Raw genomic sequence first — 254,629 nt, 5'->3', positions numbered from 1 at the left:
ATAATTACTCATTCACTTAATTCATATTATATAATAACCTAGCAGAAATAAATTAATGATTAATAATTTATTAATAATCTGATAAACATATAATTTATCATTAATAAACTACTATTAATTATAATTTATTAATATTATATACCTATTTCTATATATTATATATAAGATATACTTATAATTCTATAAATTCTATATTTATATAAATTATACTTTATAATTTAATTTATAAAATTATTTAATTAAATAAAATTAAAAATAATAAATGTATCACCACCAAACGTGATTACAAAAGCAATTACATTTTTTTAAATATCTTCATTCATACAAGTATCTTCATTCTTGTAACATACTTTATTCTCTACCTTTTGAAATCAGCTATGTCTTAATGATTTTCTATCTGCTGGATCAGTGCATTTCAGAAAGAGAGGTGTTGAAGTCTCCAACTTCAATAATAGATTCATCTATTTCTCCTTGAAGTTCTATCAGCTTTTGCTTCATGTATTTGGATGTTCTGTTGTTTAGCACATACTCATTAAGGATTAATATGTTTTCTTGGAGCATTGAGCCTTTTGTCATTAAGTAATGCCTCTCTCTATCCCTGATAACTTTGCTTGCTCTGAAGTCTGCGTTATCTGCAATTAATATAGCTACTCCTGCTTTCTTTTGATTATTGTTAGCATGGTATAACTTTCTTTATCTGTTTACTTTTAATCTATATGTGTCTTTATATTTAAAGTGTGTTCCTTGATTTTTATTGAAGTTGGCAGAGTAGAAAGACCCTGAGCTCACCTCCTCTCATGGGCACACCAAAATTACAACTATTTACAGAACAATCATTGATGAAAGAGACCAGAACCTACCAGAAAAGATTTTCTACAACTAAAGATATAGAGAAGGAACCACAACGAGACAGGTATGAGAGGTGGAGTTGAGATATAGTCAAAAAGAGAAAAAAAATAAAGTGGGTTTCTTATAGACAACATATAGTTGGGTCTTGTTTTTTGATTCACTCTGACAATCTCATTCTTTCAATTGGTGTATTTAGACCATTGACATTTTAAGTGATTTTTGTTAGAGTTGGATTAATATCTACCATATTTGCTACTGCTTTCTGTTTATTGCCCTTCTTCTTTGTTCCTAGTTTTGTCTTCTACTCTTTTTCTGCCTTTTGTGGCTTTAACTGAGCATTGTATATAATTCCATTTTTTTTCTCCTAGCTTAGCATATCAGTTATACTTCTTTTTTTAACTTTTATTCATGGTGTCCTAGCTTTTGCAGTATACATTTACAACTAATCCAAGTCTATTTTTAAATAACACTATACTGCTTCATGGGTAATTCAACTATTTTCTAATTACAAAATAATCCATCTCTTGTGTCATTGCTGTCATTCATTTCACTTATACATAAGTGTACATAAACATGTATGTGGATACATAATGGCATTGCCACTACTATTTTGAACAAAATGTTATCTGTTAGATCTATTGAGAATAAGAAAAATAAAAGTTTTTATTCTACCTTCACTTATTCCTTCTCTGATGCTCTTTTTTTTTTTTTTTAAATGTAGACCCTTTTTTTCATTTTCCTGAAGAACTTCTTTTAACATTTCTTATAAGGTAGGTCTACTGGCAAAAAATTCCCTCCATTTTTGTTTTTCTGAGAAAGTGTTTATTTCTCCTTCATTTTTTAGGGATAATTTTTCAGGGTACAGAATTCTAAGTTGGTGGGGGGGTTTTTTTCTCTCAGCACTTTAAATATTTCATTCCACTCTTTTTTTGGCTTGCATGGTTTCTGAGACGAATTCAGATGTAATTCTTTGTTCCTCTATAGGTAAGGTGTTTTTTTACTCTGGCTTCTTTCAAGACTATTTTTTCATCTTTGAATTTCTACAGTTTGAATATAATATGCCTAGGTGTATTTTTTTGCCCTGCATTTATCCTGCTTGGTTCTCTGAGCTTCCTGGTTTGGTGTTGACTTTATTTTGGGGAAATTCTGTCTTTTTTTTTCAAACATATCTTCTGTTCCTTTCTCTGCTTTCCTTCTGGTATTCCAATTATGCACATCACAGCGCTTACATATTCTGTTCCATTTCATTGTCTTTTTTCTCTTCATTTTTTTATTTTGGAAGTTTCTATTGAGATATCCTCAAACTCAGAGGTTCTTTCCTTAGCCATGTTTAGTCTACTAATAAGCCCATTATAGGCAGTCTTCATTTCTCATATAGCATTTCTTTTTGATTCTTTCTTAGACTTTCCACCTCTCTGCTTACATTGCCCATTATTTCTTGCATTCTATTTGTTAAAGCCCTTAGTATATTAATTATAGTTATTTTAAATTTCCAGTGATAATTCCAATATTGCTGCCATATCTGAGTCTGGTTCTGATCTGTTCGAACTTTGTTTTTTGCTTTTCAGTATGTTTGTAATTTTTTCTTGGTAGCCGTACATGGTATACTGGGTAAAAGGAACTGCTGTAAATAGACCTCCAGTAATGTTGTGGTTATATGTAGGAGAGGGGGCGCATTCCCATGATTAGGTCTCCGTCTTTTGTGAGTTTGTGATTCTGAACTATGAACTTCACATAGGCTTCTCAGTCCACCTCCCCCTCACCCCTTTTTAAGTGGGCCAGGATGGCTAGTGTCAGCTGGTGTGGGTATTTCTCTTTTCTCACTTAGGTTAGGCTTTGATAAAGTCCCAATAGTTCAGGCTCTAGTAAGCTATAAAATAGTTTCTCCTGAGGGAAAACATTTTTAAGAAAAACAGAATGCTCTGGTGTATTTCAAAATGGTTCCTTTTCCCCTCCCCTAGCCTGAAGCGCAAGGGGATTTTTTTTTTTTTTCCTGATATTCTCTTTAAGGACCTAGCCAAGCTCCTGGAGGTAAAACTCACAGTGGTGTCAGCAATCCCAGCACCCCCTTGCACCCCCATGACCAGGCCCCCTGTGGAGTTTTTATCTTTCAGATTTGTCCACACTGAGCCCCCAGCAATTCATCAGTTACAGTTCAGGTCTCCTACTCCTGGCACTGGTTCCCACAGAAGTTTGTGGGTTTCTGCTCTGGTAAATTGTGACTCTCTATATCACTTGTTTTTCACTCCAGTCTTGGGGGTAGCAGTTTGCCCTGTGACCATTTCTCTGGTGGATCTAAGAAGAATTGTTGATTTTTCAGTTTGTTCAGTTTTTTACTCGTTGTTAGGACAAAGTGATGACTTTCAAGTTCCTTACATGCTGGACTAGAGACTTTCAAGTTCCTTACATGCTGGACTAGAGACCCTATCTTTTAACCCTCATTTGTCTTAGGACTAAAGTAGGCATGTATTTAACAATCATGCCCATTCCATCTACTAATTTTGGTTTCCTGAAGATATTTTTCGAAGTGCTTTCTCAGAATAAGCGCAAAGAGTCAAGATCCTCTTAGTTCTTACATATTGCTAACTGTTTGTACCTTTTATTTTGAAAAGTAAGTTTCACTTGTTAAAAATCTTTGGATCACATCTTCTTTTGTTGAATATCTTAAATATGTTCCTCCATTTTCTTCAGGCATATCACAGTGCTGACCAAAAGTTTAATGGTAACTAAGGCTTGCAGACCCTCGGTGATCTTCGATAATTTCTTTCTCCCACTGTCCATGTCTTGTTTAATCCTCTCCTCTTGAGTGGATAGAACCTTTGACTAGTTTCCAACCAATAGAATATGGCAAAGGTGATGGGATTAGGTCACTTTTTAAAAAAAATAAATTTATTTATTTGGGCTTCCCTGGTGGCGCAGTGGTTGAGAATCTGCCTGCTAATGCAGGGGACACGGGTTCGAGCCCTGATCTGGGAGGATCCCACATGCCACAGAGCAACTAGGCCCGTGAGCCACAACTACTGAGCCTGCGTGTCTGGAGCCTCTGCTCCGCAACAAGAGAGGCCACAACAGTGAGAGGCCCGCACACCACGATGAAGAGTGGCCCCTGCTTGCCACAACTAGAGAAAGCCCTCACACAGAAACGAAGACCCAACACAGCCAAAAATAAAAATAAATAAATTAAAAGAAGTCTCAACATTAAAAAAAAATTTATTTATTTATGGCTGCGTTGGGTCTTTGTTGCTGCATGCGGGCTTTCTCTAGTTGAGGTGAGCGGAGACTACTCCGTTGTGGTGCGTGGGCTTCTCATTGCGGTGGCTTCTCTTGCTGCGGAGCATGGGCTCTAGGCCTGCGGGCTTCAGTAGTTGTGACTTGAGGGCTCTAGAGCACAGGCTCAGTAGTTGTGGCACATGGGTTTAGTTGTTCCGCGGCATGTGGCATCTTCCCGGACCAGAGCTTGAACCCGTGTCCCCTGCACTGGCAGACAGATTCTTAACCACTGCACCACCAGGGAAGTCCCTGGTATTAGGTCACTTTAAATAAGGTTCCACTTTGGCAGATTGAAGCAAGGGGCTTTTCCTTGCTGACTTTGAGGAAGTAAGTTCTCATGTTGTGAGAGGGCCTATGGAGAAGGTCACATGACAAGAACTATAGGCAGCTTCTAGGAGCTGAGAGAGACCCCTGTCCAAAGGTCAGCAAGAAAATGGAGACTTCAGTTATACATCCTCAAGGAACTGAATTCTGCTAACAATCTGAATGATTTTGAGAGCATTACCCCCAAGTCAAGCATCTAGTTTAGAACATAGCCTAGGCTATACCTTGATCTCAGCCTTGTGAGATCATGTGTACAGGACCCAGTTAAGGCATGGAGCAGAGGAGCCAGAGAGCATGGTGGACACACCTGAGCAGAGGGGAGTCATTTGGGGGAGGAGGGACAGAAGCCAAGAGGAGAAAATAATGATAACACCAGAGTGTCTGGATAAGCTTACATTTTGTTCAATGGAAAAGGATGGCAAGAATATAAAGTGGAATTAATTAGACCAGGATTGGCAAACTTTTTTCAGTAAAGAGACAGACAGTAAATATTTTAGGCTTCTGGGCCATATGGTCTTGGTCACAACTGTTCAACTTTGTCGTTGTAGTTCAAAAGCAGCTACAGATAATACATAAATGAATGGGCATGTCTGTGTTCCAATAAAACTTTATTGATAAAAAAGGAAGGTGGGCCAGATTGGCAGGTGGGCTATAGTTTGCTAACCCTTGTGTTATATTCAAGGTGCTGAAAGGAATTTCTTTTTAAAATCATTTTCAGAGGAAATTTCAAACCAAGTAATCAGAAGAGTCTAAAAAATCCCCATGTATCATCGTCCAGTCTCCATAATAAAGAACCTTCTGCCATTCTTGTTTCATCGATACCTCAGTCTAACTCTACTCAAGTTTTTTTATAGATTTCTTTGTATTCATACTTGAAATGCACAAATATTAGCTATAAAATTTTAAGAAATAGATGCACCATGTAACTCACATGCTTGTCACAGCATAGAACTTTAGAAATGGCTGTTTTTAAAAAGTTGTCTTAGTGACAGTACCTCCTGTGGCCTATCAGAGACTCCATGGTGCTAGCCAACCATAGCCTTTTATCTGGTTTCTCAATAAAAAGTTGATGATAACTTATTAGAATGGATCCAAGGGCATCCTGGCTTAAAATATAAGATAGAAACAGCCATTGTTGGGAGTAGAACTAGGGTCTCTCAGAGTAACCCACTATAGCCTTGATCAAAGGCTTCTGAAACACTAGCTCAACTTGGCATGCAGTAATTCACCTAGTTCATTTGGTTGATATGACAGCTTTCGACTTGTCAAGGGGTTGGATACTAGTCTCAGATTTGACCTACCTGCTGACTGCTTCAAAGATATCTGTGTTGCCCTGCTTTCCCTTAATAACGAGTGACCCATTTAGAAGCAGGCCAATTCTTCATTTGATTTACCAGAGCAAGTTGTTTATAACTTAGTGGAGAGTTAGGCTTTGGTAAACTGAGCTCTATCAGATGCATGATGGGACTTTTCCTGATTGTCCCTAAGGCCTATGACGGAGAGGGAGGCTGTGAAGGATAGGAGGGCTTCACCAACAGACCCCTTTCACTCCTTCAGATCTCTGGTTTCAAGGTAAAACTCTCACAATATCTTCCTTGCACTAACACTAATACACCTTTCTTAGAGATCAGAGAAATGTTTAGACTTAAAAAGATCATCTTGTTTACTCCTTTATTATTTCAAGGTTGGAACTGAGACCCTGGGACATTATTTTCTCCATTTCATTGAACAAGTTATTATCAGAACCAAGTAAAATAACCTGAAGCCCTGTTGTCTTTCCACTCTATCAAACAGATAAATAGGTCAAATAGAGAGTCATCCATGTCGAAGGGATAAAGGCTATTTATTGCCATAGGGATAGCAGAGTAAACATTCCCTGATGAGGTGATAGAAATAGTCTCCTTTTCTCTGGCCTACTAATGTCCTGACTCTAGCATGTGTGAGGGTAGAAGAGGTGAGGAAGTCTGACATGCCCAGTTGGGCAAAGGGGATAAAGAGCAGAGGCTCGTAAGAATCTAGGCAGAGAGGCAGAGAGAAGGGGAAGGACACCTGCTTGCCCCATCTGCCAGGCCATCTCCCTCTCAGATGTTCCTATAATCAAGGCTCTGTCCCAACATCCACTAACTAGAAAGCACTGTAACTTGCATCGCAGGGGCAAGTTGATGTCAAGTACTTATTCTCCTAATAAGGCAATGAGTACAGAAGAGCCCTAAAACTTTAGCTTTGGTAAATTCTGATTTTGTGGCTTGAGGGAGGTATCCTAGAGAGAAATGTCTGCTTAAGCATACTTTTACTCCCATAGTCATTATTTTGTGTGGAATCCTTTATGGAAATTGCTCGCCTCCTACATGCCCAATTTTCAGAAGTTTGACAGAGATGAATTGAATATTATTTGAAATGTTTTTATAAAGGCAAAATGAAATCTGGTCAACAAAAACTAAACTAAAGGAAAAAAAATGCTCAAGGAAAATTGTCCCTCTTCAATAAAAATCCTACAACACATGTTTAGTCTCATTAATCACCAAATTATAAATATTTTAGTTTAAGTTTGAAACCGTTTCAAAATCCCAGCTGTGCCTAGCTCATTAAAAATAATTTTATTTAATTAAAGCTAATTTTTAATCAGCCTCTTAAGTATTCATGAGAGGCTCCTGAATCAATCAGTAATTTACAAATTTTATTGTTAAATTTGATAAAGATTAATTTATCCATGCCTTCAAAGATAATACATTTGCAATTAAAAAGTCAAATAAAGCTAAATCAAAAATAAAAATTGGTTTGATTTAATTTTTTTGTTTTCATTGTTTTATTGAAATATAGTTGATGGACAATATTACATAAGTTACAGGTGTACAACATAATGATTCAAAAGTTTTAAAGCTTGTATTCTATTTATAGTTACTAGAAAATACTGGCTATATTCCCTGTGTTGTACAATACATGCTTGTAGATTATTTATTTCATACACAATTGTTTGTACCTCCTCTACCCTCCCCTCTTCCCTCTCCTCACTGGTAACCACTAGTTTGTTCTCTATATTAGTGAGTCTGCTTCTTTTTTGCTATAGTCACTAGTTTGTTTTAGTTTTTAGATTCCACATATAAGTGATATCATACAGTACTTGTATTTCTCAGCCTGACTTATTTTGCTTAACATAATACCCTTCAGATCCACCCATGTTGTTGCAAATGGCAAAATGTCATTATTTTTTATGGCTGAGTAGTATTCCATTGTGTCCCTTGTATGTATACACACACACACATCTCACAACTTCCTTATCCATTCTTCTGTTGATGGACACTTAGGTTGCTTTCATATCTTGGCTATTGTAAATAATGATGCTATGAACATTAGGGTGCATGTATCATTTCGATTTACTTCTGATATTTGTGTGTAACTGAAACATACACCATCAGTGCCCACCACATCCTAGATATTACCATTTCAGTGCTCTCAGTTCACTTCCATCTGCCAGTATCAGCACTTATATGCCTGAGAGTTTTTCTCAGAAGCCAACTCTATCATGTATATCACAGATCAGTGGTACCATTATCTCCCAGCTCCAGGAGTAGACCTCAACCAATGACTCTTGAGTGTGTCAATGTGAACATCCCAATTCCTGCATCCCAAGGGTGGGAATCAAAGGGTAGAAATAAGAGTGACCTCATTTACCATTACTCCTAGTAATGCACTTGACTGATTGAGACTCCCATCACAGCAACTTCAGGTTCTGTTGGTCTAGAGATCCTGATGTCAAGTGGAAAGATATTTCTACCAGGAGTATATAGTAAGAGTTACACTAAACTAAAATTTGGTTACCATCTAGTCGTTTTGTGTTCATCATGCCAGTTGATCGGTAATTGCTGGGATAATTGACTTGATTATCAAGAGGAAACAACGTTACCGTTACTTAAGTGGGCAGAGAGAAGTATTTCTAAAAATCGGGAGATCTACCAGGATTTACATTTGATGCTTCCATGTCTAGTAATAGACGTAAATGGACCTCTGCAGAAACAAAGGCCTGATAAATGCAGTTACTAATAGCATCTACCTCATTGGTATATTATCAGAATAAGTAAGTTAATATTTGTGAAGTATTTAGAATATTGCCTGACAAAGAAGTTACAAATAGACCACTGGAACAGAATCGAGAGCCTATAAACCCAAGCAATATAGGATGATCAACAAATATTTGACAAAGGATCCAAGAATACTCAATAGAGAAAAGACAATCTCTTCAGTAAATGGTGCTGAGAAACTGGATATTCACATGTAAAAGAATGAAACTTGACCCCTACCTTATAACACTCACAAAAAGTAACTCCAGATAGATTGACTTAGACATGGGTCTTGGTAATGATTTTTTAAAAATCACATGTAAGTCACAAGCAACAAAATAAAAAATAAACCAGTGGGATTATATCAAACTAAAAAGCTCCTGGACAGTGAAAGAAACCGTCAACAAAGTGAAAGACAACCTATAAAATGGAAAAAAAATTTGCAAATTATATATTTAATAAAAGGTTAGTATCCAAAATATATAAAGAGCTCATACAACTCAATAGTAAAAAACCAAATAATCCAATTAAAAAATGGAGAAAGAACCATAATAGACATTTCTCCAAAGAAGATAAACAAATGGCCAACAGGTACACAAAAAGATGCTCAGCATCGCTAGTCATTAGGGAAATGCAAATTAAAAGCACAAAGAGATATCACCTCACACTTGTTAGAATGGCTGTCATCAAAAAGACAAGAGAATAAATCATGGCATGGATGTAGATAAAAGACAACCCTTGTGTACTGTTGGAGGGTTTGTAAATTGGTGCAGCCACTATAGAAAACACTATGGAGGTTCTTTAAAAGATTAAAAATAGAAATAAATACCATAAGATCCAGCAATTCCACTTCTGGGATATCTGCACTCTCCCTGTTCAGAGCAGCATTATTTACAATAGCCAAGACTTGGAAATAACCTAAGAGTCCACTGACGGATGAGTGGATAAAAAAGTTGTGAGATACACACACACACACACACACACACACACACACACACACACACACACATACACACACACAATGGAATATTTTTCAGCCATAGAAAATGAGGAAATCCCACCATGTGCAACAACATGGATGCACCTTGAAGGCATTATGCTTAGTGAAATAAGTCAGACAGAGAAAGACACATACTGTCTGGTCTCACATATGTGGAATCTTAAAAAAAAAAATATATATATATATATATGTGTGTGTGTGTGTTAAAATAAAATAATATTTAAAGTTTCCTTTTCTTTGGAGGAAGTAATGGTAGATTTATATTTAAAACTGTTTTTAAAACAAAATTTAGAAAGTGATATTTTCTGGCTATGTTAAAGTTATTGGCATTCTTGAATGAGGGAGATTTTTGTTGGAAATAACTTGATACATAATACTAACTAAAATAAATCTATGTCCAATTTTTTTTTGCTGAGTAGTGAAAAAAATAACATGTTGGCTTCTATTTCATGTGCAAATTATCAAATAAACAAGTGAATTAAAGTGCTAAGACTGGCTTCATCATGCATTGTTGGTTAGACCTTAAACTCAATATTGAGGATCCAAGTTACTTAGAATTTCACAGCAAGTTTAAATATGCTGTGAACTTGGCAGTTTCTTTTGTTGCTTTCTCCCTGCAGGTCCAAGATGGAGATGGCTCTCAAGGCATAAAAATACTTTTGCATGTTGCAGGCATAGGGGATTTAAAATATATGTTTTGGAAACTTTTCTCTAGCAAGTGGTAAGATTCTATATGCCAAGAGTCTCAGAGGGCTTGGGTAAGAGTCTTTAATTAGAAGTTTTTCTATTCTAGAGCAAAAAGATACTAGATTCAATTTCATATGTTAGTTGTAGAGTTACAGGAAAACTCTGGAACATTTTTCAGGGCAATCTCTGTCCTCATTTAGACATAGCCCCAGAGATAAAATCTGCTTGTTGTAAACTCAGACTTAACTCCTGTGACTTCAGTTGACAGTTGATAAGTTGACTTTAGTGTGGCAAGCCAGGCTCAGTTTGATTTATTGTGTGACCCTGGTTGCTGGCACAGAAGAAAGTTGATTTGACTTGTTTTGGTTGCCTCCTGACAAGGTTTTCCTAACTTCATTCCTAGCCAAGCATCTGAGCTACTTTCTTTCCCCTGTTGTTTTCAAGCATGCTACACTGACAGCTTTATCAATACATATTTTTCCTCTTTTCCAGAGCTACTGCTATTTCATTCCACCACTAAATTAAAGCATCCAGTTACATGAGGATTTTCCCTCATTTCCCCTGGCGTTTTTTCCTTAGCACTGGATCTCCTGGGACCTTAACCAAAGCTAGGGATGACTTCTATTTGCATATGGATGGTATGACCATGAGATTTTTTTGCCAAGCTTTAATTAATGTTTTTTTTTTCTTTTTTTTCTGATTTCAAAAGCAACATAGACTTATAGTGGAAAACACTATGAAATATGAGATATAAAAATGGAAAGTCATCCATTATTCCATCCCTGAGAAGTTTTATGTATGTTATTATAGATTTTTTTTCCCCTATGGGACTACTTTAAAAGGGATTCTATTATATATTCTCTTTTGCTATTTGAATTGTCCATCATACTCATCATAGTCCTATAGAATATCTACAAAGCTATAATGTTTGTTACTCTCTGAAAGGATGTGGATTTGTTTAATTATTCTTTACTAGGATTCATTTGGATTGCTTTTTCCCCTTCTAAATAAGTTCACTACTTTTCTATTACAAGAGGACACCTAGTTTCAGTAAGGAGATTCCTTCATTGAATTCTGGATTAAGACATAGTGTTAAAAATACACACACGCACACACACACATATACAGTCAGTATTAAAATATTTAAGAATAGTTCAACGTAGGTATTGACCAATCAGAACAAATGTCAGCCCTGAGAAATCTATTTTCTACAGTTAATATGTTAACTGATGCACAGACACAAAAGAGACAAACTTTAGACAACAAACACAACTTATGTGAAAGTTAACTGCCCAAAGGTAATGTCTGGCTTCATTAACTCTCTCAACTTTTTCCATTACAACTTATCCTAATCCTTACCTTTCTCTCTTTATAAACCTTAGCTGAACATGTAACTCTTGTATTAGCTGTAGCCTCATGCTTAATTTGGTTCCCAAACCAAAACTCTTTTAACCCCAGTCCACTGACTTTTCTTTTTGAGAACTTTGTCATTTTCCCTTTGGACAGTGGTTCTCAAAAGCTTGATATTTGCCTCCCATGGGACACTGGAGAGGTCTGGAGACATTTTTGGTTGTCCCACTGGGGGAAAGACAGTGCTCCTGGCATCTAGGAGGTAAAGACAGGGATGTTGTTAAGTGCCCTATAGTACACAGGACAGGCCCCACAAAAAAAGATCTGACCCAAATTCTCCATAGCACTGCTTTAGGTGGAGGGTATCAGCTCACTGCCTCCAAGATGATCTTCAAGGTAGTTGGTAAACACTGTGCACAAACAACCACAGTCCCAGAAGATTTGTACTTGATAACTCACTTTGTTTTTCTCCTCAGAATAATTGAATTGTGTAGCTGCTTTGAGAAGCTCTAGCAATGCTTAGTGAGTGACTGATTCTCTCAGCATGTTAGGTCTTGAATTATGTTCCCTCCTTCCCCATACTCACATGTTGAAGTTCTAACCCCTAGTACTTCAGAATGTGACCTTATTTGGAAATAGGGTCATTGCGATGTAATTAGTTCAGATGAGGTCTTTTTTTTTTTTTACATCTTGATTGGAGTATAATTCCTTTACAATGGTGTGTTAGTTTCTGCTCTATACCAAAGTGAATCAGTTATACATATACATATGTTCCCATATCTCTTCCCTCTTGCGTCTCCGTCCCTCCCACCCTCCCTATCCCACCCCTGCAGGCGGTCACAAAGCACCGAGCTGATCTCCCTGTGCTATGTGGCTGCTTCCCACTAGCTTTCTACCTTACACTTGGTAGTGTCTATATGTCCATGCCTCTCTTTCGCTTTGTCACAGCTTACCCTTCCTGCTCCCCATATCCTCAAGTCCATTCTCTAGTAGGTCTGTGTCTTTATTCCTGTCTTACCTCTAGGTTATTCATGACATTTTTTTCCTTAAATTCCATATATATGTGTTAGCATACGGTATTTGTCTTTCTCTATCTGACTTACTTCACTCTGTATGACAGACTCTAGGTCTTTCCACCTCCAGATGAGGTCTTTAGCATGGGCCCTAATCCAACATGACTGGCGTCCTTAGAAATTTTCCCACAGACACATGCCCAGGGTGAACACTGTGTGAAAATGAAGGCAGAGATCAGGGTCATGTTTTGACATGCTAAGGAATGCCAAAGATTGCCAGTAATCCGCCAGAAACTTTGGTATTTTGTTACTGTTTCCTGCTGGGTTAGGTTTCATTTAAAGAGTGCTACTTAAAATACATGTTAAAGATGGAAACTTAGAGAAATAAAACAGAATTTAACTCATTATGTTTCTTATAAAGCTCCTTCCTCTATCTTCTAAGAAGTTATTGTGTTAGGAGTTGTTTTCTCTCAATACTGTCTTAATCTTTCTTATCTTCCATTTTTACCCTTCAGCCTCTGCTTCTAAGGATGTCCCTTCAAAATCTCCTACTTAGACCCAACAAATCCTTTTCCTCTTTTACATTCTATATCCTTTTTTCTACTAAAGGAAAGTCTTTGTTTTTAGCATGCTATGTTTTCAGCTCATACACTTTTGATACTTTTTTTGGAACCACTACATGACATGCTTGTGACTGCTCTTCATTTCCAGCCATCATCCTACCCACTTGCTTCCATCTATCATTCATTTCAAATCCTGTCCTTTTTTATCTATGTATGCAGAGTTTGATTTTCCCAAAAGCCTAACTTAAAACATACTATCTACCTTCCACTTACAACAATTCATATAAATATTATCACATTATTCTAAACTTTCTTTTCCTCCTGGACATATAATTCCAAACTGTTACTCTTAAAACCACTTTTAATATAATTTTTTATTATATAAGAACACATATGAGTAATATACAAAATATAATGAAATATATATTAAAATTTGGATGAACAGACTATTTCAACATTAAGGGAGATTAAGATAGTCCCCATTCCCCTTTTCTGCCATTTTACAAATAAGGAAGCTAAACCAGAATGTAGCATTTGTGAGATAGTTTTGTGTATATGGAAGGTGCAGGAGGAGGAGAAAAGGAGATGGAAAAGATGGGGGTTTAAGACAAGTGTTGAGGAAGGGAGAGCAGGAAGTCAACTCCATGGCTGAGAAAAAGTCGCAAAGGAGGAAGTGAAAGCAGCAGAGTTTGAACTCCCATCTCCCATCATCAAGTACTGTGTCTTTTCCCACTACGTCACAGCTCTGGAAATTCCTATCTACAATTAAAGTAAGGGGATTTGTTTAGGGAAGATTTGAATTTTCCCCAGCAGTGAGAAAAGTTAACAGTTTATAGAAATCACCCATTCTTTTTTCTGGATTGACATAGTTGTGTGTGGCCAGCACATGGCTCGGAGATTGACATGTCTAAATCTGTTTGTTGCTGATGCTTCAAGGAGTCTTTAATAACTAAAGAAGGGTCCTTTGTTTTTGCTTAGAAGATGAAAGCAAACATAACGACTCACAGAATTTTGCAGGAGTTGGTGAAGTCTGCTGCAGTATAATTTATCCATAACAATGCCAACCTTGAAATAGCATTGCTTTCCTCTGTTTTCTTTGGAAAATTAGAATTTTGTCTGCAGAAAATAGATATGAATCAAGTACAAGAGCTAATGATTAAGTAGAAATGATGAGCCTATTTTTCAGACTCAAACATTTTGGAAGTTTTTTGTTTTTATAGAAATCCGACTTCGTCACTTTACTGAAAATCAAGAGTATAATTAAGCTAATTAACATTTTAAAATCCAACTGGAGCAGAAGTTTTAACTCTCTTAAGAGAGCTATAACTACAGATATTCCAGTTATATGCTAATAATCAAACGTTTTCAAAACACTTTTGTGAAGGAACTCTATTTAGCCACACTGTTCTTATTAGTTTCAAATTATTTTCCATACAAGAAAGTAATAAAATTATACATCTTAAAGTATTCTAGAACCAACTCTCCATCCCTAATTGGTAGACATCAGAAAGTTTTACATTATCAATTAAAGCATAATAAGCACATATTCCTAGACATCTATAGGTGCACTCAACTTTTTTGCATATTTTTTTCTGGGCACTAAGATGTTACAAACAGTGGAAGAGTGATGATTGAGGTAAATTAATGCACTTAAATGGTTTATCGAGGTTCCATGTCAAGACAACTTGTTGAAGACTATTATAACTTTTTCTTTAGTCCAGGAAAACACAGAAGTATTTGCAACTTATTTCTGAGAAATGAGTGCAACTTATGGTAAATGTGACACAAATATCAGATTTGTATATACCGGTAGTCTTTGTTCAGAGGTGTGGGACCATAAAATGACAATGCATGTTGAAATTGCGCAAATGATCTTAATAATCAATGGGAAAAATTATGATTGCACCATTACCTTCAAACATTTTTGTCAAAACATGAAGAACTCCCTTACGTTGCTTATAAATATATAGAGAAATGGAAAAAACAGTAATACTAATATTTATTTAGTACATTGTAATTTAAAACATTACAACATTGAGAATTATGTTACATTTATTTGCAAAGTCTTATCCAAAGTATTTTGAATAGTACTTGCTTTTTCCTTCTCATCCTAGAATGTATTATTTTTTATTGAAGTATATTGATTTACAATGTTGTGTTAGTTTCAGGTGTACAGCACAGTGATTCAGTTATAAATACATATATATACATACCTATTCTTTTTCAGATTCTTTTTCCTTATAGGTTATTATAAAATATTGAGTATGCTTCCCTGTACTTTACAGTAGGTCTTTATTGGTTATCTGTTTTATTTATAGTAGTGTGCATATGTTAATCCCAACCTCCTATAACTTATGACATGGAGAGAGCATCTTTTCTCCACTTTGGTGACTCGGTATGATCCTTTCTAAGTATGGATCAGCTTCCAACATTTTCTCTTCTGTACTTTCAATGTCATAAAATACCCCCTAGAATTCCCTTAATGGGAATTTTTCTGCCTGTGTCACTTCTTCTGGGCCATCTCTTTGTCACCATCACTTTCCCCATTAATGTCGCTAAGGTCACCTTTGCTAAGTTACTTTGTTGCATGGCTGGAATCTCTGGAACAATGGAGGTGTCAACATCCCCATCGTCTAATCACATCCAAATTCACTTTCAGTGTGATCACTTTCTGTACTTTCATCTGTTGGTCAGTTTCCTCTTTTGACTGTCAATTTTTGTAAAATGGGAGACAAGGAGGCGACACAGACAAATGCTGTCCTGTTTTTGCGTGACTGAATAACAGATGTGCAGGAGCCAATCACTGACAGGCCTGGAAAAGAATGATGAGATTGGTCACTGATCAAGATGTGCATCTATGTAGTGATGTGTGGTCTAAAGAGCTAGCACCAAAGTGTTTATGCAATTATTCACATTTAATATATCATAGTGACTAAAATTTGAAAAGTGGTGTTGGAGGACTGGTGTTATTTAACTAAACCATGGTAATTAAAATTTGTGCATATCATAACTGTGTAAAATAGAGACTACCTGTATTAGCCAAGCAGGTCAATTACAAATTATAGAAGGAATTGCATACTTTGTGGGAAAACACAAATTTTCATAATATATCATGTATGTGTGTATATATATATATATATATATATATATATATATGGTATATATATGTATCAACATAAATTCATAGATTAAACAATAAGGAGAAAGAGTTGATTCTCTGCACAATTCCTGCAGTGGAGGCAGAAACCTACCAGCTTTCGGGCCAGGGGAACGAGAAGACTGAAGTCAGGGAAATGTGGCTTCTGAAAGGAGTATGGGGAACCCAGAATGGAAAGAGCCAGAGAAGGGATTCAAAAATTCTGTTGGTCTACAGAGCTGACTCATCTCTGGTCCATGCTCTGTTGAACAGAGCAACTCAAGTAAAGAGAAAAAGTCTGAAGAGAGATTGGAGCTGCTGCCCCCAAATCAGAATCTCAGTGTAAGCCCCGCCAAAATCATTGCCCACTAAAATGAAAGATACCACATGTGCAAGTCTATTCATAGGGGAACGAAAGCCTGCCTGAGAAAGATGCAACATAAAGGAAAGGTTGACCAAAAGTTGAGTAGAGTTACCTTCCTGATGATACTACATGGGCACCTGGACCCAGTCACACCTCCCCGTGAACATTCCCATTGTGAACCAGTAACTTTCCTATTTGACTTAAGCCTCTTTGATTTGGAGTGATTCCATTTGTAGGCAGAATCTTTGTGTCCTTTAGCCATCAAGGTTTAACTGGAGTTTATGAAATTTACAATCCTGAGGAAATGGAATGCAACACACACATTAGGATAATACCCCTTAAACCCACGGATTTCAATAAGCCCAAGATTAACCTTTAATCTATGGAGAATTAGACCTTAACACTAGCATTTCTTTTATGTGAAATCTAAGTAGAAATTTTAGCCTTACAGCTAGAACAATTTTTAATTTAGGGCACTAGAAAATAAAATGCCTTATCTTTTTTTTTAACATCTTTATTTTGTATAATTGCTTTACAATGGTGTATTAGTTTCTGCTTTTTAACAAAGTGAATCAACTATACATACACATATATCCCCATATCTCCTCCCTCTTGCGTCTCCCTCCCTCCCTCCCTATCCCACCCCTCTAGGTGGTCACAAAGCACCGAACTGATCTCCCTGTGCTATGCGGCTGCTTCCCACTAGCTATCTATTTTACATTGGATGGTGTATTTATGTCCATGCTACTCTTTCACTTTGTCCCAGCTTACCCTTCCCACTCCCTGTGTCCTCAAGTCCATTATCTGTGTCTGCATCTTTATTCCTGTCCTGCTCCTAGGTTCTTCAGAACCATTTTTTTTTTTTTTTTGGATTCCGTATATATGTGTTAGCATACGGTATTTGTTTTTCTCTTTCTGACTTACTTCACTCTGTATGACAGATTCTAGGTCCATCCACCTCACTACAAATAACTCAATTTCGTTTCTTTTTATGGCTGAGTAATATTCCACTGTATATATGTGCCACATCTTCTTTATCCATTCATCTGTCGATGGACACTTAGGTTGCTTCCATGTCCTGGCTATTGTAAATAGAGCTGCAATTAACATTGTGGTACATGACTCTTTGTGAATTATGGTTTTCTCAGGGTATATGCCCAGTAGTGGGATTGCTGGGTCATATGGTAGTTCTATTCTTAGTTTTTTAAGGAACCACCATACTGTTCTCCATAGTGGCTGTATTAATTTACATTCCCACCAACAGTGCAAGAGGGCTCCCTTTTCTCCACACCCTCTCCAGCATTTATTGTTTGTAGATTTTTGATGATGGCCATTCTGACTGATGTGAGGTGATACCTCATTATAGTTTTGATTTGCATTTCTCTAATTATTACTGATGTTGAGCATCCTTTCATGTGTTTGTTGGCAATCTGTATATCTTCTTTGGAGAAATGTCTGTTTAGGTCTTCTGCACATTTTTGGATTGGGTTGTTTGTTTTTTTTGTTATTGAACTGCATGAGCTGACTGTAAATTTTGGAGATTAACCCTTTGTTAGCTGCTTCATTTGCAAATACTTTCTCCCATTCTGAGGGTTGTCTTTTCATCTTGTTTATGGTTTTCTTTGCTGTGCAAAAGCTTTTAAGTTTCATTAGGTCCCATTTGTTTATTTTTGTTTTTATTTCCATTTCTCTAGGAGGTGGGTCAAAAAGAATCTTGCTGTGATTTATGTCATAGAGTGTTCTGCCTATGTTTTCCTCTAATAGTGTCTTGATAGTGTCTGGCCTTACATTTAGGTCTTTAATCCATTTTGAGTTTATTTTTGTGTATGGTGTTAGGGAGTGTTCTAATTTCATTCTTTTACATGTAGCTGTCCAGTTTGCCCAGCACCACTTATGGAAGAGGCTGTCTTTTCTCCACCGTATATTCTTGCCTCCTTTATCAAAGATAAGGTGACCAAATGTGCGTGGGTTTATCTCTGGGCTTTCTATTTGTTCCATTTATCTATATTTCTGTTTTTGTGCCAGTACCATACTCTCTTGATTACTGTAGTTTTGTAGTATAGTCTGAAGTCAGGGAGCCTGATTCCTCCAGCTCCATTTTTCATTCTCAAGATTGCTTTGGCTATTTAGGGTCTTTTGTGTCTCCATACAAATTGTGACATTTTTTGTTCTAGTTCTGTGAAAAATGCCGCTGGTAGTTTGATAGGGATTGCACTGAATCTGTAGATTGCTTGGGTAATATAGTCATTTTCACAATGTTGAGTCTTCCAATCTAAGAACATGGTATATCTCTCCATCTATTTGTATCATCTTTAATTTCTTTCATCAGTGTCTTATAGTTTTCTGCATATAGGTCTTTTGTCTCTCTAGGTAGGTTTATATCTAGGTAGGTTTATTCCTAGATATTTTATTCTTTTTGTTGCAATGGTAAATGGGAGTGTTTCCTTGATTTCCCTTTCAGATTTTTCATCATTAGTGTTTAGGAATGCAAGAGATTTCTGTGCATTAATTTTATGTCCTGCTACTTTACAAAATTCATTGATTGCTCTAGTAGTATTCTGGTAGCATCTTTAGGATTCTCTATGTATAGTATCATGTCATCTGCAAACAGTGACAGCTTTACTTCTCCTTTTCCAATTTGGATTCCTTTTATTTCTTTTTCTTCTCTGATTGCTATGGCTAAAACTTCCAAAACTGTGTGAAATAATAGTGGTGGGAGTGGACAACATTTTCTTGTTCCTGATCTTAGAGGAAATGGTTTCAGTTTTTCAGCATTGAGAGCAATGTTGGCTGTGGGTTTGTCATATATGGACTTTATTATGTTGAGGAAAGTTCCCTCTATGCCTACTTTCTGGAGGGTCTTTATCATAAATCAGTGTTGAATTTTGTTGAAAGCTTCCTCTGCATCTATTGAGATGATCATATGGTTTTTCTCCTTCAGTTTGTTAATATGGTTTATCACCTTGATTGATTTGCATATGTTGAAGAATCCTTGCATCCCTGGGACAAACTCCACTCGATCATGGTGTATGATCCTTTTAATGTGCTGTTGGATTCTGTTTGCTAGTATTTTGTTGAAGATTTTTACATCCATGTTCATCAGTGATACTGACCTGTAGTTTTCTTTCTTTGTGACATCTTTGTCTGGTTTTGGTATCAGGGTGATAGTGGCTTCGTAGAATGAGTTTGGGAGTGTTCCTCCCTCAGCTATTTTTTGTAAGAGTTTGAGAAGGAAAGGTGTTAGCTCTTCTGTAAGAGTTTGATAGAATTTGCCCGTGAAGCCATCTGGTCCCGGACTTTTGTGTTTTGGAAGATTTTTACTCACAGTTTCAATTTCAGTGCTTGTGATTGGTCAGTTTATATTTTCTATTTCTTCCTGGTTCAGTCTTAGAAGGTTGTGCATTTCTAAGAATTTGTCCATTTCTTCCAGGTTGTCCATTTTACTGGCATATAGTTGCTTGTAGTAATCTCTCATGATTCTTTGTATTCCTGCAGGGTCAATTGCTACTTCTCCTTTTTTTTTTCTATTTCTGTTGATTTGAGTCTTCTCCATTTTTTTCCTGAGTCTGTCTAGTGGTTTATCAATGTTGTTTATCTTATCAAACAACCAGCTTTTAGTTTTATTGATCTTTGCTATTGTTTCCTTCATTTCTTTTTCATGTATTTCAGATCTGATCTTTACGATTTCATTCCTTCTGTTAACTTTGGGGTTTTTTGTTCTTCTTTCTCTAATTGCTTTAGGTGTAAGGTTTGGTTATTTATTTGAGATTTTTCTGTTTCTTGAAGTAAGATTGTATTGCTGTAAACTTCCCTCTTAGAACTGCTTTTGCTGCATCCCGTAGGTTTTGGGTCGTCGTGTTTTCATTGTCATTTGTTTCGAGGTATTTTTTGATTTCCTCTTTGATTTCTTCAGTGATCTCTTGGTTATTTAGTAGTGTATTGTTTAGCCTTCATGTGGTTGTATTTTTTACAGATTTTTTTCCTGCAATTGTTATCTAGTCTCATAGCATTGTGGTCAGAAAAGATACTTGATGTGATTTCAATTTTCTTAAATTTACCAAGGCTTGATTTGTGACCCAAGGTATGATCTATCCTGGAGAATGTTCCATGAGCGATTGAGAAGAAAGTGTATTCTGTTGTTTTTGGATGGAGTGTCCTATAGATATCAATTAACTCCATCTTGTTTAATGCATCATTTAAAGCTTGTGTTTTCTTATTTATTTTCATTTTGGATGATCTGTCCATTGGTGAAAGTGAGGTGTTAAAGTCCCCTACTATGGTTGTGTTACTGTTGATTTCCCCTTTTATGGCTGTAAGCAGTTGCCTTATGTATTGAGGTGCTCCTATGTTGGGTGCATAAATATTTACAATTGTTATATCTTCTTCTTGGATTGATCCCTTGATCGTTATGTAGTGTCCTTCTTTTTCTCTTATCATAGTCTTTATTTTAAAGTCTATTTTGTCTGTGATGAGAATTGCTACTCCAACTTTCTTTTGATTTCGATTTGTATGGAATAGCTTTTTCCATCCTCTCATTTTCTGTCTGTATGTGTCCCTAGGTCTGAAGTGGATCTCTTGTAGACAGCATATATATGGGTCTTGGTTTTGTATCCCTCAGTCATTCTATGTCTTGGTTGGAGCATTTAATCCATTTATATTTAAGGTAGTTATCGATAGGTATGTTCCTATTACCATTTTCTTAATTGTTTTGGGTTTGTTATTGTAGGTCTTTTCCTTCTCTTGTGTTTCCTGCCTAGAGAAGTTCCTTTAGCATTGTTGTAAAGCTGGTTTGGTGGTGCTGAATTCTCTTAACTTTTGCTTGTCTGTAAAGGTTTTAATTTCTCCATCGAATCTGAATGAAATCCTTGCTGGGTAGAGGAATCTTGGTTGCAGGCTTTTCCCTTTCATCACTTTAAATATGTCTTGCCATTCCCTAATGGCTTGCAAAGTTTCTGCTGAAAGATCAGCTGTTAACCTTATGGGGATTCCCTTATGTGTTATTTGTTGTTTTTCCCTTGCTGCTTTTAATATGCTTTCTTTGTATTTAATTTTTGACAGTTTGATTAATATGTGTCTTGGCGTATTTCTCCTTGTATTTATCCTGTATGGGACTCTCTGCACTTCCTGGACTTGATTGACTATTTCCTTTCCCATGTTAGGGACGTTTTCAACTATAATCTCTTTAAATATTTTCTCAGTCCCTTTCTTTTTCTCTTCTTCTGCTGGGACCCCTATAATTTTGAATGTTGGTGCGTTTAATGTTGTCCTAGAGGTCTCTCAGACTGCCCTCAATTCTTTTCATTCTTCTTTCTTTATTCTGCTCTGCAGTAGTTATTTCCACTATTTTATCTTCCTGGTCACTTAGCTGTTCTTCTGCCTCACTTATTCTGCTATTGATTTGTTCTAGAAAATTTTAAATTTCATTGATCGTGTTGTTCATCATTGTTTGTTAGCTCTTTAGTTCTTCCAGGTCCTTGTTAAACATTTCTTGTATTTTCTCCATTCTATTTCCAAGATTTTGGATCATCTTTACCTTCATTACTTTGAATTCTTTTTCAGGTAGACTGTTTATTTCCTCTTCATTTGTTTGGCCTGTTGGGATTTTACCTTGCTCCTTCATCTAATGTGTGTTTCTCTGTCTTCTCATTTTGCTTAACTTACTGTGTTTGGGGTCTCTTTTTCACAGGCTGCAGCTTCGTTGTTTTTGGTGTTTGCCCCCAGTGGGTAAGGTTGGTTCAGTGGGTTGTGTAGGCTTCCTGTTGGATGGGACTGGTGCCTGTGTTCTAGTGGATGAGGCTGGATCTTGTCTTTCTGGTGGGCAGGATCACATCTGGTGGTGTGTTTTGGTGTGTCTGTGACCTTATTATGATTTTAGGTAGCGTCTCTGCTAATGGGTGGTGCTGTGTTCCTGTCTTGCTAGTTGCTTGGCATAGGGTGTCCAGCACTGTAGCTTGCTGGTCGTTCAGTGGAGCTGGGTCTTAGTGTTGAGATGGAGATATCTGGGAGAGCTTTTGCTGTTTGATTTTATGAGGTGGAAGGTCTCTGGTGCAGCAATGTCCTGAACTCAGTTCTCTCATCTCAGAGGCACAGGCCTGACACCAGTCGGAGCACCAAGACCCTGTGAGCCACACGGCTCAGAAGAAAAGAGAGAATAAAAAAGAAAGAAAGAAAAATAATAAAGTAAAGTTATTAAAATAAAAAAGTATTAAAAAGTCATAAAGCAAGAAAGAAAGAAAGAAGAGAGCAACCAAACCAATAAACAAATCCAACAATGATAACAAGCGCTAAAAACTATACTAAAAAAACCCCCACAAAAAACAGACAGGACCTTAGGATAAATGGTAAAAGCAAGCTATACAGACAAAATCACAGAAAGAAGCATACACATACACACTCACAAAAAGAGAAAAAGGAAAAAAAAATCTATATATAAAAAAATAAGGAAGAGAGCAACCAAATCAATAAACAAATCTACCAATGATAATAAACTGTAAATACTAAACTAAGATAAACATAAAACCAGAAACAAATTAGATGCAGAAAGCAAACCCCAAGTCTACCATTGCTCCCAAAGTCCACCACCTCAATTTTCAGATGATTCGTTGTCTATTCAGGTCTTCCACAGATGCAGTGTACATCAAGTTGACTGTGGAGATTTAATCCTTTGCTCCTGAGGCTGCTGGGAGAGATTTCCCTTTCTCTTCTTTGTTCTCACAGCTCCTGGGGTTCAGCTTTGGATTTGGCTCCGCCTCTGCGTGTAGGTTGCCTGAGGGCGTCTGTTCCCGCTCAGACAGGATGGGATTAAAGGAGCAGCTGATTAGGGCCTCTGGCTCACTCAGGCTAGGGGGAGGGAAGGTCATGGAATGCGGGCGAGCCTGCGGCAGAGGCCTGCATGATGTTGCACTGGCCTGAGGCGCGCCATGCATTCTCCCGGGGAAGTTGTCCCTGGATCCCGGAACACTGGCAGTGGCGGGTTGCACAGTCTCCTGGGAGGGTAGGTGTAGATAGTGACCTGTGCTCGCACACAGGCTTCTTGGTGGCTGCAGCAGCAACCTTAGCATCTCATGCCCATCTCTCTTGTCTGCATTGATAGCCACGGCTCGCGCCCATTTCTGGAGCTCATTTAGGAGGTGCTCTGAATCCCTTGTCCTCGCGCACCCCAAAACAATGGTCTCTTGCCTCTTCGGCAGCTCCAGACTTTTTCCCGGACTCCCTCCCGGCTAGCTGTGGCACACTAGCCCCCTTCAGGCTGTGTTCACGCAACCAACCCCAGTCCTCTCCCTGGGATCTGACCTCCGAAGCCTGAGCCTCAGCTCCCAACCCCCACCCACCCTGGCGGGTGAGCAGACAAGCCTTTCAGGCTGGTGAGTGCTTGTCGGCACCAATCCTCTGTGCGGGAACCTCTCCGCTTTGCCCTCTGCAACCCTGTAGCTGTGCTCTCCTCTGCGGCTCTGAAGCTTCCCCACTCTGCCACCTGCAGTCTCTGCCAGTGAAGGGGTTTCCTAGTGTGTGGAAGCTTTTCCTCCTTCACAGCTCCCTCCCAGAGGGGCAGGTCCTGTCCCTAGTCTTTTGTCTCTGTTTTTTCTTTTTTCCTTTTGCCCTACCCAGGTACTTGGGGAGTTTCTTGCCTTTTGGGAGGTCTGAGGTCTTCTGCCACCATTCAGTAGGTGTTCTGTAGGAGTTGTTCCACATGTAGGTGTATTTCTGACATATTTGTGGGGAGAAAGGTGATCTCCACGTCTTACTCCTCCGCCACGTTGAAGGTCTCTCCAGGGTTTGGTTTTTTAAATGAAATTATTTTTCTAACCACCAATTGCTTTATGATTATGTTCTGTCAAATAGAGCCTGTTAACAGAATCCAGCTAGATCAAAGGAAGTTCAAAGGAATCTCTAAAAACACAAACATCACCAGAAAAATGCCGATTTGGATTGTCCATTTATGCAATTGGAAGAAAGTAACAAGAAGGATGTTTAAATTTTAGTGTTTTGACATGCCTTTAGCTTTTGTTTAGGTTTATTGCATTTTTTCCAATACATGTAAACTTCGAAATGTCATAACTTCTAACAGAGTGTGGCAGTCATCTGAAAACTTTCTCAGCATGGAGTACAATGAATTATTGATCCATTGGGAAGATGTGGTAAAATACTGACTACTGACTCTCTCCCATCTGCCCCAGTGACTGTTAGAGGAGGGAGGAAGAGGAGGCAGAGAGGCGGTCACAACCTCCTTGTTTTACACTGGAGGCTGCAGTGGCTACTGAGGCACTTTTGAGACAAGTTTTCCAAAATGCTTTGTAATGTTTATATTCTGTTACCACCTCTAGATGTTATAATCAAGAGATTCAAGATTCATAAACATTGACAATTAATTAATTATTGGTTTCCTTCAACATCCCATCCAGATCAGGTAAAATGTGCATTCTGACCACAAATTCTTTGAAAAGCTTGGCTCATAAAAATGATTCAAGCTTGTGGAGACTGGACATGATCATCTAAATTACTTGCGACAAATGAAAGTCCAAATAAGTTAATGGAGATTTTTGTTCTCCTGTGAATAAGAAAAGGTTTTTTTTTCAGCCCATGTTGATAGGATATTTTACTCAAGTCATTGAAAAGAAAATGATTACCCAAAACTCCTTTGAAAAGGAAATGGCAGGACCCATTAGATAAGTTTTAGCCTTTGGAATGAAGCATTTGGAGATTATCAGAAATGCGTAAGATAGGCCAAAAGAAGTTGAAGAATGCCTTTCCTAAATAGTATAGATCTTCTTACTATTAAAGAAAATAAAGCCTTTCCTCAATAGTATAGATCTTCTTCCTGAAGTGATGATCCAAGTTCCTATCATCTAAATTTCCGATTGTAATGTATATACTTTTAAGTATACAACAAAGATCTCAGCTGATTCAAACTAGATTCCCTGGTAACAGCTGTACTAGGTTTGCTGAGGAAGGTATAAGTGCCTGTGGTTTGTCTAGTAAGCCTAGACCATGATTCTCAACTTGAGAGCTTTTGCTCCCCAGGGGACATTTGATAAAAATATCTGGACCATTTTCAGATGTCAAAACTGGGGATGGAGGGTGCTCGTTACGTCTAGTGAGTAGAAGAAGGGATAGTGCTAAATGTCCTGCAGTGCACCAGGACAGCCCCCTACAATGAAGAATTATCCAGTTCAAAAAGTGAATAGTGTAGAGATTGAGAAACCCTGGCCCAGACCCAAACTTAATACTGAGACTAATGAGAAATAGGTATAAAATAGACAATTATAAGGGATGGTTTTCAAGAATGGGATACAACTATCACCATAAGGAAAAGGTAGAGTCTACAGAAAAGACAGTTCCTACCAATACTGCATTTGTGCACACGTGTTGGCCCCATCGCTTAATTCATAGTGTTCTAGCACATATCAGTGCTTCTGCAAAAACTTTGGTAGTAGTGATGCTTCTGATTTTCAGGCAAAAGGTGAGCTTTTGATGCAGGAAAAGAAACATTTTATTCTATGTGAATATCTCATTGTTCTTCTGAAGCATCAGAATGTGACTAAAATGGGCGTTTCAATCTCTACATCTTGGGCAGTTGACTTTGGCTTGGACTAATAGCCAAACTTTTACATTCTTGATATGTTTGGGAGTGAAAAATTACAAAAATGTAGTTAGAGAATGATTTAAATAGATAGAAGACTATTAGCATCACTTTGAAATTTTTCAGAAGGAAAATTATTTCCACTTTTGAAAACATAGTCAATAAAATGGATTCTACTGAAAAATGCATTATTTGCATGATTTAATAGAGAATTTTGACCCCGGGATGAAGTTGGTGTTTCCTGAAATTGTACTTGCTTATTACTTACGGATGTGAGAGGCTAAATTTCTAGCTGTTATTGACTCTACAGCAGAGGCGAGGATCATTGGTATTCTTCATGCAGTGGGAAAAGAATACAATTGCCATTGTCTATGAGTTACTAAAATAAGAAGGTCTGAATTAAAGGCAGCAGAACTGTTCTTCTTTGGCCTTCATGCCTCGCAATCAGTCTAGTTCTTTTGTGTTGAAAATTCGTTAAGGCCTCCATCAGCATTCCAAGAAGTCTCTGCATTTTTGTAGAAACTCTCAGGAATTAGACATTATGTGTGAAAATATTTTATTCTAGAGATGAAAAATCTGATCAAGAGATGACTAGTGTATTTGACAGTAAGCAATGTTGGCTTAATTTAACATTTATGTACTTCCATCAGAATGAAAAATAGTCTATGTGGCATTCAGAACATTTAAAAGATGTACTAGGAACCCACTCTCAAGACTTCAATACACTCGCTGACCTTACCTCCCATGGATTACAGATCTGTGCCTTTTTGGCACAGTAATAACCCTGTTTTCTGTAATCTTTGTGTACCCTGACCACCTGTAAAACATGAATGCTGTGATTATGCACTGTATTCCCGCTCATCCCTCATCTCTGATGGAACGCAGTGGGTGTGGAAGATGGCATCTCTGTACTATGGCAGGGAGATCCCTGAGCTCGCGAGAGAATAGTGAGCTTCCATGAAGGGTGCCCTAGGACAATGGTAGCAATCAATTCTCTTTCTGTGTACTCCCTTCATACATTAAGACACTTATTATATAGGCATTCCTTTTAACATGCTACAGGTATGTTGCAAATGTTATTCTTATGAATTGAGGCTTAGGAAAGTGCATTTTTGAATTATGACCAAATGTCTAGCTTCCCTTTGATTGAAGCAAGTCAGCCCATTTGAACAATTTGAGAGTAGTGGTACCTGAAGCAGGAAAGGGATTGAGTATCTTTAATTTACATTTTGGTGGCCCTTTAAAGTCAGAACTCAGAAACCCAAACCTAAACTCAAGATATAACTCACCAATATATCCATCATTTGCATTTCCCTCGATGTTTTTCTTCCTATATAGAAAGCTCAGCGGGAAGTGGTCACACATCTGAGTATCGGATATTTGAGAATTTAACCCCCTTAGAAAATAATATTGTGTCTCTAGAATTGTAATGATGCAATTGATGATAGAATTGTTGCTACAGTAACCCCTAGCCACAAGTGGCTATTTAAATTTAAATTAATTAAAATTAAGCAAAATAAAAGATCACTTTCACAGTAGCAATAGCGACATTTCAAAGGCTTTAACAGCCACATGTGACTAGTGGCTATTCTATGGGACAGGGCAATTATAGAACATTTTTCTCATTGCAGAAATTTCTATTGGACAGTTTTGATGATTTAGAACAGGCAACTGTTGGCAAAAGTCACTAGAATGTAGATATTCAGAAAAGGTCTCCTTTCATTATTTGAGTGAGTTTCTGAAGTTTAGTGGAAGTCTATCAATAGGATGTTGTGATATATTTTTGTGAGAAAGGAGCCAAATGTGATGGTTAATTTTATGTGCCCACTTGACTGGGCCACAGGGTGCCCAGACATTTGACCAAACATTAGTCTGGGTGTGTCTGTGAGGGTGTCTCTGAATGAGATTAACATTTGAATCCATAGACTGAGCAGATTGCCCTCCCTAATGAGGGTATATATTATCCCCTTAGCAGATATACGGTTTGCAAATATTTTCTCCCATATCTTAGGGTGCCTTTTCATTTTGTTGATGGTTTCCTTTGCTGTGTAGAACTTTTTAGTCTGATGTACTCCCACTTGTTTATTTTTGTTTTTCTGCCTTTGTTTTTGTGGTCAAATCTAAAAATCATCACCACTGAACCAATGAAAAGTCTGAATAGAACAAAAAGGCTGCGTAAGGGAACTCCTCCTGCGTGACCACTTGAACTGGGACATTGATCTTTTCCATCCTTGAAACTTCAGCTCTTTTTGGGTCTTGAGCCTTTTAGCTTTATAACTGGAACTTACACCATCAGCTTTCCAAGTTCTCAGGCCTTCCAATTTGGACTAGAACTACACAGTGGCTCTCTTGGGTCTCCTGAGTGCAGATCTTGGGACATCTCAGCCTCCATAATTGTGTGAACCAATTATTCATAATAAATCCCTTTATATCACCTAGCACAGTATCGGGAAAATAGGTGTACTGCTTGGTAATATTATAGATCTATTACATATATAAATGTATATTTATTTACACATTTTCTCTAGAGAACATTGACTAATGCACCGAGAAAGAAAGGAAAAAAGGTTTTGGTAAATGATTGAAAGGTAAAATTTGTCCCTTGGGTTTTCTGTCTTTTGTATCTTGACTTTGAAGATACAGCAGGGAATTGATCCAGTAACGGAGGCAAGTGTTTATCTGCGAAGCAGGGAAAAGTGAAAGGGGCAAAGACGCCAGAAGGAACCATATAGTGCAAATATGCAAGGGAAGGAAGATATGAGAGCTATATAATAAATTAAGAGTTTGGTAAAAACAAAATTCCCAAATAGCAAAATAAAATTACAAAACTGAAAATCATAATTCAAGGTGAATCTTAGGTAGTTAAAAATATGATTGATTATTCTTAAGATGCCTGCCTAGCGACTTAGTGTTTGAAGGATCCCATTACACTGGTTAGAATAAAAGTGGCTGTACCTGAGTCTTCATAAGGAATGGTTTTCCTGCGCTTGGGCCTGAGCAGTAGATCAGTGATGGAGGATTTGAAGCTCCCATTTAGCCTGCACCTTATTCTTTTTTTTTTTTTTTTTTTTTTTTGTGCGGTACGCGGGCCTCTCACCGCTGTGGCCTCTCCCGTTGCGGAGCACAGGCTCCGGACGCGCAGGCTCAGCGGCCATGGCTCACAGGCCTAGCCGCTCTGCGGCATGTGGGATCTTCCCGGACCGGGGCACGAACCCGTGTCCCCTGCATCAGCAGGGGGACTCTCAACCACTGCGCCACCAGGGAAGCCCAGCACCTTATTCTTTATTGCAACTTAGCAGCATATAAAAGACAATTGACTCATCAGCATGTGCAAACAAATAAGCAAACACTCATTCTTTTTCATGAGCAAAGAAATAAATGAGTGGTATTAATTATCTGGCTAAAATAAATTATAATGAATGCAAACTCATTACTGTTGAAATCGATGCATGCATAACAGAAGGTACATTTATTGAAGTCAACATGTTTAATTACATTTGGAGTAATAAAGAGACTAAGCATGAAGTCCAATGTCTCTTGAGCCTAAACATTAATTTTGATCTAATTTTCTTTTCCTTGATGTTGAGAAAATGAAAAAGCAAATAAAATTAAGAGACCAACCTTCACTTCATTAACTTTGCTAACAGGGGATTATAAGCTGCTTATACCATGTGTATTCCACATTGTGATTCAAGGAAAGGTCACTTGATTTAAAAGCCAGTAATGTTATTATAAGAATAAAGGTAGCCATAAGGCTGTTCTCATTCTACAAAAGTGCAAGAGACATACATAATGCTAAAGAGTCACAGTGACAAGGACAGAAGATACATGGAATTTTGACAGTGTGGAAGGAAAGCGTCTTACTTCAGGCGGCTGTAACAGGATACCATAGACTGGGTAGCTTAAATAATATTTATTTCTCACAGCTGTGGAGACCAACATCCAAGGTCAAAGTACCAGTACATTTGGTTCCTGGTGAAGACCCATTTCCTGGCATGTAGACAGCTGCCTTCTTGCTAGGTGCTTATATGATCTTTCCTGGGTGCCTGCACATGGAGAGACAGAGAGACAAAGAGATAGAAATAGAGGTAGAGACAGAGATAGATATTCCTCTTCTTATAAGGATACTAATCCCATCATGGGGCTTCACCTTCAGGACCTCATTTAAACCTAATTATCTCCCAAAGACCCTATCTCCAAATACCATCACGTTGGAGGTTAGGGCTTCAACATATGAATTTTGGGGTGACATAAACATTCAGTCCATAACAGAGTCTATTCCTATGACACTTAAGCTAGATGGCTCTGGCTGGAATTGAGAAGGAGAAAACAGCATGATCAGATAATCAGCCTGCTAACTGTTCTTGTCATACTGCTTGGCAGTTAGATATTCAGGCTCCGATTCAGATGAGAACACAGATTCAGAAGACCCTTGCACAATATGATTTGAACTGTGAGGGTCCATTTATATGCACTTTTTTTTTTTTCCCACTCAATGCATACTATAGTACTACACGATCCAAGGGTGGTTGAAACCACAGATGTGGAACCTCAGATACAGGGGTCTGACTGCAAAGTTATAAAGGGAGATTTTCGACTGTGCAGGGGTTTGGTGCCCCTAACATTGTTCAAGAGTCAACTATTGATTTAGAAAATCTCACCTCACACTGCTTAGAAGATACAAGACTACAGTATCTCTATGAATCACTGTATTTGATCAGCATTCCCATACAGCTTCCTCCTTGGATACAGAAATATTTAGCTCCAGAGAGAATATATTTCCTGTTGCTTTTCACTGGAAGAAATATTCAACTTTTAAAAATTGTGTTATCCATCATAGCTCTCTCACTATGGTAATCACAGGGCTAGGGAAAGGGGTGGTACTAGTACGCATTTCAGTATGTTATCTCATTTTTAATATTTCCAGTTGATGAAATAACAATGGATAGGTAAGCATTCAGAAAACAATGGAATGCAATCTCTAATGGAGCAATAGCAAAATTTTACATTGAAAAATATCAAAAGTAAAGCTAAAACTAGTAGGCTATCCTATGCCAATACACCAGAAGGAGGCCTTTGTAAAGTCCTAGAGGAAATCTAACTGAGCCAAGGTGCTTTGCTGTAAGCTCATTTTGGCCTAATAGGTGCTGTCAAAAAGTAAGAAAAGAGACCGATCCTTTTTCATATGTAAAATGAAGACATTGAACAATACATTCCCCATGGTCTGATATTATATGTATTAAGGAGAAGCAATTAACACGTTGGGTAATTAACTAGAGGATTTTCTGCTCCATCTGCCTTTATATTGATTATTATATGACTTCCTGCAAAGTTAGTAGTTTCCTGGTAGTTTTATAACAGAGGTCTAAAGACATTTAAGTGGAGCTCAGGCAAGATCTGTTCCAGTTGTATTAGTCCAATGGTTCTCAACTGGAGACAATTTACCCCCCGGGGACCCCAATCCTCAGAGACATTTGATGATGTCCGTAGACATGCTGGAACCATATGACAGTATGTTGCCCACCTAATGCCCCATCAATCTCAAGTACTTTTATAGGTATTTCCTAAAAACAAGGACTTTCTCTTATATAGCCACACTGCAATGATCAAGATCAGGAAATTAACATTGATACATTACAACTCTAGTTCACAGACCCCATGCAAATGTGGCCAGTTGACCAGTACTGTCCTATGTAGCAAAAGGATCCAGGTCAGAATCACCTGTTGCATTTAATTGTCATGTCTCTTTAGTCCCCTTCAGTCTAAGGCAGTCCGTCAGTCTTTTCTCGATTTTATAACTTGGCACTTTTGAAGATTACAGGCTGGTTTATTTTTTAAGGGGTCTCTCAATCTGGGTTTGTTTGATGTTTCTTTATGATGAGATTAGAACCATGTGTCTTTGGCAGGAATATCATAGAAATGGGGCTGTATTCACTTTCCTGGCATCTTTTCAGGTAGTGCCTGGTTTCCATTTGTCCCATCACTGATGATGTTTGCTTTGACCCCTTGATAAAGGTGATACCTTCACAGTTACTCACCATAAAACAGGGGTCCCCAACCCCCGGGCCACAGTCTGGTATGGTCCGTGGCCTGTTAGGAACCAGGCTGCACAGCAGGAGGTAAGCGGCGGGTGAGCGAATGAAGCTTCCTCTGAATTTACAGCCACTCCCCATCGCTCGAGTTACCGCCTGAGCTCCTCCTCCTGTCAGATCAGTGGCAGCATTAGATTCTCATAGGAACCTACTGTGAACTGTGCATGTGAGGGATCTAGGTTGCGTGCTCCTTATGAGCATCTAATGCCTGATGATCTGAGGTGGAGCTGAGGTGGTGATGCTAGTGCTGGGGCGCGGCTGCAAATACAGATGCTCATTAGCAGAGACGTGACTGCACAGAGACCATATAAATCAATTGCTTGCAGACGCATATCAAAATCCCATCAGCGAGTGCCAAGTGAAAACAAGCTCATGGCTCCCACTGATTCGGCATTACGGTGAGTTGTATAATTATTTCATTATATATTACAATGTAATAATATAGAAATAAAGTGCACAATAAATGTAATGTGCTTGAACATCCCCAAACCACCCCCACCACCGCCCGCCCCCCCACCCCCGCCCCAGCCCCGGTCCGTGGAAAAATTGTCTTCCATGAAACCGGTCCTTGGTGCCAAAAAGGTTGGGGACCACTGGTATAAAATATTTTGTGGGGAAGTACTTTGAAACTGTAGATATCTCATTGTCAAACTTTCAATTTATTCCTTTAAATATATGTGGACTAATGGAATCTTATTTTACTCAGTGGGTTATAATCCATTATTATCATTACTTATTTGTATGCTCAACTCATCCCTGATTGGTCAGTGGGCACCCAGTCAAGTTGTCTTTTGTATTCTTTTGACATATCCATGTTCTTCTTTGAGCCCTTCCTTATTTTCTGGCACAAGGTGTTCTAGCCTTCTTTGGACTGAATTATGTCTCCCCAGAATTCATATGTTGAAGTCTTAGCTCTCATTGTGTTGGTATTTGGAGGTGGGGTCTTGGAGAGATAATTAATTTTAAATGAGGTCATGAGGGTGGGGTCCTCATGATGGGATTAGTGGCTTTATGATAAAAGACCAGAGAGCTCTCCCTGTCTCTCTCTTTCTGCCATGTGAAGACATTGCAAAAAAGATAGCTGTCTGCAAGCCAGAAAGAGAGCTCTGACCAGGATCTGAAACTGAATTGTCTGGCACTCAGATCAAGGGAGTTTCCAGCCTCTGGAACTGTGAGTAATAAAATTCCTCTGTTTAAGCCACCCAGCCTAAGGCATTTTTTACGGCATCCTGGAGGGGCTAAGACACAGGCCCATGATGTGTGTTTCCCTGTCCCAGATCTGGAACCCAGTGGCTATCCCTTTGGCTGTTCAGAACTCTGGACAAGAATAGTACTCTTATTGTTTCCCTGAAATTCACTTCCTGCCTTGGGCTTTTTGCCCCAAACTTGAAAATCCATCTCATTCCCACAGGGTTCTAACTTCTGTCCTCCAAATTAATATGAACAGAAATCCACGTGAACCTAGTTAAAAACTTGTAATGCTTTAACAATGTGCTTACTTTTCCATGTCAATTTTTAACCTCACAGAACCTCTTGGGACTCCACATTGGAATTATGAGTTTTGGCTGGAGTTCTGGGTAGTACACTTGTGTGGCCAGCTGGCAGATATGGGAGCCTCGGAGCAGACGGCTCCCTGGCCTCAAATTGCACTGTGGGGCTGAGTATTATAGATTCTGAGTCTTATAATAGATTCTTTTTCTTCATTTCAGGGATGGAACTAGGAATTGGTGATGGGGGGTCTGGGTAAGTGGGTTAGTAGATGGGGAGAGAGTAGGAAACCAGTCCCACAGGGTGGTGACCTGCTCAGGTGAAGATATTTATGCCAGGTGCCTGCGTGGGGGACTCTGCATAGGATAAAGTGACTGGGCATCTGTGGAGAAAACAGGGGAAGCAATTGTATTGGGCACAGAGTTAAAAACTTCACAGCCTAATGGAGAGAAAATCACTTTAACATGGATGCCAAATCAAGTCTGATATTCTCTAGAAGAGCCAAGGATGTGGGCAGTTTCCGGGGAGCTCAGCATACATACACCTTGCTGTTGTGTTGCCTGCAAAGCGCCCTTTGTAATCTCTCTCTATGGCTGTTCAGTTTCATTTGTGTGATGGTGTGGCTACAGTTTAATTAATTGCTATTTATCAGGCATCATACCAACAGATGGTATAATCTCATTTAATCCACTTAACGTTCCTAATGAGGTAGGTTTTATCACCCACATATCTCCATTTTATACATGAAGAATCTGATCTTAGAGGGTGAAATGAAATGATTAGCTCAAATTAGCATAGTAGAGCCAGGATTTGACCCAGGTCTGTGTGATTTCAAAGGCCATACTTTATTTCATAGAGGTAGTACTCAATAATGCCTCCAACTGTGGCCCTACCTTTTTTTTTTTTTTTTTTGCGGTACGCGGGCGTCTCACTGCTGTGGCCTCTCCCGTTGCGGAGCATAGGCTCCGGACACGCAGGCTCAGCGGCCATGGCTCACGGGCCCAGCCGCTCCGCGGCATGTGGGATCTTCCTGGACCCAGGCACGAACCCGTGTCCCCTGCATCGGCACCCACTGCGCCACCAGGGAAGCCCCCTACCTCTTTTTTAAGGTCACAGATCATGGTTATGGAAGAATTTGGCTCTTTAGAAATTCTAGACTCTGACCCTAGCCTTATAATAAGCATTACATTCTAACTAACTGGAACAGCCAGTTGCTTGCTATATCAACTAACTTTTGCTATATAGTAAGCCACCCCAAAGCTAGTGGCTTAAAAAAATGATTTAGTTCATGATTCTGTGTGTTGGCAATCTGTTTGGGCTTGCTGGGCAGTCCATGTGATCAGGGCCAAGTTTAACTCTTCTTGGCTGGACTCTATCCCATGTCTGGGAGCTCAGCTTCAATTATAAGGATGACCTTCCTCCGTGGGCTTGTGATCTCTTCATAGGCTTGCCTGAACTTGTTCACACAGTGGCAGAGGGCTTTGAAGAGCACCAAGGGAAGAGAAGCCTGCAGGTGTCAGCACTTTTTAAGTCTCTTTTGTGTCACTTTCACTAATGTCCCATTGGTCAAAGCTAGTCACACAGCCAACCAGAATTTAAAGAATAGAGAAATAGACTCCGCTATCTAGAAGCATCTGCAGCATCCTTTTGTAAGGGCATCACACTGCAAAGGTGTTACATTACAAAGTCATGAGTGCAGGGATGGGAAGAATTCGTGATCATTTTTTAAAAAGTATCATAGTTGCCTAATTCTGTCCACTTATTTTACAAATTTTTGGTACTTCCCATGAAGGAAAATCAGACAAAAATTAGGGACATGTCATAGAAAACATTCATCATTACTGAATATAGACTCACAGATATGAAGCCCTGTGTCTGGTTGGTCAAGTAGTGAAAACTGCTCATCATACTTAAGCAAATGAAAAAAGCTGGACTGCCATAATCATTACTCTTGTTTCTTTACAAACTGGCGTTTTAATTATAAGGGGGATTCTAAAAATTGCTTATAAGTCACGTATGAATTTTCACAAATGACTCTTATAAAGGCATCCAGAAAACAAAATAGCCTTCGTTCCAACCTGCTTTAGAACCCAAGGAAGTCTACTTATTTGAGCTTTGGATTTTCCCCATGAAGACTGAAAAGCAGGTGATTATGTAATTTAGAAAAACTTCGAGAAGCCAGCTTTTTTTTTTGGCGGTACGCGGGCCTCTCACTGTTGTGGCCTCTCCCGTTGCGGAGCACAGGCTCCGGACGCGCAGGCTCAGCGGCCATGGCTCACGGGCCCAGCCGCTCTGCAGCATGTGGGATCCTCCCGGACTGGGGCACGAAGCCGTGTCCCCTGTATCGGCAGTCAGAGTCTCAACCACTGCGCCACCAGGGAAGCCCGAGAAGCCAACTTTTTAAAGGAAATAATGAGGAAATGTCCCTTTAGGAAGAAGTTACCATAAAATGCCATGGGGTGAACAAATTACAACAACAAGAATAATGTCCTCTATCACATGAAGAAAAAGGGACTTCTATCAAGATTTTGTACCTCTGACATTTGTTGGTTGGTGACATGGCAGAAGTGTTTTCAGTGCAATGGTCCCTTTCCTTCATCGTGTTCTTGATTACTATTGGGTCTGTTTCTCTTCCTCTTGAAAGCACTGAACTATTTTATCTTGACTAGAGAACAGAGGATCCATTCATATAATAGCCAGAAAAGTTGAAGCAGAAGCTGTCTCATCTCTCTACTTTGTTATTCTTGGGCAGAAATCATTCCCTGGCGGGTAATGAACTCCCTTGCAATTAATCCTTGTCAATAGGAGACACTTTATGAAATGAAATAAAAATAAAATTCCAGGGCTTCCCTGGTGGCGCAGTGGTTGAGAGTCCACCTGCCGATGCAGGGGACACGGGTTCGTGCCCCGGTCCGGGAAGATCCCACATGCTGCAGAGCGGCTGGGCCCGTGAGCCATGGCCGCTGAACCTGCGCGTCCGGAGCCTGTGCTCCGCAACGGGAGAGGCCACAACAGTGAGAGGCCCACATACCGCAAAAAAATAAAATAAAATAAAAAATAAAATTCCATACTGGATGTATAGAAGTTTTGAGGTATGAATGTGTTTCTATGTATACGTCTATGGGAAACCATAAAAAGAGATTACAGCTGGTAAACCAAAACTTTTCTTGACCCCAAATCAGAAATATTTCCCCACAAAGTTCTAAATACATATAACAGTTTCAAACTTGGCTTTTCCAACTGTTTTAACAACTGAGTACGTACATGTTTTCCTCCTATGGCAAAAAACAGGCAAAGAGGTTTAGATTAAGCTTTGGGAATTGTTCTTTTAGAAAACCTTGGCTATGAAGTGTAAAACTCTTAAGTCAAGTAAATTTAGTAGTTTATTGACCTTGGGATGATGATGAATAAAATCTTTGACAGTCTCTTGTGGCTTTTGCGAATCACATATTATCGGCTGCAGGTCCATTTTCTAAACATCAGTTTGCCAAAAGCAAGTTTCCAGAAGCTAATTTACAAAATTATGTTCTCTAAGTGGTAAATTTGCAGTGTGGCCAGTTTTTGAATTTAGCGGAATCCGTGTTTGCTGAGCACATGCATAACCTCCATTCCTGCTGCCAGGGTTGCTTTGTTCACCTGCCCCTTGGACAATAGCAGAGGGGCTGGGGAAGGAAACTAACTGATGTCTGCTGAAAGTGGTCTTCCAGGCCACCTGATTATTGAAATCTTCCCCTGTTGATGTCATCCTTTGGTGAGCATCATATGAGACACAGCTATCTTCACATTCTGTGCTCTTTCATAGAGATCTATCCACATCCCTCTTACCCAGACCTCCTTGATACAAGTTTTCCAATTGTGTTTCTTCCAACCAAACCATTAGCCAGATAGCCCATGGTTTGCTTGCTTTTGGAAAAATGAATGACCAGGTTCAGTACTCAAAATTCTGCCCACTGGGGGTGGTTTTCTGTTCACCACAGTCCTGCAGAGCTGTCCCAGAATGGGGCTGTAGGGCAGCTACAGCTATCCTCTTTCAGGTGATTGCCTGTATATTGTGCAGGATCATCTATGTATAAACCAAGCCTGTTTTTTCCCTTCAGTCAGGTGGTCATAGGGAACTTCATTTGAGCTATAGGTGTGGGTTAAGATAAAGAAGGCAAGTAGTAGGAATAGGCCCTATGCAACTTACGCCTTCTGGTCCTGCTCTAGCCCAATATCATCTGTACCACTTCCACTTCATGATGGAGTGCATGCTCAACTTTGTGTCTTGGTCGGTTAGATAACACCCAGTTCACGATTGGCAGTTCAAGTCATGTGGTAACTTGGCAGCCCATGGTCATGTGATCAGTCTCTATTAAAGTCCAATCACAAGCTCCAAATTTGTCTCTCAAAAGGAGAATAGTTATATGCAAAAAGTGACATGGCTTTGCTTTAATCTGTAATACAGCTCTGTGCTGTATTTACTTAAAAGAATCTGCCAAAGGCTCCATATAACATCTTTATCTGACAGTAACACTTGAAGCATCATCAAATCTGAAATGTTTTACTAATGTGTGTAGAGTGGTCACTGCCTCCTGCTAAGTGGGTCCAATCAGCACAATTTCATCAACGTAATGGACCAGCATGATTTCATTGGAGTGAAAAAGCAATCGAGGTTCCTGCGGACTAAATTATGACAGTGCTAAGAGATCATGTAGTCCTGAGATAGAAGAGTGAAAATACATTGCTGGCCGTGCCAGCTGAAAACAAACTACTTTGGATGGTCTTTACTAACAGGTATACAAAAAATATATAACATTTGCCAGGTCAATAGCTGCATAGCAGGTACCAGGGAATGTGCTGATTTGCTCCAGCAAGGAAACCATGTTAGTAACAGCAGCTGCAATTGCTTGATAATGTTTATGATAATCCACTGGCATTGCCTAAGATCCATCTGTCTTCTGCACAGGCCAACTAAGTGAATATGAAATCTTTGCTCAGTGAGCTTACGTTAATCAGTCCAACCTCCTCCATCTTTATATTCCTTCTGCCCTGATCACTCTTAAGATATACTATCAAAAATATTCCTCAAGCTTCTATCAATATAAATTGGAAAAATCATGCAATTTTTTGGTTATGTGTTGCATCTCTACATGACTCGTACTTGGAATCTCATTCTCTGGGACTTCCTGACATATGAGTCTAGAAGCCAAGAGAAGTAGTGGGAGTAGGTTATGAGGAGAATAAGTACTCCTGTGCAAGACATCTACTGCAGAGGAGATCATTATAGTTTCCTCAGTCAACGAGAGACTCTCTTAGGCAGGAATGTAAAGGCTACTTCTAATGGCAAAGAAGGCTCCTCAAAACTCAGGGTTTCATGGTTCAAGGTATGCAGCTTCATTGCAATCTGCCCATAAGTTTCCATCGCAGTTTTCAGCGTCCCATTCCTTCCCGTGAATGCCCTAGTTTTAACAAAAGAGACCCTATGACACCAGCAATTCAGTTTGTGTTGTAAGTTAGTCATGTACAGATTACACATTGGGTTTCATTTTTAGAAAACTTGGCCCTAGATGAAGATTTTTACAGGGGTTAAGCTCTAGCATATAGGATATAGGAGTTTCTTTTAGGACAGACATAGAAATTTTAAGTTCTCTTATGTGAACTAGGAATTTAAAGCCCTGGGCTCCTCATTTTCTCTCCTTAAGTTCTTTAGCTCATTCAGAGGCAACCAATCCACCCCCGTTAAACTCCTTATTTTTACTAAAATGTATGGCAGCAACTAACTGGTCATTCAGAGTCGTGCCTTCTATAGGTTCATAACTACAGGAATCAGCAGGTGATAATTTGAGTAAATGTTTTGCTGTTGCATACCATAGACCACCAGTGTCCTCTTCAACACTGGAAATAGGGTCATTAATATTTTTAAGTAGAATCAGTTTAGGAATCCAATTTCAGAAAGCCCAGAAAAAATGAGCAAATTCATATAACTCACTCCTAAGATTCTGCTCCTCTGGTACCACTCTTGGCACCCAATTCTGTATCAGTTAGGGTTACATCAAAGAAGCATGTTATATATAAATTTGACTTTACACAATTGTGGGAGCTAGTTAAGTCGTAGACATAAGATTTTTCTCTTGTCGGGTGCTGGAATTTGAAATCTTCAGGGCAGGCCATAGAAAGAGGCAGTAAGGAGAGATGTCTGTAGAGCATGGAAGAGCCAGGAGAAGCTGGAACCCGCAGCAGGAGCTGGAAATTAAGTGGATGACCTGGAACCCATCTCAGTTCTTGTTGTCACCAGCCATATGATGTGGGTGTCCTGCAGGAGCAGCTGGCATTTTTCATCATGGAGCTTAACACACACCTGACCCAGGAGTCAGAGAAGCTGAAGGAATAGTCAGGTGAAAATACACACAGTTGCAGGCCTGGCTGTTTTCCCACGCCAGTGAAGTGAGCCCATAGACGAGCAAAGTGCTTGAGGACGAGCACCCACCCTAACCTTCCAAGCAAAGAAACAAAAGGACTGCTGTTTTACTTTCACCTTCCTAAGGTCATGCAAAATATATTTTCTCTGTGTCTCACCCTAGCTACAAACACAGAGAATGTACTTCCGGGAAACACAGTTCAGCCTGGCCAAGCAGACACGTTACAAAGTCACCATGTAGACTGAAGAAGAGAGCCCATATGATCATCTCAGTAAATGCCAAATAAGTGACAAAATTCAACATTGATTCACTTAAAAAACCCTCCTTGGGAATTCCCTGGCAGTCCAGTGGTTAGGACTCGGTGCTTTCAGTGCCATGGTCCCGTTCAATCCCTCGGTTGGGGAACTAAAATCTCACAAGGCGCGCATGCGGTGTGGCAAAAACAAACAAACAAACAAACGCCTCATTAAACAAGGAACAGGAAGAAATGACCTCTAGCTGATAAAGGGCATCGTCCACAATTTTCTCTCCCTAAGGAGAACAGCAAGTCAACGTTATGTGCTATCACTGTTCCTATTCAACGTACTGGAGGGATATGGAGCAACACAGCTCTCAGGAAAACTAAGGAAGAGGAATAACTTGACTCAACTTCCTTCTGCTTGCATATGAAAGTCCCTTCCCTTTCTTTGGGGCCATTGTCCTGTCCTCTTTTCTTTATCTAATATGTGATAAAAGATCGAAGAACTATTACTTGCTAGCTAATATACCTTAGCTGTTGTACCTTAAGTCCTCCCAGAGAATGAGACAAAGGGGTCTTTCAAAGGTCTTTACCTTAAATGTGTAGATATGGACAGATACAATCTCATCTCAGGATTTCTAACAGTGATTCTCAAACATTTTAACGTCCATAAAAATCATATGGGGTGCTAATTTAAAACGTTTGGTATGTGTTCTAAATTATTCTATACTCTCAAAAGCAAACAATTCCATTTCTTAATAAAATTCTCACAATCTGATCTCTCACTACTTCTGGTTGCCCATCCCCTCTAAACAATCTGGATCATTGAGGTGAAGCTGAATTACAAAAGAGTTTTCTGAGGCATAAGGTCTCACCACTGGAGCCATCCTGTGGCATTTTATTTAGATTAGCAATTTTATAGCCTAGGATTCACGTCTGTCGGCACAGAGGAGTTGGCAAAGCCAAAAACAGATCATCCGGCATTTGAGAGAGCGTAAAAATTCATTCAAGCTCTGTAGATATTTTTCTGTTCTAAGTGATGATTTAGAAAGAAAAAGTGGCTAAGAATGAGTAAAATGAGTGGAATGAACATAGGACTCTTAAGATTAATGTGATTCATCCCTTATTATTTTCATTAAAGAAGAAACTGTATTTTGAGTATCACTCAAAGTCCTCTGAATTCTAAATCTCATAGCAAAAAACCTCCACCCACCCACAGTTGGCAACAGACATACATCAATACAGATTTCTTTAGAGATCACATTGTCTTGGGTGTGTCTGATGCTTGGAAGATGGGCTCAACATTCTAACTGAATGGCAGATGGAGCTTCATGGCAGTCATTGATCATCCAAACAGTGAGAGGTTCCTAAGGAAGGTTACTACTAGTTGTGAGATAGAAAAGAAATGGCAGAATAGACCAATGAAGCTGCTATGTCTCCATAAAGGACAGACCAAATACTGGGGTCACAAGTAGTTCAGAGTAAGAGGTTGTGAAAGAAATAATTCAATTTATGTTCCTCAATGGTTAGATCCTTTTTAGAGTGGGATGTGTAAAAAATTCATAAACAGAAACCTCAGTTAAATAGAGTCTGGGAGACCAGAGGGGGAGCTCTCATGCCCTGTGACAATAGCAGAGCCCAACAGGAAGAAGAAAGATTCCTCTTCTTTCCTGGCAAGGACTCAGCCAATGAGAAGCCGTGGACACTTTGCTTACTATAGCCCTCCTAACTTCCTTTTCCTCTCTATAAAAGAGTGCTCCTACACTTGCTGTGCAGTAACTTTCATGTGGCTCTCCGTGCAGACTCTCTCATGCAGACTCTGAATTGCAATTTTCTGCTGATCCTGAATAAACTCATCTTTGCTAGAAGAATATCTGGCCATCTATTTGTTTCAGGTCAGCAGATGTTATCATCTGTCATTTCTGATTGAGGATACATGAAGAAGTGGTCAATGAGGGTAGAGGTTTTGGAACCAATTAGTCCTGTTGTTTATGTAGCTGAGCCCAGGGTCATTAAGCTCAGAGCTGGTGTCCTTAGATGGGCTTGGGACTTCCAATCCATCAATGTGCTGCTCTTCTGTCATAAGGGGTGGCCTTGAGAATCCGGTCCCCTATCACCCTAGACTAGTGTTTCTGCAAAGGCTCCGAAAGAAATTCTTTCTCTTTTGGAACCCTCTCAGAGGCCACAGATGGCTACCGTCAAGACTCACACACCACCTGAACCCTCTGAATGAACTGTCTATACATTTTTATATGGAAGTGAGGCAGGGGGTTTGTTCACTGTGTGTACCAGCTCAGAGTTCATGTTAAATCTTATATTTGTGTCAATTAAATTTCCTAATGTAGTTCTGTGTTTAGAAAGCTTGTCTGGCGTTTCAGGTATGCTGAGAAAGGGGGTAGGGAATATGTCAGTGTTAATATTCCAAGAAACATGTTACTTATGGGGAATTTGGGGGAAAAGAACGTATCGATACTGATATTGTCACCTTGTCCTGTCAAGAAAAGTTTGCACCCCAAGCTTTTGTACCTTACCTTATTTGCGATTTCTTCTAGGCTTCTGAGCACCACTAGAGCAAAGCCAAACAAAAAGAAATCGTGTGAGTTAACGCAGCTACAAATTCCTGGTCTCTGATCACAGCTTGGTTTTCAAAGTTGTCAGCCAATCTTTCCATGTGTTTCTGTTCCCGTTCACCACGTTATCTTTGTCAACTCCGTCTCATTCAGACTAAGGCCTCTGACTACCCTCTATCCTCAACTATTCTCATCTCATCTCGCAGTAACAGAAGAATTACAGGTAATCAAATCATTACTGTTTTGACCTTCTCTCCTCTCCCACCTCCAACCTACCTCTCGATGGGAAAATACCTCTATTCTGGTACTTACCTGTACCTCCTGTCTCTAACCTTCTCAGAGGTCTCACTCCAACAGTTATCTCTTCTCTCAGCATTCTCTATGTCACTGATGCTCTTTAACCTGTAAACACACTCAGTCTCTCCTATTTAAAAATAAATTCCCAACTTTTCAGAAGACATGCAGATGGCCAACAGGCATATGAAAACGTGCTCAACATTACTAATCACCAGGGAAATACAAATGAAAACCACAATGAGATATCTCCTCACATCTGTCAGAATGGTTGTCATCAAAAAGACAAGATAACAAATGCTGTGAGGATGTGGAGAAAAGGGAATCCTAGTGCACTATTGGCAGGTTTGTAAATTGGTGCAGCCACTGTGGAAAGCAGTATAGTAGACGTTCCTCAAAAAACTAAAAATAGAACTACCATATGATCCAACAATTCCACTCCTGGGTATATGTCAGAAGAAAATGAAAACACTAAATAGAAAAGAAACATGCACCCCAATGTTCACAGCAGCATTATTTACAATAGTCAAGATATGGAAGCAACCTAAGTGTCCATCAACAGATGAATGGATAAAGAAGAGGTGATATATATATATATATATATATACACACACACACACACACACACACACACACACACACACACACACACACACACAATGGAATACTACTCAGCCATTAAAAAGAACGAACTAATGCCATTTGCAACAACATGGTGGATGGACTTGGAGGGTATTATGCTTAGTGAAATAAGTCAGAGAAAGACAAATACTCTATGTTATCACTTATATGTGGGATCTAAAAAAGGAAACAAATGAATCAATATAACAAAACAGAAACAGACTCAGAGATAAAGAGAACAAACTAGTGGTTACCAGTGGGGAGAGGGAAGGGGAAAGGAGCAAGATAGGGGTGGGAGTTAAGAGATACAAACTACTATGTATAAAATGAATAAGCTGCAAGCATATATTCTACAGCACAGAGAATATAGTCAATATTTTATAACTTTAAATAGAGTATATTCTATAAAAACATTGAATAACTGTGTTGTAAACCTGAAACCAATATAATATTGTAAATCAACTATACTTTTTAAAAAAATTCCATTGTATGGATTCACCACAGCTTGCTTATCCACTCGTCTTTTGAGGGACATCTTGGTTGCTTCCAGTTTGGGGCAATTACTAATAAAACTGCTATAAACTTCTGAAAAAAAAAATAAACTCCTGACTTTTCCTGATACTCTAACTACGGCTATATCTATTTCTTTACTTTCATAATCCAGTTTTTAAAAGAGTGTTCTTAACCCTGGATTTCTATCTCATGATCTTTCTTTCATTCCTTTATTTGTTGTTATAAGGCTCCTTTTTTCAATACTCCATTAAGTCTGCTCTTGGGAATGACTGCAAAGTTGCTAAACTCAAACAGACGCATTCTCAGAGCTTCCAGGCTCTCTCTGAGTGTGTCATTCTCCCGGAATCTCCATGTGCTAACCAACCTGGAAGCTCTCCGAACCCTCTCCTTTTGGCTTTTTATGGAGTCTTCATGTATAGATATAATTGATTAAATCACTGTTCATTGGTGATTGATCCAACCTCCAGCCCCTTTCCTCCCTCTTTCCAACTCTCTAATCATGTGATTGATTCTCCTAGCAACCAGCCCCCATCTTTAGAAGCATTCACCTCATTAACATAACAAGAGACACCTTTATCACTCAACACTTAGGAAATTCCAAGGGTTCAGGTGCCAGAAAGGGGGATGAAGACCAAATGTGTTATTTTTTATTAGAAATCACCATATCACAGTAACTCAAAATGCTACGGCTAATATGAATTAGCTGATTGCATATGGATCTCTTTCTTATGCCTCCAAGTCTCCAAATACCTAAATGCCTCTTAGACATTTCCATTTGGTGCTGCACAGGCAACACAACTCAATCCATACAAAATTGAACTTATGTTTTCCATCAAACCCACTCTAGAATGTATTTATTCTGTTAATAGGACAACCATCAGCCAGATACTCAGGACAGAAACCTAGAATCATCCTTGAATCATTTCTCAACCTTTTTTCTCATCGTGAACCTCCAATCATATGCAACCAGGCCTCTAAGTCTTATTAGATACACAACTTAAATAACTCTAGTAATGACCTCCTCATCTCCATTCTCCCTGCTCTTGTCTTCCTTGAGGCTTTACTCATCTCTCACTTGAAACACTGCAAAATTCTTTTCATTAGTCTCTCACCTACCAGGCTTACCCTTTCTGTCTATTACCACTTGAGTGATCTTCCTTATAATGTAAACCTGATTAGATCATCTACCTACTTATAGTTTTCCATTGCCTTCCATAACCTTCAGGATAAAATCCAAGTCTATTTCCTACATTTATCTGGCCTTTGCTAATCTGTGCTGCCCAGTTTCTTATTATTTCCTAATTCACGCTATGTTCTAGCTTTGCTAAACTATGTCCAGGTAGTTCTCCCAAAGATTTTCTTAAATCTCAGTGCCTTTTGCACACACTTCATCATCTCAGAATGCCCTGTGTGAGCTTCTTTACTTGGCCAAATCCTTTTCACCATATAAATGCTCAACTTAAATATCTCTATTGAGAATTCTTCCTTAACCCACCCACTTTGGATAAAAGGTATTTTCACATGCTTCCACCTCATGCCTACACATAGCAGAACACTCACCATACCTTGTTGTATGTCTGTATCTATCTTCTTCACTAAACTGTTATCTTCTTTACTGTATTATGATTATCAGAAAGAGCCTGGTGTACAGTTTTTAAAGACAGATTCATTGCATGAATGAATGATAAATAAATAAAATAAAACATGAATCTAGAGGGTATTATGCTAAGTGAAATAAATCAAACAGAGAAAAACAAATAGGCATGATCTCACTTACATGTTGAATCTAAAAAAACAAAACAAAACAGAACAAAAACAGACTCATAGATACAGAGAACAAACAGGTGATAACCAGAAGGAAGGTGAGTGGGTGAAATAGGCAAAGGGGATTAGGAGGTACAAACCTCTAGTTATATAATAAATAAGTTACAAGGATGTAATATTTAGCATAAGGAACATTGTCAATAATATTGTAATAACTTTGTATAGGGACAGATGGTTATTAGATTTTTCACAGTTATCATTTCATAAGGTATGCAAATGTCAAATTACTATGTAGCACATCTGAGACTAACATAATATTGTATGTTAACTATATTTCAATAAAAAATAAATTAGAAAAACATATAATGAAAAGAAATATAGAAGACTGAGCTGACATTTAATAACGGATTTGCAATTTTTAATCCTTTCATAAAAACAGCCAGGTTATGGAATGTTTTTGCTGTAGAGTGAAGTAGAATTCTCAACTGAGGATTAAAACTCAGGATCATTATTCCTTAGGGAGACTGGGATTTGTTTTAAATGGTTTCTTTTAATGAAGGCAGATTTTAAAAATCTGATAGATTCTTATGCCTCCGAGTGGCTTATATATGTGTCGTGGGGCCCAAGGCAAGTCATCCTGAGAGGCTGAGTTTTGGAAAAATCCTCAAAGTATAAAAACCACAGAAGCAACATTTCATAATGAAATCTCTATTTCTCTTCCATCTTCCTGGGTCTGGATAAAATAAAGTTTTATGACTCAGATATTTTTTTTAAGTTTGAATTTAGCCAATTTTAAAACAACTAAAGTATTTTATTAGTTATAAAATTTTGCTCTGAATACTTGAAGATTTATTAAGTCACTCAGATTTTAAGACACTGGGACACTCACTTTTGTGGATGCTTGATTATCTTGAAAACTTACCCTGGCAGAATGGGTTTTACTGTTTCAAAGTAAACTATTATCCTTTACAATGAACTCATGCTGTTTTCTGTTTATGTGTCAATAGTGAACCCAGGATAGTACCAATAAGTTCTAGCTATGAGGTTAAAAACTATTAATATACATAGTAATAATACAGGAAGAATCTTGATGCAACAGAGAGACAACTACTACTTACTTCTGCTTATTGTGTTTATTTTTTTCTTATTTTTCTAGTTTGGGTATAAACCGGGATTGTTTTTTGAGACCTGCTGTTATTTCTCATGTGAGCATTTAATACTATAAATGTTTCTTGAAGCACTGTTTTCGCTGTATCCCACAAATTTTGATGTATTTTATTTTCATTTTTATTCATTTTAAGAATTTTTCTAATTCCTTGGAAGCTTTTGCTTTTATCCATTAGTCATTTAGAAGTGTGTTTTAAATTTCCAAACATATGGGACATTTTATAAACATCTTTTTGATATTTAGTTTAATTCTTTTTGTTCAGAAAACATATTTTGTATCATTTCAGTTCTTCCGAATTTAAGGTTTTACTTTTTGTTTTTTGTGGCTTTTTGCTTTTTTTATAGTGTCAGCGTGTAGTTAATGCTGTTGAATATCCAGTAGCAATAGAAACCAATGTGAATTATGTTGTCATTGGACGGAATGTTCTGTAAATATCAAATAGGTCAAGTTGATTGATGGCGTTTTTCAGGTTTTCTATATCCTTGCTGACCTTTTGTCTACTTGTTCTAACAATTATATAGAAAGGAGCATTGATGTCTCCAACTATACTACACTTGATCTTAGCTAAAAGGCTGAAAAGCAATTCCAACTATAATTGTGGATTTTTCTTTTTTCTTTTACCATTTTGATTAGCTTTTACTTCATGCATTTGGAAGCTCCATTGTTTGGTGCATACATGTATAGAATTGTATGTCTTCAAGATGAATTGACAATTTTATCATTATAATATCTCTCTTTATTCCTTTCTTCCTGGTAAATGTCTTTGCTCTGAAGTGAATGTTGTCTGATATTAACACAATGAATTAGTGTTTGTGTGGTATCTATTTTCTATTTTTTTTGTATTTTAGACTCTCTATATAATTAAAATTATTATGCTTTTTGTAGCCAACATATAATTGGGTCTTATATTTTTATCTAATCTGACAGCCTCTGTCTTTTAACTGGAATGTTTCTACCTCTTACATGTTGTGTAAAATTGCTAAAATCAAATTTAGGCTTAACATTTTAATATTTGTGTTCTGTGTTCCTGCATTCTCTTATGTTTCTCTGTTCCCCCTCTCTTGCATTCTTTTGGATTATTTTAATATTTAGTGTATTCTATCTTTATTAATCTCTTGGATTTCTGGCTAAATATCCATTTTTTGGAGTTGCTTTGTGGTTTATATTAATCATATCTAACATTTCACAGTCTACTAAGAATGAACATTTTACCAACTCTAGTAAAATGTAGAACTTTTAAAATCATTTAGGTTCTTTTTCCCTTCCTACTTATGTAGTATTCATATGTATTACAATATTTGAACATTAAAAACCCAACCAGTGTTATAAATCTTGTTTTTAACATACATATTTAAAATATTTATGAGGATAAAAACAGCCTATTATATTTACTCAGATATTTCCCATTTCTGTTGCTTTTCTTTCATTCCTGAAGTTCTGCATTTCCCTGTGGTATCATTTTCCTTCAGCCTGAAGAACATTCTTTGGCGTTTCTTTCTTTCTTTATTTTTTTGGCGCTTCTTTTAGAGCAGGTGTTCTGGCGATCTGTCCTTTCGATTTATTTCGTCTTCAATCTTTTTTTCTTTCTCTTCTTCTTTTGGCTATTTAGCCCATCCAGTAAAATTTTATTTCATATATTGTGTTTTCTGGTTCTCAGATTTCTATCTGCTATTTTCTTTTTGTATTTCTCTGAAGAAAGCTTCTCTTTTTCCATTCATTTCAATAGTATTTAACATTCCCACAATGAACTTGGTTGTAATAGCTGTTTTAGCGCTTATCTGATAATTCCAACATATTGTGTTATCCTGGTGTTGACATCTGTTAATTTTCTTTTTCTTTGAGAGTTGGCCATATTTTCATGGTTCTTTGAATGGCAGGTGATTTTGGATTGTATCCTGGGCATTTTGAATATTATGTTATGAGACTTTGGTTGGCTAATGTCCTCTGGAGACTGTTGATCTTTTGCATTAGGAGGCAAACATAACATTTAGGTTCTGACCTCAAGTTCTATCTCTTCTTTTGTGGATGAGGGTCTCAATGTGCATTCAGTTTTCAAAGTTTTTGTTATAGTGTTTGAGTCTGTCCATGCATGAGCTACTTGGAGCTTAGTCTGGGATTTGGGAAGTGTTTCATAGAGCAGTTTAGTTCTCAAAGTTCTTGTTACACTGTTCTCAGTCTGTTCTGCACATGCATCTCTCAGGAGTTAGTCTAGGACTTGGATGGTAGCTCAGTTCTCCAAGTCTTTGCTGTGCTTATTTGGATTTGTTCTGCACATGTGCATATTGACAGCGAGCCCTGGATTGAGTTGACTCATGCACCAGAATTCTCTCTAATCCTGGATTTTTCCCCAGATTCTCCAGTCTACAGGGTTCCTTTCTCTTGGTTCTTCTGGCCAAATACATAGGATTTTTCTCTTTGCAACTCCGTGACTGGGGTTGGCCTCAGGGAAGTACCAGGAAATAAAACAGATTTGAAGAAGAAAAGAAAAAGGAAAAGTAGGCATTATCTCCTTTTCCCTACACACTGGCTCCACAGGAGTTCCCTTTCCCAATCTTCTGACCAGCAAAAGCAGAGTTCATCAGGAGTTTTTTGTTGTCTGTGCCCATTGTGCAGTTTTAGGGCTTGAGCCATTCACTGTAAAAGAGGAAGTAAAAGAGGAAACTGATCAGAACACTTATCACCGTACTTTTCTTTCTTCAAATTTTACTTCCATCTCCAAGCCACCTGCTATTCTTTGCTTCTTAGAGTCCTTCATATTTGCTTTTTGTATTCTTTCTAAAATTTTTCTAAATGTATTCTTTGGGAGAGAGAGATTGTAGTAGACTCATTCCACCATTGCTAACGTAGAAATTAAAAGTTTTTGGGTTTCTTTCATGGTGTTTCGTGTAACAATATGCTTACCTCTTTACATTGTTGTGTAGTATTACATTGTATAAATACACTACTATTTGTTTATCCATTCATGTCTTCATGGGTGTTAGGGTTGTATCCAGTTGGGGGCTGTTAAGAATAAAGCTTGTCTTAATCCTGATCACAGGGGAAAACATTCAGTTTTTCACCCATAATTATGATGTTAGCTCTGAGTTTTTCATAGATGTCCTTTATCAGCTTGAGGAAGTTCCCCTTCTATTTCTAGATTATTGGGAATTTTTATTATGAATGAGTATTAGCTTTACCAAGCATTCTCTGCATCCATTGAGATGACCATGTGTTTTTTTCCTTTAATTCTATGAATATGGTATATGACATCAATGGATTTTCGGATGCCTACCCTACATACACAGAATAAAATCCACTTAGTCATAGTGTAAATTCTGAGTTTGTTTTGCTAATATTTTGTGAAGAGTGTTTATATCTCTGATTATATGTAATAGTGCTCTGTAGTTTTTGTGTGTGTGTGTGTGTGTGTGTGTGTGTGTGTGTGTGTGTGTGTGTGTGTGTGTTTTGTAATGTCTTTGCCCAACTTTGGTATCAAGTAACATTGGATTCATAGAACAAATTGAGAAGTGGTTCCTTGTCCTCTATTTTGTGAAAGGGTCTGTAGAGGATTGGTCTTATTTCTTCTTCCAAGATTTGACAGAATTTATAAACCAATCCATTCAGGCCTGGGCTTCCTTTTGTGGGGACTTTTTAAATTACAGATCCAGTTTCTTTATTTCTTATAGATCTATTCAGAGTTTCTCATTTTTCTTTAGTCAGCTTTGATAATTTGTTTCCTTTCAATGTACTTCCCAATTTCATCCAGTTTGTCTAATTTATTGACATGACATTTTAAATAATATTCCCTTATAATCTTTTTTAATTTGAGAAGGGTTGGTGATGATGTCCTTTCTCATTCTTGATTTTGTAAATCTTTTTCTTCTGTTTTTATTATCAACCTTGTTTCAATACAAAAAGATTTTCTTTTAATCCCTTAAGTAAAAACACTACATCCAACTTATCAACACTACATTTTTAAAAAGTATGTCAATTTTAAAATGAGAATATCTAACCTTCCATCGTTTAGTTCATGTAGTTCAGTTACTGATGAAAGAATAAGACAGACATAAACATTGTATTCTTACAGACTGTATATAGACATAATATGGACATAAACAGTGTTATATACTAGGAAAAGCTGAGGATTTACAGTCTAAGAGACCTGTATCCTAGCCCTGGGTATATAGTGAGATTCATGAACTTAGAATAGTCACTCTGTCTTTGCTTCTTTATCTCTCTCTCTAATGAAGCCAAATAAGCTACCACTCAGAATCGAGGTAAGGCTAAAAATGAAATGAAAATTTAATAACCAACATTATAATTGTTTAACTTTTCAGACTTTGCTCAATCTCTGAATCAAGTGTCTGCAGAGCATTCACATTATGTAAGCAAAATTTAAATCTCATTGTACAATGCCTTTATTACTGATAGTAGCAACACTTAAATGGTAAAACAATGCAATATAGAAAGACCAGTGTAATTTCAAACTTAAAAATTGGCTTCTGGTCATAAATAATTTTAAGTACAGTTTCTTATTAAACTGGGAGAAATCTTATTACTGTTTTTCACTGTAGGGCAAGTTCTCCTGGCTTTATGCTAGTCCTCTCTTCCTTCTTCCTTCCTTTTTGCCTTTTCTTTTTTAACCTTACACTCTTTTGTCTGTCTTCTCTTTCTCTCTTTCATTCTTTTCCTCTTCTTCCCTTCCCTCTCTTTCTTATCTTGCTTGCTTTTGTGTCTATTGTTCAAAAACATCTACTTGATGCCAATTTTGTGTTGAATCATTTGTTAGTCACTGGAGAAACAAAGAGAAACAATACCTTTGTCCTTAGTAAACTATATCTTCCCTGCTACCTATACCCACCTGAAGACTATACTGATGGGTTCTCACACATTTTACCTATTGGTTAACCTGTAAATGTAGAAAACAGTTATCCATACTCATGACTTTTGTGTCACGTTGCTTCTCCACATCTTGGGATAGGCTTAGTCTCAACCAATGGTTTTAAAACTGCAGAATAGAAATTGTCAGTGCATTAAAAAAAAACCAACAACAGCGTTTTAAAAAATGAAATAGAATAGCATATGACAGAAAATATTTCATAACATATAGTGAGAGTATTGCTTTATGAAGCTGTTATTTTAGTTATATTTCTTTTTATCTCATTCTACATATATAGCTACATTCACAAGTAAATAATGTGTATTGTTCATGATGCAAAATGTATTTCTCACAGACCATGGTTCAAATGTTTGAAAAATAGTGGCTTAAACTGCTAAGATTCAGGGCCGTTCCAGGGCTTCCAAAAAGGAAAATAGACAAAGATAAGCGGTGATAGAGAAGAGAAGTAATAGAAAAAGAGTCACTTTAGCATTCATCTGTTTGGACTAAAATTCTTTAGCCAGGTTGATTCTTGGTGCAATCATGAGAATATTGTTCTTTCTTCCAAGGATGTGATCCCATTGGAGTTGAATATATACTATATTGTACCACATGTAGAATATCCCTTTGATAAAGAAGACTCCCAGAGGGGCCCCTGGAATTAATTTATCCACTGACAGATTATAGATTCCACCCCCTTCATCTTTAATATACAATGTAACAAATCTTATGATTTGTTAAATCTTATGATTCTAAAATAGGGAAAGATTTCCTGAAATTGAAATTCTGGCAAGTTCTGAGAAACTTAAAAATCAATATCACTTCTAACTGTGTGAAGAACAATAACCGTCGAGCCAGATAGCAGGTGTACTGAGCTCAATGGGAAGCTTAAAGCCTCACTGATGCTTCTTGTTATAAAAACTTCACTAAAGAGAAATATGTTCTTTAAAGAGTAACATAGGAAGAAATGGAAATAAAAACAAAAATAAATAAATGGGACCTAATGAAACTTAAAAGCTTCTGCACAGCAAAGGAAACCATAAACAAGACAAAAAGACAACCCTCAGAATGGGAGAAAATAATTGCAAATGAATCAATGGACAAAGGATTAATCTCCAAAATATACAAACAGTTCATGCGGGTCAATATCAAAAAACAAAAAACCCAATCAAAAAATGGGCAGAAGACCTAACGACATTTCTCCAAAGAAGACACACAGATGGCCAAGAGGCACATAAAAAGATGCTTAACATCACTTATTATTAAAGAAATGCAAATCAAAACTACAACGAGGTATCACCTCACACTGGTCAGAATGGCCATCATCAAAAAATCTACAAATGATAAATGCTGAGAGGGTGTGGAGAAAAGGGAACCCTCTTTCACTGTTGGTGGGAATGTAAATTGATACAGCCACTATGGAGAACAGTATGGAAGTTCCTTAAAAAACTAAAAATAGAATTACCATATGACCCAGCAATCCCACTACTGAGCATATACCCAGAGAAAACCATAACTTAACAAGACACATGCACCCCAATGTTCATTACAGCACTGTTTACAATAGCCAGGTCATGGAAGCAACCTAAATGCCCATCGACGATGAATGGATAAAGAAGATGTGGTACATGTATACAATGGAATATTACTCAGTCATAAAAAAGAATGAAATTGGGTCATTTGTAGGGACGTGGATGGACCTAGAGACTGTCATACAGAGTGAAGTAAGTCAGAAAGAGAAAAACAAATATCGTATATTAATGCATATATGTGGAATCTAGAAAAATGATACAGATGAAGCTGTTTGCAAGGCGGACATAGAGACACAGATGTAGAGAACAAACGTGTGGACGCCAAGGGGGGAAAGGGGGGTGCAGGATAAACTGGGAGATTGGGATTGACATATATACACTAACTAATATGTATAAAATAGATAACTAACTAATGAGAACCTGCTATATAGCACAGGAAACTCCACTTTGCTGTGCAGCAGGAACTAACACAACATTGTAAAACAACAGTAGCCAATAAAAAAAAAAGAAAAGAAAACCTAGACTTCAGCTGACTATACCTACTAACTAGGATACCTTGAACCAGTACTTAAATACTCAAAATGTTTGTCTCCGTTTATACAAAGTGAGAGAGTTAAATTATATGATCTCCAAGTTTTCTTGCATGCATGAAGATTTAAGCTTTCAATTATCATCAATGCTGTGAGTTCTCTCAGTAATTATGCCCCAAAGTTTGATGAAATACTTGTTTGTAGGTACTGAATAGAGGCCAACTCTTGTGAATTGAGGGGTTCTGTGAATGCAATTCCTTTTGTAATAAACATCATTGTCTCATCAAAAAAAAAAAAAGAGTGCTAGTTTGAAACATCACATTTTAAGGACTCCAACACTTTTATGTTGTTCTGTTGTGATAAATTTCTAATAGAACACTATATTTTCTGCAGTACTTACAAAGACTTTCACCATCTCCCAACAATATGTACTAAAGCTAAATGTGATTTATACACTGTTAGCAAAGGAAAACATGTCTCCCGTAAGTTTATGAACAAGATATTTATTTATTCTCTTGTGCAGTATGTACAAACATAATAAAAAATGTGATCAGTAAATCTTGGGAATATCCTACTCGAAAGTCAATTAACAGTAAGCCTTCTGCTGAGACCTCTGCTGTACATTGATCATGATGGTAAAAGTACCATCATCTTTTTCTTTAAGAAAAGAAAACGTGATAGTTATTTACAGAAATAGTCACCTCTAAGAAATTCACACCATTAGGGCATGTTTTAGTTTTCTATACTGCACAAAAGTTTATCACAAACTTAACAGTTAAACAGTCACATTGATTATTTCACAATTCTTGTGAATCAGGAGTTCGAACACAACTTAACTGGGTCCCCTCTAAGGCTGCAGTCAAGGTGCTAGCCAAGACTTGGTTCTCATCTGGAAGGTCAACTGGCAATGGATTAGCTTCCAGACTCATTCAGGGTGCTGGTAGGATTCGTTTCCTTGTGGCTGTAAAATGAAGGTGCTTGACTTTTTCTGCCTGTCAGGTGGAGGTTGCTTTCAACTCCTGGAGGTCAGCTGCAGCTTCTTTCTGCCAAGTGACCTTTTCCCCACTGCCTCTCAAAATATGGCATCTTGCTTCTCTAAAGCCAGCATGGGAGAAAGAGAACGAGTCAGCTAGAAAGATGGCATTAAAAAAAAATCTATTCAAGTATAGTTGATTTACAATGTGTTTAATTTCTGCTGTATAGCAAAGTGACTCAGTTATACCTATATATGTTCTTTTTCATATTCTTTTCCCTGATGGTTTATCACAGGATATTGAATATAGTTTCCTGTGCTATACAGTAGGACCCTGTGGTTTAGAAAGATGGAATTTTATGTGATGTAACATAATCATAGAACATAACATAATCATTGGAGAGATACTCCTTAAATGTTTGCCATCTTCTGTTGGTTTGAATCAAGACATTTCCTGCCTGTATGTGAGAGACAAGGGTTACACAGAGCCCTAAATACAAGGAGGCAGGGATCATGAAGGCCACTTTAAAGTCTTTCTGCCACAGGGCAGGATCACTTTTGTCCTATTCACACCGGTATCCCAGGAACCTTGCAATGTACCCAGCCTGAAGGTGGCAGTTAGTGATAAATGAATGAAGACTCACTTATTACATGCATGGCAATTTACGTTAGTTATCACTCTGCCTGTTTAATTTGACAGTCTATTAGAACTGGAGTTTCTCTTTTCAAAATCTTCTAAGATAAGTCTGATACATCCCTTTTGCCCCAAACAATGGCTTTATGTTTCTTTTTGGGTTCTATGCTTTTAATCTGGCTAGTCAGCCCCTAGATGAATGAGACATTGAGTGTATGTTCTGTTCAACTGAGTGTATAGTTTAGCTGTAAGAGATAGATTGCATCAATTGTGCTATTTCCTATAAAATTTCCAGATAAAATAATTATGACTCTGGGTAATTACAATCATTAAAATATATCATTTTCAATTTAGAGCAACATTTAAAGAAACAGATGCAGTGTGACATTTATCTATTAATTCACATAAGATCTATTAAACATTTATATTCCAGGCACTGTGGTAGCTTTGGGTAAGGGTTGGGAGATATACAAACCCTGCCTGTTTGAAGGGGGTGCTTCTTCATTCTTCCCCACTGGAATGAGTCCGTGTGGACAACCTCAGTTTTTTTTTCCATGAAAAACATGCTGTAACAGTTATAGCATGGAGGAGCAGAGCAGAAGTGTGATCCCTATGGGAAGCTCATAACCAGGAGGAAAAAAGCACAAAGGGAAGGAGCTACATACTCACATTTCCAGCTTCCAAATCAATAATCAGAAAAATCATTACATCTCCCTTGGAAATAGTGAGTGATGAGAAAGAGGAAGGCCAATGATGTTATTTAATGGAGGTTTTCTCCATATGGAAGAACACATCAGAAGTGGAGAAGGATGAAGAGGCATTCCGTCCAAACAGGCAGGATCATCGTATTCATCACGCTATTTTAAAAATTGGTTTTACCCTTTACATACTTATTTTCCATTAAATAAGCTTTAATAGATGAATCTGAGTTGGAATCTTTAGTGGTATGCTCAGATCTGAGGTTTTTCTGTTAGTTTCTCAATTTCTAACCAGTATTGTTGATATCAAAAACCCCTTTCTTCTATTGCATATATACCTTTACCCCAATTTTCACAAAACCAGCTATTTCTTTTTAAGACTTAATAAAGAAAATCTCTTGTGTATTTCTTCAAGTTCCCCTACTCTGCTCTTGCTTTCTTTCTCCAACTGACAAAAGACAAAAGACATTGTGTATTTAAATAATGTTTTTGTTCATAAAGATTTACTGATGTTCAGAAGGAAACAGGTTCTCTAATGTATATCTCATGTATATGTTTTTTACTAACTTTACATGACCTCATACTTTGCTTAGGTAAAGTGCTTTAGAATCATTCTTTGATTAATTAAGGCTAGGCATTAACTTTCTGAGTAAGGAGAGGTCTCCAGGTTTAGAGCCTCAAAGAAAGGCATATAATGTTAGATAAGCTTGAAGGGGAATTATGTGTTCCATCTGCCTTTGTGGCATGTCAGTGACAAAGTGCACCAGTCACTGTGTCCTGGCACTTTGATGGTTTTGAGTGTAATTTAACTTTGCCTCTGGGAGATTCTGACAGGTGTCACATCTGTATTTCATAAGTTGATTGATAATGAAAATCTGTACAAGAGTTTAGTTAATTACCATTACTAGACCTGACTCAACCCTTTGTGATTTACACAGAAATATTAATCTCATTATAGAATGTTTTGACATTCTAAATCATATAAAAATAAAAGATGTACTATTTTTTATTTTGACTTAAGCTACCTCTTTCTATTTCATTACTTCCAAAATTTAATTATTGTGGAGCACAGAATCAACTGTACAGTGCAAAATTAATTAATTAATTAAAATTTAAATCTGGAATGTTATTTTACAATAAAATTTCAAACAATGCTTTTGTTCTATACTTTAAAAGAAATCTGAACTCCAATTCTTATTTCAATTTAGTTATTTATTTTTAAACATCTTTATTGGAGTATAACTACTTTACCAAAGGTGTGTTAGTTTCTGCTTTATAACAAAGTGAATCAGTTATACATATACATATGTATAATACTCACTGCTAATAAATTTACTTTTCTGTAGACAGCATGTTCAAATTTATATATATATATATATATATATATGTTATGATCATTATAAATCCATATTAAATATTAGGTGTATGAACATAAACATGGAAGTGGAGCAGTTGTCTATGTCTACTAAGCATGTATATGTTTGCATGTACACACACTGTGTTCCATTGTCTGTCCTAGATTCTTTGTATACCTAACGTAATCTACTCTTTAAAACAACCATTTTTGTATGTGTGATTATCTCCATTTTATAGATGAAAAAACTAGGCTGAGGTAAGTTAAATAAGTTGCTTGGGATCACACATCAAAGTTGTGACAGATCCTCTCTTAAAAAGAGTCTTTCTGTTTCCCTAGACCATATGCCTTTCACCAGGCCAAACAGTGTAGATGAGGACTGAAAAGAAACACACAAAGAAATAAAATTATGAGTACTCTAGAGAGCAGGTCCTGATAACCAAAAACGAATTCCCTTAAAACATCTGACTGTCAGCTTCCTATGTGCCACAGTAGCTTTTTCTGTCTCTTCCTATTTATTTACCCTTCTCTCCAGTGATCTTAATTATCTTTTTCCTGTTGCCATGGGAGCAGCTGACATACACAAGACAAGAGAATAACAGGATCTAAGGGTAATTAGGTCCTCATCCATGAAAGGCAAGTTCAGAGAGAAATAGACCTGATGAAAATGAATATCACACATGATGGGGAAAGCTTAGCAGCTGTCATTATGGCAAAAGCGGGGTCTGAGGTGGAAATGGGGAGTTGAAAAATTCTATTTATGTTTATATACACACATATCAAATGATTTGCATTTTTATCTTTATTGAATGGGCTACTGAGAAAAAAATGAGATTGGTTGAGCTCTATGAATTTTGTTGCCAGTTCAGATTAGATGGAATCACAAACGGGAAGATACAGCCCCTTCAAGGCCTATAGCTCCTTGTCAGTAACATGCTGATTTTTAATATGTTCTCTACCAAGTGAATTATTATGGCTCAAAAAATGAGAGAAATTGAATGGCATCCTGTTAAAGTCAAGGTGGAAGCACCCTATCAGTGAGTCTGAAAGCTGAAGGATAAAGTTGAACAGGAGATATGAAACCAGAAATGATGATGTGCTATAGTTTGCAAGAATGTCGATGAGTAATTTTCTAAATGTGGGTGGGAGGGAGTGTGGTATAATGGGTGAGGGGTCTCTGCAATCACACTGAAAGCTACACACTGCCCACTGCATTGGGAGACCTGGGGAATGTTGCCTAACCTTTCTGGCTGCAATTTCCAAATCTAACATGGTATTAATCATAATTATTGCGATAATCCAATGAGCTAATTTATGTTAAGTCTTAAGACAATGCCAGGCATATAATAAATGCTCAATAAATATTAGGCATTTTCATTAAGATCCGGAGGAAGCAGTCTGGGACAAAAACAGGCCCTTGTCATACCCTGAGAAATTAACAGAGAGGGAGAAGCCTTTCTCTAGAGCTGTTGAATTGCATAGTCCTGTTTTATTTTTTCCCCTCCGGAGTCACTGCATTGATTGAAAACAAAGGGATCTAAATAGTTGATGGCTCACTATATTAAGCCTATTGGTCCTTCAGAATATGTCCAGTTCAGTGGTTTATTTGACAAAAGAAAGTACTATAATTTAACTGAAGACAAATTACTTTTCAAAGTAATGTCTGCTTACTGTGATAGTAAAAACAAACACAACAAAAAACTGCCATTTGGGGAGTATTTTTAATACCTAGGGGTGGTTGTTCAGACACACACACACACACCATCACCACCATCAACTATAAATGTAAATCCTTCTCAGGGGAGATGTCGACACAGGTCAAACCTTCTAATAAAATTAAACATTCATTTGTGTTCTGTGGTCATTATCTGTGGGGCTTTTGGCACTATAGCATTAATAACTCACTGTCCAAAGACTCACTTTGTCCTTAGCAGCTACCATCCATAAACATTGCTCTTCACTGCATGCTGAGAAGGGAACGCATCTTTTAGTAAGTCTCGTAAGGAAATAAAAGGAATATTACTTGGCCTCTTTCAGGCAGAAAACAACGTAGAGTTGATTTTAAGAAACTGGGATGATTGATCTTTGAGGTCTACCTGTTGCCTGGTTTTGCATCTGTCTACTCCAAGACAATAAAAGGATACTCTGTGGAAAACTTTGTTTCACTCGTTCATTTCTCGTTGAGTATTGCTTATGGTACATATTTTGATCTGCATCTCTTGTGTGTATAAAAATATCCTGTGCATTTATTATAAAAACTGATGCACAGGAAGAGAAAGAAGGAAGAGAATTTGATTGGAATTAAGAACCCGACCACTTCCACCATGCTACTGCTCCCTCCCAGTTCCAGCCATTGCCATACCCAGTCACGCTTATTGCAATAGTTGGGATACTGGGCCCCTCCTTCTATCCTTCTCTCTTAGACTCTACTCTCAATACAGCTGCCTTTAAATGTGGGTCATGTCACTCCTCTTGTCCAAACATCCCGTTACTCTTCGTTGGGGTGCATGGGCCTCTCGTTGCGGTGGCTTCTCTTGCTGTGTAGCACAGGCTCTAGGGACGCGGGCTTCAGTAGTCGTGGCACGGGGGCTCAGTAGTTGTGGCTTGTGGGTTCTAGAGTGCAGGCTTAGTAGTTGTGGCACACCGGCTTAGTTGCTCCACGGTGTGTGGGGATCTTCCCGGACCAGGGCTCGAACCCGTGTCCCCTGCATTGGCAGGCAGATTCTCAACCACTGTGCCACCAGGGAAGCCCCCACCTCCAAGTTTTAATGAGCTTTTTGATATTCCAGAGCTCCACGTTCCTGTCGGCAGCACTGGGGGCGTCCGTCACCTCCTCGCCTCCTCGTCTCTAAGGACCCAGTCCTGGGCCGCAACGGCTGCTCCTCCCCAGCAGCGGCTCTCGACAATTTCTAATTTCAGTAATTTTTTTTACCTTGGCTTTTGTGACATCATTCACTCATCTTTCCTCCTACTTATGGAAACTGTTGGAAAAGCATGAACTTTGCCATCAGTTAGACCAAAATTCAAATACTGAAACTTCCACTTACATAGTGTATGATCTTTTAAGTTAATGATTTAACTTTTCTTTCCCCACTGTACTCTTTTATGATTTGAACCACAATTCAAGTCTGAGAATATATAACTGATAGTGATGCTTATTAGCACTACAATAGAATTCTTGGCAGCAGCAAACAGTAGAGATGGGTCATTTTTTCTTGCCACTTTTTAAATCTTCACCTTACAATGAGTTATTACTTTTTAAAATTGAAGTATAATTGACTTGCAGCATTATATTAGTTTCAGGTGTACAACATAATGATTTCACATTTGTATACATTGTGAAATGATCAGCACAGTAAGCCTGAAAAGAAAATCTCTACACAGAGCCAGCTACATGATTTGCAAGGGTCCAGTGTGAAAGGAAAACATGTGGTCCTTGATCAAAAGATGAGGAAAAAAAGTGACATTAAAGGTACTAAATATAGAGTTTTTCCTTTTTTTTTTTTTTTTTTTTTTTGCGGTACGCGGGCCTCTCAGTGTTGTGGCTTCTCCCGTTGCGGAGCACAGGCTCCGGACACGCAGGCCCAGCGGCCATGGCTCACGGGCCCAGCCGCTCCACGGCATGTGGGATCCTCGCGGACCGGGGCACGAACCCGTGTCCCCTGCATCGGCAGGTGGACTCTCAACCACTGCGCCACCAGGGAAGCCCTTTCCTTTCTTTCTAAGTCTCTCTCAACCTGTCATGGCGTTTTAGTTGCTATTTAATGTTGAACTCTTGGCATGGGAATACTCATTGGGTACAGATGCTCACAGATGCCCCATGACTTGGTGGGTGCACAGCCCACCAGCTGCAGGGCTTCCCCTCCCTGCATCCACCACTGCACAGCACCACGTCCCAACTGCAGGCAGGGAAATAAATCTTCCCTTCCCATGACCTGCCACCCCAACTCAGGATGGACTGGAGATGGCCAAAGATAACAGCCTACCTGGATAAGTCCATTATCAGGATGGAGAGGGCAAGAAGCTCACCTTTGCCTAGTGACCCACTGGACAAACATATAGAGGCACTGCCTGCCCATGGAAGGGACAGCCACCGCCAAGTCTGCCCTGAGATGCTGCAGGGTGCCTGCATCACCTGGACCCTACCCACATCCACATTCAGGCCCCCAGAAGAGGCAGGGTACAACAGCGGTTGCTGGGTAGAGAAAAGGAACAAGAGAAATGGGGAGATGGGTGCCATGGGGGCAGGGACGGGCTGTGGAGAACATATCCAGGGAGGGTGGGAGGCAGTGGGAATCCGGGCTGCCTATGAGTGGGACCGCCTGTGAGCTGAGGCTCCAAGCCTCCCATACATGCAGAGAGCATTAAACCCCAAACACAGGGCCCTTCTGAGCTTGGGGCCCTGAGCTTGGGGCCCTAACCAGTGATCACACTGGTCCAACCTTCATGAAGCCCACCTTGTCTGTGAACAAATGTGTTTTCTGTTAATCTGGCCAGTGGGAGCTCAGCAACACTGTAATGTCGAGCATGTTTCTCAAGCATTTTCACCAACAGAACAATGGATATTTAACTCAGAATCCCCATAGGTAAATCACATCATCCTCTCCTCATCCTCCCACATCCTCTCCTGCTTTCCCAACACTACCTATGGCCCTGGGAGCACCAACTACTCTGTGAAACACAGTTTGAAAATTTAAGTACAAAAAAAGGTTTATTCATATTCAACAGTCTAGGAAAACTTTGGCATTTCAAGTTTAATTTGCTTTCATTTTCTATAAAGATTCAAAAGGCAGGCAGCCTGTATTTATAAGATAAATAATTATTTTAAATATTTCAAAAAGAAAATCATCCATTTGGCCCTATATTTAACCATCAGAGTTGAGTAAAACAATCAATTTTGTGTCATTGTTTTAAAATCAGGAATCTAACCTGCATTCATTTCCCTTATTACACACCCATCTTCTATTTCTGTTTTCTATTCTTTTGTTACTTTTAGCTGAGATTATAGACCCTGTTTGTGAATTTTCAACAACTTCAAATTTTAAATACAGGAATATTTTTGAGTTTTCACTTTAAATTTGAGAATTTTCTGAAGACATTTTAAAAAGTTCTTTGCATATTTGTAACTAGTTTCATTGCTCAATACTAACCAACTTGCAAGTACTTCCCCATTTTAGAGACTTTGATCATGATTAAACTCCTAATTGAGTGGAGTACATCCCTGAGGTTTGGTTTTGTTTCTTTCATTCATGGGAGGGGCATGAGTGTTACGTTTTTTGGAGCTTTTAGACATATAAAAATGTTTTCTGTTACTGTGACTCATGAATGACATCATGGCGTGGTTTGGGATTCCCAGTCTTCTAATCTCAGATCTCTATAGACATCATTCTATTCTCCACTGGAATTTAATGTTCAAAAGAGCTTCCTACTCTTTATACTTGTAATTTAAAATATTTTATTAATTCTTCCTGGAACATAAGAGACGCTGGTCTTTCCTGCATAGAAAAGTATTCTTCTATCATATCTTTGATTATAGTGTCTCATTTACTTGCTTTGTTTCCTCTTATAGAATATCTCTTTATCAACATAGTAAATCTCTTCTCTCTCTTCTTTGTATATATCACACTTATCGTTTTTATTATTTCTCCCCCTTCTCTGGGAGAAATTTTGAAGTTTTTTACTTACATCACTGATTTGTTTGGCATCAATCCTGTTCTAATGACTTCAGTGAGAATTTTAACCCTGTTATTCCATTTTAAAATTTCTTCAAAGTGTTGTTTTGTTTGTATGTTTGTTTTTATCTCATCCTGTTCTTATCTTACTCTTTGCAGTATTTTCATTCTAATATGAAGTGAGCTCTAGTTAGGCCCAAGGTTTACAGACACATTGCTGTTACAGATGGCCCACCGCCATCCTTGCTGTCACTTGTGTATTTGTCAAAACCATCCTCTCAACTGTGTGCAACCCTAGCTCAATTTCTGATACCTCAGAAACATTCATCTGGCTCTGAAATGGAACATTCGGCTCTTACTTTTCAGTGTCTTTACTCTAAGGAGGATAACATACACCCTAAGGCAGCCCTCCATGGTTTAATCAGGTGAGTCCATGAAAAGTTGTATTTTGCCAGCAAGTACCACTTCCAGGGCCCTCCCTCCTTCAATTTGTACAGCTTTACCTGGAAGGTCATCTCCCTAGGATACACATGTCACTCTCCATTTGTCCCTCCCCCGGCCTTGTTATACAAGAGGCACTGCATTGGATGAGAGCAATCTCAGCTGTCTCAAAAGACAGTCAGTAGAGGAAAGTTGCTCAGTTTTCTGATTAATGTAATATATGTTGCTTTAAAAACAAGTAGTAAACATGAGTCAAAACTTCTTTCTCCCCTTTTCATTTCCAGCTGTGTCATTCTAATTCAGAGAATAGATTGCTTTCAGGCCACTTACAAAGCTTCTTCATCTAATTGCTCCAAGATTTTAAAGTTGATGGAAATATCCTTCAATGTCTGTCATATGCATTTGATTCCTGAACTTATTTTTAAAGCTATTGTTAATGCTTGCCTTTTCTTATAATTCTGCCTGTAACTAATTTGCGAGTTAGGAGATGGCCTGTCATGATCTCAGCCCAGAAGTCAGTGTCTTCTAAATGCAGGTGTAATTAACAGGCTAATGAATGTCACAGCCATTTTATTACTTACATGGAAACAATTAACAAAACCGGATGGAAAGAACAGCAGTGTCAGAAAATTTAGAGTTACATTTTTACCCCCATTTATTCATTGTGAGACCTTAAATAAGTCACTTAACCTTCTTGAATCTGTTTATTTTTTTCATAAAGGAGCAATATAAATAACACTTGTTCTAAGGACCCACAGGGGTGTTGAGAGGAGCAAATGGGTTAGCACTTGTAAAAGCCCTTTGTAGTCATTATCACTCTAGACTCAATTATTGCTCTCACTCCCATGACCTTGGCCTCATCAGTGGCACACTGAAGCAGTTGAGCTAACTGAGCTAACAAGTCATAGGAGTGTTTCATTAATATTAATTTCTGACCCTTAGCCGTTACTGAATATAAAAAGTAAATGGTAATTGTGAGTGCTCTAGCCTCTGCCATTAAAGAAAAAGGAGAAACAGATATCTTGTATTGCCAAGTGTTAAATTTACATGAATTTTACCTACCACTTCCTAGAGTTCCATAAATAGAGGATTTCTTTCATATTTTCTTCCTTATCATCCATAAGAACATGTGAATTTTCAGACTCTGTACTTACTACCTCTTAGCTGCATAAAGGATAAACCAAATGAGACCAGAGTCACAGATAAACTTTCACTGTTACTAAATTAGATTAGAACAAAAGTGTAGAAAATTAACATTGGAAAGTATTGTGTAGAAAAGGAATCAATGAAAGATTGGTCTTTAATTGTCTTTAAGGCTAATTGAAGGCAGGGAATTCTAAATCAAGTTCTAATTTACAGGCTAATAAATGCCACAGACGTTTTGTTATTAACATGAAAATTAGCAAACATATAAGAAGAGACTAGTTTAGAATATGGCAATTCTAAGCACGTGGAAATAGAGCACACATCAATTACATATTTTATTTTTAATCAGTATATAATGCATTCCCCTAAGAGGAGAGCATAATAAAAACTTCCAGGCTTTTAGCCCTAGTTGCAAGTGCTCATGAATGAAATAGCCAAACTTCGTGGCATAGCAAACATTTTTAAAAAGCAAGGACCTGTGTTGGAATATGACAAAACCTTCTCTTTAAGTCTGTAAACCTGTCTGCATTCTGTATGTAATATGACTTTTCCTTTCACTTTGCAAATAGGAAAACTAAGCTAAAGAGAAATTGAAGAATACCAATGTCCTTATCATTTGACACTTTGCATTAGTTTTTCATGTCTTTTCTTCTTAATAAACTAATTATGCCTACAGTTCAAGACTATGTCTTACCCATCATAGACCAACACAGCCTTAGATATAGTTACTCAGTGTGCACTGCCCCAGAGCTACACCCCTCTGATGCATGTTCCTAACACATTCGAGGAAGGAAATTGTTAGCAGCAGGTCTGTGATCTTTCCTCTAACCTCTGGGATTCCTGGAAACATTAACTTAGGAAATCACAAGAGGATATTGCAAATTCTGGAGGCTCCCCAAGACCACCCTCATGTGCAAGGATTTGTTAGAAGGACTTACAGAACTCAGAAAGGCTGTTATACTCAAGGCTACAGTTTATTATAGCAAAATCAGCAAAGGGAAGGAGCACAGAGGGCAGGTTCCAGGACTGACTGTTGCAAGCATGAGCTTCCAGGTGTCCTCCCCCAGTGGAGTCTGTGGACAGTGCCTGCTTCTCCCAGCAACGATGTGTGACAGTACATACAGAGTGCTGCCAGCCAGGGAAGTTCTCCTAGCCTTGGATTTGTTTGTTTGTGTTCAGTTTCATTGAGATATAATTGACAAATAAAACTGTAAGATATTTAAAGCCTAAATTGTGATTATTAAAATAACTTTTCCCATCTAGTTAATTAACACATCCAACACCTTACATATTTATCTCATTTTTTTTTTTTTTTTTTTAGTGAGAACATCTTAAGTTCTGCTTTCTTAGAAAATGTCAATTATACAATACAGTGTTAGAGGGAGAGGTTGGTAAAAGGCCACAAACTTATAGCTATAAGATGAATAAGGTCTGAGGATCTAATGTATAACATGGTGACTATAGTTGATAACACTGTACTGTATAATTGACATTTGCTAAGGGGTTCAGAAATTATTATTATTATTATTATTTTTTTTATTTTTATTTTTTCGGTATGCGGGCCTCTCACTGTTGTGGCCTCTCCCGTTGCGGAGCACAGGCTCTGGACGCGCAGGCTCAGTGGCCATGGCTCACGGGCCCAGCCGCTCCGCGACATGTGGGATCCTCCTGGACGGGGGCACGAATCCATGTCCCCTGCATCAGCAGGCGGACTCTCAACAACTACGCCACCAGGGAAGCCCGGGGTTCAGAAATTTTTATAGGAGATTAACCACATAGACTTTCTGCCCATGGCTGCCCTCAATCTCCAGTCCCTTCATAGGTCAAGCTGATACCACATGGTCCAAGGCCCCCACCATAAATCAAATTGACATTGACCACCAGCAGTGGCCTAATACCTTCAGTTAAACAAAGAAGCAGGAGGTCATTGTTGGTTACATCTCCCCCAATTGTTGCAAGCCCATCCCCCTCTGGCTGAAGTCAATTCCAGGAAATTTAATGGGTCTCCTTTTCATTTTCCTATTTTTTCTTTTTTGAGAGCCATATGTTAAGACTAGAACACTCCAAAACAACTGCATGAATGGGGAAAATTAGTGAGTGTGTATGCCCCCCCCCCCCAAAGGCTCAGAAAATATCTAAGAAGGCTTAGGTTTACAACTCAGACTGATCCTCTGTATGTATGTAGCCTGTAACAGCAAAAAATTAATAAAGAAAAATAATAACAAGAATACAGCACACACTGGGGAAGGGGAAGAATCTGATTTCCAGAGTTGCCACATTATTAGATTCAAATGTTTCGTTCTCAACAACAACAAAATTACAAAGCATACAAAGAACAATAAAGTATGATCCATTTAAAGGAAAAGCTACATCAACAGCAACTTTACTTGAAAAAGACCTGATGACAGATCTACTAGACAAAGACTTTAAGACAAGTGTCTCAAAGATGCTCAGAGAACTAAAGGAAGATGTTAAGAAAATGATGGATGAAAAAATATAAATATCAATAAAGGGAAAGAAAATTTAAAAGAAATTAAAAAGAATTCCTGGATCTGAAAAGTATAATAACTGCAATGAAAAAATTATTAGAAGGATACAAAGGCAAATTTGAGCAGGTGGAAGAAGGAATCAGTGACTTTGAAGGGAGGACAATGGAAATTATTGAGTCTGATGAGAAAGAGAAAAAAATTAAAGAAAGATAAACAGAGCCTAAGGGACCTGTGGGACACCATCAAGAAGATCAACATATGTATCATGAGAGTGTCAGAAGGAGGAGAGAGAGAGAGAGAGAGAGCAATAGAAAAACCTAAAATTCACATGGAATCTCGAGGGACCCTGAATAGCCAAAGTGATCTGAAAAAGAAAAAAAAAAGCTGAAAAACTCACAGTTCCTGATTTCAAAACTTACTATGAAGCTACAGTAATCATAACAGTGTGGTACTGGCATAAAAACAGATATATAGCCCAATAGAATAGAACAGAAATTCCAGAAAGAAGCACTCACATATATTATAAAATAATTTTTGACAAGGATGCCAAGACCATTCAATGGGGAAGGGACAGTCTTTTCAACAAAGAGTGCTGGGAAAATTGGATATCCACATGTAAAAGAATGAAGTTGGACCCTTACTTAACATCATATACACCAAAAATTAACTCTAAATGGATCAAAGCTCTAAATGTAAAGTATAAAACTCTTAAGAAGAAAGCATCATGACAGTGGATTTAACAATAATTTCTTGGATATGATACCAAAGACACAGGCAAGAAAATAAAAAGGAGACCAATTGGACTGCATGAAAATATTTTAAAAATTGTGCATCAAAAGACAATATAAACAGAATAAAAAGGCAAACCAGAGAATGGGAGAAAATGTGAAAATCATATATCCGATAAGAGAGTAATATTCAGAATATATAGAGAACTCCTAAAACTCAACAACAGAAAAAAGAAACAACCTGATTCAAAAATGAACAAAGGGGCTTCCCTGGTGGCGCAGTGGTTAAGAATCCGCCTGCCAATGTAGAGGATACGGGTTCGAGCCCTGGTCTGGGAAGATCCCACATGCCACAGAGCAGCTAAGCCCGTGTGCCACAACTACTGAGCCCACGTGCCACAACTACTGAGCCCACGTGCCACAACTACTGAAGCCCGCGTGCCTAGAGCCCGTGCTCCACAACAAGAGAAGCTGCCGCAATGAGAAGCCCATGCACCGCAATGAAGAGTAGCCCCTGCTCGCCACAACTAGAGAAATCCAGTGCACAGCAACAAAGACCCAACGCAGCCAAAAATAAATAAATAAAATAAATAAATTTATTAAAAAAAAAATGAACAAAGGACTTGAATAGACATTTCTTCAAAGAAGATATGTAAATGACCAATAAGCACATGATAAGATGCTCAATATCACTAATCATTAGAGAAATGCAAATCAAAGCCACAATGAGATACCATCTCTCACCCCTGTTAGGACAGCTACTATCAAAAGAAAAACCAAAACCAAACAGAAAATAACACGTGTTGGCAAAGATGTGAAGAAATTGGAACCCTTGGGTACTCTTAGTAGGAATGTAAAATGGTACAGCCACAATGGAAAACAGTATGGCAGTTCCTCAAAAAATTAAAAATAGCATTGCCATGTGACCCAGCAATTCCACTTCTGGATATATACCCAAAATAATTGAAAGGGTCTTGAAAAGATGTGAATATGTACGGAATTGTACATTGTACATATGGCAGAATTATTCACAATAACTAAAACCTGGAAGTAACCCAAGTGTCCATCAACAGATGAATGAATAAGCAAAATGTGGTATATACCTACAATAAAATATTATTCGGCCTTAAAAGGGAAGGACATTCTGACATATGCTATAAAATGGATGGACTTTGAGGATATTTTGTTAAGTGAAATAAATCAGTCATTAAAAAGACAACCACTATGTGACTCTATTAATATGATATTTAGAGTAGTCAAAATTATAGAGGCAGAAAGTAAAATGGTGGTTGCCATGGCCTCAAGAAAGGCAATATGGGGAGTTATTGCTTAATGGGTGCAGTTTCAGTTTTATAAGATGAAAAGAGTTATAGAGATGGATAATGGTGATGGTTCCACAACGTGATGAATGTATTTAATACCATTGAACTGTATACTTAAAATTGTTTAGATGGTACATTTTTTGTTATATATGTTTTACCACAATTTTTAAAAATTGGCAAAAACCTACTATAACAAGTCGAGACCTTAGAAGAAAAGAAAAAAAAACTTTTCTACTTTAGTATCTACAAAGACACATTATCCTACTTTTTATCAAGTGGCCCTGCATTTTTATTTTGCACTGGATCTTGCAAATTATGTTAACCAGCCCTTCAATGAAAGTTTTAGTCAGGTATTAAAAAATATTACATGACTGGACCAACTTAAATATAATTGAATTAGCTGACAGAATCCTTCGAGAAGTGCAAGAAAATAGAAACAAGTTTACAAAGATACAATACACTTGGGCTTGCCAGAGTCTTACAACTGAATCAGACAAGTATGGTGGAGCCTGGACAGTCTTTCTAGCCACCTACTTACCTTAAACACTATTCATTACACTGATGAAAATTATTTTGGGTTAAATCACATCACATATTTTAGGCTAATTAAAAAACCCTCTGGTATAGATTTTGAGAACAATATTTTTCAAGCAACAACATCTGGAGTGTGGATTTCTGATTAGGGCACTTTGAAAGCTAACCAACTAGCCCTAGAGTATAGGTTAAAATTCACTTGCATACACATACGTTCAACCAATTACATTGCTCTGACAGTATAACACCCAGGCTAATCCCTCTCGGAGCTCTAGTACCCTTCCCTTGCAGCCGAACAAGAACTGATTCTCCCCCATTAGCTTTATATATATTTAAATCTATCCCTTCTTTAAAATAAAAAATACTCCCCATCCCTATCTTCACCTCTCTCTGCTGCATGTACACACACACACACACACACACACACACACACACACACACATACACACACAAGCAACTGCCTTGACTCCAAGGTATCACTCTTATTACCACCAAAACTTTTAACCTCTTGGTGCCTTCATTTCCTTACCTATAAAATGAGGACACTAATAGGACACTAATATTTACACTTAGAGAATTTTATATTCATCTTCCCCCTTTCAATTTAAATATTACTCCCCCTGGGAAGCCCTCCCTGATTTAGTTGTCCTTCCTGTTTCCCTTATAATATTGTATCTCCCATTTCATATCATTCATTCTGCTCCATTATTCCTTTTCTTGTTTATGTACCTAGCACACTGTAAACTTTGAGCCCAGAAAATTGACATATATTAATAACAACTGTCTCTCTAGTGCCTGACAAAATGGTGGCCTAATAAGTATTAATTTAATACACTTTGTATTCATTTAGAAATATCCACATGGTGTGCAGCTGGCTGCCCCTGGTCTTTTTTTTTTAAATGCAGCACTTTCTTAAAGCAATTCACCTCTCTGAATGTGGAACTGCTTTTAAGGTTTAAAGATGCCTTCTGGCTAACTTTGAAAAGGATGCTTGCAGTATTATATCTATATATCATCTTCCCATCCATATTCCACCCACCTCTACCCCCTCCCAAAGAAATACATCACTTTGTTTTCTCTGGACATCTATGATTGATAGCTACAGCTAGAGACTCTCTGAAGGCTTGGTGGTAGCAGCCAGAATGTCATTCAACCAGGACTGATGAAAGCAAGACTGAATATCACTGGTTTATTGAGTTTAATTGTCCCTGGAAAACCTTCAGATGTTCCCTATGGAAAGATACAATTACAGGAGTTTCCTCCAGAAACACTTTATTATTTTTTAAATAAGAATTCACTCATCAAGATTGCCACAGGCAGACATACACACACCCTACTTAGTGATACAGTCTTTTAAGATACTTTTTGCCCATATGTGTTCATCTTACAGAAGAGGAAACTGAGGCTTATCAAGAGGAATTAACCCAAGATCTAAAAGTCAGTGAAGGGAAGGACCAGCTTTCAGATATCAAGCCCTGGGTCTTTCCACCCTCAGCAAGATGCTTCCAGAGTAAAATACGTTACTCTCAGTCACTTCATGTAGATTTCAATAGACATATGAAACAACTGAGACTGAAGAATGGCAATCACCTCAGGATTCTGAGTTTCCTTGGGGCTTTCCTATGATTAGATATCTTCTTGCCCCTTGAGCAGTCAGATTATCTGTAAAAGGGCAGGGGAGTTGAAATACAAACTCCATGCAACGCCATTCTGAGACACAGACGTGATGATTAACTCTCATAGAAATAACTGAAATATAACATTGAACTTTATTGTTTCAGAGTGCTAAAAAGAATTTGTATTTTGGAGTGTTGAATATTCTTTGTTGTCAAAGGCCAGGGTTGATTTTTCTTGGTATTCTCCATGCCTAAAACAGTTCCTGGCAGATAAAGGAGGGCCTGCTAACCTGCTCTAACCTTTGTAAGCTCACTCTGGCAAATCCATCTCTTAAAGAGGGTTAGTGCAGAGAGCTGTTGAGAGTGTGGACCCTGAAACCAAGCTGTCCAGCTTGAAATTCTAAGCCTGACACTTCTCATACATGTGACCTTGGGCAAGTTACTTACTTTCCTGCATGTCTATAGAATGGTTTTAATATTTAATAATTATATTTAATATTAATATATTTAATATTTAATAATTATCGGGTTAGATCATTGTCAGGAGGAAAAGACTTATATGTGCTTAGAATTAAGTGCCTGGCACTTAATAAGCACTGTATGTGTTTGCAGTTATTATAAACATGTGTCCTAGGGTCATAACTATGGATGTCGACCATGATTTAACAGATGTTATATGTAAAGGATTAAATGAGTTCACAGATACTATGTATACATTTACATAAATGTATAAATTTGAAGTTTATTGTTATAAAGAATTTTATGAAATCATTTTGTGATTATCAGTCCTTTTAAAAATTGCTTCCCTCCTGCCCCTACCAAAGAAAACTGGTCAGTAGAAATTTATAGTTAAGTTCTTGTAACCTATTTTAATGTTTAATTGATCAAGCCGAAATAAGTATTGGCAAACCAATATTCTGAAAAGGAGATGGGTTTCATGATTCATATAGGCTGTGCATATACATTATACAATGACTACAGTAGTTAGGGAGAGATTGCCTGACCCAGTTATCTCTCTAAACAATCCTAGGAGAGGATCTTTACTCAAGAAACATTGATTACAACTGATAGAGCTCTGATTATGTAATATATGGTAACTTAAGCATAAATTATAAATAGCTATTAGGTACCAATATACACATAAAAAATGAATGAAATGGTATAGAAAAAGCTGGTGCAGTGTGGGTATTTCTTGCCTTGTCTAAGTTTTTCTACTTTTCTTATGTTGGTCCCCCACTGACCATATCCTGTAGTGGTACATTCTGGGCCACTACTTCCTCATATCGGGGTTATTTCCATTTGTGGAAAATTCTTAGGTAATATGTATGTAATTTCTCAAAAAGTTCTTTATGTATGCATTTATCGCTAACCAAGTGTGTGGATACAGTTTATGCAGTAAGCTGGGTCCCTGGGTCTACTCCAGGCTGCCGCGCTTCTCACCAACCTGAGCACAGTGGGCTTGGTGTGTGCTGGGCTGGTCAGGAAGGCAATGGCTCGGTCTTTTGCTGGAAAGAGGGGCTTCCCAACTGAGATTTAAGCTGAAACAAACTGCAAGCCCCCTTTAGATAGAAGTGTGGGTTCCAGGATGCACTGAATGTGACAACCTTGGACACATGCTCCAGCCTGCAACACTCTAAGAGTATTAAGTGCTCCACTATTCTACTGGCAAGAACAATGTGCTTCTCCAGAGTTACCTTGTCATTTGAAAGAGGAGCATTTCCTTCCTGAAACAGAGATATCAAAGGATGCACTGTATTCTCAAAGTTTTGAGTTTTTCCCCCCTTTGGGGAAATTGAAATGTATCTTATAACCTATGATAAATTTTAAAATTCTGAACTATTCAATAACATGCTGAGATTGTCACCATTTCTATCAACAAGCATGAAAAACACATCAAAGGAAAATTAAGAAAAAGTAAAATTATTCCCACAGACAAAAATGAGGTTGTAGAAAGTCATACAAAGTATTCAGGGAGTAGTAAACACATAGAATCTCAAACAATACACTAAAACTGATACATTTTTTTCACAGTGGAAAAAAAAGTGTGTAGGTGAAATAATGTGACCCTTTGATATTGAGTTAAACTGAATAGGAAACATGTTTACAGAGTTAATTCATCTAATCACAATTTCTCCGTTAGAAGAATTTTTAAATATTTTATTCTTTATGTGAAAGATGTGTTCCTCCAGATCTTTCATCAAGCTCAATAAATCATTCCATCAACATACTATAACATATGCCACCAAGATATAATGTATATTATTATTCTACTGACGGACGGAGCTCCATAAACCAAGGAGTTGGTGAATATAAATCACATTGTCTTCTATTTTGCCTGGAAAGTAAACATGAATACTCATAGAAAAGAATACAAAAGAAAAACCACAATTTGTGGATAAAATGTAAAATGTCATTAAAGACTTTAATCAACATTAAGTACTTCATGTGAAATTAGAGCCCATCAAAGTTATTTTTATTCCCCTTTAAAGGTTTACAGGATTAATTGGTGATTACACATTTCAATTCTGCAGAAATATTCTTAACTGTCTTGATTCTATGGTGAAGATGGTTAAAGGTAGATAATGTAGTATAAATTCATTCCAGGCAGTCCTACACAGTGCTGAAAAATTATCCTTTTTCCAAAATCCTGCTTTGATCACACCATTCCTTTGCTCAAAAATCTTAATGATTTTCCATTTGCCTAAAAGACGTAGTCTCAGGGCATAGTTGTTATGTTATCTTATGCTCCAGACGAACTTCATCATTCCCTTCACACCCCCTTCTGTGCCTTTGTCCACACTGTTCTCTCTGCCAACAATTTCTTTCTCATCTTTACTTGTTCACATTCTAATTTTTTCCCACCAAGTCTTTGCATGTTCAAACCTTAGATAACTTTTAGGGCTCAATCAAATGTCAAATTTGTTATGAATCTTTCCATACAAAATTCTTCTTCCAAACCCCTGCCTATGATAAATACTTTCTGGCCTAAATTGTAATTATTTTCATATCTGCCTTAACTTCTTTACAAAACCGTAAGCTCCGTGAAAGCAGGATCCAGATGACGTTAATTTTAGAATGCCTTAGAATGCATTCGATGGAGTAGCTGCTGACTGATACCATGTTACGTATCTTTGGGATTAAAAGCAGTTGATTCTCATTGGTCTGACTCTCTCCTTTTATGCTTAATTGCATCTGGTGCTTTTAAGAGATAACGGATGGTGCAAAGAAGGAAATACTCACAAGCAGTGAGTTGCCTCTGGTTTCTTTTTTAGGAAAAAAAAAAAAAAATGGCCGACCTTTCTGCCTATGACCCAACAAGTACTTGACTTCTTGATTACTTACATACATTTCAGATTTTGAATTAGTCGCTTAAACCCCAGAAATAAATGAGTCAAAGCAAGGCAAAATGTCAAATGATTCTCAGAAATAATAAGAAAGTATTCCTTTAAGTGGAAGGGAAATATAAAATGGAAATGAAGCATATCCGTTTATATCCCCAATATGTGAACATATACTTAAAACATAGGCTTGCAAAATTGAACAAATGCTCGCAATTCCCATTAAAAACCCCTTTCTCCCTCAATGATGAAAAAATATAGGCACATTTTAAAGTATTGAAAATGTATAAAATTAAAGAGGTCCTGATATTTAGATCAGTTAGTAAAATTCAGACCAAAATAAAACTGGAAACAGTAATTATATAGTTCCACGTTTTAGAGGGAGGTCACATTTTAGAGTTCAGAATAAAGGTAAATCCCAGACTCTCTAAGGAGACTTTTTTTTTTCTAATTTCCAAAACCATTTGTCAACCTGCTTCCTACATCAGCTTCAATGAATTACGACAGAAAAATTACACTTAGATTGAAAACAAAGTGAAATTAACTGGATAGACCATATCTTGTTTTCAAGCACTCACCTCCAGCAGCAGATATTGGAAAAAAAAAAAAAGACTTAGAGTACCTTGACATTGATAAAAGCAGAATTTGTTCTGGTGAGTTTTCCTTCCCTTTCAATCTTTTGGGAGAACATTGTCAATTATTTTAAACCAGCAGAATAATAAAATCTGCAAAGTTTTACTATCTACCTCTCCCCAGAGTACTATTAAATTAATGTGTGAAAGCCTAGAAAATTTAAGGCATCTGTCTTAGAATTGAATGACTATGAAATTTGGATCCTCTCTGGCATGTTAAGTGCGCAAGGATATCTGTCTGATTCTCATTTTAATAGTAATTCTCACTTGACCTAAATTCCTGAACCCATGCCCTATGTAATATACAATATCTTGGGGAGGGCTTTCTAGTGAATTTCATTCATAAAAGTGGTAGTAGCGTGTTCTAAATTTTCAAAGTTTAGGGGGTTCATATTTATTCGTTTTTTTTGTACTTGGGACTGCATGACGTGATTAGTATCCATTCAGCCAAACGTTGCCTTTGTCTGTGTTTTGCCATCTTATCACACATTGCTTGTGTTCTTCTGTTATTAATATTGCCATTAATCTATCCACTCTCTACATAATCTCTACCTCTGATCCTACTTTAACTTAGTTCAAATGAAATTCTTCCCTCAAGGGTCACAGATAAGGTCCTAAATCCCAAACTCTCCTCTTAGCTGTTCTCCTTGGCCTCTCTGCAGCACTTGGAACAAACAGCCACTGTCTGTTTCTTGAAACTCTCTCTTCTTTTATGAATCTGATTACTCCTATGTACCTTTTATGGTTCTTCTCCTGATCAGTCTTTCTCATTTCACTTTACTAGAACTTCTGATCTTTAAGTGTTGGCATGTCTCTGGATTTCATTCTTGGCCTTTTTCCTTCTATGCCTTATTTCTTTGAGTGATGTTAAAGAAAAAAAAACCTAGTTGAACAGTAGTTAAAGCAGTATAGCCAGAGTTTATTAAGTAACTATTGTCATTTGGGAAAAGAAACTTCAGTGTAGAACCGGGCTCAATTCTGAATACTGCATGGGCAAATGGGGATTTATAGCCAAGGAGCAGAGTAGGGGTCAGTGACTGGAGAATTACTAAGAGGAAACATCGGGAATAAGGGGGGATTTTTGGGTAAACAGACTTAACAGGATTTTTACTAAAGGCCAGCCAGGGTGATCAGATACCAAAACGGGGGATAAAGAAATTGACCAGATATCAAGGATGATCAGAGATATCAAGGGTGGGGGATTCTCTCTAAACCGACTTAGAATTACTGCCAGAAGTGGGCAATGCAGTCCCAACAAGGATGGCTGCTGAAGCCCCAGGTTGAAGTCTAGAGGGCTTAGAGGAGCATGACTAATGTTTAATCAGAGAGTCTTTATCAGTGATCGCCTTCTCAGTGATGAAGGCAAGTACATCTCAGTGCTGTACCAAAATACAGATTTCTATTTCTAAAGTATTCTGAATGTGTCTACTTAGATAGTCTGTAGGTCTCTCAAGACAAATATGCCCCAAAGTAAATGAATATCCTCTTTGCTTACAAACCTGCTTTTCCTCACTAGATATTACCAGTTTTATTCATGGCCTCCATCCACTCTATTTTTATAAATTTTAAAATCGAAGTACATTTGATGTACAATATTACATGTTACAGGTGTACAATATAGTGATTCACAGTTTTTAAAGGTTATACTCCATTTATAGTTATTATAAAATATTGGCTATACTTTCTGTGTTGTACAATATAACTTTGTAGCTTATTTTACACATAACAGTTTGTACCACTTAATCCTCTACCCCTATATTGCTCCTCCCCGCTTCCCTCTCCCCACTGGTAACCACTCGTTTGTTCTCTGTATCTATGAGTCGGCTTCTTTTTTGTTATGTTCACCAGTTTGTTGTATTTTTTAGATTCACATATGAGTGATATCATACAGTATTTGTCTTTCTCTCTCTGACTTATTTCACTTAGCATATTACCCTCCAAGTCTATCCATGTTGCTGCAAATGGCAAAATTTCATTCTTATGGCTGAGTAGTATTCCATTGTGTGTATATATATATATATATATATATATATATATATATATATATATGTATACCACATCTTCTTTATCCATTCACCCATTGATGGACTCTTAGGTTGCTTCCATATCTTGGCAATTATAAATAATGCTGCTATGAATATTGCGGTGCATGTATCTTTTCAATTTAGTGTTTTTGTTTTTATCAAATATATACCCAGGAGGGAAATTGCTGGGCCATATGGTAGTTCTATTTTTAGTTTTTGAGGAACCTCCATGCTGTTTTCCACAGCAGCTGAGCCAATTTACATTCCCACCAACAGTGTATGAGGGTTCCCTTTTCCTCCTCAACATTCGTTATTTGTTACTTTTGATGATAGCTATTATGACAGGTGTGAGGTGATATCTCATTGTGGTTTTGATTTGCATTTCTATAATGTTTAGCAATGTTGAGCGTATTTTCATGTGCCTGTTGGCACATCTGCATTTCCTTTTTGGAAAAATGTCTATTCAGTTCTTCTGTCCATTTTTTTAATCAGGTTATTTGTTTTTGTTTTGTTTTGCTTTGTTTTTTTGATGTTGAATTGTATGAGCTGTTTATATATGTTGGATATTGTTAAAATGACTATACTTCCCAAGGCAATCTACAGATTCAGTGCAATCCCTATCAAAATAGAAATTGCATTTTTTCACAGAACTAGAACAAAGAATTTTAAAATTTGTATGGAAACACAAAAGACCCTGAATAACCAAAACAACCTTGAGAAAGAATATAGCTCGAGAAATGCTCCGTGACTTCAGATGATACTACAAAGCTACAGTCCTCAAAACAGTACGGTACTGGCACAAAAACAGACACAGATCAATGGAATAGAATAGAGAGCCCAGAAATAAACCCACTCACTTATGGTCAATTAATCAATGCAAAGGAGGCAAGAATATAGAATGAAGAAAAGACAGTCTCTTCAATAAGTGGTGCTGGGAAAACTGTGTAGCTACATGTAAAAGAATGAAATGAGAACATTCTCTAACACCATATACAAAAATAAGCTCAAATTGGATTAAAGGCCTAAATGCGAGACTGGAAACCATAAGACTCCTAGAGGAAAACATAAGCAGAGCACTCTTTAACATACGTTGTAGCAATATTATTTTCGAGCTGTCTCCTAAAGCAAAGGAAATAAAAGCAAAAATAAACAAATGGGACCTAATTAAACTTAAAAGCTTTTGTACAACAAAGTAAACTATTGACAAAGCAAAAAGACAACCTACTGAATGGGAGAAAATATTTGCAAATAATATGACCAATAAGGGCATCTACCCACTCTTCAAACAGGAGACCTCAGATTGAGTTTTACTCCTACTCTTTCTCCCTTCTCCCGCCCAGTCTAATCTGTCACACAGTCTCAAGGATTTACATTTACATTCCTCAGATGTTTCCTTCTTTGCTGCTTCCACTCTTCCAGTCCTAGATCAGATCATCATTTTTTATCTAGCACCCAAATTACTTTCATATTTCCCTACATGCAATTCCTCTGCATTCCATCTTTTAAACTGTTGCCAAAATCCTCATTCAAAAGTACATGGTTAATGATAATTATTCCCTCTATAGTTCTTTGATCACCTTCCTCAGTCTGCAAAGTATTGTAGAACTAGGAAAAATACACAGGGACAGTGGTGAGCTGGAGCCGATGATGTGCATTGCTTCCCAACTCAGAATTCTGTGACTCTCCTATAGACATACATCAACCATGATAATAGTAACAATCATAAAATCGGCAAATGCTGCAAACCAGGGATTTTTTTTTAAGATCTCTTTGTCAACAACATCAACCAGCCACCAAGGCAGAGGGAACTTGTGTTGACTAAGTGCATATCCTGATGGGACAGTGTTACTTGCTATAACTAAAAAGTCTTCAAATATTTTGCTCTTATAGAAACTGAAATAATTTTGCAAATCCATGTATCCATGTATTTGTAAGCTGACATCTGTGTTAGATTTATTGTTGCTCAAAAATAGTCACTTCTCTTCCTAGGGGACCGTTGTATTTCACCACAACACTGAGGGCAGCCTCAGAATTATGGAGATGGTAAAAAGATCAGTGGTTGCCAGGGGTTAGGAGTTACTGTGGATGAATGGGCAGAGCACAGAGGATTTTTAGGACAGTGAAATTTTTCTCTACGATACTATAATGGTGGATAAATGTCATTGTACATTTATCCAAAACCCATAGCACGTACAACAACGAGAGTGAACCCTAATGCGCACCGTGGACTTTGGGTGATAATGATGTGTAGAGGTAGTTTACAGATTGCAATGAATGTACGTCTCGTGGAGGACGTTGATAGTGAGGAAGGCTGTGCACATGTGGGGACAGGAAGTATTTTTGAACTCTATACTTTCTGCTCAATTTTGCTGTGAACCCAAAGCTCTAAAATAATGAAGTTTATTAAAAATAATTTTTTTAAACCAAAAAAAATAAAACACTTGGACACTCCTTTTCCCTATCTTCATCTGTTATCCTGGTCGTACCTGTAACCTGACTATACTCTGAGGGCTTACCCTGAAGGCCTTTCAGGAGGAAGCTGGGTTTTTCTCATGCCTTGTGAACATGGGTTTGGAGGCAAGATATTCACCTTCTTTATTCTCTATTGCTGTTTCTGGAGCTTTACTCTCTTCTCCCTTGCAAAACCCCTGCTCTCTTATTGATCAAACTTCCAGATGTGTCTCCCCATTCTTCAATTTCTGTCATCTCTGGAGCTCTTTACTTGCTGAAGTTAATATTTTCTAACTCCAATGTTTCTTGTAGCCCAGCTCCTGCTGTCACTACCAGTGACTGCACCAGCCATGTGGATATTCAATCCAGCACCTTGTTCATCTTCTTCCCCACTTCTGATATATCTGAGAAACTGTTCTGCCTCCATTTGAAGACTTATTCCTCCATAGGTGCTCAACATCCTGGCAGCATTCTCTATCACCAGCTCAAGGACTTTTCGCCCACTAGTTACCACCTCTGTATTCTGGACCTTCAGTGTATTCCTCTGGACCTTCAATGTATTCAGTGTATTTGTTAACACCATCATAAAAATACCTTCCTTAATCCTGCATTTCTCTCCAGGTTCCATTCTATTTCTATTTTCCCCCTCACAACCAAACTTTTTGACTATTTTTTTAAAATGAACTGTATTTTGGTCATTCCCTTCTGTAAAGGCTTTTTATGACGAATCTTGCTACTTTGCATAAAATCCTCTGTGCATGAATCTCTCCGCTTTGCCCTCTGCACCCCTGTGGCTGCGCTCTCCTCTGTGGCTCCAAAGCTTCCCCGCCCCGCCACCCACAGTCTCCGCCCATGAAGGGGCTTCTAGTGTGTGGAAACCTTTCCTCCTTCACAGCTCCCTCCCACTGGTGCAGGTCCTGTCCCTATTCTTTTGTCTTTGTTTTTTCTTTTGCCCTACCCAGGTACTTGGGGATTTTCTTGCCTTTTGGGAAGTCTGAGGTCTTCTGCCAATAGGTGTTCTGTAGGAGTTGTTCCACACGTAGATTTTTTTTTGATGTATTTGTGGGGAGGAAGGTGATCTCCACATCTTACTCCTCTGCCATCTTGAAGTTCTCCCCTAGATTAACATTTGCCAGGGTGTGGGGTTATGGAAGAATGGGGACTATTTGCTAATGAGTATGGGGCTTCCTTTTGGGCTGATGAAAATACTTGAAATTAGATGGTGATGGTAGTACGACATTGTGAAGATACTAAAAACTACTGAATTGTACATTGTAAAGGATGAATAATACTGCAGTGAAAACAGGTAATTGGAAGTTCTGTGAGTATGTGCAAAACTTTGGTAGTAACTATTGGGCTGCACTGTAGAATGATGAGGCGAAGAGGATGGGCAGTTTTAGTCTGGCTTCTGACAAATACTGTGGTTCTTTATTTGGGAGTTAACTTATTTCCCTAGAAACTGATTTATAATCTGCCAGTATTCTCAGGACTTAGTAGGGAAAGGAGACTGGAGTCTTCAGTATTTACCAGTTAGACTTGTATTTCACCGTCCAGCCGTACTCAGAGTCCCTGAGTCCTAAGGCTTTCTGATTCATCCTCTCAAGAGATAAATCTAGTTTCTGAGGCATTATGAAGAGACAGTTGCCAGGAAGCTGAAAGTTGAGGGGAGGATCTGGATGTTTACAAGTTTTTTTTTTTTTTTTTTTGTGGTACGCGGGCCTCTCACTGCTGTGGCTTCTCCCGTTGTGGAGCACAGGCTCCGGACTCGCAGGCCCAGCGGCCATGGCTCATGGGCCCAGCCGCTCCGTGGCATGTGGGATCCTCCCGGACCGGGGCGTGAACCCGTGTGCCCTGCATCGGCAGGCGGACTCTCAACCACTGCGCCACCAGGGAAGCCCCTGGATGTTTACAAGTTTTATGTTATAAATACGTTTCCCCCCCGCTTACTCTCCTACATGTTATGGTTACAGGATGGGAATAAGCTTGCTTCTGCACTTTCCCACAGGTTGATGAAGATTCTAGCATTCTCTGGTCTGCTGAGTCAGTTACCACAATTCTCAGTTTACTCATTTGTGCTGCTGTTATCTCTCCACCCTTTTGCTTTGGATTTGTTAATTGATCCCCTCCACCCTTTTTATTGTCTGAGGTAGGCAGAATCTTCGTTCTCCAAAGAATTCTATAGCCTAATCCTCAGAATCTCTGAATATGTTCAATAATATGACAAAAGGAATTAAGGTTGCAAATCAGCTGGGTATCCTGGATTATTAGGGTGGGCCAAATGTAATCACAATGGTCCTTAAAAGTGGGAGAGGGGGCTGAAGTAAAGGGTCAGAGGGAACTATGCAGGAATGGTCAGAGAGATGCAATCATCCTGGCTTGGAAGGTACAGGAAGGGGGCCATGAGTCAAGGAATGCGGGTGTCCTCTAGATCCCCTAGAAGCTGGAAGGGGTAAGAAAATAGATTATCCCCTAGAGCCTTCAGAAAGAAATAAATTGGTGTTTTTTAAGCCACTAAATTTGTGGTGATTTATTCCAAGAGCAATGGAAAACTAATACATCGTCATTCCAGTTAGTATAGGCCTTCCATGTTTAATCAGAAATATCTCCCTTTATATTTCACATGCTGAAATTTATTTACCATACCCTAAAATCTTCTCTTTGGTGTGCAGTTTCTTTCAGCCTATCTTTTCGATCATTTTGACATTTTAGCCAGTTGACATGGAATTGTAAGATTCACCTCCTGTGTACTGATACAGACTAACCTCTGGTTTCAGTTCTAATTGGTTTTTGTGCCATAGCAGTCATTAGATATTTTCATTATTAGATATTTTATTAGATATATTATTAGATATATTCATTATTAGATTCATTATTCATTATTAGATATAGTCATTATTAGATATTAGATATTAGCAGTCATTAGATATTTTCATTTTTACACCTGGCTATAAACCGCAATAACCTACCTTTTTTCTACTGTGGAATTTAACTTAGACTACTCTTTAGTCAAAAAATGTTTTACTTTTCTATTCAGTCAACACTCTGTCTCCCCTGTCCCTCCTATACATTGCATAAAGCATATGCTGGGTTTTATAGCCATTTGGGTGTGCAGTGTGAATTCCTGGGATGCCTTTTTTCAAAGGTTAGGGAAGCTGACTAATACTTTTCTCACTGACTATAAGCTTCCTTGAAGATCATAACGGAAGCTTGGTAAGATTGGCATCTCTAAACTTGGAAGCTTAGTACTCTTTCAGCAATTGCACAGCAGGGTTCTCCTTTTAAAAATGATTTTAATTAGCCACTATCCAAATCTACACTGAAATTTTGATAGCTTAGAATCAGTATGGTTTCTGTAGCATGCTATATCCCTAGTATTATGAATTTGTTTCATAAATAGGCAATCTGAAACAATAGAGATAGAACAATAACAAGAGAAATCAGAAACAAATTCCTAGATTCTAAGCCTTTCTGAATTCTAAAGCTGAACCAACACTGGGTCATCTTCTCAGGGAAAAACCCTCCTGACCAGGAAGAACAAATATTTCAAAAACCAGATCATTTATCTTTAGTGATCACACCTAATCCAAGCTCTGGAGTTGTATCCTGAAACTTGATTCCACCTTGAACCTTAGCTGAGGTACAGCTAAACTTGAGCTTTTAATAAATCATCTTTTGATTAGTCCTGACACCATACTCATATTTTCTCTTCTGCCTTAAAAATCATAGCTTACAAATCCTTGAATTTTATTTAATTCTGCAATATTCTCCCTTTTCTCTAAATGCCACATAATTTTATCACACTACAAGTTATTTTACAACTTAAGAAACACAAGTATTTTGATGTTAGAGCAGCTTTTGGGAAATAAACCATTCTTTGCATAAAATCTATTAACCCAAATCCTGCTAATCCGTCACATTGAATGAAATCCTACTAATAAAGTCACATTTAAAATGTTCTTACGTGTAGAGAAAAGATGAAATCTCAAAATTATAGCTGGATATTTAAATTGTATGGGAAAATTCAAGAAGGCCCAGATATTCCTGACAAGCATATTAAAATTTCTGAGTATTTTCAAGAGCTGATTTCTTAAGAAAGTCAGAGGTGAGCTGGTTGGCTTTAAACAGTGTCTGTTTCCTTTAACTCCTTAACTCCTTGAAACCAGAACTGATCAGGCAGGTTGGAGCAGCAAGTCTCATTCAACCCTGGCTATGCGCTGTGACACATGCACTGATGACGACCCTGTACCCATATTCCAGAACTTCATCTGGAGCTTTTAAAAATACATGTTTCTAAATATATTGAGTCCAGATCTCATGGAGAGGAGTTCAGACATCTGTCCTCAAAAGCTTCTAGTGATTCTGATGCATAGGAGAAAATCACTCCCTTTACGATGGAGGCACCAAAGCTGCAGGAGGAGAAGGATAAGGAATCCTTAGCAAGTTTGTTGAGAGCCTGCTGTGAGTTGGGTACTTAACTATACTGGGCATGTTTTATTTCTCAAATAGAAGTTGGTTATGATAGAACATGCATTAAGACCTGTCTTCTAATTATTTTTTTTTAAAAATATTTATGTATTTGGCTGCGCCGGGTGTTAGTTGTGGGATCTTTTATTTGCGACATGTGGGATCTAGTTCCCTGACCAGGGATTGAACCCTGGCCCCCTGCATTGGGAGCACGGAGTCTTAACCACTGGACCACCAGGGAAGTCCCAAGACCTGTGTTTTAATTCTTCTTTTATTTTTTAAAATTGTTTATTTTTATTTATTTATTAAATTTTAGTGGGTTGAGTTCCTTTTTTTTAATATATTATTAAACTTATTTATTATTTATTGATTTTTGGCTGCGTTGTTGCACATGGGCTTTCTCTAGTTGTGGCGAGTGGGGCCTACGCTTCATTGTGGTGCACGGGCTTCTCATTGTGGTGGCTTTTCTTATTGTGGAGCACGGGCTCTAGGAGCATGGGCTGCAGTAGTTGTGGCTCGTGGGCTCTGGAGTGCAGGCTCAGTAGTTGTGGCACACGGGCTTAGTTGCTCCACAGCATGTGGAATCTTCCCGGACCAGGGCTCGAACCTGTGTCCCATGCATTGGCAGGCAGATTCTTAACCACTGGGCCACAAGGGAAGTCTGTGTTTTAACTCTTTAAAAAAATCACCTGCATGTCAAATTCAAATAACTTGCTTTGTCCAGCCTTTTTATTTTTATTTTACTTAATTTTTTGAAGCAGTGAGACTATAAATTTTTTCTTCCAGTTTTATTGAGATATAATTGACACACAGCACTGTATAACTTTAAAGTGAACAGCATAATGATTTGACTCACATACATCATGAACTGATGACCACAATAAGTTTAGCTCATCCATCATCTCATACAGATATAAAAGAAAAGGAAAAACAGAAATATTTTTTCTTTGTGATCAGCACTCTTAAGGTTTACTCTCTTAACAACCTCCATTTAAAACGTACAGCAGTGTTAATTATACTTATGTTGCACATCACATCCCTAGTACTTATTTATCTTATAGCTGGAAGTTTGTACCTTTTGACCACCTTCATCCAATTCCCCCTCCTCCCAACCCCTACATGTCCAGCCTTTTTAAATTTTGTTTTTGAAATCAGTTTGGATCTTGGATTATTTTGACTGTATTTGTCTTCCTAATGATGTTTCTCAATTTTATTCAGAAATGAGTTGCCTGAGTGGATAGAGTTTAATAAAACTCTGATAAACTAAAAAGTGAGTGCTTATGAGTATATTGTTGAAGTTGAGAACTTTTTACTTTACCAAATGGATGTTGTGTATCTAATAATTAAGTGCTGGGACTTTAAGACAATCTCTTGGGCCTACATCCTGGGAATAGCTGTGTGAAACCAGGGAAGTGAGTTAACTTTTCTGAACCTCAGTTTCTCCTTCTATAAAAGGGAAATGTCTTACCTTGAGTTTTCCCAGCAGCTGACTTTGAGACAGGAATTTCAGTGCAAGAACTTTATTTGAAAAGTAGAGGGGGAAAAAAAAGTAAGAATGAGTAAAAGTGAGACAGGGAAGAGAAGGTGGCCAACAAAATGTGTGTTTAGGGGCAGTTAGCATGTGAGCCTTGGAGCTGAAGCTCACTGGGGAAATTTTGGGAATCAGTACAGTTACCTTATAAGGTCGGGGGCTATGGTCGTGGGGGGCAAGATATCAACTCTTGTCAGTCTTTGGCAGAAGGCTGCTCCACGGAGAGTTAATTCCCTGCCTGCCTGCTAGCCTGTCACACAAGCTAGGACTGTGGGTTCCAGCAGCCGGAGAAAGCCCTCGAGTACTGGTTAAAGAAATACAGTTGCTGGGGATTGGAAGTTGGACAGTGTGCACTGAAACAGTAAGTAGAAGGGAATATGGATGGGACAGCAACAGACCTTATTTCACAGGGTTATTGGGAAAACAGAATGAAGCAATGCATATCAAACACTTAAAACATACTGAATACTCGATGTGTCTGTCCTTCAACCTCAGACTGCTTATGAAGCTTTATATATTACTTTTCTTAAATCTCTAGTGGTTGCTTTCTTATAATCATCACCCTTAACTTAAAATTTTTTTTTGGCCGTGCGTGCAGCATGCAGGATCTTAGTTCCCCGAACAGGGATTGAACCTGTGCTGCCTGTGTTGGGAGCGCGAAGTCTCAACCACTGGACCTCCAGGGAAGTCCCAACTTAAATATTTTTGTAACAATGCAATAAATGATTGATTATTTAAAGTGCAATCTTTAAGAGTCAAACAATACAACTATTCCCATAATTATAATCTCTCCCTATTGGCATATTAAAGTGATAATATAGTCATGAAAATTACTACATTTTTCCTCTTTTTGTACTTTCCAAGACCTGGCTGTTTAAGAAAATAAAAAAAATTTTTTAAATGTGTTCTTGCTACTGTCATATGACAAAGTCAATATAACAGTGAAAGAATAAGCTGTGTTCCATTCTGTCTCATATGTCAACAAAATTGCCCCGAGTTCAGACATGCTGTTATGTGAGATAGTTGATGATATATGGATCTACAGAGTACAGCTGTGTTCCCAGGTTACAGTTCAGTTTATGACAAATCATAGTTAGATTTGTAAGGAGAGGTAAAATGGTATGAAAGATATTGATAGGAAATACGTAACAGTAAGACTTTTTTTAACTGTCCATCTTGAGGTATTAAGAGTTTCAAAAGACATGGTTTGATCCGTTATTGCTTGACAAAGCTCTAAAAGCAAAGAATAACAGTCTTTCTTTCAGATCCTTGACAAGACATATAACTACCTAAAAGCCAAGCTACTAGATAATGTGGATTTTATGGCATGGCTACCTCCATTATTGTCAGGAATCTTGCTTTACATGTCCAAAATACGGAAGAAGTTTATCTGGTCTGTCTACAAGCTAGATGACGGTTTCAACAGAGCTTTAAGTTAGAAAAGCTTCTACTATTATCATCTGTTCCTTGGATCTAGGCAGTGACAACGACTTTGAAAGCTTTCAGATCTCTGCTTCATCTTGCCCTAGGAGCAATGCTTCCTAAAGCTCATTGGTAGGGATGGAACTAAATTTCTCTAGTCCTAGTGAGAAGTTCCACTCTTTCTATTTCAATCTTCCTTGCCTCCTTACTAACCCTTTCCAGAAGAAAATTGGTGATGGTATTAGATATCTCTTTGGCATCAGTGGATGTTGGTCCACATTTCCATGAACAATGAAGAACAGAATATATGGAATTAGGTCCTTTGGTTCCTATGGTTCTTTCTAGGAAGTCAAATAAATGTACCAATGTGGAAATAGGCAGGTGTCTGTCCCCAGCCATAGCTAAATCCATTTCATATTCTGGAAACCATCTCAACACGAAGGCAGATAGCTATTGGTATAAAGTTTGGTCTAAAATGCTTGGAAGATCTTTGTAGAGCTAATGGATGTTACATTTAGTCACATGAATCCTGAATGGGATTAAGGTGTTTAAGAAAGCATGAGAAAGTGTTGGAGAATTATCTCCTGTGTTCCTGAGATGAGCATAGGGAAAGAAAAAGTGTTTCATTATCAACAAAGGTTACATGTACGAATTTGATGATTCAATGAGGAAAATACCTCGTGATTATCATCAGGCAGATGTTCTAAGATGTTGCTTTGCCATTTAAAAGAGACAAAATGTAAAAAATAAATATGCAGTTTGGTTTTTTTGAAAATAACTACCAAGATCAGATTTGAATATCCAAAGACAAATGTCCTGAGTATATAACTTATCCTCTGGCTAATGCATTATGTATACGTGTCCTCATCCATCTCTAATCTAGAGCCTCAACTCCTTTCCCCTCATCTCATTTACTTGTACGATAAGTACCTAGAGTGCTTCTCTGATGTATGATGTGTTAGGAGTTGTATTTATAAAGAGCATCAACAAACACAGTTGTGCTCTTTAATCTGTAGATTTTTAAACAAGAAAGTACTATAATCAAATTTGTTTCAGAGCTATAACTTGCATGACCACGTAGACTAATGATGCTGGCTAGGACTGAGAGAGTGTGAGAAGGGGCTCCTGAAGTCCAGGGGTGAGATTATCAGCTCAAATTCAGATAATATAGGTGGAAATAGATTAGCGTGGACAGATTTGAATAGTATTTTTGTACTATAATCAATAGAACTTGGTGAGTGCTTTTACATGTTTAATGAGAAAGAGAAGTCATTTTTGCTTCCATTTTTCTAGAATAAACAAGAAATTATACATAACAGAGATGATCAAATTTTCTCTGTAGAAATTTCAGAGGAAAAACTAATGGACAGCATGTTCATATCTTAGTGCTTCTTGAGTCATGTTGGGGATCAAATAATGTATTATTTATGAGATCAATATATAAGTTGTAGAGCAACATATAAATATATAATTATCCTTGTGAATTGTTTTGCCAATTATGATTAACATAACTGTGTGCTTTATGGCTTACAAAGTGCTTTAGTATATATTATCTCATCTGACATCCCCTTGGTACCCATGTAAATATGCCAACTTCTTTTCCACATTGTGTGTTTGTTCAAGCTGTTCTTTTTTCTGGGAATGCCTCAATGTACTCTTTTCCTACTAACTCTACTCATCCTTAAATTTTTGGCTTAACTGTCTTCTCCTCCAATCTCAATTGTGTCCTGTATACCCTACCATATATTTTCTATACAATGTATAGAAAAATGTTTTTCTTTCAAAACTTACCACTACTTGTAATTATGTATTAATATGTGTGATTCTGTTGTTAATAGCCGTCTTCTCTACTCCATAAAATTCATGAGGGAAATGTTTTATCCCTCGCTGTATCACCAGTTCCACAATGCCTGGCTCATAGTGAAAGGTAAATAAATACTTTTTTACAAATGTGAAAAAATAATAATTTTATAATTCCTCTTTGCATATGGAAGACATACTTCACTTCTTTCACCATGTTTGACTTTAGTTCCTCTCAGGGTTTTGTCAGCTTCATTATTATTAATACCATACTATATTGTAATTTTTCTAGGTCCACTAGAGCATGAATCCCTTGAGAAAATGTGTTCACGTCCAGTTCATCTTTGCATTCCATCCCTTAGTTCAGGGAATAAAATGGAGTCAGTACATAGTTTGCTGACTGAATGGCTCATTGAGACCCATAAGGAAATTATGTGCACAGACTTAAAGTCAAGGAGACTTAGGTGCTTATATTAAAGTGTTGCCCTGATGGGCAGGCATCTAATTTAACATACACATCTAGGAACATGCTGTAACACTCTCTGGGGATGGAGACTGTTGGATGCCACCACTGGGATTTCCCTTTCGCCTGCTTCAGGGTACCAGTATCTCCCAGAAGGGACCTTTCACATGTATCTGATGTCCTGATCTTCCTGGTTGCAGCCCAGGGGAACCTCTTGACAGCCTGACTCTGGAGGCCAGGGGTGATTGCCTTCCTGGTCCCATGGGACTGTAATGATCAGTGTCTCACCCAGAAAGGAGGTCGAACCCTTGTCTGGCACCCTGATGTTTGTAGCAACAGCCAGGGGACTACATCACCTAGCTCTGGCAGCCAATGGGGCTTACACTTAGAGATCCCACAGGACTGAAACCAATGGAGAAAAAGTTCTTAAACAGCTATGACCCCCAAGGCACAGGAAGAGTTAAGAGACCCAGGAGCTCAGTCTTTCTGTGAGGGAGCCCTTTTAGCTAATTATCATGGCTACAGCCTGAGGGACAATCTTCCAATTAAACAAGCATCTAAAGGCTGATGGTTATTCTTTCCAGAGGCCTTGAAGGGTGGGCGCTGTCTGCAGTCACCCTCTGCCATGCTCCAGAGCACGAGTATCTCCTGGAGGGGAGCTTTGATCACCCAACTCTGGTGGCCAGGGGTGGCTTGCATTCCTGGGTCCCATGGGACTATGGCAGTCAGAAAAATGGTTCATGGCAGGCTGCCACCCCCAGGGCACTGTGCAGAAAACAGAATGGGGAACACCCCGCAGCCTTTCTGTGAAGGAGGCCTCTTCTTGTCCTGGAGCTTCAGTTTGAGGGGCAGGCTTCAGGTCCGGCACACATCTGGTGGACTGTGGAGCTGCTCTCAAGGAGTGTGTGCTGCGGGTGCCATCTTGGCTCTCTCCCTCTGCCCCGCTCCTGCCTGCTGGTATCTCCCACAAAAGAGCTTATATGCTCATTTGGAGTTCTAATTTTTGCAACTGCTACCCAGGGGACACGTCCAGAAAACCTGGCTCTTATGGCCAGTGGGGCTTACACTTGCAGTCCCACTGGACCGTATTTATTTGCATACATTTAGAAGCTGCTGTCTGCAGGTCTGGCTTCCAAACAATGTGAATCTAGGTGCTGAGATCCTCCCCTTTGGGACACTGACAGGTCTTGGCACATTCTCAGCTACTGGGAGCTGTTAAAAATATAAGTCTGCTTGGACAAGCACAAAAGTTTGAAAGAAGACAGAGCTGGGGCAGGGTTCATCTCCTCCATGAGACCACTCCTTTAAGACTTGGAGAGGTGCTCGTTTCATCTACTGTATAGAAACTAGCACAGAGAGTTAAGGAAAATGATGAAACAGAGGACTATGTTCAAAGTGAAAGAATAATATAAAATCTTAATGAAATGAAAATAAGTAATTAACCTGCTAAAGAGTTCAAAGTAATGTTTATAAAGATGTTCATCAAATGTGGGAGAAGAATGGAGGAACACAGTGAAAATTTCAACAAAGAGATGGAAAATATAAGAAAACACTAAATAGAAGACACAGAGCTTAAGAACATAACTGAAATGAAAAATACACTAGAGGGGTTCAATAGTAGACTAGATGAAGCAGAAGAAAGGATCAAACACAAGGTGGTTGAATTCTGTCAGGGTAGTGAAAGGAAAAACGAATGAAGAAATTGAAGAGAGCATAAGGGGCTTATGGGACAATATCAAATGGACTAACATCTCCATTATAGGGGTCCTAGAGGAGAAAAGACAGAGAAAGGGGCAGGAATCTTGTTTGAAGATATAATAGCTGGAAAACTTCCCAAACCTAGGGAAAGAAACAGACATCCAGACCTAGGGAACCCAGAGAGTTCCAAACAAGAGGAACTCAAAGAGATCCACACCAAAACACATTGTAATCGAAATGTCAAGAGTTAAAGACAAGGAGAGAATATTGAAAGTACCAAGAGAAAAACAATTGATTATGTACAAGGGAACCCCCATAAGAGTATCAGCAGATTTTTCATCAGAAGCTTTGCAGGCCAGAAGGGAGTCCAATACAATATATTCAAAATGCTGAGAGAAGAAAAAACTTCCAACCAAGAATATTCTACCCAGCAATGTTATCATGCAGAATTTAAGTAGAGATAGTTTTCTAGATAAGCAAAAGCTAAAGTAGTTCATCACCAGTAAACTGGCTGTACATTAAATGTTAAAGGGACTATTTTAAGCTTAAAAAAAAGTGCTAATTAGTAAAAAGAAAACATATTTCACTGGAAAGGTAAATATATAGAAAATGCAGTGGATTAATCACTTATAATGCTATTATGAAGGTTAAAAGGCAAAAGTATAAAAATAACTCTGATTATAATAACTGGCTAAGGGATACACAAGAAAAAGCATGTAGAATGTAACATCAAAAACATAAAACATGCCAGGGAGAGTAAAAATGTTCTAAAAGGGAAGTTCATAGCGATAAATGCCTACCTCAAAAGACAAGAAAAGTCCCAAACAACTTAAACTTATACCTCAAGGAGCTAGAAAAAGAACTAAAAAAGCCCAATGTTATTTGAAGGAAGGAAATAAAAAAGGTTAGAGCAGAAATAAATGAAATAGAGACTAAAAAGACAATAAATAAGATAAATGAAGCTAAAAGCTGGTTCTTTGAAAATATGAACAAAATTGACAAAAAAAAACCTTTTAACTAGACTAACCAAGAAAAAAGAGGACTCAAATAAATAAAATCAGAAATGAAAGAGGAGATATTGCAACTGACACCACAGAAATACAAAAGACCATAATAGACTACTATGAACAATCATATGCCAACAAGTTGGACAACCTAGAAGAAATGAATAAAATCCTAGAAACATACAACCTATTAAGACTTAATCTTTAGGAAATAGATAATCTGAATAGACCAACTTTTGTTTGTTGGGAGATTTTGATTACTGATTCAATCTGCTTATTAGTAATCGGTTTCCCTCTGGGGACATTTGTCAATACTGGGAACATTCTTGGTCATCACAGTTTGGGAAAGGGCTAGAAGATAGATAGAAGCCAGGGATGCTGCTAAACGTCCTACAGTTATCAAGCCCAAGATGTCAATAGTGCCAAGGTTTTAAGGTAATTCAAGCTAATTCAATTTCACAAATATATGTTGAGCTACTATCATGTGCGAGACATGGGGAATACAGCAATAAACAAAAATGATATGGTTGCTGTCCATAAGGAATAATGATATTTGTAATACTTGAATCTTATATAATGAGTCCTTTATAAATTAGTAAAAATCATAAAGTCATATTAATTAAAGAGAGGAGAAAGGTGAGCCTTAAAAATATGCTTTCTCTTTGGTCTTTTAATTCGACTCATGAAAAATTTTAAGGGAATAATAAGAAATTTGCACAAAGATTTATCTACAATATGTTTTAATGAATTATTATTTATATAGTGGAAATCTGGAAACAAATGTGCAAAAGGAAGGTAAAATAAAGTGTGAACATTCAGTTGAAGCTTTAAAAATTCACATTTTTGAAAAATACTGATATGAAAAATATTCATTGTATAAAGTTAAATGAAAAGCAGATGACAGATCTCTAAGTATTGCATGAACCTAATTTTTAAAAACAAACATGGGGAAAAAACTAGCAGGAATTATGCCAAAATGAGTTACGAATGGCTCTCTCTATGCTGTCGTGTTATGAGCAATTTTAATTTTTTTCTTTACAGTCTAGGTACTTTCCAAATCAATGAACACATATTATTTTTGTACTTAGAAAAAGAAACATGCCGTATTAATTACTACATGCAATGCCCTATATTAGTATAAAATCAAAGGAGGTACAATTTTCCCCCCTTGAGGTACTTAAATATAAAATTTAGTTAAATGAGTGATACATGTGTGGGAAGTTTATAAATAATAATAATAAATACAAAGGTTAAAAAAAAGATCAAAACAAACTTATTTTGAATATCTACTAGTCTGGCCCTGTGCTAGGCGCATTCACCAACATTATCACATTTCTTGGTACCAACAGTCCTGTGAGGCTGATATTATCACCATTTTAGTGATGGTGAAATTAAAGCTCGTTGAGATTAAGTATCTTGTCCCAAGTCTTTTGTCTTTGACTCAGTAGTCTCTAGTGTTATGCCAGAATCCATGAAACTGTGCCAAGCAAACTTTTCAGCTTGCAAAAAGGTAAAATCCCAGACTCTTTTTAGTTCTTGGCATGTACATCCAGCAAGAAAGACTTACACAAAAATGTTTATTGTAGTTTAATTCATTATTAACACACATTTGGAAATGAACAAAATATCCAACAACAGGTGAATGGATAAACAAGTTCTGGTATTTTGTACAATAGAATACTACTTAGCAAAATAAAAGAATGAATTGCTGATACGCACAATAACTTGGATAAAAATTTCCCACATATGCTGACTAAAATAAGGCAGATGTGAAACAGCACATGCTGTATACTTCCATTTACATGACATTCTGGAGTTAGCATAAGTAGTTTATGGTTATAGCAATGAGAACAGTGCTTGTGTCTGAGTGACAGAGATTGATTAGGATGATAAGAGGGAAATTTCTTAGGTGAGGGAGATCTTGATAGGAATACATATTCAACAGTCAAGATTTGTGTCAGCCATACATTTCCTTGTCTCAATTTGCCTTTTCTAATATAATTTTTTTTAGAAAAGGACAAACTGGCATTCAAAAAAAAAAGTGTATTTTCAAAGCTGATCAAACTGTACATGCAAGGTCTTCGTACCTAACATATATAAATTATATCTTAGTAAATAACAAAAAATTAAATATAAGCAGTAGATGAATAAAAATGTGATATGGAAATTTGCAGACCAAACTAAATCAAGCCAACAATATAACATAAAGGAACAAATGAAGAAGAAAATAGAGCATGTGTAAATAAAAAGCATAAAATAGATAAGTCAAAATATATCAATAATAACAACCAATTCCTTTCAAAAGACAAAAGTTTCCAGATTAAGTGCCATAAAATAGATCTCAAAAACAAGTGTTAAAATTCTAGTCATTAGGGCTTTGCTAAGAGGTACCCATAAAGCAATATGAAATCAAAAGTTTTATGGCTTAAGAATGGATAAACATAACTAAGTAAAATGAATTCCTTATGGTACTATCAGGAAACAAACATTCCCAGTCAGACAAAAGACATTTGATGTGACAGTCTTATATATTGTTATAAAGGTACAACCTACCAGCATGTTATAGCTCATGAATCATTTAAAGCTAACATCTTAGCTTTAAAGTAAAAGAAAAACTGTTAGAAATTTAAGAAGTACCTCACAAAGGTATAATCCTAGTTGCATCATCCTTAAACAAAGTTCTGTCAAAAATTCGCTGTTGGGCTTCCCTGGTGGCGCAGTGGTTGAGAGTCCGCCTGCCGATGCAGCGGACACGGGTTCATGCCCCCGTCCGGGAAGATCCCACATGCCGCGGAGCAGCTAGGCCCGTGAGCCATGGCCGCTGAGCCTGCGCGTCCGGAGCCTGTTCTCCGCAACGGGAGAGGCCACAACAGTGAGAGGCCCGTGTACTGCAAAAAAAAAAAAAAAAAAAAAATTCGCTGTTAATGGGGGCGAAATGTATCAATATGTGTGATCTGGCTAGTTCTGTTAATAATATTGGACATTAGAGATAGCCTCATCCACCAGAGGGCAGATAGCAGAAGCGAGAAAAACTACAATCCTGCAGCCTGTGGAACAAAAACCACATTCACAGAAAAATTTATTTAATAATAAAATTCATATTTAATACAGCTTTTCATTCATCAATATAAAGGATAAAAGATAGAATCTCCTGAATCTTTCTTTTTTTCCCCAGTTAAGCTTATTGCCAGTTTCTGAAGCTTTCCACCTTATGCCTGTCAAACAATTTTTTTCTCAATATGAGCAAAATAGATATTGAAAACTAAGGCAGAGTATTTTTATTCTTGCTTGTAGAAACTAATATGACTGAGGCTGGGGGAAGAAGGCAGACAGAACTAAAAGGAAGGACCTGCCCAAAAGGTAAGAGGTAGAAAGGACAGTATCATCAGATAGAGACTCAACACTGAGCTGTCAGTCAGTGCAGACCCTCCCTGTAATCTATTGTCTGTGTTCCACTCACTTTGCAGCAATCTTAGACTTTTTTACACCAACCTGGGTGTAGAAATGTCTTAGGTGGGGATGAAGGCATGAAAAGGAAAACTACTCTTGACCAAGGTAGAACTAAACAGAGCCAGTCAGGCATTTCTTTCAGCCTGAACAATGCTGAACACACTGCCAATGTTAAGATCTTCCTATAAGGTCATTGGTTTCAAGCAACATTACAAGTTCAAGGAAATTCTGAAAAATTCTTGAAAGCTAAAGCATTTTTTATCTTCCTTTCTGAAAGCAGAGAAGAACCTGGAGAGGCAGGGAATGAGGGAGGGAGAGAAAGGGAGAGAGAGAGAGAGAAAGAATCAAACTACACCAATATTACAGATACATATTCAGGGGTAAAAGAGAAAACTTGTTATACTGGCTTTTCTCATTTTTATCAGTTTGCAAATAATTTGTGGTAGTTGTGCTCTGGTTGAAGAGCTGAGAGTTTAAATAGTAACTTAAAAAAATCTTTCAGTCAAATCATAACTGCTAGATGAGTTTCAGATCTGACTGAAAGAGTAGTTATTAATTATGTTTGATTATCTTCGTGGCTGTGAGTTACATATTTACTACAGGCCTCAAGCACATGCTGTTCATTGAGCAGAACTGTTCCTGTGAACTCTGACTTCATAGGATCTAAAGGGAGACAACAAAGTGCTGGACCAGAGCCAGTCAGCAGCCCAGTAGCAGCTTCTGTTCATCCTGGTGGGGCAGGGACTGTGCAATTATAGTGAAGGGATCGCCTCAAATAGAGGAGACAGAAGACACTTGTAGGTTTGAATGAAAGCAATCTTCACACTTAAACACAGGAAAGTGGAAAACAATAGTAATGGATGGAATAAACTAATATTCTTGGCATGAGATCATTGGAATGAGAGCCCAGAAAAAGAAAACAACTGCACACCCAAAGGAAAAGCAACAGTATCCCAGGAGGAATCTAGCTCTTTCTAAAATCTTGAAGAATTTACATATTTTCTGTGCATTTTCCTCTACCTCTGCTTTCTGAATTGTCCTCTAAAGGGAGAATTTTTCCTTCCTTCTCTCCCCACTTCTAGCATGGGACAACACAGAAGCAAAAATAATGGCATGGCTCTGCATTTATCAAAGATGAGCAGGCATACCTGAAAAAAAGCAAAACTGAACACTTAGAAATCAAAAATACAGTCAGTGAAATTAAAGCTAAGTTTACAGAATAACACTTTAAGAAGAGAATTAATGAAGCCAGAAGATATAAGTTACGAAATCATATAACTGGTACACACAGGGACAAAGTGATGGAAAAGTACAAAAGAGAGATTAAGAGACATGGAAGATAGAATGAACTAGTCCAACATATATCTAATCAAAGTTCTGGAAAAATACTAGATTAAACAAAAGCAATATTTAAATGGATAATGGCTAAGAATTTCATGAGTACTAATGAACTCATTCTGAGGAACACCGACAAATCCCAAATAGAATACATTATCACATGTAGGTACAAAATTAGAAAAACTGCAGAGCACCAAATAAAATAGCAGATCTTTAGAAAAGCAGAGAGAAGAGATGGATTATGAACAAAGGAATGGTAACTAGATTAATATTTGACTTCTCAACAGGAGCCAGAAACCACTAGAATAACATCTGCAAAATGCTGAAAGCTTCTTTCAACCTAGCATCATATGCAGCAAAGATGTCTTTCAAAGAAAGCCAAATTAAAGACATTCTCATATAGTGAGCGCTTTACTACAACAGATTCTCCCTGAAATAACATCTGAAGGGTAGCCTTCAAGAATGGAAAAGATGCTAGAGAAAAGGTCTTAGATGTATTTAAAAATGGGGCACAAAGGGAGGTAATTCGAGAGGGTTTCCAGGAAGCTTCAACAATCCCAGTAACATCCTATTTCATTATATTGTTACTTACTCTATAGTATAAATATATATGTTACATATATCCTTTTATGTACCAAGTGTTTCATAGTGTTAAAAATTGATGAAAAACCCCATATGGTCCCTCTAGGAAAAAGAAATATAGTAGCATAAGAGAAAGAGGAACATATTATCCTGAAAATCCTGGGAAATCAAATCTCTGGAAAAATGATTTATGAGAGGAAGCAAAAGAAACTTTTAGACAACTGTTTGGCTTCCGCAAAAAGATTCAAGTAGTTGTCTAGTTGTCGTCCCTAAGAAATATGGGTATCAGGTGTATGTAAGGAACAGGCTGAGGAGGAGATAACTGCATGCTGTGTGAAAATAAGAAGCTGGGAATAAAAGGGAGGTGCATGGAAAGATGACTAATCCAATAGAAATAACAGAACGGGCCCTGCTAAAACACTGCTGCAGAAAATTACATCTGTGTGCAGAAGGAAAATCTCAAAGTTCTCTTAGAATAAGGGATAAAATAAGGGGAAGGAGGTGACGAAAGGCCAATAAACATGAAAAACAGAACAAGGATACAACTGAAAAAGTGTAGATAGTGCTGAGGACGAAAGCAGATAGTAGAAAAGCAGGCTTGTTGGGCTCCTCCTCTCCTAGGCCCTGGGCTAACAGGCATATGTCAGATCCCTTCCTGGATGCTAACATCTTAGTTTATCCTTATCTCCCCAGTCACAGAAGAGGAGATTGGGCTTCAAAGAAGCTGCGTGCTAAAAATCACATGCTTGGAATTTGAACCCGGGTTTTTCTCATTCAAATGTTTGAATCGTTTATATTTTCCAGTATTATTAAGAAACTTCAAATTCAAGTTAACTTACTTTGAGAAGAGGCATTTTAAAATTCATAACAGATAAAATATCAGTGAGGCTAAAACATAGAGAACAGACCTGTGGTTGCCAAGGGGGAGGGGAGATGGGGAAGGGATGGAGTATGGAGTTTGGGATTAGCAGATGCAAACTATTATAAATAGAATGGAAAAACAACAAGGTCCTTCTGTGTAGCACAGGGAACTATATTCAATATCCTGTGATAAACCATAATGGAAAAGAATATAAAAAAATAATGTATATACAACTGAATCACTTTGCTGTACAGCAGAAATTAACACAACATTGTAAATCAATTATACTTCAGTAAAAAAATCAGTGAGCTAAAATAGTATTAAAACTTTATATTCCAAATAATACAGCATAGAAAAATTAAATATACATGAATACAAATATATCCTACAGATCAAAGGAGAAAATGAGTAAGGACACCAATATAATCTGAGTGTGAATGCATATCTCTAAAATCAAATCAACAGCTATTGAATTCATCAGAATTGCAAAAGAATAAAAGCCACATGCATAGTTTAATCTTAGAATATATATAATGTTATTTAAATATGTCAAAGGAGAAAATGCATTGTAACATATCATTTATATAAACCACAGAACTTCAATTACAGGGTAATCTCAGTTGTACCCTAAAGGCATTTAACAACCTTAAAAAGTCTAATAAAATGATTTATTAAATGAGAATGTACTTACTTCTTTTATATAATGAATATTTTTCTAACTAACCAACAGCCTAATTACATTTAAGGTTAAAATGCTAAAATCGTTCCAATAAAATCAAGAAGCAAGGTGCCCAGATCTATTTTAAATTATTCTGTAATTGTAGCCAGTTCAATAAGTATTAAGTGTTAAGAAGTACATTTTTGGAAAGCGTACAGATTTATGATTATATACAGATGGTAGGATTACTAATTGCACAAAAAGAAAAAACACCTCTCCCTTCTAATTCAACTAATTGGAATGTTTTGTATTTCTTAATATTTGCATGGTGCAGGGAAATGGGCCGTCATAGGCCATGTGTGCTCATGGGGACGGACATTTCTGAAAAAAATTAGTAATTTAAACTAAGAGACTTGTGATTGTTAACTACTAGAATTTTATCCTAAAAATAGCTAGATATGTGCAAAATATGTATGTTTAAAGATGATTACGATGTTAATAGTCTAGTATTGCAAAATTGTAATATTTCTAATTGTCCAACTAAAGAAGAATGTTTAATTAAAATGGTCAACTATACATTCATTAAATTTGGATTCTGAAAGATGACAAATGGCATAGAATGTTAACATGTTAGCTGCAAAATGTATATTTTTATATTCTGAAAAATATAATTTGGAAATAAAAATTTAAAAGACCCTCTATATACATTGTGATCACTACAGAAGAAAAGACTGGTGCTAAACTTAACATTTATTAGGTTTTTTTTTTTGACCACCCCACGCAGCTTTCAGGATCCCCAACCAGGGATTGAACCCGTGCCCCCTGCCATGGAGGGTCCAGTCTTAACCACTGGACCACCAGGGAAGCCCCATTTACTAGCTTTCAATGATAAGATTACAGGTGATTTTTATGTCCTTCTTTAAGTATTATGTATGTATGTATTATGTATTTCTGTATTCAGTTCAAACAGGAGATAGGATTGGGGTGGAGAGAGGAGAGAGAGAGAGAGAGAGAGAGAGAGAGAGAAACAGAGAAATGGGGAGGGGAGGGGAAGGGAGGAGAGGAGAGAGAGAAGAATGAATCACTTCCCAGACCAGAACTATACTTGATTAAAATCATACCATCAGAAAGGAATAAAGGGTGAACGAGGGAAGGTTGCTGGGTGACAGAAGCAGAGAGAAGGGAGGACCTGTTGGTGCTGTGTGTTCATGCACTCTCCAGGGAAAAGTGTCTTGATAAGATAGCATGGTTATTTGATTGAGCTATTGAGAAGCAGGGCACGTGATATTATATGATCCTAAGATCCAAAAGCTATTAAACATCAAATTATATAACAAAAGCCTGGGCCATATTAAATTTCCTGAATTTAGTATGGTGGGCCTCCTGACTACTAAACAGCTGGCCTCTCCTAGGGACAGCCTGACCTCAACTTGTTGACACCAATGAAAACTTTATCATGTAAATTATCTGAAGTTAATTCCCACAATACTTGGAAAGTACGATATGCTTGTCATCATTTTGTAAATGTGGAAACTGCAGATAAAAATGGACTTGCCGAGGGTCATACAGAAATGAAATGGTGAATCTGGTATTTGAACCCAGATCTCTCTCTCTCTCTCTCCCTCCATCCCTCCCTCTCTCTCTCTCCAAAAGCCCATGTTCCCTAGTGCATACTTGCTGCCAGGCACATGCTAGCCACTCATCTCTAATCCTAAAACTAGCACCACAAGGTAGGGATTATTAAAAAGACAAACAAACAACACCCTGTGTTCTCTTCAGTCTGTCCTAGTTCTAAGACATTTATTTATCTGATTTGGGGGAGGTTAGCCATCGCAAAGCTGACACCACCATCTAAGTGTTCTCAAATTGTTTTGAGAACAAACACATGCAATCCACAAACAAGTGTGCTCAAGTGCAAAGGAATTATTTAATGTGACTTGAAGTTTATATGGAAAGCTCCTTGAATGGGAACTCTCTTGAGACAGGCTTTGAGAGAGGGTTTGTTTTAACGTGTCAAATATTAACCAGAAAAGGAGCTAGAGGAGCACACCTGAAGGGACAGGAGTAGGAAACAGCAAAACGATGTGTTCTTTAGGGTAAATATAACTATACAAGATTATAAAGGGAAATGAAACTCAGTAGATCAGTTAATGGGAGGCTTTTTAAAATAAGGACCTAAGGAGTTAGTCTCTGACTTTATAGGCAATTACCTTAAGGTTCAGCTCTGATTGCTGTCCCATATGTAAAATGGGTGTTTGATATTTTCTTTTCCTTTGCAAGTCAAAGTAGCACTTTATCATGTTTCTCTCTATATTAATTCAAAACATTACCCAATAAAAATCAGTGTTTTATTGCTCATTTTGAGACTTTTTCATGGAAACTTTAGGTGCGGGTGTGAGGTTTTTTCCTCCACATATTAAAGACTATTGACTTCAGACCACACAAAGAATCAGATGGCTGCGACAAAGCTGAAAGCTCCATAGGTTCCCAGGAAAAAATGTTCATTTCAGTTACTTTGAAGTAATATCACAAGATCATTTTAATTGGCTAGTTTTCATTTCCCCCTATGGTTGTTTTGGATTCAGTCTTCAAGAAAGAATATGTAAATCTGTATGTGTTTTATTGAAACATAGGTGGAATTAAGGAAATGCCACTTTATGTATTTCTTCAGCTATATGTCCTTTGGCACATTACTTAATCTCTTTGAACCCCAGTTTCACCGTATGTAAATTGGAGTTTAGTTTTAGGATTAAAAATGATGCATATTAAGCTGCAAGGGTATACTTACCATAGGGTAGGTCGTGAGCAACATAGCAATTGTTAACCATTTATGGGCCGATTCTCAACTGGCTTGCGATATGTTAGAGAAGGTGAGGCTTTGCTAATAGAGATGGGTTCAAATATTGGATTCACCACTTAATTCTGTGTGATCCTAGATAACTTTATCTCAGATTTTCAGTTTCTAAATGAATAAAGTGCCCACTTTGGCCAGACGGATTAAAACTAGGCTCACATTAGAGTGCTTAACAATTTAATATTTTCCACATTATATCATGCTGACGTCACAGTATCTAATCTCAGTGAATGTACATCTGTGAGATAAATTTGTACGACTAATGGTACTTGCTTAAATAGATCAGACTTCAAGCCTTTAATTCCAGGTTTCCTTTTCTCTCACTTTTTGAGTGCACAAGAATTAGCACACATCTGGCATGAAAATTCCCACTAAAGAATCATAGGGTAAAAAAGCTAGTCAATTAAAATGACATTGTGATATTACCTCAACGTAATTGTGATAGAAAATTTGAACAGATAGGTTTACCTGCAAGCCACTATTTGCACCTTTATTAATCTACAAAAATTAACCACAACACATTGTAAACTTCTCAATGGTAGCAATTATGTCATCTATTTTCCCTTTGGAACGGAGGAACTATTCCTTATACTATATCTGTATAATCTGTGGCATGTAGTAGATTCTGAGTGTAGAGTTAGCGATAAATAAATGATAGTGAAAGAATGATTTGATAACATTAGTTTTAGGTCTGTCAAACCTGATTTTGAATCCTCAGATCTTAGATTTCCCGAACTAAACTTAGTTGTAAATGCAAACAAATGTAGATTTTAAAGGGAAGATTTGTGTCTTCGGGGTGAAACAAGCAAATGAAGCAACAAAACTTCTAACACAATTTACGTACCATAATTATTTATTCATGTAGAGATGAAAGTACCTTCAAATACCATGCATAGCTCTCTCCAACACTTCTATTTTCACTGTGTTTGAGCATAAAAGTCGATTTTGCAAACATAAGATTTTCCTTTGCCTGCACTAGAACTTCATTTCTTATTCATGTTTCAAAAAGAACAAAAACGCCAAACCTTCCTTTTTGAAAGCCATTTTTCAAGGAAATGACAAATTCAGTGTTTTTGTGAGTTTCTGCACTCAGTATTAAACTACGACATGCTTTCTTGAAATATAGCACATTTTCTGTGTGCTACATTGGACAAGAATCCAAATAGGTATTATATTACACCTACTGAAATTTTACTTTGCTATTTCAACTACATGAAAGGGTTTACTTCTGTGATTTGTTTAATTAATACAGTGTTTATCAACAATTATTTCTTACACTGGACCAGTCCCGGTTTTTAATGAGTCTTTCTTGGGGATATTTTGGAATGTAATCATTACTGTCTCTTTTGATTTAAGATCTACAGGTGAGGAATTTTAGCCATAGCCTTATCACTTCTTAAGTCATGTAGAGGAGGAAAAAAAATTTTCCCTCTGCCCTTCTAGGTTCTTGGCTGAAACCCACATGTAATGAAAGACAGATAAAGAACAGGAGGTCGGGGAGGAAGCAGAAGTGTATTATTATTTTTTAATGGCAGCTTTTAATTTTTTTTCCATACCCCCGGAAGTGGAAGCATGGAGTCTTAACCACTGGTCTGCCAGGGAAGTCCTTTTTATTTTTATTTATTGATTTATTTTATTTTATGTATATTTTACCACAGTATTTTTTTTGGTTTTCCAGAACACTTTTTAAAAATTTAATTTTATTTATTTTTTATACAGCAGGTTCTTATTAGTCATCTGTTTTATACCCATCAGTGTATATATGTCAATCCCAAACTCCCAATTCATCCCACCCCCACTCCCACCTGCCACTGCTTTCACTCCTTGGTGTCCATATGTTTGTTCTCTACATCTGTGTCTCAATTTCTGCCTTGCAAACCTGTTCATCTGTACCATTTTTTGGTTCCACATATATGCGTTAATATACTATATTTGTTTTTCTCTTTCTGACTTACTTCATTCTGTATAACAGTCTCTAGATTCATCCACGTCTCTACAAATGACCCAATTTTGTTCCTTTTTATGGCTGAGTAATATTCCATTGTGTATATGTACCACTTCTTCTTTACCCATTCATCTGTCGGTTGGCATTTACGTTGCTTCCATGACCTGGCTATTGTAAATAGTGCTTCAGTGAACATTGGGGTGCGTGTGCCTTTTTGAATTACAGTTTTCTCTGGGTATGTGCCCAGTAGTGGGATTGCTGGGTCATATGGTAATTCTATTTTTAGTTTTTTAAGGAACCTCCATACATAAAGTTTCCCTTAGTTTTTAAGGAAACTCCACTATGGAGCTTTTTAAGTTCTCCATAGTGGCTGTGTCAATTTATATTCCCACCAACAATGCAAGAGTGTTCCCTTTTCTCCACACCCTCCCCAGCATTTGTTGTTTGTAGATTTTCTGATGATGCCCATTCTGACTGGTGTGAGGTGATGCCTCATTGTAGTTTTGATTTGCATTTCTCTAATAATTAGTGATGTTGAGCAGCTTTTCATGTGCTTCTTGCCCATCTGTTTGTCTTCTTTGGAGAAATGTCTATTTAGGTCTTCTGCCCATTTTTGGATAGGGTTGTTTGTTTTTTTAGTATCAAGCTGCATGAGCTGTTTATATATTTTGGAGATAATCCTTTGTCCGTTGATTCGTTTGCAAATATCTTCTCCCATTCTGAGGGTTGTCTTTTTGTTTTGTTTGTAGTTTCCTTTGCTTTGCAAAAGCTTTTAAGTTTCATTAGGTCCCATTTGTTTATTTTTGTTTTTATTTCCATTACTCTAGGAGGTGGATCAAAAAAGATCTTGCTGTGATTTATGTCAGAGTTTTCTTCCTATGTTTTCCTCTAAGAGTTTTATAGTGTCCAGTCTTACATTTAGGTCTCTAACCCATTTTGAGTTTATTTTTGTGTATGGTGTTAGGGAGTGTACTAATTTCATTCTTTTACATGTAGTTTTCCAGTTTTCACAGCACCACTTATTGAAGAGCCTGTCTTTTCTCCATTGTATATCTTTGCCTCCTTTGTCATAGATGAGTTGACCATAGGTGTGTGGGTTTATCTCTGGGCTTTCTATCCTGTTCCATTGATCTATATTTCTGTTTTTGTGCCAGTACCATATTGTCTTAATTACTATAGCTTTGTAGTATAGCCTGAAGTCAGGGAGTCTGACTCCTCCAGCTCCATTTTTTCCCCTCAAGACTGCTTTGGCTATTCAAATCTTTGTGTCCCCATACAAATTTTAAGATGTTTTGTTCTAGTTCTTTAAAAAATGCCATTGGTAATATCATAGGGATTGCACTGAATCTGTAGATTCCTTTGGGTAGTAGAGTCATTTTCACAATATTGATTCTTCCAATCCAAGAACATGGTATACCTCTCCATCTGTTGGTATCATCTTTAATTTCTTTTGACAGTGTCTTATAGTTTTCTGCATAGAGGTCTTTTATCTTATAGTTTTCTGCATACAGGTCTTTTTGTCTTTTCTGCATACAGGTCTTTTGTCTTTTGTTTATTCCTAGGTATACTATTCTTTTTGTTGCAATGGTAAATGGGAGTGTTTCCTTAATTTCTCTTTCATATTTTTCATCATTAGTGTATAGGAATGCAAGAGATTTCTGTGCATTAATTTTATATCCTGAAACTTTACCAAATTCATTGATTAGCTCTAGTAGTTTTCTGGTGGCATCTTTAGGATTCTCTATGTATAGTATCATGTCATCTGCAAACAGTGACAGTTTTACTTCTTCTTTTCCAACTTGTATTCCTTTTATCTCTTTTTCCTCTCCAATTGCCGTGGCTAGAATTTCCAAAACTATGTTGAATAATAGTGGTGACAGTGGATATCCTTGTATTGTTCCTGATCTTAGAGGAAATGCTTTCAGTTTTTCACCATTGAGAATGATGTTTCCTGTGGGTTTGTCGTATATGGCCATTATTATGGTGAGGTAGTTTCCCTCTATGCCCACTTTCTGGAGAGTTTTTATCATAAATGGATGGTGAATTTTGTCAAATGCTTTTTCTGCATCTATTGAGATGCTCATATGGTTTTTATTTTTCAATTTATTAATATGATGTATCACATTGATTGATTTGCGTATATTGAAGAACCCTTGCGTCCCTGAGATAAACCCCACTTGATCATGGTGTATGATCCTTTTAATGTGTGGTTGGATTCTGTTTGCTAGTGTTTTGTTGTGGATTTTTGCATCTATATTCATCAGTGATATTGGTCTGTAATTTTCTTTTTTCGCAGTATCTTTGTCTGGTTTGGGTATCAGGGTGATGGTGGCCTCATAGAATGAGTTTGGGAGTGTTCCTTCCTCTGCAATTTTTTGGAAGAGCTTGAGAAGGATGGGTGTTAGCTCTTCTCTAAATGTTTGATAGAATTCACCTGGGAAGCCATCTGGACCTGCACTTTTGTTTGTTGGAAGATTTTTAATCACACTTTCAATTTCATTACTTGTGATTGGTCTGTTCATATTCTCTATTTCTTCCTGGTTCAATCTTGGAAGGTTATACCTTTCTAAGGATTTGTCCATTTCTTCCAGGTTGTCCATTTTATTGGCATAGTGTTACTTGTAGTAGTCTCTTAGGATGCTTTGTATTTCTGCAGTGTCTGTTGTAACTTCTCCTTTTTCATTTCTAATTTTATTGATTTGAATCCTCTCCCTGTTTTTCTTGATGCGTCTGGCTAATGGTTTATCAATATTGTTTATCTGCTCAAAGAACCAGCTTTTAGTTTTATTGATCTTTGCTATTGTTTTCCTTGTTTCTATTTCATTTATTTCTGCTCTGATCTTTATGATTCTTTTCCTTTACTAACTTTGGGTTTTGTTTGTTCCTCTCTCTCTTTTTCCTTTAGATGTAAGGTTAGATTGTTTATTTGAGATATTTCTTTTTTCTTGAGGTAGGCTTGTATAGATATAAACTTCCCTCTTAGAACTGCTTTTGCTGCAACCCATAGGTATTGTATTGTCGTGTTTTCATTATCATTTGTCTCTAGGTATTTTCTGATTTCCTCTTTGATTTCTTCAGTAATCTCTTGGTTATTTAGTAACGTATTGTTTAGCCTGCATATGTTTGTGTTTTTTACATTTTTTTCCCTGTAATTGATTTCTAATCTCATAGCGTTGTGGTCATAAAAGATGCTTGATATGATTTCAATTTTCTTAAATTTACTGAGGCTTGATTTGTGACCCAAGATGTGATCTATCCTGGAGAATGTTCCATGCACATTTGAGAAGAAAGTGTAATCTGCTGTTTTTGGATGGAATGTCCTATAAATATCAATTAAATCTATCTGGTCTATTGTGTCATTTAAAGCTTGTGTTTCCTTATTAATTTTCTGTTTGGATGATCTGTCCATTGTTGTAAGTGAGGTGTTAAAGTCCCCCACTATTATTTTGTTACTGTTGATTTCCTCTTTTATAGCTGTTAGCAGTTGCCTTATGTATTGAGGTGCTCCTATTTTGGGTGCATATATATTTATAATCGTTATACCTTCTTATTGGATTGATCCCTTGATCATTATGTAGTGTCCTTCTTTGTCTCTTGTAACATTCTTTATTCTAAAGTCTACTTTATCTGATATGAGTATTGCTACTCCAGCTTTCTTTTGATTTCCATTTGCATGGAATATCTTTTTCCATCCCCTCACTTTCAGTCTGAATGTGTCCTTAGGTCTGAAGTGGGTCTCTTGTAGACAGCATATATATGGGTCTTGTTTTTGTATCCATTCAGCAAGCCTGTGTCTTTTGGTTGGAACATTTAATCCATTCATGTTTAAGGTAATTATTGATATGTATGTTCCTATTACCATTTTCTTAATTGTTTTGTGGGGTTTTTATGTGCGTCTTTTCTTCTCTTGTGTTTCCCACTTAGAGAAGTTCCTTTAGCATTTGCTGTAGAACTGGTTTGGTGGTGCTGAATTCTCTTAGCTTTTTCTTGTCTGTAAAGCTTTTGATTTCTCCATCAAATCTGAATGAGGTCCTTGCTGGATAGAGTAATCGTGATTGTAGGTTCTTCCCTTTCATCACTTTAAGTATATCATGCCACTCCCTTCTGGCTTGTAGAGTTTCTGCTGAGAAATCAGCTGTTATCCTTATGGGAGTTCCCTTGTATGTTATTTGTCATTTTTCCCTTGCTGCTTTCAATAATTTTTTGTCTTTAATTTTTGCCAATTTGATTACTGTGTGTCTCAGCATGTTTCTCCTTGGGTTTATCCTGTGTGGGACTCTCTGCACTTCCTGGAGTTGGCTGGCTATTTCCTTTCCCATGTTAGGGAAGCTTTTGACTATAATCTCTTCACATATTTTCTCGGGTCCTTTCTCTCTCTCTTCTCCTTCTGGGACCCCTATAATGCAAAGGTTGTTGCATTTAATGTTGTCCCAGAGGTCTCCTAGGCTGTCTTCATTTCTTTTCATTCTTTTTTCTTTATTCTCTTCCGCAGCAGTGAATTCCACCATTCTGTCTTCCAGGTCACTTTTCTGTTCTTCTGCCTCAGTTATTCTGCTACTGATTCCTTCTAGTGTATTTTTCAGTCAGTTACTGTGTTGTTCATCTCTGTTTGTTTGTTCTTTAATTCTTCTAGATCTTCGTTAAACATTTCTTGCATCTTCTCGATATTTGCCTCCATTCTTTTTCCGAGGTCCTGGATCATCTTCACTCTCATTATTCTGAATTCTTTTTCTGGAAGGTTTCCTATCTCCACTTCATTTAGTTGTTTTTCTGGGGTTTTATTGTGTTCCTTCATCTGGTACATAGGTCTGTCTTTTCATCTTGTCTATCTTTCTGTGAATGTGGTTTTTGTTCCACAGGCTGCAGGATTGTAGTTCTTCTTTCTTCTTCTGTCTTTACTTTTTAAGGGCAGAAGTTTAGTAATATGTATACCTCCTGTATACATGGGAGATGCCCAAGAAAACTGAATAACTCTCTGAAATTGCCCAGCCACCACCTTAAATATCATTTCCAGCTAAAGACAAAAGAATGATGAGGCAGGTCTTGTAGGGGGGAAGGCCAGTTATGGGCAGTGACCAGGAAAATCACAATAAACAAGGGTATGATGGTTACACAGATTTAAGTCCCTGCCTTCTCCACTGTTAAGTGTTTCTAGAGAATTGGTCCTCCTCTGCTTCCTGGTACAGTGAAGAGACACCCTTAAAGTTGAGATTTCCCTTATAAATGTGTATTTCTCTTATAAAGGGATAGCTACTTGGTTTTCAGAGCTTTTTCTGTGTGTGCTGTTTCTTATAAATAACCTGCTCAAGATAATCCTTATGCCAAAGAGGCATATTTTGGGGTGGCAAATTCTAATCCCCTTCAGGTATCTGTTTTGAGCTCTGCCGTTATTGCATATATCACAAGGTTTGAATCATCTAGTTTCCCTCTGCCCAAGTTTTTTTTGTTTTGTTTTGTTTTTTTGGCCACACACATGGCTTGTGGGATCTTAGTTCCCAGACCAGGGATCGAACCCAGGCCACCCGTGGTGAAAGTGTGGAGTCCTCACCATTGGACTACCAGGAAATTCCCTTTGTAAGATTTTGTATGACTAAAGCCACTCCTGGCAATAATGTTTTTTAGACTCTTTTAACCAGAGTAAGTGAGACTTAAGTTTACATTTCAGATTCTCCAGTAATATTTTATATGAGGACTTTTTAATAAAAAATAAAATTTAAATTTAATAAAAATTTAAAATTTTAAATTTAATAAAAAATCAAGTTGTAGAGGTGGCGGGGAAGATGGCGGAAGAGTAAGACGCGGAGATCACCTTCCTCTCCACAGATACACCAGAAATACATCTACACGTGGAACAACTCCTGCAGAACACCTACTGAAGGCTGGCAGAAGACCTCAGACCTCCCAAAAGGCAAGAAACTCCCCACGTACCTGGGTAGGGCAAAAGGAAAAAAGAATAAAGAGAGACAAAAGAATAGGGACGGCACCTGCACCAGTGGGAGGGAGCTGTGAAGGAGGAAAAGTTTCCACACACTAGGAAGCCCCTTCGCGGGCGGAGACTGCGGGAGGCGGAGGGGGGAGCTTCGAAGCCGCGGAGGAGTGCACAGCAACGGGTGCGGAGGGCAAAGCGGGGAGATTCCCGCACAGAGGATCGGTGCCAACCGGCACTCACCAGCCCGAGAGGCTTGTCTGCTCACCCGCCGGGACGGGCGGGGCTGCGAGCTGAGGCTCTGAGGCTAGGGTTTCGGTTTCGGACGGAGCGCAGGGAGAGGACTGGGGTTGGCGGCTTGAACATAGCCTGAAGGGGTTAGTGCACCACAGCTAGCCGGGAGGGAGTCCGGGGAAAAGCCTGCACCTGCCGAAGAGGCAAGAGACTTTTTCTTCCCTCTTTGTTTCCTGGTGCGTGAGGAGAGGGGTTTAAGAACGCTGCTTAAAGGAACTCCAGAGACGGGCGCGAGCCGCGGCTAAAAGCGCGGACCCCAGAGACGGGCGCGAGCCGCGGCTGAAAGCGCGGACCCCAGAGACGGGCGCGAGCCGCGGCTGAGGGCGCTGACTCCAGAGACGGGCGCAAGCCGCGGCTGGAGGCGCGGACCCCAAGGCGGGCGGGAGACGTTGGGGCTGCTGCTGCCGCCACCAAGGGGCCTGTGTGCGAGCGCAGGTCGCTCTCCACTCCCCTCTTCCGCGGAGCCTGTGCAGCCCGCCACTGCCGGGTTCCCGGGATCCGGGGACGACTTCCCCGGGAGAGCGCACGGCGGGCCTCGGGCTGGTGGCCGGACTTTGCCGCCGCAGGCCCGCCCCGCATTCCGTGCCCCTCCCTCCCCGCCGCCGGCCTCCGTACGCCAGAACCCCCGAATCAGCGGCTCCTTTAACCCCGTCCTGTCTGAGCAAAAAACAGACGCCCTCCAGCGACCTACACGCAGAGGCAGGGCCAAATCCAAAGCTGAGCCCCTGTGAGCTGTGAGAACAAAGAAGAGAAAGGGAAATCTCTCCCAGCAGCCTCAGAAGCAGCGGATTAAAGCTCCACAATCAACTTGATGTACCCTGCATCTGTGGAATACATGAATAGACAGCCAATCATCCCAAATTAAGGAGGTGGACTTTGGGAGCAAGATCTATGATTTTTCTCCCTATTCCTCTTTTTGTGAATGTGTATGTGTATGCTTCTGTGTGAGATCTTGTCTGTATAGTCTTGCTTCCACCATTTGTCCTAGGTTCTATCCGTCCATGGTTTTTTCTTAAAATTTTTTTTCTTAATAATCAATTTTAATTTTAAGAACGTTATTATACTTTACCTTCGTCCTTTCTTTCTTTCTTTCCTTCCTTCCTTCCCTCCTTTAGACAACGAATCATACCAAATTGAGGAGGTGGTCTCTGACAGCAAGATTTATGATTTTTCCCCCTTTACCTCTTTTTGTGAGGGTGTATGTGTACGCTTCTGTGTAAGACTTTGTCTGTATAGCTTTGCTTCCAACATTTGTCCTAAGGTTCTATCCGTCCCTTTTTTTTTTTTTCTAATTAAGAATTTTTTTAATTCAATAACTTTATTATACTCTATTTTATTTTTACTGTATCTTCTTTCTGTTTTCCCTTCTTTCCCTCCTTCCTTCCTTCCTCCCTCCCTCCTTTCGTTCCTTCTTGCCTTCTTTCCTTCCTTGCTTCTTTCTTTCTTCCTTCCTTCCTTCCTTCCTTCCCTCCTTTAGACAACGAATCATCCCAAATTGAGGAGGTGGTCTCTGACAGCAAGATTTATGATTTTTCCCCCTTTACCTCTTTTTGTGAGGGTGTATGTGTACGCTTCTGTGTAAGACTTTGTCTGTATAGCTTTGCTTCCAACATTTGTCCTAAGGTTCTATCCGTCCCTTTTTTTTTTTTTTCTAATTAAGAATTTTTTTAATTCAATAACTTTATTATACTCTATTTTATTTTTACTGTATCTTCTTTCTGTTTTCCCTTCTTTCCCTCCTTCCTTCCTTCCTCCCTCCCTCCTTTCGTTCCTTCTTGCCTTCTTTCCTTCCTTGCTTCTTTCTTTCTTCCTTCCTTCCTTCCTTCCTTCCCTCCTTCCTTCCCTCCTTTAGACAACGAATCATCCCAAATTGAGGAGGTGGTCTCTGACAGCAAGATTTATGATTTTTCCCCCTTTACCTCTTTTTGTGAGGGTGTATCTGTACGCTTCTGTGTAAGACTTTGTCTGTACAGCTTTGCTTCCAACATTTGTCCTAAGGTTCTATCCGTCCTTTTTTTTTTTCTAATTAAGAATTTTTTAATTCAATAACTTTATTATACTTTATTTTATTTTTACTGTATCTTTTTTCTTTTTGTTTTTCCTTCTTTTCCTCCTTCCTTCCTCCCTCCCTCCCTCCCTCCTTTCGTTCCTTCTTGCCTTTTTTCCTTCTTTGCTTCTTTCTTTCTTTCTTCCTTCCTTCCTTCCCTCCTTCCTTCCCTCCTTTCCTTCTTTCTTTCCTCATACGTCTACTAATTCCCTCTACTTTTTCTCCCTTTTATTCTGAGCCGTGTGGATGAAAGGCTCTTGGTGCTCCAGCCAGGAGGCAGGGCTCTGCCTCTGAGGTAGGAGAGCCAACTTCAAGACACTGGTTCACAAGAGATCTCCCAGCTCCAGATAATATCAAACGGCGAAAATCTCCCAGAGACCTCCATCTTAACACCAGCACCCAGCTTCACTCAACGACCAGCAAGCCACAGTGCTGGACAACCTGTGCCAAACAACTAGCAAAACAGGAACACAACCCCACCCATTAGCAGAGAGGCTGCCTAAAATCATAATAAGGCCACAGACACCCCAAAACACACCACCAGACGTGAACCTGCCCACTAGAGAGACAAGATCCAGCCTCTTCCACCACAACACAGGCACTAGTCCCCTCCACCAGGAAGCCTACACAACCCACTGAACCAACCTTAGCCACTGGAGACAGACATCAAAAACAGGAGGAACTACGAACCTGCAGCCTGCAAAAAGGAGACCCCAAACACAGTAAGATAAGCAAAATGAGAAAACAGAAAAACACACAGCAGATAAAGGAGCAAGATAAAAATGCACCAGACCTAACAAATGAAGAGGAAATAGGCAGTCTACCTGAAAAAGAATTCAGAATAATGATAGTAAGGTTGATCCGAAATCTTGGAGATAGAATGGACAATAGAATGGACAAAATGCAAGAATCAGTTAACAAGGACCTAGAAGAACTAAAGATGAAACAAGCAACGATGAACAACACAATAAATGAAATTAAAAATACTCTAGATGGGATCAATAGCAGAATAACTGAGGCAGAAGAACGGATAAGTGACCTGGAAGATAAAATAGTGGAAATAACTACTGCAGAGCAGAATAAAGAAAAAAGAATGAAAAGAACTGAGGACAGTCTCAGAGACCTCTGGGACAACATTAAACGCACCAACATTCGAATTATAGGGGTTCCAGAAGAAGAAGAGAAAAAGAAAGGGACTGAGAAAATATTTGAAGAGATTATAGTTGAAAACTTCCCTAATATGGGAAAGGAAATAGTTAATCAAGTCCAGGAAGCACAGAGAGTCCCATACAGGATAAATACAAGGAGAAATACGCCAAGACACATATTAATCAAACTGTCAAAAATTAAATACAAAGAAAGCATATTAAAAGCAGCAAGGGAAAAACAACAAATAACACATAAGGGAATCCCCATAAGGTTAACAGCTGATCTTTCAGCAGAAACCCTACAAGCCAGAAGGGAGTGGCAGGACATACTGAAAGTGATGAAGGAGAAAAACCTGCAACCAAGACTACTCTACCCAGCAAGGATCTCATTCAGATTTGATGGAGAAATTAAAACCTTTACAGACAAGCAAAAGCTGAGAGAGTTCAGCACCACCAAACCAGCTTTACAACAAATGCTAAAGGATCTTCTCTAGGCAAGAAACACAAGAGAAGGAAAAGACCTATAATAACGAACCCAAAACAATATAGAAAATGGGAATAGGAACATACATATCGATAATTACCTTAAATGTAAATGGACTAAATGCTCCCACCAAAAGACACAGACTAGCTGAATGGATACAAAAACAAGACCCTTACATATGCTGTCTACAAGAGACCCACTTCAGACCTAGAGACACATACAGACTAAAAGTAAGGGGATGGAAAAAGATATTCCATGCAAATGGAAACCAAAAGAAAGCTGGAGTAGCAATTCTCATATCAGACAAAATAGACTTTAAAATAAGGACTATTAAAAGAGACAAAGAAGGACACTACATAATGATCAAGGGATCGATCCAAGAAGAAGATATAACAATTGTAAATATTTATGCACCCAACATAGGAGCACCTCAATACATAAGGCAAATACTAACAGCCATAAAAGGGGAAATTGACAGTAACACATTCATAGTAGGGGACTTAAACACCCCACTTTCACCCATGGACAGATCATCCAAAATGAAAATAAATAAGGAAACACAAGCTTTAAATGATACATTAAACAAGATGGACTTAATTGATATTTATAGGACACTCCATCCAAAAACAACAGAATACACATTTTTCTCAAGTGCTCATGGAACATTCTCCAGGATAGATCATATCTTGGGTCACAAATCAAGCCTTGGCAAATTTAAGAAAATTGAAATTGTATCAAGTATCTTTTCTGACCACAACGCCATGAGACTAGATATCAATTACAGGAAAAGATCTGTAAAAAATACAAACACATGGAGGCTAAACAATACATTACTTAATAATGAAGTGATCACTGAAGAAATCAAAGAGGAAATCAAAAAATACCTAGAAACAAATGACAATGGAGACACAACGACCCAAAACCTGTGGGATGCAGCAAAAGCAGTTCTAAGGGGGAAGTTTATAGCAATACAAGCCCACCTTAAGAAGCAGGAAACATCTAGAATAAACAACCTAACCTTGCACCTCAAGCAATTAGAGAAAGAAGAACAAAAAAACCCCAAAGCTAGCAGAAGGAAAGAAATCATAAAAATCAGATCAGAAATAAATGAAAAAGAAATGAAGGAAACAATAGCAAAGATCAATGAAACTAAAAGCTGGTTCTTTGAGAAGATAAACAAAATAGATAAACCACTAGCCAGACTTATCAAGAAAAAAAGGGAGAAGACTCAAATCAATAGAATTAGAAATGAAAAAGGAGAGGTAACAACTGACACTGCAGAAATAAAAGAGATCATGAGAGATTACTACAAGCAACTCTATGCCAATAAAATGGACAATCTGGAAGAAATGGACAAATTCTTAGAAATGCACAACCTGCCAAGACTGAATCAGGAAGAAATAGAAAATATGAACAGACCAATCACAAGCACTGAAATTGAAACTGTGATTAAAAATCTTCCAACAAAGAAAAGCCCAGGACCAGATGGCTTCACAGGCGAATTCTATCAAACATTTAGAGAAGAGCTAACACCTATCCTTCTCAAACTCTTCCAAAATATAGCAGAGGGAGGAACACTCCCAAACTCATTCTACGAGGCCACCATCACCTTGATACCAAAACCAGGCAAGGATGTCACAAAGAAAGAAAACTACAGACCAATATCACTGATGAACATAGATGCAAAAATCCTCAACAAAATACTAGCAAACAGAATCCAACAGCACATTAAAAGGATCATACACCATGATCAGGTGGGGTTTGTTCCAGGAATGCAAGGATTCTTCAATATACGCAAATCTATCAATGTGATAAACCATATTAACAAACTGAAGGAGAAAAACCATATGATCATCTCAATAGATGCAGAGAAAGCTTTTGACAAAATTCAACACCCATTTATGATAAAAACCCTGCAGAAAGTAGGCATAGAGGGAACTTTCCTCAACATAATAAAGGCCATATACGACAAGCCCACAGCAAACATCATCCTCAATGGTGAAAAACTGAAAGCATTTCCACTAAGATCAGGAACAAGACAAGGGTGCCCACTCTCACCACTCTTATTCAACATAGTTTTGGAAGTTTTAGCCACAGCAATCAGAGAAGAGAAGGAAATAAAAGGAATCCAAATCGGAAAAGAAGAAGTAAAGCTGTCACTGTTTGCAGATGACATGATCCTATACATAGAGAATCCTAAAGATGCTACCAGAAAACTACTAGAGCTAATCAATGAATTTGGTAAAGTAGCAGGATACAAAATTAATGCACAGAAATCTCTGGCATTCCTATATACTAATGATGAAAAATCTGAAAGTGAAATCAAGAAAACACTCCCATTTACCATTGCAACAAAAAGAATAAAATATCTAGGAATAAACCTACCTAAGGAGACAAAAGACCTGTATGCAGAAAACTATAAGACACTGATGAAAGAAATTAAAGATGATACAAATAGATGGAGACATATACCATGTTCTTGGATTGGAAGAATCAACATTGTGAAAATGACTCTACTACCCAAAGCAATCTATAGATTCAATACAATCCCTATCAAACTACCATGGGCATTTTTCACAGAACTAGAACAAAAAATTTCGCAATTTGTATGGAAACACAAAAGACCCCGAATAGCCAAAGCAATCTTGAGAACAAAAAAAGGAACTGGAGGAATCAGGCTCCCTGACTTCAGACTATACTACAAAGCTACAGTTATCAAGACAGTATGGTACTGGCACAAAAACAGAAAGATAGATCAATGGAACAGGATAGAAAGCCCAGAGATAAACCCATGCACATATGGACACCTTATCTTTGATAAAGGTGGCAGGAATGTACAGTGGAAAAAGGACAGCCTCTTCAATAAATGGTGCTGGGAAAACTGGACAGGTACATGTAAAAGAATGAAATTAGAACACTCCCTAACACCATACACAAAAATAAGCTCAAAATGGATTAAAGACCTAAATATAAGGCCAGAAACTATCAAACTATTAGAGGAAAACATAGGCAGAACACTCTATGACATAAATCACAGCAAGATTCTTTCTGACCCACCCCCTAGAGTAATGGAAATAAAAACAAAAATAAACAAATGGGACCTAATGAAACTTCAAAGCTTTTGCACAGCAAAGGAAACCATAAACAAGACCAAAAGACAACCCTCAGAATGGGAGAAAATATTTGCAAATGAAGCAACCGACAAAGGATTAATCTCCAAAATTTACAAGCAGCTCATGCAGCTCAACAACAAAAAAACAAACAACCCAATCCAAAAATGGGCAGAAGACCTAAATAGACATTTCTCCAAAGAAGATATACAGACTGCCAACAAACACATGAAAGAATGCTCAACATCATTAATCATTAGAGAAATGCAAATCAAAACTACAATGAGATATCATCTCACACCAGTCAGAATGGCCATCATCAATAAATCTAGAAACAATAAATGCTGGAGAGGGTGTGGAGAAAAGGGAACCCTCTTGCACTGCTGGTGGGAATGTGAATTGGTTCAGCCACTATGGAGAACAGTATGGAGGTTCCTTAAAAAACTACAAATAGAACTACCATATGACCCAGCAATCCCACTACTGGGCATATACCCTGAGAAAACCGAAATTCAAAAAGAGTCATGTACCAAAATGTTCATCGCAGCTCTATTTACAATAGCCCGGAGATGGAAACAACCTAAGTGCCCATCATCGGATGAATGGATAAAGAAGATGTGGCACATATATACAATGGAATATTACTCAGCCATAAAAAGAAACGAAATTGAGCTATTTGTAATGAGGTGGATAGACCTAGAGTCTGTCATACACAGTGAAGTAAGTCAGAAAGAAAAAGACAAATACAGTATGCTAACACATATATATGGAATTTAAGAAAAAAAAAAATGTCATGAAGAACCTAGGGGTAAGGCAGGAATAAAGACGCAGACCTCCTAGAGAACGGACTTGAGGTTATGGGGAGGGGGAAGGGTGAGCTGTGACGGGGCGAGAGAGAGTCATGGACATATACACACTAACAAACGTAGTAAGGTAGATAGCTAGTGGGAAGCAGCCGCATGGCACAGGGATATTGGCTCGGTGCTCTGTGACAGCCTGGAGGGGTGGGATAGGGAGGGTGGGAGGGAGGGAGACGCAAGAGGGAAGAGATATGGGAACATATGTATATGTATAACTGATTCACTTTGTTATAAAGCAGAAACTAACACACCATTGTAAAGTAATTATACCCCAATAAAGATGTTAAAAAAAAAAAAAAAAAAAAAAATCAAGTTGTAAATGACTCTTAGTAGGTGAATAGTTAATTGTTGTACAATTATTTCATAAAACATCATTTTAAAATAATGTTTATTGCCATAGAGGAATGTTTATAACTCCTAAACATTAAAAGCACCGTACTAAAATGTTAGTGAATCAAACACAGAGCATATTCCATGGCAAAAATAATTATTTGGCTGTTTTGGCTCCTTTCCTTCAATTAATGGAGTTTATTCCAGAAGAAAGTAATGTGTCTTCAATAGCACTTTGCAAGTGCGTTTTCTGGAATACAAGTTTTGTTAAAGATTAACTGGTATTCTACTGCAAAATGGTTCTTTGACGAATAAATTTGAGAAATAAGCCAAACAATATTAAACAGGATATTTTATTGCAGGATTCTCTAGAACTTTTAGTGTATTGGTAGTCATTTTGGACCTTAAAGAGAGAAAAACAGTTTATAATTTGGTGAAATCCAATTATTTCCCTTTTTTCTTTCATAGTTAGTACTTCTTGTGTGCTAAGAAATCTTTACCTACCTCAAGATTGCAAAGCATTTTATCCTATGCTTTCCTCTGGAACGTTTATACTTTTAACTTTTACACTTTGGTCTATGAACCATTTGTGTTAATTTTTACGAATGATGTTTGTTAGGGAAATAAAAATTTTTTTTTCCACTAAAAAGCTCAGTTGTTCCTATATCACTGGTCGAAAAGATTATCTTTTCACTCTCTTACCTTGGCATAATTGTTAAGACGAATCGGCCATGCATGTGTAAACGTTTTCTGTACTCTTCATTCTGTTCCTTTGATTTGTCTACCTTTACGCCATTACCACACTGCTTTGGTCTTCATAAGTTTATATTAAGTGTTGATATCTGGTAGTATAGATCCTCCAACACTGTTCTTTTTCAAAAGTGTTTTGCCTCTTCTAGGTCCTCTGTATTTGCATATCAATGTTCCAATCTGCTCATCAAGTTGTATAAGAAAGCCTGCTGGGATTGCCTGGAATCTGGAGAACTGACACCTTAACAACTTTGTATCTTCCAGTTAATGAATATGGTATTTGTCCCAACATTTAGGTGAAGGGAGCCTAAGAGTCAAAGGCTTCTTTTCTCAGGAATTCTTTGTTTTAGAAGCTGTGGAGGGTGGTTGTCAATTTAGAGGTAGCAGAGTACAGGGGTGAGGACTCAAGCTAGACTGCCTGAGGTCAGAGCCTTGCAGTGGGGCCACTCAATTGCATGTGAATTGCAGGCAAGTTGGGAAATTTCTCTGGGTCTTAGTTTCTCCATCAGTAAAATGGAGATAATAGTTGTTCATATATCATAGCACTGTTGTGAGGATTTAGTGAGCTAATATTTGTCTTAGTGGGCACCTGGGCACACCCTGTAGGAACTACAGAAGTAGTAGCTAGTATTGCTGCACCTCTGAGAAAGCAGTAACTTAAGAAGCTCTTGAAAACTCAAGTAATCTGTAAGAGGAAGAGTATTCCTCTATTGTTAGGACCACCAAAAAGACAGAGGGGAGGAGCAACACTGAGGTAAGGCTTTAACCAAAATGGCAAATTCAGAGGTCCCGGGCTATGTTTTGCAAAGACCAGAAGATCAGCTTGTTCTTGGCCTGTGATTTGTTCCTTAGGAGAACTATAGATAAGGTCACAGTCATGGACTTTGAACACTAAGTCAGATGAGCTAACTTTCAACTACTTCCACATAGTTTCCAAAGAAAACATTTATTTTAAAGACAACTAGCCAATTGGCTAACATTGTCTTTGGAATGAAAAATCAGATATTAAAAATTTATTCAACTATGATTTTATTGTTAGTTTTTTTAATTCAAAGAAAAATGATTATGGTCACTTCTGTGAGGTTTAGTTAATTTTTACTTCTTTCCACATGGTAATTTTATTAGTTACCCTTAGGCAGTTTCAAATTATTTCCTCAATCTTGGTCTTTGTTTTTAATTTATACAGTGGAATTTACTTGTTCATTGGTGTGAGCAATTTTCAATATCTTGTCAAACAGCCTGTGGCAACTGAAAATACAAGTGGCATACATTAGATGTCTCTGTTTGAGGCAGTGCAACAATAACATTATGCTGAATACCCAACCTCAGTCAATTGCAGGAATTTATATAACTAATTCAAAAATACTTTTTTTGGGGGTAATTGCGAAAACAAATTTGACTTACATACTTGGGAGGCAAGTAGTTGAGCAAAGTCTCTCTTGTGGCCATCAGCAGTTTCAATTTCACTTTCTTGTCATTTATGTTATTTTATCCCTGACTATTTTAATCTGACTAAAATGCTTTATATATCATTCAGCCCATCTTGTTCTAGAACTTACATATATTAGAAGCTTGTTCAATATCTGTAAACCAATTTTATTCTTCTTATGTCTTCAGATTGTACTTTAAAGCTCGGCTCTATGAAGAAAATTCCCATCAGTTTCATAGCCCTGTGAAAACTTCTCCGATAGCTCAGAAAATTCATGGTGGCCATGTGTTAAAAGTGTGCTGTCAGACACTGATGTCTCTCAGCCCCAGGGACAGCTGGAGCCCCCAGGCTAGTGAGCCCCATCTAAGAACAGCTTTTTCTAGTGCTCTTAGGCAGCCCAAGTGCAGCAGGATCTGGGAGGTAATGATGTGACCTCTGGCGGCAGTGATATTTGCCTCTGCTAGTTGGTGCTAAGTGAGGCCAATGACGGGTGGGCCTTACTATCTGGACAACTACTTCAGCCACCAGCTGCAGAATACGCAGCATCTGTAATGGGGCTGAAGGAGGTATGGGAGCTCATCTTGCGGGAGCCAAGAAGGACTGGACCAGTTCAAGTGGACGTGCAGACACAGATCCACTTCTCCATCATTAATTTCGATATTCACATATACACATAGTTTACCTTTGGGGCTGCTACATCTGTTGCAACAGAATCCAATCCAGCTGCAAGCCCAATCTCACTCAGGATGCATCCTCATTCTACAAATCAGAGCTTCAGTGTATTGCTATGAAAAAGTCTGATTGGATTTGAAATTATTGGCATTATCACAAGAAAATTCAACATTACATTGTCTTGCACAGAAAGGAATGATTGCTTCATTTCTGTAAATATAATTTCCAACTATGGTAAAGATTTGAATGGCTGTAAAAAAGTTTTTACATTTTCATCTCACTTATTTTATTGATCATGACTATCTAGAGCTCATCTTTTTCATAAAAATGCAAAATGGTTTTATGTGGAACTTTATGTACATTTAATATTTAAATCTCTTCAAATATTTTTAAATTTTATTATAACATGTATGTAATACAAAGAAAAGTTAGTTAAATGTTTTACCAAGCTCCAGGGAGCCTTATTATTTCCGTGCCATGACTGAAAAATTTGGGCAAGCAGCCTTCCGTTAGGGAATTTCAGTGATTCACACGTGTGCAAGGTTCTCCAAAGTGCTTCCAAAAACTGAAACCATTTCTGCAGGCTCTGAGGCACAAGGATCACTTAGCCTCAAAGAACTCAGTTCCTTCTTTTAACTGTAAAATCCTACAATAACAACATTTCACGTGGTCCCATTGTAATGTTTTACACTGGACGACGCCCTAGGCTGGGAAAGTGGTCCACAGATAGGCACATTCGTTCATGTTCATTCACCCTCCGTGCCAACTACCTTGGACAAAGTAGTCGCCCAGGGGCCTTCCTCCCACGTTTTCTCTAGCAGGACTTCAGGGCCTTCCTTCTTCTAGGCCGTGGAGAGTGTCAAGGTCTGGAGTAGCCGCCCATTCCGTCCGATCCAACGCATTTTTCCCTTTCCTCTGGCCAACTTGGTCACGCGCTGCTCCCAGGTCTCAGTCTCAGCCCGGGCAGCCTGGCGTGCCATGCCCGGCGCCCGTGGATGCGGCAGGTGGACTCCGGGCCACCTCCTCGCGCCTTCCCTGCAGGTGCCGCAGGAGGGATAGGCCAAGTCCCGGTCCAGCGTCCCTGCGAGGCGGGGCCGGCGCTCCTAGACCTCCTCTCTCTGGCCCTGCAGGTTCTGAGATCCCGGGCTTGGCAGCGGCGGCCACCTCCCTGGGGGCGGGGAGCCAGGCCACCTGGGGCAGTCGGCCAAGGGCTGCCGCCACCCTCCCCTCCCTCAGCCTCCGCTGGGGGTGTTTATATTCGCCTCTCCTCTTTTCTCTTTCACTTTTCTTTTCGTTGGGAGTTGGGACTCCCTGGGTTCCAGGCGTCCAGGGGAACCCCAGCTGATTCATTCTTGGCCGCAGAGGCCCGACGCCCGGGAAGGGAGCCGGACGACCGCGCCCGCCCCGCCTCGCTGCCCGCCGCCCGCAACTCTGTAGCCCGGACTCGATGGAGGTACAGAGCTTGGCTTCTCCGCTTTGGGAGGGGAGGTGCTGGTGGCTGAAAGGGCGAGGGAACTCTCCCCAAAAGCCTTCGCCTCGGACTCCTCCCAGCTCTGGCCGGACGCACGCGTCTCCCCACAACAGGCTACCGGCCGGGCCGCCCCGCCCTCTTTTGGGGAACGCTTGACCGCGACTTCGGTTTTCGGTGGCGCTCCGCGCGGAGGTATTTCCCCTTCTGACCCTTTATTGCCGTCGCGGGTTCTCCTCGCCATCCTCCGCTTCCAGCCGAGCACAGATTGCTCGTCCACTAGCGGGTCCCCGCTCGGCTCCGCCGTCGGCTCCACCGACTCCGCACCGGCAGGCGGAGGGCGAGGGACGCGCGCCTGGCCAGCCCAGCCCAGCTGCGGGGTTCGGAGAAAGCGAGGTCCGGCGGCACAGAGCGCTGAGTTCTGCACCTCATCGAGCTCAGAAAGTTCAAGAAAGGTACCGCAGCTCCCGCTTCTTCCCTGCCCCCTCCCAAACTCCCCGCCGGCTGGTGCCAACTTGAGTGTGAACCCAGCACGTCTGACTCTATCTTAGTCAGTCAAATTACCCTCCTCTGCTTTGATCAGGACACTTAACCTTCCTTGGGAGAGGAATCTGCAAGAATGGTTACCGTTTGACAATCAGGCCTCCGTTTATATTATTTCCAGAAAATCAGTGCTGGAAACTTGGAAGAAATGCAGGAGACTTGTACTGCCGTGAAATCCTTATTCAAAGTGGCTTTAAATGAAAATCCAGTTAATTTTGTCAGGTGTTATTGAGACTCTTGCAAGTGTATGCAATGTGTTTGAATTTAGCTTATAATATATTGAATTTAACTTGAATTTCTATGCATTTAAAACTTTGTTATTTTCGAAGTATATGTAAGGCAAGATTAATTCTTCAGTGTTGCTTATAACAGATTCTTAAACAGGGTGAGTCAGAAGTTTAGAAACTGGAAGTGAAATGGTTGTCACTAGCTATCTCCATTATGTTTTTAAAAGCTACAGTCTAATGTTATGACACTGGTAATGGTATCTCCTTGTAACTGATAGGCATTCTTATCTTGTCAGTGGGCTTCTAGAGGCTTCTTTGACTTGATTGAATAAACAGATCAGATCTAGGTGGTTACAGCATCCTGCTGTGCAGAGGTGGACTGTTCTATGGAAAGCATCAGGGTACAATATACATTAAACTCCTGTCATTTTTATTAAAAAGCAGTGTGGTGGGCATGATAGACAGAGGGAGGAGATACAAAGGGAAGAACACAAGGATATAGAAAGGAAAGGACTGAAGACAAAGCAATAGCCATTTTAGATTTAAAAAGTGATGAAAAAATTTAAAGTTTTACTTAATAAAGTTAAGAAGTTTACAAAGTTCTGAAGGTTTGTTCTGGTTGTGTTTTAATGGCACACCCTTGTATTTCTTCCTCTGTTTTCTCCTGTCAAAGTTTTGGTCAGACTCAGAACAGCCTTTCCAGCAGTATCATCTGCTCTATGACAGAGTGACAGAGGGGTTAGGTTGGCCGCTGGACTTCTGGTAGGCAGAGTGTTCCCATACTTTTGGGTTCACTGTTCTCTGCTAATTTGGAGTGGGAACTCCAGAACCTGATTTGAAGCTACAATTTCTGGAATTAGGATTTTCCTACAGGTTACCAGTGGGTTTAAGAAAAACAATTTGATGCTTTCCGTTTAAATCCATGAAATTAATATGTAAATGTCAACAGCCTTATCACAGGACATAATGTTTGTCAGTGCAATACATGTTTATAAACTTCTTTGAAGGATGGGAGAAAGCAGTGGTCTAAAGTTTATTGAAATAGAATTTGATAATTGAAGAATTTTAAATCCTGGAAGGTTCTCCATCTCAGGTTTGCTGGCTCTGGGTGGATTTCAGGAAGGCGGTGAACGAAGCTCTGAAATGTTGTGTAAAGGGGATTTTTTCTGAGGAAAATAGCCATAACTCTAATGAGTTTTTTAAATGAGTCTCGAACCCTAACAGTTTTTAAAGCATTTTAAAACTTAGAAAACTGCCCTTTCTTCCTATCTTGCTTAGAGTTTACTGTTTAGCTGTATTCATTATGTAACTATTCTTTTGAAGGTTAGTTAATGACAATACAGAGGGTACTGTTTTAGGTCCACAGCTTGACTATGGGAAATAATATGAATCATAGCTAACACTTGTTGAATTCTTATTATGTACTGGATGTTGTTCCAAGTATGTGTTTATTTTTTAAAAAATATCATAATAAACTTATGTGATGTAGGGACTGTATTTTATAACTGAAGAAATTGGAGCATAGAGTAGTAATTAAATAACTTTCCCAAAGTCACAGAGTGAGAAAGTGGTAGAGCTGGGGTTTGAACCCAGACAGATTTAAGAGCACCGATATTTATGAAGGGTGATATTATTTCCATAGAAATAGTTCCCACAGTTTGACAGTGACAATCAACCACTATTTCATTTTAATGCGGAGTGCTATAATGATGGAACATTCATTTAAAATTAATGCTTATATGGTACTTGTATAATTGACCTTATTAATTATATATTTAAAGATTATCTTTATGAGCAAATGATATTCACATGAGTGTCTATATGTGTTTGGTTCCTTGGAGAAAAATTTTTTTATGGTTCCTGAATGAAAAGATTTGTCCAGTGTACATAGTTTTTGCTGGTAGAGCTTGGCAAATAGGCAAATGTGGATTGATCGATATGTCTGTATCTATCTATCTATCTATCTATCTTTCTATCTATCTTTCTATCTACCTATATATCCATCCATCCAAGTAAAAGGCTGGGATTCAGGGAGTGATCAGAAGACTCCCATATCACAGTGGAAGTGGTGTAGTCAACTATTCGGGAAGTCCCCTTTTCAGAAGATTTTATGGTCTGAGGGTTGGCAAGAAGCCAACGCCTGTTTTTAACTCAGTATTAGTGCTTTGATTTATTTACCCAGCGATTACAGATTACTTCATGAGACTGTTGAGGCCGAGCATCGCTTATGTGTTGTTGGCTGCTCTCCTATTTTATGGATTGGATGGAAAAATTCCATAGGAAAGTTGAGAGAACATTTGTGGGTTTTGCTCATAGTGTTTACTCCTATTTAATGGTAATGTTACTAACTATAATCAATTTCATATATATTTATGATTATTTATTAACTTGCTACATGTCAGGGAATGTTACACTTTTTTTAAAAAAAAGTTATTCAGTGCCGGAATCAGAAATAGGAAATAAGAGGCTCTTTGATCTCTGTTCATTTCAACGATAGTATTTGTACACAATTTCTATCTGGAGGCAGAGTATGTATACACACATATCTTCCAGTGTTTTATCCCGCTGCAAATCTAGTGGTGCCTGGCAGGTCATTTTTAGAAGCAGAGGACTATATATAGACCACATGAGAAGGAGTAAAAAAAAGTCAATGCCTATAGTAGGTGATCATATTCTAAGTTGTTTCTTTTCCAGATGCTGAAGGAGAGTGACAGAAAGTATTTTGTCAAGTAAAGGAATTGAAACCGAAAATGATCCCAGAAGAGGAAAATATTAGGGCTGTAAGGTTGGGGGTGGGGAGACTCTAAGGTCATGACACACGAGCCCAGTGACATAGTCAGTGATCTCTGTATCACTGAAGTCTCCTTACTGGGCCTCCTGCTTACATGCCTTTGGATAAAAATCTGGGACAGGAACTATGTTGACCCTTGAACAACAGGAGTTTGAACTGCGAGGTCCACTTATACAAGGCTTTTTTTTTTACCGTAAATGCTGTGGTGTTACAGGATCCGTGGTTGGTTGAATCTGTGATGCAGAACCACGGATACGGAAGGACTGCGGTACCCAGGGCCTGCTGAAAATTACAGCGGATTTTCCACTGAGCGCAGTGTTGGCGCCCCTGACCCTGCTGTTGTTCAAGGGTTAGCTGTACCCTTGGCAAACTGTAAGCCCTGACTGCCAGCATTTTTAAATAATATTTTTTAATTAAACGTCTTAGTTAGATATTTTACAATATATTTTCTCAACTTTTTTGCTCTCCTTACTCCTCAGCACCAAAAATAAGCATATACAGTGAGATTTCATTTTCTAAAATAAATAACTATATTGTTAAAATTATTCATTATATTATTTTAAATATTATTAGTACACAATTAACCAAACTATCCCATTCACTTTTCTTTATCTTTTTTTTTTTGACTGCGTTGGGTCTTCGTTGCTGCGTGCGGGCTTTCTGTAGTTGCGGCGAGCAGGGGCTACTCTTCATTGTGGTGCAAGGGCTTCTCATTGCGGTGGCTTCTCTTGTTGCGGAGCACGGGCTCTAGGTGCGTGGGCTTCAGTAGGTGTGGCACACGGGCTCAGTAGTTGTGGCGCACGGGCTTAGTTGCTCCATGGCATGTGGGATCTTCCTGGACCAGGGATCGAACCCGTGTCTCCTGCATTGGAAGGCGGATTCTTAACCATTGTGCCACCACGGAAGCACCCGCATTCACTTTTGATAAGTACTTATTAGCATAAAACTAAACTACATTGGAAATGATATCAGCGTAGAGGTGGGTAGTGTGGATATCACTGCTTTGACTAAAGAAGGTATCTCTAATATCAGTTTTTCCACTTGGCCCTGTATTTGGCACCTTGGACAGGCAAGGCGCATGGTAGGATTCTGGATGGGGGAGAGGTCCACCTTTCTTTCGTAAAATGGGAGAAGCATCATTATGAAAGAGGAAGCGGGGGGGGGGGGAAGAGAACTTGCTAGAAATCTGCTTTGCCTCAGGCACATTTCAGGCATATCACTTACACAAAGGGGCACCCAAGGAAGTAGTGGGTCTGGAAATTCATTTCTTTAGAGCTCCCTGTGGTCATACAGACCTTGGAAAGTCATGGGGGTTCCCCAGGAGTGCCCGTCCCTCACTTTGAAGAGCTCTGATCTAGTTCAGCCTCATCCCCATCCCCTGCCCGTGGTTTCTGGACTGCCATGGTTCACTGTGCTTAAAAGAAAGTATGTGTGTTCACGCCTGGGGTGGCGGGGGGGGGGGCAGTAAAGAAGGGAGTGTGGCTGCGATAGATGCTTCCCACTGAAAGGAGTGAGGAGTAAGTTCCAGTCGGTCTTGGACAGCCTTTGCCCCCTCATCTCCAGTCATACCTGCTCTGCGCTCTAGACACACTTGCTGTATTCCTTGTCACTCCTTGTCAGCCTTCGAATGTCCTACTCACAAAGCCCACCGTCTCTAACTTTTGCTGCCCAGGCAGAATTATTCTCTCCCTGATACGAATTTATTTGGTGCTGTCTACATTCCCTTATAATAGCTTTTCTCTCTGTAAATTCATCTTCTTATGCGCCTGTCTCTACACTTATGTTTTGAATAAAGACAGGACAGTGGGTCCCGTGTCCCCAGCCAGGGGCTGGACACATAGTTGACTTATATTGACCTCAGTGATCACTGGACAATTTGACAGCTAAGCAGAGGCATGCAAAAGCAGGTAGGAAACCTAAGTAACACAGCAAAACACATCGCTGGAACGTTATAATAAAAACACTATCTTAGGAAAATAAGTCTGGGCTAGGATTTATTGAAGAAAAGAACAAATTGGAGCTGAGGAAACCAGCCAGAAATCTATTGCACTCATTCAGGGATGTAGTCTCATTCCTATTATCTGCTCAAGGACACAGTTCTAGTAATTTTTCTTTTTTTTTTTTAATTCATCATCAATTTTCTTCTTTGTCTAATGAGTCTTTCCCATTACCATGCAGGCATGCTATAATTTCTCCCATTAGAAACAAAAAACAAAAAGTCTCTGTTGACCTCATGTTTCTCTCCAGTTACCACCTGGTTTTTCTCTCCCCATTTTATAGGACAACTTTCAAAGTCAACCCTATTCTGTCTCCAGGGTCTCTCTTCTCATCCTCTCTTGACCCAGCCAGGCTGTCATCCCCACTATTGTATGAAAAATGCACTTGTCAAAGGCACTAAGAACCCATGTTAAATCCAGTGATTAGTGCTGGGTTCTCTTCCTAGGTGCCCTGTCAGCAGAACTAGAAAGTTCTTCATTTGGCTTCCAGGCCATCCCCTCTCCTTATTGTCCTTTTTCCTCACCAGCACCTATTGCAGTCTCTTCTGCCAGTTCCTTGCTTTCTTAACCTCTAAATGTAGGCATCTGTGGGCTCAGTTCGTGACCTTTTCTCTGGCTGTGCTCAATCCCTTGGTGATCTCAATCTCATGGCTTTTGACACCTTCCCAAGTGGTGATTCATAAATGCATGTCTGGAGTCATGACTTTCCTCTGAACTCCAGACTCATACATAGAAGCCTCTTCACCATCTCTGATTGGATATCTAGTACTCACTGGATTCCTGACTTAACCCCCAAAACTGCTTCTCCCACTGTCTTCTTCATCTCACAGATCCATTCTTGTAGCTGCATAGATCATTCTTGTTTTCTCACACCCCACATTTAATCTGCTAAATCATTCAGCTGTGCCTCCAAGATAGATCCCACATCTGACCTGCTTACCATCTTCACTGCTGCCACATGGGCCCAGGCCACCGTTAATCATGTCTCATGGTATCGTGGCAAGAGGTGGTCTCTCTGTTGCTCTGCTTGTCCCTCCCCCCACCCCCACCCCAAGAAGATTTCAGTTATCTGTTCTTACTTATCTGCATTAAACCAACAAACAAAACCACAAAACAAACAAACAAAAACCACTCCAGAATGGCTTAAAAAACAAAAATTTGTTATTTGTCATGATGCTGCAGTCTGGGCTACATGCAGCTGGTCAGTTCCTCTAAGCCTGCTGGGCATGAAACACCCAAGACGGTTTCTTCATTTGTGCATCTGGAACCTCAGCTGGGCTGGCTGTGAAGTTAAAGGCTCCTCCTTTGATTCTTCCTTTTCCGTAAGAAATAGCTCTTGCTATAGCAGTTGAGCAGGGTGCTTCCTGCTCATGGTGAGTTAGGGATCTAGAGACTTTTTTGTGTGTCCTTCTTTTTTGTTTAGCTGGTGGGGCTTTTTTTTGGTGGGGGGGAGGGTACCATTTTCTTATAAACCTTGGGGGCTTCCTGTAAACTTTATTGAGGTTCACTCCATTGGAAAAGACATACCCAGAAAACTCTTGAGACGGACTCCGGTTTACTTTGGCTGTGAGTCAGAATGCTGTAGGAAAAGCCTTCAAGGCCTTTAGAAACACCTTTGTCTCACTGATAGGGTCTATGAGGTGCCACTTTAAATCCATTCTAGATTTAATGAGGCGTCTTCCAGCCACATACTTGATTTGATCTTTAACCTGAGAGTCCATTGTACTAATAGGCCCTGGATTTGATCTTTACCCTAAGACTACTTCTTTCTTTGAGAATCTTGTGTTGTCTCGAGAGACAAGAATGACAGTAAGTTTAGTTTTCCAACCTAGCAAGTCCTGGGTTGAATGATTTCTTCTAAATTCAGCTTGAACGTTCCTCTTTCTCTTCCTGCAATTAATCCTAGGCTGCAAAAGGAAGCCAATGATCACATTCAGAAATTTTCTTAGCCAGGTCCACAAGTTTATTAGATACGTTTTCTTTCTTCCATATTATTGCAGGCAACTGTGCAACGTGAGTTGCCCTCTCTCCAGCCTCTAATAATAATTTCATCACTGCCTTTCTCGCCTCACTAACAGTGAGTGTCCTTGCTATGTACTCCCCAGGTGTCTACCTATCACCCGATCTTATATCAATTTCAGTGTCAATTACTAATTGCTATGTAAATAACTACCCCCCAAATTTAGGAGTGTAAAATCAAAGTGATTTTATTTGTTTAAAGTTCCAAGATTAGAAGTTTGGACAGGACCCAGTGGCAATGACTTGTCTCTATGCCAGAATGTCTGTGGTCTCAGCTGGTATGACTCCAAAGGACTGTCTGAGATTGTTTAAGAAATTGGGTCATATGTGGGGCCTCAGTCCTGGCTGTTGGCTGGGTTCCTTCATGCTTCTCCACTTGGCTTTTCCCCATGGCTAGATTGGGATTACTCACATGGTGGTCTCAGGGTTGTTAGACTCCTTACATAGTATCCAGCTTCTATAAAAGGGAAGCAGGAACTGCAGATGCTCTGAAGGCCTGGGCCTGGAATTCCCAGACTGTCACATTTGTCTCATTTTATTGCGAAAAGCAAGGCAGGAGGCCATCTCAGATTCAAGAGGAGAGGACATAGACTCAGCCTCTTGCTGGGTAGTATGTTATGCTTGTTCATGGAAAGAAGGCATTGATGGGTGGCCACCATCTTGAAGATTATCTGTCACACGTTGGGATCCTGCTAAAGCATTGATCCAGTTACGCCACTCCTCTATTCACAACCCTCTATTGCCATCTCATTGTACTTCAATAAAAGCCGAATTCCATTACAGTGGTCAGTAAGGCCCTCGGTGATTCGTACCTCTGCTGCCTCATCTGCTCTTCCTCCCTTAGCTCAGGGCTTCAGTCACACCGACAACCTTTCTATTCATCACCCATACTGCTCTGTTCTTGTCTCCGTGTCTTTGAACTTGCTGTTCCCCCTGCTTAGACTGTTTTCTCTCAGATGTGGCCCAGTCCCTTACTTCATGGGGGGCCTGGCTCAAATACCCTCTTTGCAGGGAGGCTTCCCCTGACTGGTGTACTTTGTGTTGCATTCCCACCAGCATTCTCTGCTTAAACTCTCCTCCAGACGCCCACAACTACTTGCCGTACTGCCAGGTTTACACTACCCTATCCAAAACTCTTAGGGTCGGATGTGTTTGGAATTGAGATTTTTTTCAGTTTTTGGACAGGTCATTTTTATAGACTGAGTTGTGTCTCTCCCTCTCCCCACCAAATCCGTATATTGAAGCTCAACCCCCAGTGTGACTGTATTTGGAGACGGGACTCTCAGGAGGTAACTCTGGTATACGAGGTCATAAGAGTGGAGCCCTAATCCAGAAGGACTGCTGTCTTTATTAGAAGAGGAAGAGACTCCAGGAGTTGACACGTACAGAGGAAAGGCCATGTGCAGACATAGTGAGAAGGTGGCTGTCTGCAGACTAGGAAGAAAGTCGTTACTGACCCTTCCAGCACTTTGCTCTTGTACTTCCAGCCTCCAGAATGTGAGAAGATAAATTTCTGATGTGTGGGTCATCCACTCTATGGTATTCTGTTACAGCAGCCCTAGCAGAGCAGACTAAGAGAGTGACATAATGCCTTTGCTATATACTGTGTGACAACTACGGTATATAGTAAGCTTATCCAGGGACCTCCTCAAAAGTGAAATAAATACAGATTGTAAGTAGTCTTATGCCAGTTCATGTTTTGTTAACCAGTAAATTAAGCAAAACGTTCAGTTCTTAGAGCCCTTTTGAGTTAAGATTTTCAGATAAGGAGCAATGGACTTACATATGTTTTATTTAATGATTTGTTTGTTAATTCTCACCTGTCCCCATTTGCACATGAGCTACAGGAGAGCATGTAGTTTTATTTCATTCATTGCTATATCCCCATCATGTCAGTGCCTGGCAAATGATAGACTCTCGATAAATATTTGCTGAGTGGATGCTAAAGGGTAGAATATGTTAAAAGTAATGGGGAATAAAAGAAGGGCTATTTCAAAGAAGATCTAATTTGTTTATACATTTTATTTATTCGTTGAATTGATTTAAAATAATTTTGAGTGCCTAGTATGGGCCAGGCACTCTTCTAAGCCCTTGACGGGCCTTCATTCAGTGAGCGGTGCAGAGTACAGGGAGGATCCTGAAGACTGAGTGGGAGTGAGGAAAAGTAGACATTGCAGGAACTGATATGGGTCCTAGCTAAAACATGGGGGTGAGGCAGGGAAATGGATGAGCTTCCCTGTGGAAAGCTCAAGATTGAGATAACAGTGGAACGTAAAGCCGAAAATGTCCTGCAAGTCATTAGAAGTACTGCACTGAAGATCGCGTGAGCTGTTAGTACAAGAGATTTTAGTTTATGGGTTAATAGTCAAGAATTATTGACTGAAGCCATTGACTGTCGGAATGTCTCCCCAGGAGGCAAAAGTATGTAAAGAAGGTTTGGGGTCATACGAAGACCAGAGTGTCTGTTACTGAGCTGCGCACTCTGGAAGAGGAAATGTTCAGGCAATGTCTTCAGGAAAGCGTTGGCCAGTTTCCAGGTCCTCTAAAGAGAACGTTAGGCTTTTCACACTTTCTAGCCTTTGCTTGCCTGTCCTGCGCACTCTGTCTGCTCCTCTCATGATGGATTTTATATTCGCCATATGCCTCTTCTTACACCCACATCTTTTCTTTCCTTTTTTTAATTGAGGTATAATTGACATATAACGTCATGTGAGTTTCAGGTGTACAACATAATGATCCAACACTTGTGTATAGGACAAAATGATCACCACCGTAAGCTTAGTTAACGTGTGTCACCATAGATAGTTATAATTTTTTTCTTATGCTGAGAACTTTTAAGATTTATTCTCTTAGCAACTTTCAGGTATGCACTGTAGTACTGTTACCCAGAGTCATCATGCTGTACATTACATCCCCATGACTTATTTGTATTATAACTACAAGTTTGTACCTTTTGACCCCCTGCATGCATTTTGCCCCCCACCTCTGGCAACCAAGCACCCATGTGTTCTCTCTACGAGTCCCTTGCTCCATGAAGTTCTCTCGGCAAAACCTCAACTTTACCTCCTCTCTAGCCACCTGGAAATATTGATCACGCCTCTCCTCTGTTCTGCCCCCACTGATGGATACTTCTCTAAGTACCTGCAGTATTTTCTATATTGACTCGTACTCACATTGCCCCTCTCCTCAAGTAAATGATACAGGTGGTACAAAGGATGACAAGAATTGTGATGGAGTTGGAGGGGCTGAAGTTTGGGAAACGCTGTGTCCTTGTGTGCCAAGCACTTGCTTGGTACACAGTAGAGCTTTAATAATGTTATTTTTGTTGTCAGTAATCTATCACATATTGCTGAGGGGATCAAGTAATATCAGGTTCTGAGAAAAGGAGTTTGACTGGAAATAAGTCACTAGTGATCACATAACGGTCGGAATGTCCCAGCATATGCTTTATTGTCAGTATCAGGAAGGGAAATAGAACTTCCTGAGAGTCTGATTTGGGCCAGGCTACAGATAGAATCCTTACACTCATTTTTAGATGATACAGATGAGCTTCTTAGATTAATATGAGGTTTTTAGAACTGAGAAAAGAAATAGGTTGTTTAATAGGTTTTTTTTTGCCAGTTTTATTATTTGAAAGAATAATTGTATAAATTGCAAAGTAAATGCTTCAATTAAAGAAAGGAAGTAGAAGCAAGTCACACCCTATTTTCTAAATTCCTTCAAATAGAAATCCTTTCGTCTTCCTACTTCAACAGTATTTGCTAAGTATTTTGAAAAAAAAAAATTCGAAAGTACAAAAAAGATGAGAGGAATTTTGTAAAAATTGTAGTATTGTTAATATTTAATTTATTTGGTGTCTTTTTTCCTGAGAATCCAAGAGAACAAATATGCAGTCATAACAACATTGTCACTTTAAAATTTGCAGTAATTCCAAATGTCAAATTAAAAAAAAAAATCTATATTTCATATCTTTCGACTCTATGCCTAGAAAGCAAGATCCTTCTCATTGCTTCGTGCAGGACTTCTCAAACTTCAGACATGTGGTTTTCTGATGGCTTATTAGATTTGATATTGAGGTATTTCTCTTCTGCACTTTGACCTCTAAGGCACATTCCTCAGCTTCTGCAGTTCACAAAGCATTGGCTTCTGGCGATGGTTTTGAATCAGGGAGGCTAACGACAGACCGGAAGCTCTCCCAGTCATTGGCAGATGTTTATGATTTACTGAGCACGTTCCCTGTACATGGCTCTCTGCCAAGCGCTGTGAGGGGTAAAAACATGCACCAAACATGATTCCTTTTAGAGACTTATTATCTAGTGGAGCAATGAATATCTGTGCACGAAGAACTGAGGTACCCAGTATACAACTGTCCATGCTCTAAGGAGACCATGCTTTCTTTCATCGCTAAACGTACGGACGTGCACGTCCCTCATTGGGACTATTTCATCCAATGTCTTTTCCTCACTCTTCCTCCTGACCCACTTACCTGATCCAGAGGTGTTACTTTGACATTGTTTTCTCTGGGAATATTTCCCCTAAGCCTCCAAGATTGGATTAGGTATCTCCCATTCTTAATTTCATTTAGTAAATATTTCAATACAGTTGGCCCACCGTATCCACGGGCTCTGCATCCTCGGGATCAACGGACTGCAGATTGAAAATATTCGGGGGGAAAAAAAATTCTAGAAGGTTCCATAAAGTAAAACTTGAATTTGCTACTCACTGGCAACTATTTACATAACGTTTACATTGTGTTAGGTATTGTAAGTAAACTATAGATGGTTCAAAGTATATCGGAGGATGAGTGTAGGTCATATGCAAATACTGTATTATTTCATATAAGGGACTTGAGCATCTGCAGATGCTGGTATCCGTTAGGGTCCTTGAAGCTGGTGGATACAGAAAAAGGACTGTGGTTAGCATTTACTGTTAGCCACATGCCAAGCACTTTCACCTGTGTAACCCTCCCAAGCTCTGTGAGATGTTTTCCTCACCACTTTTTAGGTGACGAAACTGAAGCAGCAGGAGTTTACGTGCCTTGGCCAGGCTCCACCGTGAGGTGGAATTAGAGTTTGAACCCAGGTCTCTCTGCAGAGCCTGCACTCTTCACCTAGCGGGTGCTGCGTCACTGGAAAAACTAATAAGAGGCATAAAGATTAAAAGGGAGGAGATAAAAATTACCATTGTTTATAAATGAAAGCTGTGAATATTAACAAACTACGAAGACTAGTAAGCGAGTTCAGCAAGATGGCCAGGCAGGCAGAAGAGTAACAAAAAATGAAGAGCATTTTTCAACACTAAATAAAATGTTAGCTAACATAACACAGTAGTAAAGTACTCAGAGCAGCAGGAAGACACCACAATCAAACGGAGTTCACTTAAAGCTTGTTTGGATGGCCCAATATTAGAAAATCTATCAATATGATCTTAAGGCATGCAGAAAAAGTTATTATCAAGCTCTTAAATAAGAGCTTGATAAGATTAGATGGGATCATCCAAATAAATGCATGAATAAATGAATGAATGAATGATTCCTACTAAAAAATCTCTGGTAAACATCATACTTAACATAGAACTTTTTCTTTTTCTTTTTAATTTTTATTGGAGTATAGTTTATTTACAGTGTTTTGTTAGTTCCTGCTGTACAGCAAAGTGAATCGGATATACATATACATATACATATATCCAATTTTTTTAGATTCTGTTCCCATATAGGTCATTACAGAGTATTGAGAAGACTTCCCAGTGCTCTACAGTAGGTCATTATTAGTTATCTATTGTATATATAGTAGTGTGTATGTGTCGAACACATGTGCTTTTAATTCCAAACTTTCTCATCTCCTCTGGAACCATGCTCCATTAAGTATCACTTCATTTGCCGCTATCTAGAGTTCGTACATTTTCAATCACTCATTTAATTTCACAATCACTTCCAAACATGATTCACTTCTGACTGAGAAACGCAATCTATTTCTTTTTTTTTTTTTAGCATCTTTATTGAGGTATAATTACTTTACAATGTTGTGTTAGTTTCTGCTGTATAACAAAGTAAATCAGCTACAAGTATACATATATCCCCATATATCCTCCCTCTTGTGTCTCCCTCCCACCTTCCCTATCCCACTCCTCTAGGTGGTCACAAAGCACCGAGCTGATCTCCCTGTGTTATGTGGCTGCTTCCCACTATCTATTTTACATTTGGTAGTGTATATATGTCAATGCCACTCTCTCACTTCGTCCCAGCTTACCCCTCCCCCTCCCCATGTCCTCAATTCCATTCTCTATGTCTGCGTATGTCTCTTTATTCCTGTCCTGCCCCTAGGTTCTTCAGAACCTTTTTTTTTTTTTTTAAGATTTCATATATATGTGTTAGCATATGGTATTTGTTTTTCTCTTTGTGACTTACTTCACTCTGTATGACAGACTCTAGGTCCATACACCTCACTACAAATAACTCAATTTCATTTCTTTTTATGGCTGAGTAATATCCCATTTTATATATGTGCCACATCTTCTTTATCCATTCATCTGTTGATGGACACTTAGGTTGCTTCCATGTCCTGGCTATTGTAAATAGTACTGCAATGAACATTGTGGTACATGACTCTTTTTGAATTATGGTTTTCTCAGGGTATATGCCCAGTAGTGGGATTACTGGGTCATATGGTAGTTCTTTTTTTAGTTTTTTAAGGAAACTCCACTGTTCTCCATAGTGGCTGTATCAAGTTACATTGCCACCAACAGTGCAAGAGGGCTCCCTTTTCTCCACACCATCTCCAGCATTTATTGTTTGTAGATTTTCTGACTACGGCCATCCTGACTGGGGTGAAGTGATACCTCATTGTAGTTCTGATTTGCATTTCTCTAATAATTAGTGATGTTAAGCATCCTTTCATGTGTTTGTTGGCAATCTGTATATCTTCTTTGGAGAAATGTCTGTTTAGGTCTTCTGCCCATTTTTGGATTGGGTTGTTTGGTTTTTTTTTGATATTGAGCTGCATGAGCTGCTTGTATATTTTGGAGATTAATCTGTCAGTTGCTTCATTTGCAAATATTTTCTCCCATTCTGAGAGTTGTCTTTTCATCTTGTTTATGGTTTCCTTTGCTGTGCAAAAGCTTTTAAGTTTCATTAGGTCCCAATTGTTTATTTTTGTTTTTATTTCCATTTCTCTAGGAGGTGGGTCAAAAACGATCATGCTGTGATTTATGTCATAGTGTGTTCTGCCTATGTTTTCCTCTAAGAGTTTGATAGTGTCTGGCCTCACATTTAGGTCCTTAATCCATTTTGAGTTTATTTTTGTGTATGGTGTTAGGGAGTGTTCTAATTTCATTCTTTTACATGTACCTGTCCAGTTTTCCCAGCACCACTTATTGAAGAGGCTGTCTTTTCTCCATTGTATATTCTTGCCTCCTTTATCAAAGATAAGTTGACCATATGTGCTTGGGTTTATCTCTGGGCTTTCTATCCTGTTCCATTGATCTATATTTCTGTTTTTGTGCCAGTACCGTACTGTCTTCATTACTGTAGCTTTGTAGTATAGTCTGAAGTCAGGGAGCCTGATTCCTCCAGCTTCTTTTTCTTTCTCAAGATTGCTTTGGCTATTTGGGGTCCTTTGTGTTTCCATACAAATTATGCAATTTTTTGTTCTAGTTCTGTGAAAGATGCCAGTGGTAGTTTGATAGGGATTGCATTGAATCTGTAGATTGCTTTGGGTGGTAGAGTCATTTTCACAATGTTGATTCTTCCAATCCAAGAACATGGTATATCTGTCCATCTATTTGTATCATCTTTAATTTCTTTCATCAGGGTCTTATAGCTTTCTGCATACAGGTCTTTTGTCTCCTTAGGTAGGTTTATTCCTAGGTATTTTACTCTTCTAGTTGCAATGGTAAATGGGAGTGTTTCCTTAATTTCTCTTTCAGATTTTTTATCATTAGTGTATAGGAATGCAAGAGATTTCTGTGCATTAATTTTGTATCCTGCTACTTTACCAGATTCATTGATTAGCTCTCGTAGTTTTCTGGTAGCATCTTTAGGATTCTCTACGTAGAGTATCATGTCATCTGCAAACAGTGACAGCTTTACTACTTCTTTTCTGATTTAGATTCCTTTTATTTCTTTTTCTTCTTGATTGCTGTGGCTAAAACTTCCAAAACTATGTTGAATAATAGTGGTGAGAATGGTCAACCTTGTCTTGTTCCTGATCTTAGTGGAAGTGGTTTTTTAACCATTGAGAACAATGTTGGCTGTGGGGTTGCTGTATATGGCCTTTATTATGTTGAGGTGGGTTCCCTCTGTGCCCACTTTCTGGAGAGTTTTTATCATAAATGGGTGTTGAATTTTGTCTGAAGCTTTTCCTGCATCTATTGAGATTATCATATGGCTTTTATCCTTCAGTTTGTTAATATGGTGTATCACTTTGATTGATTTGCATATATTCAAAAATCCTTGCATTCCTGGGATAAACCCCACTTGATCATGGTGTATGATCCTTTTAATGTGCTGTTGGATTCTGTTTGCTAGTATTTTGTTGAGGATTTTTGCATCTATGTTCATCAGTGATTTTGGCCTTTAATTTTCTTTTTTGGTGACATCTTTGTCTGTTTTTGGTATCAGGGTGATGGTGACCTTGTAGAATGAGTTTGGGAGTGTTCCTCCCTCTGCTATATTTTGGAAGAGTTTGAGAAGAATAGGTGTTTTCTCTTCTCTAAATGTTTGATAGAATTCACCTGTGAAGCCATCTGGTCCTGGGCTTTTGTTTGTTGGAAGATTTTTAGTCACAGTTTCAATTTCAGTGCTTGTGATTGGTCTGTTCATATTTTCTTTTTCTTCCTGGTTCAGTCTCGAAGGTTGTGCTTTTCTAAGAATTTGTCCATTTCTTCCAGGTGGTCCATTTTATTGGCATATAGTTGCTTGTCATAATCTCTCATGATCCTTTGTATATCTGCAGTGTCAGTTGTTACTTCTCCTTTTTCATTTCTAATTCTGTCAATTTCAGTCTTTTCCCTTTTTTCCTCAATGATGATTCTGGCTAACGGTTTATCAGTTTTGTTTATTTTCTCAAAGAACCAGCTTTTAGTTTTATTGATCTTTGCTATTGTTTCCTTCATTTCTTTTTAATTTATTTCTGACCTGAACTTTATTTCTTTCCTTCTGCTAACTTCTGGGTTTTTTTGTTCTTCTTTCTCTAATTGCTTTAGGTGTAAGGTTAGGTTGTTTATTTGAGATGTTTCTTGTTTCTTGTGGTAGGATTGTATTGCTATAAACTTCCCTCTTAGAATTGCTTCTGCTTCATCCCATAGGTTTTGGGTCATCTTGTTTTGACTGTCATTTGTTTCTAGGTATTTTTTGATTTCCTCATTGATTTCTTCAGTGATCTCTTGGTTATTTAGTAGTGTATTGTTTAGCCTCCATATGTTTGTATTTTTTTTTTTTTTTTTTTTTTTGCAGTACACGGGCCTCTCACTGTTGTGGCCTCTCCCGTTGCAGAGCACAGGCTCTGGACACACAGGCTCAGCGGCCATGGCTCATGGGCCTAGCCGTTCCATGTCATGTGGGATCTTCCCAGACCGGGGCACGAACCCGTGTCCCCTGCATTGGCAGGCAGATTCTCAACCACTGCGCCACCAGGGAAGCCCCCGATTTCAATTTTCTTAAATTTACCAAGGCTTGATTTGTGATCCAAGATATGATCTCTCCTGGAGAATGTTCCATGAGCACTTGAGAAGAAAGTGTATCCTGTTGTTTTTGGATGGATTGTCCTGTAAAAATCAATTAAGTCCATCTTGTTTAATGTGTCATTTAAAGCTTGTGTTTCCTTATTGATTTTCATTTTTGATGATCTGTCCATTGGTGAAAGTGGGGTGTTAAAGTCCCCTACTATTATTGTGTTACTGTCGATTTCCCCTTTTACAGCTGTTAGCATTTGCCTTATGTTTTGAGGTTCTCCTATATGGGGTGAATAAATATTTACAATTGTTATATCTTCTTGGATTGATTCCTTGATCACTATGTAGTGTCCTTCTTTGTCTCTTGTAATAGTCTTTATTTTAAAGTCTATTTTGTCTGATATGAGAATTGCTACTCCAGCTTTCTTTTGATTTCCATTTGCATGGAATATCTTTCTCTATCCCCTCACTTTCAGTCTGTATGTGTCCCTAGGTCTGAAGTGGGTCTTTGTATACAGCATATATATGGGTCTTGTTTTTACATCCATTCAGCCAGTCTGTGTCTTTTGGTTGGAGCATTTAATCCATTTACATTGTTGGTAATTATCTATATGTATGTTCTTATGACCATTTTCTTAATTGTTTTGGGTTTGTTTTTGTAGGTCCTTTCCTTCTCTTGTTTTTCCCACCTAGGGAAGTTCCTTTAGCATTTGTTGCAAAGCTGGTTTGGTGGTGCTGAATTCTCTTAACATTTTCTTGTCTGTAAAGGTTTTAATTTCTCTGTCAAATATGAATGAGATCCTTGCTCGGTAGAGTAATCTTGGTTGTAGGTTTTTCTCTTTCATCACTTTAAATATGTCCTGCCACTCCCTTCTGGATTGGAGAGTTTCTGCTGAAAGATCAGCTGTTAACCTTATGGGGATTCTGTTGTATGTTATTTGTTGCTTTTCCCTTGCTGCTTTTAATATTTTTTCTTTGTATTTAATTTTTGACAGTTTGATTAATATGTGTGTTGGCATGTTTCTCCTTGGATTTATCCTGCATGGGACTCTCTGCATTTCCTGGACTTGATTGACTATTTTGTTTCACACATTAGGGAAGTTTTCACGTATAATCTCTTCAAATATTTTCTCAGTCCATTTCTTTCTCTCTTCCTCTTCTGTTACCCCTATAATTTGAATGTTGATGCATTCAATGCTGTCACAGAGGTCTCTGAGACTCTCCTCAATTCTTTTCATTCTTTATTCTGCTCTGCAGCAGTTATTTCTAGTATTTTATCTTCCAGGTCACTTATCCGTTCTTCTGCCTCAGTTATTCTGCTATGGGTCCCTTCTAGAGGATTTTTAATTTCATTTATTGTGTTCATCATTGTTTGTTTGCTGTTTAGTTCTTCTAGGTCATGGTTAAATGTTTCTTTTATTTTCTCCATTCTATTTCCAAGGTTTTGGATCATCTTTACTGTCATTACTCTGAATTCTTTTTCAGGTAGACTACCTATTTCCTCTTCATTTGTTTGGTCTGGTGGGTTTTTACCTTGCTCCTTCATCTGTTGTGTATTTCTCTGTCTTCTCACTTTGTTTAACTTACTGTGTTTGGGATCTCCTTTTCGCAGGCTGCTGGTTTTTAGTTCCCATTGTTTTTGGTGTCTGCACGTAGTGGGTAAGGTTGATTTAGTGGGTTGTGTAGGCTTCCTGGTGGAGGGGACTGGTGCCTGTGTTCTGGTGGATGTGGCTGGTTCTTGTCTTTCTGGTGTACAGGACCACGTCTGGTGGTGTGTTTTGGGGTGTCTATGAAGTTATTATGGTTTTAGGCAGTCTCTGTGCTAATGGATGGGGTTGTGTTCCTGTCTTGCTAGTTGTTTGGCATAGGGTGTCCAGCACTGAAGCCTGATGGTCGTTGATTGGAGCTGGGTCTTTGCATTGACAATCTCTGGGAGATCTCTCACTGATTGATATTACGTGGGGCCGGGTGTTCTCTCTTGTTCCAATGTCCTGAACTCAGCTCTCCCACCTCAGAGGCTCAGGCCTGACACCCAGCCGGAGCACCAATACCCTGTCAGCCACACGGCTCTGAAGAAAAGGGATAAATTAATTAATAAATTAATAAGTTAAATAAAGTTATTAAAATAAAAAAATTATTAAAATTTTTTAAGTAATTAAAAAAAGGGCACAACCAAACCAATAAACAAATCCACCAATGATAACAAGTGCTAAAAACTATACTAAGATAAACATAAAATTCAGAAACTTGTCAGTCTCATACAGCAAACCCCAAGTCTAGAGTTGTTCCCAAAGTCCACTGCCTCAGTTTTGGGATGATTCGTTGTCTATTCAGGTATTCCACAGATGCAGGGTACATCAGGTTGATTGTGGGGATTTAATCCACTGCTCTTGAGGCTGCTGGGAGAGATTTCCCTTTCTCTTCTTTGTTCGCACAGCTGCCGGGGTTCAGCTTTGGATTTGGCCCCGCCTCTGCATGTAGGTCGCCCTCTGTTGTCTGTTCTTCGCCCAGACAGGACGGGGTTAAAGGAGCCGCTGATTCGGGGGCTCTGGCTTATTCTGGCCAGGGAGAGGGAGGGGTACAGAATGTGGGGTGAGCCTGCAGTGGCAGAGGCCGGCGTGACATTGCACCAACCTGAGGCACGTTGTGTGTTCTCCTGGGGCAGCTGTCCCTGGATCACGGGACCCTGGCAGTGGCGGGCTGCACAGGCTCCCGGGAGCAGAGGTGTGGAGAGTGACCTGTGCTCGCACACAGGCTTCTTTGTGGCTGCAGTAGCAGCCTTAGCATTTCAAGCCCGTCTCTGGTGTCCGCGCTGATAGCCACGGCCTGTGCCCTTCTCTGGAGCTCGTTTAGTCTGTGCTCTGAATTCCCTCTCCTCGTGCACCCCAAAACAATGGTCTCTTAACTCTTAGGCAGGTGCAGAATTCTTCCCAGTCTCCCTCCCGGCTAGCTGTGTTGCACTACCCGCCTTCAGGCTGTGTTCACGCAGCCAACCCCAGTCCTCTCCGTGGGATTTGAACTACGAAGCCGAAACCGGAGCCTCAACTCCCAGCCCCGCCTGCCCCGGCGGGTGAGCAGACAAGCCTCTCAGGCTGGTGAGTGCTGGTTGACACCGATCCTCTGTGCGGGAATCTCTCTACGTTGCCCTCTGCACCCCTGTTGCTGTGCTCTCCTCCGTGGCTCCGAAGCTTCCCCCCTCCGCCACCCGCAGTCTCCGCCTGCGAAGGGGCTTCCTAGTGTGTGGAAACCTTTCCTCCCTCACAGCTCCCTCCCACTGGTGCAGGTCCCACCCCTGTTCTTTTGTCTCTGCTTTTTCTTTTTTCTTTTGCCCTACCCAGGTACGTGGGGGGTTTCTTGCCTTTTGGGAGGTCTGAGGTCTTCTGCCAGCGTTCAGTAGGTGTTCTGTAGGAGTTGTTCCACATGCAGATGTACTTCTGATGTATTTGTGGAGAGCAAGGTGATCTCCATGTCTTACTCCTCCACCATCTTGAAGACCTTCCCCTTAACATAGAACTTTAAACAGCATTTTCTTTCGTCTTGAGAAACGATGAGGATATTGGTTTCTATGCAACTATTTAAGAGAGTACTGAAGACAGAGATAAGAGTTAACAGCTCATTTTCACTGAGTACTTACTGCGTGCTAAGCAGTATTCTAAGTGCTTTATTTGTTTTGCTTATTTAAACAGTAGTAGACTCTAAGTTCTTTACTTATCTTTGCTTCCTATATCTTTCTGCTTCCTCCAAAAATTAGTTCAAACAGGATCAATGAAGGGTCAATTCTTCAGAGATATCATATGCCTGTGGCTATATTAATTTTGTCTGCACATTTAAATAATGGTTTCCCTGGATATTTAATTCTAGCTACAAGGTTATTTTTCTTCAACATTGTAGGGTCTCTGCTCCACTGTCTTCTTGCATCTGTTGTTTCTTTCAAGGACCTGATGTCTGTCTGAACTTTGTCCACTTTCACGCTAATGAATATTTCTGAAGTTTCTGCTTGGCCTGACTGTTCTTGAATGCCACTAAAATATTCCCGACTGAGTCTGGCTTTGTTTTTAATTTATGTTCTTTGCCACTCTATTGTCTTCTTTATTTTGAGGTCTTATATTTGCAATTTTAGAAAAATTCTGATAATTATTTTCTCATTTATGCCCTCCCCCCTTTTTTTTGCCAGACCGCAAGTGGATAGAAGTTGAAATTTCTGCTTTCATCCTCTATGTCGTTTGAGTCTTCCTTCATTTTCCCCTTCTAGTCGTTTGTCCCTGAAGCCTCTGAGGACAGTGCCTGATCTAACCGTGTAGCTCATTCTTTCACTGTCCAGCAGTATTCATTCCGGCATTCAAGCTATTTACTTAATTCCTTACTTTATCACTTATTTTTAAAATATTTATTATACCCAGTTATTTCTTCATCATTTCTTCCTCCTGATTCATGTTTCCAAAATACTTCTTACTGTTCTACAGGGAATTTACTATTTTAAAAAATTCTGGTTTAAATCCTTATCTGTTCCGTAGGCTTTCCCCATCTGGCTTACTTTTTTCCAGGCTTTGTCACTCTTTTATGGAGTTCCCACTATATATTCTTCCCTATAAGTTTGTCTCTCTTCAGTTGAGATCATTGTTAGCCTAATGTTATCAGCCAAAAGACAAAGCCCTTGGCCGTAGCTGTGGTTCTCCACATGTGTTGGTTGGGGCACCCTTCAGGTTGAAGACCCTTTACTGTTGCCTCTGGATTTAACAGCTCCACAACTCTCCACTCTTCCGATACCTTGTTTCCAAAGGATCCTTCCCAGTCTCTTGCTGTTGGTACCCCACTGTCTGGTAGTAGTGATGGAAAGAGCAATTACTTGGACTCAGGGTATGGGCTTATGCAATTATGTTGACAGTTTTCTGAGTGCCCCACAATCCAGGCCCAGCCAGCAAGTGTCAGTCAAGTGAAGCAGGCATCTCCTAATCCTATCTTTCAGGGAAGAGGAGGGAGGGAACAGGATACAGCAACTAGAACCTCCCTCCTCATCTCATCCTCCACTTCTGGTCCCCAACTCTGTCTAGCTTTGGGCTGCCAAAATGAGATCCAATTTCCTCTGTCTCTCAAGGGATTTTCCCAGATGTGGAATTAGTTCCTGAGCATGCCTTGGCATTCTAAAAACCATCTGATTTCTCCAGAACCCATCAGGCAGATTTCCAAAGAGGGAGCCAGCTGCCCTTGCTGATCCTTAATCTAACTAGGAACTGCCTAAGATGAATCATTCTCCTTCCTCCCAACCGATTTATTCAAGAAACAGTAAATGTGTAAATATATAATCATATTTGCCATTATTATCATGAAGCCACATTGGACCAAGATCCCAGAGGTCCCAGTATAAAAGCCAGAGTGTGGTGTCGTGGCCACAGTGTAAAGGAGATTGTGAAATTTCCATCTTCCCCGTTCCTCAAAGGTAGAAAGCTGTTAATTGGGTGACAGTGAGAAAGAAGCAGAGCTTATTCAGGGAAGTTATGGGTGGCATGTTTACCTGAGTTGTTCTGACTCAAGAAAGTAGTTATTTGGAAATAAGTGGAGTGAAGTAAGTGGCATTGGAGCAACATTTTGCCGGTGGTGCTGCTGGTGCAGGATTGTTAGATCTAAGGTGTGAAATTAAAATGATTCAAAATCTACCAATACTTCCCTTTAGTTATCATCATTACGTATGGGGTTGAAAGCCCCAAGCGTATTGTAACCCTAGATTTTAGGGATGAGTAGACCTGGTTTGTAATTGAAGCTCATATGTTGAAGCAGCACAGTGCAGAGCACATGCCTTGTGCTCCCTATTAGCTGAATGAACTGCTGGTGAAGGATTAAACTGGGCATCCAAGACACATGGTAGACCCCAGTTTTACCTATTTGTGGAACACTGGACAAGACATTCAGTTTCTCTTCACGTTTTTTTTCTCTTCTGGAAAATTAAGATGTTTAGACCAGAGGAATTCCTTCAGGTTCAAATCAGGTGGTATTGAGGATTAATATAACATGGATGAATTTGACAATATGCTGGTAACTGACCTGTGACCTTTATTAAGGTGTACTTAGGCACTGGAAGGGACTTTAGACACCATCCAATTACACCTCCCTATTTTAAAGATAAAGAAACGAAGGTTAAGAAACATGAACTACCTTGCTGTGGTCACATAGCTGTCTACAGACAGAACCAAGACCAGGGCTGTAGTCTGTAGGTTTCCAGTCCATTCCATGGTTTTGATAAGGTTAGAGAGGCTCCAGATTTCATCAAGGAGCCTTCAATCTCAATATTACATGAACATCATAACGTTCTAATGATGAATAGAAGGGAAAGATGGTATTGTGTATGGAGTCTAGTAAAAGAAAAGATGGTGACCACCGCCGTTGTTTACACGAGTCCAAAGAGACAGATTCTATTTCTATAAAAATTAATGTTGTGGTCCCAGCACATGGTAGTGACACATTTAATGCTAATTGTTTAGAAGGCTATATCCTATAGCCTAATGGAGATAATTTTCTTTCTTTTTTTTGGCCACGCCATACATGGCTTCCGGGATCTTAGTTCCCGGACCAGGGATCGTACCCATGACCCTGCAGTGGAAGTGCAGAGTCCTAACCACTGCACCACCAGGGATTTCCCTGGTGATAATTTTTTATGTTGTAGATATATTCTTCAAGACTTTACAGTTTCCTTTGTTCTCATTCCATGTTTGTCAAAGTATCTTCTTGTGAGTAATTTGGTCATTTAAGTTAATAGTGCAGCCTCTGTTATTTAGGGATGGCTCTGGTGCAAGAAGCAGCTACCCACATTTACCTCTTCATAACCCCCTCTGAAAACAAACAAAAAAGCCCTCAAAAGAAATCTAACACTTTACAAAAATACAGTCATCTTGGGCATCCTGTACAAGTACACCCAGCAAAAAGGGTCAGAATCTTAAAAGACTATAAAAAATATGTAATCCCATAGAAATAATTGAGTATTTCAACCCCGTAGAGGCACACTGAATATTTGATGATGCCTATACAGCCCGTTTTCTTGGCACAAAAGCTGAGGAGCATGGAAGAAGTAGAAAGCAGAGAAAAATGGAAAGCAAAGATTAGAAAGAATAAAGGAATGGCAATCTATTCATAGTGGTAGTTTTAGTAAGTAGTATTTAAATAAGAATATTTAAGGAGACCAATGAAAGAGAAGGTAAAGAACTAAAACTGATTAAGTCTCCCCATCTGGGGGTAGCTATTCTGTTAGCTGTGTCCCAGGTAAGGACACAGCCCTGGTGGAGAAGAAAGAACCAGCAGTGCTGAAAAGGTAGACAAGTTCTACCATCCAGTCCAGGGAAAAGAAGGCCAGCAGCCACATGGTCCACACTAGAACTCAGGAGTGTAAGCACTCTGTCAATTTTTTTTTATAAAGGAGACACAATTACATGATTTTAAATTTATTTCATTTTATTTTATGTTTTTGTCCACACCGCGTGCGGCATGTGAGATCTTAGTTCCCCCGCCAGGGATCAAACCTGGGCCTCCTGCAGTAGAAGCCCGGAGTCTTAACCACTGGACCGCCAGGGAAGTCCCTCTGCCAGATTTTAAATAAACTTTATTAACAGAGACAGCCAGCTTCCTAGGAGTTTTGTAAGCACTACTGCTTTGCTCTGTAGACTTGAGAAGTTTAGTCTGCTTGTCAGGAAGGAGCCCACCAGCAATGCCGTAGAAACAAGACATTCGGGATTACTATAGCAAATCTATGGCCACGGTGTTGATTTAGGGATTCAAAGTTCAGGGTAAATCATTTGATCCATTTCATAAAGAGCCAAATATTTGGAATGGGAAATTTCATAATTTCATAAAGAACCAAATATTTGGAATGGGAAATACCAGAGGCCTAATCAGCAAGAAAAATAAAACAATAGGAGAATGGTAACCAGCTGTAGTGAACTGGAAACAGGGGACTGAGGAATTATTGGTCTAAAGTACATCTGTATTTAATAAATAAAAGAGCAGCTTTGCCTTAGCTTTTTAAACAATTTTTTTATTTTTACTTAATTGTAAGTGTTGTTTCTGAGGATTGTGGTAATCATACCTCTTTGCTTCTGTTAGGGATTGGTGAGAAGCGAGAGAGATGTTTGAATCCAGTTATTTGCCAGCAGGAGATGTGCTATATAATTAAGCTGTTGTTTTCACTGATAGGTTATTATCAGTAGGTAATAAGAAATTGTGCATCATTATAAATTGTCACATGGCGCATTTCATGCCACAACAGATGAGGTATGTGCTCCGTGGCAGCACCAAGCAATCATGTAGAGATTGGTGCCGTTACGGCGGTTATAAATCACAACATACACTTTAATCGTTAAACAGTTTTCTATAGTGGCAGAACTGGAAAACTGTTTAGTAATGATTGGCTTATTTTTATGATGAGGAATAATTTTTATATAGATCTTTTTATATAAATACCTGAAGAAGGCAAAAGCAGAACATTCATTTTATAGACACATACTTAGGAACTTCGTGGTTTGGGGCTCATTTATCTTTAACTGCAAATATTTGAAGGGTCAGAAAGTCACCAGAATAGCTTTCCATGTATAATTTTAGAGTTTAAAATTATATATATTTCATATTCCAGTTATATGAAGATACTGCCTAGTAGGACTAAAAAGGCCCAAGCTGGCCGCTACTAAATTCAAGTCTCTCTGGTTTTCTCTTTCGGAAGCCATAAGTTAACAAGGGAGTGTCTTGGCTTATGGGATACAAGGAAAATATTGCTTTGTTCTTGAAAGGCTAAAGCTACAAGTCTTCTCTCCCATCTTTCTCTTTCCTTTCTCTGGGTATTATTCCTTTGTTATTCTTCTCCACTTCTCTTTCTTTCCTCATCATGATTTTTCTGTTCTTCAGAACTGAGCTCAAATACACTCACTATAAAAACCTCATCTGGACTGACCCAACTGTCTTTTCCCCTTCAATTCTGTTGTCTTAGATTTTGCCCTACTCATGGAAAAGTTTAACAGACTTCTCTGTGAGAATTTTAAAATCCTATCAAGGGGTTTATGTGTCCCCAACTAGACCACTGCAATCTAACATATGAAAATGTTTGTTCCCAGAATTTGACCCAATAAAGAGCTTGCCCCAGAATGTAAATTCACCACATCACTAGCACATGTTTAGTTCATCTGACTAGTTCATCCGCATTTCTTTTTTCCTAGTAAGACTTTTCTGAAGAAGGAATTAGAGCAAGCTTTTTTTTCTCTCTTTAAATTTATTTATTTATTTATTTATTTTGGCTACATTGCACAGCTTGCGGGATTGAACCTGGGGCCCCGGCAGTGAGAAAGGAGTGCTAACGCCTGGACCACTAGGGAATTCCCAGTGCAAGCTTTCTTCATTGTAAACTGGCACTTGAATAACACTGAACTAGACTGTGAGGATGTTAAAGACCACTTTGTCTCTTTCCAGTCCTATGGGAGGGGTGGAAGAGCCCGATTGTGAGGAATGAGATGACTGGTTCTTGGTGAGGTGTTACATTCACAGTAGTGATGATGGCTGAGAGGTAACATTTTACATGTTCACTGTGTCCTGTGTAGTCTGCATGAAGGAGCTCACGTGAACCTCACAATGACCCAGTATTCTTATTTTCCCTATTCTATAGATGAGGAAACTGAGGCTCTGAGAGACTAACTTTCCCTAAACCTTACCGTTAGTAAGTGTCTAAGTTGGAATTCAACCCAGATATGTCTGAAACAAATTTCTGTACTATACCTAGGTCAGTGCTATCCAGAAGTTTCTGCAGTGATGAAAATGTTCTCTGTCTGCTGTGTCCAGTATGGTAGCCACTAACCTCGTGTGACTTTTGGGCACTTGAAATGTGGCCGGCTCAACTGAGGATGTCAATTTCTAGTTTTATTTTATTTTAATTAATTTACGTTTATTTTAAAACAGCCACATATGGCTAGTGGCTATTGTATCGGACAGCACAGCTTCAGATACTTTTTAAATGTTTCTGGGTATAGGCTAATAAGGGGAAAACCAAACCAGGAAAATACGTTAAGAGAATGTGCAGTTCTTTCTCCATTTCTAGAGCTTCCCTGGATCCCACATTTTAAAAAAATATTGATTTTAGAAGGAAAGGAAGGAAGGAAGGAGGGAGGGAGGGAGGGAGGGAGGGAGGGAGGAAGGAAGGGAGGAAGGGCTGTTTTAAATGTATTGCTGTTTAGAAGCAATAGGATTCAATTAAAAAGCAAACAAATGATTGGCTCCTCTGGTTCAGGCACTCTGCTAGGCTTCAGCCCTTATGAATAAATGAATAAGATATGGTTCCCATCTTGAAGGAGTTCACAGTCTAAGTAACTTTGTAGAGGATGTTATACATTTTTTTCCAGAGTTTCTTCATATATGATTAGACAAAATATTTAAATGTCTGCTATTTATTACTTTATAGTGTTTTGCTTTTAATTTGTAATATGTTAATTTTTTGAAGAGGTCATCCATTTCTATCATTTAAAATTCAAAGGTCAAAGTGCTTTTAATTTCCTCCTGTAGAAACAACTAGCGCTATCATTTTCTAGTATGTGTCTTTACAAATATTTTGTGCACACACAAGAAAATGTACACATATATTTAATCCTTCCCCTTTTTAAAAACACTTACATACTACTGCCTAACCTTGCTGTTTGGACTTGAAAAATATACCTTGGATATTTTTTCATTCTAGTACTTAAAGAATTTCTCATTTTCTTTCTATGGATGCATAATATTTCATTAAATGGACATATCATAATTTAAACATTCCTCTATTGTTATTTTTGTTTCCTCTATTGTTTTTTATTGTTTATCATTCCTCCATTGTTATTTCCATTCTTTTGCCATTACAGGAAATACTGACATGAGTAACTTTAACAATTATATTCTCATGTGAGCTAGAGTGAACTGCATTCATGTTCCCCAGAACATATTCCACAGAACACAAGTCTCAGAAGATGTTCAATGTAAAAAGTGGCTTCTGAGACTAAATAACTTCCGGTGACTCTGTGTATTCATTGGAGGTTCACAGTGCACATTGTCAAATTAAAGGGGGTCCCGCCATAATCTATGTCAGATTAATCCAAGTGTTTCTCAACCATACATTTTCTCAAGAAAGAGCATATACTCTTTTTGTAGGTTGGGTTCCCTGGGAAGCAGACTCTGAGATAGAAATGTACATGCAGGAGACTCAATGGGGCATGTTCTCAGGACCAACACTTGATGGAAGTGAGGGGGAATGGAAGTAAGTGGGTAGAGGGAGAAGTTGAACTGGGATGCAGTTGCAGCAGAAGCCTCAGCCAGTCAGTCCCACGGGGAGTGCTGTGAAGCTGTGATGACCCTTCAGGGATATTCCAACTCCAGGGAAGGAGGCCAGGCCCCCAGGGCGGGGTTGTGACCTTGTGCTGGGCAGCTGTCTTCCACTGAGGGCATTTCTGCAGAGAGGCTCAGCTCTGAGCTCTCAGCTGGGGTAATGAGTGCCTCAGTGTTCACTACAACTCTGAATAGCATCTTTGCATCTTTTATGAAAATGTATATAAATTCTTAGATACCCTTGCTGGTCAGAGAAAGGCATTTGGTCTCTTTGGGACCTTTTTTTTTTTTTTTTTTCTCCTCTATGAAATATGGATGCCTGGCTGGACGTTCTTTGGAGTATCTAACATTCTTTGCTTCTAATTCCATTTAATATGTACTAATTAAAGTCCAATATAAGAGACAAATTTCCCCAAACATGTGGTTGGCCACATAGAGGCCAACAATCTGATTAGGTCAGCCTTAATCTGTTATCATGGCTGTGCAGTGATGGAGAACGAGCATGGTTATAGCGCTTTCAAGAATATGTCACTTAACTTGAGGCAGATTATTAGGGCAAAATGGCAGCAGAGCTGAATTGAAGTTTTTTGTCTTTTAAATATTTTGGTTACCCCTTGTTAGGTGTTTCCTGAAGAAGCTAGCCTGCTATCTTCCTAGAAACATTAACCCTTATTGCTAATAATTGAAAGATTAAACTACATAGGGTATGGAAGGCAGGAGTCCATCTAGCTTTAAACCACAGACTTAGGTGTTGGTATTCATCCTCCTTTTTGAAGCTCAGGGTAAACAGGTGTAGCCAAAAAGCCATAGCAGTTCTCAGGGTCTTTCCATTTGAGAATCAGATGGGTCTAAGTGCCCATCGTGTGCCTTTCAGGGTATTTGCTAATTTCATACTCATGCCTCCTGCAGAATTCGTCAGTTGTGGGGCTATCAAGGAAGCTTATTTCTTGGTTGAAGAGGAAAAATGTCCAAGGAAGAGGTCTCTCTTAGGTGTGCGTGATAGAGTTGATGAAAGTTTGTAGAGAGGATGAAAAAATGTCCAAGAAAAATCTCTAAGAAAAAGTTCTTATGAGATAATAGAAGTGGGAAGTAAAACCAGGACTAAGGAGTTGGCTGTTATATGAACATGATGCAGAGAAGAAAGCAAAAAAAGAAAAAATGAAAAACAAAAAGCTAAGATTGATGGCTGTGTCTAAGATCAACTTTTCAATTGAATAGACATTTTTCTCAAAAACCTTAATCTTTTTTTCTTTCAACAAAAAGCTTCATAAGGATTCTTACTATTCTTCTCATTATTATATAATAGTAATGAATGAGGTGAGAGATTGTTAAAAAGAGAGCTTGAAAGGGAATAAACTAGAAAAGTCATTGCTAGAGAGTGGAGAAATGATGGAATAGCAGTTTGCCTTAAATTGATCCAAAATGAGTTACTCTTTTCTGAACAATCATTGCCTCTTCCCTTTTCCTCTGTAACAGGTGGTATCAAAGACCTATTTATGCTAACTCTTCAGTGTTTCTGGAACGACTTCCCTCATAATCCATTTGTAATTATCCGTTCGCAAAAGTGTCAGATCCTATAGCATTTTGGTCACTTCCAATTATTGAATTGTCTAGTCCATTTAAAATTCCGGTCTCATCTCCATATATTCCCTCAGCTCAAGTTGGGCCTGTGGGACCATTGGGGGAAGAGGGTGTGGTCTACGTCTTCATGCTTTCTAACCTCCTTCTGATTTTAACTGCAGGAAGTTGGCGACTAAGAGGGTGGCATAGGGCAGATGGGCCAAATGGCTCCTGACTGAACTAGGCTATCCTCTGTTGGTCGTTGCTTCTCTTCCTGGATAACAAGAATGAATCATTGAAAGCTTCTGTGTAGGAGGTTCCAAAGTTGGGCTCTCCTGTGGGCCATGTGTGTGAGTTCTTCCACACACCTGTAGTGGCCTCCACACCAGCCCTCTGTAGGTGATTAGGCTTAACCTCTTCCTACCCTCTCATCAGTTTCCCCTGGTGGTACAGCCCACCAGGTCTGATTTTGAGTCCCCTTGCAAGGAGGCCAGTCTTGATCCATGGGAAACTCACACGGTTTTGCTGGATCAAACCCTGGAAGCAAAATTTGATACTTTTCTTCATTATTTTTTTCTTTAGTCATGTAGGTTTAAGAACAAATCAACCATCTCATGAGCTGATATGATGTCTAGTCAGGGGATGTGATGCCAGTCTGTATTATTCAGCTCAGGCTGCCATAACAAAATAGCACACCTGGACTTCTGGAGGCTGGAAGGTACAAGATCAAGATGCCAGATGATTGAGTTCTCTGGTGAGGACTCCCTTCCTGGCTTGCAGATGGCTGCCTTTTCACTGTGTCCTCATGTGGTGGAGAGAGAGGGGAAGGAAGCAAGCTCTCTGATGTCACTTATCATAAAGGCACTAATCCCATCATGAGGGCTCCACCCTTATAACCTCATTTAAACCTAATTACTTCCCAAAGCCCCGTCTCCAAATACCATCACAATGGGGGTTAGGGCTTCAACATAAGAATTTTGGGGAGACACAATTCAGTTTATAGCACAGTCTCTTGTGTATAATCCCATAGCATTTTCCATCATGTTCCTCGCTGGTGATTCCAATCATTTCCTTTCCCTTCCCATGCTGGTATTTTAGTCTTCTGTATATGGACTGGGAATGGGGTCTTGGGGTGGAGTTGATGGTTTGGAGGTAGTAGAAATAGTAAGGGTTTGCCTACCTCTGAGTTCTCCCTGGAGCAGGTTGCTGGACCTAGCAACAAAATTCTTTTTAGAATGTGGGAAACTTAATGCTTCTTTATCCCCAACATTTGGTTCTGGTCACCAGTTCCAGGGAAAGAGTAAAAAAATCTTTATTTTAAATGATATATGATACTTTCTTTTCCCAAATGAAGCAGCTATAGTCAACATGGATGTGAGTTAAATTCTGAGGAAGACTGAAGATTTTAGGAAAACTTAATTTAAAAAAGTTTCTATTGACTTCTGAAGCTTTCTCCATGAGTCTTCCTGTCTTTTCTAGCATCATCAGATGCAGAAGTAATCATAAATTCAAGGAAGTTAAGATTATTCAATACATAATTTTTAATCTTTGTATCCTACCTTTGATTCCTACAGAATCCATTCCTACATATGGTCATGTGGTTCTTTAAAACAATGTCCCATCACGTGCTATGTTGGTGACGTCACAGGAAACAAAGAAGTCAGTGTTAGAAGATAGCAAATGTACAGGAGGTCATGTAAGTAAAGCTTTTAAGAATTACATCATACAGTATAGACCCATTTATGTAATAATGTATAATTAGTAGTAATGAAGATCTGGCAAACCTGGGATGTTATATATATATATCCAGAATTTTAAAAAATGAGCATCTTAGTTAAAAAAGAAAATGCCATTTGTTATAGAATGTTGAAAACATTTTCTGAGGACAGAGAACACTGCACATAACAGAGGTGGGCAAATTTTTTCTGAAAAAATCCAGACAGGCTTTGCCAGCCAAATGATATCTGTTGCAACTACTAAACTCTGCCCTTATTGCTGTAGACGTGGATGGGCATGGATTTGTCCCAACAAAACTTTATTTACAAAAACAAATGGCCGGTGAAGTTTGGCCTGTGGGTCGTAGTTTGCCAACCCTTGGCATATTAGATGAAGACATTCTGCATCTCACTTTTTTCTATTATTAAGTTAATTTTAAAGGAACTGGGGTGCTTAAAGTTAAATAATAAATGTAATGCAACTATCAAATTTCTGAATGATTTTACAAGTGTAAGGAAATTAGAGAATAATGTAGATTAGAGTTCTTGAATGACTGTTTGAAACTTTTGAAAAATGTTTGAGAATGATGTAAAATCAAGTACAGTCTCAAGAACTAAACAAAATAAAGCTGCAGAAATGGAAATCAAAGGAACTGACTTCTTGATAAAGTGAACACATGCATTTAATTTTTACTTTCAGTTATAATATTTAACTCCTTTAGAAAAATTTCTGAATCATTTGTATAGATCAGGATAAGCAGTAGAGTAAATACAGGGGTTTATGAAAAGTGAAACTCTTTATAAGAATCCTAAGAGGAAACAAGTAATTCCTCTCTTGTGCAATCATTTCTGGCATCAGAAAATAATGAAGTAAATATAAACTGGAAGAAAAAGTGTGAAGAAAATGTCCTCTGCTTATAATTGCCTACAAAGTAAAACATATCCTCTAACTTCATGTGCTTCTTTGAAATTGCTCTGTTTCCTAGATTTTTTATAGGGAATCCCCTAAACTCAAGAAATAACTTACTGACAGTCTTAGGGTTAAACACATTTTATGTATTGCTACCACTGATGGCTCAAAGAAGCAGGAGGGCATTTTGGATGTTGAGGAGTAGAACTGGGACATTTTTGTAATAGCAACATAGCTTTAAATTGTCTTGTCACTGTTTGTGAAAATAAACATATTATTTTTTAAAAATCCATTATGATCAATTCTGGGGCAAAAGCCAGGGGAATTTTCTTTAAGTGAAATCATACTTGAAATATGCAAGAAATTAAACAGGAATCTCCCCTGAGTTGTTTTGAAGTCATAAAAAAGTGCTTTCTCTTTCTCAGAATTCTCCTTGATTCCTAGTTTTTGAGTAGGTTGTTTCTTGAGTTTAGGGATTCTTAATAAAAATTCAGAGCAGCTTCCTTTGTGGTACTTAAAAACCAAAGCTTCCTTTTGGGTACTTAAATAATCATATTATGTTGTGGTTATTTGTGGAGGCCTGTGATACCTGTTCTTACCTGGTGTGAGGAAGGGTCTCAAGATTTTATTTTTATTTTTTGTTTTATTTCTTATTATCTTTCTGATTATCAAAGTAATGTGCTCACTATAGTATGAGTGAAAACTATAGAAAAGTGTAAAGTGGGAAAAACATCACCAGTAATGCAATAACTAAGAGGCAGCTTATTACATGATTCTTTCCCGGGCTATTTTTTCTACATGGTTGATATAAAAATTATTGAAAATTTGCCTTGTACTGTTGTCTATTTAACAATAAACTGTGACATTTCCCTGTGATACTACATAAGTTAATATTATTTTTAATGTGTATATAATACTCCAATTTAAAATATATCACAACTGATTATAATCTGGTTAATTTGTGGTTATTAAAATAATACTTCAGTAAATATATTTTTGAATAAATCCCTGACCAGATTTCTGAAAATTTTATTAGGAAAATTTTCTAGGAGGAGAATTAAAATGTTTAAAGTTATAAATATTGTAATGGTGCTCAAGACATACTCCAGAAAATATGTACAAATGTATATCTTTGTCATCCCTTTGTGAGTCTTGGTGACATTGCATCCTCATCAGTGCTGACATTAACAGCTTTTTTTTTTTTAACATCTTTATTGGAGTATAATTGCTTTACAATGGTGTGTTAGTTTCTGCTGTATAACAAAGTGAATCAACTCTACATAAACATATATTCCCATATCTCCTCCCTCTTGAGTCTCCCTCCCACCCTCCCTATCCCACCCCTCTAGGTGGACACAAAGCACCAAACTGATCTCCCTGTGCTATGAGGCTGCTTCCCACTAGCTCTCTATTTTACATTTGGTAGTGTATATATGTCCATGCCACTCTCTCACTTCGTCCCAGCTTACCTTTCCCCCTCCCTGTGTCCTCAAGTCCATTGTCTACATCTGTGTCTTTACTCCTGTCCTGCCCCTAGGTTCTTCAGAACCATATTTTTTTTTTTTTTTAGATTCCATATATATGTGTTAGCGTACGGTATTTGTTTTTCTCTTTCTGACTTACTGCACTCTGTATGACAGTCTCTAGGTCCATCCATCTCCTACAAATAACTCAATTTCATTTCTTTTTATGGCTGAGTAGTATTCCATTGTATATATGTGCCACATCTTCTTTATCCGTTCATCTGGCGATGGACAAAACAATCCTTCCTGGTTCCATAATGAGCAGGGGATTGGACCAAATGTAATTCTCTCGGAAATCATGTAGAATGGGACTGTGGAAAGACCCACAAACTAAGTCTAAAGCAAAACTCAGAGATAGTGAAAAGCTCTAAAATCCAAACCATGTGGAGTATAGGCAAAAGCAACTGAGGCTAGAGAATTTGCACAGGAAGTTCCACTGGAGGGACAGAGAGGAATGGAAGTATGGAGGGGGCCCAGTGATGACAGCTCTCAACAATCACCAACAAGAAGGAAAGAGCCCAGTTCTGAGTGGGGACTGAGGTTGAACAGGGATTCATTGCTGGGAGAAATGGAGAAAAATTCTTTGTGCCCATGGGTAGAAGATCTCAGAAAGCACATCTTTCAAAAAGGAGGGAAATGCATTGGTAGGAAGGGGCTGTGTCCCTCAGTGGTAGCTTCCAGTGACAAAGCTGGAAGAGGTCAGAACCGGTGCGTAGCACCTTCTTGTAATCTCTGATGGACTCCACAAGGTACATCCTGACAGGTGGGGTGGGGGCACTTGCTCACATCCTGAGTTTCCTGCCCGGGGTTTCCTCCTGACATGGAAATGTGGACAAGTTAACAGGCTGTCTGGCTAATCTTTGACCAATGGGATGCAGGAATTAGTAACACATTCTCGCCCCTTCCTCTGTCTGGGGGTGACTCTTCTGTAGCTCTGCGCACTTAGGAATGGCAAGCCCCACGTCACATTCTTCTATGGGCTTCACCCCTTTCCTGCTGCTTTCCCATTTTTACCGTCTCTTGCTTCCCGGAATTGCTCTATTTAATAGAATCCTTTTTCTGTGCCTAATGATGATTTCATATCTTTATTGTTTGCCTGAATTCCATTGGGATTTCCTCTCTGATTCCTGAGTTATTCAAAAAGTGTATCGTTTATTTTTCAGACAATTGAGAATTTCACACAATTGAGAATTGAGAAAATAAATTAAGAATTATTTTTTTGGTATTGATTTTAACAGCCAGAATTCTCTCAGATAATAAACACTGAATAATTTTAGTCCTTTAACTGTAATGACTTGCTTTTTGGTCCTTCCATTTACTTTCAGCCTGTCTTTGCCCTTATGTTACAAGTGTGCCTTCTAAAACCACAGGTTTTACATTTTTGTTTTTAATTTAATCTGGCAATCTTAGTCTTTTACATAGAGCATTTAATCCATTTTCATTTAATATAATTACTCATATAGCTGTGTTTATATCTACCAGTCTACTCTTTGTTTCCATTTGACCCATCTCTTTACGTAGTTTTGTTCTTCCTTTCTTGCCTTAATTCGGATGAATCGACTTTTTACTATCGCTGTTTCCTCTACTACTTCATTATTTAATTGTGTTTTACTCTTTGTATTTGTTACCTTAAATATTACATGTAACTTTTAAAATTGTAACTCAAGATTACAACTCAAGATTGGTTACCTAGATATTACAGTATGCATCATTTGCAAGTTACATCCTATCCAATGATTTTTTTTTCAAGAAGAGATTATTTCAGGGTGATTTAAACCCTTCCAGAGGAATACAAACTCAAATTATTTTAATGAAGGGAGACTATCATTGGCACCTAAACTTGGTCAGAATTTCACAAGAAGAAAACTATTCCCAGTTTTATTTAAGAATATCAATGAAAAACTCTTCAGAAAATTATTAGCAGCAGCTCATTAGAGGGGTTATATATCCTGATGAAGTAGGGTTCATTCCAGGGATGAAAGATTATGAATTCTATTAAAATAATTCATCATAATAGTTGATCTAAGGGGAAAAAAATCACATGTTAATTTCTACTCATTTGACAAAATTCAACAGCCATTCTGGACGTTTCAAAAAAGAGAGACAGCTCAATAAAGAAAGAGTTAAACATTTTATAAGCATGGCAGACTGACAGACCGTGTGTTCACACATACACATGCGCAAACTCAGCCCAGTGATAGCATTGTAAATAATGACCAAACGCTAGAGGCACTTCTGCTACTTCTGCTCAAAGTACAAACAAGGTAAGTGTGTCCACCTCTCACCCCTGCTGGTGATGCTGTACCAGTGTTGTTAGTTAACAAAGCCAGATGAGAGAAAGAAATTTGAGCTATGAAACTTAGAAAGGTGGAAGTAAAACTGTTATTTGTAAATGACTTAATACTTAGAAAATCCAAAAGAATCTAGCTGAAATTTTTCTATTACTCAATTCCACCATCTAAAGGAGAAAGAGAAAGATAAAAAGATAAATCTGACTCATTAAAAAAAAAAATCCTTTTGCTGGCAAAAACCAAACCAAACCAAAACAAAAACTCTGGGGAAATTCTAAAGGAGAATAATAAGCAGGGAAAAAATATCTGCCTCTCAAATCACCAGGAGTTTTCTCTCTAAATATATTTTAGGAATTGTGGGAGTGTGGAGAAATACAAAGCAACAGAACAGTGGGCAAAGATGAATGAACAGTTTGCATAAGAAAATACAAATAGTATTTTGATTCATAAAAAATATTTAACCTCATGTAAAATGCTAGCTGTTATTTAATTTTATTTAAGGAATGTGGGAATATAAGTATATATTTCTAGATTTGCTTGCATTTCATAAGGAAACTTTCAAGCATTTGCAATAACTAAAAATGGTTGCCTAAATCAAGAGAGGAGGTGAAGGGAAAAATAGGTTAACAGGGACAAGAATCAGGGTACAATTTCTAAATGAATACCTTTTCCTATTGTTTTGTTTTTCAACCGTGTCAATACATTACCTTTACAAAAATATATAATAAACTATTTTTTAATTATATGTTTCAGCTGTACAATGTTATAATTTGACATCTGTATACATAGAGATCACCCCCAAAAGTCAATAAAATGTAATTTTTTCCCAGATTTGAAAAGTGAGAAATGCATTTCATTTTAATTTGCTTTCTTGGTTACTGTAGGTATTGGATTCCGTAAAGTGTTCATCTGTTGTTTGCATTTTCACTGAAATTATTTGTTTGTTATTTATATTTAGATATATTTTTGTTTTTCTTAACTGAATTTTATAATGCTTTCATATATAAGGAACAAGTACATTTTAACATATTTATTTCACTTTTTCTCACTCTGTTCACCCTATCATTTTATTATACTTTAACTTATAGAACGTATTAATTTTTATTTTGTCAAATTTGTCAATTTATTTTGTTGATTTTTTTTAAAAAAAATTGCTTTAAAGCCTATCCAGAAATCAGATTCTTACTTATATTGTTTTTTTCAGATGTCTTTTTGTTTTTCACTATATGAATTTGTCATATGGTGAGATGAGAATATAATTTTTCTCCTAAATCACTAATCAATGGCTTCATAGAAACTTTGTTAAATAATAACTCTTCCCTCACCTGCTGCTTTAAGATTCAGTGTTACGATATTTCATTGAGTCAGCTATCAGTATTTCAGTGAGAAACTTTTCATTTTGTGATAAATTTTAACATCCACTAGGTCTAGTTCCTCTTTATTACTTTTCTATTTCAAAATTATTCTATTTTCACCAGTGGATTTTCCCAGACGAACTTAAAGATCGTAATGTCAATTTCACCTCCGATTTCATTTCTTATGAAATAATTTGGAAAAAATGATATCTCTGTAATACACAGTGTTTCTATCCAGAAATAAAGTCTACTTCTCAAATTATTTGTCTTTTTTTGCTTTTTAATTTAGTTTTATTGATTTTCATATAGCTCTAGTATATTCCTTATCATATTTATTCCTAAGTGAGTTAGATAATTTCCTTTACATATTGCTAAGATATAGAATGAAGAATATGAAAATTATTGGTTATATAACTTTTATTTAACGTTTATTTTGTTCCAAACCATCTCAAAGAACTTACCATTTCAGTTCTTATGATCTCTTAGGTACTAGGCTTACTAAGTTGTTTTGTTTTGTTTTGTTTTGCGGTATGCGGGCCTCTCTCTGTTGTGGCCTCTCCCGTTGCGCAGCACAGGCTCCGGACGCGCAGGCTCAGCGGCCATGGCTCACGGGCCCAGCCGCTCCATGGCATGTGGGATCTTCCCGGACCGGGGCACGAACCCGTGTCCCCTGCTTCGGCAGGCAGACTCTCAACCACTGCGCCACTAGGGAAGCCCTATGCTTAGTTTTGTTAAGCAGTTGTACAGTTTATAAGTAATCGTCTTATCGTTTTGAATGGTTATAACTAGAGTTTCTTATTTTTCTGCTTTATGTTATTAATCAGAAATTCCAGAAAGTTCCAAAGAAAAGCCACCAGGTATCTTATTCTTTCTCCTGAATACAACAGGGACACTTACAGTGATTTATTAGTAGGTTTGAAGTTGGTATTAGTTTAAAGAAGATGTGATTATGTTAAGAAATAATTATTCTATTCCTTTTATTAAGAGTTTTTTTTTTTTTTTAGAGAATGGATGCCGAATTTTGTGAAATGCATTGTGAAGCACTGTTGGTGCAGTGTTTAAGAGATTGGGCTGGGGGCTTCCCTAGTGGCGCAGTGGTTGAGAGTCTGCCCGCCAATGCAGGGGACATGGGTTCGTGCCCTGGTCCGGGAAGATCCCACATGCCGCGGAGCGGCTAGGCCCGTGAGCCGTGGCCGCTGAGCCTGCGCATCCGGAGCCTGTGCTCAGCAAGGGGAGAGACCACAACAGTGAGAGGCCCGCGTACAGAAAAAAAAAAAAAAAAAAGAGATTGGACTGACTGGAGTTTGAAGCCCAGCTCTACCACTTAGGAACATTGTATTTAACTCAGGCTAGCTACTGATGCTCTCAGTTTCGTCATTTGTAAAATGGAGACAGCAGGTGTTGGAGCACCGCTGATTTAATTCACACCCTATTTTTTTTTTCAGTGTGCCACTCTCAGTATGTCATGCACCTTCAAAAACAAATGTATTTGCTTCGTCCAGTCAGCATGATTAAGGAACAAGTTTGTCTTCTGCTTTTCAAGGCTCTGTTTACTCAGGAAGGAAGAGTGGAGTTGAGTTAAATACTAATTAAAAAAAATTTTTTTTAGTTCTCATAGTAGGTGATAATGTGGAACGTGTTTATTTTTGTCTTGGTGTCCTAATGTGCATAATATTCAAAAAGTTGTCAAAATACTTTGATCGGTTAATCATATGCACATATGTACTGAGGGCTAGTCATGATGCATATAGGCATGAACCTCATTACCATCACCTACCATTAGTAAGCTTACTTATTTAATCCTCTATCTTATCTTAATTTTAATTTTCTGACACAGTAGTTTATTTTAATTTTCTGTGGAAACCTAACCTTACATTGTTCACATTTTTATGGGACAATTGAGCTTTGTCTTCACTGTTATGTACAGCTCATGCTACAGGACTATAATTTGTGCATTAAAAAAGTATACAGAAAGGATATATACCTTTTAATACATATTAAACCACTCTGTGGTTTTATTAAAACTTGTTAAATGATTGATTTTGTAATAGAGATAATGCTTAGTGCTACATATGCCAGAAAAATATATGCACATCCTTGTTAAGAGGTATTTTCTTTAGAGTGGAGGACATTTTGAAAAATAGGTACTGCAGATCCTCTGAGCCTCAGTCTACCTATCCAGGCCATGCTTTTAAGCTATCTCTGCTGTACTTGGATCATCTTCCTTTACGCCATCTCACCACTACCTCTCCCCTGCAGGTCTGGCTCTCCTTAGCCATCCTCTATGTTCTCTTGTGGATTTGGGCAGAAACTTCTGGGTTCCTTCCAGTGAGGAGCCTTGGGTGTGTTAAGTCAATCCTTCTCTCTGCCTAATTAATCCTCGCCTTTATTTTTCTCCCACATTTGGCTGCCTGTGGAGTGGGACTACCCTTCTTGTCGGTATCCATCAGGAATTCCAAAGTTGGGGCACAGGACTAAGCCTTGCCATCAAACGCACTCTCAACCCATTCCACCATGGGCACCGACCCCTCAATGGAGAATTTGTTGCACACCTGTCTTCTTCTACTTGTTTCTCTTAGCTTTCCTACCCTCCTGGCTGAAACATTTACTTACATCACATCTTTCTGATCCTGAGGGCAACCTGTTGCCTACCCTTCATAGACAGGTAGTGTTTTCACTCTCTACTGTAGAAGAAACTGTAGACCAACCTTCATTTTCAAGGAGCCTCAGGAAAGCCAGGCAGTAGGAATTTTCCAAACAGGAGGTCACACTGGTTTAATTCTGAGAAGAGTATAGTACAGTGCTAAAAACACGGAAACAAGCCAGGCTGCCTCGTTTCCTGCCCTGGTGTTGCCACTTAGTAGCTGTATAACTTTGGCCCAAGAATCTTTGTTCCTCAGATTTCTCATATTTAGAATGATGATAATAGCAGTCCCTTCCTTATAAAGTTGTTGTAACAAAAAATTGGTTAATACTATGTAAATAGCTCAGCACAGTAACTAAGTAGTCAGTGCTTGATATATGTTAGTAATTATTCTTTTATTATGATCATTAGTAATAGTAAAAAAATCCTTCTTTTATATATTTGAAGATGTAGAACGTAAGTAGAATACAATAAAGTGATGGGTCTAGCTGCAGGGAGATAAGTAACTTCTTATTGGCAACCATTTAAATGGAAAATAAAGTTGGAAATGCATGTGCCTGATGAAGTAGGACTTTGAAAATGCCATATAATTTAGACATACAATAGTAAGCAATAGGAGAACTGGATAAAATTTAAGTGATTTATGATGAGAATAAAGTTGTTGTTTTAAATTAACCCATGAGGAGCACAGACAGAATCAAAGAGTGAAATAGAGATTGTAGTTACAGGAATTCAGCCTTAAGGTGATGCCAACCTAGATTAAATTGTGGCAAATGGCAGTGGTGACACAGAAAAGCATAGAAATGGTTATCAGGGCTCAGACAGAGACTCTGGCCATGGTTATTTCTGACCCAAGGGTCATGGTTTAATTCAGTTGAATTTAAGAGAAATGGAGAGTTAGAAGAGGGTGTTGTCTGGGCAGAAAAACTTTGATTTTAGATTAATTAAGTTTGAGATAGTGATAGGCTACTCAGGTGGAAATATCCATTGATCGGGGATGGGCAAACTTATTCGTGTAAAAGGTCAGATAGTAAATATTTTAGTCTTTGTGGGCTAGATATGGTCTCTGTTACATATTCTTTCAAAAGTTTCTTCTTTTACGAATTTTAATTTTTTTAAGTAAAAATGTAGAACAAAAGCTGTGACCTGATTTGCCCCATCAAGCCACAGTTTGCAAACCCCTGCTAGAATTTATTGTCAAAGAATAGAGCCATGGCAGAGGTGTCTGGACTAGAGATCTAGAATTCTTAATCTTTAACATATATATGTTTTGAAAAGTCATTGCTGAATATGGATACTATATGTAGTATTCTAATTAAAATCAAATTGTATGGTGAAAATAAAATGACATAAATATTTAAATTAAAAGTTTTTCTCCCAGAAAAAGATTTTATAAAATCATGTCCTACTTCTTGTGAGCCCCGTAAAGTTACTTTCTAAGGACTTCTAGCGACTAAATACAAAAGTAATTTCAATAAAATTAATATAGATATGTTTTTTAAAATATTGGTTAGAATTTAGCATAATAGTTTCTGAAAATTCCTAATTTCATAATTCTAAGGAAATTAATGCAAGTAAAGTTTCACTTACTGGGTGTCACAGAAACAAAAAGTGCTACTTTTTTTTTTTATGAGAGCATCATGATAAATGATAGAACAAAACAGCACATAATTGTAGCCAACTGCACTTGGCATCAAGGAATAGGGATTATTTATGTTTTAACTATGGGATTAGAGGGTGTTATATTCTTCTAAAACTGACCTAAATAAATGCATTATAGGAAGAATTTAGTAAAATAACTTGAGTTCTTTAATTCTATCTAAATTAACCAAAATCAATGGCATAATTTAAAGAAGCCTCTTAAACTAGCTAAAATTAATGAGTCCATTTATTTCCCTCAATTCAAGTAGATCATTGGAGAGTAATTATATTTTCCTGACTGAATTTTATTGATCTTAAGTTTAGCCGAGGCATTTTACTTCTTACAACAGATTTCTAGAGAGATTTAATCTTTCCCCATTAGAACCAAGACATTATTTTATTTGTTTTTTTAAGATGATACCTTATTTCAGATAAACTTTTGATATCTACGAAGAGTATTACTTTCTTATAGTTGCAGAGTTCAGATTACAGAAAGTAGTTTTAAATTCAATATTGTGTTTAGTTTTAGGTACTAAAATTTAGGTACTAAATTTTGAGAAAAACATTGATGAATTAGGTTTTACTTAAAAGAAGACAACCAGGAATATAAACTATCTATGTACTAACTTAAGTGAAAAGTAGGCAAAACAACTAGCATCGAAAAGAGAGACTTTGGAGGGGCTGGGCATGGGGATGGGCTACATGTATATCAGTTTTCTTAAATATTTAAAGTAATAGAGGAAACAACAGGTTGATTCGTCCATCCATTTATCCATCCATCCACCCACCCATCCATCCATCCAACCTTTTCAAAATTGACTTTCTGTTTGTCATCTTGCATGCGCTTAAGATACAAAGATGCGTAAGACATCTCCCCGCTAAAGTAGCTCACAGACTAATGAGGATACTCACAGTTTTGTGGGCAGTTATTAGCTAGGTGAACTAATCAGCCTTGGTTTTCTTCTCTGTAAGTCTGGATAATAGTAATAACTAGCTCATAAAGTTACGGTTAGGGAAGAAATGAGGTTGTGAAAAGTACTGCAAAGTGCTATAGAAAGTTAGATGATTTCATATTATAGACTGAGGGATATATTGGCAAGACAATACTAACTCATATTTTCTAAATCTTGTGATTTAGAAATTTATATATGGTCAATCAGTTATGTATTGCTGGGTAACAAACCGTCCAAACTGTATTGACTTAAAGCCACAGTGCTTTATTATTTCTCACGATTCTGTTTGTTGACTGGTCAGTATCTCTGCTGGTCTTGTCTGGGCTTATTCAAGATACCTTACTTACATGTCTGGGACCTTGGGGCTGGCTGTGGTCTGAGTTTTTCTCTCTATGTAGTTTTTTCATTTAGCAGTCTAGCTGGATTTTCTTTCAAGACAGCAGAAGCATTCAAAAGATGGAGGAAACAGGGAGGCAAGGCCTCTCACAACCTAGCCTTGGAAGTTGCATTTTATTTTTGTCACATCCTCTCAGTCACAGCAAGTTATTGGGACAGGGCCAGCCCAGGTTAATGGTAGGGAAAATAGACTTCACCTTTCTATGGAAGGAGTGGTGATGTCATACTGTACAAGGGCACAGGGATGGAGGGATTGTTGTGGCCATCTTTGCAACGTGGTGAGTTTTCATTTCACATTTGGTAAAATATAAGTCTTTATACAATGGCTGGCAGTTGCATTTTCTTTTTTGTATTTCAGTGACCATTACTAGCAAATAATAATATGAAGTAAGATAAAGGAAATATTGCAGCATCTTCTAACTGATGCATTATGAGTAAAGGTTCTGTCTCTATCTGTGAGGAAAAAAATCTGCTAATTTGAGAGTTTTGAAGTCTCATTAGTTGATCTTCAGTGGTTCAGCAATGGAGGTAAATCTTGCCTATTACTAGCTATCACTTTTATTCCTTCATGACGAAAAGATAAAAATATTTTAAATCAATTTTTCTTTTATTTCAGTGCATAACCGAGGCTTAGAGAGCACAGAGTGGTGATGGGGAGAAATTTTGTTTTATTTTTTTGTTTTAATCTAGTAGTTTCAATGTCATTTCTACTGGTTAGTCTCCTTACTTTTTTTTTTTTTTTTTTTTTTGCGGTACGCGGGCGTCTCACTGCTGTGGCCTCTCCCGTTGCGGAGCACAGGCTCCAGACGTGCAGGCTCAGCGGCCATGGCTCACAGGACCAGCCGTTCCGCGGCATGTGGGATCCTCCCGGACCAGGGCACGAACCCGTGTCCCCTGCATCAGCAGGCGGACTCTCAACCACTGCGCCACCAGGGAAGCCCCAGTCTCCTTACTTTTTAAATGACATAACAAAATATTATTTTATTGCATTCATCTATCTTTGTTGTTTTGTAGTCTCAGTGACTTTATAATTTATATACCTCATCTTGAGGGTATGTATGGCAAAACAGAAACAAATTTCTCCATTTTGCTAAAAACAAGGATTTCAAACATTTGGAAGTGGCAATAATTTTTCTGAAAAGTATTAACAGGATACAGATTGAACAAAAGACTCAGTATGTAAAAGCAGGAGCGCTCCTAACCATTTCTGGTTTGGTGCTGCCCAGTTTTAAAAAAATAAAAACAAAAAACACATAAAAGCAGTGATAGCAAAGTAAAAATATTCCAGTTTATAGGCAATTATATATGTCGATTATAGTCTCTCGTTATAGGGAGTCTTTCATTTTCTTGAAAATGCAATACAATTTCTTATCTTCGGGCTTTTAAATATTCTGCTGCTTTTGGATAGAATGTTTTATATATGTCTGTTAGGTCAGATGGCTGACCTAACATGTCATTTAAGTCAAGTGTTTCCATATCGATTTTCTGTCTGGATGATCTATCCATTGATATAATTGGGGTGTTAAAGTTCTCTACCATTACTGTATTTCTTTCCTTTTCTCCCCTTAGGTATATTAATATTTGCTTTATATATTTAGGTGCTCCTATGTTGGGTGCATAAATATTTACAAATGTTGTATCCTCTTGTTGGATTGACCCCTTTATTATTATGCAATGACCTTTCCTTAACTCAAGTCCATTTAGCTCATGTATATAAAATATTTTGCTGCCATCCTGACAGCAGTCTCATAGATTCACTCTCTTTTCAATTTTATTATATGGTTTATCCTCTTTCAAAGTACTCTAGTTTCTTATCCCATTACTAATATTTCAACATAATTAATTTTCTGGCCTTTTCTCTCAATCCACATTTCCACTTTCATAGCTATGCATTATTTTGACCAAACAATGTAAGCAAATTGAACATTCACAAAGTATTTAATCTTTCCTGTTTGGATCCTAAAATTTGGAGAGTTTTGCTGAAGTTGATATTAGATTTGCACAGGTTTAGATAATTCTTCAGCTGTTCTTTATTGTAATAGAGAACTACAACCTAGAGCACTTCTGACTTATTTATCAGCATTCTAATCCTGTTTAAGGATATCTAGTTTGGTTTTTTTAATTATTATTATTTTTTATGCTCAGCTGACATGGAGCATGTATAAGATGAAAATACAAATTAACCAAAATGATTTTCAAATATATTTTGTGAATCATCTGATTATTATGCGATCTCATATGAAACTTAATTTTAATTTCACAGACCTGTTAAGTCTGTTCAAGGTGTAGGGGACCTAGGCAGAAGTAATATCCGAACAATTTTGCAGAGGATTTCAGAAAGGCTGACTTACAAAATGTGTCAGATATCTTTGAAGTTTCATAAAATAAAGTATTTAAAAGTAGAGTGATTGCACCTTAAATTCTTACTGCATGCTAAATACTGTACTAGGCACATTGCCTGCATCATCTCTTTACTCCTCATTACAACTTCTTATGATTTATATTATCATCTTTGTTTTTTACAAGCTTTGGAAGTTAAATAAATTGCCCTATGTATTAGTTTTCTATGCTGTGTAACAAATCATTACAAACTTAGTGGCTTAAAATAATGCCCATTAATTATATCACAGTTATGTAGATCAGAAGTCCAGACAAGCTTTACTGGCTATTATAACTCAGGGTCTCACAAGGTAGAAATCAGGGTGTTTGCCAAGCTGGGCTTTTATGTGGAGGATCTGAAAAAAATCCATTGCCAAGCATAATTCAGCAGAATTCATTGTGAGCGTAATTCAGTTCCTTGTGGTTGTATGAGCGAGGTCCTTGTTTCCTTGATAGTTGTCAGCAGGGGCTACACACCACTCCTAGAAGCTACCAGTATTCCTTCTTACATGGCTCCCTTAATTGTGGGAGACCAGCAAAGTCATGTGTAGTCCTTCTCATGACTTGAGTCTCTTTGGCTTCCCTTTGTGCCACCAGCCAGAAAAAGTTCTCTGATTTTAAGGGCTCACATGACTAGATTAGTCATCCTCCCCGCCTCCCCCAACCCCCAATATAATCTCCCTGTTAAGGTCAACTGTGCTGTATAACATCACATATCCACAGTGGTGATATCTCATCATCTGTGCATTTAAGGTGGGATTTTGGGGGGTGAGGTGAGGCGTATAATTTTGCTTGCCATGCCCTATTTCTCAAAATAGTAATTGACTGAGTTGGAGCTCAAGCCTGGGTTTGGTTGAACTACAGAACTTTGTCCGTATACCACATTCATCAGAGGGTCTGATTTTATACACGGACATTATGGAAACGAGCCTTATTGCTACATAGCCAGACTGTGTTGGTACTACATACTGCTGTGAAAAGTACTGCATTAGAGGGTGCCAGTGCAAGCTTGACCTGTACGCTGGTCCTGTAAAATAGGAGATCCAGATGGTCAAGCATCACATAAATTATGTCTTGTTATGCTCTGCATATGTCTGTGATTTGCACTTAACATCGGTTTAGTCCACCCTATTTTATTTCAAGCTTTGGTTTCTGCTTGTACCTTGTCTCCCCTCTGCTTATCTTATGAACATACTTTAAAGACTTGGTTATCTAAGTGTCAAGCTCATTTCAGTTTCTTTGCGAAATTTGAGTGAAATTGTAGTTTTTCTCCTGTATTCATACTCTTTTCAGAGGTAATTGACTTGAGTGACTATAATTCCTATAGCAACGTGCAAAGGGAACTGCAAAAAACATAAAGTCAATTAAGAAAAATCCCATTCTCGAGCATACCAAGCTACCATTAACTAGAAACCACATGGAATTTTATGAAGTAGAATATTTGATCTGGTACACACACACACACAACAGATAGTGTTATTTTGGTGATTTTAAATAACTTAAGCGAATATATGGTATATACCCCTAGGGATGTTGAGTGTAACTTTTTCTGAGTGAACTATTGAGTCCTTTGTTGACAGCTTTTGTTTTTTTTTGCGGTACGCGGGCCTCTCACTGTTATGGCCTCTCCAGTTGCGGAGCACAGGCTCCGGACGCGCAGGCTCAGCGGCCATGGCTCACGGACCCAGCCGCTCCGCGGCATGTGGTATCTTCTGGGACCGGGGCACGAACCCGTGTCCCCTGCATCGGCAGGCGGCCTCTCAACCACTGCGCCACCAGGGAAGCCCCACGTTGACAGCTTTTGAATCTTCTTTTTTTTTCCCCCATTAAGACAATGAGAGAATCTGTTTCCCCCCACCCATGATTTATATGTCAGATAGAGCCTCACAGACTATAACCAGCTCAGCTGTATTATGAACAGTGTAGTTTATGAGTGAAACAGAGTCCAACCCTGGTTTACTCAATGATTAAGTAATTAGGAACAAGTCACTAGACATCTCTGAACCTCATTGTCCCCAACTATAAAATGAGCAGTTCCAAAATTTTTTTTTCTTTTAAACACATGTGTGACATACTTTGGCCAGTTTCCAAGTTGCTAGAGATTTTTAATTTATTTTGGTTTTACTACCTAGAAATTCGTTTGTTAGATCTCTAAAACCATATGAAAAAAAATTACAGATGAATGTGTGTGACTAGTATAATAAAATTGATTGGAATATGTGTGGGGCTTGCCATACCTAATCGAGTTACAGGATTGTTTTTCTTTCTTCACACAATGAAACTCTTTCTTGGCTTCCAATTTTGCACACTCTGCTCTTCTCAAGTGTTTCATTTTCTTTTTCTTTTTTTTTCTTTTTTTGCTTTTTCTCTCGTTTCACCAGAAATCTCTTTTATTTTGATTGTTATTTGGTCACGATCTAGACATGATTGTTTTTACTTTGATGAGACGTTCATATTTCTGCTATCTAAGAGAAATTACCAAAATATTAAAACACAGGCATCGTGATAGCAGACCACGGCCAGAGTGGTTCTTACACATTGTCTTAGCAAAGTTGTCTTTGCTTCTCTTTGTGAAATATGTTGTATGAAACACCAGTGTTGTCATTCTGATGGGTTCTCCCCCAAATTGATGGTCCAGTTGTGACAAGTCAAAGCATCCATAGGATGTTTTAAACTGTAAAAAAAAAATTAAGTGAACGGTTAAACTAGAAATGGGCTCTGAGCTATCACTTCTCTCCCTAGAAGGGAGGATATTATGAGCTACATGCACCTAGGGAATGATTTTTCTGGTAATAAAGTTTGGAAGATAGCAATCCAAACAGAACAAAACTATTCATGCTGCCGTTCAGTATGTAGGGAACAAAAAGAGTTTTCACTAGGCAAAAACCTTTACTACTATATGTTTGCAATGATGCCTTAGTGCAAGGGGAAGCAGCTGTTTATCTCTTTTTCTTTTGGTTTTATTTTCTTTTTCCACTGCCATTCTGTCAGTGCATGGCTTCATAAAGCTGTAGGATTCTGATAGGAAAACTACCAAGTCCACGTGCTTTGCAAGTCAATGTGTTGCTTTTCTGGCTGGATAACAATATTTTCTTGTAGCTGGAGGGAGCGTGTGACTACATGTGTTAGAGGCAGGAAGCCTAATGCCACCAATAGCATGTCCAGAAGTGAGCTATCTCCTGTGTTTTATGTGCTTCACTCTACTGAATGAATATTGTGCCACTGCTTTTATTTTTTGTTGTTGTTGTTTGACTATCGGACACTCGTCAGATGGTTCTGTTTCTGTCGAACACTTGATGGAAAGTTTTGTTGTAAAGCTTCCTGCATGGAGATTTATATCTTGGCTATAAAGGAAAGTCCCGTAAAAGTTGATCATAAATTGCCTTTATGAGTTGCTGCCCTGTGTGCTATTAAAAAGCTCAGAACCTGAGAGTTAGTTTTAACTCAGAGCTGTGTTTGCCCAGTGTATTTGGATGCATCCTTCATCTTACCACTTACTTCCTACAGAACATATGTCCCACCAGCCTTTCTTTGGGGTTCAATCGTCTCGTTCAGCTCATCCTTGCTGTACATTGGAACCAAGCTTTTGGAGTGTTTGCCTTGGCTATTTGCATTGTCAAGGACCAAACATCATTTATGTTCAGCAATTCACCTCTTTTATTACTCTAGGCATATCTCCTAAGAAGTGTTTCACGCCAGGGAATCCTCATGAGTATTAATTGAACATTTTGGGGAGATTTTTTAAAATTGAAATGAGCATAATTTTGTTTTTTTGTTTTTCTTTTTTTGCGGTATGCGGGCCTCTCACTGTTGCGGCCTCTCCCGTTGCGGAGCACAGGCTCCGGATGCGCAGGCTCAGTGGCCACGGCTCACGGGCACCGCCGCTCCGCATCATGTGGGATCTTCCCGGACCGGGGCACGAGCCCGTGTCCCCTGCATCGGCAGGCGGACTCCCAACCACTGTGCCACCAGGGAAGCCCTGAAATGAGCATAATTTAACACCAGTTTTCCCTTATTAAAACTTCTCATTCTCCACTTCATTTTGTGATTATGTCACCTGGCTTTGTATCCTTACTGGCTGACATCTCTGATACTCAGCTTAGCCAGTGCACACCCAGATTCTCCCTGTAATTCTGTGACTATAAGCGTTCCTGTTTTGCCTTAATTAAGCAGAGCCTGAGAGAGTGCCTGGTTCCATCATTGTACATTTTCCTTCTTTCCCCAGAACACCTTTTGATTCTTACTCTGAACTCTTACGTGAGATGCACTGTGAAACACGATACCTTTCCTTCCTTTATTTTCTTATGAGTTGGCATGTCTAATTAACCCAAGTAAAAAGAAGAAGATTGTTTTTTAAAAGGGTAATAAAAGTCATAGTAATCTTTTGCTTTGCCTGGAAACAGGTTTCCCAGCATCCAAAGGGAATCTAAACAATACAGATATTTCTTGACTTTTCCTTTAAAAATATAAAGCGTAGGTGGCAGTCCAGACAGTCTATTTCCTTGTGCCTTAATGACACATGATAGCCCAGATGTTGAAAAGAATTAAGTGGGAAAAGAATTTTCTTTCATCTTCTTTTCCGCTAATGGTGTTTATCTGATGTAAATATTCAGTTCTAGCACGATAATGGGTGCCCGAAGGAGTCAAAGTGAAATAACAAGATTCTTAACATATTTTTCATTCCCGTATCATTTAAGTTTTCTGTACTTCTGTTGGAAACTGAGAAAACATTTTTTTTTTCCAAAGGCTATTACTCTGCATGGCCTTTTACCCTATTACGGGGCTTTCCTTCTTTTCAGATAATAACCCACAGACTCTTCAGGTGCTTAAGTCATTAGTTGCTCGATATGAGATTGTTAGTTCAGAGAGCTTATTTGCTCCATTGGCTTTATATAACTCCCCAATATTAAGTGATCCATTTTGTTGTTTCTGAGGCCAAGAATCATTATTTTCTTTTGGCACCATACAGATTATGTATTTCACTTGAATTTACAAATTTATAGCTCATGTTGAAGTAATTTCTGCTGAAGAGTGATTTTTCTAGACAGTTCAAATTTTTTAATTAAGAGTCAACATTGGATATGTTTGATACATTTGAATGGGTATACTCTAGGGATTATTAATGTAAGACTCTGTTCTTTTAGTGTACTTATCTTCCTTCAGAGATAGTTTTTGCCATACTATGAGTTTTTCCTGAACACTTGTTAATGTTAACAAAAGAGACAAGTTTAACAAAGACAAGTTCAATAATATAGATATTATCTTTCTATATGAGTGACTAACAGTAATATCTAGCTTTGTTCTCCTTATGAATACCTTCTTCTTAAATTCAGATCCATAAGAAAATGTGAACAACTAGAAAAACTTTACTTAATAATGACTCTGAATTTTCTCTGTCAAGTCTAACCTTGGAAAATATTGATAATTGAATGCCACAAAAATTTTAATTTTATCTAGTTACAAATTTTTACCCATCAAACTTTTTTTGGTTTTTTAAATTTTAATCCTTAATTAATGATGCTTAATAATTCTATTATTTATTAGATGTGTTTGTTTCTTTTTCTTTTTATTTATTCAGTTTTGGCTGTGTTGGGTCTTTGCTTCTGTGCGAGGGCTTCCTCTAGTTGTGGCGAGCGGGGGCCTCTCACTATCGCGGCCTCTCTTGAGGAGCACAGGCTCCAGACCCGCAGGCTCAGTAGTTGTGGCTCATGGGCCCAGTTGCTCCGCGGCAAGTGGGATCTTCCCAGACCAGGGCTTGAACCTGTGTCCCCTGCATTAGCAGGCAGATTCTCAACCACTGTGCCACCAGGGAAGCCCCATCAAACTTTTGATCAAAACTATTTAAGGTATAAGATACTAGCTAGAATTTTCTTTCAGAAAGTCAGTGCTGGGACTTCCCAGGTGGTCCGGTGGTTAAGACTCCCCACTTCCATTGCAGGAGGCACAGGTTCTATCCCTGGTCGGGGAACTAAGATCCCCGCATGCCACGTGGTGCGGTCACCCCACCAACAAAAGTCAGCACTATTTGTCTCTGCATGTCTACAGCACACTTCCACAATGTATAGTCACACTAAAAAACATCTAAGCTCTATAAGAGCAGAGATTTTATCACATTCTGTGCAATGGCAAAGATGCGTGTGTGCTTGTGTGTGTGTGTGTGCTCACACACATACACATACACACACACAAACACACCCGCAATGGAAAGCCAACATTGGGAAGTTCCCTGGACAGTTAGGGAATGGTGAGAGACACTGTGATGTAATAGAAACAGTGTGGGAACCTGGCACAAATTGTTTGATAACTTCTGGCTTACTTTTATCTTATCTATATATTAGGACAATATTCCCAAGTTAACTTTCACATTCAGTCATTGGAATAATAGTTGTTTGCAGGTGGAGAAGGTGATACTGAAGGGGAAGAATAGGCTTTAGGCTGGAGGGGGGTGGTACAAATTTTCTGGAAAAAAAAGCATTGCTCACTTTTCACTTTTATCAATAGTTAGAATTCTAAAGGGACTATAACCCAAACATACTGTGAACGGATTTGTAGAGAGATTGAGTAAAGACCAGCTTTAGTAGGCCACTGAAAATACAGAAATACCATGAATATTAGATAAAGCAAATTATATATATATATATTACAATATATATAATATATATAAATATATGTGTGTGTGTATATATATATATATATTTAAGGAAGCAACAGTAACAAAATGGCCACAAGCCAGATGGAAGCTCTTATTGGGCATATGTTCTAGGGAGGCTGGGAAATTTTATGCTGGGATCTCAACTAATTATGACCCAATCCTCTGCTTAACCATCTAATAATTAACATGTGGGTGCAGCATGCAATCAACTACAAATTCTCACTCTTGAAGAATCAAGAGTCTCTCCTTTCCTGTAAAAAGAATGACTGTTACGGAAAGACAACCCTCAGAATGGGAGAAAATATTTGCAAATGAAGCAACTGACAAAGGATTAATCTCCAAAATTTACAAGCAGCTCATGCAGCTCAATAACAAAAAAACAAACAACCCAATCCAAAAATGGGCAGAAGACCTAAATAGACATTTCTCCAAAGAAGATATACAGATTGCCAACAAACACATGAAAGAATGCTCAACATCATTAATCATTAGAGAAATGCAAATCAAAACTACAATGAGGTATCACCTCACACTGGTCAGGATGGCCATCATCAAAAAATCTACAAACAATAAATGCTGGAGAGGGTGTGGAGAAAAGGGAACCCTCATATACTGTTGGTGGGAATGTAAATTTATACAGCCACTATGGAGAACAGTATGGAGGTTCCTTAAAAAACTCAAAATAGAACTACCATACGAGCCAGCAATCCCACTACTGGGCATATACCCTGAGAAAACCATAATTCAAAAAGAGTCATGTACCACAATGTTCATTGCAGCTCTATTTACAATAGCTAGGACATTGAAGCAACCTAAGTGTCCATCGACAGATGAATGGATAAAGAAGATGTGGCACATATATACAATGGAATGTTACTCAGCCATAAAGAAAAACGAAATTGAGTTATTTGTAGTGAGGTGGATGAACCTAGAGTCTGTCATACAGAATGAAGTAAGTCAGAAAGAGAAAAACAAATACTGTATGCTAGCACATATATATGAAATCAAAAAAAAAAAAGAAAACTGGTCATGAAGAACCTAGGGGCAAAACGGGAATAAAGATGCAGACCTACTAGAGAATGGACTTGAGGACACGGGGAGGGGGAAGGGTAAGCTGGGACAAAGTGAGAGAGTGGTAGTGTATGTATGGACATATACACACCACCAAATGTAAAATTGATAGCTAGTGGGAAGCAGTCACATAGCACAGGGAGATCAGCTCGTGCTTTGTGACCAGCTAGATGGGTGGGATAGGGAGGGTGGGAGGGAGGGAGATGCAAGACGGAAGAGATATGAGGATATATGTATATGTATAACTGATTCACTTTGTTATACAGCAGAAACTAACACACCATTGTAAAGCAATTATACTCCAATAAAAATGTTAAAAAAAAAAAAAAAAAGAAGAATGTCTGTTGATGCCCAGGAAACAAAAACTCATTTATTAAAGTCGAAGGGCTGTCTCTCCGGTTAGGGTAACATTTTATCTAATAGGTAAACAACTGGCTGAGTGTCATACTAGCTGATGTTAAAAAATGATGTGTGATTTGTTTCTCTTCAGTTATGGATTTCATTACTAACTAATTCCTGTCAAGGACAATTGTTAGGTAACATCACTCTCTAAGAATCTGAAGTTGTATTCCACCTCCCAGAAAAAATATCTGATTCTTTACCTTGACTTTGAAGGTTAAATGCAGTGCAGCTCCAACCCGCCTATTTAAATGTATTTTCTGTGACTTCCTTCAATACTTTCCAGTTGGTGGCTCCTCTTAAGTTTTCTCATCCTTGGATGGTATAATTTATGCTGGGTCTGTATTAGCTGGAATAGCCTCCTTCTTCCTATTTCAGTTATATTCACTCTTCAGAACTAATCTCAATTGCCATGTCATCCAAAAGCCTTCTCCATTTGCAGCAGCCTTTATCCATTCTTATTTATTATTCATTTATTCATGTATTCACAATCACTCCACAAATATTTATTGAGTACTCTCTATGTTACAGGTGCTCTCCTCTCCTAAACGTGCATTTTTATTGCACGTATAGTCATATCCAAGTAGTTATACTGAGTTTGTTGTTTAATGTTTATTTTACCTCCACTATAAAACTGAACCCACAACGGCAATAATTATGTCTTTTTTTAAAAAAAGGAAAGCATGAAATAGTGTAAGACATGACCAGGCAAAAAATTATGAGGATGGTTCTGTGTCTCCTGTTGGCTACTACCTAGTTCTTGGGTAATTCAAATCAGTGAACATTTATTAAACTTCTGTCATGTTTATTGCAAGGTTAGGCACTATAGGAGATAAACAAATGTATTTTCTGTATGTGTTATGGATATGCAGTAAAAAAAATCATTTTATGGAGCCAACAATCTAGAAGAAACGGATCCTGAGACCTCTAGAGGATTTAATGTTTTAACTTCAGATGATTTCATCTAAATTTTTGGATATGTGTTTATTTTATTCTTTATCAGTATTCTTTATCTTATTCTTATTATTTATTCTTTATCATTTTTCTTTATCAACCATTATCATTATTTATTCTTTATCATTTTCCTGAGGAGATAGTGCATAGCTTTTAGATGTTAAAGGTGTCACTGATCATTAAAACAAAAGGTTAAAGAGCTCATGTTTTCAGTTTGTATAAAACAAGCTCCCAACTAACGAACAAGAGCCACAGAAGAACAATATTCTAAGCTGGGTTTTTGTCTGCATACACTCAGATTTCCTCCTTCATATGGTAATGAGTTTTAATATTTTCTATGGAGAGAATAGAAGGAAAAAGTTATTCATTTCTCTAGCAAAGTAGATTGAAATTTGTTTTTAATTATTGATGGTTTAGGAAGTATTCATTTACCTTCAGAACACGTTACCGAAGTACCACTTTTCTAACTTCCTCCAGGGCTTCATGCTCAGGCAGTCCCTCTCATTTGGAGGGAAGCCTCAGAGAAGTCCAGCTTTGGGGTTTCACTTGGCCTGATCTCAGATGGGCCAGTGCCTCTGCAGTTGGTCCAGCCTGGCCACGTCCTCACTTTTCCTCTTGACTCCCCATTCCCACCCTTGTGGGCAGATCCAACTGTGAGAGGAGGGAAAACGCTCACCAGCACATATCTAAATAAAGTATCTATGTAAAGTATCTGAGAGCCTGAGACATAGCGACCTTGAAGCATCAAGGCATCAGGCTTGGTATTCGTGTCCTTAGAGTAACAGATAAGGTCCAGATTCTCCATGAGGTCTGCTGGGGTTAGATTGTCATTGGAGTCCAGATAGATTGAGGGGAGTGCTGGCAGCCTGCCTGCTGATAGGACCTGCTGCAAACCCAGGATGACAACTAGAAGGTAGAACGTGACTACCAGGCTGGGGCCACCCTCCATGCCCCCACTACAGGGCTGCGGCTGTTGCTTCCTCACTAAAGGCAATGTAGGATAGAAGCATTAGAGCTTAAGCACCACTAATTTCATGGCAAATCTGACTCATTCTCAGTGCTCAGTATGTTAGCACTTAACCATTATTATTTAGTCTTTCATTGTCAAATAATTTTTCAGTAAATCCTTAGGAATTTTGCAGTGAATGCCTTTTTTGATCTTATATAATTTTAAAAATTTTCCAGAGTAGTTCTCCTTCTCCACTTTATGCCAAACAGGGTAGGATTCCAGATGACCTAAGCTTTTACTAAAACAGGTTTTGAAATGGGTTGTTCCAGGGAATATTTACGTTTAATACTTCATGACCATATTAAGATCAAATCACATTGAGATAAAAGTGCTGTATTTCCTTCATTCGTAAATATCATTTTCAGTAGATGCCATGCTATGGCCATATTCTCCTTCAGGAATGATGAATTTGCTACCCCGACGGCTTGGAGCGCTACTTGCTAGGGTCTTCATCTGACCGTCCTCTCTGGGAGAACCTCTCCTTGTCCAAGGTCACACCCACCCCCAGGGCAGTGTGCATCCAGAGTTCTTTGCAGGGAGGGGAGTGTTACCAAGGCCCTCTTTTCTCCAACTTGGACAACAACAAGGGCCATCCCAACTTCAGAGCTCCACAGAGCCCAGAGAGTGACTGCATAATGAATGGCCTTACTTCTCCTTCCTTCCCCCAAAGGGAGTGATCTTGAAGACACTTCCCAATATACATCCTGCACATAAATCTGTCTCAGGGTCTCCTTCCCAGAGAACTTACCTTGAAGCACCATCATTTTCTTTAAGAAGCACAATCTTTTTACTAATAGCTTTTCTGGAGATGAGGATAGAGATCAGTTATAAGATGCAACCCTATTTCAGAAATGTGCAAATTGAAAAAATGTGTTTTGTATATTCAAGGAAATTGTGCTGAGTCCACGAGGGGGCTGTAATTGCTTGCTGTATGATCATGTTAGCTGTGACCAATAACCCCAAGCAATTACAAGACTTTCACCGAAGCCATTATCTGAAGAAAGGTTAAAGATTGTTGTTCTTCCCTTTTCTCACTGCAGTTTTCTCTTTCCATGCTCTCCTAGCTTGATGTTGTCTGAACTTACGGTTTTAAGCCCATACGTTATATCTTCAGCCCTGCCATGTCTTGAGCTTCTAATTTGCATATTCATCTGTCAGACCATTTTCTTTGATATCCCACCAGCCTCCCAAACTTAACATGTCAAACACTGGGTGAGTCATCTTCCCCACAGATCAGCCCTGTCTTGTGTCCAGGCTCAATTAGTGGCCCCACTACCCTGTTATTCGAAACCCCAAACCTGTGAGTCATTCTAGACTCTTCCCCCCCTTCACCCCACCCCACTCTACATACCCAGACAGCCAACAAGACCTGCCAATTTTGCTGGAAAATATTACTCCAATAACTAATACTATTACTACTTATCAATTCCTGTTACTACTTCTTCAGTGTAGAGCCTTATGTGAACTATGCACTATAATAATGTTTGATTTGTTTTCCTACCTTCAGTCTTGCTTCCTTTATATATATTCTCTGCAGGGTGATCAAGATGATCTAAATCAAATGCAAATTTGATTGTGCATTGCACTCGTGAGCTCAGTGAACAGCAAATTCTCCTGTCAGGCAAGGCTCTCCATGACAACCCATTTATCATTGACCACACTACTTTCACTCCCTTTCTCCAGCTTGATGGGCTGATAACATTGAAGTGCCTGGAGTCTACCTGAATGCTTCCTAGTGTTTCATGCCTCCGTACCTTCGCCCATTATTTTCCCTCTGCCTGGAAAGCCCTTTTCTCCTTCCTTAGATTGGCTAACTTTAATTATCCTCTAAGGTAATCAATTTTTGTCTACCTCTCCTCTAGGATGCTTTCTCTACCTACAAATCTGTGGTACCCAAACTGGTTTAGCATTTACAGTATTATAATGAGAGTATGTGTGCGTTTCTATAATGTCTTCTAGGACAGGGACTGCTTATTCACCTTTGTAACTCTAGTGCCAGGCACACAGAGGATGCTCAATACATGTCTGGTGAACAGAGCTGGATAGTGAAGACAGTAGGTCTCTGGTTCCCTTTGCATTTACTTGCTTATTGCTCATTTGGTATATTATCAACATTCCCATAATTATTTCTAGGATCTCTATCTTGAAATTCAGCTCTCTTCTCAACATCTTGATAAAATTGGATATCTAATAATCATAAAATTTAATCTTTTCAAAACTGAACTCCTGACGTTTTCCTCAGATCATCTCCTCTCCCAGTCTGCCTCATTTTAATAAACAGTAACCCGGCTCTCCCCATTTTGGGCCAGAACCTTCAACGTCATCCTTGACACTTCTCTTTCTTTCATACCTAGCATCCAATTCATGAGAAAATCCTGTATCTTCAAAACATACACTTTTCTCCATCTCCATTACCATTATTCTGGATTATTGTAGCAACTTCCCACTCATCTCCCTACACCCACACTTGCCCATGCAGTCTTTCTCAATATGGTAGCCAGAGTGTGGCTTTAAAAATTGAAACCATGGGACTCCCTGGTGGTCCAGTGGTTAAGACTCCGAGCTTACATTGCAGGGGGCACGGGTTCAATCCCTGGTTGGGGAAATAAGATCCCACAAAAAATATATATATATCAAAGTCAGTTTACACACTATCTGTGCTCAACATGCTCCAGATGGGTTTTCCAGTGAAAGCCTAAGTCCTTACCTGATGGCATACCTCCTGCCACTGTCCCCCATTCTCCTCTCGCCTCACCTCGCCTCCCGAATTTCTGGCTGAATTAGAGCCTCCTTGCTGTTCCCAGCATGCTTCTCCCACAAGGTCTTTGTATTCCTTGTTGCCTCTCCCTGGAAAACTGTTTCCTCACCATTTTCTTATTCTCTTCCTTTAGGTCTCTGCTTCCATTTATTTATTTATTTATTTTAACATGTTTATTGGAGTATAATTGCTTTACAATGGTGTGTTAGTTTCTGCTTTATAACAAAATGAATCAGTTATACATATACATATATCCCCATATCTCTGCTTCCATTTAATGTCCCCTTACTGGTGAGGCCTTTCTTGCCCATCCTTTGTACAAAAGAGGTTAACTTCACAAGTACTGTATTTATTGTTCTCCACGGTAATTGAGTTCACTAACAGTCATGCTTTATCATTGCTCCTTTACTTGTTTCCTAACTTCCTGTTTTGTTTTGTTTTGTTTTCACTGCTGTGTCCTTAGAAGAATGACTGACACATAGTAAGGGCTCCATAAGTATTTGATGAATTAGTGAATGAAAGAAGCAGGACTAAACTCCAGTCATGTTCCTTCTTATCATGTGTAACGTTGGGCAAATTACTTAACTTCTCTGAGTTTTACTCTCTCTTCATTTGTGAAATGAGGCTGATAATAATGACAACTGCCATATTTTTCTCAAGGATTGTTGATGGGATGCCCATGTAATATTAAAAGATGATGTTGTGAGTCCTTACCATGCCTCGTGCACAGTATAAAATTTAATCTTTACCATAATCTTCACAGTAATCATAGGAGGTATGTTCTATGATCATCTTCATTTTGCTGATTTGGGGGGGAAAAAAAGAACTAATGTATATGCATGTTTTGGAATCACCTAGAGAGTAAATGAGTGTCAGGATTAGGACCCGTACAGCATGACCACATCAGTGCTGACTGGCAGCCTTAAGTGTGCGTCTCCTCATTCTGTGCCTGTACTTAGTGAAAATGACCCCAGATAGGAATCTTGCACGTTTGTACTAGACACTCTTTATCAGTTGGAGAATGTGTCGATTTTTTGTTTGTTTGTTAAGAATTTATGCTGAATTTTGTCAAATATTTTTCCACCTACAAAGGCAACTGTATGACTTTTCTCTTTTAAGCTGTTAATGTAGTCAGTACACTAATAAACTTCCTGATGTTGACCATCTTTTCAAGAATAAACCTGCTTATTTAATTTTATTCTGTTAACACTCTGCTTGGTGAATTTTGTTAATATTTTATTTTGGTTTTTAGCATCTATGTTCATATAAGAGATGGCTATATAATTTTCTTTCCTGGGATATCATTACATAGTTTTGATATCAGATTTTGGTGCCCATGAGTTAGAATAATCCTATATTACCTTAAGGATTTGTAAATTCCTTGAATGTTTGGCAAAACCTTCATAAAGAAATCAGACTCTTTTTATTACATATATTTTGACTAATCTTTAAGTTTTCCTTATCTTTGTGAGTCCATTTTTATATTTCTCAGAAAGTCAATGTTCAAATTGATTTGCATGAATATATAATTTATAAAAATTATACTAATAATGGCCTCTTTGGCATTTTAATATATATGTGTATAATTTGACACTTTCTTTCCTTTTTAGTTTTGACCAGATTTGTTATTGAAAGATCCATCTCTTGGTTTTACTAACTACCATTTTCTACTTTATTAACTTCTGTTTTTATCTTTAGTAACACTTAACTCTCTTTTTAAAATTATTTTTATGGATTCTTGAGATTAATGCATAATAAAATATTTCAAACTAATTATTTTCTATGAAAGTCTGTACAATTCTCTATGTTATGCTTTTGCCATAATACTTTTTTTAATGAAGTGTTATTTTCAAATTGATTTTCTCTTTTATACCAGCATTATTTAAAAGGATAATTTACAAGTGGATAGATTTTTTAAATTTTTCTATTATTGATTTTTAATTCAATATTATTGATATTTTAAGTCAATATTATCAATTCAATCATCCAGTATTTTTTTTTAAGATTTATTTATTTCATTTATTTTTGGCTGCGTCGGGTCTTAGTTGTGGCACGCGGGATCTTTGTTGAGGCATGTGGGATCTTTCATTGCAGCACGCAGGCTTCTCTCTCGTTGTGGCGTGCAGGTTTTCTCTTCTCTAGTTGTGGCACGCAGGCTCCAGGGTGCGTGGGCTCTGTAGTTGTGGCGCGCGGGTTCCAGAGCCCATGGGCTCTGTAGTTTGCGGCACGCAGGCTCTAGTTGAGGCGCACAAGCTCATTAGTTGTGGTGCATGGGCTTAGTTGCCCCATGTCATGTGGGATCTTACTTTCCCAACCAGGGATAGAACCCACGTCCCCTGCATTGTAAGGTGGATTCTTTACCACTGGACCACCAGGGAAGTCCCAGTCATCCAATATTATTGATATTATTGATTTGTGATTACAAAATGTGGCAGGTGTGATTTCAGAGTTTTGTAATTTTTATGAGATGTTACTTTAGATTTAGCACATAACATTTTAGGTCTATGTCATAAACAACCTTTGATGAATGTTTTATGTGTTTATTTTCTATGTGCTATTTCTGTAAGGTAGGATGTTTAACTATAGTTAACCTAATATACATATATACTACATAAAACATTGCTCATTGTGTTTTAAAATTTACCACAGGCAGTGGTGTGCTGGACACAGTTCTAATTGGCTTGTGAGAGCCAGTGGTTAAATATGCAGGAATTTTGTGAACCAGTTGTTAAAACACTGTGGCTTGAAATCAGTAGGGTGGGGATGTTACACAACAGAAATTGGCAAATGCTACAAGGCAGTGTTGTTGTTAATGTCGTTCTTGTTGTTTTCTGAGAGCCAGCTAACTTGCATACACAGACCATAGCCCTACTCATTTTTGTTTATGTTTAAATTTCTGAACAGTGTTTAATATTTTTAATAACTCCTTGTTTTTCTATTAGATTTTCCTCTATATAATTTGAAGCTATATTATTAGAAGCATAAAGGTTCATGGTTGCTATATCCTTTTGTAGGTTGTAACTTTTATCCATGTGCATTATTGCTTAGAATTCTCATTGAACTTCTCTCTTGAATTCTAATTTTCTGGTATTATTATTATTACTATACTCATATTTGCTTAGCATATCTTTTTGTACTTTTTGTTTTCAAGCTTTTGGTAACATTTTATTTTTGTTCCATTTCTTATAAATAGCATATTTAAAATTTTATCTGTCTATCTTTCTGTCTCTATTTTTTTAAACCCAATGTAAGTGTCTTTTAGTAAGCAAATGTAGTTTTTATCACATCTTTTCATGTGTGGGTGACTGTACTTGTATGTTTAGGTTTACTTCTGCTCCATCACTTTTTATATATGAACTTTTTACTGTGATTTCTTTGTTTAACTTTCTCCTTTTATGCCTACCACTGCCTTCTGTTAGATTGCTTAAGTTTTCTTTGCCTTATTTTATTTTATTTTTTGGCTTAAAATTATGATATATCTAGGGTTATTTTTTCCTGTATTGAACTTTCCTCTTGATTTGTGCAATTAATTATCATGAATGTGTTGCATGTTCACCAAATAAAATAATCATCTTAGCATGAGTTTACTTCCTTTTCTTCTTTTCTCACCATATTTACCACATGGAGCTTATCTGTGATTTTCCTTCCACATTGCCATTTGGAAAAGTACATATTAGGTCAGGAGTTGCCTGGCGTTGAGGCTGGGAATGGAGTGACTGTAAAGGTGCATGAGAGAAATTTTTGTGATTATAGATTTGTTTTCTATCTTTGTTGTAGGGATGATTTCATGGGTGTATACAGTTGTCAAAACCTGCATATCATATACCTAAAATGGATGTACTTTATTGCCTTGAAGTTATACCTCAATAAAATTGATTTTAACAGCATAGTGGAGAATGTCAGAAATAACCAGAAATCATTAGCAAGATGTCGAGAAGGGCCATTAAAGGCTTCATCTCAAAAAATTATAATGGCACATTTTTTTTTCAGCAATACTTTGTAGCTTGGAATTTGAAATTGGCCAACTAAAAGTAGCAGAAGGATGAAATGTGGAGGAAACGTAGGTGCTATTTAGGATGGTATTACAGTGGCCAACTGGGACACCTGCTGGACAGGGAGGCAGGTGCAGCTAAGAGGCTGATAGTGTGAGAATGAGGGCAATGTAGTTGTAAACAAATGAAAAAATCCAACAAACATGTAATACATGCTTGTTTTGTACCTAGTATGCTTTTATATTTTGGAGGTACAGTAATGAACAAGATAAACAAGGTTTCTAACCACAAGAATCTCACAGTTTTGCAAAATAAATGAACGAATCAGATTAAAAAGATGGACTTTTAAGAAATGTTGCCATTTGTTATTTATACCCAAGTATAAATATTATATGTTTTATTCTCCATAATTTCTTATATCCACATCTTTCTTTTTCTTGGATAACTTTTTTATTTTCCTGGAATGCATTTTCACATCATTATATCACAGACCTTCTATGGATCTTAAATTTTCTAAGGTCTGGTATGAAAGGTATTTTTTAAATACTAAGAAACATCTCACTTAATCATTTATTTTTGTCGTTTCGATAAACTGTTGAGATTTATAGGCCCTAATAACATGTTGTGTGGTCTTACGAGAGAATTAAATACCAACATCAAATCATATTTTTATATGAAGTAGTTTTTAAAAATCTCAGTAGTAACCCATGGTAACATAGTTCATATTGGATTTTTTTAGCCTTAATATTGAACACAGATTGTGTTTAATGAAATTTCTTATTTGGAAATTTCTTATGGGTGTCCATTGAAAACAGTTTGAAAGCAACTAGTGAAAAAATGCCAGTATACTTAATGACAGGACAATTTAAGACATTAAAGATACCACTTTCTCAACTATACTCAAATTGGGACTGATTACTAAATGTTAGAGAATTAACATTGAACACTAAGAGGTCAGTACAAAGTGTGATATTATTCCCAAGGCCCGAGGGCCTCATTAAAACAAAACAAAACAAAACAAATGTGTATTGGGGTAAATCTGTCAAGAGAGGGGAATATATCACAGTCTGTTAAAAGGAACCAAATGTAGGATTTTAGCCTGGAGAGACGTTACCTCCTCAGTCTCTAAAACACTGCTCTGTGTCTGATTTAGAGCACAATTCTTTTTTTTTGCTGTACACGGGCCTCTCACTGTTGTGGCCTCTCCCGTTGCGGAGCACAGGCTCCGGACGCGCAGGCTCAGCGGCCATGACTCACGGGCCCAGCCGCTCCGCGGCATGTGGGATCTTCCCGGACCCGGGCACGAACCCGTGTCCCCTGCATCGGCAGGCGGACTCTCAACCACTGCGCCACCAGGGAAGCCCCAACTCTCAAAGACTCTTGATCATCGTGTCACTAGGAAATTCCTAGGGTTTTAGGAGCTATGGGCCAGAAATGAGGATGAAGACCAAATATATATTTTATTATAAATCACAATATCACAGATATCATCCTCATCCTCAGCTTGCCTATTCAAGAACATCACTCTGGCAATCGTTCTTCTCTCTTACATCTTCAGTTTTTCCCTCAGCATACAAATGTGCTGTTATTTCCCTCCTTTTCTACCATCTGTTATCACCTTTTGGAGTGGTATTCTTCGAAACATTGTCCGGCACTAGCAATTTACAATCCTTTCCTCTCACTTTCTGCTACCCATTTCAGGTAGGCTTCTGCCTCTATTACCGCCCTCTAAGTGCTCTTTTCAGAGTCATCACCTCCACGTTGCTAAGCCCACTGGTCAGCATTCAGTCTGTGTCTTCCCTGACCCATCAGCACATCTGACATGATCATCATTTCCTTTCCCTGGATATACTTTTCTCACTTGATTTCTAGAACATCACACTCTCTTCATTTCTCCTTTTCTCACTTGTCTGTTTTTCTTTATGACTCTTTTTTTTTTCTCCCTGACTAATTACCCTGGCTCAGTCTTTGGTCCTTTTTTTAGCCTTTTCTCTAACTTTCTCTTGGTCATCCCAACCAGTGTCATGAATTCCGTACCTATTTCAGGCCCAGCCACTTTCCTGAACTCAAGATTTACGTCTCCTACCACCTATTTGACATTTCCGTGTGTGTATCTAGTGGACCTCTCAAGCTCAACATATCCAACACTAAAACTCTTGATCGGCCCCCTCCCTTCAAAATATGTGCTCCACTCATAGCCTGCCCTGTTTCAGTTGATGGCAGCTCCATTTCTCAGGTGCTCAGGGTAAAAGACTTGAGTAATTCTTTCTCGTTCCGCTCACAACCAGTCCGTCAGGAAATCCTTTTGGTTCTGTCATAAAAGTGTTTCCGGATTCTAACCATATGACCCTCTCCACTGCCACCCGCCTTGTTCAACATCACCATCTCTCACTTAAATTCTTAGAGCCGCATGATTCCCTGCTTCCATACTTGCCCACCCCCACATCCTATCCTTACACAGGAGCCAAGAAGGATTCTTACAAAGGTCACTCAGATGACATCAATTATCTGCTCAAAATGCTGCAGTGGTTTCTCACTTCAGATTCTTACAGTGCCTGCAAGGGCCTGACCTTATCCCCATTTCCCCCTACCTTTCTGACCTCGCCTCAGACTGCTCTCTGCCTCGCTCACTCCACTGGTGTCTTTTCTGATCCTCAAACTCATAGGTGTGCAGCTGCCTTTGGGGCTTTGCTCCAGCTGTATCCCCTGCTTCGAATGTTCTTCGTTCAGATGTCCTTGAAGCTCATGCCCTCTCTGCTTTTAAGTCTTTGATCTAATTTCATCTTCCCTGAACCCTGCCCTGACTACCCTTCTTAAAGTTGCAAGCTCATCCTTTTTACTTTATTCTGTTTGCTTTTTCCTATATCATTTAACCACTTTCTAATGAAGTATACATTCAGTTTATTTATGTATACTATATATGGTCTGTCTTTCTCCCAGAAACCAAGGTTCTTTGTCTCCTACATTCACTGATGTACTCCAAGGTCATACAGAAATGCTTAGCACGTAGTGAGTACTCAATAAATATATTGGATCAAGGACAGCCATGCTATCTTACATTCTTTATATTCCACATAAGCAATCAACCTTGACTTGCCCTCAATTTTAGTTTTTTTGAGTGATTAGATACATATGTTTACCAAATAAACCAATACTTATATCTCTTCTTTCCTTGCTAAGTCTGTTTAAGTTTATTTTAAATGTGTGACTAGGCAAGTAAATCATTAAACAGAATAAATAAAACAAAACAGTGGTGTGCTAGATTGTATTTCCTCACTGGGAAAAACTCTACTATTGGTATAGAATATAATGTTTACATTTATTTTCACAAGTCATTGCAGAATTAAAGCTGCCACCCCACTGTGTGGACTATCCTCTCTCCATGGTGTCTTACTCTTGGGCAGTGACATTAGGCTAAGATAACAGCACTGCCACAAGATCAGTGGGTACCCTGCAGTGAGACCCAGTCACAGGAGTCAAAAAAGTCCTGCTTAAACTCTGAGAGCTCCTTGAGGGTAGGGTTGGGATTTGGTCTTTTTTATTCCTGGATCTAGGTACCAGGTGAATGAAGGACAAAACCAAAGATGCTGATGGTGGGGGCCTTTCATGACCATATGCATATTGTATGGCAGGGTTAAACACTGCTTCCATAATTCTTCAAAAATATGACATAAAAGGAAGTGGACAATTTATTTCATTCCTACACTTCTCAGAAAGTAATTAACCTGGTTTCAGCCACTTGTCTCTAACAGGTATTTTGTGGGAGACAAATGAGATGATGTATGTGAAAGGACTCAAGTTCTGTTTCATGTCAGAACAGTTTGAAACACCTGTTTCTTTTAAATTAAAGTATAGTTAATTTACAACATCATGTTAATTTCTGCTGCACAGCAAAGTAACTCAGTTATATATATATATTTATATATACATTCTTTTTTATATTCCTTTCCATTATGGTTTATCTCAGGATATTGAATATAGTTCCCTGTGCTCTACAGTAAGACCTTGTTGTTTATCCATTCTATGTATAATATTTTGCATCTACTAACCCCAAACTCCCACTCCATCCCTCCCCTAGCTGCCCTTCCCCTTGGCAACCACAAGTGAAAGACCTGTTTTTAAACTATCAGAGAGCAGTGGCTTTTTATGATTCACACGGGATGGGTCAGATGTTTCCTATAGTAAGGGGCCTCCACTTCTCAACCATAGAGTTTGTAATATTCTTGCATCTCTCCTCCGCCTGTGCAACCTGGATTTTGAGGCAGAATTCTGATAGCGACATGTATGACATTTACCTCAAGCAAGTCACTTAATGTCTCAGAACCTCAATTTCTTCACTGTAAAATAAGAGTAATGTCTCTCACATAAAGATATGGCCAGGATGGAATGTGGTAACGTATGTGAGATGATTTTGTAAAACTAAAAGCACTCGGTAAATAATACTTATTCTAATTAATATTGCCATCATTAATGATATTATATTAAATGTTAACATTGAGTCCTGGTCAAAGAGAAAGTTATAGAGTATTTTACCTTTTCAGGCCTTCTTCACGCACATGGATTACACACACACATTCCTAGTAAAGTTTTTGATCCACAGAGCTACATACAGTAAGTGTAGAAGGTTGAAAGCCTCCAATTATGAAAAATCAGTCTTTGCTGTCAGCCCAGAAAACCACGTCAGTTTTTTTGCCAAATAACAATCAAAGCTGTAAAAATTTCCTTTCAGTAAACACTGGTTTCCATTATTGTTATTTGTTAGAAGTCTTTGAGGCCATTTCCTACTAATTCCACCATGCTTGGCATGGAGCATTCTGGCTAAAGCTCTTAGTTGTCCTTGACTAATTGTAGTTGGACAGGGCAGTGAAAGTCTCATTGATGAGATTTTAACATCCTGCGCGTGTGGAGACTCACTGATGTAAAAGCCCAGGACTGAAATCCTCATTGTTTACACAAGCAGCTTCATGAGGCCTATTATCAATGATATCAGCCTTTGTACTGCTTGGCCCCAAGTCAGTAAATCTTGTTTTTTGAACAATGTGGCGTGGGGGGATCCTGCAACTAAAAAGGAGGTAGGGAATTTAAGAGACTTTGGGTGAAATTACAAAGATAATTTTAAAGTTTAGCAAAAAATTTGGAGTACTGAGATAACATAGACGAAGAGAATGATTATGACAGTAACAAAGAGAGGTTGCTTTAATTAAACTGATTAATGGATGGTTTAGATTGTATGTAACAGGAGGATTAGACTTAATATTTAGTTGTGGAAAAAAGGGCATTTTTATTGGATATATTCTTACAGTATCTTTAATACCTAGTTAAATCCCAGTTTTTCTTTTAAAGAGTTATACATCATATATTATAATCATTTTTATATTTTAAAAACATCTGAAAAATAACATAATTTTAGTCTACAGAACTTAATTTTTCAGCAAAAGTTTATGTCAAGAGATGTGGTGGATTTTGATTTTTGAAGGGGAGGTCAACAAATACATACTATTTTAGAAGGATGGCAAAAATAATTGTTTATATTTTATATATTTTGGTTTAAAATTTTTCTTTAATAAAATGGAATTGAATATGGGAATGTGTAATCTTCACATTCTTCGCCACTTTGAATTAAAGAAAACAAATTTTGTTACTTATGAAATTCTCAGATGATGTTTCAATTAATGGTGATTTAAAGACTGAAGACGTCTATTCCATGTCTGTAGAAGTAGCTACTTCTGTTATAAATTACATTAACAGTCAGTAGCTTATATACATAAGATATTTGGCTGCTTCTGCTTTTCATTAATATGGTTTTGGAATTTCACCAATTCAGGAACATAATGTAGTGGAAAGGCCTTGGGCTCTGTAATCAGACAGACCTGGTCTCAAATCCTGGCAGTCTTGTACTTGCTGTGGGACCTGGGCAGCTCACTCAAATGCTGCTAACCCTACACCATAGGATTGTTCTGAGGATTAAATGTGATACACATATCAAGTGACTGATAGAGTGCCCGTGGAAAAGTAGGTGCTCAGTAAATATTCATTCTCTTCCCTTCCTTTCCCCCCATTTGTCCACTTGTGTTTTTAATGGATCATCTTTACTCTGGGTTGTGTTGTAGGAAGTATTCTGGATGGATGGCTGCTGGAAACCCAATGCCTTAGCCAGCTCTTCTTCAATACTTAAGGATTTACTCTGGCATTGAGTAATGAGAATTTTGGTAAGAAAAATTAGATAAAGATAGTATATGGACTTTTCTTAAAAGGTCACTTGTATCTCAGATACTTCATAATAAGTTATGTGGCTCTTCTCTAAATATGTTGGGAAGTCACAGAGGTACGTTCACATATGGATTGTTGTTGGTTTGAAAATAAGTAAAACAGGTTTTTAAAGTCTGTTAACACCCTGATGTGCCCTTCATGTTGTTGTAAATGTATTATTTCACTTATCTCACCCTGTTTTGTTCTTTAAGTGTCTATGTACTCAGTAAGTTATATAGTCTTTAACAGGTCTGGGTGTTATTCATCCCTTCAGTGTAGACTACGTGAAGCACAGATTCTTAGAGGTTAAGTGGTTAAGTCAACACTGCTGTCTGAAACTATAAAGGTTTTGACAATATTAAAGAGGCAGGCAGAGGTATTGAAACTCTGAGAAGTTCTAAGATAAGTGATTTTCCTCAATCACCCAGAAAAATGATTATATATTGACTCTCAGGGTGGTATAGAGTATCTTTGGTTGGTTCCATTTCTATCCAATTTTTCTCCAAATGATATTAATTTTTAATTTCATCATCACATGAAATTAATATATAACTAGTACACCTATATTAGTAATTCATGTTACTAATTTGTGTTGTATGAAATATGTTGGACATATTAGGAAAGAAGGGTGAAAAGGAGGTTAAGGATAATAGAAACAAATTAAGTGCTAATATTAGCATATATGTAAATTAGTAAATATGTATATTTTCTTTAAATTATTGTCATTGAAATGCATCTGGAAAAATACGTATTGAAGAATTTTGCACATAGGAGACAGAGCTGAAGGTAGGGAGGAAAGCAAAAAAAGTAAATTCTAATTTCATTAATTCTGATAAGGAATTTTGAAATCTTGATATATTTACATTTTGGAACCTAAAAATATAATTTTAAAATTATTTTAAATCTCATTTTTTTCAATTTTATTTTTTATACAACAGGTTATTTTTAGTTATCCATTTTATACATATTAGTGTATATATGTCAATCCCAATCTCCCAGTTGATCACACCACCACCACCACCCCCTGCCACCTTCCCCCGTTGGTGTCCATACATTTGTTTTCTACATTTGTGTCGCTATTTTTGCCCTGCAAACCGTTCATCTGTACCATTTTTCTAGATTCCACATATATGCGTTAATATACAATATTTGTTTTTCTCTTTCTGACTTACTTCACTCTTATGACAGTCTCTAGATCCATCCACATCTCTACAAATGACCCAGTTTTCTTCCTTTTTAGCTAAAAAATTTTTAACTAAAAAATTTAACCACTTTGTCTATGATTATATTTTTCAGAAACCATATTTGAGAAGTACTTCCATCCAGTGCTACTTGTGTTTACTTCTGAACAGTCATTTTTTAACTGAGGCTGGCATTCATGTCTTCATTTTGGGGTAATTTTATCTTTCAGCATAAAATCATCATGTTAATAACCATGATCATTGTTCTTCAATATCTTCTCTATTAAATTGGTTTATGTTCAGTTTGCTTAAATCCTTAGGTACTCAGTATTTGGGGCATGATAGAGGACAGATTATGGGAGATTCAGAGGAGGTTTGGTAAACAGCCTACAGAGCATTTCTATATTCGTGTAATATTCCAAATGAGTATTATATCCTGCAAATAAATTGGACTTCTTGGTATCTAACTAAAATTGGAAGTACACTCTTTATTAATATCCTGTGTGATTTTCACACCAGTAAAAAAAATTAGATATTGAGGGCTCACCCACATTACTTTATTATCTGTCCCTGGCACTGACTTCTCCTATCATTTGAGCCTTATGTTAGTTCAGTTTAAAACATTTCTTTCTTTATTGAGGCCTTTTGTTTTTCTTCCTAATAAACTTTCATATTTTTCCATGCCTATTAACTTTTTTCTTCTCTGTTAGATGCAACTAATACACTGCACTCACCCAACCTATAGTTATGTAATCTCTCAGTTCAGTTTTACTCTATAATGCCTTCATGCTGTGGGGAACCGTAGATTTGTGCAGGTAAATCCTCCTCTCAAAAGAAGAAAGTAGTATTGGCTCTCATGCTTCTGTACAGGACCCATCAAGGAGAGACTATTTTTCCTGAAGCTCTAAGAATTATTCTACAGTTACTCGGTCAATGTATGTGTCTTTTGTCCTGATATTAGGTTACTGTTTTACAAACAGTAAGTAAGCTATATGATCTAGTTTTATGACTAGATTAGGCTCAAGTCCATAACATTTATGGAGAAAGCTGCTATAAGGAGCATGCAAGGGGCATGTTTAACCTATTGCAAAGAATATTTACTGTCAAGATCATTACATGAAAAAGATGATTGCTTATTTTAAGAATTTTACCCATTTATTAGACATAAAAGTCTGATGGGACCTCTACTTAAGGAAAAGTAATAATTCATTCAAAAACATTACTGAGCACTGCCACACATCATGCACTGTTTTTATTTCATGGTGATAAATTGCACCAGGTTATTTATAAGTCATCCCTTCAAATTAGGCTTTTCTTTAATGCAGGTTGGTCATCAGGCTAGCCTAAAGCATCAGAGTTGTACTATATGTTCAGTTTTTATATTCATCTACAAGGCTGTCGAATACACAAAAGCAAGGATGGCACTCATCTTTTCACTTGTTGGATAAAAAAAAGTCTTGATTGCCCTTTTGCCTATAGTATTCATCAAGACAATATTATGTTCATTCAAAATGCTTTGCTGTTTGGTTTTGCTTTCAGTTGTATCAGTGCAGGTCTTCCTAAAACAGAAGCAAACTGGCAGCATGTAATAAGTGATTTGAAAAGAATTGAGGATCTTATTCAAGTGAGTACTCATTTTTCCATAAAATACCTGGTGTAATTGCTATGCAGTATGTTATTCCTTGTGTTTTGCTGTCAATCTTAGTGAAATCTCACTTGAAACAAAAATGTTTCTGTAGAATTGGTGAGCCTCGTAGCACCTCAAATGACCTCTTTTATTTAGAATTTTCAGACCCTAATTATCTTTAAAACTCAATTTATGAGTGGCCCAGCATGAAGAGCTCTCCGTCACCACCCACTAGAGAGACTCCCTTTTCCTACCCAAGAAACCAGGCGGCTTTGGGGCCCTTGTGGGGGGAATGGCCTGACTCAGGGAAGGGCTGTCTATTCCATGGGCTAGAGAATGCTTCTCCCACCTGGAGACACCAGCTGACCTGGCAGAACCTGTAGAGGGGAGAAATATGGGCTGTACTATTGTGTGGGCGATACAACAGGGACCAGTGAGAGTCCCGGGTCAGCAGGTATACCAAACCTTTCAAATTAGCACCACAAAGATTCTGAAAACTGAACCGTCATTGGAATCACAGCATGCAAACATGGGTCAGAACCTCTATGCTAAGCATACACAGGGTGGCTGCATGTTAAAACAGAAGATTCAAATTGGACCAGGGTCTCCTGACATAATAGCCCAAATACCAGAATACAATTGAAAAATCACTTTTCATACCAAGAAGCAGGAAAAATCACAACTTGAATGAGAAGAGACTCGGAAACAGACTCTGAAGCTGAGATGGATTAGATGTTGGAATTATTTGACAAGGATTTTAAAACAGGTATCATGAAGATGTACCAGCAAGCACTTACGAATATCCTTGAAACAACTGAAAAAAAAAACAAAACCAGAAAGTCTTAGCAAAGAAATACAATATGTAAAATGGACCAAATGGAAATTACAGAACTAAGAAATACAACAAGTGGAATATGAAACAAACTGGAGAGGCTCATTAGCAGAATGAATATGACAGAGGAAAGACAGTCAACTTGAGGATAGAATAATAGAAACAAAATAGACTGAAAACAAAGCAAATAAAGCCTCAGGGATCTTTGGGACAGTAAAAGATCTAGCATTCCTAGCATTCTCATCCTAGAAGGAGAGGAGAAAAAGAATACAAATAAAAGACAGAGATTGGCCAAATTGATAACAAAAGACAAACCAACTTTATGCTGTCTACGAGGAATTCACTTCAAATATACATGTATATACAAATATATATTCATATTATATATGTGTGTATATTATATACATATATAATATGTATATAATATACACACATATATAATATGTATATATAATATATACATATATAATATGTATACAAACATACACATATAATGTGTATATTATATATATACAAATATATACATATATAATATGTATACATAATATATACACATATATACATATATAATATGTATATATTATATATATATATATAAAATGACATAAGTAGGTTGAAATTAAAAGAAGAGAAACCCATGCTGTAGTGGGTTGAATAATGTCCCTCCAAAATTCATGTCCACCTAGAACCTCAGAATGTATCCTTATTTGGAAATGGGGTCTTTGCAAATATAATTAGTTAAGGTGAGGTTATAGTGGAGTGGGGTGTTCCCAAATCTAATGACTACTGTCCTTATAAGAAGAGGACAGGATACATAGACACAGGGAAGAAGGCCGTATGAAAACCGAGGCAGCTACAAGCCACAGGAGATTGGAATGATACAGCTACTAGCCAGGGAAGGCCAAGGATCCCCTGGAGCTGCAAAGGGTTTGGGAGCCATAAGGAAGGACAGTTCTCTAGAGCCTTCAGAGGGAACAGGCCCAATTGACTCCTTGGCTTTGAACTGTAAGTGAATGAATTGTTGTTTGAAGACACTTACTTTGTGATACCTTGCTACAGCAGCTCTGGGAAACGGAGGCACATGCACATAATAATTCACACAATAATTTTACAAATCAGAAGTGGCTATATTCATATCAGATAATGTAGACTTCACAGCAAATAAAGTTACGAGAGTCACGAGAGACATTACATCATGGTAAAAGATGAGTCCACCAGGAAAACATAATGATCTTAAATGTGTACCTACCAAACAGCAGAGCCTCAAAATGTAAGAAGCAAAAACTAATAATAGAACCGAAAGGTGAAGCAGACGAATCCATAAATATATTAATAGTTGACTTTAGTACCTCCTCAGTGACAAATAGAACTACTAGACAGAAAATCAGACAGGATATAGAAGAACTGGATGACACAGTCAACCAACAATATCTCATTTCCATAGAAAAACACTTCATCCAACAACAGTGAATAAACGTTTTTTTCAGGCAACACTCACCAAGACTGAACATATCCTGGGCCATAAAACAAACTTTAGCACATTTATCAGAACTGAAATCATGCAGAATATGTTATCCAACCACAGTGCAATCAAGTAGAAGTCAATTACATAAGTACAACCGGAAAATCTCCAAACACTTGGAAATTAAATGAGACACTTATAAACATTCCATGGGTCAAAGAGCAGGTCTCAAAGGATATTTAAAAATATAGAACTGAATGGAGACAAATATGCAACATAGGAAGTTTTGTGGGATTTAGCTAAAGCTTTACTTAGTGGGAAATTGATAAAACTAAATGATTACCTTAGAAAAGAGGAAAGATCTCAGTTTACCAATCTAAGTTACTGTCTCAAGAAACTGGGAAAAGAGCAAAATAAGCCCAGCACATGCAGAAGGAAGGAAGGAATAAAAAGGAAGGAAGGAAGGAAGGAAATTGAAATCAGGAAAACAATAGACAAAAATCAACAAAACATAAAGCTCTTTACTTTGGGAAAATAAATCAATAAAGTCAATAAACCTTTAGAAAGCCTGACAAAGATAAAAGAGATGACACATGCCATTAGTATCAGGACTGAAATTGGGGTCTTACTACAGAACCTACAACCATTAAAAGGATACGAAAGAAAAACTATGAACAACTTTATTCTCGTAAATTTGATAATTTGGAGGAAATGGACAATTTCCTCAAAAACCACAAACTACCAAAATGTAACAAATGCAAGACCTGTTCAGTATTCGAAAATCAATCAATGTAATCCACTATATGAGTAGACTAAAGTAGGAAATCATATGATCATATCAATTGATGCAGAAAAGACATCTTAAAACTGCAGCACCTCTTCAATGATAAACATGATAAACATTTCTCAGCAAACAAGGAATAAAGATGAAGCTCCTTCAGTTTGTTACAGAGCATGTACAGAAAACCTAGAGCCGACATTAGACTTAATGGGGACTGACTGCTTTTCCCCTAAAATTGGGAACAAGGCAAGGATGTCTTTTCTTACCACTCTTATTCAACATAGTATTGAAACTTTAGCTCAATTGGCAAGGCAAGAAAAAAAGAAATAAAAGGCTAAGGCAAGAAAAATAAGTAATAAGTATGCATATTAGAAAGGAAGAAATCATAAATCACCCTAAGTCTTTTTTGGAGAGAAAGTACCAATAAATGGCTGTATTTTATTTAGGGAATGCAAATTAAAGCCTCAATGACATGTCACCTATATGAATATTTAAAATAAAAAATATTGATAATACCAAATGCTGGCAAGGATGTGGAGAAACTGGATCATTTATATATTGCTGGTGAGAATGTGAAATTGTACAGCCACTCTAAAATAGTTTGGCTGTTTCTTATAAAACAAAACACGCATTTGCCGTATGATCCAACAGTTACACTCAAACATTTATATCAGAGACATGAAAACATGCATATGAATGTTAATAGAACTTTATTTATGATAGCTAAAAACTGGAAAGAACCCAAATGTCCTTCAACAGGTCAACAGTTAAGCTTCGGTACATTATATCAAACAATAATAGTGAGCAGTACTAAGGAACAAATTACTGATACAACAAGTTGTGTGGATCTCCAGAGTATTATGCTGTGTGAAAAAAAGCCAGTGGGGTAAACAAACTAGTTCGTCCATACAATGGACTATTATCAGCGATAAAAAGAAATAAGCTGTTTAGCCATGAAAAGGAATGGAGGAACCTTAAGAGCATATTGCTAATGAAAGAAGCCAATCAAAACAGGCTACATACTATATGATAGGATACTATATGATTCCAACTATATGACACTCTCAAAAGGTTGGATACAATACAACAGGGGATAAGGGAAAGGGAAGGATGAAAAGGTGGAGCACAAGTGATTTTTAGGGCAGCGGAACTATTTTGTATGATACTGTAATGATCAACGCATGTCATTATACATTTGTCAAGAACTATAGGTGTACACCACCAAGAGTGAACCCTGATGGAATCTATGGACTTTAGTTGAAAATGTATCAATATTGACTCATCAATTGTAATAAATGTACCACGCTAATGCGAGATGTTAATAATAGGGGAAACTTGGGAGGGGGCCAAGGGGCCATATGGGAACTTTCTGTACTTTCTGCTCATGTTCTGTAAACCTACGACTGCTTAAAAAATAAAGTCTATTAAGTTTTTCAATAAGCCTATTTCAAAAGGTTATATGCTGTATGATTCCATTTATATAACATTCTTGAAATGATATCATAGGAATGGAGAGCAGAGAAGTGGTTGCTGGGGATTCGATGGATGGTAGGAGGTGGGAGGAGCATGTCTGGAGGAAGTTGATTGTGGCTATACAACGGTAGCAGGAGGATTCTGTATCTTAACCGTGATAGTGGTTACGTGAATTTACACCTCTGATAAAATGGCATGGAACTACACACACACGCACACACGCACTAGTGCACATAAAACTGGTGAAATCTGAACAAAGTGGATGGATTGCATCCATGTCAATTTCCTGGTTGTGCTATTGTACTGTGTTATGCAGGACCTCAACACTGGAGGAAACAGTGAAGGCGTACACAGGATTTGCCTGTATTTTCTCTTACAATTTCATATGAATCTAAGATTATCTCAAAATAAAGAATTTCACTGAAAAAAGTTTTCGTGTTTTCAGTAGGTTGTTCTCATTATATCTAAAGCGGGAATGGTTTTTCATATTACCGAATTTTGTTTCCATTTCAGTCTATACATATGGATGCCACTTTATATACTGAAAGCAATGCTCATGTGAGTATAGTTTGTTTTCAATATTGCTATATTTTCCAATTTTCAAAGGTCTAAGAAGTATATTTTCATAAGTTTACTGGACTGTGTATAGTTTTAAAATCTAACTTTTACATAGATGCTGTTTTCATGGTAGCATCATTGCCGAATCAAAACATAAACTTTTCCCATCAATGTCAAACAAAATGTAGTATATATTTCTGTGATGCAATTAAATCATGATGCAGTTAAATACAAGAATCAAGTTAACTCAGGCAATTTAAAAGTATCCAATATATCAGTTGTTTCCAGTGCTGTAGCATATTATCACTTTTAATCATATTTTTTACAAATTGTTTAAATACATTCATGCTCTACATTTTGCCTGAATCTCTACCGTTGTCAAAAAGGGATTCTGACTGGTTACTCTCCATGTGAGAAAAAAACCAAACACAACCCACAAAGTCTATCAGAATTCAAAACTGATCTCGAACTTGTTTCATTAATATGCTGCTGACGTTGCCTTAGTCATATAGGATTTCAGCTGAGTTGCTAGTCCTTTCCCTCTGAATTGGCTACAAAAAACCAAGAAACAAATCCCTGACATCTTCACTTCGTGAAAAACAAACTGTGTTGTGTGCGTTCAGAACAGTGAGCCCTCTCTCTATTATTCCTTAAGTAGAATTTCTCTGCAATAGAAGGTTTTGCCCTATCAAGACTTTCTAAGCATTGGAAAGAAGCTACAGCCAGAAACTAGAAAGAACAGATACCCATCATTCACTTAGATAGTGCTGCCGTGCTAGAAATTGCTTCCCTCTTTTGGCTTCAGCATGTTTTCCACTTTTCTTTGCATATTCTTCAAAGTAGAAAGCAGTCAGCTAACCACCAGCACTCCGAATCCTGAGATTGCTTTTTTTGTAAGACGATAACCTCGCAACCCGTGGGTTGTAGAAAGTAGTTGAGATTGAAATTTAGATTTAAACCCTGACTCAGCCACTTCCAAGCTTTGTTACCTTGGAAGACACTAAATATTTCTGAACCTCAGTTTTATTATTTATTTTATTTATTATTTAGTTTATTATCGACATGGTGACAGCATTTATTACCCTTTCAATCCGGAGAAGCTGCTGTGGGGGAATAAGGAATATTGCTAGTCCCAGGCACATGGCTGTCATCCTTCCTTCCTTCCTTCCTTCTTCCTTCCTTGCTTCCTTCCTTCCGTAAGCACCTGTTAAGTGCCTGCAGAGTCCCAGGCACTGTGCATAACATTGAGAACAGGAAATCAGACACGTCGTGGTCAAATTCCCACGTGCTCATTAAATGCTTCTTTTGTTTGAAGTTTAAGTTTTTGTTAAAGTAATCCTCTTGGGAAATGTATTTTTGTGGGACCTGAAAGGTACCTTTCTGATATGGCCAGCCTGTGAATAGACCATACACCTGCTTTGATTTTTCTAAGAAATTTCTTGGAATCACGTCTGCCTCTGGAACTTTGGAACTTGCAGGAATAGTATGATTAGCAGCCACCACTGTTTAAAATGTTAACAATATGATCTGATTCTAAGAAATTCTTCCATATGCACCATCTCTATTAATGTTCTGAGAGTCTCAGGTCAGTATTATCTGTCCTTTACACAGAGGAAATGTGCTTTGTGAGGAAAAAGTGGCCTATTATTTCCACGTTTTCTAGTTTTATGTTCTTTCTTCTATACAGTATCACCATCCTTCCTGTTTTGTTCTCAGTTTGTTTTGGTTTTGATATCAAAGCCAAAAGAGAAGAAAAAAATCAAGCTGCTTCCTATGTAAAACTTTTTAGGGGTGTTGTGTTTCTTTATAAAATAGCTGGATTGGCTTTCTAAAACATCAAAATTACATCTGTGTGAAACTGAATAATGGGGAAATAATTCTTTCCTTTTCTCTTTCAAAATGGTTCTTTGCATCTCTTTTAGCCCAGTTGCAAAGTAACAGCGATGAAATGCTTTCTCCTGGAGTTACATGTGATTTTGCATGAGTCCAGAAATTCAGACATTAACGATACAGTAGAAAACCTTATCATCCTAGCAAACAGCAGTTTATCTTCCACTGAGGTGAGTTATCCAGTAGTTATGCAGAGCTACATCAGATGCTCTTGGCTTGATTGGGAGAAATCATGCACAGGCTCCCCGGAAGGGGAGTGTGGATAGTGACCTGTGCTTGCACACAGGCTTCTTGGTGGCGGCAGCAGCAGCCTTAGCGTCTCATGCCTGTCTCTGGTGTCTGCACTGATAGCCATGGCTCGCACCCATCTCTGGAGCTTGTTTAGGCAGTGCTCTGAATCCCCTCTCCTCGCGCACCCCAAAACAATGGTCTCTTGCCTCTTAGGCAGTTCCAGACATTTTCCTGGACTCCCTCCCAGTTAGCTGTGGTGCACTAGCCCCCTTCAGGCTGTGTTCACGCAGCCAACCCCCGTCCTCTCCCTGGGGTCTGACCTCCGATGCTGGAGCCTCAGCTCCCAGCCCCCACCCACCCCGGCAGGTGAGCAGACAAGCCTCTCGGGCTGGTGAGTGCTGGTCAGCACCGACCCTCTGTGCAGGAATCTCTCCACTTTGCCCTCTGCACCCCTTTTGCTGTGCTCTCCTCCTTGGCTCCGATGCTTGCCCCCTGCCTCCCCCCATTTCCGCCAGTAAGGGACTTCCTAGTGTTTGGAAGCTTTTCCTCCTTCAGAGCTCCTTCCCAGAGGTGTAGGTCCCATCCGTATTCTTTTGTCTCTGTTTTTTCTTTTGCCCTACCCAGGTACGTGGGGAGTTTCTTGCCTTTTGTGAAGTCTGAGGTCTTCTGCCAGCGTTCAGTAGGTGTTCTGTAGGAGCTGTTCCACATGTAGATGTATTTCCGATGTATTTGTGGGGAGGAAGGTGATCTCCACATCTTACTCCTTCGCCATCTTGAAGGTGTCTCTGAAACTGTTTAAATTACTATAATTTGTGGTATTCATCGAAATAGTTGAATTCAACCAATAATAATTGGGTGAATATTATGTGCCAGGCCCTATGCTAAATGCTAGGGGAGCAAAAATACATAGCCTTGCCTTCCTGGAAAAGCCTAGAGAAGAGTGGTATGAGAAGCATAAAGCTCCATGATATCAATGTAATACATGATGTGATATAAGACGGAGTCTAAACAAGAGGTTCTGAGAATGTAGAGAAGGGACATTTCGTGCAGCCCCAGGAGCTCTCAGGTTCAGAAAAGCCTTCCTAATGGAAACAGCGCCTGAATGATCTTAAGTGTGAGTGGTAGTAGCTAAAATAGAAGTGTGGAACAGGCAGAGAGAAACGCAAAGACAGCGAGGCACCTAATAGCCTGATGTATGTATGGGAGCTAAAGGCATGAGCCCAGTGTTCCTAGGGCATATCTTTGAGCTGTGGAAAACGTGAAAGAAATAGGTAAGGAACCGCTCAAGGAGGGCCTGCATGCCATGCAGTGAAGCATGGACTTCATGCTGGGGTAGATGACCAGAAACTATTGAAGGACTCTAAACAGAAGTTCCTGATTCAATAGATTTTTTTTTTTTTTCAATTTTTTTTTCATTGTCCTTAATTCACTCTAGGAAAAATCAGCCCTCATCAAATCACCCATCGTTCTTCCTAATATGATAGTTAATCTACCAACAAATTTATGTCTCAAGACTTCACCATATGGTTCAAATGATATGAGATTTGCAGGAAAGGCATATTTTAGACTTTCCAATCTAATCCTTTCTTTTTATTTGCAGTATAAAACTGAATCGGGATGCAAAAAATGTGAGGAGCTGGAGGAAAAAAACATTAAAGAATTTTTGAAGAGTTTTGTACATATTGTGCAAATGTTCATCAACCCTTCTTAAGTGCAGCTAATCCTTTTCAGCATTTCTATTATTAACAAACATCTCCCCACTGCTTAGAGGCAACAACGAAACACTCAGCATTTCAAATATGCTGCCAAAATAAACTCTTCTGGCAAGAGGGTGATCAGGATCTTTGATCGGATGAACTCACAGAAATGAAGGCCGAACAATGGCATTGAGTACCATGGTGTCTACGAACGCAGGACTTATTTTATTCATTTATTTTTAATTTATTATTGAGATTGTACATATTTGTAGCATAATGTAAAATGTTGAATAAAATTGTGTATATATTTTATCTTTTGAAATTGCACTGATATTTTATGTCATAAGAAAATAGAGGGTGTTTGGTTCAAGGGTGATAGTCAGATTATTTAACAACCACTGGGGCTGGACACCACTGCTGTAGGTAAAGAGGATGCCCCAACCAATGTGGAAATTGACTACCAGCCTTCCTTTACTTCTCCTTTAGGTGTAGCACTTGGAGGGAGAATTGACTACCAACGAGAAAAGAGGAACTAGATGTGAGACCAGTAATTCTGTTATTGATATATAAAGCGCTTGTTATGAGAGAGAGAATTTGCAAGTACCCGGCATGGAATGTGCATCAGTCCATCTCAGGTGGGGATGGCAATAATAAACCTTCACTGATAGGTAGAACTGTGTATCAAAAACTAATGATTGCACCGGTGTTTATATTTCATGCTTCCCCAAGTACAGGTATTTTATTTTTCCACATTGTATTTGCCATGTTTGTATAATAAAAAACTGCTGATGAGTTAAAGTCAACATGATCTGGCATAAAATAATTGTTTCTATTATTTTTTAGTATACTGTCTAAAATTTTCAAACTCTTTTCAAATGGAACTGACTGAAATGAAGTATTCTCATTTCATCACAAATTTCTTTCCCCCGGTTCACTTCTGGCAGTCTTTACTGAGAGACTAAATGGCAGGAATTGATCTCCTAAGAACTGGATTTCTTTCCATTTCACAGTACAAACCATTTCTCTATTGAAACATTCTTTTGGAGTCCAGTGCCCCATCCAGGCTCATGTATCTCATTCTTTTAGTCAATGTATGCTTAAAATTTTCTTTCAAGATAGTTTTAGAGAAATCTGTATTCCATTTCACTTCCAAAGAGTCCTGTGTTTGCTCTCAGTTCATTCCCTGATCTCAGTCCAGACAGATAGACAAAAGCAGCCATTGGGATTGTACCAGTTTATTAAATTTCATTTGAAATGGAATTTTTGATAATGCAATTGTTTTGTTTATTGTATCAGAAGGTACTAAGCAGCAATTTTAAAAGTTAAAATACAGATTTTTTGATAATTATTCAATTAGAGGTCAAATTATTGTAATACGTCAAGAAAATTTTACTATGTGCATTAAACCCAAATACATTACAGGAATTCTGTTTTTAGTTTAATCTTTCTAGATGCGAATGATAATGTCTAAAACATGACAATATATTTCTCTGAGATAAAAATAGTCTAGATAGAATGATGGCATTTGTCAACCACAGTCATGATCATGCTTCTACTCTTTTATTTTGGTTCTTGTGGTACAACATTTTGGTTCTTGTGGTACAACATTTTGGTCTGTGACTTGGATAAAGATAGAAGGGGTGCTTATCAAATTTATGGAATATGTAAATTATGTAACAGAATAAAAATTTACAATTGCCTCAGACTAGAAGGAAGTGCCAGTGTAACAAGATGAAAATTAACAAGGATGTACAAGGAGTTCCGTACTTGGCCACAATAATGAACTGCAAGAGAAGGAATAAGGAAGATGCAGCTGGATTCAGCAGAAAAAGATTTTAGGTTTTTATGCACTAGTAACTCAGTGTAAGTTGACAGTTTGATATGACTATTAAAAAGGCAATTGCAATTGTTGGCTACTTTCATATAAATATATTACTTAGGTCAGTATTTTTAAAGTGTGACCAATGGCATCAAAATCACCTGGAAGCTTTTATGTTTGTTTGTTTTTTGTCTTTTACAGTATTGAGAAATAATTGGCATACATCACTATATACGTTTAAGATGTAGAGCATGAGGTTTGATTTACATATATTGTGAAATGATTAACAAAATAGGCTTGGCTAACGTCATCTTCTCATATAGATACAATATAAAGAAAAGAAAGAAAAAAGAAAACAGGAAAAAAAGTTTCTCCTTGAGATGAGAGCTTAAAGAATTTACTCGCTGGGACTTCCCTGGTGGTACAGTGGTTAAGAATCCGCCTGCCAACGCAGGAGACACGGGTTTGAGCCCTGGTCCAGGAAAATCCCACATGCCATGCAGCAACTAAGCCCATGCATTGCAACTACTGAGCCTGAGCTCTAGAGCCCGTGAGCCACAACTACTGAGCCTGCGTGCCTAGAGCCTGTGCTCTGCAACAAGAGAAGCCACCACAATGAGAAGCCTGCACACTGCAACAAAGTCACCCACACTCACACAAAGCCCGTGCGCAGCAATGAAGACCCAATGCAGCCAAAAATAAATAAATTTATTTTTTTAAAAAAGGAATTGGGCTTCCCTGGTGGCACAGTGGTTGACAGTCCGCCTGCCGATGCAGAGGACACGGGTTCGTGCCCCGGTCCGGGAGGATCCCACATGCCGTGGAGCGGCTGGGCCCGTGAGCCATGGCCGCTGAGCCTGTGTGTCTGGAGCCTGTGCTCCGCAACGGGAGAGGCCACAACGGTGAGAGGCCAGCGTACCGGAAAAAAAAAAAAAAAAAAAGGAATTTACTCTCTAAACAACTTTCCTATAAATCATAGGTCAGTGTTAGCTAGAGTCATCATGTTGTACATTACATCCCTAGCACTTATTTATCTCGTCACTAGAAGTTTGTACCTTTTGACCATCTTCCTCTCTTTTTTTAAAATGAGTTGTTGTTTTTAAGATTTCACATAAAAGTGAGATCATACAGTATTTGTCTTTCTGTGACTTATTTCACTTAGCATAATGCCTTTAGGTTCCATCTATGTGGTCACAAGTGGTGAAATGTCTTCATTTTTTATGGCTAAATAATATTCCATGGGATACATATGTGTGTGTTTGTGTGTGTATACACATACATATATATGCCTCAACTTCTTTATCCATTAATCCATAGATGAACACTTAGGTTGTTTCCATATCTTGGCTGTTGTACATAATACTTCTGTGAACCTAGGGGTACAGATATATTTACAAGTTAGTGTTTTTGTTTTCTTTGTATATATTCCCAGAAGCAGAATTGTTGGATCATATATATGGTAGTTCTATTTTTAATTTTTTGAGGAACTTCCATAGTGTTCTCCATAGTGGCTGCACCGTCTTACAATCCCATCATCTGTGCACAGGGTCCCCTTTTCTCCATATCCTCACCAATACTTGATATTTGTTGTCTTTTTGACACTAGTCATTCTAATAGGTGTGGGATAACTTCTCATGGTTTTGATTTGCGTATCCCTGATGGTTAGTGATGCTGAGTATCTTCCCATGTACCTGTTGGCTTTGTAGATCTTCTTTGGAGAAATGTTTATCAGGTCCATTGAACATTTATTAAATTTTTTAAATTGAGTTGTATGAGTTCTTTCTTTATCTTGGATATCCACCCTGTTTCAGATATATAGTTTGCAAATATTTTTTCCCATTCTATAGGTTGCCTTTTCAGTTTGTTGGTGGATTCTTTTGCTGTGCAGATGTTTTTTAGTTTGATGTAGTCCCACTTATTTATTTTTGATTTTCGTTGCTTGTGCATTAGATGTCATGTCCAAAAAACCATTATCAAGACCCATGTAAAGGATTTTTATTCCTCTGTTTCCTTCTAGAAGTTTCATGATTTCAGATCTTACATTTAAGTCCTTAATTCATTTTATTTAATTTTTGTGTGTGGTGTTAAGATATGGGTCCAGTTTCATTCTTTTACATGTGGGTATCCAGCTATCCCAGCACAATTTATTGAAAAGAACTTCTTTTCTCCATTAAGTATTCTCAGCTCCCTTGTCAAATATTAGTTGGCTATATATGCTTGATCTTATTTCTGGGCTCTCAATTCTGTTTCTTTTGTCTATTGTCTGTTTTTATGCCAGTACTATACTATTTTGATTACTATAGCTTTATAGTTTAGCTTGCCTCCTTATTTGATCTTCTTTCTCTGTATTTCATTGGCTGTTTGGGGTATTATGTGGTTCTATATAAATTTCAGGAGTGCTTTTTCCACCTCTGTAAAAAAGGCCATTGAAATCTTGATAGGGATTGTATTGAATCTGTAGATGGCTTTTGGTAGTATTGACATTTTAACAATATTTATTCTTCCAATCCATGAGTATGGGATATATGTATAGCTCATTGTTTAGGGGCCCAAATCAGGCCAAAATGTGCACTGAACTACCTAGTCAGGTGAGGCCACTAGCTTTGCTCTGCAGATGGGGAGAGCCAACAGCTGTGCGGTCTGTTCAAGTGCCACTGTGCATAGGCTACTGAAAGGGCTCTGCACCTTCCTATATGCGCTGGTTAGGTTCCCTGGTAGGACAGGCTGAAGGACCATGAATTAGATTCCTTGCCAGGACGCAGTGGGAGAAGCAGCTCTAAAGCTAGTAAAGCTCTTCATTTGTTGTCTTAACTCAAGCCAACCAACACCCCAGGTTTCCTGACAGAGCAGGGTCACTGGCTTTGTTCTGCAAAGCCAGCTCCGCCCACCTGCCTCTTGGCTCAAGTGCCACTGGGTTGCACAACTTCCAGGAGTTGTCTCCAGCTCTTCTGGTCAGGTGGGGTCAGAAGACACTCTCCACAGTGGGTGAAGCTATATCTCAGCTCCCTTGCCTGGGTGGGAGGGGAAGCTATTCTCAATAAAATGAAAAATTTTAAAGCTTTTATTTTATTTTTTTCCCTAGCTTTTCTACTGATGGAGAATAGAAAAAGATGTCACAAAGAAAGAAAACTACAGGCCAATATCACTGATGAGCATAGATGCAAAAATCCTCAACAAAATACTACCAAACAGAATCCAACAGCACATTAAAAGGATCATACACCATGATCAAATGGGGTTTATCCCAGGAATGCAAGGATTTTTCAATATATGCAAATCAGTCAATGTGATTAACCATATTAACAAACTGAAGGAGAAATACCATATGATCATCTCAATAGATGCAGAAAAAGCTTTCAACAAAGTTCAACACCTATTTATGATAAAAACCCTCCAGAAAGTAGGCATAGAGGGAACTTACCTCAGCATAATAAAGGCCATATATGACAAACCCACAGCCAATATCGTTCTCAATGGTGAAAAACTGAAACCATTTCCTCTAAGATCAAGGACAAGACAAGGATGTCCACTCTCACCACTATTATTCAACACAGTTTTGGAAGTTTTAGACACAGCAGTCAGAGAAGAAAAAAAATAAAAGGAATCCAAATTGGAAAAGAAGTAAAGCTGTCACTGTTTGCAGATGGCATGATACTATACATAGAGAATCCTAAAGGTGCTACTAAAAAACTACTAGAGCTAGTCAATGAATGTGGTGAAGTAGCAAGATACCAAATTAATGCACAGAAATCTCTTGCATTACTATACGCTAATGAAAAATGCACCATTTTTAACTGGAAGTTTCCAATCCAGTCCTTAGACAACAGTTAGCCTCCAAGCAGTGCTTGTTGGGATGGAGGAAGGAAAACCATAATGGCTGTCACATTACCAAGAACCATAATTATCACATTATATAGCCAATATTGTCACATTATCAATAACCATAATTATCACATTACATAACCAATATTATCACATTACCAAGAACCATTTATAGTGACTGGTAATCTATTCTGGTTATATAAGCACAGAGTGGGTTTAAAATTTGGTATTTTCCAATGCTCAAAATTAGAATTCCTCCCACATTAGTTACTTAATATGGATAACTTCAGTTGATCTTAAGAAACTCAAGGCATAGATGTGCAGCTTCTTAAAGCATTCTTAGCTAACTTAAGAAAAAAAGTAATCACACAAAACAATCTAAATTTTATTTTTTATGCTTGTATTCTTAACAAATTAGTCTTTCATTTGCGTTTCAAAATTTTCCCATCTTGAACTGTTCTTAATTAACCAGCTCAGTGTTATTTGCCTAGACTGGTATGCTGTGTTTATGTCTCACCTGCCCTAAATGCTGAAGGTATTTGTCTTATATTACGTATAATAAAGAAAGCACCAACTCATAGACCTAGGACCTCAAATAGTAAAAGCAAGCCTAATAAAAATCAGATTTACAGCCCAAAGTCATACTGATGAATTATATTCTTACCTTTTCTTAATTTCAGATAAAGAAGAAGATGTATGAGAGACTATTATTTGTACACTCTCCCTGGCAATAAGCAGAAAGGACTAGAGGGCAGAGGACATGGAAATACGAAGAGAACCAATACATAATTTGTGAGCCCAGAGATTTTAAAACCCAATCACAAGCCTAGTTTTATAGACTCTCATTCTTTATCTTAGAACAGAGAATCATTGAGATGATTTTATTTTGCTGCTGTTGCTGTTGTTGTGAGAGGGGCCTTATATGTTTTGATGTGTTACTGTTTCTAGCCATCAAAGTCAATGTTCCCTAAGCTCATACTGACATATGATATACAAATCAAGGAATGTGGTTGATCCCTCTCCTCCTCCCACCCACACAAATACTGCGAATGCATTTTTTTCTCTTTCATCTGTGTTATGTCAGGCTTAGTGTAAGCTTTCTGCATTCATATGTGAGTCATGGTTAACGTATGCATGTCATGTATAAATACTTTGCCCAGGAGAAATCCCATTTCCATAGAGATTTGGTTCAATGCTTCTGAATGTGTCTGATGACTAAAGTTCATCTTCACCGAATAATTTATTATGCAAGGTAAACTTTAGCTTTATTGAAAAGTCCCCTAATTGTATGATCTACCTGAGGCAACATAGAAGAAAAGTTAATAAATCACTAATGAGTCCTGATTTTGTCCTATATTTTATTTCTTTAATCCTGGATTTCAAAGTAAGTTAACTATTAGAAAAATTAAGAGGAAATTGTTACACAGAAGCAGAATTGAAAATTATACCTTTAGGTTTTACAAACTGTGTCAACATTCCCAGAATGTTATCATCAGAGAATCTAGGGTCACCCTCCAGCTGGCTTGTCCTCATCATCACTATCATTAGGGAATTCCCTCCATCAATGGTATTGTAACCCCATTTGTTGAAAACCTACTGTATGTGAACATTATGCTAAGTGCTGCAGTTACGGCTGTGAATAAGATAGCCGTAATCTCAGCCCTCATGGAGTTTACATTCCAGCAGGAAAGTCATATTATCAAATTAATCACTCGAGTGCTTATTCAGGTATTTTCAGTTCTATGAAGGGTACCAGGCAAACACATGAAGAGAAGAACTGATGCATTTAAGATGTCAGAGAGGGCTTCCCTGGTGGTGCAGTGGTTGGGAGTCTGCCTGCCAATGCAGGGGACACGAGTTCATACCCGGGTCTGGGAAGATCCCACATGCCGCGGAGTGGCTGGGCCCATGAGCCATGGCTGCTGAGCCTGCGCATCCTGCGTGTCCGAAGACTGTGCTCCGCAACGGGAGAGACCACAACAGCGAGAGGCCCGTGTACCGCAAAAAAAGAAGAAAAAAAAAAAGATGTCAGAGAGCTTCTTTGAGACAGTGATATCTGAGCTCTGCTATGAATTATAAAGAGTCAATCAGATAGATAGCCTGACAAACCTTCAGTCAGGAAGGATGACGGCAAGTTCAAAGAACAGAAGGAAAGCCAGTGTCTAAAGTTGGAGAAAGCCCTGAAAGAAGTTGGTAAGGTAAGTATCAACTGGTCTCATAGGCTCTGATAAAGATTTTTCTTTATACTCCAGAAAAGGGACTCTTATTCTGACATGTCATAGGCTCTGATAAAGATTTTTCTTTATACTCCAGAAAAGGGACTCTTATTCTGACATGTCATAGGCTCTGATAAAGATTTTTCTTTATACTCCAAAAAAGGGACTCTTATTCTGACATGTATAAAAAATATAGGTGGCATTGCTTCTGCCGTTGAGAAAGTAGTCAACATCTCCTTACCACTAAATGCCAGCATAATAAAATTATTTCTAATAACATCATCTTACATGGGCCTAATGATTGCAGTCATTTAATGAATTCCTTACAACACCTAATAGAAATAAACTTTAGCAAGTAATTATTTGTTCACTGTCAAAAACAAGAAACCTGTTTGCAGTACCTATGACTCGAGAGGCCAACATCATGAGGATTAACATATATGTCCAGAATTGGAATCTGAGGATAGTCAGAACTGACCTGTAGTCCAAATTTGAACAGCGGGAAGGACTTTCTAAATCACTCTTTAATGAGAACTATTTGATAAAAGGGAGGCCCTTCATTCTCATTAAGAAAAATGGGGTAGAGGAAAGCACCAGGATATAATGATAGTGCGACAGGGCACAGTTAAAACGGGAAGTGAGAAGAGGCAAGATAGGCATGACCAGGTGGAGAGAGAGAAAGCTTCAAGAGCACAATTTCACTAACGGAATAAGGGACTCATGGGATCAGGCTATACAATGGCTTAGAAGAGATAAAAGCTGACATTTTGTAAGGAGATGATAAGAAAGAAGCAACATTTCTGAATCTTAGTGACAACTACGAGCCTAAAGGTGAGACAAGAACATCAGTACAGTGACAAGTACCATCTTCACAAGGGTTTTAAAGATCATGGTCATCAGCCAGGTTCAGTTTTCTGGGTTGATTTAATACAGTCAAAGCCCCCCACAGTGTGTCAATGGATTCTGCTCTCTTAAGGGCACATGGAGGCTGATGCAAGTAGTAATGATCCTCCTACACTTTCATGGTTCTTAAACGTTCACAAAGCACTTTTATCTGTATTATTTTTTTTGATAAACGTTTCCATCCCTCATGGGTATAGATGAAGAGAGGCAGAATCTATTTGCTTATGTTTCTGATATGTAAGAAACCAAAAAGAAACCAAGAAATCAGCTGAAAATGTTGTCCACATTCAGCTGTGTTTTTTCTATGCCCTATTGTCTTTAGATTTCCTTTCAAAAAATCATGAGCATAATACTTGGGGTGGAAAATTATCTGTTGTTAAGGAAATCAAAACAGAGTTTAAGCAGATATTTTTATTCCATATTTTGATTATTTTTTCTTCACACAATTCTATTCTGGTGTTTTGTTTGCTTTGCCCAGATGACAAATGTGCCATTAAGATTATTCAGCCTGAATTAATTACCTTTTTATAGTAAAAGAAAATCCCCTCCTTTTGACAAGTAAGATGTTTGTGCTGTATTTATGAATAAATAGAGGCAGCTGTCATAAGCAGCATTATTAATAGCATTGCTTTAAACATCTCATCAGAAAAGAAATCCACTCTTCAATATAATGTAAGCTCTTGGTGTCCCAGAGTTTATTGAAGAGTGAAAACCACAGACCTGTTATCCACACCACAGCATAATAAGAAAAATATCACACTTTCTATGAAAGAGGCACTCAATTCAAACTGCAGACATAAGGCAGTACTCTTTTAAGTGGTTATTTTCTTTGCTGGTCACTTGGGCCTGAGTTTTCAGTGCTTCACAGGTTAAGAGTGTGGGGATCACCAAAGCGGCTCTCCTTGGAAACAGAAAGTTAACAGCTGCCCCAGACTTCATTTAAATGGTCACAATGATGCTATTTCCTGCTTTTCAGTTGAATGGCTTTTTGATGGGTGATATGGTCATTGTAGAAAGGATTTTTCCCTTCTACAATGACCATTTACAATTTTTCCCTTCTACTCAGTAAGACTGAGTAGGTTTGCAAAGCATAAGAACCCTTTCTCCTCACAGGTCTTCTGAGTTCTATGCCAGAAAAGATAAGACAAAGTCTAACCCTTTATCACCACAGTGAGATCATAACTCTCCAAGGCATCTGACTGGGCTTTAGAATTTTCCTATTTGAAGGAACTTGCTTTCCCAGGAGGCCATACGTTTTTCTCAGCAGAGCTAACTTGTCCCTAAGGATTCATTTCATTTCTTAGTCACCTTTGTTTTATCTTCAACAACAAACATAAACTGTGCTCAAAGAAATGAATATTTGCAAGCAGTGTACCGAGGACCACGTATAGAAGCCCGAGGTGTAGGCCTCAAGTGGGTGCATTGTCTTTAGAGAACTGAAAAACAGTAATAAAACTGAAAGTCTGTCTGCCTTTATGATCAAGATGTGCAAGTGATTCTAAACAATGCCAGTGGTAGAACACCCTTCCCTGAGAAAACTTTTTTTTGGAAGTCTATGTCTTAAACAATAGCTTAGGTTATAATTTTTAATACTATGTATGTAATCTGCAAATTAGCTCACATTTGCCACTTATCCTTTAATAAGCACTGTATTTTACATGGAAGTTAGTTTGAAGACCTCAGTTACATGGTTGGCCGCCAACCCTAGTGGATTCAGTTGACCCTGACTTCTAAAGGGTTCAGCCTTTTTCACACAGTTGGTGTTTTCACTGCTCTGGTCTTGCATACATATTCTTTAAACAGATTGAAATAAATAATGGTAACACAGTGATTGGAAAGATTAAGAAACCGTATCTTAGCTCAATTTTGATTTGTGTCTAACATTTAAAACTAAAAAAGAGAGCAAACCATGAGATGTAATAGTTTAGCAAATTCAGGTTTTAGTTCATTCATGAAACTTTACTGAATGTGACTAATATCTTAACTTTGAAATGTTGTTTTTGAGTTGTTAATTATTTGATTTAAAAATAAAAAGTGAAGAAAATAAAATGCTCCATCTGTGGTTTGATTTATTTGCTGTCTAAATTGTCTCTTTTGCAGATGTTTCTGTTTTATTAAAATTTAATTAGGGGCTTCCCTGGTGGCACAGTGGTTGAGAGTCCGCCTGCCGATGCAGGGGACACGGGTTCATGCCCCGGTCCGGGAAGATCCCACATGCCGCGGAGCGGCTGGGCCCGTGAGCCATGGCCGCTGAGCCTGCGCGTCTGGAGCCCTGTGCTCCGCAACCGGAGAGGCCACAACAGTGAGAGGCCCGCGTACCGTAAAAAAAAAAAAAAAAAAAAAAAAAATCCATAGGATTTCTGTAATATGACCAAAATGCAGCGTCATTTATATCATATGTATAGAGGGTGTGTGGTGCTTGGATCCAGAGAGACATAAAATAAGAGAAGAAATTCAATCATAAGACTGGCACCTTTCTTCATCAGAAATAAAGCATAATATCAATAGTCTCATATTAGCATTTAACTTTGTATCAGGCTTTGTGCCATTATCAAAGTCGACCACAGCTTGATAGCACTCACAATAGATGGTTATTTAAGCAGGAAAAATAAATAGTTGTTTAACCTCATTTAAATAAATAAATAAGCAAATAAAACGTACTCCCACTGCCCCAAAGATTTTAGGGATTTAAATAATTCATGTTCACAGATATGAACTCAATTTTAAATTGAACTAAGCATACTTAATGAGAGAAGATCATTCACTAGCAAGTGTAAAGCAGCTGTCCAGTGGGGAAGTGTCTGAACATTACAAGAACCCTGACTAATGGATTCATTATCAAACAGAGCATGATTTTATAGTGTTTCAAACATGTTAAACTTTTCAAGCCAGGGGACAATTTATATTTTGCTGTGATGCCTTAAACAATGGATAATTCTAAAATATTTAGGCAACATATATTTACTAAGACTCACAGAGGACATAGCCCTACCCAGAGCTGCTTTGCAAATATCAATATAGTGCTGAGATAAATTTGCTAATAAACATATCAATCTCATTTATCTGATCCAGAGCTGTCCTTGTAAGTCCTTGGATCTAGGTCCTCATTTAAATGATACACTTTTTGATTAAAACCTTAAGGACTAATTGTAAAAATCACATTAAAAATACTTATTACAGATTTTAAAAATTGGCTTAATCATATTCTTTATTCAAATATAGTTCCAAATTATACTTGATTATTATTTTTAAAAATTCTATCCTTAAAAGATGGTAATTTTGTAATAACCTATAAGTGAAAAGAATTTGAAAAAGTATATATATACATATATATATATATCACTTTACTGTACACCTGAAACTAACAAAACATTGTAAATCAACTATACTTCAATAAAAAAAAATTATCCTCAAAAGATGGTAATTTGATACCACTGAGAACATGTGGGAGATCCATTTGTAGGTCCTGGTTATTTCTAAGAACTGAGTCTTTAGCTGAAACATATTAAAGAAGTAGTTTCAAGGTAATTGGCACTAAAATGGGTGATAAGAATATAATATGAAAAATACACAATTTCCACCTATTCCTGCTCCAGCTCTCAAGAAACTGAGAACCAGCCCATGATAATGCCATCTTATAAGTCCATGCCAGAGTTACAGAAAATTTGCTATGCCATCCTGGAAGGAGTAAAGAACTTTGGTAGGAGAACAAGGAAGTGGAAAGTGTCTCCAATAGAAAGAACAGCATGCATGATGGCATGAAAGCACAGAGCCAAGACAGATATGCTATATTTAGAGATTTGCAGATTCTCCTATATGTCTGAAGCACAGAGGCCCAGACAGTAGTTAGGGTATCAGATGATGAGAAGTCGTTCTTACAGGACAAGCTCAGAGTTTTAGTTTTATCCTACATGAGAACAGAAATCAAAGATTCTTAAGCAGGGAACTAATATGTCCATATTTGTGTTTTAGAAAGGTTCATCTGCTGCCAGTGACCAAGAAGGCCTTAATATTCCCTTTCGCTTGACTAAACTTTAGACAGATTTCTTCTGGTCTTTAGGGCCCTGACTTCCCTTTTTTAGAGCATTTATTTTAGAAAACTTGTAATTGCAAATTCTTTCTCTGTTTCTTTGAAATGTCTGTAAATTTTCTTAAAAGCCTGTTTCCAGTTTTACAACCCAAGGAATGCCTTTCTCAAGGACCTGGGAGCCACCCGTTTGGAATGTAATCATCAAGGAAGATAGCTCCTCTATCTCCCAGCCTCTGAGGGAGGGTAGGAACCTAACTTCCATGGGCTACTTGTTCCAAAACCACCTCCTGTAATGAAGATAGGAGAAACTTAACTTTTCCATTGGGTAAGGCTAATTAGCAAGTTCTGAGCGGCAGGCAGGGTGTCCTACAATTCCTCCCACCCATGCTCTTCAAAACTCACCAGGCTTTTGTTTCAGTGGAGTTGAGTTCAGTCTCTCGCCCCTATTGCAATAGTCTTGAATAAAGCCTTCCTTGCTTATTAAATTTTCTCCAGTGCAATGTTTTACTTTGACACCAGTTTGGATAGTGGTTTTATAGGTAATGGGTAAGGGGAAGAGGGCACGGGGTGCAGGTGACTAGTTATGAATCCATTACCATAAATGGGCAGAGCTATTGAGACTTCATTAAGAAATTACACAAAGAAGAGAACGAAGTAAGAAATATTATATTTAGGGGGTAGAGTCTATAGGACTTGGTGACCATGGGTTTTTAAAGATATGAATGGAGAATGAACTCTCAAGTTTTTGACAAGAATGAAACCTTTTGGTCTAGTGAACCATGCTAAAACTCACTAATGAAGCACGTTTTTAAAAATTCACGTATGGAAATGGAGATGGGTACATGCATTTGTCTCACTGCAACTCCCTGGGTTGCCATCAGGAGGCCTGTACAAGCTATATATGTCAAAGTCCCCCTACAGATCTTGAAGGCATAGGCCATAAGGATAAGAATATGGCAGTAGGTAATGTTGGCAGACCTCATTTTGAGAAATGGAAGTCCTTCCACAGAGTTCTTCCTTTCTGTGCCAACCATGAGTTCTTGTAAATATGTTGCTGGTTGCTGAGGAGTATTGGGGATAAGCATCTTGCATCTGACCTCTATACTGGTCAAGGCAATCTCATTTGGTTAGATTTAATGCTGGAAGCAAGAGTCCATTTGAGAGATTTTGGCAAAAAATAGCATTGAACAGATTCAGATATTCTGCATATTTTCAACCAGAACATAAAACTCTCTGTCTCCCAGGTCATTCTCTATATTTCATCAACAGACGGTGTCACAGTCGATTGCTGTGCTCTTGCACCAGCATATAAAATCTAAAGCAGCTATCCAAGGGTGCATTAAACATAAAACGCCTGAGTCATTCTGTCTTACAAGGAAACATATGGGAATCTTTGCTTCCTAATAAAGAAAACAATGGGGGTGGAGGCAGTCACCATGGGATTAATCTGAATCACAAAGCTTCCAGACTCAGCAAACAGCTTGAAATGTGCAACAGTTTAGGTTGTTAACTTTCAAGTAAAACGGAATTTTGGAGGGAGAGTATTCATTCCCCCAAATTTCCAAAAAAACTCAATTCCTCATTGACCCCAAAAACCCAGATGATCTCCTCAGCTTAATATTAAGCTTCTTTAGACAATATTTTATTAATCGTGCTCAGCGCGCACTTTGTTTCTCTGAAGACTAAGCCCAGTTTACTCCCAAATTTTAGCCAACCTCCCACCAAAGAAAGGTGGTGCTTGATTTCATCTTCCCATGTGAAACGTTTTAAGAGTCAGTCTGAGGGGAATGAGGCCATTTGGCTCTATCACTGAACTAAACTGTATTTGGAATGGGGGACAGAAATGCAAGAACAAAGAGCAACTGCTTTGAAACTGGGATGATCCTTAAATTCTGGAGGTCCTTTGCTTGCCTTAGAGACAATTGAACCCGTGGCATCATGTTCATGGAACTGTATTTGAGCAGTTGCATGATGAGCTACACTGTTTCTACTTGGAGAAGTGTGGAGAATGGAAAGAATACTTTTGCCTTCAGAGATGTAAACTTATGGAAGTTTATCCTCTGTGACTTTATGCGAGCTCAATATTAAAACCACAGTTTAGAGAATGGAGCTGATTTGTACATGTTGACCTCTCTCCCTCCCTCTTTTTCTTCCTTCCTTTCCCCTTTTCCCCCTCCTTCCCTTCCTTCCTTCTGCCCTTCCTTTCTTCCTCTCTCCCTCCCTCCCTCCCTTTTTTCCCTTCCTTCCCTTTCTCCTTTTGTCTGTCCTTCCTTCTATCCTTCCTTCTGTAGTGATTAAAGACCACTAAGATGTCCTACTGCTGCTTGACGCTGTTGGCAAATCACTGAGATCTTCAAACAGTTCCAACCTAATGGTCCAAAATTCCATTCGTCACTAAAACCAAAATAAAACTTTAGGGCTTCTAGTCCAAATCTCCTATCTTTGAAGGTCTAGACATAAATCTCATTGATGGTATTATTTACTATGTTCTAGTTCTAAGTATTGAGAATCAGTTTATTTTCATGTCAGTAGTCATGTAATCAGTGCCCTCTAATGAAATAGAAAAATTTTATTCTTTCCTTCAATATTCATGATTCAAAATAACGAACTCCAAACAATTGGACCTCAGGAACACATTTAGTCAGAAAGAAAGTGCAATTCTAAATTGGAGTATGGAAAATGTAGGCAGAAATTGAAAAGATTATTTAACGATCGTAAATATTATTTAACTATTACAAATATTATTTAACTATCACAAATCCTTAGGAACTGACTTATAGCAGATAGTTTTATTTTTCCTGAAGGCATATACTCCTTATTCTACGCACTCATCAGCTACCTGTGTTTTCTAGGTCATCCATGCCCATCCCTGATGGTAATACCAAAATTGTTCAGTTCCGTTTATGAGAATTCAATGGATGGCAGCACAAGTTCAAGCTATAAACCATGGAAAGAAGAGAACAGAAGATGATGCAGAAAATGGGCTTTCATGGCATGGCTCTGATGCATATTGTGACCCAACAAATAGTTTTCTTTCATGCATTTGAGGTTTACATTCCAATTACCAAAAGGCTGGTCTTTCTCCATTTCAGGTGGGTAAATGCCGAGGCCCCCTCTTGAAATAGGATATATAAACCATCAGTTTCTTGTGAATGACTTTAAGGGAGTGAAATGAATGTTTTACAGCCTTCTTGGGCAGGTTAACCATCAAGTGAATAAATTGATTGACTGAACAGTTATTGGACTTTGACAAAGTGCTCGGTCCATCTGCTTGATGGTCAGACATGTGTGCTCTGGAATGAAGAGTATAATGATTTATATCTAAATTAATGTTATGATAAGGTATTTTCATTGTTTACAGTATAAATTAATCACAAATAAATCCTTAATGATGACACGTGCATCTCTGTTAGCATAAGAAGCTTAAAAATTGCCAAAGCATCTTCTCTCAGAGATTTTTGTTTTTCAAGGTACAGAAAATTCCAATAAATTATGAATCCCAAAGAAAGAAAAGTATTCATAATTCTTGATTTTCATTCACATTTGGTCCCATGTGTGTCAGTCATATTTTTCTGGAAAGGAGATTGAAATAAAGAGGGACAATATGCTAATCAGTAGTTCCAAGATAGTTTTTGTGTGTTTGAATTCCTACAAAGCTGTAAATGTTTCATTTGCCTAAAAAATATGCTATGTTAAAATTTTTTTAACTTCTAAATGTAGATGGCCCAATCATTGTTGAAAGCTTCAAAGGACTTATATAATACTCTAACATTATCAATGTAAATTATGCAGATATTACTATGTGTAGGAAAGGCAGTGTTTTCTATTTAAAAAGGTATGTCTCATTCAAATGTGTATTTTAAGGTCATGCTCTAATATTGCTGAGATCTTTTAAATTCGTAAGTTCTTAAGAAATTAGTCTAGGTCAAAAGGGAGACTATGAAAGTTTCAAGGTACTAGCAATGTTCTCAAGGGAAGAACTAATGTGTAAAGCTAAGCGTGATATGATAAATCAGGGCAATAACTCTAAGTAGAAGATAGAAAAGAGACCTCAAGAACAATGCAAAAGACGGCTAGTCTGTAGGAAGGATAAAATAGGAAATTATGATAATGTAACTGGAAAAGTTATCTAGTTTGTTCACACTGTAGATATGTAGACATGTTACATGGTAAGGATCCTTTCCTGCTTCTTACTGTGGATAAGAAAAACAAGGGAAAGTATGAATGAAGACATGTATAGAATGAGGCATGTTCCTTTTCTATATTATATAAAAGGGTTAAAACAGATATAATGGAAAGTCCCCAAGTTTTCCTTTGTCTCTTTTCTTTTTTCTTTCTTTTATCTCTTCCTTTCTTGTTTTTTTGCTACCTCCATAAACTCCGCCTCATATTTTGCTCAACCAGAAAACTAAAAGGCTTGCAAAAACAGTTCTGGGAGGGCTTCCCCGGTGGCGCAGTGGTTGAGAGTCCGCCTGCTGATGTGGGGGACACGGGTTCGTGCCCCGGTCTGGGAGGATGCCGCGGAGCGGCTGGACCCGTGAGCCATGGCCGCTGAGCCTGCGCGTCCGGAGCCTGTGCTCCGCAACGGGAGAGGCCACAACAGTAAGAGGCCCGCGTACCGAAAAAAAAAACAAAAAACAAAACGGTTCTGGGAGAGTACCGCTATGACAGGTTTCAGGATGGAATTCCACGAACAGTCCTTAGCAGAAGCACACAACTCAGAAAGCTTCCAACTGCAAGTTTCACAGCAGTTAAAAGACAAAACGGCCACAGAGACAAACCACAGGGACAGGTGTCCCAATCTTGTCCTCACCTTCTAAAACTCCAGCGTGCTTCCACTTGGGGAGTTACCCGTCTTCAGTTGTTCCTTGATCCTTATCGTCAAGCCTTTAATCTTGGTCTAAGTCACATTTTTTTTTTCATAAAGTATAGTCTGTTTATGTCGCTGATAAATGGAAGTCAATGAAAAAATATAAAAACACTACTTGATAGGAATTCAATACCAGGACTGCTGTGAAGAATGGGAGAAATGTGTTAGATACCTATGCCTTAAGAAGGTTTTAGTTACAAACTAAAAGATTTAAGGAGTGTGGTTTTCATCAAGACTGGGGATATAAATTGAATACATCAGCTCCCTAATTATGAATAAGCACACCCTAACAATCATGTTTGGCCTAATGCAAATAGTATTAAGCAAAAGGTTGTATTTATATAAAGGAAACCATCAGTGAGCAGAAATAACAGTATTCTCCTTTACTCAGGTATACATCCCTGGCAGGGAGGTGACCCAGCTAAAACAGTTCCTTTCAAAATCTGCCAGATAACTCTATTTAGAGGCAACAAACCTAGCAAGGGATAGAGACTGTTATCAAACTATATAAATATTTTTCTTCACTGTTGCTTGGTTAGACCATCATTTAGATCACTTCATTACAAAATCCTTTAAAGTTTTTAAAAAATACATATGATTCTTTAGACTCAAGGCAGCATAATATTGGCATATTTATACCCTTGTGACCCTCATTCCAGGGCTTCATGAAGCTCACGAGTTTCTAAAGAGCTTGGAAACCTCTAGGGTAAATATTGTGTTAGAAATAAATTCTTACTTCTCATAAAAACATGTGTCTGTATACTTTAGGCACGTAGGTCTATTTCTAACCAGTTTAACTCATATTATCTAGAGAAATCAAAAGGAAGATTCCATGATACACTGAGATATACATACTTAGGAATTCATTTGGAAAGTAATTATGAGAATAAGGTTTGTCTATGCATTCTCTTGTAAGTCAGCATTGATTAAGCAATTCCACATGGCTACTTATAATTAAGGGTTCCAGTTTGGCTGTATCCTAAGAGGCCCTGGAGAGTAAGTAGGAAATGAAAGAACATTTAAATGAAATATATTTTATTAAGGTATGGATTTTTTTTCCATTTGTAGGTTTACACTTCATTTGTTTTAGAAAATTAAAGTTTTAACCTAATTTAAGTGAGATAGCGAACTACAGTGAACTAATAAAGATAGATTTCTGATTCACCTCTAATTTTGGAAAAGTATTGGTGGCATTGATTCTATATCAAACTACACCAGGACATTATGAATGAAGAACTGTTTCTCTCCTTATTTTACTGTGGTAATTTTGGTCTTGGCTGACATTACGGCAGCCTCCAAAGCTGTAAGAGGGAGGGAACACATACTGAGGGGCTGTTTTGTGCCACGTACAATTTAAGGGATGTTTTTCTATAATCCTTAAACAGCATTAAGAAGTAGGCATTATAATCTTGAAAACACGATGCTCAGAAAGGCTAAATAACTCATCCCAGGGAAGAAAACTTACAGATATAAAAATCAACACTGTAAACTAAGCCTTTTTTATTTAGGCACTAGTTTGACAATGACAAGATTAAGTCTCTTGAAATGTGTATTCTGGATTTCTTTTGTTTTAGCTCTCATTTATTTGATGCATATATGCATAATTGTAATTATGGTAATATGTGCAGTTATAATTATACCATATAGTTATAGTAGTATACATATTAAACTTATAACTTCCCCTAAATGGTAGAAAATTATTTCTCATGTCAAATCCACAATGGGTAGTCCTGATTGTCAGGTAGGTCTTCCAGTGATGATCCCATCAGTCTTCTTCCTTCCATCTTACTGCTCTACCATTCTCAGCACTTGCCTTCCGAGATTTCCCTGTTAGCTGCTTCAAGAAGGCAGGAGGGGAAGGAGGAGAGGCGTTTTCTCTTTTATAAAGTTGGTCCACTTTTTATTAGCCATTTAAGTGTGCAATTCACTGGCATTGATTATATTCACAATGCTGTGAAATCCTCACCACTATTTCCAAATTTTTAAAAAAATATTTTTAAAGGGTTGTAAAAAAAACCCAAAAAGAATATGCAACTGACTATACGTTGCTCTCTAAGGCTAAAATATCTACTACCCGGGGCTTTACATAAAAAGTTTGCTAACATTTGCTCTAGACTCAAGGAGCTGTCAAAAAAAGCGCCCTTGGGGCCAAAAGACTCCAAATATCAGATCCACCTCTCAATAATCCACCTCTCAATAATTTAATATTATCAATTAAAATATTGATAATAGATTGGTGAAGTGTTGGGAAAATTAGCATGCTCAGACACTATTGGTGATGCAGAATATTGCTATTTTAAAAGTGCATTTGCCAATACCTATTAGAATTCAAAATGCCTATATGGCGTAACAATTTCATTTCTGAAATTTTTTTCTCTATATAGTCACATCAAAGTATGCCAAGGTGATTATATAAACATTATTTGAACTATTGTATATAAAAGACAAAACTAGAACCACCCAGATGTTCATTGTAAGAGAATGGTCAGATGTATCATTTTACGCCTGTTCAATAGTATTCTAAAGAAGCCATAAGAAAGAAGGAGGTAGACCTGGATGTCTTAATATGCAAGGAAATCAAAGCTTTAATATGAAAAAACAAGCAAGGAGCCAAGCAGAGATTAATTATAGTATGAAAGAAAAATTTGTATACATTTTTAACCTGTAGTATATGTATTTCGTAGATGAGTACATGAAAAATGTTAACTGTGGTCACCTTTGGGAGAAGAACTAGGAGTCTGAAGGAAGATTTTTACTTATTGTTCTGTTTGGTTTTCTTTCATATATGTGTGTATATATATACATATATGTTTTATTTTAAATAATTAAAACATTTAAACAATTGTTTTAAAATTTAATTCTTTTTTTTTAAGATGTTGGGGGTAGGAGTTTATTAATTAATTTATTTATTTTTGCTGTGTTGAGTCTTCATTTCTGTGCTAGGGCTTTCTCTAGTTGTGGCAAGTGGGGGGCCACTCTTCATCACAGTGCGCGGGCCTCACTATCGCAGCCTCTCGTTGCGGAGCACAGGCTCCAGACACGCAGGCTCAGCAGTTGTGGCTCACTGGCCTAGTTGTTGCTCCACGGCATGTGGGATCCTCCCAGACCAGGGCTCGAACCCGTGTCCCCTGCATGGGCAGGCAGATTCTCAACCACTGCGCCACCAGGGTAGCCCCCAATTCTTAAATTAATAGTTTAATAACATAATTTAAAAATAAAATTTAAAATACATTTATTTATGTAAAACAATTGATTTAAAACAATTAAAACCCTAATAAGATCATGATTAAGTGAGAATTTTTCTTTCACACCATCTTCCTGACCTTTCCCCACCTCCCCTCACTCTTTGAATTGCTTCTCCCTTTCTCCCTGACTGCTTTCCCTGCAGCAGCTCCCAGAAAGGAGGTCAGGCTCCCTGCTACACAGCTCAGTGGAGATAAACCCAAGCAAGTGTCTCTCCATCCTTCAGGCTCTTTGTGCTCTTTGGGGACCGAAATACAAGAGCTCGGAGTCTGTAATAGTTCTTGAAATTCCCTTTTTCACTGCAAACCTGTGATCAGGTTTACAGTGAAATATTTACAGAAATCTCAGGTGAGCAAATGCTTAATGTTTTTCCTCAGGAAACACGAGTAGAGTTTTTAAATTGTTCAGCCAATGGAAAGTACACAATGTGCTTATTCAAAATTTTTATATTCTCCCCAATGACTAGGCTTTCAATCTGCTGTCTGTTAATTTTTACTGGCTCCTAATTTGAATTTTATCTCAGTTTTTTAAGGTTATACTTTTACTTCTTTTAATCAAGAAAACTATACAAATGTTCCTAGGATGAGTTAGAAATTAATTTTGTTTCTTCTAAGCATAATAAAAAAAGCACCAAACATCTTTCCAGAAACCTAAATGATGAAAAAAAAAAGAAATTAATTTTGTGATTTTTGAAGAATTATTTAGGTATTGTCTCCTTTTAGATTTTCTTTGTTTTTAATGTGAGGATTTTTCCCTCTAAAATCTACTTTTGCAAAACCAGGGTTTATCTCTTTTCTGTCTGAGTGAAATCATATGGTGACTATAATTTAATTCCGGTAAGCAAGAAAAAGATTACCATACACTCAAATCGGCAATCTGGTCCTGTCCTACAGCCCTCCCCCTAAATAACTCCCTTTTCAGCCTTATGCCTGTGGGTGTGGTATTCTGATTTTCACTGTTATCACTTACAGCATTGGGCTCCAGTGGTGCAAAAACAGCTTCCCAAATGATTTCCAAACTCAATCCATCCTTCAGTAATTACATTTGTAGATAATGGAAAAGAAATCATTAACTGAGAAGACTTTTAAATCATAATTAATTGCACATGCAAATGCACTGCTAAATTTGGATGCTCAATTAGATAGCTAATTGTATTGAAAATGAAAGTGTGCCCTTAAGTTGACAACCGTAGGCCCTGGCCCACCTGTGTGCATCCTCGCCCTTAAACAGGTCTCCTTCCTTGATACAATTGTCGGTATGGAAAGGGGAAAAAAAAGTACCACCTGCAGAAAGTGGAAGATGTAACCAATCATAGCTGTCACACAATTTGCATCTGTAATACAGACAGTCTATTTTAAACCAGATCCTCTGAGATGAAGCATCATGGGGATTCCAGGAGTTTTAGGGCTCTCTAAAAGCATTTTACACATAAAGGAAATGTTGTGTTTATCCAATAGTTCATGCTTTGAAAAACAGGAGACATTTTCTCATGAGCCTTTAACTCCTATAACATTTAGTATCTTGAAGCTCTGAGATAAGAAACTAGTGGTTAAATTGGAACACTTAAATTATTACTACTTTAATAGACATGCTGTCTTATACTTGTATAGCAATGACAATATGATATGTTACATATATTTGCTCATCCTATCGTAACTGCATAAGTAGGAAATGTACAACTATCCACATGTCATGCACAGGAAAATATGATTCAGAGAAGTGATGTGATTTTTTCCCCAGAAAGTCAATAACAGGAAAGAAACTGCTCTATCTTGAGACAGTCTGATGGTCTTTCATGAAAATAGTAGTGAGTGCTAAAAATACACTTGGTGAAGTAAATGAGCCTAAAATCTCTAGCACTCTAAGATAAGTTTGAAACTTTTGAGATGACTTTGTAAATTAAATCATAGGCAACCTTAAGAGCAAAAGTAGTGTGTTAGGCAGAATAATGGCCCCCCCAAAGATACTCATGTGAAACCCCTGAACCTGTGAATATGTCCGGTTATATTGAAAAGGGGAATTAAGGTTGCTAATCAACTGATCTTTAAACGGGACCTGAAATATGATAGGTCCTGGATTATATAATGGGCGCAATGTAATCATATAAGTCCTTAAAAATGGAAAACGGAGATGAAAGAGGAGAGTCAGAGACAGATACGACTATGGCAGAAAGGCACAGGCAGATGAAATACTGGTGGCTTTGAAGATGGAGAAGGAAACTGTGAACCAGGGAATGTAGGTGACCTCTAGGAGAGAGAAGAGGCAAGGGCATCCATTCTCCCCTCAAGCCACCAGAAAGCAACGCAGTCCTGCTGACACCTTGATGTTAGCCCAGTGACATCTGTGCCAGACTCTGATCTCCGGGATTGTACGATACAAATTTGTGTTGTTTTAAGCCAGTTACCCTGTGCTAATTCATTATGGCAACAAATAGAAAACAAATACAAATTGTGTCTAAAATGTACACAGCTGAACTGCAAATGCTTGTAGAATAAATGAAAGATGTCTCCTAAGCGTTGTGACTCTATCAGGGTGACATAACTACACGTGGCATTTACCTCTCAACCCATCTCACTCTATTAGTTCTCAGAAAACATTCCTGACCTTTTTCTGAGCATTTACTCCCATTTACTGAAATCGCTGGTTAGAGGAGATTCACAAGCTCTTGGTTTGCAAAGACAATTGTTTCTACTTTTCATTTTATCCAAATAAGCCTTGTCAGACTCCGTCAGTGGAGGTCCACGGCATGTTGAAATAAACTATTTTGATGGCTGACTCTCTCTCTTTTAAACATCAAATGTAGTATTTTGAATTGATTTCTCACTTATTCTTGAGAGAATCTAAACGTAATGTAACATAAAATTTGCTTGAGGATATGATAAGTGAGGTAAAAGAGGTGTGATTTGGTTTTAGTTAGATTGAATTGCACCTTGAAATTAATGGCTGTGTTCCAGCAATCATTGTTGGAGTAAAACTTGGACAAAAATAGAATTTCATTGATTCTAAGACAGGTTTCCCTATTTCAACATATTAGAAACCAACATTCACCATAGACTCAATGGTATCTTACCATCATTCCCAGCCAGGTGGGTGTGCACAACTTGGTCATAACTGTTCTTTTTTGTCATCACTTCCATTAACTTACTGATGCGTACAGTTTTTGTTTGTTTGTTTTGTTTTTTGCGGTACGCGGGCCTCTCACTGTTGTGGCCTCTCCCGTTGCGGAACACAGGCTCCGGACGCGCAGGGTCAGCGGCCATGGCTCACAGGCCCAGCCGCTCCACGGCGTGTGGGATCTTCTGGGACCGGGGCACGAACCCGTGTCCCCTGCATGGGCAGGCGGACTCTCAACCACTGCGCCACCAGGGAAGCCCTGATGCGTACATTGTATCCTACTGCAGGTGAAGTATAATTGGTATTGATGGAAAGTTGGTATGTAAGCAGAAAGAGACAGAAACAGTACAGCAGGACATAAGTTTTCTCTTAGTGACACAAATATTCATTGCTGGTGGAATAACTAAATTATAGATTTTATTTTGCAGAGCAACAGCCAAGGATTTAAAAAATAAAATACTGACAAATAATGAAGCTGTATTATATTTTCCTAATGAGATATTTGCAAAAGGATTGTCTATTAGATTCTAAGCAATGTAACTGAAGTTGGAAGAAATTGACAAGTCCCTCAGAAGAGATGAAAGAAATTTCAAGGCAATGAGAGTCTAGCATGACTAATCCATGAATTGTGCAGGACATTCATTGAAGCATTTTTTCATTATTTTATCAGCAGCATTCTTTTTTCCTAGTAGTACAATCACTGATATTTCAAATTAGGTATAAAATAACAAGTACAGAAATGAAGGAACAGGATGGGTGATTTATTTTATATTTTGCTCTTGCAGCATGATACGGAGGCAATTTAGAATAATAGAATATGGAAAAGAAAAATGTAATTTTTCTGAACCTTTATTTTGATCTATAAAACGAGATAGTGGGCTCCCCTGGTGGCGCAGTGGTTAAGAATCTGCCTGCCAGTGCAGGGGACGCGGGTTCGTGCCCCGGTCGGGGAAGATCCTACTTGCCGCGGAGCGGCCGGGCCCGTGAGCCATGGCCGCTGAGCCTGCGCGTCCGGAGCCTGTGCTTCGCAACGGGAGAGGCCACAACAGTGAGAAGCCCGTGTACTGAAAAAAAAAAACAAAAAAACAAAAAAACACAGATAGTAACATTCACTGAGAACTGTGATGCAAGGATTAAATTAGTTTTTCATCTGCTTCTCTTTCCCTATAGCCAAAGGGAATGTTTATAGGTCAACTGTGGGAGAACTTCCAAGGATTTAGAGTCAAAAGAGAGGAATTCAATTTCTGGCTCTGCCTCTCACAGCGTGATCTTACACTTAAAAGCTAAATTCTCACTTCCTGTGGTAGTCAGCCTCCAAGATGACCCTCAGTGAGCCCTTGTGTAATCCCCTCCCTCACTGAACCAGGTTTCGTCTGTGTGACCAATGGTGTACGGCAGTAATGATGTTAGGTCACTTTCAAGATTAGGTTATAAAGACGGTGGCTTCTGCCTTAGGCAGTGAGTGCTTTGGGAGAAACCTTCTTCCTTGTTTTGAGGATAATCAGACAATTCTGTGGAGAAGCCTACATGGCAAGAAACTTTAGACTTCCAGACAATAGCCACCAGGGATCGGAGGGCTCCAGCCAATAGCTATTAGAGTGAGTCTTCTCCGAAGTAGAGCCTGGAATTCCAGTCAAAGCTGTACAGCACAGTGCAGCCTCGGGTGATTGAAACCTTGGGGAAGATCCTGCGTCAGAGTCATCCAGCTAAGCCGCTGTGGGATTCCTGACTCTCAGAAACAGTGAGATAATACTTGTTTGTTTTTTCAATACAATAAGTGTTGAGGTAATTTTTTATACAGTAATAAATAACTAGTACAGTCTTTTATCTAAAAAAAATGAGGATAATACCCACTTCTTAGAGCTTGGGGTAGATCAAAAGAGAGCATGTTGTAAACTATAAATTATCAATACAATGCTAATTACTGTGATTATTTCACATGTCCATTTATCACACTTTGGGTAACCTGGATGCTCTTAAGTTTCGCCCTAATTCTAAATAAGCCACTAAGAAGTATTGTGTTGGGGGTCCCAGACTACCCTCAGGTTCAGTGATTTGCTAGAAGGACTCAGAGAGCTCAGATGTTGTTATACTCATATTTATAATTTATTATAGTGAAGGGATACAGATTAAAAAGAGCAAAGGTAGAAGGTGTGTAAGGCAGTCTAGCAGAGCCAGCATGAGTAAGCACAAGCAACAGAGCTCAAGGGTCACAGCCAAAGGAATAAAACCAATATGAAGTCAGGTTTGTTCTTCTCTGTTACGATTTCCAGACCCCTCTTTCTTGGTCTGCTGACAAGCCCGTGTGCCTGATGTCTGCGAGACTCTCATCGCATATGAGTAAATGAGGATTTTGATTTACACCAAACTATAGAGGGACCTGACATTATATGTTGAGACAATCAACTTTGTATTTGAAGGTTTATTTCCTCTGTCTCCATTTATTTCCTCTGACCTCTCCTGCCCTTAGGCTGGTATCTGTGAAGGATTTTATATTAGGGTGAGGAAACTGGCTTACAGCCAGAGGCCCTACATTGCCCCCGCATAAAACTTATTTATAAAGGGGAATCGCAGTCTACCTCCTGGATTCCTGTGCCACAAGCATAGCCTTTATATCACACCTTTCTGCCTCTAGCCACAAAAATCCCTTTTATGAACTACACAAAGAACACAAGATTATCCCCATAAGCCACGTTTATATGTGGATGTAGAAAGAGGTGAGGTAGAGACGGATTGGGGCAGCTCCTGTCCAGCCTGCACAAAACCTCCCAAGCAGCTGCATCGCTCATAGGTCTGGAGGATGGACGGGCTGCTTGCCTGTAGGAGGAGTTCAATGTCCACAGTGCTGCATGCCCGTCCGAGGTCCACCTTCTGCCGACTGTTCCAGGAGTGTCTCCTTTTCTGGGCAGAGGGGGAATCCCTTCCAGTGTTTCTGTTCAAGAAAATTTAAAACAACTGCAGTGGTTTTGATAGACGAGCAATCACAATACAAGGGTCTTCAGATGGCTTAAAATGAAACGTATCATCTGTGGGAAAGATGTGGCCACTTTGAGTTTCTAGAGTGCCCTTAAGTATCCAATTTTAAGAGCTCAGCTCGTCTTTCCTAGCTGCACGCTTCATCTGAAGTTGTTCACTTAGCTACTGGGTCACTGTTTCAGACACAGGTATGCTTTCCTCTGCCTGATAATATACCCTCTCTGATACTCCCGAAGTTCTTAGGAGAACAATTCTTAAAATTCCAAGTGATTCAATGCTTGATTTGAGTTACAGCACGGAAGCAAGATACTGGGATGAACTGACTTTACTCCTCACCTCATCTTAGCAGAATACAATGCCCAGAAATACATGGCAAAACTCAATCACCAAAGCTGTAAAGGAAAGCTCTGATCCTTGAGAAGGAAGAAAACAGTTGACAGAAAGATGGCTAAGAGGCTCGATTAGAGTCAGCACATATCCTGGTTATAACCAGATCCTTCTGTCCATAATTATGGCCTTGGAATGATTATTAAAAGCACCTTTTTCAGTCTAAAAAGTATCCTGGTTTGGATGATAAATTATATGGTGACCCTTAGCTTAACTGGCAGGTGGCCCCTCACGGTCACCCTCAGAGAACTGGAAAGCAGGTGGAGGGCTCCAATGAGAAGCAGAGGTGTGTGATCTAGAAGTCCCCTGAATGCCCCAGGAAGGGGGATAGGCAAGCGCATTCAAAACTGCAGAAAGAATAAGAATTCTGACTGAGAAGACACTATTAAATGGAGTAATTAGGAGGTTACTGGTGACTTCCAGGGAGCAGATTTTGAGCAAAGCAGAGGCAGAGGTTGCAATTTCAATGGAAAGGGAAGTGAGTCAGAGGTTCTGCACCGGCCACTTCCTCTTTAGCAAAATGTGATAGTTACATGAAGGAAAGGAATAAAAAATGGGGCAATTATATGAATGAACTGATCCTAAAAAAAGAGCAAGGGAAATGCAAAAGGCTCTTAAACACATGAAAAAATGCTTAACATAAAAAGGTAATTGAAGTTACAATTATGCTGCAATATTTTTTAACCGTCACATTGGCAATGGTGAGAGGAAAGAGGCATATCACTGGGGGTAGAGAATAAATTATTATAGTCTGAATGGAGGGTGGCTTGACAATATGTAGGAATATATAAAATGAATGTTCCATTTGACCTAGAAATTTCTACTTTCAGAAACGATCCTACAGATATTCTTGCATAAGTACAGAATGACTTTATATGAGGATACTTATTACAGAATTCTTTATAACATCAAAATATTGGAAATAACCTAATGTCTTTCAATAGGGAAAGGGATAAATATAACAGAAAAATGCTGAGTGCTTACAATCTGACACCATTTTAAGTGTTTTATTTGTATTATTTTATTTCCTCTCAATAAAGCTGTGAGCTCAGATGATTATTATCCTCCTTTTATAGATGAAGAAACTGAGGCACAGAGAGGTAAGTAACTTGCCCAGGGTAATACAGCTAGTAAGTGGTAGATCTGGGATTTGAACTCAGAGCTTAGCCTCAGAACCACTGTTATAGATGTACCTTGGTCTATAAAAGAATGAGGTCTTTTCCCTGAGTCCTGCCAGAGTGATCTGGGATCAAACCCTGCTTGGGTCAGAGGCCAAGGCTGTCCTTGAGATTTCTGGGTAAGGAAAACCAGGAGACACAAGGCCATTTGAGATATAGGTCAGTGTCCACAGAGAAAGGCATCTAAATAGTTATTTCTTCTGTTTCACACTATCCATAATCTCATTTGCTGTTAACAATATAGGTGAAGGTGGCTGTGAGTGTAAGAGGCTGAAAGAATAAAGAATAATTGCAGTATTTTTCTCATGATTCCTTATTTATGAAAGGATATGGTTCGTGTCTCTGAGGACAGTTTGAAGAAATTTTTGCCTATTCTCTCATATCAAACCCGGTGCAAAGAGTGGCTATTTCAGTAGAATAAAAATGTTTTGTTCAAAAAATAAAAAAAGAATGAGGTCCTTTAATGTTGGTCTTTAACAAAATGAGATAGACCTATATGTACTTACATAAAATAAGCTCCAAAGCAAGGTTTTAAATGAAAAGAAGATGGTGCAAAACACTGTGTTTAATAAGTTATCATTAGTCTGGAAAAATATATTTATGCTTGTCTATACATAGACTCCTTCTGGAAGACTGTACCATAAACAGGGGGTTGTCTCTGAGAAGACAGTTGGTGGCTGAAAGACAGAGGACAGAGGCAGGAGAAGACTTAGGTTTTACTGTATACTCTTTTGTATCTTTTGGATTTTATACCATGTGTTTCTATTACTTCTTCTAATTAATATTTAGAAGTGAAAAGTAAATAAAGGTGATACAAAAACAATAAAATAAAATATAGGTAATAATGACAAAATGTAGGGGATAATTGATAAAACCTGGGCTGGAAGGTGGTAAAAAGGCTTAAATTGTTGTATTTAGGAAAAGGACAAGGGCTTAAAGAAAGAGAATATGTTGGGGCAATAACAGGCTTTATAGAAATACCACTACATTTTAAAAACTGGGTAAGAAACACCTAACATGAGCTCTCCCCTCTTAACAAATGTTTAAGTATACTGTATAATGTTGTTAACTACATGCACATTTTGGTACAGTAGATTTCTAGAACTTGTTCATCTTGCACGATTGAAACTCTACCCCCATTTGTATTAGTCATTTCAGGCTTCTGTAACAAAAATACATTTGACTGGATGGCTTGAACAGCAGACATTTATTTTCTCATAGTTGTAGAGGCTGGGAGTCCAAGAACAGGGCGCAAAGCATTGTGGGTTTCTGGTGAGGACTTCATTCCTGGCTTATAGGTGGCTGCCATCTTGGTCTGTGCTCATATGATTTCTTTTTCTTGGGAGAAGGGCAGAGAGAGACAGAGGCAGAGAGAGAACAAACTCTCTGGTGTTTCTTCTTAGAGGGCACTAATCCCATCGGATTAGGGATCTACTGTAATGCTCTCATTTAACCTTAATCACCTGCTTAAAAGTCCTACCTCTAATACAGTCACATAAGGGATTAGAGCTTCACCATATGAATGGGGGGGGGGGATGAAATTCAGTCCATAGCACCACTGAACAGTAACTCTCCATTTCTCCCTCCCCTCAGCACCTGGCAACCACCATTCTACTTTCTTCTTCTATGAGTTTGACTACCATAGATAGTACCTCATATAAGTGGAATCATGCAGTATCTGTCTGTGACTGGTTTATTTCACTTAGTAAAATGTCCTCGAGTTTCACCACGTCGTATTATATGAAAAGATTTCTTTCTTTCTTCTTGAGCCCAAATAACACTCCAGTGTTTGTCTATGCAATGTTTTGTTTGTCCATTCACCTCTCTAAGGACATGTAGGTTGTTTCCATATCTTGGCTATTGTGAATAATGCTGCAATGAAAATGGATGTGTTTCCTCTGGACTTGTGCATGTAAATTTCCAATTCGAGGGGTTTGCTGATTTCTTTTTCAGGAGCTCATAATCTCTTGATCCCTCTGGTGTCTGTCTACAGTACTGCACTTACAGTAGCACAATATTCTATATTTGTCTATACATTTACCTTTAATGTGGGTTTTCTGGAGCTGCTGCAAGCTGTCCAGCTTTTTGTTCTCAGTGGTCCCTAGGCTTCTACAGTATGCCAGGTCCCATCAATTCTTTGAACTGAGATAGATAGAAATTAGTCCCTTGGGCAGTCCCCCAAAGAAGTCAGAACACGTGTTCTAACTCTTTCTCTCCAGGGAGAAGCTGGGAGTTGGTTTTTTTTTCCCCTGATCTTCCACAGTGAACCAGGGGCAGGAGCTATAGTGAGTGAGTGGGTGTTAGTCGATACCTTTGTTCTTAGCTTCCCAGCCTGACACCCTTTCCTTTCAGCTCTTAGATTCAGGCAAGACAGAAACCATCTCCTTGGGCGGCCCCCTGAAAAGTCTGTATGTTGGATGTATGTTTTAGCCTTGTTTCCTTCCCCATGGAGAAATCAGGAGCTGAGAGTTTTTTCCCAAAAGTGCTCCGCTGAGCTTGTGGGAGGGACTATGGTAAGTGGGGACCATGAATTTTCCTGCTGGAATTGATGTGTCTTGTTTCACACTCACCTGGGCTGCAGGTGCCTCTTAACTGTTTTCTGGATTTCTCACAAAGGGAATTGGTCTGTGTGTTGTTATTGGATCGGTGTCTCTGTGGAAGGATCTGGGGCTTCCTATTCTGCCATCTAGCTAATGTCATCCTCAAATATCTCCATATTTTGATTAATGGGTAAAAGTTGTGCTGAAATGAATCTACATCCTAACGTGTGACAGAGAACTTTGAACAGCTCAGTCCAGGAGACCTGCTGCAAAAAATTAGTTTGGAAAAGTCCCAGTGTGACATCAGATGGTCACCAATGAAAGATCTTATTTTCTGGAAAATTTTACAACTTTGCCTTATTATCTTATGAAGAGGAAAATAGCTCAGCCTGGGAATAAACCATTCTATTCCAACAATAATACGGTTCTGAAGGTTGATCCAGTAAATGGGCCATTAGCAGTGGATGCTTTTATAAAGACTGGAAATGCTGTGGTACTGTGGTGGTCATTGTTTGTAATACATGTTTTCTTTTAAATGTTGTTTGGATCTCATAATTCCTTTTTAAGTTTGCTGCCAAAAATTCTAAGAAGAAGAATGAAATAAATACCAAATGTTGAGAAGGAATGACTGTCCTAGCCCTGGCTTTTGCACAAGGAGAATCCTTAATAGTGATAAGGATATTTTAAAGTTGAAGAGAAAAGTTGTAAGTCAAAGGAAGCAAAACAAACAACTGGAAATAGCAGGTGGGAAGAAGGGTCATATCCCTTAATTTTTCTGATGCCTCAGAATTGAGGGTGGGGAGAATGTTCATTTCAAAAATTATTAGAAGTTAGGGAGAAAGGAGTTTCCTAAATCTTTTTCAAATAAATGTGTTCCAGTAGCATAGGCGTTCCAGAGAGCAGAGGGCAAGTGGTCCTGAAGTGTACTTAAAAGAGCAAGGGATAAATTGATGTGAAAAGAAGGAAGTGGTGATAAGAATGAGATCACCAAATGTAAAAGCAAAGTGGAAAAACTAGCTACTTGGGGCTAATAACTGTGGACCATGGGTTGGTAGAGGTTAGAGGCTGGGTGAAGCTAGATAGATAGAATTGCTGAGTAGTCGAAGATTTTTTAAAGCTATATGTGTGAAATTAACTAATCCCAAGGTACCCATCCGAAATATTGCTGCTCAAAGATTTACAACTCGGGTGCTCACTTCTTAGTACTTAAGACTTCTTGGGCTTTCATAATGGTGATGGTGATGGGGCAAGCTGACAGAAACTTGAATTTTTTCTTTCTTTTTTTTTCCAAAAGTAGAAATAATATTGAGGAACTCTTCTGACCTGGTCTACCTGTTTCAGGATTAAACCTGGACCTCACCCTCAGCCTTCTCAATTAAGGCTGCCTCCCAGCCACCTTCATATTGAAGCTCCCTCCACGATAGCCACCTCCAAAGCTGTAAAGCCAGTTCAGAGAAGAGAGCTTTCTCTTTTCACCATCCCAGGCTTCCAGGCCTCAAAGAATGATGATGAGGTGCTTGGTAAAATTTTTACTCATAAAAAGAATATAACTACATTATAGAACTTCTGAAAAACAGAGGAAACAATACCTCTGATTCAGCTATAATCTACCATCTTAAGAGAATCAATGAAGTAATTTTGGTATATTTGTTCTGGACATTCATAATCTTAAATATTTTGATCATACAATGAATTTAGTCTGTGCTTGGCTTTTTTATGTATTAACTTATGGCTATCATTTTCCACGATTGCATAAAATTACCTTTATTTACAGTCTTTAACAGTTCTCTAGCAATTACACACTTTTATGGGCTTTTTACTTCTGTTAATATTACCACTGAACGTCTTTGTATGAAACACTTTTCTATATGTTAGGTTATTTCTCTAGGGCAGTATCTCATATGTGGATTATTGTGCTTAGAAAAGTATAAAACAGTGTCATTTAAAAATCTTATTAGTGGGACTTCCCTGGTGGTGCAGTGGTTAAGAATCCACCTGCTAATGCAGGGGACGTGAGTTTGAGCCCTGGTCCAGGAAGATCCCACATGCTGTGGAGCAACTAAGCCCGTGTGCCACAACTACTGAGCCTGCGTTCTAGAGCCCATGAGCCACAACTACTGAGCCCACGTGCCACAACTACTGAAGCCCGTGTGTGCTCTGCAACAAAAGAAGCCACTGCAACAAGAAAAGCCTGTGCACCACAACAAAGAGTAGCCCCCGCTCACCACAACTAGAGAAAGACCACGCGCAGCAACGAAGACCCAATACAGCCATAAATAAATAAATAAATTTATTTAAAAAAATCTCATTGGTGACTTTGTAAACACCTTAGGCAGTTTTTTAAAAAAAATCACTCTCTCTATATCTGAGGTTGGCATTTTAATGCCATTTATGGATAGGGAATCTTAAGCTTAGAGAGGGTAAACAACTTATTCAAAATCATACACTGGCAGATGGATGAAACTGGATATGAACTCAAAGCAGAGAACCAGGAATGAGGAGCTAAAACCTTGTACAAGTTGCAACCCAGTAAAGAAGGTGAGCATGGAGTTTGCTGTTGAGATCTGCAGTTTCAATTCTCTGTGAAGTAAAAAAGCAGCCTTTTGGGGGCTTCCCTGGTGGCGCAGTGGTTGCGAGTCCGCCTGCCGATGCAGAGGACACGGCTTCGTGCCCCGGTCCGGGAAGATCCCACATGCCGCGGAGCGGCTGGGCTCGTGAGCCATGGCCGCTGAGCCTGCGCGTCCGGAGCCTGTGCTCCGCAACGGGAGAGGCCACAGCAGTGAGAGGCCCGCGTACCGCAAAAAAAAAAAAAAAAAAAAAAAAAAAAAAAAAAGCAGCCTTTTGACTGTAGGGCCATTCTGTTTTGTACGGGGAACCTAAGAGATTCTATATGACTCTAACAGCAAAAGAATCATATCAAAGCATTCATTTTACCATTCATTCCTTTAGACTAAAGAAAGATTGTGCATGATATTGGTAGCTGAAATAGACACTTCATGCTTTTAGGTAGCTTTCAGTATTGGTTTAATGGATGACCCTATATTTCCACATATTTCAAACCAAAAGCTTTAAGGACTGCGTCTCAGACTTACTTAATTTGCTGATATCCTTTTTAAGCATACATATCCTAGAGATGTATTTCCCTGTAGAATTAAACGTCTGCTAATAAATTGAACTAAATAATAAGTATAGATTTTCACAATTGAATTCAACTAGCTAAAAATTAAATTGTCATGGTCAAATTAAGTAAAAATGTTCAAAAATTATGTGGCCTAAAAAATGATGTATCTACCCTTAAATGGAGGCCTCACTGAATGAATATGGATAGATAAATCAAAATTCCACAAGTGTGTTATAGATAGAGAACAAAACTACCCAAGTTTTTTTGTTTTTTGTTTCCTATAGAAACTGTTATCTGTGCTTTAATTAATTTTAAATTAAATTAAATTTAATTAAAGCAAAGTCCACTCTTACCTGGGTAAGTCCACTCTTACCCAGGAATCTGTCTGATCCTTTTAATCTCTAACCAGTATTCTTTACATTAGTGATGAGTCCAAAAATATGGTCTGAAACCAAGCTTATAGAGGTTCATTATTTTCTGATTTCTTAGATGGATTCACCAGAAGCAGATTGAAATTCAATCCTATGAAAAGCATTTCAGAAGTATCTGCAGTGAACTGAAATAATATGGGAGGAATGAAAAAAAAATCATTCACTAGAAAAAGAAAGAAGAGGCTTTTAAAATCCTAACAGGAAAATATCCTGCTGTTACCTAAGAAATGGATCATTAAGCTGTCTCACTAGAAGGTGAAGTTATTCCTTCCTCTTTCTATAACACGTGTGCCTAAGTTAGACATTTTTTCTTTAGCAGATCTGAAGTAATCTGTTGAAATTTAGAAGAGACTAAGATTTCTCTCTTGTTACTGTTTGCTAACTTTTTCCTCAGGGTGCTTCTTCTTCAGTATCCTTGCTTGAGACTTTTATAAGACTGTAAACACCGAGGAACAAAGTGTAAAGAGAAGGAATCCATAATACTAATGAATATTTAGATTAAAATAGATATCCTATATCAAATACAGTGAAAAGTCTTTGCTATTTAAAGTGGATACGTAGCCAGTGTCCCTTTATAAAATTCAATGTATTCTGCAAAAGAGCTTTGCCAATACCTTGAACTCATAGTTAACAGAATTGACTGAACACAATGGGTTTGACTTCGTCATTTCAGAGCTACGCTTGTATATATAGAAATAGAGCTGGTGGTGTAATCGGAGCAGATCACATAGGTTTGTATTGTTGGTGTGAGAGGCAAGACCTGTAGGTTCTTGAAGGAAGGGTGGGAATCAACCTGACTGTAGGCCAAGCACAAGAAGACATATCACAGCAGGAAAAATAATCCAAGTGGAAGATTCTCTTCCATCTTTAGCCAGTCTAATTAATATAAGGCCAGTGATGGAGAAGTGTGAGCATGGAAACTAAAGAAGAAATGACAGCTTCTGTGCTATCCGCTGAGTTAATGTTAACTTGTCTATTTGGAGTTGATCAGACTTGTTGGCCCAATGTTGATTTTTAGTGATTACACGATTATAAGAGCTAGGTTTATATAATATATATTCAGGTATAAATCATGCTAAAAAATACAAGATACTTTATCAGATTCAAAACCGAGGCCCCCTAAGCCAGCAACAAGAGATACAGAAATCATTTCTGTATATAAATAAATACAGGTAAATACAGGTAAATACAGGTAAATAAATACAGGTAAAATTCCAAGCTTAATGTCAGGAACTAACTGGGAGTGAAAGATAGATCCTTTTTCTGCACTCAGTCTAATCATTGAAGAAGCTTCACCACTCACAAACAATCAGGTTGGGTAAGATGTACACAAATCCATGGTCCTTAAGCCCAAAGTCATCCCACACTATTGGACTGTTAGTGGTGTGCACTGATGAAGCATTATTGCTTGAGCACATAGTTTTGTTTGTTTCCATGAAAGTTTTGTATAGAGGAGCCTCTGTGTTAAGCTATACATCAGTTGATATCAATATTACTTAAATTTTATTGAAATGGGGAAGGGAGGAGGGAATAAATTTTACACTTAGCTACTCGGCCAAGTGTAGGGTTAATTTTTATCCCAAGTGTGTCAATTCTTGTTTTCTGAGAATAAGATGCAGTAGACAGAATTAGAAGTGCACGATATCAATTGGGACAATTCCTGTGAAGGCTGAAGGGGAGAGAGAGAGACAGAAGTGGGCAGAGAGAGCCCTCAGATGACACTCAGGTATGATGCTTGTCAAAGGAGGAAGAAAAAGAAGGATTGGGTAAGGAAAGTCTCAGACTGCGGTGCATCTCCAAGAAAGTCTAGGCCAGGCCAACGAGGAGCCTCAAGGCAACGTTTGTTGCTTAGAAGAGTCCCATATCAAGTAGAAACTATCTGGCTCTAGTACCCCAGCCATGCTCATTCATTAGCTGAGAGAAGCCAGGTAACTCAGGACCTAAGTGAGAACACTTCAGTGAATCCCAGAGGTGTGGCCACTGGATCACTCTTGAAGGGAAATCATATACTTCCAGGATCACCACACCCCTTCCATCTGCCCTGAACTATGAATCCATCCCCTTCCATCTATTTCCCTGAACTTGGTTAAGTCCAGAACAGAGATGAAAAATTTATAGTAAAGCTTTCACTGTGTGCCATGAGAGACATCACTAATCAATCAGTGTAATCTTTCCTGATGATCTCAGACACAGACATGATTCTTCTCAACACAGCTCCCCGGGAAGCCACTATAATAGATTTGACATGTGAGATAAAACGTAACTGCTACTTCCAGTTAGGTCTCTGATCTTTCTCTATAGATAGAAGCAAGGATATAAGGATAGGAGCAGCATGAAATGGTACAAAAGTGAAATTTGGGGTTCACATGTGGGTGCTCTGCTGGACATCTGCACACCTTCAGTAACTCTATTTTTTAAAATATTTATTGAAGTATAGTTGATTTACAATACTGTGTTAGTTTCAGGTGCACAGCAAAGTGATTCAATTATATATATACATACATATATATATAAATATATATATATATTCTTTTTCAGATTCTTTTCCGTTATAGGTTATTGGAAGATAACCTATAATGATAGGGATATCATGATAGGGATAGTTCCCTGTGCTACACAGTAAGTCCTTGTTAGTTACTTATTTTATGTATAGCGGTATGTATATGTTAATCCCAAACTCCTAATTTATCCACCCCCCCTTCCCCTTTAGTATCCATAAAACAAGTCTGTTTTCTATGTCTGCAAGCCTATTTACTTTTTCAGTAACTCTCTATATGACTTCTCTCATAAAATATACACACTACACTGAAAAATATATACATGTATATGTATTGCACATATATACATGCAATATACATATATACTTTTTCGATCAAGGAAGCTAAATGAATGATTATTTCATACTTTTAGTATACCCACACATTTTTGCTAGACAAAGTCTTCAACTTCTAAACTACATTTTTTCTCGCATATATAAGTGGTTTCTGTATTTTTGAGGTGGGACAGAGCTGCCTACTTTTCCAAACTCTCAGCCCCAAAGCTTTGCTGACACTGCGCTTCTTGGAGTATCTGTGTGCGTGGTTCCAAGCACAATTGCAAGCAAGTCGGCGATGACTGCCTGAAGGTTTGCCGCCTTCTATAGAGTACTTGGCATAATCTTGACATTATGGTTATTATTCTTTAATGCAAAAGTGGTATAATACCATTACAGTGAAGATCAAATTGGATTTTGCCCATCCACTTCTAACATCTCTTTGAAATTTTTCATTTCCTCAAGCTCCCACTGGTTGCGGGGGGGGGGGGGGAAATTCCCTGGAGCGGGAGCTCTCTAAAGAGCTATGCTTATGTATTAAGTTCTTGCCACTGGGCAAATCTCCTGACCCAGGAAGATTTACTCTAAAACTTTTATAAATAATCCCCATCCCTTTTATTATACTTCTCTCTGCATTCTAATTACATTTTTAAGAAAGGCGAGCACAAATTTGATTGCCAGTATTCTTATGAGATGAAGCTGGTTTAACCTGAGCTGAGAAAAGCTCCCATTGCCCTGCTCAGTATTTTTTCCCTAAAATCTTTATCAGTGTGTCAAGTCGAATTCATAAGTCCTGACTTGACTGGATTTTTGAAAGGAAGAGGAGTTGGCAATACTGAATTACTCATTTATGACTCAGTGTGGGGTTATTCTGAAACACCCTGAGGTTCAAGCAGAGCCAGGGATGTGGGCTGAACACCAAGTTCAATTGGGTTATCTGAGACGTGAATTTGGTTTCTGGTCACCGCAATGAGAGGCACTTAAAATTTGCATGTGAATGTATATGTTGACTTCTTAACAAATTAAGGTCTAAGTAATTAGGCAGAAAAGGGAGTGGAAAAGGATTTATATCCTTGATAGGAGGGAGTGGAAAGGCTGGGCGGAAGCACAACTCCTTGGCACAAAGATACTGACAAAACAGAATCAGTGCAATATTTGCTTTAGTCATTGCATGCAAACCGATTAGGTTCCTGTGTCTCACCAGCAAGTTTGCTGTAGAGGTGCCAGATTTGTGTCAAGGCTTCTTGTGTGGCATATCTAGGAGTGCAGGGGAGAGTGGGGAGGCGGGAGCTGTCTGTTGAGAGGAGTTAGTGCCTGAGGTGTTCAATAATCCTGCTCTGTGGTCTGCCCCCTTCCCTGTGTATCCACTTGGCATTTGTGAATTACATAGAAGGTAGAGAGGCTCCTACAATGGGAAAAGGACAAAGATCTGGATTTTGTTTGAAACTAGGCTTGAAACATACAGACACACGTTCAATGTTTGGTTAAGTGGCTTTCTTATTCGATAACAACCAGATTACAGAAGAGGCCTTGGAGGACTCTGAGAAAGAGATCTCCATAGTGGAGAAGGAAATTTTACACGCAGAGCCAGGCCCTATGACAGACCCTAAACTGTAGGAAGATTGGTTTCAGATATGTGTCCAGATACTGTATAAACAGGGGTGTGCAGTCAGTACAGACACAAAAGGACCCACCCTCAGGAGAGCCCCACACTTGGTTTAGGGGTCTGCCGTCACTGTTTTAAAATGCTTAACACTTTTGAACAAGATGCTCTGTGTTTTCATTTTGCACTGAACCTCACAAATTATGTAGTAGTTCTGAGGGCGGCCCTTCCCCTAGGTCCCTCCCCAGTTCCCATCTATTTGAAATAGGCCTTCACTTAATGGGTTTCTCCCAGGGAAATACCGTAGGATTAGAGGTTGACCCTTACTGGCTTATATCTTTCTAAAATCCAGCCAGAAAAAGGCTAATTGCTCAGGGGTCAGGGGAAGAAGTGATTAAATTACTATTGGATTACCTTCTTGATCTTTCATAAGAAAAATGACATAATTAAAACTAATAACAATTTTCTTGCTAGGTTGCATTGATCAGTACAAAATGAACCACTTTTCATTTTAAATTAAGGAACACGATTCAATTCTCTCAAGAACACTTGCTGACATAAGAACTTTTTCTGTCTTACACCGAGCCTAAACTTGTCAGTGTCTTTGACTTTCATTTCTAAGAGGAGAAAAATGTAATAATCTGCCAATACAGAGTAAGAAAGTAGGTTGGAGAATCTTGAGTTGAGCCTAAGTTTGGATAAAGTATGAAACAAAATTGAATCTTTAGATCCCCAGTAGGAGGCATGGCTGGTAAAAGAACGTCTAGAGAGCTGGCATCTCACAAACATTTTCAGCCTGAAGATTTACCTTCTATAGATATAGTCTGATCCAGACTTAGTTCATGTCTGGTCAAAGCCTGTACATAATGCTTTAGTTTGCACTGTCACCCAGCTGTCTCTCTTGGTTTTTCAACATTCTTTGTTTAGCTGTTCTAAAACTAGGGCTGTCTAAATCGCTTAGTTTCGTACACGCGTTTCAATGCCACGAATTAATCTGAAGTAACATGAATCCATATTTCTCCTCACTTCCAGCTTTACTTTTGGCATTGACAGGAACAGTTATAAAATGAATAATTATATAAATCTTGAATCAAATTGAAAATACTTCTTTATTATGTCTTTGTAAAAATTAAGCCAGGTGAAAATGTTTTTCTTAGATTTTGCAGTAGAATGATGTTACACATCAAGGGTACCTAGTGCAGTCACCAGCTATGAAATATTTCTTTTGAAGGAGAGACATTATTGAGAACATGAAAGTAAGTCTAAGGGAAGCACCCACAATGGTGTCAGGATCAGAAGAAAAATTGCAGCAGCTGTGAAATGAGAAGCACATGCGTAGTCACGTGGATATCGATCCTTTGCACGAATTCCATCTTTAAAATCACAAAATAATGTAAACATAAAATTCCTCTAACATTGCTTAATGAACAAACACTCCTTTAATATTTTAGACTTTAGATGAATAGATGAGCATGCAAATTTTGGATATTGTGTTAGAGCTTTTTAAAATATTATGTTTATTTTCTTATTGCTTGAGATGAAAGACAAAGAAAATAAGGGATGTTGAATGTAAATCAGAATCTTATTTAAAAGAGCAAGGTTAAAGTCTCTATAAAGTATTTGAGAAACTGTCTACAGATGTATGTTCTCATTTTTCCCCAAATTATCTTCTGCTTTTTTCAAAGCCTATAAGGTAGGAATGGAGATTATAAGAACAATTTGCAGAAATTCACTCTTAAATCCTTTCTCTTGCCTTCTTAGGCTCCCTAGGGAGAAGTTCTTGTGTTAGAGAGAGTATTTCCAGGAATTTAATTGTGTTCCTTAGCATAAAATCAGACCCTTCTGAAACACTTCAGGACAATTAGCAAATTGTCACCCATTTTCCTCTTCTTCTGCACTGGCCTCCAGGGAAAAATGGAGAACTGTCACAGTGGTAATCGCAGGCATTCTTTTGCCTTTACCTTTCCCCACTGATTCCTAATCCAAGCTTCATGAAAATACAGTTTTAGAGTTTATAGAAAAAGAGCAAAATTTAACTTCAAAGAGCCAAACTTATTTTCCGGTTCCATGGTTTCCTCTCTCTTGGTATTTTACACGGGAACTGATTTCCATTTCATACCCCTGAGAAGGAGTATTATCATATCATCATGAAGAACTAAACTAGCTCATATTATCTCTAAGCCGAGAGTCTGTGGTTTGCCAATTGGAATTTATCCTTGCTGATCTAAGAGCTTAAGCTGCCCTGGAACAGTGAAGCCAGGAAGCAAACCAAGAGTTACCTAGTGTCTCTCCTGAGGACTGAAAAAATGACTATCATTCAGGTCCTAATAAAGAGAAGGGTGATTTCATGCCAAATGACGTTAGCACGGTGATCTGAATCTTTTATAGTTAATTATTACTTCCAAGCACAAATGCACTTGAGAAAGGTCAGTGTCCCTCACTTTTCAGCTGTCATCATTAGGTATAGCTCTAGCTGTAAAGACCTTGTGAAGTGGCAGTAGCTTACTGGGGGCTCAAGCCTCTCCCCGGGGAAGTAGCACAGTAATTGTCACCTCCAGATGTTCCTTTGAGAAGCCTGTTTATCTTCTCCCTTCTTTCCAAACAAATTTCAGTTTCTCTATCTAGATTCTGTTTGGGCCAGTGAGTGAGTCACAGGGGCCGGAAGTAGCGTTACTTTCAAGCCGGCAAGGTGTGCAGAAACAGTAAACACAGCAGGTCCGAGACTGCTACTATTTTTAAACAGGATGGCAATTTAGACCAACTTGCAAGGTTGGCCCTTGGCATACCTGAGACTTTGGATTTGGAGAGGATTTCCCACCATTCCCAGAACTGTGCCTGAAATGTTTATATAAATATTGTGGATTAAGCTGGACACCTGCTTTGTTTCTGGACATCTGAAAGTTTGGCATGTGCTAGACAAAGGGTGCCTAGGTGACTAGCCCCCAATGGAAGCCTTGGGTACTGAGTCTCTAAGTAGAAATAAAATAGTATATCTGAGAAAATATTAGAGAAAAGAAGCTATAACACTTCTAGGACATTTGTGTGTATGTTGTCTGATATAAAGAACTATAGCTTTAGGTGGTTGTATTAAGCATTATGCCAGGTGATGTCAAAATCCTTTAGAAATTCTTCAGATGTCCACAAATATTACTTAAAATTTTAGTAAAATTTAAGTTCATAGGATGGGTGAGGGATATTAGATTAAGTTGGTTATACAGCAAGCGAGGGGCAAAAGTGGGAAAATGAGATTTATCCTGAGAATAGACCACAACCCAATCTTTCTCCACCCATGGACATCTTACATTCATGGACACGAGAATATCAATAGATTGAAGCAAAGGCAGAGGCTCTTGTGTGTATAAATGCAAATCTAGTCCATCTTGCTAACTCACAGTACCAGAATCAAAGTCCTGTTTCTACAAGACTAACTCCTCCAGAGTCAGAGTGGATTATTTCTGCTACATATAAACAGCATTATGCTTCAACCCTCTTCTAAACAGAACTCTATCTAGCTCATTAACTAGTCAACGTGGTTATAGACTTGGGATTTGGAGTCAGATACCAAATCTTCTTACTAACCATATGAAGTGACTTAGACCACACTGATTATTTTTTAAGTCTTGTTTTTATAATCTATAAAAAGAGAATGACACCACCTAATGCACAGGGCTATAGGAATATTCAGATGAGAAACAATATGAAAGTACAGGACCTACACACTGCTCCTGAAATATTGTGATTAGATAAATGGTAGAAATTCTTGCCTATCCCTTATTGTTTGAGAGAGTTATAGCCTTTGACAGATATCTATCTGCTCAGAGACAGAAGAGACTCCAGGCACAATCTCTCGTCCATAGAAGAACCCCACTATTTAAGAAATGGATGTTTAAACAACTAAAAGAGAGAAATAAGTAGCCAATGAATCAAATGAACAACATTATTGCTGTGATATAAGTTCAAAGAAGAGAGAGTCTGTCTGCTCATATGAGAATAAAAGTTATGTAAGACAGCATCTGAATCGTCTGACCTCATCAAGTTCCTGATCTCCTTTGCTTTAGTTTCCTCATCTGTAAAATGGAAATAAACAATAACACTGCTCTCATATGAGTGTTAGGAGGATTAATGGGTTAATACTGAAGAGTACTTAGAACGTTGTCTGGCAGAGACATTTCATCACCATCTTAAATTACTTGTGAAATACAAACATGAACGTGTGAGTTATTATATGTGGAATCTTCCCTGGTGTCTTTAAGTGAGATTGCTTCCCTAAAGTCCTCGAGCTTCTGTTGGGCACTTTTGACATCCAAGAGTTGTGTATAATCCTGTGAGGAACAAGCAAAAAGGGGGGTGTTTGGGGTGTTGTGATATCCTATGTTCCTCTATGCAGTTGCTACTATGTTTTTTGATGTTTTTTTTCTGCTTTTGCTTTGGGATATGTTATTTCCAAGAGGAAGAAGAAAACCAAATACAATACAAATAAGCTTCAGGTTGGGTTAAACTATCAAGGGACGAAAGTATCCTTCTGACAGTAATACAAAGAGATGTGAATTTTTTATCGAATTTTCTCTCTGTGCTCTCAGAAGGGGTCAAAGCTTAAAAGGACATCTTTTATTCAGGGCATGATAGCTGTTCTCCAAAATCGAGCTATTTGTGTGACGTCTCTTTCCAGTTGTCACTTTCCTTTGTGTCAGCTCAGCATAAGCTGACAGAATCACTTAAACTATCTAATAAAAACATTCACACATTGAATTAGGTAACTTTAAGGTGTCTTCCAATTCTAAGATTCTATGATTTTAGCCAATGAAGGTAATGTTGAGAAAAAGTCTATTAAGTTTTATGTTCCTTCTAAATGTTTTAGTGTCACAATTAGGAAAACAAATCCTTATATCTATTAATGCTGAGATCTAATATTCTGAGGAATCACTTAACATTTTCTTTTTGTTTTAATGCCTTTTCTTTTTTTTTTTTAACACCTTTATTGGAGTATAATTGCTTTACAACGGTGTGTTACTTTCTGCTTTATAACGAAGTGGTACTAACTGAGGAGTGTAAAGTAACAATTAACAATAATATAAATGTTCACCGAATTTTATCTTCTTCCCTGAAAAAGCTAATATAAAATGAATGCAAAAATAACTAAACTATCATTTGATAAAACTTAGCAGTTTAGATTTTAAATTTGAAACTCTATGGTTACTATTTATTAACTCAAAATCATTTAAAAATTGTCAGAAGGTAGGCTACAAAAAATTGTAAGTGGGAAAATAAACAACCACTATAAGTGATGCATATTAATTAATAACCATCTACCAGCTAGAAATATGCTGAGAAAATAGTTGGGATAGATATGAAACTGCTGACTAGAAAAACAAGGCAAAACTGTAACTAGTAGAATTCACACTATTGACATATGTTGGCCAAAGAGTTCTGTTTATATTGTATGGAATGAAGCAGGGTCTAATATTAGCATGGGATGTGGAAGAAAATTAATCTACTAAAATTGGATTGAAGCAGTATTTTAAATTTTTACCAGATTGAGCTATGTTTGAAAGTTGAGATTATAACCAGCAAAGAGTTATACTGACATCTTTGCATACTTCTAGAAAACACTGAGAACACTACTATATATAAAATAGATAACTAATAAGAACCTACTGTATAGCACAGGGAACTCTACTCAATACTCTGTAATGACCTATATGGGAAAAGAATCTAAAAAGAGTGGAATATATATATGTATAACTGATTCACTTTGCTGTACAGCAGAAATTAACACAACATTGTAAATCAACTATACTTCAATAAAAATAAATAACTAAATAAATAATCACTTAGGAAAAAAAACACACCGAGAAAGCCAGCTTTATATTCGGAACAACGTACATGTCCCACAAAAAATATTTATGAGCAATTTATACGATAGTGTTCTACTTAAATATGGCAAACATCAAAATTAACAATGTTCAAGAGACAAAATCAAATCGACAGACATTTACTGAGTATTTGCTATTATGAAAGGCAACGTGGTAATGTCTTGTGGAATACAAAAATCAGATGGTATGTCCCATATTTTGCTTTTAATGACCTTAAAGTTTATTTGAAAAGAAAAAGGGGGAGAAAGGACTAAATGCTAAATGACTCTGTGTGGTTTAAAAATTAGTGAAAGAGAAAAATCTAATAGCTGTCATAAGGTAGCATATGGTTAATAACATGATCGAGGAGGCTTTTGTTATTACAGAATGCTTTGATTTTAAGCCTAAAATCAGTGTGCCTAATAATTGAGGGATTAAACAGTGCTTCCGAAATCACTGTGGCACCGCTGTATACATTATGGGCCACGTTTTCTGGAAACAACATAACCTTGAAACCAGTGCCCTGGGTAATGGAGGGATTCAGTTCAATTACTGTTCAACAGTCATAGGCACCATTACTGGTTTTTCTAGCGTTTTCTGATTGTTCTGGTGTTCATGTCCTGAGATGATTTGGGGGCAGCTTTCCTTGTGCTCCTGACCCTGACTTCCTACCTTCCTTGCCTCTGCCTTTCTAACTCAGTGCAGGAGGGAAAAAAATGAGCCTAATCAAGTGGGGTGTCTGCAAAGTCAAGAAAGAGGATAAATTTAGTTTTAAGTAGTATGTTAGGTACATTTGCAAATATCACATTCAGTATGGTTTTCTTCAAAAACAGGTGAAGGATCTCTACATTAAAGCAATGGGTACAACAGTGAGTCAAAAAAATACAGCAATACACACACAAAAAACAGCCTTAGTCCCTTTGACACAGTAGTATAATACCTACTTGACACACTTTTTTTTTTTTTTTACCTCCAAGTCCCTCTTCTGTTCTGAACTCTTCAGAAAAAAGGGACTAAAAAATCTAGAGCGTTACACATATTATTGACTATATTCCCTGAATATACACTGCTAACCGATCATATAACGGTATATGATTAGAGCTAAACAGCAGATAATTTATTAAGAAGATTCAGGATTGGTTTAATAGACCCAGAGCTTTGAACTGAGTTTTGAAAAACAGATAACATCTAGAAAGGTAAACCAGAGAACAGAGATAAAAATAGTCCCAAGTCTTTTTACAGGACTCCACACAAAATTAAGTATTGAATATTTGTAGAGAATAAGACTTCATTGGAAGGATACGATAAAATAAATGTTGTAGTATTATTTTATGTTGTCAGTAATACAACAAAACAGTATTAAATTCTGTTGTCAGCAATACACCAAAAAGAGGAGAGACTTAGAACACCAGATTAACAGTATGTGTCTTTAATTAAATATTGCACAAATTCCAAATATATTGATGAACATTATGTTTGGCTACTTCAATAAAGATGTCTGCATATTTACAAAAATTTAAAACAATCAAGTGGCATGTTTGCCGTATACTAGGTGGCGCCCTACTTAAATTACAAATATGATATTTAGGGACTAATAACTATGTCTGCACTGCTACCTTTGCAAACTAATATGTTATTCAAAGTATAATTTTTAAAAAGTTCAAATAATGAATCACATAAATATATAGTGAAAACATGTCAAATATACTTAACTCATTAATGAGGGAACCAGTAGAACAATGAAGCCACATCAAAAAGCATCAAAGAGATCTATATAGTCAACTGAGAATGGCATGTTGAAATAACTTGAAGTTAGACATAAAACTGGTTAATGTCCTACAGGGCAATAAAATAGTAACCTTTTCTATCAGATAACAATTGTTTGCATCTCTAACAGACAACTCTCTGAGAACAAACAGACAAAATCTCTGGTTAAAACCTTGTTAGAGTAAACATATAACTGCACAGGCCTAATCATGGGTTAAGTAGTGAATCAACTTAAGCATACCATATCGAGAAATAATTTGGGGGTGGGTCTATTAGGCAATGCTCCAGCGTGACATTGAAAAGACATGCAGTCACCCTTTTCCCTTATTTACAAATAATATTAGGATAGGTTTTTTTTTTTTAACAGACTTTCCTTGTGATCATAAATAATCATCAGAGATTATACTGTTTATCACAAAAGGTTGGTCTAATGTTTCATCTGTATAGATTTGGCAAGAAGCTTTAAGTAACATATGTACATATCCTTTCTAAACGGTCTTCTAATCTAGAGTTATATAAAGTTGGAAGACTACTAAATCCACAGAATTTAACTGTGTGGAGATTTCATTAAAAATATTGGAATGAACTTTTAAAAGCTTCCAATATTTAACTTTCTTTTTCAAGTTATGAACCAAACACAAGAGGTTCATCTCCACCAAGTTTTGTTTGCAGTACAGGTAATGTTGATGAATTCCTTTCTCCTTGAGATCTTCAGAATCTGCTGAGCTTCCTGAACTGTCAGAAAATGACCTTCCTTAATATCTGTAAGGCAAGGACCCTATTTTTAGACCAGTATCCTGGAGGGGCTATGTAGACATTGGTCATATGAAAGGTACAATCCCTTTTCCTTAATTGTGGGCTTTTTAATGTGTGAATAAATAAGATTTAGTCTCAAATATGACACTCTAGCCATATCCTTGATTGTACAACTGAGTTGCTTAATTATACTCTGGTTAAAAATAAAAGAACAGAATCTTAGTAGATCTATGTAAATAATTATATTGTCATGAAAAGTAGAGATTCAGTATCTGCTCCTGTCCACTGATAGGTAGATCAGTGAGAAAAAGATAGCATTTTTTTTAAAGTATCATTTCAATTTGCAAAAACATTAATAGAAATGACTTGCTCATATAGCTGTCAGAAAATAGTACATTGAAAAATATTACCAACAATATTCCAAAATGAATAACCACAATTAAATTTTCCTCATCAGTTCATTCAGTCCTACTTAGTCAATTATTTTTCCATTGGATCTTGGTCAGCAGTCTGGTTTCATGAAGTTGTATGCTTCTTGATTAAAAAGAGCTCTTGACATTTTTAATCAGTCTCCTGTCTAAATGATGTTGGCTTAGAAGCCTTTACTCAAAATCCTTTCCCTCGAAGTATCAGTGAGTAGTACAGTCTTTCTCTGATGCCCTAAGAACATGCTTCTTTATTGAGGACCACATGTCTAGACTGTAGCTTATAATGAGCCTTTGGGCAAACATGAGAGAAAAGTATAAACCATCTGTTGATGATAACATTAATGACAGTGATTAATTTATTAGAGTAGAACATTATGAGATTTAATGGGAATAATATTCTCTGTTGGGTCATAATATATAATGATATCTTAAGGATGGATTTGATCCAGGTTTCCCCTGTGGGTCAAACATACTATGAACTATAAGGGCATTGCCGCAATCCTGGAGCCTTCCAATTCTTTCTGTAATGTGGATAAGCCCTGAAACAAATTTGTATTAATAGTATTTTCCTGTATGAAACTAACTTAGGGAAAGTATAGTTTTTCCTGATTTGACACCTATTCCCAACAGCTCTTACAATAGTGTTAAGCTAATTAAGAAATGCTGAGCACATCAAACAACCTAATTATTACTAGTATTCCTCCTTTAATAAGATGAAAAAAGAACCTTTGTAGGTACCTAAGAACCTCTGGAAAACCCCATGCATTACTCACGTATTAAAGATATCTTGAAAAAACTTTTTTTCTGAATATAAGATCTGATTTTAGAAGGGCAAAATCAAAAGAATCATTAAAGGAGATTAGACACTGGGTTAAGAGAGGAACATAAGTGTCTAAAAAAATGGTTATAGCCTGGCTACCTAGTAAACACAATGTCAAAAAAAATTTTTTTAAACAGATATAGCAAAAGGTAACCTAATTAACGTAATTTTAAGGTAACCTAATTAACCTAGTTGTAATATCCCTTCTCTCTTTCAGAAGTAATTTTTGTTCTTTGTTTTTTTAAAAATAAATAATCAAGGGCATTACAAAGACAGCAGAACAAAAAATTATTCTGATGAGCTACAGAGTCTCTGCTGTCTGAAAATTATATAAAAGCTAAAGAATAACCTTTTATTATTTCTTAAGAGGAGCTGAATACTTTAAGATCAATTTTAGCACAGAGAAAATCCAAATTCTTGTATTGTATTAATATTTGACAGTAAAGAACTCATAAACCTTCTTTCCCCCTTGTGAACAAATCCATCAAAACTGCCCCAACACATTGCATTGCTTCTTTTCAGACACATCCTTTAGGGTATTACAATCCAAGTCAAAGAAAATTCACTTTCTTTAAACAACTTGCTATAGCCACTCAAATTTTGTCATCCACTATAGTCTTTCATGTTCTAGAATAAATTGACACTTTATTTTAGGGCAAAACTATTCTCTAGTTCCTTTAAAAAATACAAAAACATATTCCATTACCTTGTATATACAAGTTGTATTTATTTTCTGTCAGTTTTCTGCATAGATTCTCATCCATCCATGTTAATTGCCACTTTTAACTAAAGTACCAAGTTCTGCTTCACAGCAAAAATGAGAGGTAGGTAATTGAGAACTCTCTTATATCAGCATTTTGGCAGATCAGAAAAGTTTATGAGCACACATTATAAAACCTCTAAAATCACATACTTTTACACTCTTACAGTGGAAAAAAAAAGATGTTTATTAACACATCTTAAAGGCATAGACACTATAATATTTTACAATAAACCTTATCCTTGATCAAATTTCCATTGTTCTATGTTTCTTATAATCTATGTCTATGAACAAAGGTTATCTATTAATTAATTCTGATATTCATCAAGGTCTTAAATTTAACTAATCTCTTAAAAATTTTGTTTAAGTTGACCAAAAAAAAAAAACCCCACAATAATTTGTTTTGTTTGTGTTTATTTATTTATTTATATCTTTTTTTTTTAACTAAGGTATAGTTGATGTACAATATGTTTCAGGTGTACAACAAAGTGATGCACAATTTTTCAAGGTTATATTCCATTTATAGTTATTATAAAATATTGGCTATATTCCCTGTGTTGTACAATGTATCTTTGTATTGTATAAACCAGGGGTCCCCAACCCCTGGGCCGTGGACAGGTACTGGTCAGCAGCCTGTTAGGAACCGGGCCGCACAGCAGGAGGTGGGCGGCAGGTGAGCAAGTGAAGCTTCATCTGCTGCTCCCCCTTGCTCCCGTTTCTCACATTACTGCCCCCAACCCTGTCCATGGAAAAATTTTCTTCCATGAAACTGGTCCCTGGTGCCAAAAAGTTTGCCCGAATTATAATTCAATTAATTGAACACATAATTTTATATAATTTAAAAATTAATATGGAAGAATATCAGTTAATCTGGGCAATAAACTAATATAGACTTTTAGGACATTCATATTAGCAGTCTCTTTATGAGAAAACAAACCAAAACCTAAAAGAAACTGTTTTTTTCATTTACTTTACTCTGATAAAAGTTAGGAAAAATACATAGGGCTGTTTTTAAACCCCCAAGAGCCAACTATCTCATTTTCCCAAGGATTCATTTTGAGCATATAAACTTGAATCCTTATATAAAAACACTTCTGAGCAAAGCTGTTTTTTGTTTTTTTTTCTCCCCCAAGACAAGTTTTATTTTTCCCTTTGAAAGCTTGGGATTCCTCATTTGAAGCACAGGACACAGAAGATTGTTAACTGTTTTCTCAATTCCCTCAAGGATGGTGCATAGCTAATACCACTGTGGGTGCAACAGAGAGAAGTTAATAAATTGCTTGCAAAGGATGATGTAGAGAATTAAGGTTTAATCTCCGTTGTACAGGGAGGACTCAGTAAGAGCACATACAAAGAAACAGAACTTTTACTTTTTTCTGGAAATTCTTGTGCTTTTAAATATTTATTAAACCTTATGTTTTGTGATATTCTTTCACGGCAGAACACAACACAATGACACTCAGATGAAAATAGAACTCTTGTTACTTATAGTTCCAAACAAGAGAAAGCTGCCAGGTGAGAGGGTGAAGCTGGGG

At 38.1% G+C, this 254,629-nt stretch overlaps 1 protein-coding gene across 11 annotated transcripts; it reads left to right on the top strand.

The window, feature by feature from the left end:
- The first annotated feature begins 32,503 nt into the window (after window positions 1-32,503).
- On the top strand, window positions 32,504-204,481 carry IL15 (interleukin 15). Of its 11 annotated transcripts, none has more exons than XM_019926513.3 (8): window positions 32,504-32,684; window positions 95,989-96,054; window positions 154,598-154,719; window positions 193,211-193,308; window positions 194,635-194,719; window positions 199,784-199,828; window positions 201,751-201,888; window positions 203,550-204,481. In XM_019926513.3, exons 3-8 carry the CDS (start codon window positions 154,654-154,656, stop codon window positions 203,658-203,660), a joined length of 543 nt encoding a protein of 180 aa, XP_019782072.2. In that variant the 5' UTR covers window positions 32,504-32,684; window positions 95,989-96,054; window positions 154,598-154,653; the 3' UTR covers window positions 203,661-204,481. The 11 variants fall into 11 exon arrangements, 10 of the variants coding, with proteins under 10 accessions (XP_019782072.2, XP_019782071.2, XP_073661643.1 ...); XM_073805546.1 differs by lacking the exons at window positions 32,504-32,684; window positions 95,989-96,054 and adding exons at window positions 123,218-123,356; window positions 202,574-202,628; XM_019926512.3 differs by lacking the exon at window positions 95,989-96,054.
- The last annotated feature ends 50,148 nt before the right edge of the window (window positions 204,482-254,629 follow it).

This window comes from Tursiops truncatus, chromosome 5 (assembly GCF_011762595.2).
Source record: "Tursiops truncatus isolate mTurTru1 chromosome 5, mTurTru1.mat.Y, whole genome shotgun sequence".
In the NCBI taxonomy this organism is placed as follows: domain Eukaryota; kingdom Metazoa; phylum Chordata; class Mammalia; order Artiodactyla; family Delphinidae; genus Tursiops; species Tursiops truncatus.
The sequence above is the reverse complement of the archived record's forward strand: the minus strand, read 5'-3'. Positions and strand labels throughout refer to the sequence as shown.

What these genes read in the sequence shown, in the direction of transcription:
- IL15 (XM_019926512.3), top strand. Translation starts at nt 154,654, where the DNA reads ATGTTGGTGACGTCACAGGAAACAAAGAAGTCAGTGTTAGAAGATAGC. An exon ending in ATTCATGTCTTCATTTTGGG is followed by an intron (nt 193,309 to 194,634) that starts GTAATTTTATCT and finishes TTTTGCTTTCAG; the next exon opens with TTGTATCAGTGCAGGTCTTC. An exon ending in ATACTGAAAGCAATGCTCAT is followed by an intron (nt 199,829 to 201,750) that starts GTGAGTATAGTT and finishes CATCTCTTTTAG; the next exon opens with CCCAGTTGCAAAGTAACAGC.